This window comes from Phocoena phocoena, chromosome 8, assembly GCF_963924675.1.
Source record: "Phocoena phocoena chromosome 8, mPhoPho1.1, whole genome shotgun sequence".
In the NCBI taxonomy this organism is placed as follows: domain Eukaryota; kingdom Metazoa; phylum Chordata; class Mammalia; order Artiodactyla; family Phocoenidae; genus Phocoena; species Phocoena phocoena.
The window spans coordinates 93,913,227-94,201,584 of NC_089226.1; the positions used below are offsets into that span (position 1 = coordinate 93,913,227).

Genomic DNA, 288,358 nt, shown 5'->3' on the forward strand with positions numbered 1-288,358 from the left:
TCAGCGGGAAGGTCATGGCTACATGGGCCAACCAGATGGAATATCTTGTGCAAACTGCTTCTTAGCGTCAAACAACAGGCTTGCCTTTTTCTAGTTCCCATAGTACTCATGGAATTGATTGAAGTGATTGGTTATTTTAGGGTAATGTAGACAGATATGAATGTATAATAATAGGTAGGTCAAGAGTAAAGGGACTGTGGTCACGAGTATGTCGCGAAACGATAATGTACACCCTAGTTACCAGATACTGTACCCTTTGTGGAGCCAAGGACTGAAAACTTAGAAATCATACTTAATATCCCTTATAAAGAAATTTTGTCCAAATTCTTGGGCTTGACGGTGACAATAATTCCTCAACTAGAAACGGGGATACTTTATCTGATGGATGTCCTTTTTTTCTGAATTATGAGTCTATTGATAGAAAATGTCTTTCAGGGTTATAATTTGTATCACATTTAGTGCATGTTTAATAATTCATTTTATTGAAAAGAATAGCATTTTATGAAATTGGGCTACAACAGAAAATCCACACTGAATGGTTTCCATACTTACGGGTTATCTTAGCTGATCTCCATCTGCTGGGGTGAAAAGGCTTCTCTTCTGAAAACCAAAAGTTTAGTTGAGTCATAACTCCAGTTATGTAGCAGTTGCTCCAATCCTACCCCTTTTGTCCAAAAATAGGAAAGGGTTTGCACCCTAAACAATCTGAAGTGGTTTTGTAAAGTTGCGTGAGCTCTGTCATTGGAGAAGGTAAACCAGAGGTGGATTATTCTAGGAAGGAAGATACAGAATGAGATAACTGAATGCACTGCACAATGTTTGAAGGACAAGGGATTTTACTCTCTTACTATTTTTTTGAAGGGGGGTGCGCCTCGCGGCTTGGGGGAATCTTAGTTCCCCGACCAGTAATTGAACCTGAGGCCACCGCAGTGAAAGTGCTGAGTCCTAACCAACAGGGAATTCCCCTCTCTTACTGTTTTGTTCCCTATTGAACCCTGTTGACTTCCCAGAGCCCTTGGCCCCCAGCTACTCAATAATAGCTTTTATTATCTGAAGTTGGAACCTCACTTTTTTTCTATCAGGCAGAATATTGAAAATTACTTTTAGGATAAATAGAAGAGGATATGTGATAAAGAAGGTGACCAGATTTTATAAATGAAAGATTTTCAACTAATTAATGGAATTTGCAATTGTTTGGAAAGGTGGTTGTAGACTTACTAGCCCAGCCTCCTTTCTCCTTAGTGTTACTAGTTGTGCACTTTGAGAAGAAAAGAGGGCATGAATAAGGAACCATCATATGAGGAAATGAAGACATAAATCCCCGTGGGAAAAATTTTTTTGGAAGGGAAAGGCTTATAAGAATTTATCTAGGTGCCTCCAAACCAAAATGGCTTAAGAAAAGACCATCTTCAAAAGAAAATCTCATGAATTTTAACATTAGAATGGAATCTAACAGTTCTACAGGGTTTGTGATTAAATCCTTTTTGTTTTGAATATTTTTTTTCCTTTTGGTTAGCTCAACTTGTTTTATAGTGAATAGGTACTATTTGTGATGTCAAAGAGCTGCTTTGTGGGTTTCAACAATAATATCAAGGAAAAATAATATTGCTGGAGTCATGTTTTAAGACCAGTTGATTAACAAAATTCAAGGCCTTGTATAGTTTTGGATCTTGTGGCTGAAGCTTTACTTTCCAGGTTTTAATCTGGAGGGAGAGTGAGTAATTTATTTAAAATGGCTGAAAATGGGAACTCCCTGGTGGCCCAGTGGTTAAGACTCTGAGCTTCCACTGCAGGGGGCATGGGTTCAATCCCTGATTGGGGAACTAAGATCCCACATGCCAAGCAGTGCAGCCAAAAAACTAAGTAAATAAAACAAACAAAAAACAAAATAATATGGCTGAAAATGAAGGATTCCATGCAAGATCTTGTTTTATCAATATAGCAATGGCAATTTTTGGAGCCATAAGCTAACATTTATTAGAGCTTCTGAATCAATTATTTTTAAATTTTTAATTTCTTTTTATTATTTTTATTCTTCAGTTTTATTGAGATATAATTGACATACAGCACTATATAAGCTTAAGGTGTACGGCCTAATGACTTGACCTACATATATTGCAAAGTGATTAACACAGTAAGTTCAAGGAACATCCATTACCTCATACAGTTATAAAAAATGTTTTTTCCTGGTGCTGAGAACTTTTAGGGTTCACTCCCTTCGCAGCTTTCCAATATACCACATATAGCAGTGTTAACTAAAGTCACCGTGCTGTGCATCACATCCCCAGTAATTATTTATCTTATAACTGGAAGGCTGTACCTCTTGACCACCTTCATTCAATCACATTTTAAACTCTTTCCCATCTGCCATTAGCCATTTGAAAAAATGATGACTAAAGATTTAGATTTTCTTTTTGCATATTCTTCAAACAACATGATTTTTTAAAGTAGCCTATTTTTTGTCCTCTGAAATGACCAATAACTTTTTTTTAAAGGGTTTCAGCAAAATGTAACTGAACAAATCTAGGTCTAACAAATCAAACCATTGCTACATTGTGGTCTTTTTAAAAAGAATTACCTTTAAGTAGTCTTTCAGCAATGTGTTTAAAAAACCACAAATACGAACTTCTTCCTTTTGTATAAAGAGGTAAAACACTTTTATTTGTTCATGAAAACTGGGTGGGGGAGGAGAGATCATTTATATTTTCCTGCATGTAAGTGCCACGTGAAGAAGATCTGAGGAAAAGTAGAACAGACCCTGGTAAGTTTTAAAACATATATATATATATATATGCATATATTTTATGTTTTAAAACATACATATATTTATTATATATTACTGGATGAATGCTTAAAATGTCACAAGATTTCTGGAAGGCCTCAGATGCAAGCAGTCAGTGAGGTTATACATGGAAGATAGTAATAATTACAATTCAAAATACAGTTTCAAAAAAAAAAAGCAGTTTCAAAAATCACAGTCCTTCCAAACCTTATTCAGTCTAGTTTCCTGTCTAGACATGCAAATTGAACTGAAGAGTTGAAGCAATTATTCAGATAATTCAAAGGAAAAAAACCTCCTCATTGAAAGAAGATTTTGAGGAGCCTAAACTGTGTGAATTGTTCGTCCTCACTGATCAATTCACCAGATAATTGTACTTCGTCCTGAGAGTTTGAAAAGGGCCGTAGGATTTGAGTCAGGAAGAAATTTCATGAACATTTTTTTTTTCCTGTGCGTTTAACCTCAGTGAAATGTGTATAATTTATAGGAAAAGAAAGTAAGGCTCTCGGAGAATCCTCTTTCAAGAAAATCGGAAGTTATTTTTATGAGGGATAGAAAATCTTTCATTCATAATGACTCTCTTCTCCACCCTAAAAAACGTTTTCTCAAGCCTAACCTTCTAAGTACCTTTCTTTTTCAGATGAGATGACAAGATTTAACTGGAAGACAAAAGAAACTCATTAAGCTATCTTCAGCTGGATGTGATACCCTATGGTTCTGTTTACGTGGTATTTGTATATTCTTGTGAATTACACAATTTAAATAAAGGAGGGAATTATTACCAGTGTGTTCAGTACACATTAGGATTGTTATCGATAGATGCTAAAGTAACAGCCAAGCTATGAAATTATAAAGGTTCAGAAATTCAAAAGTAATTACATTGATCTGTTCAGCTAAAGGTAGATGATCTTTCAAAAATATTTTTAAAAACACATTGTGAATTATTTTAAACATTTAAAGAAAATGTTCACATAAAACTGAACTGGACTGCAAATTTCAAGGTAAAAATCGAGTAGATTAATAGTCCATGAAATATATCAGATATTTAAATTAAAACAAAATTTGAAACCCATTCATGCCAGAAATTACTACTGCAAAAGCCTGTCATATGTCCTATTAGAAAATTAGAATTGTAATATTTAAACCGGGAAGAGTTAAATGAGTATTAAAAGGAAGCTTATTATTTATCTCACTGTTCTTCAAATATAGACTGATGGAATACATTCAGTAGAATCACATTAATTCTGATACTGCTTTAAAGAAAGGTTCAGGCACACACAAAATTTAAAAGACGGTTCTTCTACAAACAAAAATGTTGTCAAAACGATTCCAAATATCAGACATGAAATGGCTGTTATCTGTTTACAAAAAGCCTAAACTTTATGAAACTAAATTGTAAAATGTAAAAAGAAAACAAAACCAAAAATGAAAATTTCTCCAAATTTAACTTTAAGGATCATTACAATTTTGTAGTATTTGAAGATTTTTTTTCAAGATGGCATAATTAAATATTTTAAACTCTTAACACAAAGCTTTTATAAAGCCTGCGGCAGATACTGGCCTTAATCACTAAATGTTAAACTAATAGTTACTGTTAAAAATGCTGTACATATTTTTTTTTAACTTCATGTATTTTCAGAATTAAAGTAAAAATAGGTAATTCTAAAATAATCTGAAAAACTAAATTTTGTTTATTAACAATCAATTTGTTTGGCAATTGATTTATAATTCAGAAAAAAAAGAAGATAGGACTAAAATATGTCTTATTTGGGAATCATAGCTTATAAATATACTGGAAGCATGCAAGATATTTATCACACGTTTATGTGAACCTTATTATAAAAGAAAAAACCAAATTATAGAAAGAGGATGTTATCCTTTTAAATTACATTGTATTAATTTTTGCCAAGCTGGAACATTTTGATGAAGGCATAATTGATAACTATAGAAATTCATTGTCAACATAGTCCTGAAATCTGCCTTTAATAATTCAAAAATATTAAAAAAGACTAAACTAAACAATTTTGGACTAATAGTTAACATATGACATTGTTAAAAACCAATATAATTTTTTACATTCTCCCATAAGAAATCATTGGCAATTTCTAAATTTTAAGATAAATTATTTTTAATTCATAAATATTTTAATTTAGGAATAACATTATTGTAGATATTGAAAACTCTTCCTATGCTTTTTAAAAGTTTAAATTCTTGATATTTGAAATAATAATATTTGAAATACTAAAAGGAAGATGAACTAATTTCATTAAAATTTTATTTCTATGAAAAACAAGGAGCTGCTAAGAAAGTATTAATTGCTTAAGATTTTTTAATTTCAGTTTTTGAAAAATTGAATTAAAAAAACTGTATTATACTATTTGTAAAACAATGGAAAAGTATACATTCTGGATAGAAATCCTATTTAAAAATATTTACTAAAAACCAAAAGCAATTTTAACTAAATATAAAAAATTTTTAATTATTTCAGTTAAGCTCTTTTTACATTTATAAAGCAGAATAACAAAATTTTATTTTGAGTGCCAACATTTAAGTAATTTGGTATTTTACTGCTCAGCTTTTTGTAAACTTTAGTTGGAATATAAACCTTCTACTTACTTCAATTTATTTATAAATTCTAGAATTAGTCACATATTTATTTATTGGTTTTTAAAATGCATATAAAAATAATGCATTTTTGTTTTTACAAACAAATAAATGAACTAGTAGCATGAAACAGAAACCATATGGCATATTAAAGATTTCTTGCATTTTACTTTTAAAATTTTGCTAAAACAATAATTTCAGGAAAAGGATTATTTTCATTTTATCTGAGACCTGTAGTAAAATAAGTAACATTTTCAAAGGAAAATAATACTATTCCTTTTAAACTTTCCATTTTGCCAACTCTTAGGCTTAAATGAAACAAATGCAGCAGATTACAATTTTAATGCAAAATTGGTTCATAATCTTATCTTACCAAACTAAGTATTTGCATTGATATAGAAATAAATATTACACATTCTGTGGGGTAAAAATAATAGTCAAATGGGTATTACACAGAACGTAGGAGCTACTATAGAATCAATAAGGAGGGAAATTTTAATACAGTTTTAGAACCTTCAAATCCATGCTAATCAGTTGTATTTACTTTACTTTCTTAATGAATTAAACTCACAGTCTTGAAACTTGCAGAGGGATAGCTTGGTTTTAGAAGGTGCACAAAAGTTAGACGACTCGGTTCTACCTACCTGATGTTTACAAGCCTCCAGTCGTCGGGCTTCACCCAGGCAGTAGTCCTGCGCAGATTTTTGGTTTTCATACAGATATACTGACATTATAAAAACACGGTAACTGGTTTTATAGTGATTATATGGAATTATACCAACATTGAGAAAAATGTTAGGGATAAGCCCTATTATTTCCTGAATTTGCTATTTAAATGTTTAGGTATTAGTCCTTGATTTAAAAACAAAATTAACTCAATTACAATGAACTGCATTTAAGAAAAAAAAAAAAATATATATATATATATGTTTTTGAGTTAAAACAAAATAACATGATTTAACAAAAAAATTATGCTGATATCAAAGAGGAACCATAGATGAAAACTAAAATGACAAAAAAAAATCTAAAATGGCATTTTACTGTTTTGTTATTTACTATTATGCATTCATTAGATATTTAAAACATTTAAAAAATAGTGATGTTATATCTGTTAACGTGTAATTTTAAATTAACTTTAAAAAATTTTATAGTATTAAAAAAATCTATGTTCTGGTCTCAGAGTATTTGCCAGTATCAATGAAAGCTTAACAAGTAAATTGTGCCTATTTCTAAAACATGTTTTCAAATATTCTAAATGATATTCCTCTCTAGATTTTGATCAAAGAGTTCTGATATAATGCTGACCTTTAGACTCTTGATCATGATAAATCTTTAAGAAGTTTTAATTTTGCATAATGTTAAAAAAAATCTTATCTGTATTTTCAAAGTATTATTAGAAAGAACTGAAAAGCAGTGGCAAATTTTTCTTTTTACCAGCTTTAATGTAGGTAATAATAATATTTTTAAACTCTCAATACTGGTCCAGAAGTTTTTGTCTTTATGACTTTTTTTTTCTTTTACAAAATACCAGATAAGAGGAAATATAAGCAACAAGGATTTACTGTATAACACAGGAAGCAGTATTCAATATCTTGTAATAACCTATAATGGAAATAGCATGAAAAAAAAAGTATATAAAGCTGAATCACTTTGCTGTGCACGTGAAATTAAATCAACTATACTTTAAAAAAAAGAAGAAATATAAAATTATGGTTTAAAATGTTTGCAACATACCACGTAAAACAAATATTACAAAGCAATGATTTTTTTTAATTACTAGAGAAATTAGATCCCATTTCAATACAATTTTCTTTCCTTTTTTAAATAAAATTTTAAAAAATTTATTAGCTTCTCATGTTTTGTTTTTATAGTGAAATCTCATTTTGCTGAAGAACTTTCTGTTTGAAACTTACCCCAAATAAAATAAATTTGAGCATTCTCAGTAACATTCTCAGTGACATTATTGGTTCAAGCTTGGCAACTATTGACTACATTTATTTTGCTATCCACTTGTTAACAAAAACAACAACAAACCCTCTGGCCTTGATCACTTCTCACTGTCACTGTTGACTAGAATTTTAGAAGCATTTTTAATTCTCAAGATTTGTTAGGCATTCGGATGAGCACTGGCTCACAACTCACAGGTAAAAAATCGGCTACCCAAAAAGAATACGTTGTGCAAATATAAATGTTAATAAAAATGGACAAGAAGACCAGTTCACCCTCTTGCAGTTTTTCAGGCTTTGACTTAAAAACATTGTGTCCTAATACACATTTGGCTGGGTTAGAACTAGTCTCCAGAGCCATCTTAACTTTCTAAACCTTTTTTTAACCTGTATTATAGCCATAGCCAAAGAAATAAGAAATGAATGGATGTATGGAAGCACATATGTATATTCTTTTGGTTTTATATATTTATTGTATTCATGGTTCTAACTAAACTGTGATACTATGTTATACCATTGGTAGAGCTATCCCAAACCTCTCTTAAAAAGCTCTGAGATTCATCTAAGTAATTTTCAAACAATTACTGTCGACTTTTGCAACGTCATTTGACTGGCTTAATCAAAAGTGTTATGAGCTATCCAAATAAGCATTTAAGAATGTCACTCATCTTTACTGATAATCCATACCATTAATCTCATAACAACACTTCACCCAATGTCTGGATCTACATTTGTAATTGTTACAAAGCAGTTACTTGGCCAAATGGGATCCCACCCCTACTTTTGTTTTTTTTTTTTTTTTTCATGTTGATGGAATTGGAAGTTGATTTACCCAGGACTATTTTTCTAGGGAAACATGGATGATGGGTGGAGGAGGGTGGGAGGGGAAGGGGGATGAAGAAACATCTTTATTCCTCTCGGTTTACAAACCTGGAAAGATCCAGTTAACTGCCAATTCTGACAAAGCCTATTTGCAATCCCTTTGTGTTGAACAAATGACCTAGACTTCTTGACAAAATATAATAATTTTTTATAATATTATAATTTTACAAATGAGCAGTGTCAAGTGATCCTAATGGGGTCCTGTGACATCTTGGTTTTCAAATTGTGATCATATGTGGTATTTTTGTTCATTAACAGGAGTAAGTCTAGTTCATTATCTCTAAATGTACCTTGAGAAAGCTACTATAATTTTTTTTGATTGTCCTTGGTATTTGTTCAATTTTCTCTCTTTCTCAGCTTTAAATCTATTGGGTCACCCTAACCAACATAGAATATGCTGTTCTTAGAAGAGCTCACTGGCATATGGTTCAAACCCCTTGAGGATCCCATTCATGGAGTTTATTGAGCCTGTCTGGTGAAGTTTCCTCCTCTCTCTTCTTCCCTCTTCTTTCTTCCTTATCACTTCTCTCTAGGTCTGCATAGAAGGACATATTACCTTGGCCACGGGCTCAATGGGTTTACACCAGTTTCATTTGGTGAATTCCTTGTGACTGCAGGCTCTTTTCAGTATTAAATGATCGCTATAAAATAGGAAAGCCCATAGGGTTGGAATTCCCAGCCATGGCAAAACCTGGTGTTAGGTCCAGAAGGGAATTTACAAATCAATACATTCTCCATAACTGTTTAGTAGGGAGGTTGCAGTGTTGGAATTCATTTTTTCATGGGAAATATTTGTATTCAGTCTGATCTCCAATTCAAACAGGGTGTGTTTAATTTTGTTTGCTTTTTAAAAAATTGGGATGCAAAAGAAAAATCATAATATACGCAGTATGAATGTAGACGCTAAACAAACAGAAACTATTGTTTTCAGACGTCAGTTAGGAGAACCTCTGATTCCGTGTCCAGGAGATCTACTTTAATTCTGAGTCTGGCAGTGACTCTTGGTGTAAACTTCTATAGTAATTTCTTTGACTGGAAAATGGGGATAACTGTATCTACCACAGAGGTTTCCTTACAGGATTAATTAAGGTGATGAATGAATGTTTAAACATTTTGGAAAGGTGAAATCCAGGGCATAGAAAAGAGAACTGGACGGGAGGCAGAAGTTCCGGATTTTTCAACTTGTTGGTTCTGTCACTTCCGGTACTTTCCCTCTCCGGATCCCAGTCTCCTTATTTATAAAATGTTAAAAGTGGACTAGATGAGTTTAAGTCCTCTAGTAGCTTTGACAACTTGTCTTTGGGGATGATGATGAGCCTTAGGGCTGGTGTCTATTGACAAGATAGCAAGTCTCCGAACTACCCTCAAGGTGGTTTTTTTTTTTCTTTTCTGTGCTTGCATTAATGCGCTACATTTCTGTTTGCACCTCATGCCTCCGTTTTATTAGGTGATACTGCCCTGGAGGGTATTACAAACCACGACAAGCCCCTGTGCATCCAGGTTTCTGTGACAACCAGAAGCATTTTTGTCTAAATGCCCCGCAGTGAAGTATCTTGCCATAGAGTGGACTGTGGGGGAAGGTTCACTATTCGGCTACCTCAACTTCTGTGTTTCTATGAAGTTCATCTCCTTGTAAGAACCTAACTGGATGGCTAATTGAATGGGTCAAAAGGATGAAGGTTCAAGATGGTTGAGTTTTTACTGCCTTAATTAATATGTCACCTCTATTGAAGTTTCCCCAGCATTGGATTTAATGCCCTGTAAATTGAATCTTAATCGTCTAATAGGTTTCTTTTCTTAAAAAAAAAAAATGTACCTTTGTCTCTCTAAAGTTGGTTGCTTGGACACATGATTTAGACTACAAAGGAGGTTTAAGTTTTGGTGCAGTCAGAAAATAGATGGTGGCTGGTTTGGCCAGGGGTAAAACAAAACAAAAGAAAACAACTATAAAGTTTTTTGAACAAATACAGATTGGGTAGAAAGTAAGGGATCTCAAGTGTCTCTTTATAAGTATTATATTTAACAAGAGTGCTCCAAGTCCTCTTGTAGCAAGAGGACTTTCTAAAATATATTTTAGAAATAAACAGAATTTACTTGTTAAGCTTTCATTGTTATTGGCAACTACTTTAAGAGGCCAGAATATAGATTTTTTAATACTATAAGAAATTTTTAAGTTAATGAAAAATTACATGCTAACAGATATAACATCACTACTTTTTTTTAAAGAATCTTCCAAACATTTTCCCTCAAAATTCCTAAGGGCAGTTTCTTATTTGTCCAGAGCATGGTAAGTCCTAATAGGCATCAGCTGAGCTCCTTTTGACCCTTTCTGTTAAAAGAGAACATTAACATTAATACTGGGAGACGATAAGGTCCCATATCAGAAGACTGAATGAATGACAAAAAAATGAGTTTCTCTCTCTCTCTCTTTCTCTTCTTTCCCTCTCATTTCTTTCACTGTGAGAATTGTTCTCTATTAAACCCTGAGCTGTTCTGCCCTAAGGTTTCCATGCAATGAGCTATGGATTCTCGTAGAAAGGAACCACCTTATCAATATTTGATTTAAAGCTCAATCTGTAGGGATCCTGCCATTTTTCTGTACCGTGGTTTGGACTGTGTCTTGGAGAGCCTCTATGTCCTATAGCCAGTGTCCTGCTTTTTCCCTATCATCTCTCCCTCTCACCACACCTGGGCAATCCGGGAGGCAGTTGGTTGACCATGCCACATCAGGGTGCATGTGTGAGGGAGTGGGAAGTGAGAAAGGAGGGATGGAGAAAACAGCCAGAACTTTTCCTTCTTCTGAAAAGTTGTCAGAAAGCACAATTCTTCATCTTTTAGTTTTGCTAGCTATTCTCTATCATGTCCCTGGTAGTTCCTTCTTTTGAGTTCTTTGCCATCTATTGAAGAAGATAAACGATTCAGAAAGCTGTATGACCTTGGTAAGTCATTTTACCTCTCTTGTCTCCCTCTGTAGAGTGAATAACTTGAATTAGATGATCTTTAAGGACATTTCCAACTTCAAAGACCAGTGTTTCTATTACCAGACATGTAGAGGTAATCAATAAGTATTTATTGTACAAGTAAATGATACCAACATTCTGTTTCTTGGACATGCTGTAAGGATAGCATAACACAGGACTACTTATACTGTAAACATCACTTAGAAAGTAAATCTGTACAGGGAAAAAAATACCTTTCTTTTGAGGCATTTAGAGTTTTCTGATGTGTGTGTGTGCATGTGCGTGTGTGTGTGTATGTGTGTGTGTGTGTGTGTGTGTGTCTTTTGAAGTTGTTACACCCTGTTGAGTGAGGGTAGGAAGGCATCCGGAGGGATGACCACATGGGCAAGGGTGGATGCACAGCCTGTCTGTCCAACCACATATACGTTGAGTGGCTCTGCAGCCAGCGTCACTGGTCAGGGATGGATTTCTGAGCTTTTAGATCTCCATAGGTCCTTTACAGCTCTTTTTTACTTCTTGCGTATTTGCCATTTTTCTTGCCTTTATTCTGAAGAGTGGTAAGGGGAGGTAGCCAACAATTAAGTTATTTATTTATTTTGCTGGAAAGCTTTTTATTACTAAAGGAAAAGATGGAGGACTGTCTTTGGATTCTGGTTTACCATACTGTCCTTTGTTCCCATTTTTGGAAGCCATTCACTTTGATTTCCTCCACCTAAATTATCATATCAAATGTAAATGTTTCCACACATACGTTTTTGTAAATTCACACGTGGGCATGTTGGCATGTCTTTTAGAATGAGGTTCTTAAGGGGGTGGCACATGGCTGAGCGTTGATGGGTATGCCTCACTCAATTCTGATACTATCAGTAAATATTTTCTGCTTCATACTTTTGCTATAGTTCTCTTATTATAAAAGAAGAAAAAGAGAGAGAAAACATAATATGGTATGCTTTGGTTACAAAGGAAAGGGGAAGTATCTTTTCCCCACCCAGTTTTACCTCAGTGAACAAACTAAAATTTGTATTTCCTTAACTAGTTCATTCATAGGTAAAAAATATATATATATATATTTTAAATAATGAGAGCACACATTTTTAAGGTGGCTTTGTGGCTTCAGGGAGAAGGGGAAGATTCAAAAGGTAAAGCTTGAGAAAGGATGCTGTTGGAAATTCCCTGGGGTTCAATCCCTGGTCAGGGAACTAAGATCCCACAAGCTGTGTGGGGTGGCCCAAAAAAAAAAAAAAAGGATGCTGTTTAGCTGTTCCAAGCAATGCTCTCACCCTAAATAGCATGGAAGAATATCCTTCAAGTGTCCGAGCTTGCAAAACCCTTAACTAACCATCTTCCTTTGTTTGCATCAGTTTTTGAAAGACATATATAAATATATAGATATAGAGATATAGATTTAGATATAGATAGATGATCATTTCTAGAAAAACAAATAGCTTGCAGATGGAATTGAAAAGAAAAGATAATCTTAGGTTACCTATTTTCTTTATTCTGATTATTCCCTACAAAAGGACAAGAGAGATCTTTTGCCCTGGTCTGTATGACAAAGCATAACAAAATTTATGTCAGGTTAATTTCTAGTCTCCTCCCCAAACCCCTCAAAAAGCCTCTGTATTCCTCACTCCTAGAAATCCAAATAATCCAGTTATTCCATCACCTTCATGAATTATGATAATTTTACTTTCACTGAGTTAAATAAATGATTGAAGGAAAAATGAATTTTTTCCTCTGAGTTTCAATGAATTTGACTCTATCGAAAATTACCACCTTAGCATCTTGTGCGGATTGAGCTGTATAGACCTGTACTGAGTGAGGCAAAGCAGCCCCATTTTCAACTATGTGACTGTATTTAGGGTTTATTGCTCCCCAATGCACACTGATTATTGAGGGGAGATATCTATTTGAAATACCACAGGATCTTTTATCCAGTTCTCATCAGTGTTTGATTTAACGTGACATCCCCAACAGGCAAAAGGGCAAGGTTAGATGATGCCTGATGATCTGTCAGATAACAGACTTGGAGCTGTTCAAGGTGGGTATTGCTTCCTCAGCAGAACTAGTTGGAATTAGCCACTTTAGAGGTGGCTTTTATTTAAGAACATGTGTGTACCGTCACTGATGACAGAACAGAGACTTAAAAGATATTATCAAGAAAATTAGATTCCAAGTGGAGAAATTAGAATATGGCCTGTGTAATAGGGAATTACTATTAATTTTGTAGGAGTGATAATGGCATTCTGGTTACGTAGGAAAATGTCCTTACTCTTCAGACGAGCACAGTGAAGAATTTGGGAGTGAAATGCCATGATGTCTATAATTTCCTTTAGCGTATTTCAGCAAAGAAAAAAAGAGAGAGAGATGAAGCAAATATGACTAAATGTTAATAACTATTAACATTTAAATAGAAATGATGTATGCACGCTGTTTATTATATTCTTTCTACTTTTCCTTGAAATTCTCCATCATAAATAGTTAAAAAACAAAAAAACCCTGAACAAATAAAACCCCCTTGGGATCCAATATTTTAATGTTAAAAAATACCACGCATATTAATAAAATAAAATCTTCTTGAGATAATATTTTGTGTGCATGTTCAAGAGGGGAGCATGGACTTAAAATTCCTCTGGACTAAGGGCAAATTTAATCTTCTGAGGTGAGGCTTTAGTTTTTAAGAGTATGGTTAGTAACACAAACCAGTATAAAATGAAAATCCTGTGCAAAAATACTATTTAATGTTTTTTAAATGCATTTAAAATTCTAGAATTGAAACTACAAGAAAAGCTCAGTAGACATTAAAAAATGAAGACGTGTTCCTTTTTATTTACCTGAGCTAATAGATGAAAAGTTTGGGGTTCTGACCTCAGGGCAAGGTGGAATGTTGCTTGAAGAAGGTCACAGAAATAAAAGGGTTTGAGGAACTTGGATTCTTGGATAAGAACTTGAGAGGAAATCAGGGTAGCCAGTATCACCGTATAAGATAACTGCAAATCTGATGCTGATGATATAAATTATGAAATTATAAATTATACTGAGATATTTTATTGCAATCATCTTTAGAATTACCAGATTTATGTGCTTCTTAAAAATGCTTCTTTTATCTTTTGAATAGTAATTACCGCAGTAGCTGTGCTCTAACCAAGTAATGTAATACTTTTTTGGTATGTTAATATAGCATTTGTTTCTCACAAAATGTGTGTGTGTGTTTATTTATTGCCATGAGGACACAAAAAGAAAATATACGTACAATAGTGAAGGGATTGTTTCCATGTAAAATTCTAGAGTGCAGAGCTCAGCTTCAGCTGTGCTGATGTCAAACCCTTTGATTCTTTGCTGTATGCAAATGCATGCCTGAATCTACTGTTATCATATTTGATACTTCACATTGATTTAAAAATATAAATATTACCTGCACAACCCTTGCAAATGCCAGTTTTGTTTATACAGGGAAGGAGATCTTTCCTTTAGAATACTTTTTTTTTTTTTTCAGTTAGTACCTATAAAATGGGCTCATTTTCAAATATGGGGCCTCTGGTGAGAAATACATTTCACCAAATCAATATCACTATTTGAAAAGACTTTAAACCTATTCTGAACATGGTGGTCATTTTTAATAAACAGGAAGCCTCTGGTAAGCTTGCTCTTCCAAAAACAGACACTGCTGACTTACAGGTTAGCAAAGCCCAGCTGTGCACCAGGAGGTGAGGAGAGGCAAATCCAGACTCCTTGTTTCCCTGGAATTTGCCTTTTAGCAAGAGCTGTGTGGCTCAATAGCTAAAGCCCTGTACTAAGAAACACAAGACATGGGATATTTTAAAGTCTTAAAATTTAAGTGTGTCTCTGAAGTTAGCCTTGCATTAGTAAATGGTATTTTTAAAAAGAAGTGGGTGCATTACTCCTGGGTTCCAGTCCTAGATTTTTCCACTAACTTCTGACCTCAGTATGTTCATTTGCAAATTGAGAGCTCAGCCATTAAATACTTGCTGATGTCTTTTCAAGCTATCTACTCTGTGCCAGGCACTGTTCTGAGTGCTTTACATTAAATTTCTTTAATTCTCACAATTATAAAGTAGATATTCTGGTTATGCCTAATTCATCAATTAAGAAATTAGATATTCTGAGGTAATCAAGTGCTGGGTAATCAGAGGATTTTAGAGGTGGGCGGGCCCATGGAAATCATTTAAGCAGAAAGGCAGGGCATCGTAGCGGTTAAGGGTACAAGCTCCGTCCCCAAAATGTATGGTTTTCAAACTTGGATCCTTCACTCATCAGGAATACATCTTGGACAAATGACCTAACCTTTGTTTGCCTCAATTTCTTCATCTGTAATATGGGGACGATAATAGAGTCTGCATTAGAAGGTTGTTAGGATTAAACGTGCAGTGCTTAGAATAGTCGTTTGCCATCTAGGAAGCTGTCGTGAATGTTATAAATGATGAGGAGGATGGCTATGATGACAGTAGGGTAAGTAAACACTATTGTTTTACTTAGAAGAATGTGTCACTGTTATTAAGAGATTCTCAATTAGGTCAGAAAAAGGCTGCTGGTGGCAGTGATAGTCTTGATGGGAAGGATAGAGTTAACATTAATTATTAGAGATACAGGTGGTTTCTTAGAGAAAGAAAATAATTAGTTTGAAGAAGCAAACTGAAGAGGGGACTGGTAGCCTAGAAAGACAGAAAAATTGTGTTATATTGTAATTTAGCAAAAAGTTTATAGAAACGTAGTGACAGCAGTAACACACATAGAAATGAGGCCCAAATTCGGGTGCTTATATGGAGTTGGTCCAGTTTCTCTGGATCATCATAGACACATATAGAATGTTAGAGCTAAATGGGACCTTGGAGATTGTCCTGTACAACCCCCTCATTTTACATTTCTATGAGAGTAGAATTTGAAGAAATTCGGCCAAGATTGCAGTACAGTGAAGCCAGGGAAATTTGTGGTATGTTTAAAGAGGGATTTCAAATAAGGATGAAGGAAAAGAGAGGGGAAGTTTCTTCAGTTTTAAAATGATACCCAGGTAGCAGATAAAGAAGTCAGTGAATTTTCCCGAATTAATTAAAAGAGGGAGGGAGAGAAAGAGGGAGGGAGGGAGAGAGACAGAGACAGAGACAGAGAGAGAACTCTAATTTTATGCTAAACGGTGTTAGATTGGATTTGCGGTTAATGTTTAAAAGCCCATGGTAAAGAAAATTCTTTTCTTAAAGATTATTTCTAGGAACTTGGTTTCTAAAAGGAAAAGGAAGTTTGGGGGAGAGTTTGGCAGCGTTTATGGTTGCAGCAAATGAAGAATCAACCCCGTTTGCAGCTGGTGTTGAAACTGGTAAGCAGTTAATGTTAATCTGTTACTGTTTAGGATGAATATATCTTGGCTTTTTAAAAAAATCACTTTTAACTAAGTTTAAGCTTAGTGCTTTCTTTTATGTAATGGAGTGTCTCAATAGGATCTAATGAGTCAGATTAATTTGGCGTGGAGTTCTGAACGGGGAGGGGCAGAATCCTCCCAAACACTAATAACGCTTTGCTGAGTTTCCTTCACAATTCACTGAGCCAGGGTTGGGTTGGAGGGAGTTTCTCTGAGCGGTTTAAAGGCTCCCCACTGTGCTTGCTCCCCAGTTACGAGAGCGTTGGGTTACTGAATGAGGACTAGTTTGTCTGTTTACATGGAGAAAAAGAAGCCAATAGCACTGATGCTGAAGGAAAGATAAGAGTTTTATGGCTCTGAACCCACTTGTGTATTCTTCTTTATAAAAAGCATTTACCTACCATGTCAATATTTTAGAAAGAGGCTTTTAGCCTGGCTTTTTCTTTTCTTTTCTTTTTATTAAAAAAAGAAAAACACTGCTGTTATTTCTGACCCTCATTGCCTGCACTGTTGTAGGGTTTGGAGATATTGGAGACTGTCCACTTTGTTCCCGTCAACCTCACCCAATGCCACAGCCCACCGCCATTGCTGGGAGGCTTCAGGAAAATGGGTGGAGCTGAGGAATAGATGCCAGGTTAGTTTAAGTCTCTCTTCTTTTGGCCTTTTGATTCTGCCTTCCCTGGCTACTCCCACTTCAGCGTCTGTTTGTTGTACTGAGTCAGGGAATGAAGTTAGAGATGAAGAAACTGAGGCACGGGGTAGTTATATGCTTATCTTCATTCCCTCGGGAGCATATGACGGGCAAAATGAGAGGCAGAACTCAAGCTTTTAGTCTGGGTAGAGACCCCGGAGGTCACGTTGCTTCTGACCTAGAAACTGGTTGGGTCTGTGAGTGGCCAACTTTCCTACCCGCAAAAGAAACCTTTGCTTTGCGCGTGCATATTATACCACAAAGTTTACATACTTTGAAAAAATGGCTTAGGAAATTGAAGATAGTCTAGGGTAACATGAGGAAAGGAATTTTTTAGTGCTTGTGCGTGTGAATTTTTAAAACTCTAAAGCGTCAAGGTAGTTTGAGCAGGATTCTTTCGGTGATGTGAATAATGGTATCTATGGTTGGCATTCTTTCTTGTGGATCTAATTCACCTTCACTCTCCAACTTTATTCATCCATATGTGAATCCCAAATGGATGTCCTGGCGAAGAACAGGAAATTTTTAGGGTCTGTTGAATGAAAGCCCACAAGTCTCTAGTAGGGAGTGAAATTATTTATGTTTGGAGTATGGAGAGGTACCATTAGCCAGACTGTGATACATGCATTAAAACCCAAAAAGAAAATTGGAATATGCCCTAAAATGTTGGGGAAAGAAATGTCAGACAAATCTTGGTGGTGTTAAAAAAAAAGCTAAGTGGGGTATGGTAGAATCATATAGAGGGAAGAATTAGAAACAGGTCTAGGAAAAGAAATTCGGGGAGAAACAGCATAATTAACAATCATTAATACTCAGTGTGAAATAGTAGATCCTTATGTGAAATTAAGGGAAAATGTAAGGGATCTGAAAGTTTTCCAAGCCGAAGGTAATTTTTCTTTGGAGAGAAGGCATGATGTGAGTTAATGAATGTAATCCTGAATTAAAGTGGAGAAAAAATTATGAGCACAAAGAGGAAGAGGGAGGAGCAGGATAATTGTTTTAAAAAATTCAGCCTAAATCCTACTCTGTCTTAGAGTATTAGTATTTGTGCCTTAGAGTAGGTAGTGTTTTACACATTTCTTTCGGGGGAAGTTGATTTGAAGTTAGAAAAAGCCTTTTGAAAGAAAGTTTAGAGTTTGGATTTTTTTCTTTCACATATTTACTTGAAATTTAGACTATAGAAACTATATATAAAGGAGGCATTATTATGTATTAGAAAGCATCTTAAAAAACAGATATAGTTAATGACGTCAATATATTGAAAGAGTATTAAAACTATTGAGCCGTATGCATAAAAACAAGAAAAATCAATGGCAGAATAAAACGCAGAACAAGTAAGTATAAGAAACTACTACCTTGTGGTGGTTCTGTAATAAAATTTAAACTGTAAAACAAGATGATTTTTTAATTGACAGCATTGATTTCATTAAATTCTATTTAGGCCTTGCTCTCTAAAATTAAGACTAAAAAGATTCAAATATCCCTCATCCTACTATGATTTTTTACAGAATAGAAGGGAACATAATCATTAACCTGTATCTTTTTCATTTCCACAGGAAAATGTAAAAAGTCTTATCTCCAGACAAACCTTGAAGATTCTTTTTGAAAGTGAAACATTTCATCTTTAGGTAAGGAAACGTTTTCCATTGTTTATCCATCTGTTGAAAAGAGAGCATTTCGATTAGGGAAAAGAAGTAACATGTACTTAAGCTTTGCTTATCCTAACTGATGTCAAACATTATGAAGAGGAAAGAAAGCAAGATTTTTTAAATTAAATAAAACAAATTAGTAGGAAAATTTTGATTTAAAAAGATCAATTGGTTGGAAAAAAATGAATGCAAAAATTTTTTTGCACTTCCTCATAGGCTGACATGATAATAGGATTCCCATCATCCAGCTTTTCTAAGTATTTAAGGCATAAAATTAAAATTATATTTAGCAAAATCAGAAGCTAGAGATTTTTCAGACAACTAGAATATTCCTAAACATAAATGTAAACGTGTACGGTAATAAAAAAAGTAGACTATAAAAAAAAAGTAGATTATTTTGATAAATTTGAAAGACCGGTCACTGCTTTAAAAGCAGGCCAATGAATTAAAGTTAATTAAGATTTGAGAGAGAAGCTTAGACTCTGGGATAGACTCACAATATTGCTTTGTAGGGTTATAACGTAAATATAACCAATTAGTTTAATCAGGCAAGAACCTGTCCTTTGTGTGTGACCTCTTTTCAGTTTTTGCTTGTGTCATACTGGTAATGTTGGAAAAGAAAAGACAGACTAACTTTTTGAGCAGAAAAGAATATTAGCAACTCATTCTGTTTTTGGCAGTAATTCTATTAGTGCAGTTTACTTGCATGAACAGTATAAATTATGTATATGAAAATCAGATGTTTTAAAGCAAATAAACTAAAACTGCAATTAAAACGTCTAAACAAACATTTAGAGATGCATTGAAGTATTTTATGAAGTTAAAAGGATAAAAGAAGTAGTTACTGAAATTATATATAGAATCTGTTGTAAGATCTGCAAATCTGTACATTCTAGCTTTGTCACCAGTAGCACATTTGGAAAAAGAAATAGATTGCAGTGTTTGACTTCTATTAACATATATTCTCAAGAATAAACAAGATTTACCCTAATTTTAAATACATTAATACCGTTACATGTGAATATTTTTAAAAAATCATAGTTTAGAGGTTTAGGTTTTTAAGAAATACACGTAAAAATTCATGTGATAAAACAGAATCTAAAACTCTGGGAGAAAAATACTAAATTTTTGGTATGAATTTGAAAAATTCATTTCTAGAATACATTTGTTATATTATAAAGAAACTCACGTTAATATTAAGTATATAGGTTAAGACTTACTTAAATTACTTAACTAGGGTATACTAAACTTCTAAGTTATTTTAAAAAGAAGAATTATGGTAACCTAAAAAGAAATAAAATTACCTTTATTTTAATCTTTAAATATAGCCCTTTAATATACCAATTTTTAAATCTTATAATTTGAAAGATAAAAGCAAAGCAAAGAAAAAAATGACTAACCTCCTAATGGAAAATATAATCTCATAGCACTGAGAAGAGAGTTGTAAGCATGTAATACATATACGAGGAGATAAGTTTCATTTCTGACTTGTATCTTAGCCTTTCTTATGAATCATATATTTTAACATCAGGAGAATAATATATAAAATATGCACTAAATTCTTATGGTCTGGCAGCTATTAAAAAATAGGGGGAAAACAATGCAACTTCTTCTACCTAAATTCTAACTGAAGTGTTAAGTGAAAATTAGAAAAATACAGAAGCTAAAATAGTATAATGAACTAAAATTCAAAACATATATGTATGTATAATTTTTTATGTCTTGGTATGTAGCATTTATCTTAACTGTTAATGAAACTACGTACTGTAACATGAGTGAAAAAAATAAATGATGGAGAAATATTTTCTCATCGTAGTTTACTAGATCAAAACATTTACTAATAAGCTAAATGTAATATTAAAAGATACGTTTAAAATAGAATATTGTAGAATAGAGTTTTGCTGATGATGTATCTTTCCAAGAAGGCTTTGGGTTTTTGTTTGTGTATTAAGATTTCTGAGTTTTGTGCTTTGAAATTCAGGATACATTTTGAGTGCCCTTTCAAATGACAAAATGCTCCAATGGAAAAATCAGACATTGTGTACATTTTATTTTATATTTGGGTATAAGAAAAAGAGCAGATACTTTAGGAGAATTCTAGTTGTTGTTTTAGTGCATGCGTCAAATACTAAACAATTATTTTGTCTGTCAGTTACACGTCTGAGTAATTTAGTTTGTGTAAGTACAGCTTAGACACTTAATTTATATTGGTGATACAGTGATCTCTAAGTGTGATTGTCATCTTTACTGAAATTATGGGCCATATATTTAAAAGAAATGTATTTTAAACCTTACTTTTAATTAAAATGCAAAAGACTTTAAAGGAGTTCTTTCGTGAGAAAAAGATGTGCTGAGCAGTTTTCTGAAAGAATGAAGTCTTCGTTTATTTTTCAGATTATATTAAAATGTTTCTTTACCTGTTGTTTGCTGATATTTTAGTCAGAAAGGAATAAAGCAGCAGTTTATGCTATATCTGATTGTCTATCAATAGAAGAGAAAAGGGAAAGCAAAGTATGTTGGCACATGAGGTTTTCCCTTAAGAAAAATTTAACTTGAAATTTAAAAGATATATTGCCCATAACTAATTTGTCTTATTAGGACTTATTTAGAGTTGCATGAATTTCTTAGTCAAACATTTGAGGAAATTCGTCTTATAAAATGGAGAGATGTAGAACATTGTGGTCAGTTACAGGATAGTCTTTCTCTCTTGATTCCCAGAACTTAGAAAACAGATTTTAAATTAATAAAGTTGAATGCCAAAAGCTCTAGGCTATAATAATTCATAAAAATGCCAGAAAATTATAAGCGCGAAGGGGAAGATTAATTGAAGTTAAACGTCCCCGTAAACGATAAACATTTGGCACTGTGAGGACAGCTCTGGAAATAACAAAAAGTTCTCTGTCAGGGATAATTTTCTGGGCAGCTGAGGTTGTTTGTATGATGAAAGAAGGCACCGAGATAGCATAACTGTAGCTGCTTGACAAAATTTCCAAAGTTAGTTTCGGACTGTGAGGGTGAAAGTAAGTGCAACAATTGGGAGTTGGGAGGGGGACAGAAGGGCTCGCCAGCCCCGGCGCCACGATAGGGTTAACTGCGGCGCCGCCCGGCGCACTCTGGGAGTTGTAGGCCGCGGGCATTGTGGGAGTTGTCGTAAAAGTCCGTTTTCTTGTTGTGATGGCCGCCGCCAAGGCAGGAGTTGGGGGATCCTGCCATTCCGGACGGCTTGGGGGGCTCTCTGTACCGTTAGAGGGCCCCCAACAGCCCCCAGGTTATCAAGAGCCTGTTAGTTGTGTGCTTGGGAGGTGGGAGAGCGGCCTGACGGGTTAATTCGAGGGCCTGCTCTCGTTAGATTGGCCGGGGGTGGGGGGGTCCTCTGGCGGCTACCGGCTTGATGAGGGGCCCCAGCCTGCCGGACCTTGGCCGTCTGGCCTTGTGCCTTTGAAATACCTGTGTGGTTAGCGCCTGAGAGTTTTGGAGTCGCCTCTGTTTTGTTGTGGTGTGTGTCCTGCGCCCCTCCCGCGTTTCTTACAGCGCTCCACTCTCCATGTAGTCGGTGATGCTCACGACCCTGTTTGGGGTGAGGTTGGGCTCGTTTCCTTGGGTCTGGTGGGATTTATGCAAGAGCTGGGATTTTGGAAGGGGTGGACAGCAGTAGTTTGGGTGTTGTCTCTTGTTTTAGGTGTAAGAAACTGTATGAGTTGTAAGCCTGTCGGTCGTGAATGTGTGATTCCCTTCCTCTTGCACGTGGTGAACTTTGCCCTTGTTTGCTAATGCTGTGAGGCAGTGGCAGGCAGTTCCTTCTTGTGAAATGCTTTTCTGCTAACTTGGATGTGTTCATAAATCTTTGGAGCTCTCAGAAGAGTGTTTTGCAGCTGTCTGTGGAAAGCTGTCTGCAAAAATGGATTTAAAACAAATGCCAGTATCACAGGTACTACCTTTAGTTCTAGGGAGTAAGCCCCTTTGGCTTCTCTGGTGCTCTGAAGTTGTTTGGGAACTTTTGGAACTGTTTGGGAATCAGATTTACTTTTACCTGTGTTATCTGACTCTTGGCTCACAGGGTGCTTCTGCATGTTGGGACACTTTGATCTTTGTTATTGGGTATTTTCTCAACATGAGGCAAAAGGAGACACTGTGCACTGACATGTAACTTCATGTATTAGCATCTCCGGATAACACCAGATTGCCAAGCAGGTCAGCACCTGCCATACCTACTGCAAGAACTTGGACCTCACTATTTCTGCCACCATGTGTTGGTCCATAAATTCTGCCTTATAGTCTGGTTGTTGTCTATGTAACTTGAGACCTAACTGGCCATGAAAAGCCATTTCTCAGACAAGGTTATTTAAAAGCTTTCCCCCCCACTCCTGAGTAGAACTGGTGTCTAGAAAGTTCTTTCACTCAAGTTTGGTGAAGTAGGGGATTTGAAATAATGTACAATAGATGTTTTGGAAATCAGCTATCAGTTTTTAGTTTGGGGGGCAGGCCATGTTACAGAAATTATTTATAGAGAGAGTAAAAATAATTATGTTCCATTTTTTTCTTGGTATTTTGGAGCATCTAAAACCTGTTTCTGTGTCATTGCATTGGACCACTTTCATATATCATTAAAAAGCCGTTTGACGGTTTGTAATGAAGTAGGATTTCATAATTTTCCTCGTCTGAGTTTGCTTAGTACTTGACTACTTGAGAGTTTACTAATGGTAGAAAAAGTAGCAAAGCTAGGTGCGTTTGTGTGTTTCTGCTGAATGTGATTTGGGGTATAAATTGGTAGACTGATATTGTTGGCTTGCTAGTCACGTCAGTTCAATTCTGCTGCTGATGTAAAATGTGTTCTGTAATACATAAAGTTCTTTCCTTTCCTCTGACTTGACCCCAATGTGTCTCAGAATATTAGCTAACTTTCCAGTTGAAAAAAGATTGAGAAACTTACTTTTAAATGATCTGTGTTGTCCACATTTGTTATGGTTTGGTGATGCAGTAGAATAACTGGTGGGTTGATCTTGTATCTTAGGAAAACTGGATGGCTAGAAGTTGTAGATTTGTAGAATCATTCAGAATCATTCAAAACCAACCACAAGCACAATTTGCTTTGAAAGAAGATACATTAATTTTAAATTGCCAAGTTACCTTTGACTTGCGTTAAGCAGAACAGATGGTTCATAAGAAGGTGCTTTGAGAGTGGATGGGTGTTTATAAGTTTAGAGATAAACTCTTCAATGCATTTGCAAAGAACCCTTCTGGACATTTACGAGTAGACACATCTCTTAACGAAATGGTGAGGTTTTACACCCAAGAATTCTAACATTTGGCCCCTGAGGCCTTTATTTTGTACTCTGCTTTCCATCTCCATCACTTCAGTTCTGCTGCTGGTGTAAAATGTGTTTTGTAATACGTAAAGTCAACAGTAGTTCAGAAAAAAATATGGCAAAATCCATTGCCTTTTGGAGAAGATGATCCCTAAGGTTGTGTGTTGGATAGGTATGTCAAAAGCTGTCTTTCTGAAACTTAGGCTTTGCATAGTTTTGATGAAACTCCTTTCAATGAGACATAAGCCAAAGTGTAAGTTTCTTGACCTAGGTGTTATAAGTGAAAGCCTTTGGTTCTGGTGTTCATTCAAAAAAGAGATACAAACGTAGTTCCAGATAACAGGCATACTGTGTTTTACTGTGCTTCACTTGATTGCACTTAGCAGCTTTGGCGGGTTTTTGTTTGTTTGTTTGTTTTAATAAATGTGTTTATTTATTTTTGGCTGCATTGGGTTGTCGTTGCTGCGAGCGGGCTTTCTCTAGTTGTGGCGAGTGGGGGCTACTTCTCATTGTGGTACACGTGCTTCTCATTTTGGTGGCTTCGCTTATTGCGGAGCACGGGCTCCAGGTGTGTGGGCTTCAGTAGTTGTGGCACATGGGCTCTAGAGCACGGGCTGTAGAGCGCAGGCTCAGTTGTGATGCACGGGCTTAGTTGTTCCGTGGCATGTGGGATCTTCCTGGACCAGGGCTTGAACCCGTGTCTCCTGCATTGACAGGTGGATTCTTAACCACTGCACCACCAGGGAAGTCCAGTACCATTTTTCTAATAGCATTTGCTTACTTTGTGTCTTTGTGTCACCTTTTTGTAATTCAAATAATATTTCAGACTTTTTCATTATTATATTTTTTATGGTGATCTGTGATCAGTGATCTTTGATGTTATTGCTCTGACTTGCTGAAGGCTCAAATGAGGGTTAGCATTTTTTGGCAATAAATTTTTTCTTTTTTGCCGTGCCTTGCAGCATGTGGGATCTCAGTTCCCTGACCAGGGATCGAACCCACACCCCCTGCAGTGGAAGTGTTGTGTCTTAACCACTGGACCACCAGGAAAGTCCCAATAAAATATTTTTTAGCTGAGGTCTGTACATTATTTTTTAGACATAATGCTATTGCACACTTAATGGACTACAGTGTAGTGTAAACAGTACTTTTATATGCACTGAGAAACCAAAAAATTTGCATGACTTGCTTTATTGCGATATTCGCTTTATCACGGTGGCCTGGAACCGAACCTGCAATATCTCCAAGGTACGTGGTAATAGAATTCGGAAGATAACAAAAAATTAAGTTTTTATTTTAGATTGTAGCCAAAATTTGGAAACACTTGTGGGGGTGGGGGTAGGAATATCTATTTGAGGCTTTTTCTCGAGTCCTTTCTATTCCATTTCCCTTTGCTGAAAGTAAGTATCTCTTATTAATGTGTTTCTGCATCTGTGAACATTTGTGAGTGGCAAAACTGCATGTACAACGCAACAAATCACCCATTCAGAATTTGGCCCTGATTTTTCATTTACATTATTTGAAGAGGAAGAATTATTGATTGTACTTTGTGCACTTGTATGTGTATTTTGTTTTCTTCTGTTTAATACATTTGTTTTTAGATTGCGATACTCTTGAACACACAGTGTGTCTCCACCCCTCACCTCCACCTTCCTGGGAGAAAGAGGAAAGGTATTTAAAATTTTTACATGCCTGTCAATTTTATTTTCTGATTCTTCCTACATATATTTCTAGGACAGAATACATTATCTCTGCTCTGCTGGGCCTTACTTTTTGAAGTCAGAGTATTACTCATATGATTTTTATGGGCAAGACACAGCAAACCAACAGTTACTTCAAAATACTGTGTCTAAATTAAAAGACATTAATTCATTTCCATTTGAAAGAAAACAAGGTCACAAGCATATATCCTGCCACTTAAAGGATTCTAGCTATATCTGAAAACTTCAGAAGACCTTAAGAGGTCATTTTGCTGTGTCCTCTGCCTTCCTTGTTTTTCTTTTTGTTTGACTTTCTCCTTCAGTGTGCCTGTGTGCTTCTAGAACTTACTAAACATTTTTGTTTAGTTTGGAATTTGTTTTTCCAAATTAATTTGCTTCAACTTTAAAAACCATTTTTATCTGAAATATTTGTAATAAGGACATTATTTTAATAAAGGATACTTGTCATATTATAGTTTTATAATTAAAATGCTATGCATATTATATTTCTATGTGCTGGGGAAACATGAGTTAGTAACTACCTTAAACCTGAGCACAAAGTGCCAGAATTTGGCATGCAAAAACTCCAGGACATACAGCTTTAGTTTGCTTTTCTGTTATTAACAGTCTTTAGTTAATGAATAGACACATGACTTGTCATTTTCAGACAAGTCTTGCTTGAAGACAATATTATTTTTTGCCTGACACGCTCATGAAATAAATATTTGTGAAAAGTTTTATTGAGACAATATTAGAAGTCCTCGAATTCACATCATAGAAGAAAGCAGTTCTGTGTGTATTTACTAACCAAAAAAAAATTATTTGTAAACTGCTTTTGTAGTTTGCTTTTTTAACTCTGAAATAAATACATGTTTCTGGATTTTAAATTGTTTTTAAAGAAGTGTTTTTGAGGGGGTGAGGACCATATTGTCAATGACATTGTATTCAAAGAGTGGACAACTTTTTTATTTTAGTGTTAAACAAAGGTGTAGAGTATGTGCAGTTTATAAGGGGAAAGAAAAGGCCCACTGTATTAGAAAGCTAAAATGAAGACATCAGTGATTTTAAACTTTTTGTGCCATTTGTTCTAATTTTATTATACAATTTTAATTTTTTTTTTTTTTGGGCGCACCACATGGCATGTGGGATCCTAGTTCCCCGACCAGGGATCGAACCCACGCCCCCTGCACTGGAAGCACAGAGTCTTAACCACTGGACCACCAGGGAAGTCCCTGAATTTTTAATATAATGGGATTAATTTAAAGATATCTGTGAAATGGTTTATTCTTTGAGAAGATCCTATAACATATATCATTACTTTTTTGAGATATATAGATTTCAGTAATTTTTTCATCCTAACAAAAGACTTTTAGAAGGAAACAGTGAAGTAAATGAAACTGTCTTACATTCTTCTACCTGAGGAGGAAAACTTGGAAAAAACATAATTTTTATAAACGAAAAGTTTTGAGATATGTAATATAAAAAGTTTTTATAAATCAGTAGGAAAAGATGGAAGGGCTAAGCCATGGTTTGACAACTCACAAAAGAAAAAAAAAAAATCAATAATGTGGCAGATGGTGTTTTCCAAAGTTGGCCACAACAATATCTCCCAGCTCACATGTTCTTCTACAACGTGATGTTACTCTGTCATCAAAAGGTGGCATCTCTCCACTTTCTTGAATTTGGGCAGGGCCTTTGAGTGCTTCAACCAAGAGAATACGGTAGAAGTGATGGTGTGCCAATTCCAGGTGTGGCTTTTACCTTGCCTGACTTCTGTCTCCTGCCTCTTGGAAGCCAGCCACTACATAAGAAATCCACCCTGAAACCACCATGTTGTGAGAAGTCCAAGGTCATAAAAATAGGCCCTGGAGACTGAGACATCAGGTAGAGAAGCCAAGGAGCACCAAGGAAACTGAAAAAGTGAAGTGTAAGTGAAGTCATTTTGGAAGTGGACCTTCCAGCCCCAGCTGCCTTGGCTATTGCTGTGTAAGTCAGGGGAAATGCCCAGTGGAGCCCCTCCCAATTTTTGACCCAAAAATATCATGAGCAAAATAAAATGGTTTGTTTTAAGCTTCTGAGGTTTTGAGTGCTTCATTATGCATCAACAGATCACTGGAAAAGGGTACTGAGAAAAAAAGATTTCATAATTTATAATAGATTGCACTATTGGAGAATATATTTTCATGTCTAAATCCAACAAGGAGCTAGTATCTATAATACAACAAGGAATACCTAGTGGAATCTAGAAAAATGGTACAGATGAAGCAGCTTGCAAGGCAGAAATAGAGACACAGATGTAGAGAACAAACATGGACACCAAGGGGGAAAAGCGGTGGGGTGGTGGTGGTGGTGGGATGAATTGGGAGATTGGGATTGACATATATACACTAATATGTATAAAATAGATAACTAATAAGAACCTGCTGCATAAAAAAAATAATATTCAAAAAAAAAATACAAGGAGGGCTTCCCTGGTGGCGCAGTGGTTTAGAGTCCGCCTGCTGACGCAGGGGACACGGGTTCGTGTCCCGGTCCGGGAAGATCCCACATGCCACGGAGCGGCTGGGCCCGTGAGCCATGGCTGCTGAGCCTGCGTGTCCGGAGCCTGTGCTCCATAACGGGAGAGGCCACAGCAGTGAGAGGCCTGCGTACTGCAAAAAAAAAAAAAAAAAAAAAAAAGTAAGCCAAAGACTGGGGAAAAATATTTGCAACACATCTCAGTAATTGCATTTCTAAGAATTTAATATAAAATAATCAGAGATGTGTATAAATACATACTAGTATTTGTTTCAGCTTTATTTATAATAGCTGAATACTTGAAACAACCTAAATGCCCAGGAATAGAATATTTAGATCTATCTATGAAATATCCATACATGGAATCTGTCAAGCCATTAAAAGTTATACAGAAAATATGACTTGGAAAAATGTTTACTATTTTAAGTACAAAGGCAGATTACAATATAGTATGCACTCTAGCTTTTGCTTCTATTTTTATTTTAAAACTGGGTTAATAGAATACATTGTTCACTATCTCATTGACAAATGAGGGGCAAGTGGGATTTTTGTGGTATTGTGCAAATGAGATGTGAAAATCTGCTACCTCCATGTGTATTATTTCTTCTCATCAGAAATGGAAGAGATTAAAAATTTAGAGCAATGTTCTTTAGCACTAAGGTAGACCAAGTTCACCATTTCCTTTTACTATAAAACGAGGATTATACTCACTCTAAAGGATATTGACTAATGTTTATAAATCCCCCAATTGATCCCCTTAGGTTTGATTTATTAAAAATCTCCCTAAATTTGATTAAGAGGACACTTACTTGGATCCCAAATCAGAAGGGAGTTGAAATGAGACTATAACAAGGGCAAAATTCTAACTAAACATGGATCCTCAGTACATCCCTGGGGTATGGAAAGGGTCAGAATATCTCATCCCATCTATAGCCTGTACGTAAAATTTCCCATCTACTGGTTGAGCAGCCCCAGAGCAGGAGTTCAGGACCACTTAGACTATTGAATATTTCCACCTTGAGGCAGGGAAGGTAAAACAGTTCATCTGATAGTGTTCGAACCTATATTAAATAGGAAATAAAGAGACTGTGAAATTCTTTGATTAGTCTCTATCTTGGTGTCCCCAAATTTTCATTTCATGATTAAAAGAAAGAATGGATTAACTCCAAGATCTCCAACTTTGCACCTCCAACTTTGACCAACCCTAGAACATCGAGGGAGTTATCTAAACAGGCAAAAGGACTATTAAATAATTGTATATATATTTTCAGTATCAGTTAATTTTTTGAAAGTAAAGTAGAAAAAAATGGTAATGTTCAAACATTTTAAACCATGTCTTCTATATACTTGGAAATCTGTACTCAAAAATTACAATCTTGTCCAAAAATTGTTTTTGTTGTCTTCTCTGTAAATTTGCAATTAATTGGATTTTTAAAAACAGGGTCTTTTATGTTAAGCCCAGATTCATTCATTAAACACTTTGTATGAATAACATATATTCTCCGTTTTGGATATCAAGTCTTTTTCACATTTGCATTTAAATGATTAAAATATCTCATTCATGAAATGATGAATGAGCTTTTTACTTATGAGGAACTTGTGAAAATATTAAAATTGGGCTCTTTGGTCTCTCTACAAATTCAAACCAAAAAGAGACCGATGTTAAGAAACTTAAAGAGTGAGTATTCATTCATATCTCCATTAAATACACATATATAAACATATGATAAAGTGCAGAATATAGTTATAAGATAATGCTGAAGGAAAAAAATGTCTAAGAGACAGGGTATGGATTGGGAATAGAAAACAGAGCCCTAGGAAGTACTCATGTGTTGTGCAAAGTTTGTTTCTCCCTAACAAAAACTAGAGTTTTGTTACTGAGGCCAAACTCGCTCTGCTTGCTGCATGACAGACCAGTAAATTGCGAGACGAGGTGTTGAGGCAAGCAACAGCGACTTTATTCAGAAAGCCAGTCGTCCGAGAAGATGGTGAACTGGCGTCCCAGATGTACCATCTTGTGGGGTCTGGATGCTAGCTTCCTTTATAGAACAGAGAGGGGGAGGAGGTGAGGAAGTAAAGTAAAAAGGCCATAAGTCTTGCAAAATATCTCCTGGTTTTGGCCAGCCTCGGGGAGGGGGTGTGTTAATTTCTTCTTTTCCGCAGCCATTCAGAAGTGGGCAGGGTCAGGGTGTTTCCCTGTGGGCTGAACAAAGGCACTTTATTTTAACATTCAGGCAGAGGGGCAGGGTTCTCTGAGGCAGGCCATTATGTATGCCTATAGCTATAGACAGAACAAAAATAATGGAAAGCAAAGGTCAAAGTAAAAGAAAGAGATCCAACATGGCGACAGCTTTTGTTCTTCCCTGCTACAGTTTCATAGTTTTATTTTCAGATGATTTGTGTCAAAGAGCTATTGTCATTTGCACCTCTGATTTTCATTTAATACAGGTATGCTAAAACCAAGAGCAGTTTTTTCCTTTGTGTCCAACTATAAATAAAGACCCCTTGCTTTGTGCTCCAAGAAGAAGCTATTTCACCATTAGGATAATCACAGTCTTTTTTTTTTTTCTTCTCCCTTCTGTTATTCACAAAGTGGAATGTTGTTTTCCTAGCTGGCTTGTTTTACACATGTTTCTGATGATTTCTTTATTTGTGGTGAGTCTGGTTACTGATTTTACATCTGTCTTTAGCAATTCACTTCTAGCAGTTCTTTGTATAGTTAGCTAGATACCTATTTTTGCAGCTGACTTAAACTTTTTTTCCCATGTAATCCTACTTTCTTGTTTGCTTTAACTGGTCATTAAAATGTTCTCAACTTGATGAATCTTCCAAGTATGTATGTTTGAAACTTGCAAAGATGAAAATGGTATGTGGTGTGTGACTTAGTGGTATTATAGTTTTAAAAAGAGCTGTTACCAAATGCAAGTTCGTGTGCCTGACTGACGTAGGAGTTTGGAGCAGAGAAATGTTTATTGCAAAGAACATAAAAGGAGAATGGGTGGCTCGAACTCAAAAAACCAGAACTCCCTAATGGTTTTGTCGCGGGAAGGGGGACCCCTTCCAGGGCCCGAGAGTGGGCTCTTGTCTAACGCTTGGAAATGAATTGTCTGAGGAGACGCGTGTGCCGACAAAGCAAGAGACTTTATTGGGAAGGGGCAGCCCAGTGGAAAGCAGGAGGGTAAGGGAACCCAGGAGTACTGCTCTGCCATGTGGCTCGCAGTCTCGGGTTTTATGGTGATGGGATTAGTTTCCGGGTTGTCTCTGGCCAATCGTTCTGACTCAGGGTCCTTCCTGGTGGCGCACACACAGCTCAGCCAAGATGGATTCCAGTGAGGAGGATCCTGGGAGATTGGTAGGACATATGGACCTTTTGACCTTTCCCGAATTCTTCTGGTTGGTGGTAGCTTATTAGTTCCGTGTTCCTTACCAGGACCTCCTGTCAAAATAACTCATGCAAATGGCTACTGTGGTGCCTGGCCAGGGTAGGCAGTTTCAGTCAGAGTTTCCCCTAACAGTTTTGGGGGAGTTTTACAGGCAAAATTTGGGGTGGTGGCTGCAGGGGGTGTGACTTCCTTCTGATTTGTTGGTGGTGAGGTAACTAGAGTAGTGTTCCAGGATTGTGCTCAGCCTGAACTTACCATCCTCCGCCTAGACAGGGCATTAGTTCCTGTAGCAGAATTCAAAGACACTGTTATGTATAATCCTTGAGGAGGAGCCAGGACCCAGCTCTAGTTGCTGCACTATTGTTTCTCGGTTGCTCCTCCTTTGTTCTGCATTCCCTCCCTTCTCTGATTAGCAATTGTTTGAATCTGCCCTTTGGAACTCAGGGAAGGTTTTAGGAGGTTAAATGAAGCCCATTTCCTACAAACAAGAAACAGGGGACATGGAAAGGATTTGTACCTGGGAGCCTCACAGGGTCCTGCTTGGTTCCAGAGCCATTATAATTTTAGAGATACATGCTGAAATATTTTTATAAATGATATGTTTTCTGGATTTGCTTCAGAATAATTTGTGAAAGGGGAAGTGGATAGTGGTATAGATGAAACAAGAGTGGACATGAGTTGATAGTTATGGAAGTTCATTATGTGTAGGAGTTCATCAAATTATTGTCTGCCTTTTCATGTGTTTGAAATTATCCACAATAAAAAGGTAAATGTAGGGACTTCCCCGGTGGTCCAGTGGCTAAGACTCCACGCTCCCAATGCAGGAGGCCCGTGTTCAATCCCCGGTCAGGGAACTAGATCTCACATGCCGCAACTAAGAGTTCGCATGCTGCAACTAAAAGATCCCACATGCTGCAACGAAGATCCTGCGTGCAGCAACTGAGACCTGGCACAGCCAAATAAATAAATAAATATTTTAAAAAGTAAATGCATTTTGAAAAGGTTTAACAACCTTACGCTAATAACCTTATAATAACCTTTTATAGATCATTAGGATAAAGAGAAATACACCAGTGAGCAAAAGACATGAACAGGCAGTGTGCAAAAGAAAATATATAAATGGCAAATAAACATATGAAGAAAACTTCAGCCTCAAAAAAATGCAAATTAAAACAATGTGTGATTATATTGTGATTTATAATGAGGAAACATATATTTGGTCTTCCTGCACTGTTCCTGGCTCACAGCTCCCCAAACCCTTGGAATTTCCGAAGTGAAAAGAACAATGCGAGCATCATTTGTTATAATATTTGCTCTTCTGTAATCAGTTCCTTGAAATAGCTCCAGAGCCATAAAGGTGATAGGGGTGTCTTGTTATTCATAGCCAGCTCCTCTGAACGGCATCTGAGTTTATGTTAATGAGGTGACTTTTAGAAAGCTCCTAAGGATGGCGGCTGGTTGCCAGGGGACCCAACAGTGATTAGAGGGTTGAAACTTTCAGTCACACGCCTCCCCCCACCTCGGGGGAAGGGAGAGGGGCTGGAGGTTGAATCAATTGCTGAAGGCCTACTATTTAATCAGGCATGTCTACAGAACGAGCCCGCCAATAGGATGGCGTTCTGAGAGCTTCCAGGTTGCTGAACAAATATATGTGCTGGGAGAGTGGTGCAGCTGGAGAGGGCATGGAAACTTTGTGCCCTTTTCCCACACACCTTGCTTTATGCATCTCTTCCATCTGGTTCCAACCACCCCACATTTCGGTGTCTCTCACCTGAGATGGCCCACACTCTGTCTGTGGAGTGTGTTTCTATCTTGGCCACTCTCACTTTCCAGACGACCCCCATGCCCTGGGGCCGCTCTTGCCTTTTGAGACAAACTGCATTCTGTCTATGGAATGTGTATCTCTCTAAATGAATCCACTTCTTACCTGTCATTCTGTCTCTGAATTCTTTCTGCAACTAGACATAAAGAACCTGAGTTTCCTTAAGTCCTGAGACCAGGTGTGTGGTCTCAATTAAAAGACAGTGGGGGGGCTTCCCTGGTGGCGCAGTGGTTGAGAGTCCGCCTGCCGATGCAGGGGACACGGGTTCGTGCCCTGGTCCGGGAAGATCCCACATGCCGCGGAGCGGCTGGGCCCGTGAGCCATGGCCGCTGAGCCTGCGCGTCCGGAGCCTGTGCTCCGCAACGGGAGAGGCCACAGCAGTGAGAGGCCTGTGTACAGCAAAAAAAAAAAAAAAAAAAAAAAAAAAAAGACAGTGGGTTCAAGTCCCAATCTGAGGTGCAGGGTTTCCCCTACAACTCCTTTCTCAGGTTCTATTAATTTGCTAGAATGGCTCACAGAACTCAGGAAAACAGTTTGCTTACTAGATTACTGGTTTATTGTAAAAGGATATAATTCCTCCTGTTTCAGGAGGAACCTCCAACTTATAACCAGTCAGTCAGAAGTGCAATTACAACCTGGATTTGCATTTGGTGTCTGAAGTGAGGGCAGTCTTGTGGGACTAAGCCTGTGGGATCTTATGCTATCTCCAGCAGATAGTGTCAGGATTGAGTTAATTTAATTGCTCACTAGTATTGGAAAACACATTTGGAAATGAGAGACTTTTTTTCACCTGTAGAATTGGCTGAGGAAAAAAATTGAGTGGTAATAACTACTGCTGATGAGGAAGAGGTAAGGCAAATAATCCACCTGAGACAGGAGGGAAGGGGGCAGGGCACAATCTTTAAAAGAATGACACAGCTGTTGAAGATATGACAAAAACTAGTTAGAATCTACTAGGGCCAAGGACTTCCCTGGTGGTCCAGTAGGTAAGACTCCATGCTCCCAACGCAGAGGCCCTGGGTTCAATCCCTGGTCGGGGAACTAGATCCCAAATGCCTGCCACAACTAAGAGTCCACATGCCACAACTAGAAAGATCTTGCATGCCACAGTGAAGATCCTACATGCCACAACTAAGACCCAGCACAGTCAAAATAAATACATACATACATACATAAATAAATGTTAAAAAAACAAGAACCTCCTAGGGCCAAGATGGTGGAAGATTTGACTTCCAGTAGACCTTGAGCCTCATTATATGCTCATTGTAATACATTAGCATATGCTAAATGACACACCCACAGGCACCAAGATAGTTCTGAGGCCAACCATCAAAGGCCAAAAATGGGGCGGTGGCTCAGTTCCTGGAAATCCCCACCCCCTTCTCCAAGATAGAATATTCCTCCCACTCGTTAGCAGATGAAATTACCAAGCCCATAAAAACTAGCCACCCCGTATTTCAGGGCTTCTCACCTTCTGAAACGGTCCACATCCCTATGGAATGTGTATCTCTCTAAATAAACCTGCTTTCACTTTACTACAGCCCACTCTTGAATTCTTTCCTACGCAAAGCCAAGGACCCTCACTTGGCAGCCCCAAACCTGGGACATGACCATCCTCTCGCCCCACATTTTCCTGCAACACACCCACCACTAGTAGATACTTAAACCCAGCAGGCGTCTCAGGTTTCTTTGTTGTCCTCTCTGTCTTCTCCAAAAGGTAGGCATTTGCCATCCCCATATTACACGTGAGCTAACTAAATACTAGAGCTGTCCAAGGTGATACAACTTCAGACCTGTTATTTTCCTCATACTACTGAAAGAGGAGATTCTGTTTTTGAAATATTTTGCAATATATATAATAATGAGTTGTTTTCTGACCTGGGTGATCAAAGATGATTGTGAAGCAGAGCAGACATAAGCCCAGCCCTGTCATTCCCTTTCCTGCCCTTTTCCTTGCCCTCCAGTCATGCTACTCTCTTCTTCCCTGAACTCTTCAGCCTTACACCCTTTAGGCATGCTCTTCCCTCAGTTCCCTCCATACCTGGGTGCTAGGAAAGGGGGGGGCAGCTATATATTTCTCCATTCCCCATCTTGTTTAGAAGATTTTGAGGAGGCTTATTAAAATTCTCTTATTGCAAAATGAAGAAAAATAGAAGGGAGCTAGAGATAGGAAAATATGTTTAGGTCCCCTACATAGATAATGTGAACATAGTTCACTAACAATATCTATTTCACACAGACATACCCAGCATTTTGACTTTTCAACATCCCCTGTAAACTGAGGTGGTATTCCTAAGATCCAATCACTCTTGAGTAAGAGGTGACAATGAAGTTGGTAGACTTACCAGGTGAGCCCCAAAAGCAGGACAAATAGTAACCAACTAATTGTGTACTATTTTTAACAGCTTGCTTTCCCCCCTGCAGATAGTAAACAAACTGATTTGGGCTAGGTGAGTTAATAAAGCACAGCTTCTTTCCAATTCTTGATTTTATGAAGGAAAAATCGGTGAGTTAAAACTTAAGAAAAGTAGAACCAACAGATGAGCTATATAGTTTAAAAATTGTGACTGATTTTACTTTTCAGCTGGAAATTATTGCTCCCTGCCACTAACTTTTACACTTTTCCTTCTACAATAATAATCCATTCAATCATTTAATGGATACTTATTGAGAGCCTATTATATGTTTACCAGGGCTATACTAGTGAATAAGACAAAAAGAACTTTATGGTGCTTAAAGTATGGTTGGTGCAGTATGGATCTTTGTGCTTTTGAGGACTGTAGAGAAGGACCTTATCGCTTACGTGTAGTGAACAGGATAGGAGGGCAGGGGCCAGAACCAGGTATGCTTTTTTAGGGCACACACACACACACACACACACACACACACACACAGCATTAGTTTTCTACTGTTGATATTACAAATTACTACAGATTGGTGGCTTTAAGCAACACACACTTATTATCTGACAGTTCTATAGGTTAGAATTACAACATGGGACTTACTGGACTAAAATCAAAATTTTCGTTTTGGAGGTTCTAGGGAAGAGTTTTTTTCCTTGCCTTTTTCAGCTTCTAGAGGCTGCCCACATTCTTTGGCTCGTGGACCCCTTCCTACATCTTCAAAGCCAGCATCATTGCATCTCTCTGACCATTTGTCCATAGTCACATCTCCCTTTCTGACCAAAGCTGGGAAAGATTCTCTAATGTTAAGAGCCCGGGTGATTATATTAGGCTCATGTGAATAATCCCCTCATCTGAAAATCCTTAACTGAATTGTATCAACATAATATGTTGTCATATAATATTCACAGGTTCCAGTGTTTAGGATGTGAATCTTTGGGGGGCATCATTATTCTGCCTAACACATACATATATGTACAAAGATAGACATGTAATGAATTTTAAAATTTATATAGCATTTTTCTCAAAAAATGTGAAATAAAGGAACAAACAATAAGACTATACCCTCAAACAGAGGAATAATCATTGTAGAAAGAATAAAGTTTTTCACATATGTATTATTACTATGTCTCTGATGAGATATTGCCATTGATATTGAGGGGAAAAAATGGAGAGCTACAGCTACAGTAAACAACATGAATAAGTCTTAGAAACATGATGTCCAGTAAAAAAGCAAGTCCCAGAAGACTACACAAATGTAGGTCTTAAGTCTATGTATGAGTTTCCTTGGGCTGCTGTAACAAATTGACAAAAGCTGGGTAGATTTAGAGAATGGAAATTTGTTCTTTCACAGTTCTGGAGGCTAAAAGTCCTAAATCAAGGTATTGGCAGGGCCATGCTCACTCTGAAGGCTCTAGCGAAGAGCCTTCTTCCTAGCGTTTGGGGGTTGTCAGCAATCCTTAGCACTCTTTGTCTTGTAACTGCATTACTATATTCTCTCCCTCACGTGGCCTTCTTTCTTCTGTCTTTCTGTGTGTTTCAAATCTCTTACTCTTTATAAGGACAGTCACTGGATGTAAGGCCTACTCTAATCCTGTATGACCTCATCTTAATTTGATTACATCTGTAAATACCTTACTTGCAAAGAAGGTCACATTCATAGGTGACCATAGGGACCATTACTTATGGAATGCCAGGAACTTCAACATATCTTTTGTGGGAACATAGTTCAACCTACAACAGTCAGGTTTCCCAGGAAATAGACTCTAAGACTGAGATTTGCTTGCTGGGCACTTATTTATGGAGTACTCTGGGGAACAACCAGGAAGAGAATGAGGGAAGCAGGATCAAGCTGAGGGAGAAGCTGAGCTTCGATGCAGCAGTAATAGAGGCCTCAGCTAATTCCACAGGGAGCTAGGGGTGAAGCTAGGTTGGCCCTTCAGAGATGTCTGTAATTGAGATAAGTGGGCCAGGCTTTTGTATTTCTGCATTAACCAGGCACTGGAAGCAGGCTGTCCACTGGAGGGACAAAGCAGCTCCCTTTGGCCAGGGATAATGCCCATAGAGAGACACAGCTGTGAGCCCTCAACAATTAACACTCTCCTCAAATGGATGTCTTGATCCTGCTGTGGATGTCTGGGTTGCATCCCCCAGCATCCATTTATACTATGGTTTTTGTTTTGTTTTATTTATTTATTTATTTAGCTGCCTGGGTCTTAGTTGCAGCACACTGGATCTTTTTAGTTGCGGCATGCGAGATCTAGTTCCCTGACCAGGGACCAAACCCTGGCCCCCTGCATTGGGAGCATGGAGTATTAACCACTGGACCACCAGGGAAGTCCCTACAATATGGTTTGTAATAGATCTCAAAAATAAGCAAAACTAAACAATATATTATTTCATATAAATTTGTGATAAAGTATTTATATGTATTTTTAAAACATTTATATATAAAAACAGCAGAATGACACACAACATTTAGGAATGTGCTTACCTCTGAAGTGTAGGATAGGGTAGCTTCTTGAGTCTTTGGTTCTTGAATTGGATGGTGAGTTTAGGGGTTTTTTTATTATTATATTTTGATTTATAACTAACTCATGTATTTCAGATAATCTTTTGTAGATATCAAATATATTTACAAATATAATAAAGGGAAGAAAGAAAAGAACCAGGTGAAAGTCATAGAAATTAAGGTAGCCAGAAATTTTAGAAAAAAAGAATGAGTAAAGATAGCAAATCCAGGGCTTCCCTGGTGGCGCAGTGGTTGAGAGTCTGCCTGCCGATGCAGGGGACACAGGTTCGTGCCCCGGTCCAGGAAGATCCCACATGCCGCAGAGCAGCTGGGCCCGTGAGCCATGGCTGCTGAGCCTGCGCGTCTGGAGCCTGTGCTCCGTAATGGGAGAGGCCACGGCAGTGAGAGGCCCGCGTACCAAAAAAAAAAAAAAATAGCAAATCCTGAGTCCACTGCTAAAGGAAGCATTTACGTGAAGAAAAACTTCACCTGAAATTCACTATGTCTTTTTAAAGGTATATTGAGTAGAGAAAAAGTGGTTGGCTTATGTTTGTATGATCACAGTTTGTACTTTTTTTCTTCTTTTTTTATTGAAATATACAAAATATTTATTGTTGACATACAAAATTATGCTAGTTTTAGGTGTACTGCATAGTGATTTGCCAATTGCATACATTATGAAATTATCACCCCAATAAGTCTAGTAACCATCTGTCCCCACACAAAGTTATTACAATATTATTGGCCATATTCCTTATGTTGTGTATTATATACCTGTGGCTTATTCATTTTATAACTGGAGATTTGTACCTGTTAACCCACTTCACCTATTTCACCCACTCCACCACCCTCTCCTCTGGCAAATACCCATTTGTTCTCTGTATCTATCATTTTGTTTTATTTGCTTTGTTTCTTACATTCCACAGTTAAGTGATATCATACATATTTGTTTTTCTCTGTCTGACTTATTTCACTTAGCATAATACTCTCTAGATTCACTCATGTTGTCGCAAATGGCAAGATTTCATTATTTTTCATGGATCAGTAATATTCCATATATATCTCTATGTATCTATGTTGATATATATATCTCACATCTTTTTATCTACTCATCTATCGATGGACACTTAGCTTCCATATCTTGGCTATTGCAAATAATGCTGCAGTGAATGTTCGTGTGCATGTATCTTTTTGAATTAATGTTTCCATCTTCTTTAGCTAAATACCCAGGAGTGGAATTGCTGGATCATATGGTAATTGGTAATTATATTTTTAATTTTGGGGGGCACCTCCATACTCTTTCCCATACTGGCTGCACCAATTTATAATCTCACCAACGGTGCATGAGGGTTCCCTTTTTCCCCCATTCTCACCAGCACTTGTTATTTCTTGTCTTTTTGCCAATAGCCATTCTGACAGGTGTGAGGTGATAGCTCATTGTGGTTTTGATTTGCATTCCTTTCCCTGATGATAAGTGATATTGAACATCTTTCCATGTGCCTGTTGGCCATCTGTATGTCTACTTTGGAAAAATGTCTAGTTAGGTCCTCTGCCCATTTTTTAAACAGGTTGTTTGTTTTTTTGATATTGAGTTGTATGAATTCTTTATATATTTTGGATATTAACCCCTTATTGGACATATTGTTTGCAAATATCTTCTCCCATTCATTAGGCAGCCTTTTTGTTTTTGATAATTTCCTTTGCTGTGGGAAAGCATTTTAGTTTCATGTTGTCCCATTTGTTTTTTTTTGCTTTGGTTTCCCTTGCCTGAGGTGACATATCCAGAAAAAATTTCTAAGACCAATGAGAAAGACCATACTGCCTATATTTTCTTCTAGAAGTTTTATGGTTTTGTTACAAGAAAATGGGGCACAAGAGGATGGTCATGTCCTGGGTCTTGGGCGAGTTCCTGGGATGGGCCACCAAGTGAGGGTCCTTGGCTTCATGCAGAAAAGATTTCAAGAGTGGGCCATAGTAAAGTGAAAGCAAGTTTATTTAGAGAAATACACATTCCATAGGCAGAATGTGGTCCTTCTCAGAAGGTGACAGTGGCGCCAAAATATGGAATGGTTAGTTTTTATGGACTGGGTACTTTCATAGACTAACAAGTGGGAGGATTATTCCAACTATTTTGGGGGAGGGGGGGATTTCATGGAATTGGGACATTGCCTACTCTTTGGTCTTTTATGGTCAACCTCGGGACTGTCATGGCACCTGTGGGTGTGTCATTTAGCATGCTCATGTGTTACAGTGAGTGTATAATGAGGCTCAAAGTCTACCGGAAGTTGAATCTTCCGCCATCTTAGGCCTAATAGGTTTTAACCAGTTTCTGTTGTATCCTTAACAGCTAATGGTTGTGCTCTGCCCCCTTCCCTCCTTTCTCACTTTTAGAACTTACATTTAAGTCTTTATGAGTCATTTTGAGTTTATATGGTGTGAGAAAGTAGTCCAGTTTGATTCTTTTGCATATTGCTCTATGGGGCTCATCAGTGTGCTCCTCTCTGGTCATCAGAACGATATGCTCTAGGGGTGCCCCCTATGTGTACACCTTTCTGTTGTGGTGGGCTTGACTACTGCGGGCTCTTGGTAGGTGAGGCTGGCCCCTATCCTGATTGACTGCAAGGCAATGCCTCCAGCAGTGGCTGTGGGCTTGCTGGAGCATGGGGTAGTCTTCCCTTGAGGCTATCTGCATGGTCCAGGGGTTATTGGGGCCACTTCTGCTGCTGAAGTGTGGGGGCAGGTGCCTGGTGCTAATAGACTAGATGGAGGGTGACAAAAGGACACTTGCCAGCAGCAGTGTTATTAGGGAAGAATGAACTCCCCAAAATGGCTGCCACCAATGTCTCTTTTTCCAGGGGGGAGTTCCAGTTGCCTCTTTCCTCTCCCGGAGGCTCTCCAAGATGAGCCAGTGGGTCCGACCCAGGCTCTTTTCAAACTACTGATTCTGTGCTGGGACTTGGGGCATGTGAGATTTTGTGCACACTCTTTAAGAGCAGAGTCTGTGTTTCCTACAGCTCCCTGGCTCTCCCAAACATAAGCCCTGCTGTTTTCAAAGCCAGATGTTCTGGAGGCTCATTTTCCTGGTGCAGGAGGTGCACGACCTTCGGCCTGGGGAGCCCAGTGTGGTGCTTGGGCCCCCTGCTTCACGGAGAGGACCTCAATGATTGTGATATTTTTCCCATTTGTGGGTTGCCCACCCAGGTGTGTGGGTCCTGACTATACTGCATCTCCATTCTTCCTACCTGTCTCATTGCGGTTCCTTCTTGATGTCTTTAGTTGTGAAAAATCTTTTCTGCTAATATTCAGGCCATTCAAATAGATAGTTGCTCTGTAAGTAGTTGTAATTTTGGTGTGTCCTTGATAAGAGGTGCGTACAAGGGTCTTCCTACGCCACCATCTTGGCTACCTCTTCACAGTTTTTTTACTAAAAAAAAAAAGTATGTGTGCTGTATACATCATATAGCTTTATTACACAGAAAAAGAAATGGAAGAACGCACTCCAAATTGCAGCTGCATTAGTGGGAATAGGAAATGAGGTGGGATGGTTTTTATATACTTCTGTGAGCTTTTGAAGCTAAAAAAATAAAATACTAAAACTGTATTTTTTCAATCATTTGTTTCAAAATGATTGGTTTAGTTTTATATGTTTACAGAAGGTTGCATGAAATGTGAGCATTAAGTTCTCTTATAAAGTAGGTGATAGAGTAGAAAAGAGCACTGGATTTTTAGTGCAGACCACCTGGTTCTAGAAACAGGCCTACTGCACCAGAGTGGTTCTTAGGCAAGAAGTTCATCTCAAAGAGTTTGCTTCCTTGTTGAAAAAATAAGACTGCTAACATGATGTTTGAATGGATAATGTATGTGAAGTCACTTTGAAAACGTTAATGCAATACTGAAGCATATAAACGTTAATGCTCATGTCATGGTAATACTGTTTGTTAAAGAAATTAAATTTTTACTTTTTGGAAACCTCCCAATTTCTAATGTCAAATGTTTGTTTATCATGGCACTATTTCTTTTTAACCTAGAATTGAACACCTCAACTGAACTTAAAGGAGAAATTAAGTGCAATATTTTGAACTGCATTTAAACGAAGGTGAGATAGAAGACAGAACTGTTATAAATGTGTACGTTTTATTATACAGACAAACGAAGGATTCAGCTCTGTTGTACTGTATTTTTTTTTTTTGCAGTACGCGGGCCTCTCACTGTTATGGCCTCTCCCGTTGCGGAGCACAGGCTCCGGACACGCAGGCTCAGCGGCCATGGCTCGCGGGCCCAGCCGCTCCGCGGCATGTGGGATCCTCCCAGACCGGGGCACGAACCCGTGTCCCCTGCATCGGCAGGCGGACTCTCAACCACTGCGCCACCAGGGAAGCCCTGTTGTAATGTATTCTTAAAAATTCCTAGCTTCTATGTAATTCTCTAATTATGGAATTTTGTTTCATTATATTGAACTACTCCTGATTTCACCATGAAAATCTGACCTGGAACTCAATTTACAGAAATACTGCAAATGAATTTACAATTAAATGGGAATGTTGGTATATTAATATGATACAATTTGGTTGATTCCCATTTTTTTCCATATTAAAGATTATTCTGAACTCGAAATCTTTTAAATAAATGAGACTGAAATCCAATGTGGTTACGTCTGATTATGTTATCTGTGTAACAACCAAATATTTCTAGAGACTGTTCTATTCTCCCTTAAGCATTTTTTAAAATGTTGCCTTCTCTGATCTAGTTATTGAGAAATTATTTAATAATCACAGTTTTTTTCCATGCATTTCTTTTTTTATTTTAATTTTATTGGAGTATAGTTGATTTACAATGTTGTGTTAGTTTCAGGTGTACAGCAAAGTGATTCAGTTATATATATTCATTCTTTTTATAGATTCTTTTCTCATATAGGTTATCACAGAATATTGAGTAGAGTTCCCGGTGCTATACAGTAGGTCCTTATTGGTTATCGGTCTTATACATAGTAGTGTGTGTGTTCAACCCAAGCCCCTGATTTATTCCCCCGCCATGTTTCCCCTTTGGTAACCATAAGTTTGTTCTCGATATCTATAAGTCTGTTTCTGTTCTGTAAATAAGTTCATTTGTATCTTCATTTTTAAAATTAGATTCCACACATGAGTGATATCATATATTTGTCTTTCTCTGACTTACTTCACTTAGTATGATAACCTCTAGATCCATCCACGTTGCTGCAAATAACATTATTTCATTCTTTTTTATGGCTGAGTAGTATTCCATTGTATATATGTACCACATCTTTTTTACCCATTCCTCTGATGATGCACATTTAGGTTGCTTCCACGTCTTCGCTATTGTAAATAGTGCTACAGTGAACATTGGGGTGCGTATATCCTTTCAGATTATGGTTTTCTCAACCACAGCTTTTAAATTGAGATCCCAATTCTACTACTTAGTTTCTCTGTGTCTATAGGAAAAGTATGTAAATGTTTTAAGCCTCACTTTCCTCATCTGTAAAATGGGGATAAAAGTAGTACCAACCTCTCTGACCACAATATCTCTGTGCCAATCACTGCTTAAGTAGTATTGCCGCATTTTACAGATGTAGAATTTGAATGCTTAGTAGCTAAATCCACCTAAGATCATACAGCTAATAAGAGGTAGAAGTAGGATCTTGTCCCAGATTTCCCTGACACCAAGGCCAAAGTTTTATAGTTTTGCTCCCTCTTCGGAGAGTTTTTAATGGTTTCATATGTTTCTACCAATCTCTGGGAACCGTGGTCTATATTAAATTTTAGCACAGAATACTGCTGAATAGGAGTAGACCACCATAGGTTCCTGTATGTATTAGTGTTTTTAGTGGTTCATAAATTTTATCCAGGGGCAAAGGATTATTGTTCATTTCCAAAAGTGTGTAATTGTCTGAACCAGAAAGGGCTTAACTCTGTCATGTACCACTTCACTCTGTGAAGCCTCTTTTTTTTTTACTTTTAATCAATAGAATAATTAATATTCCTAAAAGGAAGTTGAGGTGATAGAATAAATGTGTACATTTTTAATAAAAATTAGTCCTGTTAATTGCATGGGTAGTACGCAGATTTTATAGAAAAAGAACAGATATCGAAATGAGGTGGTTTCCATCTTCAATATTCCTTGAGTTAAAATAACATACTTAATATGAACTCTAACAGAAATGGAAAGTATATTTCTATGGTACCTGTCTTTATCTATTAAGAAAAATCCAAAATCAACAATTATTTTTTAATGCCTGTTTAATTTTATGTCAGATGCTATGGTAGGTGCTAGAGACACATATGTGTATTCTTCAAAACCATTAACAGGTATTGTTGCTCTTTCCTCTCCTCTCCTCCACTCCACTCTTTGCCAAATTAGTTTCTGCTTATCCTTAGATCCAGTTTAAATGCTACTTCCTTAGAAAGGCCTTTCAGGGCAGTCTCCTCTCCCCACCTATCCTCTTTCCTTAAGCCCTATTCTTTTCTTCTTTGTACTTATTACAAATTTTACCATATAATTAGTTGGATATTTGCTTAATGTCTGTCTCTCCTGCTAAACTGTTCTTCTTCATTCATCATTCATCCATTCAATGGGTATTTATTGAATACCTACTAAGTGTCAAGCACTCTTAGGTGCACATCTGAGGTGAAGAGAACAGGGGTGGACAAGAAAAGATCACTGTCCTCATGAACTTAACAGGCTATTGGGAAGATGAACAAAAACTCATCAAAGAATTTGAAAACATTAAGTGTTATAAGGAAAACAAATTAGGGTAAAAGGATAAGTAGTGACAGGGCAAAGGAGACAGGCTATTTGGTCTATTTATGTAGGTCAGTCAGTGAAAATCACAAGTGGTGAGCAAAAGTCTAAATAATGTAAAGGACTGAGTCTTGGGAAATAGAAGGTAAGAGGTTCCAGGGAGAGGGAACAAGAAGTGAAACTACTTTGAGATTGAAATGAACTTGACTTATCTGAGAAACTGCAAAAAGTGTGGCTGGAATCAGGTGAACGTAGGAGAGGGTGGTTGATACTGCTGGAAAGGTCAGGGCGGTTAAGCTGGTGTTGGAGGATTTTGTTAACGTGATGTGAAGTCTGTGAAGGGATTTGAGCGAAAGAAATATCGAATTTACTTTAAAAAATTCTAGTTGCTTCATGGAGAACAAACACCAAGACAGGCTTTGGGGGACGAGTTAGGAGGCTATTGCCATATTCCAGGTAAAGAATACTTGTCATTTGGATTAGGTTGGTAGGAGCAGAAGTGGGGGAAGTGGCCTGTCAAGGTATATTTTGGAGGTAGAATGAAAAAGACTTGCTGAAGAATTGTATACCGGAATGCAATGGAAAGGCAAAAAATCAAATCAAGGTTGACCCCTAGATTTTGGGCTTTCAGAAGTGGGTATATAGTGGTGCCTTTAACAGGGGAAGGGAGGGGTGTGTGTATGGTTGGAGTAGAGTTCTGTTTTGAATGTTAAATTTGAGGTGTTTATTTTTATTGTACATCTGAGTGGTGATGTTGGGTAGGCAGGTGGAGATGTGTGTGTGTGTGAGTGTGTATACACACTCTGGTCTGGCTAGAGACATTTGGAAATTATCCGCTTACAGTTGATATTTAAAAACAAGGGAATATGGTAGTTCCCTGATGGTATAGTGGTTAGGATTCGGTGCTTTCACTGCCACGGCCCATGTTCAATCCTTGGTCAGGGAACTGAGATCCTGCAAGCTGCGTGGTGTGGCCAAGATCAAACAAACAAAAACAAACAAACAAGCAAAAAAGCAAGGGACTAGATAAAATGTAGAGAAGTAAAGAGAGCTGGGGTCTGAGCCCAAGGGCATTGCAAGATTTAGGGGTCATCAAGAGCAAGGACCAGCAAAGGACTCTGGGAAGGAGCAGCTGGTGAGGAAAACAGTGGCCACCCACTGTTGAATGATAAAATAGGATGAGGATTAAGAATTGACCATTTTTTCACTATTGTATACCTAGTACCGAGTTCAGTTACTGGTACATAATTAGAGCAGAATAATATATATATTTTTGGCTGTGCTGGGAGGCTTGCAGGATCTTAGTTCCCTGACCAGGGGTTGAACCCGGGCCCTCGGCAGTGAAAGCGCAGAGTCCTAACCACTGGACCGCCAGGGAATTCCCAGAATAGTGTTTGTTGAATGAATGAATCTTTACTTCTACTTATCTGTTAGATATTTGAGTGTCTCCAAGTTCCAGGTACTATTCTAGGTCCTATGGATTCACAGCATAGTGTTCCCAATAATCATAAATTGTAGTGTGAGCTATATATGCATACAGTACATACATGCAAATGCAACAAAATATGTATTTTTAGTTTATGTAACTCTTTTCCCCTCCTTCCACCCTATTCTAAGAAGAATGGGATTGAATATCTGGAGGGACCTTTTTTGGTGAGCAATGATGAATTGGGATATATAAATTTGGGGCTGTACTGTAGGCAAAGGTTTTGACAAGAGAGAGAGGATGAAGGTGAGGGAGAGGGAGAGGAGTGGTGAGACTTCAGTTGAATTGGACAGGCAGCCCCAGCCAAAGAGATCAAATTCAATTAAAACAAAATATGGTGCCAGCTCAACTCACATGGCTGAATTCTGCTGGACAACTGACAGTTTATGAAGAACATTAATTAATCCTATAAGAGGGAGTGGAGAAATAATATATAATCCCATAATAGGTTATATCTAATTAATCCTATAAAAGGAGGAGAGAGGGGGTTGGGCAGGGAGAGATAAGGCTCTTAAAGTAAATATTATAAAATTATGACTTCAGCTTCACGATGTGTTGAAATGTTGACCCTTAGAATTATTGCCCTTAAGTCTCTGCCTTTTAAGAAACTCTCAGGTCTTGAATCAGCAGCCCCTACTGGCTAAGAAAAAATATTAGGTATCTTATATGATTCCCAAATCCCTGCCAGAAAAAGAAACTAAAACTCTTGATGGGAGGATGAGGGAATACGTGTGAAGCACTATATGGCATTACACAATTTCTTAAATTTACCTTGTGGTCCTACTTCTCTGGAACTTTGCTGAGGTGGTTTTCATATCTGTACTTGGACTGTGCACTTTTGTACCGTCTCACCACTCCCCTGCGCCCCCCCACCAAAAAAAAAAAGAAATACCAAAGGAAAGTAAAAGAAAAATCTCTATAGTCCTTTAAGTCCAGTTAAAACATGGAGCCCTTCCCCCATCTAACTGTTCATCAAGCTGTATTCCCATAATGTATCTTTCATTCATTTTATGGCTCTTATGCCATTGTGTATTATAGTCATTTGACGCCATGAAGTTATTTGCCTTGAACTCCAAGACATTGGGAACTATGTTATTTAATGCTCCGCGCGGGAGGGACGCCTGGCATTTAGAAGGCCCTCCATAAGGCTGTGTAACCGGAGCGAAGGTGTGTCGTGGGGACGGCACAGAAACAGGAGATGCAAACCTTTATTCGGAAAAGCTTACGGGAACAACGACAGCACATTTAACAAAGATGTGAAAATACAACCATGGCTCCACTTCTTACTACAATCTTCTCATTCACTACCGGTGTCTCTGACCCCATTCCCTCCTCAAACCCAAGCTCAAACCAGACTGGGTCTGGTTGGCCAATCGGAGCACAACCTTCGGTAATCGCGAGGCCTTCTCCAGCCAACGAGAGACCTGAGCGATTTGGCGGCGGTGAGACTTGCAACCCTCTGGCTGAATCCTGGGGGCGTGGGGACACGTTGGGCGGGACTGAAGTTTGATTGGCAGGTGAGCGATCCGCCTCCTTAGAACGGAAACGCTGCTCGGTGAGAACAAGGGGGGGTCGTGGGCGGGCAGTGAAACTAGGGTCAGCCAATGACCGACGCACTACATGCAGAGAGAAAGATAGATCACCAATGGCGGCACGGATGTGGTGCCATGGGCGGGGTTTAGGCCCAAAGCTGTGTAGGAGCTGCGCCTATTACGGTAGTCCTCATCTTCACGGCCAGCGCCTCTTTCTGCATTCATTCGTTTGTTTTTTCCATTCACGAAGGTAGTGAGGCCTGGTTGAAAGCCATGGAGAGCGCTCTGCCTGCCGCCGGCTTCCTATACTGGGTGGGCGCGGGCACCGTGGCCTACCTGGCTCTGCGCATCTCGTGCTCGCTCTTCACGGCCCTTCGGGTCTGGGGTTTGGGTCACGAGCCGGGGGTCGGACCCGGGCTCGGTGAATGGGCAGGTGAGTCGAATCGAGGGCCGCCGGCCCCCTCGCTCCTGCTGCGGCTCGCGCGGCTCCCGGCCGGGCCTGGTACGCTCTGACCACTTCGGGGCCCAGCGCTTGGCCTTCCCGTCTCCAGCTCCCCTCTCCTCCATTCTGAGATTCCTGCGTCCCGCATACCCGCCTGTCCCCTAAGCCATTTTCTGGCTTGCTTAGACTAACAGAGTTTTTAAATACTAAATATATTGCTGGCTTAAGTCAGCGAATCTAAAGGGCCAGTTGGTGGGCGCGGGAGAAATCTGGCCTGAACTCCCTGGGGCTTGTGTCCTTTAAGCCGTTCCGGGTTCACGGAGTTAGTCGCCTTGCTGCTTGCTTCCTTAGTCGCACTCCACGCACCTTGGCTCGCCCCTTATGACTGTTTTTAAAACAAAGTCTTTGGCTTGAATACTGGCCCTGTGCTCAGGATGAAAAGCATTCTGTTGCCTTTTGGGAGGCGAGGGTGGAGGAAGAGGACATAGAATTTCAGAAGACTTTCTGCTCTTTGGAACCTTGGATTCGGCCTAGTTCAGGTAATTTACAAAAAAAAATTGGTAAACTGTTCTGGAGTCCTAATGAGTAGCAAGAATTATTGCTTCTGCAAAACGGTGCTCTTCATGTAGAAATCGGAAATACTTTCTGCAGAAGGACATTTGCAGGAAAAAGTATTCCCAGAAAGAGTGAGCTAAACGAACAGGTCTTGTTCCATCTAGTCGGGGGATTTTGAGGATGGAGGAGAAAGGTCAGATTGGAGAAGTTGGGAAACATCTGAGGAAAGTTTTGCGCTTGTTGTTTTTCTTTTTCCGCCTTTTTTGTTGATTTTCTTTCCTTATTTTTTGTTTCTTTTAGCTTTTTTTTTAAACCGAGTGATATGCCGTTCTCCGATGTGATTATTCATTCTGCTGTTTTATAATTGAATGTTCACTTCACAAAGCATTTTATTGAATTTTGGAGTGGTTAGGGGTTGCTTTCAGACTAGGCTCGAATAAGGTACACAAATAATGTCACTCCATGTTCTTAACTTTATTCACTCAAAAACATTTCAACAACTTAGTAGGAAAAACATAATAAATTAACATTTTGGGACAGCAACAAAAGGAGAAAACATCTCAAGTAGGAATGAATATGTGAAGCAGCTATTAACATAATACATATTTTAAAAAGTCACTTAATTGTCTTGATCGTTGAAAAAGCAAGTGAAGTGCTCAGCTTGATTATAATCAAGATTGTAATTTCACGGTTGATAAGCCCAAATTCTTGGTTGTCAGGTTTGGAAAACTTGCTTTTTGACTTTTTTTTTTTTAATGAAGGCTTTATTTATTTAGGCTGTGTTGGGTCTTCGTTGCTTTGCGCGGGCTTTCTCTGGTTGTGGTGAGCGGGGCTACTCTTCGTTGCGGTGCGCAGTCTTCTCATTGCTGGGGCTTCTCTTGTTGCGGAGCACGGGCTCCAGGTGTGCGGGCTTCAGTAGTTGTGGCACGTGGGCTTAGCTGCTCCGACGCATGTGGGATCTTACTGGACCAGGGCTTGAACCCATGTCCTCTGCATTGGCAGGCGGATTCTTAGCCACTGAGTCACCAGGGAAGTCCGCTTGTTGACTTTTGAACAAGACTCTAGTGCTTTAGGAAATCATATATCAAGATGAATAAGTTTTGTAATTTGTAAGCAAAGACATGGTAATAACTTTTTTTTTTAACGATCTAAAATTGACCATAGTGGCTAATAACTCAAAGGGACCAAGTCATCTGTATATGAATCCATAGTAAAAAGCCAAGTGATATGACATTGTCATTTCATAAGTATTATTTATATTGAAAAGATTTGGCCCCAGAGGAAGGATGTTTAATAAATTAAGAGCAATGTTTAAAAGATTTGGAAATGAAATTTGAACTAGAACACTGGGATATAACAGAGAGGATCATAGTATCATAAAGTGAAATGTTGTCCAGTTCACTTGTTGGGAAAACTGTCTTTTTTAAGTACTTAAGTAGAAGAAATAATGAAGTTGTTATTTTTAACGTTACTTACATGTGGGGGCCTGGATCTTAAAAGAAAATACGTCTTCCTTTATCTCTCCAAATTCAGGGAATCTTTGAAAAACAAAGAAAAACTGAAATAATTTGAAAAACAAACCAGCAGAGATGACACTTGAATAATTAGGGTTAAATTGTGATTAAAAATAGGTAATTTGTTCAACCAATTATTAATGTAACCAGGCAAGGGCTCTTGTGCCTGTGGTGCTGAAAGCCAAACTCTGACAGTAAGTGTTTGCAACAAAGTAAGGGTTTATTTGCAGGGCACCAAGCAGGGGAGTGGGAGACAAGCCTCAGATCCACTTCAACTTGGTCTTTGAGTTTAAGGTTCTGTTGTTTTTCTTTTTTTTTTTCCACGGGAAAGAACAGAGAGGCTGGGGTTAATCATCATAGGGACATTTCTGTGACATTTCCTAATCATAGTTTTGGGAGTGAGGGTGTCTCTGGTTTATGATTCCCAGGCCAGGTGGTCCGTGGCTCAGGGGCCTGTGAGCTCATCTTGTAGTGGAGAAACAACCTGAGTTTATACGTTAATGATTTCATTGACAACAGCAGTTTTAGTACATTAATGATGTTATATGGACAGTGGCAGTTTCAGTCATCTGACTCTGGTTGATTAGTGTTCAGTTAGCACAGGATTGAGGTCAGAGGGGACCAGAGAAGGAATAAAGTTTTGGGTAAAGAGATTAATCATAAACTCAATAAGGGAACTCGGTTTTAGGGCACCTTGGTGTCATTAGGGAGGCATTGCCTAGTTTTTAATACTGATGTTTATTTAACATCTTCCTTTCCATAACCAATTATTTTAAGTATTACATAATAATATGTGTTGAGTTGGTAGAATATTTTTATACTTGTTATTCTTAAGTCTCTGTATGTGAGTATGTTTAATTTCTTCCCCTCAGATTTTAGAATCTGAGAGGCAGGGACTGTGGGTCCTCATTTTTTGTCTTTTCCCACAGTAACTGGCATATTGATCAGATATAAGCTCTTCTAGACGTTTAAAAAAAAAAAAAAAAAACCTTGGAAAATCCCCGAAATACAGTTGTGCTTTGCAATCTGTAAAAATATTCCATACCACAGATTTCTTAGTCTAGTAGGTTTTTAAGACCATCCATTACACGGCCCATCCTCTAATTTATCTCCTTCATCTTCTAATCAAGAGCTGGGTCATTCCTTCCCTAGTTCTCTCCAGTAACAGTCCCACTCAAGTGAATTATGCTGATTTCACTAGGTCCCTAGCAGGTGGGTTTAGCCAATTTAGGAGGTGAGGCTCTCTTGCCTGCCATTGTCATGTGATACTTTCTGTATCTCTTCCAAGAACAAAGAGATCCTGTGAAAGTGGAGCTTCAAGTTGTTTGAAGGTCACTGTAGCAAGTAATGAAAAGAAGATTGCTAACAGAGGTGGTCAGTTTGTGCTAAGAAGAGAATAGTCCTTGCTGTGGAGCAACAGAGAATGTAATCTGTAGAATTTGGTTTGAGCGTAGACACATTTTGCATTTATTTGAGCAAGTTTCCATCATTAGAGTTTTTCTGAAATGACTGATATAGAAATAAAGTGGGGACTTCCTTGGTGGCGTAGTGGTTAAGAATCCGCCTGCCAATGCAGGGGACACGGGTTCAAGCCCTGCTCTGGGAAGATCCCACATGCCACGAAACAACTAAGCCCGTACGCCACAACTGCTGAGCCTGTGCTCTAGAGCCCGTGAGCCACAACTACTGAGCCCACATGCTGCAACTACTGAAGCTGGCATGCTTAGAGCCCGTGCTCTGCAACAAAGAGAAGCCACCGCAATGAGAAGCCCATGCACCACAACGAAGAGTAGCCCCCGCTCGCTGCAACTAGAGAAAGCCCGTGCACAGCAACGAAGACCCAATGCAGCCAGATAAATAAATAATCTTTAAAAAAATAAAAATAAAGTAGAGGTGATAGGTGCAACTCTGAGCTCTTAGTTTTTAAAGGAGAGGATATAGCTCCAGGCAGCAAAGAATGAAGGATCTACTAATCAGTTAATGAGTTAGATTTTTAAAATAGCTTTATTGAGATATAACTCATAGACCGTACAGTTTACCCATTTTAAAGTGTACAAGTCAAGGTTTTTATTATATTCACAGGGTTGGGCAACCATCATTATAACCTAATTATAGAACATTTTCATCTTCCTTAAAAGAAACCCTGTACCTATTAACTGTCACTCCCTCATTCCCACCCCCTTTCTGTCAATATACATTTCCCTATTCTGGATATTTCATGTAAATGGAATGAGATAATGTGAAGTTTTTGGTGGCTGGCTTCTTTGATTTAGCACAGTGTTTTCAAGGTTCCTTGTGGCATGTTTCAGTGGCTCCGGACGCACAGGCCCAATGGCCATGGCTCACGGGCTCAGCCGCTCTGCGGCATGTGGGATCTTCCTGGACCGGGGCACGAACCTGTGTACCCTGCATCGGCAGGCAGACTCTCAACCACTGCGCCACCAGGGAAGCCCTTTTTTTTTTTTTTTTTAAATTGCTGATTAATATTCCATTCTGTGGGGAAGGAAATCTAAAAAAGAGGGAATATATGTATATGTATAGCTGATTCACTTTTCTATACAACAGAAACTAACACATTATAAAGCAAACTATACTCCAATAAAAATTAATTAAAAAAAAGGAAAACTAATGAAATCCAAATAAACTATGAAGTTTAACAACAACAACAAAAAATATTCCATTCTGTGGAGTGAGTGAGAGTTTGCAAAGGGTCTTCTCTGCATTTTGCCCTCCGCACATCTGCACTATCAGATCCCTGAGATTTTCCAAAGCTGATGGAACTCATTTGGCTCTGTAGTATTGCAAGGTTTTCCTAATTCAGTAGACAATGAGGACTTAAAAAGGGTATGGGAGGGCTTCCCTGGTGGCGCAGTGGTTGAGAGGCCGCCTGCTGATGCAGGGGACACGGGTTCGTGCCCCGGTCTGGGAAGATCCCATATGCCGTGGAGCGGCTGGGCCCGTGAGCCATGGCCGCTGAGCCTGCACGTCCGGAGCCTGTGCTCCGCACGGGAGAGGCCACAACAGTGGGAGGCCCGTGTACTGCAAAAAAAAAAAAGGGGGCTATGGGGTGGTGGGGTTCTTCCGTGGAAAAGCCACTCATCAAAGCTGGCTCTGCTTAGCCAAGCTGCAAGAATCAGATTCTCAAAATCAGGTGTGGTGTGTAATTTCTGTTTTTACATTGGACAGCTATGCAGGATTGGTCTAGTTACCTCAAACTGTTGAAGGCTACTTGAGTGACCAGGGCCCACTGACAGTGGGTTCCTTTCTTTAAGTTTTGAGGTACCACATGATTATGTATGTACATATGTATGTATGAAATGTTATTTAACTTGGCAAGTCCAGAAGAAATATTACTATCACTTATTGAATGCTTGAAGTGTTCTAGGCACTTCACATAGATTATCATTAATTTCTCTTTGAGTTGTGCTCCAAAATCCCCAGTGTACAGAGAAGGAAACAGGGGCTTAGGTAAATGACTTCGTCTGTGGTTTCATAGCTGGTGAGTTACAGGATCAGGATGCAAAGCCAAGTTGTCCTTTATGCAACATCTACATGCTGTGTGTGGTGGGGATTGGCTTACAGACTACATGGATACTTGGGGTGGATTCCTTTATACCTTAGGAACTTTATTGCTTTTTGATTTAAGGCACACTTTCAAATCTGGACATGCTTGGTAATTCTGGAACCATTGCAGGATAAGTAGCACATTTTAGAATCAAGTAGCTCGGGATTTTCTTCAGATTTGTAACCATGAATCTTGTTGCATGGGAACACATTGGAAAGGCGCTCAAGGTGCTTAACAAAGCAAAGGGTTTGACTGTCATCAATACGGCTGGACCAGACCTTGAATGCTGTTTTCTGTTTATCAGTCTGGCGTTCTCAAATGGATTTAGTGAATCTCCGGAGGTCCAGCTTGGTTAGTGTAATATGCTCCTTGTTGACATTCTGCTAGACCTGTTCTTGCTGGTGAGTTTGTTTTTGATGTTGATCACAGTGTTTTTTTTTAAAAAGTTGTTTTTTTTTGTTTGTTTGTTTTGTTTTTTTAAAGCAGCCAGGTGGTGGAGGGCAGAGAAACAGATGAACTTAGTCATAAAAGTTCTTGAAGATATTTATTAATTCTCCACTTCATCTCTGAAAAGGGAGTCCATAGGCCTAAATGGAACAGTCTCCAGATTGGAGATAGCAGCAGCAACCTTAAAGCACTAGGGCTAGAGCTGTGTAAGAGGAAACAGATGCAACTGGAGGATCAGCCCTAAAAGCATGCCCTGGTCTTATTTGGAGGAAAAACCAAAGAGGATGGTTTCCTGGAATTAGAAATTCAGCCTCTGTACTCTGAGCTGTTTCCTCCAACCTCACACCAGCCTCCATTGTCTCCTGCTTCCTTTTTTTTTTTCTGTTCTTCCTCTTCCTTTCTGTGCAATAATAATTTTCCTATTTAAGGGTCAAACCTGAGACTCAAATCTAGACTTGGATTCTGGCTCCTCTACTTTAAACTAGAGTGTAACATTGAGTAAGGTAGTAGACATCTGTGAGCCTCACTTTCCTCATCTACAGAATGGGGGTAACACTGGCGCCTGTTTTCATAGGATTGTTGTGAAGGGTAAATGAGAATACGTATTCTGTGTAAAACAGGTGGTGCAGTGCCTAGTACATAAATGCTTAATAACTTATTAGTAATATTATTAGCCTTTGTAGCATTATATACTAATCACTTTAGCTAATTGACAAGATAAGGCTTAGTAAGAAAAGGTTAATAGCTGGCTGACTGCATCTTCAGCAAACTGAGATTACCTTTGCTACTCTCACTCAAGTGAGAGTATTGAGCTTCAAAACTAATTTTCTGTTTGTTTTTGTTGGTTGAGGATGATTTCTTTCAGTTTCAGAAAAAAATTATTGAAAGATTTGGTTAGTGAGAATACATTGGTAAGTGGATTTGAATAGATCAATTCCATTGCCTTTAAAGCCATTTGTAGATAAGGATAAGTTAAAAGAAATTTTATTTAATAGTGTGTCGTAGTTCGTTTGGGCTGCTATAACAAAAATACTATAGGCTAGGTGGCTTAAACAACAAACATTTCTCACAGTTCTGGAGGCTGGGAAGTCAGATCAAGGTGCTGGCAGATTCGGTCTCTGATGAGGAACTGCATCCTAGTTTATAGACAGCTGTCTTCTTGTTCTGTCTTCACATGACAAGGGACCAGGGAGCTCTCTGGGGTGTCTTATAAGGGCACTGATGCCATTTGTTAGGGCTCCACCCTCATGACCCAATCACCTCCCAAAGACCCCACCTCCTAATACCATTATATTGAGGGGGTTAGGATTTCAACATATACATTTTTGTTTCTAGCATATGAATTCAGTCTGTAGCACAGATCCTTTATTCCATTTCTCTCCTGCTCATCTTCGCTGAACATAAAAATATTAAAATATAGCAATTTATATCTCTGCCTTCTGGGATAGATTACAATTAAGGCTAGGAGGCAGGGAGGGTGAAGCCTTCACCATCTTGGTGGAAAGTGTGATCCAACACTGTTCATTTGTCCACCCACCGTCCACATCCTCCTGAGGCTGGCCATGGACCTTGTAACAGACCAGTGGGATGGCAAACAGGAATCAGAAACAAACTGCCCTGTTAAGTGGTGGAAAGCAGACACACTTGGTTCTATGGGAGCTTGTGAAAGAAGGTCAGAGTGATGACTGAGCTGAGATCTGAAGGGAAGTGAAGAGTAGCAGACAGAGCAGAGGGACCAGCAGGTGCTAGGCTCCTGAGGTGGGAAAGAGCAGGGTCCCCTTAAAACAAGGCCTGAGCACTTGGAGCCAAGGAAGGGTAGGCATGATGTAAGATGGGAGTGGAGAGGGGCTCAGGGGCAGTGAGCAGGGCTGTTTAAGAACGTGGAAGACAGTTGTGGAAGCAGAAGGGTAATGCTGAGTTGCAGCTTTATTTTTTTAGGCAAATTTATTTATTTATTTTTGGCTGCGTTGGGTTTTCGTTGCTGCGAGTGGGCTTTCTCTAGTTGTGGAGAGAGGGTTCTACTCTTCATTGTGGTGCGCTGGCTTCTCATTTTGGTGGCTTCTCTGGTGGAGCTCAGGCTCTGGGTGCTCAGGCTTCAGTAGTTGTGGCACTCGGGTTCAGTAGCTGTGGCTCACAGGCTCTAGAGCACAGGCTCAGTAGTTGTGGTGCACAGGCTTAGTTGCTCCGTGGCACGTGGGATCTTCCCGGACCAGGGCTCGAACCTGTGTCGCCTGCAGGCGGATTCTTAACCACTGCACCACCAGGGAAGCCCTGAGTTGCAACTTTAAACAGAAGTTTTTGCTTCTATGATCTTTCTGAAGCTGTTGCATTGTCAGAGAGATAGAGAAGAGCAGATTATTCAGATAATCTCAGTTAGAATTGCCTTTAAAAAATGCAAATTCATACTTTATAGTAAGGGAGGCCATTTTTGTGCACTTTCTGGTTATCATCTTTCAAAGATTATTTCTCCCTGGGGGAAAATCTAATCACTGTGGTATGGGAAGTTCTACTCTTGACCAGGGACTGGATGATAACGTTGAATGAACCCTGAAACTGGGTTATTGCTTTCTCGAGGTCACTCCATAGAACTGTGGTGTGATAGTTGAGAAGCCTGCCACACATCCGAATGCTTTGTTTTCTTATTCATTTTGTCTGGTGAAAAAACGTGTTTGCCTGGTCTCTAACTGGCAATTCCAGGGAGACTATCCAGTTTCTGAAAAGTTATCCTTACCACTGTTAAGTGAAGTTATTTCTACTTAAATGATCTAGTCATTGGGGGAAGGGAGGAAAGACTAGAAAACTAAAGATTTTGAACAATTACTGCCTCTCAGGAGTATGACATTGGGGAACAGTAGCGCTAACAGGAAGATTGGCTTTAGGGTCAGTACAGCAGGTCTGAGCTTTGCTACTTGCCAAGAAGTTTGTCCTTGGACAAAGGTTGCTAACCTCTGACCATAACGTTCTTCATCTAGTAAATAGGGCTGTTACTTTTCAGGGTTATTATGACAGTGAAGTGAGATGTAAATGAGGTTCTCATGTAACATCTTGTGTGTTTTTATGGATGCCAAGTAACATATATTTAAGACATCTTTATTTGTATACATTGCTCTTATTTGATGAAAAGGGATTGTTGAAACCAAGAAATAATGTAATTCACTCAGCAGATAAACTATTGGAAATCTGAAGCTGTGAATAGATTGATTAGGAGGTGATTCACAGTACTCCAGGAGAATTGCTTCCTTTGTGAAAAGATTTACTAAGTGGTTCCTTGAAATATGGTCCCCATTAGTGAACCTGAGATACGATGGACTTAGAAAAATCTGGTTCTGTGCAACTTTTCAACTACATTGTAAAAACCTTGGGTCATTTTCAGCTCTTCTTCTCTCACCCACATACAGTCTATTAGGAAATCTTACTGACTTTAACTTCAAAATATCCAGTATCCACTTCCTTCTACCACTCTGGTGTAAGCCACCAAAATCTCTTGCCTCGATTATTATAACAGCCTCCTGTCATTCTAATTCCACCTTGGCTCCCCTATAATCAGTTCTTACAGAGCAGCCAGTGATCCTTGAAAAGCTCTAGTCAGATCATGTGATCCTTTGCTCAGATCCCTCCAGTGTCTTCTCATCCTGTTTATTTATTTATTTATTTTTTAAATTAATTTTTATTGGAGTACGGTTGCTTTACAATGTTGTGTAAGTTTCTACTGTACAGCAAAATGCATCAGCTGTACGTATACATATATCCCACTTTTTTGGATTTCCTTCCCATTTAGGTCACCATAGTGCATTAAGTAGAGTTCCCTGTGCTATATAGTATGTTCTCATTAGTTGTCTATTTTATACATAGTATCAATAGTGTATATACCTCAATTCCAGTCTCCCATCTCATCCTGTTTAGATGAAAACCCCAGATTCTTCTGTGGTTGACAAGGCTTTTGACCACCTGACTCCTGCCTTCTTTTACCTCTGATCTCTCTGCCCATGTCTCGCCCTCCCTCCTAGCCACATTCCCTTCTTCCTTGAACATGCTTGGCATTGCTGCCTTGGCCTTTGGTTATTCCCTCTTCCTGAATGCTCTTCCTCAGATATGCATGTGGCTGAGTCTTCTTCCTTCCTTCCAGTCTTTGCTCAAATATCATCTTCTCACTGAAACCTTCCCTCCTACCTTTAAACTTACAGTCTGATCTCTTCGACCCTTCTGATCCCCGTTCCCCTGCTCTACTTGTGCTCTTTGTCATAGCACTTGTCACCATCTCCCATACTGTATACTTTGCTCATTTATGACATTTCTTGTTTGTCTACCTCTGTTAGAATGGAAGCACCATGAAGACAAAGATCTGTCTCTCTTGTTCACTTATGTATCTCAAGTGCCTAGGACAGAGCCTGCACAGAATAGGTGCTAATACATAGTTGTTGAATGAATGAAAATATTCAGGTATTCCAGTGTTTTTGAGGGATAATGTATTTTTTGTGGGGAATTAATCTTCTCTTTCTATATTCTCTTATTAGTTGTAAATCTAAGAAATATTAGTGGTCTCCCCACCTCTAAAAATGAAATTATTTAGTCTAAAAACAAAATATAGACTATAACCTCAGGAAGAAGTTCTCATAGTATAGACCCTGGAACCAGACTGCCCTGAATGTCTTTGTGTCCCAGAAGTGCCTGTACTTATCGCTTCTCTCTGCTTCTGTGTCCTTTTGCTTGTGCAGAGACATTCAGTAGTTTCAGTGGTTGTTGAATGTTGATCTCTCTCTGCCTGGAGTGCTCTTTCTTGTTGTTCACTCTTCCTTGCTCCTCCTGTTCATGAAATTCTACCTGCTCTTCAGAGTCCAGATTCTGGATGTTTATGTGCAGCTGCCCACATGGAAGCCATCATGTACTTTTGGAACTCTGATAGTGCTTGTTTTGTGCTTTTTTGTGGGCTTTTCCACACTTTACCTTTTTGGTTGTTTGTGTGTGTGTCTGTGCTTGCACGCATGACTGTTCTAAACTACAAGCCCCTCGAGAGTGCACAATAAATAATATGTAGTGAATGAATGTATTTTCTTTGAATTATATTTTGACGGGGATGGGGTGTTTTGCTTTGCTTTTGTATTCTTTTGGTTATGTTTTACAAAATAATTTGTACACCTTTTTTCCTCTTTGTTTTAAAATCTCAAGTGACACCTAAAAAGGTAGATTGAAATTAAACCCAGGCTGATTAGTCAAAGACTGGTTATGGAATTATTGTAGCAGAGCTGGGATAACAGTTTTGAAAGTGTGAAATGCAGTGAGAGCAAAGAGATGTCCTTGTGTAGCATTGGTAATAAGCTAATCTTCCTTCATACATGTGTTAGGAAATTGCTGTAGGAAATCAACCACTTTGCCAGATTTAATAAACATTTCAATATTAATGGATTTTTTGTAATATATTTATTATCCTTCCCCAAGTCTTTATAAAATTGTTACAAGTAGGCTTTCTTTTAGTAAGAAAGACTCTTCCAATGAAAGTTTCAGTAAAACCTTGCTAATTGGTAAGGCTGAGATGAATGAGTGAAAAAAACTGAATAATAGGATGTGTTGACCAAAATGTAGTTTTGTTATTTTAAAGGCCTGAAAAAATGAACCCACGCCTTCTAGAGCCTTCAGACTTTTTGGGGACATTGAACTGAATTTCCTGGGAAATCTCTTTGGTGGTAAAGGCATTGAATGGTCAATGTATATACTTAATAACTGCTAGAAAGTTAACCACAGAGCACTGAGTATATGTGTTGTTTGTTCATGGAAAGAAATGAATACTGCAGTTGGTTGATAATCTACAAAAGCTGAGTCAGCCATTTTGTGAGAAACTTGAGAAAATTGAAAAATCATTAGTAGGCAGAAGAGACTAATGATAGAATAACAAAACTGGAAGGGCTGTTGGTGACCTCTTCAGTTGAACTATTAGGGAAATAAGCTGGAAGAGGTAATGACTTGCTCAAGTTTATTCATCCGGTTAGAGATTATTTAGGCAAGAGGGTCGGTGGCACAGAGCAGGAAATGGGGGTTGCATCGGTGCTCGGTTGATTAAAAGCAGTGGTAGGAGTGATGAGCAGCAGACTCTGACAGCGGAATAGAAGAGATTTGTCAGGGATGAATTAAGAGAGGAAAACTGGCGAGGAGGACAGGCAGAGGTGATGAGTGATAACAGTTAGGGTGCTGGCAGAACTGAACTGCATCACATTTCCGCAGCTGGTATGGGGCGAAAAGCCTTCTCTGTACAGGAGCCTGAACTCTCGAAGAAATGACACACATCTCTGTAGCCCCGAGGGTACCATTATTTCCTACTCTTGGTGCACTCCTACATGGATGTTAAGACCGGGGGACTTTTTCACTGTGTATAGTGCTACAAGCCAAGTGGGTCGATCCGTTATCTCTTATCTATAGTCTTGGCTGTGCCTATAGCTCTAACTACAGATGAGGTTGATGACACTAAATTGCCAAGGAAATACCGTATAGATTTTAGGATTGCTTCTCGGCCAGCAAAGGGTGCAGTATCCTTTAGAAGTTTAAATTCCAGTTTTAGAGTTCCCTTAACCTTCCTCGTATGTAGAAAACTCATTCTCCAGATTGGTTTTACTGTAATGCCGGCAGTAACTGCTCACCACCAAGCTCACTTCCAGTAGAAATATTGCCAAGCTTGCTTTAATGATTGCTGAAACTCCCGTCTTGTCACATAAACAGACCTAATAAAGTAAGCAAGCTCCCCTAATCTTGCACATTCAGTCATCATATTGCTGTAGAACAGGGAGCAGCTGCTTATCTGTGTGTTCCAATACCTATCATTGCCTGTCATGAGAAAGGAGGGGATGATCTCTTTATAGATAATGTGAAAAAAACACAACAGGGGTTGGACAATGATGTTCACACATTCTGAATTAGAGGAGGCTGAATTAATGAAATTTTACCGTAATGATGACATCTTAATTTACAAATTGCTCTTGCAAGTATTCTCAAATGATTGCCATAACCACCCTGTAGTTATTACTTCCACGTAATATTCCAGGACCAGAGGGAGCTGCAGGGAGCGGTATAGGGGTTACACAGCTAGTAAATGACACAAGAAATTGAATCTTGTGTCTAGGTTTTCTGAGTCTGGGCTCCTGCCAAATTTCCTGCCGAAGCTCCTGATAAGGGTGATTTTAAGGCAATCTGCTTGGTGTACCGCACTGGGTCTGGAAGTTAGTGGTGAGCAAGAAAGCTTTGGTCGCTACCTTCTTTGTTCTAGTAGAGGACACAGATCATTACATAAGCGGCTCTGAAAAGTTTAGCAGGAGCCAGCTATGGGAACACCTCTTCAGGGTTTTTTTTAAAGGTTTCTGGAAGAAGTCACATTTAATCCAAGGTGTGGAAAAAAAGAGGTAGTAGGAAGATGATGATGATGTTAATAATAGTAATAAGACAAAATGTTTATTAAAAAGCTTACCATTTACCAGATACTCTTCTAAATGCCTCAGTGAGTTCATTTACTCCTCACGCACTCCAATAAGGTAGGTCCTATCCCCATTTGACTGAAAGAAAGCTAAGATAATAGAGAGATCAAGCAGTTTGTCTGAATGAAGGCACATGGCTAGGAAGTGGAGGAGACCCTGGGATTGGAACTCCTGTGAACTCTGCAAACTATGTTGATGAATGAGAAATGGGCGGGTGAGGGGGTTGGAGGACAGGAGAATTTTTCCAGCAGAGAGAAGACTTGCGTGAAGCCCTTGAGGAAAGTGAGAGCATTCAAGAACTTTGGGCGGACAGTCCTTGGGAGGAGAGAGGCAAGAGATAAGACTTAGAGAAATGGGCAGCGGGCCAGTCCTAAAGGACCTTGAGGCTCCGTGAGGGTTTTATTTAGCCTCAGGGCAGTGGGAAGTCATTGAAAGATTTTAAGCAGTAGATGTCATGTTCAAGTTTGTATTTGGACCGCTTACTCTGGCATTTTGGAGAATGGATGTGGAGGGAGCCACCCAGGAGATGGGGGGACCAGCAGGAGACTGGTGGCGGTGGTAAGCCAGGCGCTGGGTGATGGTGACTTGGATTAAGGTCGTGGGGCAGGAACTGAGCGGGAGAGTCAGACGAGAGACAGAGGTAGAAGTCCTGGGCCCTCGTCACAGGCAGGTTGTGCGGGTGAAGGAGGCGATAGAGGCTGACACTGGGCACCGACTGCAGAAACCCAAAGAGAAGGAGCAGGGTTTGGGAGGAAAGCGGTGATTCCCGTGTGGTTCTGGGTGGATGTCCGGCAGTCTTCCTGTAGATTAGAACTGGCCCGAGCCTGATGTTCTGAGTTCCTTACCAAAATCCTTTGGCTCAGCAGTCATTTATAGTTGTCAAAAATTATATGCTGTATCTTACGATCTATAGAAACTTTGGAGCCTCAACATGTAATATCTTAGGACAAGGAGAACATTATTTTTGAGCTGTTTGAGTGTATCCCATGTAGCACTTGGTGGCTTAGTTTGGTAAATGTTTGTTATTTCCTTTTTAGGCGGAAAAGCAGGGAAACACAATCAGAAGACCTGAGTTCAGAGTCCACCTTCCTTTGACATTTATCGTCTGTGGAATTTTCAGTCAGCCTCTCTGTTTATTGCATCTATCAAATATGTCTAAAAATACCCACTCTGTATATCTTCAGTGATATTGAGTCTCTGAATTGTGTCTGGAAACACTGTACAAAGCATTATGCACAAACAGGACATGGGGCCTTTTTCCCCCTTCCATCTTCAGTTAGAAACCTAGAAATAGAATTGCCCCATGAGTTGATTGGAGCCTTTGTGTGAGGTTCAAATTGCTTCAGAGATTTATTTTGGGATCTGTTGCACATTTGTCATGATCAACACCTAAGTTTCTTTTGATGTGATTATCTAATATATGTCAATTTTAGAACGTACCTAAAACTTTCTTTTAAACAACTTTGTTGATGTAAGCTGGGTTTCTGAATTAAAAGTTAAAACTAATTTAGCCACAAATTATGTTAATTTTAAATAAAATACTTCAACTTTATTTCTAACATATGCAATGGCTATGGTTAGGTATACTGGATTAAGGATATAGTTAAGTTATTGGCAGTGAAGTGTCATTTCAACTCTGATGTAATTGGAAGACTCTCAAGTTTGACATAACTGTTTAAAGTTCCATTATTGTATTAGAAGCGTTATTGTAAGAGGTAATTAGAAGTTCCTGTCATTTCTCACTCAGTACCCTACTGTTTTTGTCTCAGGATTAAAGATATTCAGAGAGTACTTTTTCTTTAAAGGTTTTCTATTCCAACCTTCATTTAAGCTAGATTCTTATGAATGATGACACTGATGACATAATGGTGCTTTTTAGATCTCCAGAGTAAAATTATCATCTTTGATATGAGGAAATAGTTTCCTGATGTACTTTGATTCTAATTTTTAAAAATATAGCAAAGATTAGGACCATGTATAAACACCCAGATCTTCTAATAATACTTGCTTCAAAATACATTACTTCTTTGAAAATTGTGAATTACTTTTTTTTTTTTGTCTTGTCAGTGTGTTAATGTTTCTTCAAATGGAAACATTTACTTTTCTCTCCTTTTGCATTTCTATCTTTGGGTTCTCCCAGAAGCAGACACTGAGACAGGGACTCAAGTGCAATCAGTTTGTTTGGAAGGTGATCCCAAGAAATACCAGTAGGGAGGGAGACAGGGTAAGGGAACACAGCCAATAAAGGGGCTATTATCAAGCCCTGTGATCACCTGTAGCTAGTGTAGAACTCAAGTTTCAGAGCTATTTCACCCGCAGGGCCTGGAAGCTCAAGTATTTTATATACCAATGGCCATTAGTCACTGGTTGAGGACTGTTGGTGGTGAGGAACATTAATTCGATAGTATTTATTCCACTGTGCACTTGGGTGTTTCTGGCTTCAGCCACCAGATAAAGCCCTTGGGGCGAAGAGACACATTGGGAATGTGCTGTCCAATGGTGTGGTCAGGATGAATATGGACAGGGCACTACCGGCTTAGCTCTAATTTTCATCACCATATTTGCCCTTGCTTTCATTTTCTTTAAACAAAGCAACAAATAAAGACCAAGGAAAAGGTAGGAGGAATTATTTCCTGGAAATAATAAAAGAAATAGATTTGAAGCATAAGTTGATATATGTTATAATATTTCACTGTGGATGGGAGTTTTGCTACCTCTCAGGGTGGTTGGTGGATTAGCCTTAGTTTTAAGTGTTTTTATACTTTTTATAAATACAGATGACTGACTAAATATTGAACAAACTTCATTAGGATTATGTTTGCATTAAGGTATGAATTAATCTCTTCCTCTCCATAATTTAATTCTGATCTAGTAAACAGGAGATGGTTGCCATATGGTCAGTACAGAGTGAGTGCAGCATTTGAGGGAGTTGTGGCAGATGTGGTTGGTTGCTTGTTGACAGAATGCTGGATTTGTATAGGTATTGGACAACCATATACTTCAGAGGAGGAGGGCCCTCTCCTCAGACCCAGGGGCCCAATCGTAGTTTACGCTTACTTTGATGATTGCTCTTTCCTTGCTAGAGATTGGTTTAGGAATGGGCATGTAGCACAGTTCTGGCCAATGAGATGTAAGAAATCTCCTGGAGTGAGGACTTGTGAGAAGCTTTCCTCTCCTTTCAAAAGAGGCAGAAGGAAGGGTATTGGTCCGTGAGGATGTGTTGCCTGTAGCTGTCTTTGGGACCAGAGGGGACAAACTGAGGAAGGAACCAGCACACTGAGGGCTGCAGAGCAGAAAGATGGAAAGCATCTGGGTCTTTGATTCCATCATTGAGCTGCTGAATTCACCCATTCTGGTGGTGCCTTACACTTCCTGTTGTTTTGAGATAATAAACCCCATTTTTCTTAAAGCTATTTCTGTTATTTCAGCTGAAAGCATCCTAACCTACAGATTCAGTAGAAAAGTAGGGAGATTTTCTTGTTTTGAGTAAAATTTTATAATTGATTTAAGGTCCTATAGACTTGGATAAACAATATATTGCAGTTCATTTGAATACTGAAATGGATGAAAGGAGGCCAACTTTGGTATGAGATACGATTGTACGTCTCATTAAACAAAGTCTCGTTCCTGATTATGCTGGTCATTGAGTTCTTGGCCATATTAGGCCATTAAATTATTTTAGTCAAGTCTACAGTTTATAAAGCCAAAGAGTATAAGTATGTGAAAACTGTCTTATTGCCAAGATTCTTTGAGAACTGTTACCAAATGATTTAGGAATATTGGGTTTTCAATTAATTTGAAGTAAATGTCATAAGATGGTCTACTTTAAGTTAGTCTAAGTAACTTTATTTTTAGGGAGTACCTAGTAATCTGAAGACTTTGACCCAGTGTAGTTCAACTGAATTGGAAAAGTATCAGGACTGGGTATGAAGAAGTGAAGCTGGGGTGGGTGTATGTTATGTGTGGGTCTGTTACTATCCTCAGAGCTTATTTCTCTCATTCCATTTCAAAGCCAGTAAGAAGTCAGTAGTGTTCATTACCCTGGTGGTATATTCTTAGCTTTGCCATTTCCCCATATTAATGTATTATTAATATAAAAATTATGAAATCCATTTCATATATTCCTGGTTGGGACAATAGTAGAGTATAAGGTTAGAGATTCAGTGTTATTTAAATTCCAAATGGGGAAGTGTGCCATCTGAGTCACTGAAAAGCTGGAACAAAGATACAGGAGCTTAGGGACATGGATTCTGCTTTGTATCTCCGATGGCGATATGGCCTTACTGATGCTGAGTTTGTTTTAAGAACCAGGAGAGCCTGATGTGTGAATCTAAATACTATTTTAAAAAGAAGATAGAGATTGAGTTCATCTTGAATAGCAGTGATGCAAGGACCAAGTCTAAAAGGTCTGTAGTACAATAAGAAATTAAGCCTCGCGGGCCTCTCAAGACTCAGGTTGGCCATGCACCATGGCTGGGGCTCAAGGGAAGCTGTGCTTCTTTGTGTGGGTGTGTCACTTCTGATAGGAGAGATTCGGTAACTTACTCAAATTTTGTCCCTTGAATGAAGGGGAGTGTATGTGTGTTCTTTTCCTGCCTTCCTCTTTCTGAGGTGAAACACTCATGGTTTTGGAAAGATGACTATTCTTGTTTTTAAGAAACAGGTATTATTTAAGGTAAGGTATTGTTGCTGATTAGTGACAGAATCTGACTCTCTGGAAACGGATCAAAGGCAAGTATAAGAAGACTAGGACAGCTGTTATCACCAGTTTTAATTCTGTAGTCTTTATGCCTCTTTTTCTTCTGTATTATTACTACCATTTCTGCCGCTTGTTTGGTATTGGCACCTCATGTCAGGCATACAACATATATCATGGATATTGTATCCTCTATTCTCGAGCTGTCTCCATACTCCCATCATTAATCTTTCATTTAATTGGTTCAACAAATATTTGATCATCTTTGGTGTGCTGGGGGGGATAGCGGTGAACAAAATGGGCCAAGTGTTGGCTTTCATGGAACTTGCATTTTAATAGGGAAGGATGGACAATAAACAAATATTTGGTAAGTCCTGCGATGAGATGTACTAAGAAGAAAAATAAAGCAAGGTAGACAATAGAGAATAACGGGAGCATGGAGAGGAAGTTTGTATCCCTGCTAGTTTTATATAGGCTGGTTAGGCAAGATTTTCTCATGAGGTGACATTTGAACCCAGACCTGAATACAGTTGCCTCTCTCCACTCCAACCATACTGGCCTCCTTGCTGTTCCCTGTGCATCTACAGCACAGACTCTGTACTAGTTTATCCTTCTGCCTAGAAGACTCTTCTTATGGTTAGCCATGATTTAAATAAATGGGGAAAAGGATTGGGAGCGATCAATTGTGTTATCAGGCAGATGGAATTCCTTCTTCTCTTAGGACTGCAGAGGACTGGTCTGCCTGCCACTGAATTATGTAGAAGATTTCCTAGCTGGAGCTTCTGGATTTCTTTGATGCGCTTAAAATAACATGAATAATTTGTTTAAATGTTCATGATATTTAGAAAATCTTTCTGAAGGCTTAATCCCACCCAAGTTATTCTGCCCCATTTGCTACCTTAAAAAATTAATTTGATCTACCTGTAATAAAAAACTAAGTTTTAATGTTTTGTCATTTGACCTAATAAAAGTGGTTCCCTGGGTAATATCCATAGAGTTGTCCTCCATCACTTTACTTTCAACACAATAAAAGCTTAGAAAGCTTACTGATAAGTTGGAGCCTAGAAACAGTTTTATTCAAAAGCAGTTTTTAAAACAACAAAAGCCTGTTGTTTTATAAGCTCCTCTGAAAGCTGTACATTTATTGACTTTATCGAGAAGTGCAGTGTTTGTGTCTCTTTTACTAATCTTTTTCCTAAGCATATTGAAACTATACCCTTATGATTGATTAGGCTTGTAAAGAAAAGGCAGCTATAAATGAACTGCTGAATAGCATCCCCTATTGGCTTATCTCTAAAATGATAATGCAAAAAACAGAAAATAAATAAAACCTATTTTTTCTGAGCTTACGGTTTATGTCATTGCAAAAGAACTGAGTCATTCAACACCACATTCTCATGGTGATGCCTTGTTGGGACCGTAGTAGTCGTGTATATGCTTGTTGAAGAGGAGAATTGCTGTTTGCACTTACTCTTTAGATTATTCTGTACCTGAAATGGGTCATTTTCACCATTTTAAAAAATCATTCTTTGCTTTCTGCCTCATCTTTTGTTTACACTTTATATAGATAGTGGTGTTTGGAATATTATTTTTTTGTTTTAGCTGTTAGCCAATTAATGATTATCTTTTATAATGGTTTTCAAGGAGAACCGAGATAGGTAAAATTCAGAAATATTACTGAAACACCCTTTCTGAGAGCAGCTTTAACCTCATTTCCCACCCATACTTTTTCTGGAACCGTAGAACAGACCAAATTAGGTTTCACCAAATTTTCTTTTAGCTAACTGTGCCCTCCAGTGGAGAAAACACAGGGCAGTGAAATAGCCCAGGTAATAAGCAGCAGAGAGGAGGTGATGTAACACATCAAGAGCCAAGCTGCATAACTATTTTCTACATAAAAGAAAGAGCTTGTTTTTACCCCTCATAAGCAAGAATACTATGCGTTAGTCCTCCTCTTTATGGGTTTGTTGAACGTCCAAAGAGGGATTTATCAGTAGTGTTTTGACTTCCTTGCTTTATCTAAATAGTTGATGGAACGCTTTGCCCCGTTTTGTCCCCTCCGTATGGCGTATGCAGTTTATGAAACATCAGGCAAGTTTAGTAAGAGCTGAGAGTAGGGAGTAATTGGAGTTTTCCCCCTAGAACGAGCTTAAACAATGACTTTTTTTTTTTAATTTTTAAAGAGAAGAAAACCGGAAATTAATTTAGTGGATGTACACAATAAACATCTTGCTTCTGTACCTATGCATATTTAAAGCATTCGGAAAATTGTGAATGGACCACTACTCCCCTCTTTTCTGAACAGAAAGGGCTGCTGCCTTGTGCTCTGACTGCTGGCCTGAACGTAGTGGTCTTCTGGTGACCACGGGCTTCATCTGTGGGTATGGTGATTGCGTGTGCCTGAGCCCCTGAGAGCATTGCAGAGGCGCATGCTCAGAACACGGGTTGGTACATGTGCAGCTCTGGGCTGGGGGATGAAGCCAGCCTTAGGGGGTGCTGGATTCTGCTGCGTGATGATGGGCACATTGTGCCTGCAGGCTTCCTCTGTGTCCCTGCACTTCTAGGGTCGGAGAACTGGATCACTCAGTTGAAATATAAAAAGAGATTTGATGGTAGTTTTTGTGTTGGTGGAAATTTGGAGATATGTTTCACTAAAATAATTTAGTGGGTGATATCTGAGAAATAGTAAACACAGGCTTTCTTCTTCTTGACGTACAAAAACCTGGGCCAACTGGCCTTACAGTGAATTGTCATTTGAAATTTTCAACATATTCAAGAAATATAAGCTTCCTTTATCTTATTTTAATGGAGTATACATTAGGTAAGCTTTTTTAAACATAGAGTGATTCTTAAAATTTAGGCATATGGAGGACAACTAGAAATAAAAATACATGATTTAAAAATCTTAAAAATGCAGATTTTGGAGCAAGAACCTTTGCATAGTAAACTTCAAAAGGCATAGTGTCTTTCACTTGAAGCATCTTTTTGCAAAACAATATAAATATCTAAAGGAGACACTGCCAAACTGAACTTATTTTTTAAAAAGTGGACTTTTAGAGGGGAATTTTGAAATTTTTGAGGGGAAATTATGATTTGACTGTGATTTAAGTTCTTTAAAAATTATTTACCTTTATTTTATGATATTTTATTTTATTTATTTATAAAAATTCATTTATTTATTTATTTTTGGCTGCGTTGGGTCTTTGTTGCTGTGCGCGGGCTTTTCTCTAGTTGCAGAGAGCCGGGGCTACTCTTTGTTGTGGTGGCTTCTCTTGTTGCGGAGCATGGGCTCTCAAGCTCAGACTCAGTAGTTGGGGCGCATGGGCTTAGTTGCTCCGTGGCATGTGGGATCTTCCCAGACCAGTGCCAGAACCCGTGTCCCTTGCATTGGCAGGCGGATTCTTAACCACTGCGCCACCAGAGAAGTCCGTATCACTTTTATTTTAAATAATGAATTACTGTTTTAAGATCTGGTTCACTCTGAACTGTAATAACTGACTCTAGAGGGCACTGATGAGCACCAAACACTTTCTAAAAATTTATATTGAAGGGGATTTTTATTAAAATGAAATTTCATTTGGTTTTTAATTTAGTACTTGAACATAAATACGTATTTTGCCTCCCAAGAGAGCCCAGAGCAAACATACTTAGTTTTTTTTTTTTCAACTGGGTAAATAATTTACCATTATATTTTGAAATTCTTTGAAAATTCCATTGAATTTGTGCAATTTCTGTAAACCGTCTTTATCCCACTTTTGGAAGCTTGTTTAATATTTCAAAAGAAAAGAATCTACTTCATGGATATAAAATACAAATCTTAGTACTGGATAGATTTGCCATCTTTTAAATTCAGATAAGTTTGCAAAGATATTTATTTTAATGCTTTAGAAAGAAACTCTTCCAAAAGTGTATTCTAAAGTTAGATTTTATAGAATTAACATTTAGCTATTAGAGTCCCAAATAAAATATGCTTTATATATTTTAGGAGATAAAATACTTTAAAAGTATAGTGTGATATATTAATTTGAAGAAAGTGATCAGACTTTTAACATGGGAAAGCTTTTAGAAGATTGCTCCTTTTACCCAAACTCCAAAGATGGTGCTATTGAAGGTGTACATTAAGAAAAAGGTCTATGTTACAGGGAGGAAAGTTTGCTAAACAAAATTAGCATTGCCAATTAGTATTGCCATTAATTGGATTAGACACTTCAAAGAATGAATTTTAACATAAACTTGCATCCTCTCAACCTATGAAAAAATGATATATTTCCTTTTCTTCTGACTACCCCTCTGTTTAACATTTCTTCTGAATTATCACACTGTTTTCATTACTTCAGGCAGAAAGCCATATTGAAAGAATTCGCTCAGTAATTTGATATGAAACTGTTTCACTGAAGGCAGTGTCGTCCAATAGAACTTTCCATGATGATGGGAATATTTCTTATTTTTCTTTAAAGAAATTTATTTTTTATTTTATTTTTGGCTGCATTGGGTCTTCGTTGCTGTGCACGGGCTTTCTCTAGTTGTAGCGAGTGGGAGCTACTCTTCATGTGTGCAGGCTTCTCACTGCGGTGGCTTCTCTTGTTGCTGAGCACAGGCTCCAGTAGTTGTGGCTTGTGGACTCTAGAACACAGGCTCAGTAGTTGTGGCGCACAGGCTTAGTTGCTCCTCGGCATGTGAGATCTTCTCGGACCAGGGCTCGAACCCGTGTCCCCTGCATTGGCAGGCGGATTCTTAACCACTGTGCCACCAGGGAAGCCCAATGATGGGAATATTCTATATGTGCACTGTATGGTTTGGTAGTCACCAACTACATGTGGCCTTTGAGCACTTGAAATGTGGCTAGTGCAACTGAGGAACTGAATTTTTAGTTTTATCTAATTGAAATTAAAATTAAATTAAAATTAATAGCCATGTGGCTAGTGACTACTGTGATGGACAGTGTAGATTTAAAGTGCCTCTGCTGAGTGATAGATATATCAGGGATTGGATTATGACTGATGGTATGTATGCATATCTATTCAGTCCTTTGCGTTTTTATAATCTTGCCTGAGATTCTATAATATGTAAACATCTGGCTTTAAAATAACTACCTTTATGTGGAAAGAAGAGGAATTTTGTTCTGAAAACTAAGTTGATGTGTCTGTTTAGGTCTAGAATTCTGTGACTCTTAAAACCCACAAATTAAAGTGTTTGTGCCCTTTGGGTATAGCATAAACCATGAAGGTTTTCTTCATGTTAAATACAATTACATGTTAAAATACGGATACACAGGATATGAAAACTGACTGCAAATGGAGTGACTGATTAAAACGAAGCAAAAAAACCCAACACACCAAATCATGTCTGGTAAATAATGTTAAAAAGTTTGAATGGGGCTTCCCTGGTGGTGCAGTGGTTGAGAGTCCGCCTGCTGATGCAGGGGACATGGGTTCGTGCGACGGTTCAGGAAGATCCCACATGCCGCGGAGTGGCTAGACCCGTGAGCCATGGCCGCTGGGCCTGTACGTCCGGAGCCTGTGCTCCACAACGGGAGAGGCCACAACAGTGAGAGGCCCGCGTACTGCAAAAAAAAAAAAAAGTTTGAATGATGCTTTATAGTTTCCCAGGCAGTTGCAATTCAATCTTCTTCTTGGATTATTAGCCCCATTTTACAGGTGAGGGGACCATGATTTAATCAAAGTTTAAGGCTTATTCATTCAACAGACATTTATTTTTCATTTACGATTATACATAGATTTCTGGGTTAGAAATGGAAGAACAGCCCTCCCTTGGAGGAGCTAACAATCTAGTGGGGGCAATTAAACAAATAAATAAGAAACTATAATATAGTATGTTCAATACTGTGCTCTATTTACGCAAAGGATGCAGTGGAAGAGCAGGAGAAGCCCCTGACTGATGAGGATATCAGGAGTCCTCCAGGTGAAGAATGTGGGGGAAGGGCACTCCAGGAAGAGGAGACAGCAGGAGCAAAGGTGCGAAAGTGCTCATGTTCTAATCAGGGAATAAGTTTAGGACACTGAAGATACCTGAAAACTCAGGTGTTCAAAATTTACTAGTGGTATTACATCATCTTGACCTCATTTTTTCCTTCTAGCTCAGCCTGAAGAAGGGTTGGGCTAAAAAGAACTCCTGGTACAGTGATAAAGCATCCAAGTAACAATTTCAAGGAGAAAGTTAAAACTAGATTTAGTTATTTGGCAAACACTAACTTACAATATTGATGTGCTTACTAGAAATCATTTTATTTATTAAAGCAGATCCCTAAAGGTCTCTGTTTCCCTTGCTTGTTCCTACTTTCACACCTTTGCTCCTGCTGTCTCCACAGGACTTTAACTCACTGCTGTTTTCCCAGGGCCTAGAACAGTTCCTGACACATATTAGGTGCTTGGTAAATATTTGGTGAATGAAGAAATGAGTCCTAGGTTATTATCCTAAAAGTCACTGTGAATGTTTAGAAGTATTAAAATGTGTTTTCTTCAAACTTGAAAAATTCAGACATTTTTATTATTCACAGTGGCCTTCCCACCCCTCCACCCAGTGTTTCACTTACCTGTTGTATATAACAAGCTACCCTAAAACTCAATGGTTTAAGAAAGCAACCAAATATATTATTGCTAGTGATTTGTGGATCAGGAATTTGGGCAGGGCTCAGTGGATACAACTTTATTTCACATGGTAATCGCTGGGGCAGCTCCACTGGGGCTAGAACGTTCAAGACGGCCTCACCTCCATATCTGTGGCCTTGGAACTCTTTGAGGGGAGCCTCAGTTCTTCTCCATGTGGCCTTTCTAGGTGGTCTCTCATCATTCACTACACTGGGTTGAGCTTTACATGGCAATGAGATTGTTCCAAGGAGGTAAAAACAGAAGTTGTAAGGTATCCTAAAGCCTTGACCTGGAAATCATACAGTGTCACTTCTGCCACATTCTGTTTGTCAAAACAAGTCACAGGACCCTCCCAGAATCAAGTGGGAGGGAAAGGGTTCCACCTTTTGACGGAAGAGTGGCAGATTCCCATAGCAAAGTGGCATAAGATGGGAGATATTGTTGAAGCCATCTTTGGAAATGATCTACTACAGTCAGCCCTCTGAGCATAACAACTCACATCTCTTCCACATGCAGAATACACTTACCCCTCTTCCAGAAGTTTTGGAGAAGTTTTATCCCATTACTTCAACCTGAAGTTGAGGACCTTATCATTTAAATAAAGAACAGATGCACATGAAGTTTCTCAGGCACCTCTGCTCTGGTACAGCTTCTTATGATCTAGAGGTCTATGAACTAAGAAGACAAGTTGCCTACCCCCCTCACCTGACCCACCCACACCCAACATATACTGGTGAGACAGGGACAGGAAAATTGCAGTAGGTATTCCCATTCAAAAAAAGGAAGAATGAGAAGTACATAGCTATCACTGGTCCATAGCAATTTTGAAATCCAGCTGGGCACTATGTTGCCAGTTTTCTTATTCCACATATTGAAAATGTTCCTTGATTTGTGCCCATTTCTGCTCCTTGGGAGTTGTTCCCTAGTACATTGTTTTCTGAGACCGTCAGCTCTACCCTTTGGTCTTCTGGCTTTCTCCTCTGCTGCTTTTCTTGTCCATAAGAGATGAGTTATATTTGCAGCTGAGTAGCTTTTTCAACATGCTTCCTATCTATATGAAGTTGGGACCCCCCCAGACACATTTTTTTCATTTTGAACTGTTTCTTTCTCTTTTAGTCCAAGATGGTAGTGCTTTTAGCACTACAATTTTCTTAGAAACTTTGAGGGTTTTCTGTGAATTTTATTGGGGGTTGATTTTATGTCCCCAAAGCTACATCCATTATTTTTTCCAAGACAGCTTGTCTTTGGTTTGCATCTATAAGACAAGGTCCTTACAATTCTTACAAGTCCCTTTGTATAGGTGAGAAGAGTCTACTAGATAATGCCTTAAATATTTCCAGGGTCTCAACAAAAGATTTTAGGGACAAACCCTTGATTTGATATCTACCCTGACACCATTTCTTAATTTGAGAATCTTTTGCCAATCCTGTGCCCTCTATATCTTCCTGAAAATTCTGCTTGAAAATTAAACAGTTTAGTTTATTTCTATCTGAAATAATTTGGTATTTGAATTTGTATTCTTTGCTTTTGTAGATGATTGATTTGTACAGTAGGTTTTTTAGGGGGATACAGTGATGTGTAAGACAGACATAGAGATTATTATCCATGTTTCCCTCCTTGAATATAGTCAGCTAGCTCCATAAATAATAGAATCACACATAGTGATAAGTGCTCTGATGGAATAAAGGAAGGATAAAGAGGATTGAAAGTAACTGGTATGTGAATGGTGAAGTGGTGGGGATATTTTAGGTAGGATGGTCAGGGAGGCCTCTCTGAAGACATGATATTGAGTGGAGACCTTAGTGATGAGAAGGAGCCAATCTTGTGAAGGTCTACAGTAAGAGTGTTCCAGACAGAGGGAAAAGCAAGTAAGAAGACCCACAGGTGGGACTGGGCTTGGTGTGTTTGAGAAAAGGCAAGGCCTTTGGCTGAGCTGTGTGACTAGGTGTGGAGTGTAAGGGGGAAAATGGTAGTAGAAGAGGTAGGTATAGATGAGGCCATGAAAGATCCCATAGGACATGGAAAAGACTTTGGATTTTATTCATTCTGAATATTGGGAAGTCATGGAGGAATTCAAGAGGGGTAGTGATGTGATGTGATGCCATTCACTTTTGTAAAGGTGACTCTGACCGCCGTGTGGTGAATAGACTGGAGTGGCCAAGGGTGGAAGCTGGATGGGCACTAAGGAGCCTTGCAGTCATGTAGGAGAGATGTGCATGGTGGCCCCTTGAACTAGGGTATGGTGCTTTAGGGCATGAGAAGTGCTTGTACATGGTATATATGTGAGAGACAGAGTGGACAGGTCTTGTGGGTGGATTGGGTATAGGATGTGGGAAGGAAGAATCAGAGCTGACTTCTAGGCTTTTTGCCTTGAGTAGCTGATGGGTGGTCCCATGGGGAGTCTGCAAGACAGTCAAGCTTGAAGTGGGAATCAAGAGTTCTACTGTGACTGTTATTAAGTTTGTGATACCTACTATGAAAATAAGATTGATGATAATAAAAATTCCTAAAAATGAAATTTTTTTATCTTATGGCTTTTTTAATGTGCTTTTTTATTCGTTAGAAACTTTGCCACTATTTAGATTGCGGCGCAGTGAAACATATGGATGTGTATTGGAGGATATATATTTTTTAATGTGCAGCCATTTACTGTGAAATTAGTAGTACAACCAAATACCTTCCAGAGTTAGACAGTGTTTTTTGTACTATGTTGTAAAAACTTCATGCGCCCCTGAAAAAAATGTCCATTTGGGTTTTTTCCCCTATTTATTCCAACTGGGCGTGGTCATAAAAGGTCATGTGTCATTTGTTATTCATATGCTGTTGTTATGGAGAGTTCATTTGTTTTTACTATTAAAAATGGTGGCATGATAGTAATCAAAATGTTCTGGGAGAGCCTTCTAGAGGGGCGTAACTCTTAGCATTGAAACCAGCGTTTAGCTGAGACCAGACTCCTGACTACATAAAGCAGAATTGAGGAAGGTGAATGGCTTTGATGGATTAAAGTGCTGCTTGTGAAGGACAGCAACTTCACTTTTCCATGTGAGCTAACAGCTTTTTATTGTGGAGTTTAGATGCAAAGTGAGATAATAGGTTTTTCACCCTATCTCCAGAGTCATTTGGAGATGGTGTTTTGACTAGATCTGCCATTCAAGTCAGCAAGCCTTAGAAATAATGCATGATTTTATTTTCAGATTGTGATTTTAGGCTATTATCACGAGATGGTTATGATGCCACTCTATTTTACTATAATTGGGCTGGGAGGAAATAATCTTTTATATAAGGTGAGTTAATGGTTTATTGCTGTTACCACTTATTTTACCTTTTTTAGTAAACGAAAATCATTTAAACTTAATTTAAATTCAAATGGATATTTTATAGAGAGCATAACTGATTGAAAACCACAAAAAATATGTCCTCTTGGTAACAAAACGTTCAGTTTTTCCTTCTTTTTGAAACCTTGAGTCAAAATGTGCTAGTGAGTGAGAGTGTTTGTATTCCAGTGGTGTAGCTGAACCAGACAGGTCTGCAGCGCAAGGGATTATTTTTAGACACTGGGATTTCATTTTTATCCTGCGAAAATATTCATCAGTGTCTTGCTGACAGGCCATCAGTTTTATAAATGTGTCACACAGACCAGATTTTATTCTTTGTCTCATTTTCCCTCCAACTCTTTTCCTTTCCCTTTGATTTGTTCCTATAACTGTTTGGAGGAGGAGAATTGTTTTTTTTATTTCAATTCATGTATCAGATACTTCAATTCACAGATTTTCAGCATCACACAGTTCATTCATCTCTCTGCAGCTGCTCACGCATCTGCTTATTATCTATTACGGGAAAACTGTTATAGATTACTGAACTGTAGGCAAGGAAAGGAGGAACGTGTGCATTGGAGGCTCTCTCTTCATGGGCCCATTCAGTTTTTGGCTGCCTTTTCCAGATATGTTGTTTTATGTATGTATTTGTATGCAGTGTGTGTGTGTGTGTTTACTTACTTGTCTCACCCAACTAGCGACTGGCATTATTTTGCATGAGCAATAGCTGCGTAAGGGCCTAGGGGTTACTATATGTGGCAGAAAGCCTATTGGTTTGTGTTGAAAATAAGTCCATCATTATCTCTAAATACATACAACACCAATCATTTGTTAGGAGGCCCTTCTTTTATTCTGGATGGTTGAGTGGCAGATACAGCCACAACAGGAGAATCCCTGCAATCAAGAGAAAGCAGGGGGCAGCTCATAAATATAGTAAATTCTTTTTTTTTTTAACAAAGTATACTCATGTCTCATTTTTATAAAAGTTTAGATTTCCAAAGTGGGCGTGGTATTCACTTGCCCATCTGTCTAATAAATGTTTACTGAGTAGATACTTCAGGTCCTAACACATTAATTGCTCTGGTAGATACCAAGGCTTGGAAAACAGGCTTCCTGACTTGTAGAGTTTATAGTTATTTTAAAGAGAGAAGATATATGTGGATATTTCACAGACATGGTTGTGTAGTTTACTGGGGAAGAGTGTAGGCACAGGAGCCAGAAATTTGGGTTTTCAACTTGTGCTTGTCATCTCCTAGTTCTGTTACCTTGGGCAAATTATTTAGCTTCTCCGAGCCTCAGTTTCTTCATCTACAAAATTGGTATGTACCTTGAAGCTACTGACTGTAAACGTTAAAAAAGATGGTGCTTGGGCTTCCCTGGTGGCGCAGCGGTTGAGAGTCCGCCTGCTGAGGCAGGGGACATGGGTTCGTGCCCCGGACCGGGAAGATCCCACGTGCCGCGGAGCGGCTAGGCCCGTGAGCCATGGCCGCTGAGCCTGCACGTCCGGAGCTTGTGCCCCGCAACAGGAGAGGCCACAACAGTGAGAGGCCGGCGTACCACAAAAAAAAAAAAAAAAAAAAAAGATGGTGCTTATTTAGCAATATGCTAAGGATATGCCTAGAACCTAGTAAGCACATAATAAATGCTAGTTAATTTATAATAACAGTAATAGCAATAACAGGGATAATAACGAATATTTGATGAGTATTCTATAGTGCTCTAACAGTCAGGATTGTATTCAGCTATAAATAACAGAATACCTGACTCTGGTGGCTTAAATAGATAGGTATTTATTTATCTAATAAGAGGTCTAGGGCAGGCCAGATTGAATATTCATCATTCAGTAATGTTTACTGAAAATCTATAGGCCAGCTCCTATTCTAGGCACAGGGATTCATCAATAAGTAAAATATAACAGTCCTTACCCTCCTAAAGCTTTTATTCTAACTAGGGAGAGGCAAAATAAAAAAAAAATGTAAGTTATTAGTGTACTAGGAGGTGGACTTCAGAAAAAGCTTCATAAAGGAAGGCCCATTTAATTAGGTCATAAGAGAACAGTAGAGTTTTAGTAAATGAAGGCTAAGAGAAAATACACAATAAATGTAAGGAAGGATGGAGGGCCATCCCCAAAATGGACTTTCTGTGTTAGTCATCAAGTAGTCAGGAACCATGAATGTAAGGTTTTTGTAAGTTTTCTAAATTAAAAAAATCTTCTGTGTTAATGTTATTATTCTTGCTTTATATAACAATTAGCAATCAGTTACTTCAAACACCAACAATGATACTAGTATATAGTGCTTTTATGTCAAACATTGTTCTAAACAGTAATAATAATGAAACATAATGGCTGACACGTATAATTAGCACATGTAATGCTAATTACGTGCCAGGAACTGTTGTAAGGATTTGATATCCATATTCATATCCTAGTCTCTGAGTTAAGTACTATTGCTATTGCCATTTTATAGACAGGTGCATTGAGGTAGTTGAGTAGCTTGGATCAGGGTTATTTGTCTTCGAGAACAAGGAAAGCGGCAGCCAGAGAGATAGTATCTCATTCTCTAGTCCAGAGGATCAAGTAGGTGAGAGTAATGCTAATGGAATGTAAGTAGGTTGCATCCCTAAATCCTGAGCAAAGGAAGGAAGGAGAAATCAAGTGCCTGAGTTGGGACTGAGATGGCTCATACAAACACTCCTATCCCTGACCTCTACCACTCGGCTTACCAGTTGATGTGATTTGGTCCAGAACTCTTATACTTCACAGATAGTCTTCCCACAAGTAAGCCTCAAGCATATACTTTCCTCATCAGGTACCATTAGAATCCTTTGCTCATAGAGAGAGTATCTTTTTTGTTTGTTTTTCTCTTGCTTATCTCTTGAATTAAATGAAAAAGGACTTTTGCAGCTTCAGTGTTGGCCTTCTAAAGGACTGAGTTTCCAAGATTAAGCACATTTAGGTAGTATCTGAATAGCTCTCATAGAACAAATGTTATGACATGGCCTGTCTATTAAAATTTCCATCTGGTTTCTTGTATACATTCTGTCCCCAATTAGAAGCTGCCAATCCATCAGCATACAGGTGTGGTCCACTCTTAAGGAAACCTGGTGTAAGAGAATATAAATTTACAAAAATAGCTAAAGTAGGACGGGATGTTTACATTCCAAAAAGACCCTTAAGGCTTTTATTAAGTTAATTGGGGAGTTTGCTTTACATAATAATTCAAAGAACAGATTTTATTTATACAGTATATAAATATGAGACCACAGTTATTACCTAAAGGGTAAACTTACTTATATATACATTGCATGGAGGACTCGGTCATGATACAATGTCATGTTTATTCTCAGTGAAGGTGACAATTGTGTAGTCAGGTAGCACATGCAGAGAAGACCGTAGCCTATTTAAAGGCCAAGAGGGAACAAATTCAATGTAAAATATTGCAGCAGTCCTCACTATTTCCTTAATTAATCTTATGTTATATGTTATCAGCTGGCTCACTAAAAGTGGCTCTGTTGTCTTTATTTTTTTTTAGTTTTTATTTTGGCTCTGTTGTCTTTAAATGAAAGCTGAGTAGATGGCTCCAGGGAAGATCCAGTTTAGAGACAACTTTGTGGGAACTTTGAGTCTGTTTGAATCTTTAGCTTGCTAGAAAAGTAACTCAGGATTATAAGGCACTTTGTTGCTATAAATTGCCCACATAGAGTAAACCATCATCTCTTAATGCTGAATTTTACAACTGTCTTTCTCCAAGTACTTGGTATTACGGTAAAACAGTAGAAAACCCACAAAATTCCCCTCTCAATACCCTCTTATCCTTTTTGGCCTTTGATCAGTCCTGTTTCTCTTTTGTTTTCCCCACTATACCTCTGGGTCTCAGGTCAGGAGAGATGGATTGAAGCAGTGAGAGTACAGTGGGCATGGCTGTCCACTTCTCCAGGAGTGGTAGAATAGGTTCAGCTCTTTATTTTGTTTCATTTCTAGAACAGACCATCTCACTGAGGCAATAACCACATAGGGACTTCCATAGTGTAATTCAGTTTAAGTTAGCACTTACAGAATATAATTTTATTTGAATTTTAAACTTTAAACATTATGTAAGAAATACATTTAATTATTATAGAAAAAGTAGAAAATGCAGCTAAGTAAAAAGAAGAAAATAAAAATTACTTACAGTCCTCTACCTAGAGGTAACTACCATCAACTTCTTGGTCTATGTATGATCTTTTAGACTTTTTCCAACGTACACACATACATGTGTATGTGTAAATCTTTTTTTATATAAAAGATAGCAATCGTACTTGTCATTCCTACTATTGCATCTGGGAATTGGCTTGTTTATAAGCTAGGTTTTTGATAAGCTTCTTTTGGCTCATCATTAGATAATGGTCATTAGAAATTCCAACTAAGGATCTTTAGGAGAAATAAATGTCGTTAAAACAAATACAGTCAATTTTGTTCCTCATGGTTTTTCTCCAATTTGTCTTCAGTTAGCAATATATCATGGACACCTTTCACTGCCAATAGCTGTTCTTTGGTGCTATAATTTTTGATGGCTGCATTGTGTTTCCACTGTATTGACATACTATCATATATAATACAGGTATTATATATAGTATGTGTAGTATACATGTGTATGGATATACCATGTATTACTATATATACCATAATTATATACTGTATATCTACTATATCCATATACAGTATATATAGTCTTAATTATATATTCTGTGTAATTTATTTAGTGGTCCCTTATTGTTGAATGGTTTCGATTTTGCTATTGCAAGCAATGCTGCGGTACACCAGCATGTTAAAGGTCATGTTCATTCTGAAAAACTAAAAAGGAAAGGCAATAGAGCGTTAAGTTAGTAAGGGCCAGCAGATGGCATGGAAAGGCATGACATTTAAAGAATTGCTTCAGATGCCCTTGTTTCTTAAGGATCAATGACCAATTAAGAAAAACTGTACAATTAAGGGCTACTGTACATCTACCAGAATCTAGTAGAACACTGAAATTTATGAGTTGAGCAGTGAGGCATCCTAATCTTGTGAGGAATTGAAGATGTTTTCAAAACATTAAATAGATGGTATTACTCCTTCCAGCATACCTGTAAGGTAGGTGAGCAGGTCAGTAAACAACACAACTTTAACATCAGGCACCAGAGACCTTACTGTTTCTCTTTTTCAGCTCTAGTTCAGACTGTGAGACTTTGTTAAATAATTTACATTCGAAAAAGCTGTGGAACTTTTACTAGAGCCCAGTGAGTTGCCACAGTTCCTTTGTGGAATAAAAAGAGGTATAAGTAAATAAATGGGACTGCTGAAAAGTACATAAGATTGCATTTTAGATCAGCCTTTTGTTAGAATTAATGTTTGAAGGAGGTAGCTTCTTGAAGAAAGGAGAGTATGTGTCCTTTGGGTCCATAATGCTCCCAGACAGCTGTGCTTGCTACCTAACCACTGCATCTGAGCGAGGACTTATCCATGAACTTGAATAAAGCAGGCTTCAAGCAACAAGCAGAAAATCATTTCACTGATCTTTACCACCTCCAGAACACCAATGGTTCACAGGTGAAATAAAGTTATAAAACAAGCCTCAAGTTTTCTACCTTTCTTGTTGACTTTTTTTGGAAGAAAAGTTGAAAACAGTTAAAAGAGGTTTTGATTCAGTTACTCATGTTCTTTCTTTCTTGACTTTCTAAAGATGAGCTAGCTGGTCTATTTTATTATCATAAATCACAGGTCTGACTTGACGTGTACTGTTTCTAACACTTGTGGATTTGTGTTTGTTTCAATAATTAAAGGTGGGCAAGAAGTCATGACCATGACTTTGTATTCATCATAGCCATGGAACTATAGGGTCTTGGCTATTCATTTAATATGTGACTACACTTAAAAAGATGCTGAAATTGAGGCTCAGAAATGTTAATTAGTGGTCGAGGTTCACTGAGCTAGCAGAACCAGGGCTAGAACCAAGGTTTCCTGACTGCTAGTCAACTCACTCCTTTTTAATATATCAATAGAAGATGATCTCTGTAACTGAGAAACATGGTGTTGGGTTATATGAAGCTCCTTTAAAAAGATAAGGTTGAAAATGTATCTCACTGAGTGTTCATTTTGAAAAGTGTGATAGTCGTTAATTTGCTTAGCATAATTTCATTGGCAGTCTTGGGTTTTCTTACAAAGTACAGAGGATTCAGCTAGATGTCTGATAGGAGAGAACTGTGCTTCCGTGCTTCCATGGTTTTGGCTTTTCAGGGATAAGAAAAAAAAAAAACTATTGGAGAGAATAGATTAGCATTCTTCATTTCCTTCCTCAAATTTGTTGTTGATACTAGCCAGTCTTCAAGATATATATCATAAATTGTTTATTGGGGAAGCTGTTTTGAAGTTCTTTTTTATTCTTATTTTATTTTTTATTGAAGTATAGTTGCTGGACAATGTTTTGAAGTTCTTGACCAGGCCTGAGTCAGAATGAATTTGATTTCTTCTAGGTGTAAAGTACCTATGGATGTGGTGAGGCTTCTTTGGCCGAAGCATGAACATTTAGGCTAGGGAAGTATTTGATCCTTGAAAAAGAAATTATTTACTAGGAAATTCTGGCTTAAAATATGACTTTATTGCAATGTTACTGTGATAAACCTAGTTGAAAGCAGAATAGCTTTTTAGTTGGGAGGGACTTATTTGTCAAAGTGGCTAAAATCCGGGGTCTCTTTGTTGGAGGAATTTACCCACTTCTTATCTGAAGAATATTGTTAAGAGCTTAAACTGGATGAGTTTGGTTGAAATAAACCAAATAATCTACACTAGACCCTCCTTAGATATATGTATATATATCTAACTTGGTGTGTATAAATTCAGACCATTCAAAAGAAGTTAATTATTGGAATTCCCAAGTAGATCTCATTATAACTCTTCCACTTTTATCAGGTCTGAATTATATATTTCAAGGACACTCATGTAATAGACACTGTTGTCCTACTAGTGTGTTTTCATACTGTTTATTAGCTAAGGAAATGTTTGATTTAGTTATCACTCTTCCAGTTAAATGCATATAATCATAAGATATGTCAAGAACTAATTGTTTCTTGTTTTGAGCTAAAGGACTGTTCCAGTTTGGACTTGTTGAAGTAACTTCAAGCCTGTAGGCATTTACGAGATGTAAATTTCTTACATAGGCTTAGAGGGAATGTTATGGTTTATGTTGAATATAAAACAATTATATAGACTGGACAATTGTCATTTGAATGTTACCTACTCCACCTGAAGAAGAAAATGGAGCCAGGATTACATAACATATCAGAGATAAGAATCTTGTAACTATGCCATCAACTCATTCTTTTTCTTTGCCTTATTTCTTTGGCCGCACTGTGCGGCCTGTGGGATGTTAATTCCCTGACCAGGGATTGAACCCGGGCCGGCCACAGTGAAAGTGCAGAGTCCTAACCATTGGACTGCCAGGGAATTCCCTTCCTTGCCTTATTTCATGATCTAATTTTTTTAAAAATTTATTTGTTTATATTTTTGGCAGCGTTGGGTCTTCGTTGCTGCGTGTTGGCTTTCTCTAGTTGCCATGAGCGGGGGCTACTCTTCCTTGTGGTGCGTGGGCTTCTTATTGCGGTGGCTTCTCTTGTTGCAGAGCACGGGCTCTAGGCGCGTGGGCTTCAGTAGTTGTGGCTCGCGGGCTCTGGAGCGCAGGCTCAGAAGTTGTGGCGCACGGGCTTAGTTGCTCTGTGGCATGTGGGATCTTCCCAGACCAGGGCTCAAACCCATGTCCCCTGCATTGGCAGGTGGATTCTTAACCACTGCACCACCAGGGGAGTCCCTCATGATCTAATTAACCATTAGGATTAGAACTAGATAAAAAGAGAACTTCAGTTCTGTTTCTTTGCTTCCAGTTATTTTGAACTTGTGAACAGTATTTAGCATCGAATAACACGTTAGTCAGGCTTTGACATCCTAGAGGCTAGGATGTGATTAAATCAGCTGGACTTAATGATTGCTGTTGTCTGTAAAGTTTAGAGGTTCAGATTACTGGAAGGTAATGGGGGTAGAGAGTAAAGAGAAACGTCCTTCTCAGTATTGAGCACAACATGGGGCCCATTCCCTGGAATGTTATATTTGGGAAACACCAGACAAATTGGCTGGGGTTAAGAGGCTGGTAAAGGAATAATGAAAAATAAAGTTGGATTCTGCATTATCAGATTACTGAGCAAGGAATTCTTTGGAGTATTTATGTATGCACCATGCATCCTTGCTAAATGTGACTGTTTTAGGCACTTTCAAGTTAATAAGTCTGTTCTATTGCGTAGTGGGTTCATGTTCTGGGGATCAGATTTAGGGTGATGTGACCATTGGCAAGTCACTTAACCTTTCTGAGATGGTTACTTTATTTATAAAATTAGATATTGGGAATTCCCTGGCACTTCAGTGGTTGGGACTTGGTGCTTTCACTGCTGGAGCCCGGGTTCAGTCTCTGATTGGGGAACTAAGATCCCGCAAGCTGCATGGTGTGGCCCCCAAAATAAAAATTAGATACTATAATAAGATCTTATTATCTATAACCCTCGCACAGTTGCTGGGGTAGCTACTAATTGAGTGTTGGGACAATTAAATTGTCTGTAAAGTGCTTGCTACTGTGTTTGGCACAGAGTAGGTCCTCCATAAATTCAGATACATGTAAAAGGGCTGTTCTACCCATGGGAGCAATCCAAATGTAGGTTCCTCTGCATTCTGTTGTGTAAATTGAATGATGTGTTAATGGAAGTCTTACTTCCTGAATTCAGGGGACCATAGGGCAAGAGAAATAGCAATTTCTTTTCTTTTCTTGGTCTAGCCCTTGGTGAAAAGTTAATCTTTACTAACTTTTTTTAAAAGAGACTTTTAAAAATTGAGGCAAAATTCTCATAACAGAAAATTAACCATTAACCATGTTAAAGTACACAGTTCAGTGGAATTTAGGACATTCACAGTGTTGTGCAACCATTACTTCTATCTAGTGCCAACACATTTTCCTCACCCAGAAGGAAACACCATACCAAGTAAGCAGTCACTCTTTATCCCTCTTTCCCCAGCTCCTGGCAACCACTAATCTTTCTTCTCTGTGGATTTAATACTATGCTGGATGTTTCATGTAAATGGGATCATACAGTATGTGATCTTTCATATCTGGCTTCTTTCACTTAGAGTGTTTATACCTAAGGTTCATCCACATTGTAACATGTGCCAGTACTTCATTCCTTTTTATGGCTGAGTAATGTTCCATTGTATGGGTATGCCACATTTTGTTTATCCATTCATCAGTCGATGGACATTTGGGTTGTTTCAACTTTTGGGCTATTAATGTACAAGTTTCTGTTTGAATGCGGTTTTCAATTCTTTTGAGTATATACCTAGGAATGGAATTAATGGGTCACATGGTAAATCTGTGTTTATCTTTTTGAGGAGCCACTAAATGGTTTTTCCCCAGTGGCTGTACCATCTTGCTTTCCTACCAGCAATGTACAAGGACTCCACTTTCTTTCTTTTATTTTTTTAATTGCATAATTTCACTATCACGCAGAGAAAATTACTGCTAGATCTTTTTCTTTCTTCCTTTCTTTCTTTCTTTCTTTCTTTCTTTCTTTCTTTCTTTCTTTCTTTCTTTCTTTATTTTTGGCTGTGTTGGGTGTTTGTTGCTGTGTGCGGGCTTTCTCTAGCTGTGGAGAGCGGGGGCTACTCTTCATTGTGGTGTGCGGGCTTCTCATTGTGGTGGCTTCTGTTTTTGCAGAGCACGGGCTCTAGGCATGCAGGCTTCAGTACTTGTGGCTTTCAGGCTCAGTAGTTGTGGCTCTTGGGCTCTAGAGTGCAGGCTCAGTAGTTGTGACACATGGGCTTAGCTGTTCCGCGACATGTGGGATCTTCCCTGACCAGGGATTGAACCTGTGTCCCCTGCATTGGCAGGCGGATTCTCAATCACTGCACCACCAGGGAAGTCCCCAAGGACTCCACTTTCTGTACGTCCTGACCAACACTTGCTGTTTTCCATTTTCTTTTTTAAAAAAATTATGGCCAAACTAGTTTGTCATTGTAGTTTTAACTTGTGTTTTCCTAATGATGTTGAACATGTTTTCATGTGCTTGTTAGCCACTTGTATATCTTTTTTGGATAAATATCTATGCAGGTCTTGACCATTTTAATATTGGGTTGTCTTTTTGTTGTTGAGTTGTAGAAATTCTTTATATATTTTGGATATTGGTCCCTTATTAGATATGACTTGCAAATATTTTCTCCCATTCTTTGGTTTGTCTTTTCACTCTCTTGATATTGTCCTTTGATGTACAAACAAATGTTTTTATTTTTAATTTTTTTTTTTTTTTTTGTGGTACATCGGGCCCCTCACTGTTGTGGCCTCCCCTGCCGTGGAGCACAGGCTCCGGACACGTAGGCCCAGCGGCCATGGCCCACGGGCCCAGCCGCTCCGCGGCACGTGGGATCCTCCCGGACCGGGGCATGAACCTGCGTCCCCTGCATCGGCAGGCGGACTCCCAACCACTGCGCCACCAGGGAAGCCCGCAAATTTAGTTTTGATGAGGTCCAACCTACCTATTTTTTTCTTTCGTTGCATATACTTTTGATGTACTTTTAGTAGCTTCTTAATTTTCCTTTCTGTACCCCTTCCACTTTCTAATATGCCTCATCCATTGCTAATATTTGTTGAGAATTTATAATATGGTAAGTTCCATGCTAAGTACATTGTATACGTTATGCTGTTTAATTCTCAAACAATCCAGTATGGTGAGTACTATTATTAACATTATTGTATTGAGTCTTCACAGTACCTCTGTGGGGCAGATGGTGTTGTCTTCACTTTATAGATAAAGAAACTGAGACAGTAGAGGTTAAGTAGCTCCTGATGGTTGGCAGAGTTTGCATTTGAACCTGGACTTGGCACCTTGCTGGTCTGATTTTACCACCCATGTTCTTAACCACTTCACATGCTCCCTTTGTACTTAAATGGCAAAAGCCTAAATAAAGGCTTTCCTCTGGGGTCTTACTAGGCCTGTGATCCAGAAGTAGTAACCTCTTTGTTCCCGGTCAGAATTCCTACTCTCAGGAGGCCCCTTGTGTGTTACCCTCACATTTTGGGTATTCCCAAAGGAAGCCACAAAGCAGTTTGAATCCACTAAATCACGCAGAGGCAGAAGGATTGATAACCTTTAATTCTTGTGCAAGGGTTTGCATTTTAAAGAGGATGTGGCATTCACTGAAATGAATCATTTTCTGCCAAGGTTTTCAGTTAACCAAGTAAAGTGAAAGAATCAGGCAGGAGATATTTTTGGGTTTTGGTGCCGCCAGAATGTTATTACTCGGCCTTGCCTGGAAGTGGGCCCAGGGGATTAGCTGCCTTAAGTGGATCCTACTTTTTGCAGTTTCTTCCTTTTCTCTGTTCTGAACCTCTGGGTACTTTGAATGTTGTCTTGTTCTGTTTTGCTTTTGTTTGTTAGTTTTTGAAGTGGCAGATTATAACTGTCTGCCCCATTTGGTTGGGTCAAGGGAAAAGGAGGGAAGGTTAAGAGAGAGAGAGAGCTGTTCAGTAGGGAACCCAAGAGGACGTAGTGGGAGAGGGGCCTATGCAGTACTGGGATAGCATGTTTGTAAACTGACCCTTTTCTTTCCATAGTAGTATACTGTACTTGAGAAGAGGTGTGTACTTCCCCCAGCCGTGAAGTTGTGGGAAATGCCCACAGTATCAAGCTTGATGCATAATCTGATTGTTTTTCTTATAAAAATTCTTTAATAAAATATGATGAGAACAAGTTGTAGTTGTCTTTATTTTGCATCACTTTCACTGCTTCTCTTTAATAAAAATGCAGGAAGTTGCTGCTGTTTTATTAACTTGCAGGCTGCATGCCTCTCTTCTTTGTTCTTTGTTAAATATGAGCTGGCATGTGTTAGACTACTTTAGCGTTTGCTGTTAGGACTTCAGTGGTTTCTAAATTCAGCCTGGCTAAGCCTGTTCCCTGTTTGCCTGAATCAATTGAGACTGCTATTTTTAGCAACAAAAGGGGATTGAAATAGCAATTTTCTTTCCCTGTAATAGATCCCCAAGAGGAATACTGATGCAAGCTCTCTGTCATTTTCTATTCTCCCCACCCCGCAAAAGCACTCAGAGGAACGGCAGCTGTCGTGGTTTGCGGCAGTATTAATCTTTAATCAATCGAATGTTTTCAGCATTCAGGTGTTGGGGGACGGGTGGGGAGGGAAGGGTCAGGAGAAGGAACCTGCTTGGAATAACTTAAGCTCTTATGCATGGGCTCTGCAGTCAGAATTTGGTGGGTAGTGGCAGAGAATAGAGAGAAGAGCTAAAAATAGCGTGTGTGCTTCCAGTGTTCCTCTAGTCTATTTTTGATGTTTGATTTTGATAAGATTGATTGGGTTCTTACTAAAAATATCTGTTCCTAGCAAGTTGAGGACAAAAAGAGTCGAATATTTTTAACCTACACAAACAGAAGCATTTTTGTTGACTTTATAAAATCTGGAAGCTGAGCCCTGGTCAGTTGCCAGTATTTTATATAATCTGTAACAAGCTAGACACTTCTGGATGCCAAGTTGGGATATTCTTTATAGTTGTCAGTTTCCATCTTCGCAAAGGCTTGCAAATTTGGTTTCTGGTGTTATATTTATATATGAAAACATAAGCCTTTTTGAATCTCCTTTTTCCCCCCTCCCTTCTCTCCTTCCTCTACCTCAGTTCTGGCCCTGGCTGTCATAAATTACTCTCAAAACCCATAGGGTTGTGGGTAATACCTGAGGCCACTGGGTTATGCATGGGCAATACCTGTAGCTTTTTTCTGTGTATTGTTGAAAACTACCTTAAGTTATCCACTTGCTCCATGGCAAAGTGGGATCTGAGAACACCAAGTGTTAATTGAAGAAGCCAATCTTAATGACAGGAACAGAGAACTGTCCTTTGGAAATGTGTATCTGTAGATTCATCATAAACTAAGTTAAACTTCTCTCTGAAATTTCTTAAATTTTATTTTAGATCACTGATTCTTGATGTTGAGAGGGGCTGAAGAATAGGTGGGGTGGTGTACAGTAGGTGATTGGGTGTTATTTCTAAAAAAGTGGGTAAAGCAGTGGGGAGTGTCACAAGAGGCTAGTTTTCCATTCATAATCTCCTTTTACTCATTCACTTATCTCACAAAACCTCATTCATCATCTACTTTTTGCCAGGCACCGCGCTAGCCCTTAGAGTGTGGTGACCCAGACCCTTATGGAAACCTATATGATGAATGTCATGCAGGGGAGGTACAGAGTACCATGGGGCCAGTGAGCTATGAGAGCCTGCTAGTCTAGAGGTCAAGGAAAGCTTAAGGGAGAGGAGATGTTCAAGTGAATATGTCAAGGATGGGAGAGAGAAAGTGGGGGATGTGAAATTGGGAGTAGAGGGAACACCATTTGTGAAAAGAGAGCATGTTACCTTGTAGCAACTAGAAAAAATTCAGCATGACTAGGGCAGTGGGTGGTAGGGGGAAAGTGATGAGAGGTGAGGTCAGCTCATGGAAGACCTTGTAAAGAATAAGGGCAGTGGGAAATGACTGACAGATTTTGGGCAGGGAAGTGATGTCAGATCTGCCCAATGGAGTGGTCACTTTGGCTGCAGTGCGGAGAATGAGTTGGAGAGGTATATGAAAGGGATTAAGGGGCTTCCCTGGTGTTGCAGTGGTTAACAATCCGCCTGCCAATGCAGGGGACACAGGTTTGAGCCCTGCTCGGGGAAGATCCCACGTGCCACGGAGCCACTAAGCCCGTGTGCCACAACTACTGAGCCTGCGCTCTAGAGCCTGCGAGCCACAACTACTGAACCCGAGTGCCACGACTACTGAAGCCTGCGTGCCTAGAGCCCGTGCTCTGCAGCAAGAGAAGCCACCCAATGAGAAGCCTGCGCGCCGCAACTAGAGAAAAGCCCGTGCACAGCAACAAAGACCCAATGCAGCCAAAAATAAAAATAAATAAATAATTTTTTTTTTAAAAAGGGAGCAGGTGAAGTAGTTAGAAGGCTGTTGCAGTAGTTCTTGTGGGAGATGAATGCTGGTAGCCCCAGGTGGTGGCAATGGAGAGACGTGACTAGATTTGTGTTCCAGGTTTTATATAATTAGCAATAGGGAATTATTGTTGCTTCTTGACAGAAGAATGAGATCTTAAAAATGGTGTTTGAGAAAGATAATTCTTAGCTGTGTATTGCATGAATCAAGCGGGAAGGAACTGAAAGGGTCATTGCACAAGTCCTTGTGTGTTGGGATGATAGCTTAGACTAGGGTGAGAGCTGTTGTGAGAATTAACTGAATAATATCAATGAAGTACCTTGAGCAAATAGTCTTATAATGATGTGAATAGTGTCGATGAAAATAATAAACAATCAGTAATGAGACTAGAAAAAGAGTTTTATTTGAACTGAACCGAGAACTATAGCTGGGAGAACAGCCTTCAGATAACTCTTGAGAAACTGCTCCTGTGAAGCCTGGTTTTCAGTATGGTTTTATATCTTGTCAGAAGAGAGAACATTAAACAACTTAGGGATACATTTCTTCAAGGTTTCCAAAAAAACGACCAGCATGTACACGGTGAGTCAGTATGGCCTTGGCGAAGGGAGTCTTATCATCAAAGGAGCACCAGCATTGGCGTCCCAGGAAGGGAGACAGTTAATCTTTATTTTTAACGTGGACATTCTTTACTTCTTATCAGTGCGCCCTTTTCTTTACTAATTAAAGCAGATGTACAGTGTGTGTTTGATAGGCCACAAGCAGACTGTTTCAGTTAAAATAAAATTCAAGTTAACTCATATATAAGCCAGAATGGCTTCCCTATACCTCAAGATGTGAAAATTTATTTTATCAATATTAAATACTTTGTTTTAACAATTTAGTGACAGCTTACTCTTGCTTTTCTGGCCCTGTAATAGTCACTTTAACAATATAGAAGTTTATTTATTTTTCTCCCAGTTTAAAGAAGACCAGACAGACTTTTTGTGTATGTTGGTTTTTTTTTTTTGGCTACTCCTCGCAGCATGCAGGATCTTAGTTTCCCAACGAGGGATCAAACCTGCGCCCCCTGCAGTGGAAGCTCGGAGTCCTAACCACTGGACTGCCAGGGAATTCCCACTTTTTGTGTATGTTTGATTCTCTGTGGTAAGCAGTTAATAAAAAAAGAACTGATTGGTTGAAGAAAAAACCTGGCATAGAAATTCCATGGAGTCATGAAAAACCTTGATTTCTACGAGTATGTTCCTTCATCTTAGCCCATGGTTTCTACCTCAAGGTTACTTCCTGGTTCAAGACTGCTGGAGCTACAGCCATCATTTTTTGAATTGGCTAGACGATGGGCAGAAAGGGGCCTCTCCCTGCTGAGTCACTCCTCTAAGCAGCCTTTCTCAAAGTCCCTCACAACACTGCATCTTATTTTCAAGATTTAATCCCATGGCCACACCTAGCTGCTAGGGAGGTTGTATTCCAGGCCACGATTGCTGCAAAGAAGGAAGGGAAGGATGGGTACTGAGGAAGACAGCAGGCTCTGGCCCGTGTGTGTACATAACATAAGAAGAATGGGTCCCCAGGATTGCTTGGCACATGGCATCATCATTTTGTGTGGCTATGAGTGCTTAATTTTTTCATCTTAAGAAAATGCAAAAAACAAGCAGTATTTCTAATTTGGAAGCTGGTCTTTGTTTCATTGCAAGGTGGTAGGTATATCAGGGTGATAGTGCTTAGATCATGTTTCTCAAAAGACCTACCAAGAAATGATCTTAGGTACTGCATTGATGAATATTTTAAAATGTTAATGGTTTTTTTACATACATATTTTACACTAATCTATATTTATTGAAACTGGTAGTCTTTTACAATAATCAAGTAGTTAAGTAAATAGTCCAGTAATTAAGATTTCTATTAAATTTAATTTTTTAAAAATCAGTTTTAAGAATGTATTAGGTGACCTTAGGAAACACTGACTTAAGCAGTGCTACACTGATTTTTGGAAAACTGGAATAGATGAAGAACCTGCTGGATCAGTTTACACCATCTTTCTATTGCTGGTAGGAAAGGACTTCTGTTTTTGGAAAGGCAATACAAGCACATGGTTAAAAAATACCAACAGTAAGAAGAGTAAAAAATAGTAACCTCTTCCCTGTATTTCCCCAGTGCCCCAGAACAACTGCCAAAAGAGTTTTGATTTAAGGTATGCTTTAATTAGCTTCAGTAGTTGTGGCTTGTGGGCTCTAGAGTGCAGGCTTAGTAGTTGTGACGCACGGGCTTAGTTGCTGTGCTGCATGTGGGATCTTCCCGGACCAGGGCTCAAACCCGTGTCCCCTGCATTGGCAGGCGGATTCTTTTAACCACTGCGCCACCAGGGAAGACCCAAGGATTTTTTTTCTATCCAACTATGAGCCTGCTGTCTCTGCTACTACTGTTGGAAGGTATGTAGCTTTAAAGCAAAGAATATATCTTTAAAAGCAAAGGCAGGATAATCCTTGTCCCCATCCTCCCTGTCTTAAATAAACAAATTTATTATTTTTTGGCATCAAGTAAAACTTTTATGAGTAAAGTTTGACAGATGACTTGATTGTGTCTGTACATTATTTCAAAGATGTTACCTATCATATGACTTAGAGAACTAAAGAATTTGTCACTTCCTTTGATGGGGAAATGATACTTGATCCCCCATTGCCTGGCCATTGTATATGACTCTGATTGTTATAGAACTGCAGTGGTGCTTACAGAGATGAATAAAGGAGGCTCTGGTGTCCAATTTTAATTTTTGTTTCTTTGTGCCCATAAAAATAATTTTTATACTTTTCTATTTTCTCAGGAAAAAAACATACTTGTGAGGCAGTATCTGACTTATGTGTAACTATACAGCTCTGCATTTGGTTTTGAGAATTATCAGAATATGGAAAAGTGATATTTTTATCTATCTAAAAAGATCAGAGGCTAAATTTTTAATATTTATACAATTAAAAATTTTTTAATATTTATACAATTTAAAGTCATATTATTTCTGTTTAATATTTGAAGTCTTAACCGTGAAATGGGTGATTTATGGAACACCTAATAACCGCAGTGGGTCTTATACATCATTGTATTCTCTGTAGTCATACACATAAGTTTCTAAAAAGTGTTAGTTTGCTTTAAATTTGGTAGTTAATAGCAGATGATAGGAAAAAATGTTCTTGTTGGGAGCATAAAGCTAAATCTTTTGAGAAGTGTGTTTAGTATTTATTCTCAACTTCGTCTACTTTAAAATGTTTAAGAGGGACCTTGGGGGACTTCCAGTTTTAAAATAGCCAAGTAACAGTATTTCTAGCCTTTTATCTCTTGGAAATCCTCTCTAATAATTAGGAGAATAAGGAACAGAAAGCACCATTTTGATGAAACTAGGGAACTTCTGAAATCCCTCATCGCCAGTCACAGCAAATGAAGTTGGAAGAGTGATAACTTACCTCACCGTGCCGACACCTGAGTGCTCATGGGTGGTCCACCATTGGGAAGCAAGCAAGTTTGCTCTGCACCCCAGAAAAGCACAGGAATTACAAGTTATCAGGTACCTCAAAAGACAGGGATGGGGAAGGGCACTGAACCAGATGTACTTGAGACTCCAGAAAATTGGGCACAGAAGAGGGCAGAGGTGAGATATGAGACTGAGAACAGGGGTTAGGTGAAAAGTCTACAGACTAACAGCTGCCCAACTACCCAGCAGCCAGAAGACTGGAATTTGGGAAATGCTTAAGAGATACTGAAGGGTCCTAGGGAAAATGCAGATACTGACTTGTGGATTCCCTAATCAAAAAGCTGGTTTGCCCATCGATTACCCTGTAGTGGGAGTCACAGCATAGTCATCCCACCCGTGTACACTAATTGCCATGTTATTGCCTCCAAGATGAGAGAGACCAAAACAATCAAAAGGAACTTAGAGGAAACAGAATAAAAGAGTAGAAGAAAGTATAAATATGTAAACAAAGTCTAATTAATGTCCTCAGAGATAAGAGAAGATAGTGGATTTATAATAAGAGTAAACTGCTGCTTTAAAAAGAGAAAGAGCAATCAGAATACAGAAGAGCTCTTCAAAATTGAAAGATTGACAACTTAAGTTTAAAAAGTCAGTAGAACATTTGGAAGATAAAAGTTGAAGAAATTTCCAGGAAAGTAAACAAGAAGAAAAGTAACATTCATAGAGAAACTCTTACAGTCTGGACTCTGATTAATGGAAATTCTAGAGAAAAATGTGAAGAAATTATCAAAGAATTAATACATAAGAAAATTGCCAGAATGGAAGATCATGGATTTTCAGGCTCATCAGCACCAATGAATGGAAAAGCACCCAGCCCAAGCTCTGTTACCAGGACAGAGTCCTAAAGATTAAGTAACAATCCTGAAAGCCCCAGTGACCAAAAAGTTCATTTGCAAATTGTCTGAAATCAGAATGGTGAAACATTCTTTTTAAACAACACTGGTGCAATGGAGAGTTGTTTTTAATTTTTTGTTGAAAGTGATCTGTTTAGAATTCCATACCTAGTGTCGACTTAAAAACAAATGCACAACCTAGAAGTTGAAAATTATATTTTATTTGGTGGACATACTGAGGACTTAAGCCCAGGAGACAGCCTCTCAAATAGCACTGAGGGAGGTAAGGGAGGAGACGGGTTACATAGTTTTCGTAACAAAACCAAGTAATCAAAAGATTGCTGTTAATTAAAACCAGACCTCTCCAGTTAATGAATTTAGCACTTTTCCATGTATGGGAAGATGCAAGAGACTGCGTTTATTGAAGTCATTCCTTTGATATGCACCCTAAAAGGCCAGTATCCTGTTTCTCTCCATCCTGAACCCCCTCAGGGTGCACACTTGGGGGTGGCTGTGGCTTGATGGCCTCAACATCCGTTGTTTACTGATATGGCAGGCGACATTCTTTGTCCACACTAGTTAAACTATTATGTGTGAAGTTAGAAATAGACTTTATTTTTAAAGATATAAAAATGTAAAAAAATTTGCTTCAAACTGTCACACGAAGAGACGTGATAACCAAATTTACTATGATATTCTGGATGGCATCCTACAACAGAAGGACACTCAGTCACAAGACAGTCTGAAAAAATATGAACTTTAGTTAATAATAATGTATCATAATTGGTTCATTAATTGTGACAAATTTACCATACTAACGTAAGATGTTAGTAATAGATAAACTGGCTTGGTGTATAGGGATTATCTTCACTTTTTTTTTTTTTGGTAAGTCTAAAACTTATTTTAAAATCTAAAATTTGCTTTTAAAATGTTTACAAAATGTATCTTCATGCATCCTTTCTTGGGAAGCTAGATGTGCTGCATAATGAGGGAATAGAACAAGATCTAGAAAAGAAGAGCTTCAACCCAGGAGAGACAGTCTAAGGGAATTCCCAAGATTATGTTCTAGAACAATAGCTGTGCCACAGAGTATTCCAGGTTGGAGTAGGATGAAAGCTGGAGTGCTCTGTGAAGGCGATCTTTAAGGGGGAAAAAAAAAAAGTAATGGAACAAATTGATGGGGTTGATCATGTGGAAAATTATATCGAGAGGCTGTTAGAGACTGGGGGAAAATTTAAAAAGAAAACTACGCAAATGCAATAAAAAGGCAATTTTAATTCCAGGAGAACAAAAACGTTGATTAGGAAAGAGAATGTAATTCTACTATACTGTTTGGTTCACTAGTGGATAGTATATTTTTCTAGCCACAGTAATTGTTGTATAATAAAGAATTTGACTGACCTTTGTTTCTGGGAGGGAGCATCTAGATCCTTGGAATTTCTTAAGTGATAGGAGTGTCTTTGTTATTTATGGTGGGCTCTGGTAGTTTATACTAATGAAATCACTCAAGGTGGGACTGTACAGAGCTTCAGGATGGGGGCTGGTCCTGCCAGAAACACCAACCATGTGATTAGAAGATTGGAGCTTTGAGCCTTGTGATACCAACTCAACCTTCCAACCTCTGGGGAGGGAAGGGGGGGGGGTTGGAGATTGAGTTCAGTCCTGTGACCAATGGTTCAGTCAGCTATGCCTTTGTAATGAAACCCAGTGAAAACTCTGGACTCTGAAACTTGATGTAGATTCTTCCTAGTGGGTGAACACATTGATGTGCTGGGTGAGGGTCGGGGGATGACCTGCCCTGATTCAGAGAGGGCATGGAAGCTCTGCATTTGGGACCACCCTTGACCTTGCCCTAAGTGGCTTATTCATTTGGTTGGTCCTGATTTGTATCCTTTATTATAAAGCTGTAATCATGAACTGTAAGTTATCCTGAGGTCTGTGTGTCATTCTAGTGAATTATTGAACCTGAGGAGTTATGGGAACCGGGAACTTTGTAGCCAAGTAGTCACAAGTGTTGGTGGCCTAGGGACCCCTGAACTTGTGGCTGGTGCCTGCGTTGTGGGCAGTTTTGCTGGGGACCATGTCTTTCACCTGTGGGATCTGTACTAACTCTGGGTGGTTAATATCAGAATTGAGTTGCAGTATTACAATAAGGTAAACACTGACAAGTGACAGAATCTTGTGATATAACTTCATTGGAAGGATGGGGAAAATATAAAGGGAGTAAAAGTTCTCATCAACCCTAATGAGTCAAGTAATATATTGATGAATCAGGAAATTACAGTGTAACATAGGATTTAGAACATGTAAAGATAAGGAAAAACCATTAAAAGCAATGAAAATGGTTGCTTCTGGGGATGGAATAGGAAGGTGCAGAAGGATAGGGGTAAAGTCCTGTTTTTTTGTGGTACGCGGGCCTCTCACCGTTGTGGCCTCTCCAGTTGCGGAGCACAGGCCCCGGACGTGCAGGCTCAGCGGCCATGGCTCACAGGCCCAGCCGCTCCGCGGCATGTGGGATCTTCCTGGATCGGGGCACGAACCCGTGTCCCCTGCATCGGCAGGCGGACTCTCAACTACTGCACCACCAGGGAAGCCCCAGTCTTGGTATTTTTGGCCTAAAAATTTGTAACTGTTATCTTTTTTGGACTAAGTTATGTATTAGACATAGATAAAATCACTTTAAAAAGAAGGAGCTTGACTGTAGGCTGTCAGTAGTTCATCAGGAAATAAACTTGGACAGTGAGATGTGTGTATGGGGGAGGTGTTTTGGGGGATGCTGTCAGGAAGAGCACCTGTGAGGAAGCAAAGGGAGCCGAGTAGGGCAGAGGGAGAAGTCAAACTGTGATGCAGGAGTCAAACCTGATCCCACGGGAAGCTCTGAACCTGGGATGGTGCTTCAGAGATGCTTAAGTGATGCTTAAGGGAGCTGGATCTTTGTGTGGACTAGTACTGTCCAGGGGAGGAACTGTAACCATGGGCAAGGCAGCTCCCTTTGGCTCAGGGCAGTTCCTGGGAGATGCTCACTTGTGAGCTGACAGCAGATAACACTTCTGGCAAGAGGATTGCCTGAAGACCTCTGTGCTGGAAGGGAGGATGTGGTTGGTGCTTTAACAGTACCCATTACAAACTCCAAAAACTGGAGAATCTGGAAAAGGAAGGTTTGATATCCCTTAGGCAAATTTTATAATCTCTAGTCCTGGCATATTCTGAGCTATCCAGGATTTTTTTAAAAAATTTATTTTATTTTTATTCATTTTTGGCTGTGTTGGGTCTTTGTTGCTGCGTGCAGGCTTTCTCTAGTTGAGGCGAGCGGGGACTACTCTTCTTAGCAGTGAGAGGGCTTCTCATTGCGTACTGTGTTAATATATCATAATTTACTTACTCATTCTCTTGTAGTTTATTATTTGGGCATGTTTACCAACTATACGTAAATAAAGCTACCATGGACATTGTTTTGGTAGCATGATGCCTATTACCTCTTAGAAATTGTTAAGTCATAGATAGGCACACATTTATTTCTGGACATAATGTAAAATCGTTTTTCCAAAATGACTGTGTCAATTTACAGTGCCACCAGCAATGTATGAGAGTTCTAGTTGCTCCACATCCTTGTCAACACTTGGTATTGCAATCTTTTAAATTTTAGCCATTGTCATGGGTATTCATTCCTAAATTTGAGCCACTAGTAATTGCTCCATCTTTTACATCAAGTACAATTGACCATTGAACAGCATGGGGGGGGTTAGGGGCATGGACCCTCCATACAGTTGGAAATTCAAGTATAACTTTACATTTGGCTCTCAGTATCTGGATCTTGCATCCGAGGTTTTGCATCTGTGGATTCAACCAACCTTGGATCGTGTAGTACTGTATTATGTATTTATTGGAAAAAATATCCGCGTATAGGTGGACCCTTGCAGTTCAAACCCATGTTGTTCAAGGGTCAACTGTATTACACAGGTCTTCTTGTGTCTAATTGGTGGGTCCTAATTGTGATCAGTTCTACATTGTAATTCTTAAACTAAACTGTTACTTTTTTCTTTTCTCAGTTGTCACGGGTAGTACTGATGGAATTGGAAAATCATATGCAGAAGAGGTAGGTAATTTACAAGACTTTTCTTTTTGGTATGAGAATATAAGAAGAGATATAGAATGATCTCCTACAGTAGTTTTGATTTTTGAAGTTAAAAGCACAAATATAGTGTTACACTATATAATAGATGTAGTTTGTTTCGATCTTGTTAGAAATGCTATGTTTGCTTAAACACAACTTTAAAACAAATTTTTGTGCAAAATGTGTGTCAAACTTTTTATCCTGGAAAGTTGGAGTTGTGAAAGTTTTAGTGTAATTTTATTTTATATTGTGTAACTATAGATAGTTCTGAGTTTTTAAAGTTAATTGTTTTGGATTATTTTCCAAAAGGTAGACAGATTATTAGAGAGTGGTTACATCTCCAAACAAGTCCATGGCATCATTTTCACAAGAAGGACTGTGATGGATGGACAGATACTGACAGACACAGGCAAAAGATTCAAGTTCTCTGTAATGTAATTGAAGGAAGGGAAACCATGATAGTTTGAAGACCATTGTACCAAGCTCTCCTGTGAAGGAGAGCTTCCCTGCCTTCCAGTTCCACAGAGGCACCAATAGCCTCTGATATTGCCCGATTGTGAGGAAGGTCCTGACAGATCCATTGAATCTCTCATTTGTCCTTTAAAAAGGGTTTTTTAAAAGAAAAAATCCTTTGTTTTCCCAGCTTTTTATTTTGAGTATAAAAACTACAGAAAAGTTTCAGGAAGAGTATACAATGAACACCCATACACCTTTCACAAGGATTCGCCAGATGTTAACATTTTGCTACATTTAACTTATAATTATAATTTGGCTGGACTATTTGGGAGTTACAGACATTGTAACAGTTCACTCCTAAATATTTCAGCTTGAAGCTTCTGAGAACTAGAATATTCACCGTTGTAACTACAGTACAGTGGTCACACATAGGAAGTTTAACTTGACACAATACCGTTATACAATATACAGTCCATATACAAGTTTCCCAATTGTCCCATTAATGTATTTCATAGAGCTTCTTCTTTTGTTCCAAAATCCATATAAGGATTATGCATTGCTTTTTTTCTTTTCCTTTTTTTTTTTTTTTTTTTTTTTTGCGGTACGTGGGCCTCTCACTGTTGTGGCCTCTCCCGCTGCGGAGCACAGGCTCCGCACGCGCAGGCCCAGTGGCCATGGCTCAGTGGCCCAGCCGCTCCGCGGCATGTGGGATCTTCCCGGACTGGGGCATGAACCTGCATACCCTGCATTGGCAGGTGGACTCCCAACCACTGCGCCACCAGGGAAGCCCCATGCATTGCTTCTTAATGTCATATCTCTTGACTAGGAGAGTTCCCTAGCCCCTGCTTTTTTTCTATAACAGTGGCATTTTTAAAAAAACCTAGGCCAGTTGTTTTGTAGATTTCTCAATTTGGATTTGTCTGATTGTTTCCTAATGATTAGATTCAAGTTAAATATTTTTTAGCAGGAATGCTACACAGGTGATACTGTATTCTTTTGAGTTTATCTTATCAGGAGCCACAAGAAGTCCATTTGTTCCTTTATTGATTATGTTAAAATAAATCATTTATTAAGATGTTGTCTACCATAATTTTCCATTATAAAAGTACCTTTTCCCCTTTGTAATTAACAAAGAATCTGTGGGATGATACTTTGAGACTGTATGGATATTTCATTTCCCAACAATCTTCCACCCAACATGTGTTGCTGTTTTTTGCCTAAATTAGTTGTTACTAGGGTGGTTTAAAAACGGTAATTTTCTGAAATTTTGAATTTTATTTAATTTTTTATACAGCAGGTTCTTATTAGTCATCAGTTTTATCCACACCAGTGTATACATGTCAATCCCAATCACCCAATTCATCACACCACCACCACCAGCCCCGCCGCTTCCCGCCCTTGGTGTCCATACGTTTGTTCTCTACATCTGTGTCTCTATTTCTGCCCTGCAAACCCGTTCATCTGTACCACTTTTCTGGGTTCCACATAATATGCGTTAATATACGATATTTGTTTTTCTCTTTCTGACTTGCTGCACTCTGTATGACAGTCTCTAGACCCATCCATGTCTCTACAAATGACCCAATTTCGTTCCTTTTTATGGCTGAGTAATATTCCATTGTATATATGTGCCACATCTTCTTTATCCATTCATTGGTCGATGGGCATTTAGGTTGCTTCCATGATCTGGCTATTGTAAATAGTGCTGCAGTGAACATTGGGGTGCATGTGTCTTTTTGAATTATGGTTTTCTCTGGGTATATGCCCAGTAGTGGGATTGCTGGGTCATAGGGTAATTCTATTTTTAGTTTTTTAAGGAACCTTCATACTTTTATCCATAGTGGCTGTATCAGTTTACATTCCCACCAACAGTGCAAGAGGGTTCCCTTTTCTCCACACCCTCTCTACCATTTGTTGTTTGTAGATTTTCTGATGATGCCCATTCTAACTGGTGTAAGGTGATACCTCATTGTAGTTTTGATTTGCATTTCTCTAATAATTAGTGATGTTGAGCAGCTTATCATGTGCTTCCTGGCCATCTGTATGTCTTCTTTGGAGAAATGTCTGTTTAGGTCTTCTGCCCAGTTTTGGTTTGGGTTGTTTGTTTTTTTAATATTGAGCTGCATGAGCTCTTTGTATATTTTGGAGATTAATTCTTTGTAGGTTGATTCATTTGCAAACATTTCCTCCCATTCTGAGGGTTGTCTTTTCGTTGTGTTTGTAGTTTCCTTTGCTTTGCAAAAGCTTTTAAGTTTCATTAGGTCCCATTTGTTTATTTTTGTTTTTATTTCCATTACTCTAGGAGGTGGATCAAAAAAGATCTTGCTGTGATTTATGTAAAAGAGTGTTCTTCCTGTGTTTTCCTCTAAGAGTTTTATAGTGTCCAGTCTTACATTTAGGTCTTTAATCCATTTGGGGTTTATATTGTGTATGGTGTTAGGGAGTGTTGTAATTTCATTCTTTTACATGTAGCTGTCCAGTTTTCCCAGCACCACTTACTGAAGAGACTGTCTTTTCTCCATTGTATATCCTTGCCTCCTTTGTCATAGATTAGTTGATCATAGGTGCATGGGTTTGTCTCTGGGCTTTCTATCCTGTTCCATTGATCTATATTTGTTTTTGTGCTGGTACCATATTGTCTTGATTACTGTAGTTTTATAGTATAGTCTGAAGTCAGGGAGTCTGATTCCTCCAGCTCTGTTTTTGTCCCTCAAGACTGCTTTGGCTATTTGGGGTCTTTTGTGTCTCCATACAGAATTTATGATTTTTTGTTCTAGTTTTGTAAAAAATGCCACTGGTGATTTGATAGGGATTCACTGAATCTGTAGATTGCTTTGGGTAGTATGGTCATTTTCACAGTATTGATTCTTCCAATCCAAGAACTGTTTATATCTTTAATTTCTTTCATCAGTGTCTTATAGTTTTCTGCATACAGGTCTTTTGTCTCCCTAGGTAGGTTTATTCCTAGGTATTTTATACTTTTTGTTGCAGTAGTAAATGGGAGTGTTTTCTTAATTTCTCTTTCAGATTTTTCATCATTAGTGTATAGGAATGCAAGAGATTTCTGTGCATTCATTTTGTATCCTGCAACTTTACCAGATTCATTGATTAGCTCTAGTAGTTTTCTGGTGGCATCGTTCAGATTCTCTATGTATAGTATCATGTCATCTGCAAACAGTGACAATTTGTATTCCTTTTATTTCTTTTTCTTCTCTGATTGCCGTGGCTAGGACTTCTAAAACTATATTGAATAATAATGGCGAGAGTGGACATCCTTGTCTTGTTCCTGATCTTAGAGGAAATGCTTTCAGCTTTTTACCATTGAGAATAATGTTTGCTGTGGGTTTGTCGTATATGGCCTTTATTATGTTGAGGTAGGTTCCCTCTATGCCCACTTTCTGGAGAGTTTTTATCATAAATGGGTGTTCAGTTTTGTCAAAAGCTTTTTCTGCTTCTATTGAGATGATCATATGGTTTTTATTCTTCAATTTGTTAATATGGTATATCACATTGATTTGTGTATATTGAAGAATCCTTGCATCCCTGGTATAAATCCCACTTGATCGTGGTGTATGATCCTTTTAATGTGTTGTTGGATTCTGTTTGCTAGTGTTTTGTTGAGGATTTTTGCATCTATATTCATCAGTGATATTGGTCTGTAATTTTCTTTTTTTGTAGTATCTTTGTCTGCTTTTGGTATCAGGATGATGGTGGCCTCATAGAATGAGTTTGGTAGTATTCCTTCCTCTGAAATTTTTTGGAAGAGTTTGAGAAGGATTGATATTAGCTTTTCTCTAAATATTTGATAGAATTCACCTGTGAAGCCATCTGGTCCTGGGCTTTTGTTTGTTGGAAGGTTTTTAATCACAGTTTCAATTTCATTACTTGTGATTGGTCTGTCCATATTTTCTATTTCTTCCTGGTTCAGTCTTGGAAGGTTATACCTTTCTAAGAATTTGTCCATTTCTTCCAGGTTGTCCATTTTATTGGCATAGAGTTGCTTGTAGTAGTCTCCTATGATGCTTCGTATTTCTGCAGTGTCCATTGTAACTTCTCCTTTTTCATTTCTAATTTTATTGATTTGAGTCCTCTTCCTCTTTTTCTTGATGAGTGTGGCTAAAAGTTTATCAATTTTGTTTATCTTCTCAAAGAACCAGCTTTTAGTTTTATTGAGCTTTGCTATCGTTTTCTTTGTTTCTATTTCATGTATTTCTGCTCTGATCTTTATGATTTCTTTCCTTCTACTAACTTTGGGTTTTGCTTGTTCTTTCTCTAGTTCCTTTAGGCGTAAGGTTAGATTGTTTATTTGAGATTTTTCTTGATTCTTGAGGTAGGCTTGTATAGCTATAAACTTCCCTCTTAGAACTGCTTTTGTTGCATCCCATAGGTTTTGGTTTATCGTATTTTCTTTGTAATTTGTCTCTAGGTATTTTTTGATTTCCTCTTTGTTTTCTTCAGTGATATCTTGGCTATTTAGTAATGTATTGTTTAGCCTCCATGTGTTTGTGTTTTTTAAGTTGTTTTCCCTGTAATTGATTTCTAATCTCCTAGCGTTGTGGTCAGAAAAGATGCTTGATATGATTTCAATTTTCTTAAATTTACTGAGGCTTGATTTGTGAACCAAGGTGTGATCTATCCTGGAGAATGTTCCATGTGCACTTGAGAAGAAAGTGTAATCTGCTGTTTTTGGATGGAATGTCCTATAAATATCAATTAAATCTGTCTGGTCTATTGTGTCATTTAAAGCTTGTGTGTCTTTGTTAATTTTCTGTCTGGATGATATGTCCACTGGTGTAAGTGAGGTGTTAAAGTCCCCCACTATTATTGTGTTACTGTCGATTTCCTCTTTTATAGCTGTTAGCAGTTGTCTTATGTATTGAGGTGCTCCTTTGTTGGGTGCATATATATTTATAATTGTTATATCTTCTTGGATTGATCCCTTGATCATTATGTAGTGTCCTTCCTTGTCTCTTGTAACATTCTTTATTTTAAAGTCCATTTTATCTGATATGAGTATTGCTACTCTAGCTTTCTTTTGATTTCCATTTACATGGAATATCTTTTTCCATCCCCTCACTTTCAGTCTGTATGTGTCCCTAGGTCTGAAGTGGGTCTCTTGTAGACAGCATATATATGGGTCTTGTTTTTGTATCCATTCAGCAAGCCTGTGTCTTTTGGTGGGAGCATTTAATCCATTCACGTTTAAGGTAATTATCAGTAATGTATGTTCCTTTTACCATTTTCTTAATTGTTATGGGTTTGTTTTTGTAGGTCCTTTTCTTCTCTTGTGTTTCCCACTTAGAGAAGTTCCTTTAGCATTTGTTGTAGAGCTGGTTTGGTGGTGCTGAATTCTCTTAGCTTTTGCTTTCCTGTAAAACTTTTGATTTCTTTGTTGAATGTGAATGAGATCCTTGCCAAGTAGAGTAATCTTGGTTGTAGGTTCTTCCCTTTCATCACTTTAAGTATATCATGCCACTCCCTTCTGGCTTGTAGTTTCTGCTGAGAAATCAGCTTTTAACCTTATGGGTGTTCCCTTGTATGTTATTTGTCGTTTTTCCCTTGTTGCTTTCAATAATTTTTCATTGTCTTTAATTTCTGTCAGTTTGATTACTATGTATCTTGGTGTGTTTCTCCTTGGGTTTATCCTGCCTGGGCCTGTGCTTCCTGGACTTGGGTGGCTATTTCCTTTCCTAAGTTAGGGAAGAAAACCGGTAATTTTTTAATGATAACTGTCCTTTTACATTTACATTAGATGCTGTTTTTCTATAAAAAGCAGCTTTTCCTTCCCCATTAATTTTTTAGAAAAACTATCAGTATATATTCATGGGTTCTTTAGATGTTTTATAAATGATTAATTTAGTAAATTATTACCAACCTTAATTATCTTTATAAAAAGTGTTCTTCCATATCATCTCATTTGCAGTACTACTGTTAATAAAAGTTGGCTTGAGGATTTAGGACTGGAAAATTAGTTCACTAAATCACTTATAGTTCATAGCACCTAATTTATTCTCATTTATATACTGTCTGGAATAGTTCACTAAAAAGTTCTGTGTATATCAGTGTTTTTTTCCTCTGCCACTATATTTATGGGTCTCTGGGGTAGAAACCATGTTCCCATAAGTCATTCATTCTATGAAGCACTTATACAGCACTGGGGAGGTACATAGAGGGTACTCCTCAGGAAATTCTTTTTTAAGTCATCCAATAAACTATCTTAGTTTGCCTTTGTAGTCCATAAAGTCTAATGTTTAAATAAACATTTTAAAATTGATTCTATTTTTAGGAATTCCTAACTTTTTTGTTTTTTTTTTTTTTTTTGCGGTACATGGGCCGCTCTCTCTCTTGTGGCCTCTCCCGTTGCGGAGCACAGGCTCCAGACGCGCAGGCCCAGTGGCCATGGCTCACAGGTCCAGCCGCCCCGCAGCATGTGGGATCTTCATGGGCCGGGGCACGAACCCGTGTCCCCTGCATCGGCAGGCGGACTCTCAACCACGGCGCCACCAGGGAAGCCCGGAATTCCTAACATTTCAACTATGGTTTTCTTTGCCAGTTCTGTAGTCTTCATGTATCCTCTCTAAAATGAAAACGTTTTTAAAGCTAATTTTTCAATTAAAAAAGTAATAGATACTTATGGTTAAAAAAAACTAAATATAGACAAGTCCAAAATAAAAGTAAAAGTCTTCCTTTTTCTAAAACCCTATGACTTTTATATACTAGCTTGATTGAGAAAGATAACCCTTTGGGGAATCTTTTTGTAAAGTCTTCATTTTGTTTTGCCCATTCATTGCACTGGGGTTTATTAGTTTTTTAACTTGGATTACCATATCGTCAGATTTTCTTAAAATGACACTGTATCTATCAATAATTTACATTTTAAAGTGAAACACGCAGGTGTCATTCAACTGTTTGGTGTCTCTTTTATTGTTTTAGTTAGCAAAGCATGGAATGAAGATTGTCCTTATCAGCAGATCACAGGACAAACTGAACCAGGTTTCCAGTGAAATAAGTAAGTTCTCACATCACCCTTCCCTCCCGTTATGATCACAAAAGGAATATAGCGAGTCTAAATTTAATGTTTTCAAGCAGATATCTAGCATTGACATAATTATTTATAGTTCAGAAAGCTGCTTTTTCATGCTGTTAATGGGATGTTTCACAGATGGATCATCAGTTTTTTCAAATTAATATAGGACCATTATAATTTGCGTAAAATGTCTTTAACTCACTCGTTTAGGTTCTTTTGTCAGGAGTCAAGTTCTGTGATCATTTTATCATGTTCTCCTTAAATACCTGAATTCCTTTTCTGTTGTTTTATTTAAATATTCTTTCATTTTTTTACTCTTTGACTTCATTGTCTTTAAATGGTATATCATATATGATTGAGGAAGAAATGCAAAAGGTAACATATACACATGTGACAGGGAAACTACTTTGAACTTTTTTCTTAGTTATGCTTGAAACCTGAATTATAATATGGCAAAAACTCTTTCAACTGACGTTCAGTTAACCAACCAGCTGGATGAACCAGTGCTGTCCATTTCCTTGGTAAAATGTACTGACTCGTGTTCCCAGTGTGCTATTTGTTACCTGTAGGCTTCTCCGTATGATGCTTGTCTACTTTCATTCCTACAGGTCAAATGGTTTACTTATGAACAGTCAGTTGTATTTGCTTCCAAACTTACTTATGCTGGGTGCCTTTGTTATTAATATTCTGTAAACTGATGCAATACTAGTTGAAAAGGGGGAATACAAGAACTAAGTTCAGAGCTCTGAAAAAACTGAGAAAAGCAAGTTGTTTTAGAAATTGGCTGTCAGAAATTCCATGGTGGTCCAGTCGTTAGGACTCAGCGCATTCACTGCTGGGCCCGGGTTTGATCCCTGGTCTGGGAACTAAGATCCCAGAAGTCCCATGGTGCAGCCAAAAAGAAAGAAAGAAAGAAAGAAAGAAATTGGCTGTCAAGTTAGGGGTAAACAAGAAAAATTCAAAATATTGGAGGAAACTAGAAAAAGTAAGAAGAAATTTGTTTTGATTGTTTCATATGTGTTGAAGTTTTTGCTGCATTTTATGAGAGCTGAAACTGCAATTATAAATAATGCATTATGAGTGTGGTTTATGTAAGAAAGACTAGAATTCCAGGTAGCAGATCTAAACTCGGATAAGGACTTGGCCCTACACAGAGGATTGGTGAAAGAATTACACTTATTCATGGTTTAATTGAAAATAAAATGGTTACAGTGGGTATTTATCATTTTCTAGGATTCCTTGCTGTAACTGACTTCTCTATGTAGCCAGCCAACAAACTGCCCTAATTCATTCAGATGAGAGAGGATATATACTGTATTTTTCTCTTATTTTTTTCCCCAGCTTTACTGAGATATAATTGGCATATAACATTATGGCAGTTTAAGGTGCACAACATACTTATTTTATTATTAACACTACCACCTGCTACTAACATTTATATAATATGTTATTATTGATTTATTCCTTCACATGTATTATCCTCTTTGCTCCTTCAAACATCCTTGTGAGATGTATATTTTTATTATTATTTCTACCCAGACCATAGCTGGTCCTGTTGGACAGATTACACATTGATGCACTTTATCTTTAGGTGAAAAACAGATCTTCATAGATTCCTAGTATAACGTGTGTTAAATCTTTTTTCTTTTTTTTTTTAACCATGTTGAGAGCACAGATCTTTACAAAAGTGAGATATTCAATAAGTCTTGGGCATTTAAGGATTTTAACTTTCAAGGTTTCAACTATGTAAAACCAACCCTGAAGGCCCAAGATGTACAGAATCTTGTAGTTTTGCTAAGGTGTGAATTTGAATTAAGCCATGACACTAAGGAGCCTGAGGTAGTTATTACTTATGTAGTAGGTGAACTGAACATACTGCCTGGATCTTAGTAGTTTCTTTCTTAGTTACTTGTAGTCATGTGTATAATAACTCTTATAGTGATAAAAATGTTGTGTGTGGGGTGTGTGTGTTTGTAAAGCTGACTGTTAATGAATGCACTTACTAGTTGCTAGAAATAAACGTTCATAGGCAGAAAATAGAAGCTTTGATTAAATGGAACGTTGAATTTTGAAATGTTATGCTGTGAATTAATCCACCACTTATTTGATTCAGAAACAAGAAAAGCTACCTCACGACACTCACAGCAAGTGCTCCAACCTGTACAAAAATTGCCCAGTGAGTCAGAAGATATACTTTAATGATATTTGAGAATTTGGTTAACTTGTGATATGAGGTGACACATGACTGTGGACAGAAATGTGATTCTGGAGAAAGACAGGATCCTGTTGAAACATTTTTCATGAAGGAACAGATGGTAAAGGCACTGAAATGACCTTTATTATGAGGAAAAACATTTTTTTTTTAGTTGTTGAACATTTTGAAAAATGCTCTTCTGGGCATAATACAAATTTAATGGAAGAGGTGATATCAGCAGACCAGGTCATCCATTCTAGGCTGAAGAAATAAATACACAGAGGAGATTTATAAGTTTGTACAAGTTTTTAACTCAGATGTAAATCATCTTTGAGAGGATAATGTTTTCCTGAACATACGTATTCCAGAAGAAGGAAGGACCAGAATTTAATGTTGGTGAAGACAGACTAACTCTGTTTATGCCTTCAGCAAATCTTTATTGAATGCCTGTGTACCAGGTACTGTGCTAGGCAGTTAGGATACAGTAGTGAACAAGGTAGATGCTGTCCTTGCCCTCATGGAACATATATGCAAGTGGAGGAGACAGAAAAAACAAATAGGAAAATAAAAACAACAACAATAAACAAAACCAAAAAAAGACAAATAAATAATTGCAGTTTGTAGTAAGTACCATGAAGGAAAAAATAAGGGACCAGAGAGAGAAAATGGGGAGTTCTTATGTTGTAGCAACATGGCAAATTTTATGACTGGCAGAGTGTGAAATGGCCAGACTAATGACCTTTTGCCTGTATGATGGACAAGCTGGAACCTTAGTGAGGAGCTATCTACTGGGCCGTCTTGGGGGTACAGTGGTAGAGGGATTGTGTGTAAGTTACAATGATAGATTCACTCCAACATTTCTATTTGCTTATGCTTTTGGGTCCTTGACTCTAGATTATGCCATGGGAAGTTGTGGCCTCCCTATCTTATTAAATGTGGGCTATCATGGAGTCCAAATTTCAGTCAGCAGCATGTTAACTCTTAGAGCCCCTTCTAGCTGTATAAGCTAACCGTTAAATCCTAAATCTCTAGTAAGTGACTCATATAAAATATATTGGCCCAATCTGGTGTTATATTTTGTTTTCCTTAGTCTAACACTCTTAGAATCTATTCTCACACAGATTTTTCCAGGTTTTCTACCAATAAAACTTAGCAAAATTTGACAGCTATTTTTGTGTATAAATTATTACTTCCTGAATCAGACTTTGTACTTGTTCCCCAGAGAATGTCAGTATATAACCCTATTACGGGTGGTGGTAAGGGATGGTCCAGCTAGGTCTTGAGGAGAAGAGGAATTCCCTTGCAAGCAAATTACCCATATATTGGGTTGGCCAAAAAGCTCGTTTGGGAAAAACCTGAATGAACTTTTGGCCAACCCAATATTTATGGTGAGGTTATTACAGGATTTTCAAGCCAGGGAAAGCTAATCTCTTCAGATACAGGAGAGCAGGCTATTTCTGTTTCCGCTGGCAAGGGAGGCTCAGAGTAGCATTGAGGGGGCAGTGTGTGTATCCAGATTCTTAGCTTCAAAAGAGTCCACCCAAATATCCTCATCCCCAGTTTCAGGGTCTCATTCTTTCTCATTCAGTTTCGCTTTCATCCGTGAAACGTGGTGCGTCTGTGGAATTCACCTTCCATTGTAATTCTGCAGATGGCACAGTTAAATCTGATGTTAGCCAGGTGAGCTCTGTGGCTATAAGACATGAAAGTTTTTATTGGGGCTGTCATAGAAGTTCTCTGGATCCTGATCACAAATGTGAGCTTGAAAGCTTAAAGACCCAAGCTTGTCATTTTCTTTCTGTAAGAGCTCCAGTGTATTCAGAAGAAGCCACATACCACAGTCTTTGTTTTTTATTGAAGTATAGTTGATAGACAATCATATATATTACAGGTATACAATACAGTGAGTCACAGTTTTTAAAGGTTATACTCCATTTATAGTTACTATAAAATATTGGCTATATTCCTCGTGTTGTACAATATATCCTTGTAGCTTATTTTATACTTAGTAGTTTGTATGTCTTAATGCTCTACCCCTGTATTGCCCCTCTGCTCTTCCCTCTCCCCACTTATAACCACTAGTTTGTTTTCTTTATCTGAGTCTTGTTCTTTTTTGTTATATTCACTAATTTGTTGTATATTTTAGATTCCACATGTAAGTGATATCTTACAGTATTTGTCTCTATCTGACTTACTTCACTTAGCATAATACCCTCCAAGTCCATGCACGTTGCTGCAAATAGCAAAATTTCATTCTTTTTTTATGGCCGAGTAGTATTCCGTTGTATATATACACACCTCTTCTTTATCCATTCATCTATTGGTGGACACTTAGGTTGCTTCCATATCTTGGGTTTTTTTTTTGTTTTTTTTTGTTTTTTTGATATATACCCAGGAGTGGAATTGCTGGGTCATTTAGTTCTATTTTTAGTTTTTTGAGAAACCTTCATACTGTTCTCCATAGTGGCAGTAGCAATTTACATTCCCACCAACAGTGTAGAAGGGTTCCCTTTTCTCCACATCCTTGCCAACATTTGTTATTTGTGTTTTTTTGTATGATAGCCATTGTGACAGGTGTGAGGTGATATCTCCATGTGGTTTTGATTTGCTTTTCCAAGTCCTTGTAGTCATCATTTCTCCCAAACTCACATCCTTTAAGGCACTTCTTCAGTAGATCCTTTGCTACAATCAGCAATCACTGTTAACGTGATTAGTAGTGATGCTGCTGCATCTCATCAAACCAATATAAAAGTCTGTTGAGGTCTGTATTTTGGGCTTCCACTCCTGACACCAATTTCTGTATCAGTCAGAGTTCAGTCAGGAAACAGAAGTCAAACAAGTTCATTTAACTAGACTAACTTGTCTCTCCTAGTCCAGCTCTTACGCTCACTCTAGTTGGTTAAACTCATCCCTCTTTCTTCCCTATCTCAGAGGGAAGGTGGAGATTGAAAAAGGAACTAAGTGCCAACTGGAGAGAAATAGGCCTCCTTTCACCCTCTAACTCGCTACTGTCATTATGTAAACTTGGGGATTCTATCCCCAAGAAGTAATTCCTTGAGAAGTAATTCCTGGTGAATGTGGAAGACAGTCTACTCATCAAAGTTCTTCAGAAAAAATTTAAAAGGATTATATACAATTTCATAGGGAACTAAATGTTTCACCAACAATGGATAACTGCTTTCTCAGGATTGATTGCTTAGATGAAATTACAGTTCTTTGTAAGGATACCTGTCACTGAAAGTGACACACTGAAAGTCATCACACATATAATAAGCTTATTTTATTATCATTGTTAGCCAGGATTATGAATATATTAAGTATTTTTATCGATCTTGATTTGTCAAGGAAAAAAAACTCATGGATAATTTTTTGTTGTTGTTGTTGTTGTACGTGGGCCTCTCACTGTTGTGGCCTCTCCTGTTGCGGAGCACAGGCTCTGGACGTGCAGGCTCCGCGGCCATGGCTCACGGGCCCAGCCGCTCCGCGGCATGTGGGATCTTCCCGGACTGGGGCACGAACCCGTGTCCCCTGCATCAGCAGGTGGACTCTCAACCACTGCGCCACCAGGGAAGCCCTGGATAATTTTTGAACTCTGAGTTTTTACTTGCAATAAAGCACAATGCACAGGAGACTGGCTTTCAGAACAACCTGTTGGTTCACAGAATATAGAGATGGGGCTATTAATAGTTCATATTATTATGTGGCAATCAGTAATTCTCATTGCATACAATTTAATCAGCTTGGATTATAAAAACACATTTCTGTCTTTGCATAAAAAAAACAAATATGATGTTTCTTTTTTTTGTGACTTATGTCAGGGTGAAAACCTTTAGGATGGCCCTGAAATTTCACGGCTTTAAAATGCAAAACTTTTAGAAATGTAAATCTTATTGGTCTGTAGTCGACAGAGGAATAGGTTAAGGTGAACAGTGTCAGTTTCACTTTTTCAGTCCTTACCTATGATCATATCTGTGCAGTTAAGGTGTGGATTTGACCAAACATGTTTGTTCCATGGTTTTCCGATGCACTATCGGTGTTGTTAATATGGTGCTTTGTATATTTAGCTTATTTCAGCTACATAAGGACAATGAGGCATTATTGAACACATAAAGATCTTCTTGTTTTGTGTTTAATAAAACTAGAACTGGGACTCCCCTGATGTTCCAGTGGTTAAGACTCTGTGCTCCCAGTGCAGGGGGCCTGGGTTCGATCCCTGGTCAGGGAACTAGATCCTGCATGCCACAACTAAGAGCCCATGTGCTGCAACTAAGACCCGGCACAGCCAAATAAATAAATAAATATTAAAAACAAACAAACAAAAAAAACTAGAACCACGTGATAGTAGGATTAGAGTTAATCTCATGCAGCCTCTAGAGGCATATATGTATATTTTTTATCACTTTCTGTAGTGCCAGAAATATTTTTATTGCCCTTAGAATTAACCTATTTCAAGGTCAGGAGCCATCAGGAACCAAAAAATCATTCAGTTTGCCTCTAATGATTTTGCCTATAGTACCTATGACTGTAGAAGTATCCTCTTACTCCAAGTTCCTCAAATCACTCAATGTTCCTGGCCTTCCAGAAAGTGACATTCTGTGCTACCTATAAGACGGAGACTCCTCAAGCCACAGAGCAGGTACCAGGCTAGTTTCCTGGCAGGTCACTGAAGCATTGTTTCTCCATATGGGAGTATAATTCCTTACTAGTGGGCTTGTCATGCCTAATTAAGTGAGATTTATTATTAAATGAAACATTTCTGGCATGGTGGTAGCTACAAATTTGTTTTGTCTAATTATATCCTGGTAAGGAGAAAGATAGATTCTTAGTGAGCCTATGCAAATAATTACATTGCCGTGTAAAGTAAAAGAACTCGGTAAAGACATGTTGTGTAATATGTGACCATTGTCCTGATTAGTTTTGCAGACAAGGCCGATCGGTATGAGTTGTAGAGACTTCCCTGGCGGTCCAGTGGTTAAGACTTTGCCTGCCAGTGCAGGGGGTGCCGGTTCAATCCTTGGTCGGGGAGCTAAGATCCCACATGCCTTGCGGCCAAAAAACCAAAACATAAAACAAGCAATATTGTAACAAATTCAATAAAGACTTTAAAAATGGTTCACATCAAAAAAAAAAAAGAGAAAGAAAAAACGTGCTGTATTTTCTATACAATTTCCATCTTTCAATCAACCTAACAATTTACTAGTTTATATTCCAGTTACTATTGCCACATAACAAACTACCCCAAACGTATCAATGTAAAATAACCGTGTGAGATGCTCACTAATTCTGCTGGTCAGGAATTCTGCTGAGACTCGGGGGACAATTTTTTGCCCGTCATAGCATTACTGAGGTCACTCAGTGATCCTTAGCGGGTGGATTGCCTGGTCTGGAAGATCTGAGATGGCTTCTTCCCACTTTGGTGCCATGGCATAGCTGGGACTGTTGACTGCAGTGCCTTCATATAGCTTCTCCAGCATGTCCATCACAGGGTAGTTGGACTTCTTACATGGTAGCTGTCTTTCCTCAGAGTGAATGTCCTGAGAGAACCAGGCAGAAGCTAATATCTTTTGGCGACCTACTCTCAGAATTCATATGGTGTTACTTTTGCTATACTCTGTTGGTCAAAGCGCTGATGAGCCTGCTCGGATTCAGAGGGGGCAGGAAAAGATACCACCTCTTGATGGGGACGTGACATAGTAACCTTGGAGAACATGTGGGAAGGGAGATATTTTTTTGAAAATAAAATCTGGATTTGGAAAATATAGTCTGCCACATTTTGTAAGGTATGTTAAGATGTCCCAGAGAATGCTTTTCCTGAATTCAGAGGGATCAGTAGGAGGAACATATTCAAAGAGTGTTTCATTCCAATTTGCCCAAGTATAGCCGGCCACCATGAGACTTAGTGAAAAATGAAGGAGGAAGATATTTTGTCAAAACTACTATTAAATTTCCCTCATGGGTTCCATTCAGTCTTTTTTTTTTTTTTTTTTTTTTTTTGCCGGACCGCGGGCCTCTCACTGTTGTGGCCTCTCCCGTTGTGGAGCACAGGCTCTGGACGCGTAGGCCCAGTGGCCATGGCTCACGGGCCTAGCTGCTCCGTGGCATGTGGGATCTTCCCGGACCGGGGCACGAACCCGTGTCCCCTGCATCGGCAGGCGGACTCAACCACTGCACCACCAGGGAAGCCCTCCATTCAGTCTTGCAGAATTAATTCTTGTTCCATTGAATCTTGGGTCAGCAGCGTGGCTTTACAAAGTGTGTGATTTTCGAATTAAAGAGTCTTGTAAACGCTGACTCAGGTTTCTGGTAGTCTGTCCAAGAGTCTGCTCTTGGTGGTGATGTTGGGTTACACTAGGCAGGAAACCTGACCCATGAGTCAGTGATAGTCAAGAATACTGATATAGGCCTTTATCCAGGCTTTCTTCTTTGAATGTTTCATCCTACAGACTCAGTTTTCTCACCTCCAGCTTATGGCCTGGCCTTTTGGCATGCTTGAAGGAAAAGTAGAAACCACCTGTTAATAAGACTGATATTAACTGGTCTCGTTAATTTATTACAGTAATTAACAGTGTTAGAATGGAATCCCCGATTGGGGTATAACATACAGCTAATTAATGATTTAGTCAATGGTTATTCTGAGGGCACAGGCCTTATGATGGACACTAAAGGCATTGATAAATACATCTCTAGGGACTTTGATGAAGTGTGTTTTAAACATGCCACCAATTAACAAGAGTATTTAATACTTATAAACATAATCTTAGAAATCATTTTCTTTATTTACATCATTGTGCCAGTCTTCGCACAGGATCATGAATATGTTCTGTCCACCCTGAAAAGTATACAAGTGTTGAACCATATTCATTATTAGTTACACCATGGGTCTGCCCATATTATGGGCTTGGTAAACAGGGCAGCTCTTATGATACAGTTAAGCTAATTAAAGATATGGAGAATACTATATTTAGTTCTTCCTAATAGCCTCCTTGCTCAATAGTGCTACCTAGTGGCTATCTGGGAAGTACCAGAGATAGTTTGGGTGTAAAATATATGTTAACAATTTTATTATTTTTAATTTGAGGCTTAAGTTTGCGAAGGCAGTATCATAACGAGTTGCCAGGAGACTAGTGATTGCAGGAAATGTAAGCATAAGTCATAGGTGCCCAAGACAAGAAATGATTACAGTCTTGGTTTGGAGTGACAGTAATTAAAATAAAGCATAGGTACAAGAAACAGTGATTGTTATGAAATCTAGCTTTTTCAGAAACAAGAAACTTTTGTTAAAAAATGTTTAAGGGGCATGACAAAGGTCAACACAAAAGCTCAAAAAGTTAACTGGCTGTTAGGAAGTGAGAGTGTTCCGGGAAGTTGAGGAACCTGGCCAGGCTAGGTACTGAAGGCACAGAATAATTTTTTTATAGCTTGCTTGTTGAGAGAAGACTGTATTATCAAAGATCAAGTTTCTTCTCATCAACTGGTTTCAAACTGTTTAATTCATAAGCTATCTTTGTAGATTTTAACACATTTTATACACCCACATATATATATATTATATATACACTTAGATTGCAAATTAACACTTTCACCTGTAACTTAAAATGTATTAACTTTGTGTTCTCTTATCATAAGATGAAGCATATACCACACTAAATTTGCTATCCTGATTAGAGTTTTCTTTAAGAATTTTAGTCTTTAGAAATTGGCCAGGTAATCAAAGATTCCTCGTTACTTAACTCACTGTGATATTAGTATGGTATCTTAAGGCCAATTAGAATTACAGAAGTTTATTTACAGTGACGTTGCAGAGCAGTACAATGATTATTGATACCAAGTTTGTCAGATATGGCATTTGAAAGTTTTACACGGAAGACGGGAACAGTGATTAAGATCAAGTGATTTGCAGCATTGTCTGTAATTTAGAAGAGCTAATAACCCTTTAATAAAGACATCAGTTTTTATGACTTTAAATCGTATGTGTGGAAGCAGTGATAATACATCTAACCAGTAAAAGCTGTGAAGAAAATTTAAAAGCTCAAAGAACGAAATGTTACAGTGCATTGTATTTCATACTATGACATGATCAGAAAGAAGACAGAACTATTTTAAAAATTAAAATGATCAAACCAGCTCTAATTTAGCCAACAGTTTGCCTTAATTAGTTTACATACAAATTGGATACCATTATTAAAGATATTTCAAAAGTTTGTATTACTGTAATTTTAAATAACTATTAGTTGCTAGCCAAATATCTGTTTGACTTTTTAAAGTATCACTGCTTGAGCTGGTCAATTCTTTGAGAATGCATCTTCTGAAATTCCTAGCACATTTAAAGCATTGGAAGTTTTGTCCTTGCTTGGTAATTTTTGAGTTTTCTCAGATTTAATTGAGCACTTATTAGTCAGAAAAGAAAAGGTGTTTTAAAATTTAAAACAGAGAGTTACTTGATAGTATTGTTCTTTGCACTGAAATCTACTTTGTCCAAATTTCTTGTGAGTAATTTTAGCATCCAACTTTCTTTTGATTAGTGTTAGCATGATATATCTTCTTCTGTCTTTATTGTTAGTCTATATGCACTTCATATTTAAAATGGGTTTCTTGTAGACAACATAGATTTGGTCTTGCTTTTTATCCAATTTGATGATTCTTGTCATTTAATTGGTATGCTCAGACCATTAACGTTTAATGTCATTGTTGATATGATTGTGTTGAAATTTACCAGTTTACTCTTTGATTTCTATTTGTCCCATCTGTTTGCTTCCTTTTTTTTTTTCTTCCTGCCTGCTTTTGGGTTAATAGCACGGTTTTTATTATTACATATAATTTTCTCCCTTGGCTTATTGGCTGTACATATTTTTTTGTTTGTTTTTAGTGATTGCTTTTGATTTTGCAGGGTACATCTTTAACTTATCACAGTGTACTACTTCATGTGTAGCATATGAACCTGATGATCCTATACTTCCATATATTCTGTTTCTCTGTGTGTATGGACTGTGTAACAAAGTACTTTTGCCTTAGTTCAATTGTATTTTAAACTGTATTTCATATTACCATTTCTGATGCTCTTCATCCCTTTGTGTAAATAAAGATTTCAGGACTCTTTTTTCCTGTCTGCAAGATGTCCTTTAACATATCTAGTAGTGCTGGTTTGCTGGTGACGAGTTCTTTTTGTATATCTGAAAAAAACCTTTATTTTTTTTATTATTATTATTTTTTTGCGGTACGCGGGCCTCTCACTGTTGCGGCCTCTCCCGTTGCAGAGCACAGACTCCGAACGCCCAGGCTCAGTGGCCACGGCTCATGGGCCCAGCCGCTCCACGGCATGTGGGATCCTCCCAGACCGGGGCACGAACCCGTGTCCCCTGTATCAGCAGGCGGACTCTCAACCACTGCGCCACCAGGGAAGCCCCCAAACCTTTATTTTTGAAGTATATTTTCCCTGGGTATAAAATTTTAAGTTGACAGGTTCTTCTCCCCTCGCCCCCCTCAGTACTTTAACTATTTTGCTTCACTGCCTTCTGGCCTGCAGTGTTTCTGACAAGAAGTCTGCTGTCATTCTTTTGGCCATTAGTTCATCAAATATTTTTTTCTATCCCTCACCCATTTCCCAGGACTTCAGTTATATTAAACTGATTTAGTATATTAAAATGATTGAAGTTGTCCCCCAACTCACTGATAGTGTGCTCTTCTTTTTTTCAGTCTCTTTTCTCACTGTATTTCATTTTGGATGGTGTCTCTTGCTATGCCTTCACATTCACCAACCTTTTCTCTGCAGTGTCTAATCTGCTATTATTCCTGTTAGTATATACATATATTTTTTAATCCAGACATTGTGTTTTTCTCTATATATAAAAATTTAGGGTTTTTTTTTTTTTTTTTTTTTTTTAAATATCTTCCTTATCTTTTTTTAAAATGACCACCCTCTACTTTCTGGAACATGTAGAATATAGCATGTTCTCTCTGTCTCTCTCTCTCGAGAACAACACTGGTTTGAACTGCATGGGTCCACTTTATACACAGATTGCTTTCAACATATACTACATGATCTGTAGATGCACAACTGCAGATATGGAGTGCTGCCTGTAAAGTTACATGTCGATTTTCAACTGTGCAGGGGGTCAGCACCTGGATTCCCTAGTTGTTCAAGGATCAACTGTATGTATATGTCTTGCTCGTGTTCTCACTCACTCTCTCTCTTTACTCTGTCTGCTAATTCTGCAGGCTCTGTCTTTCCCAAATGCTCAAGTCTGTTTCCTCAGCTCATGGGGTACTGCTCATCTCTATGTGAGTTCTCTCTTTATCCCAGTCTAGAAAACCTAACTGGGCAATAAGCTAGGGCAACCATAGGGGTCACCTTATTTATTTCCCTTCTATTAGATATACCTCTCCTGAACTGTCTATTGTGCAATGTCTAAACACCATTGTTTCATATATTTTGTCAGTTTTTTAAAGTTTCAAGTGATAGAGTAAACCTGGTTTCTGTTACACCAGCATGGCTATAAGCAGGAGGGCCCCCCCATTTTTTCTACCATTATAGATTTTCTAGTAAATATAATTTCTGTCTTTGCACATGTCTGTAAACGTTTGGTCTGCATGAGAGAAAAGGACTCAATTCTTTTGCAGACGTTTGCACGGGGCCTGGCATGAATAAGGGGGTTGTGCCCACTTAGCAAGTATTGTTTTGGTGACTAAAGAGTCATTATGAAACCTCATAATATTCTTAATATTGCACAAAAAGATCCTTTTGACATTTAGCTGATGTTTCAATTTTGGCACAAGTGTTTTTATGAGGTAATGCAGGATCCTGTTGTAAAGCTGTCCAACTAAACAGTTTCACCAAGTGTAGCTTATTTCAGCTTCCTAACTGTTTGTTACCAGTCGTTTACTCCGATAGAGAAAAACATCTGTAATATGGGTGGATATTTTGTTAGAAATGTAGCATACCTACCAATTAGTTGGCCCAGCCAAATTAGCATGTGTTGGTCTGCATCTCCAATTAAGGCAGCTGCTTGAATGTTGCTGTGCTACAGCTGGCATTTGGCGTGTGGGAGTGTACTGCACCGTGGCCAGACACTAGCTATACCTCTTAATTAAAATATTTGCTTATGCTGGTGTGGTTTCTTTAAAACAGTAAGTGGTCTTTCCAATCAGGTTATTGATGGTTCAGTGACTTTTGTATAAAACGCTTTTTTTTGGTTGGGGAAATGTGTGACCAAGGTGTTCTGAAATTGCTCCCATTCAAGTAGATGATTGGTGTTTCTCCTCCCATTTTTAAATTGTTAGTTGTTGTTTTAAGTGGATAATTGTAATTTGGGGTACAGCCTTCGGCTTTAATAAAAGAATTTGTAGAAAGGCATATTCTTTGAAACATTTATAAAGTTCAGTGGTCTGATATAGGGATTGCTTTCTTTTTTATCACAGAGAGAAGGTATTTTTGAAAGTTTTATGAAAAAGGTTCACTTTATTTTGATTTTCCCATCAAGTGAAGTTATGTTTTCTTGTCAATTATCCATTGTTTTAATAATCTCTTTATACTATCACTTATTAAGTGTATAATTTGTTATATGATAATCTTTAAAATAACTACAAATCAAATTTAAATGACCTACTGTTATATCTAATAATAGAATCAAAGAGAAGATGCATCCATTAAAACTGACAGGAAGTTTCATAAATTTTGAACTACTTTATTCGTTTGCTAATAAAAAACAATAGAATTAATATTTAAGGACAGCAGGCTACTAGTAATATTTAGAAAGTATTGATAGTCAGCTTTTATTATGCTTCCATTCTGTTTAATGCTGTAGAGATGTATAAAGTCTAAAATGCAATCACTCTTCAATAACTGATTAAAATACTAAGCCACAAATATAAATATAATCACTTTCGTGGAATGCATAGAATCATGTTTAGGCATGTGTAGTTTGAGAAGCACACTCTACACTATTTTAAAAGGGCATCTCTGTTTAGTAACTACCGATGAACTAAAACCCTCATTTTATAAATATGGAAGCTAAGTCTGAGAAGCCAAGTATAGCTAGAATGGCAGAGGTGGACAGGGTTCGTACCTTTGGCTTCTTGTGCTGTGTTCTCCTTTACCCCCATGCTCTTAAATATACTTTAAATAGTGTGGCTGGGTAACTGAATGATAACTTTTGGGAAGGTACGTTTCAAAAACATAATGTCAGAATTACTTAGCATCAAAAGAATAAAGAACAAACTATGCTAAATTTGCGTTGTGACTATTTTTGAATGCAGTTGCCTATTACAGTTATTAGCATTGGATCAATGATAAAGTACATGTGAGCATTTTGATTGCATGGATGTATTCTTTTTATTTTTTTAAGACACAGCCATGTCCAACTGTGTATTTAAGGAGGACTTTGAATTAGTAAAACCCTAACATAACCAAATAAAACTGTTTATTTATATTAAAACAAGCTTTGATTGAAAGCAGTCTTCCAGTAATATTTGAGATATTTCCTGAATAAGTAATGAAATAAACATTCATAATTGATCCTTAGAACAATCATGAGGACAAGCTGGCAAGGTTACCCAAGATCACATACTAGGCAGCATGATCTTTAATTGCAGACCATCTAACTGCAGGTCTAGTTCTCCTTCCACTCCTGGGTGACACTTCTAATTATTCATCTCTCCTCCCCAAGTTATCCTTTATGGTATTAATCTAGATTTCCAAGGTGTCTTGAGTGTGCGCCTTGTTTTCCAGTCTTGAATCACTTAGAATCCATGTTTTGGACTCCTATTTCTGAATATCATGGAAGATGCTGCTGTCATACCCAATTCTAGAAGGCCATTATTCATCCTTTGTGTGTCTTTCAGTAGTAGTCTATGTGGTTGTATGTTGGACCTCCAGCGAGTTAGGGGGCACCCTCATGGGTGGGACTCCAGCTTGCCTTCTGCTTCAGTGTTGGCCACTCTGCTTTTATCAGTTTTGTGCATGGAGTTCTGTGGTCTTTTGATAAAAGGGCCTGTTGCAGTGAAGTTTGGAAACCATTGCTGGAAACCCACACCTTCTCTGCCATTCCTTATTGTTTCCTTCTAACAAAGGACCTGATTACTCAGCCTATGTCTCTATATGCCTGGACTTTTATCCTCTTCAGAGGAAGAAATGTTTTCTTCTCTAAAAGCCGACCTTTTGCTGGTGCCTTGAATCCCAAGCTGGTATCTCTTGCTAGTACCTTTGGGACCTGTTCCCATAGCACTGTTCTCCTCTGGTATCTCAAACAGGTGCCTCCTAGATGAGCTTTGCTGGGCTTTTTCTTTTAAAAGCCCGCACACGTCACTTAATTAAGTAAATCATAATTTATGCCTTCCTTTGAAAATCCAAATGGTCTCTTAACCCTAGGCCCAACATTCCTATAGGGCAGCAATCAGCTGGAGTTGTGACCCACTAGCCCTTTAGGGTGGGGACTGCCCTGTCAAGGGTGTCCCAGCCCCTCCCCACTCTGACAGTGCATGCATCTGTACTTTTATTAGGGTCTCTTCACACACCTGAGAAATGTGTTTGGACCCTGAGGACATTTGAGTTTGCAACCTCTATTATCCTTTACAGTCTTTCTAAGCAGCACATCTAAAGAGAAATGCTGTTTCATTTACAGGGTATGGTAGAACATTTGCAAGGCATGTAGAACACTTGTATCACTTGGATATGTCTTATCTTCAATAAAATATACTTCTAGTATGGTATAGGTACACTTTATAAATATTTTCCATTAATTTTGCTTTTGTCTTATAACAAAAATATACCTGTAAATGTTAATACTGAAAACAATATAAACTTAGGATGTGGGAAAACTATAAAAATACTCATGTACAGGTTAGTGAGTGATCACAGAGTTGAGGGAATCACATACTCCCTCCCAATAACTACTCCTTTCCTCCCCTGAAGTAATCACTATCTTAATTTCTAATGTTATCATTTAGCTTTGCCTTCCTTGGCCTTTATATACATTGCATGATACAGTATGTATTTTTTACATTTTTGGCTGTGTTGCGTCTCCATTTCTGTGCAAGGGCTTTCTGTAGTTGCAGCAAGCGGGGGGCCACTCTTCATCACGGTGCGCGGGCCTCTCACTATCGTGGCCTCTCTTGTTGCGGAGCACAGGCTCCAGATGCGCAGGCTCAGCAGTTGTGGCTCACGGGCCCAGCTGCTCCGTGGCATGTGGGATCCTCCCAGACCAGGGCTTGAACCCGTGTCCCCTGCATTAATTAGTAGGCAGACCCTCAACCACTGCGCCACCAGGGAAGCCCAGTATGTATTTTTTGAGTTTCATCTTCTTCAACTCAGCATTATGCTTGTGAGTTTCATCTATATTTTTACATGTAGGTATAGTTCATTTATTGAATATACCACAATTTAGCTATCTGTTCCATTGTTGATAGACATTTGGGTTGTTCATATCAGTGATGTTACTGGGAACAATCCTGGTGTATGTCTTTTGGAGCACGTGTGCATGCATTTTTTTTTTTTTACATCTTTATTGGGGTATAATTGCTTTACAATGGTGTGTTAGTTTCTGCTTTATAACAAAGTGAATCAGTTATACATATACATATGTTCCCATATCTCTTCCCTCTTGCGTCTCCCTCCGTCCCACCCCTCCAGGCAGTCACAAAGCACCGAGCTGATATCCCTGTGCTATGCGGCTGCTTCCCACTAGTGACCAAGTTTCTTTATTGATTATGTTGTAATCAGGTGTTTAACAGTGCCTTTTTAGGTCTTCTGTGATTTATAGACTTATTGTTGTATTCTGATGCTTTTGCAAAAGTGCTTCATCTTCAAGAAGACTCATAGGAAGGATCTTTTGACAAGTACAGGTCTCTGATAAATTTCAGATCATACCACTGAACTGGGTAAGAAATTAAAGAATCCTAAGGGAAAACCTGATGGCTTCATAAAAAGTTAACAAAAGGATTGGTTACTGAGTGAACTGGTAGATATGGTTATACTTTTTATGGTTTTTGTCTGGAATATTACTGGCTTTATTTTTGTGGTACGCGGGCCTCTCACTGTTGAGGCCTCTCCCGTTGCGGAGCACAGGCTCCGGATGCGCAGGCTCAGCGGCCATGGCTCACAGGCCCAGCCGCTCCGCAGCATGTGGGATCTTCCCGGACCGGGGCACGAACCCACGTCCCCTGCATCGGCAGGCAGACTCTCAACCACTACACCACCAGGGAAGCCCTGGACTCATATTCTTGATAGCCTCTTTGTCGTGCATAAGGCATTGCTGTTTATTTCAGGGTCTTTGGTAAAGAGCTATCAAATACATTTCTTAAGATCACGTCGCAAATACAGCAACAGATTGGGAATCGGCATCTACGACCTTAATTCCTTCTGTGCACTGCCACCTTACAAACAAAACAAAAAACACCTAATGAGACTGCAAACTACCTCTTTATTTTTATGTCTTAACTTTTGGTGCTCTTTATGAATCTGTGTGTGTGTGTGTGTGTGTGTGTGTGTGTGTGTGTGTGTGGCTGAACATCTAACCTTTTTACTGAACTGCTTTGAAATTTTTCAGATTTAACAAAAATTTTATAAGTTGGTTCACCCGGCAGTTTGCCTTGTTCATTCGGCATGGCTTCAAGTGGTCTGAAGTTATAGTGAGGAGACTTAAAGTACATTTTAAAGATCATGTTAATGATGATGGAGCCTGAATATGTGGCAGATTACTGCATTAAATGGAAAATACATAGCGTAAGCTCCCCCACTGCTTCCCACCCCTGTTTTCTCTTAAAAGTTCATTCTTGAAAATGTTACACAACAGATATGTGTACTCATATAAATTCACATGGACCATCCTAATCAAATCATGAATTAAAATACTTTTATTTTTTGGCTTTGCCTTCTCTCCATCACCCTTTCACACACAGAGCTAAAATGTTATTAATTGAATTTTCTCTTGGCATAAGTACAAGATGATATCTGCAAGAAGGGCTTAATGTTACTTAAATCATCATTTTACACAGCAACATTGCCTCTAGGACGTTTATGCAATACAGCTGCTTTTGGTAGATGAAGGAAATCAAGTACTGCTGCACAGACTTTTAGGAATATTAATATATTTTTAAAAGTAAATAAAATAGCCTATGTACTGGCTTGTGATCTGGTATGAATGGAGAATAAATCCATAGGAGTGGTTACTTTTTCTTGAGAACAGAGCATCATGGGAATATGGGCTGTTTCTGATCTTTTTTGTAAACGGGTTTTATTTATTTAAAAAAAATTTTATTTATTTATTTATTTTGGTTGTATCAGGTCTCAGTTGCGGGCACATGGGATCTTCGTTGAGGCATGCGGGATCTTTTCGTTGTGGCGTGCGGGCTCTTCTTTGTGGCACTCAAGCTTCTTTCTAGTTGTGGCGCGTTGGCTCCAGGGTGCGTGGGCTCTGTAGTTTGCGGCACGCAGGCTCTCTAGTTGAGGCACGCGAGCTCAGTAGTTGTGGTTCGTGGGCTTAGTTGCCCCGCGGCATGTGGGATCCTAGTTCCCTAACCAGGGATCAAACCTGCGTTCCCTGCATTGGAAGCCTGACTCTTTACCACTGGACCACCAGGGAAGTCCCTGTAAATGGGGTTTAAGTTGTCAAATTCTTAGGAATGATTTTGGGGGAAAGAAAGTACTTTCAAGCCATTTTGAAGATGTTTAGAAAAATTAAAGAATATTTTACGAAGAAGGTTTTATCTTACTAGATTTAAAAATATTTTGTAGTTTATTTGTTTTTAAAAATAGGCTTTATTCTTTAGAGATACTTTTAGGTTCACAGCAAAATTGAGCTGAAGGTAGAGAGATTTCCTGTGTATACACAGCCTCCCCTGCTATCAAAATCCTGCACCAGAGTGGTACGTTCGTTACAATTGATGAACCTGTGTGTTAATACAACATTATAACCCCAAATCCATAGTGCAATGTAATATTTCATACTCTTGGAAGGAATACATTTGAATCTCAAGTTTTTGTTGTTGTATACTGCCTATGAAATGTTTCACTTAGATGTCTGTGCTTGGATTCCTTGGCTTATACTCCTTGGCTTTAAAAAAAAATGGCATGGAAAGTAAACTTCTTGCTTTTCACCATTTTATTTTTTTCAGTTTAACATTTTTGTTTTTAAAAATATATTTATACTATATACCTTTTTCTGTTTCTATATCGTTCATTGGGCATAGGCTGAAAGGGATCAGTTTAGATCCCAGGTTAGAAATGCATATGCTTTTAGAGACCAGGCAGGTAATGAAAATGAATGAAGTGGGCTAGAATGAGGCTGGAAGGAGTGGTGAGGTCTGGAGAACCAGAGAGCTCTTGCCCCGTGTAAAGATGTTGTTGGCTCTTGCTAATTGTACTGTGTGGCAGTGCAAGCCTGAGGGTGCCACATTTTCTAGTTATTTAAGAAGAATTTTAAAAGGAAACCAAGATGTCTTATGGAAAACTTTGCAATTTTCCATCAACTTAGCCCTAATTGGGGCCAAATAAAATTGAGGAGGCCCCAACAATCTGTGAGCTACTATTTTATTTATTTTTATCAAAGTATTCTTTCTACAATCATTAAATGTGCTAGGGACTATTCTGAGAACTTTATAGAAATCAACTCATTGAATCAAGCTGCTCTCTGGGATTGGCGCTTTCATTATCCCCATTTGAAAGGTGATACAAGTCAGATACAGAGGGGTAACTGTCTGTGGTAAACAGAATTCTAAGATGCTCCTGAAAATTCATGCCCCCTGGTGTACATACCCCGTCTAATCCCCTCCCCTTGAGTGTTGGCAGTTCATCTTGTGATTAGGTTACATTATATGGCAAAGGTGAAGGGAGTTTGCAGAGAGAAGTAAGGTCTCTCATCAGTTGACTTAGAGTTCTTCAGAAGGGAGATTATCTTTGGTGTGCCTGACCTAATTAGGTGAGCTCTTTAAAAGCTGGCTCAAGCCTTCACTGAGGTTAAGACATTTGAAGCAGCCGAAATAGTCTTTTGGCCTCGAAGAAGCAAACTGCCATTTTATGGGGTGGGCCATAATGCAGGGAATGGCAAGGGGGCTCTAGGACCAGAGAGCCCCAGTTTTGCAACTGTAAGAAATGGTATTCTCTCAACAGCCAGTGTGCTTGAAAGTAGAACCTGAGCCTCAGGTGAGATCACAGCCTCTGAGACTGAGCAGAGGACCCAGCTACACCATGCCTAGATTCTTAGCCTACAGAAACTGGGAGGCAATGAATGTCTGCTGTTTTTTTTTTTTTTTTTTTTTTTTTTTTTTTTTTGCGGTACACGGGCCCCGCACTGTTGTGGCCTCTCCCGTTGCGGAGCACAGGCTCCGCACGCGCAGGCTCAGCGGCCATGGCTCACAGGCCCAGCCGCTCCGTGGCATGTGGGATCTTCCCGGACCGGGGTACGAACCTGTGTCCCCTGCATTGGCAGGCGGACTCTCAACCACTGCGCCACCAGGGAAGCCCCATGTCTGCTGTTTTAAACAGGCAAGTTCGTGGTAATTTATGATGCAGCGGTAGAGAACTCATACATATTCCCTGGGTCACACTGCTGAGGTCATATTGCAGAACTGGGGTATGGATCCAGGCAGTGCAGGTGCAGAGTACACTGCCCCGTGTCATTATTTGGTGGCTCCTATCCAGAGAGCTCTTTGCACAAATAATGGTAAGAATGTATTCTTAAAGCTTCCACTCTCTCCTTCATGACCACAGGGTATATATTCTACTATGATGTTCTCCTTCATAAATCCACTTTTGTGGGCAACTCAGAAATTTATTTCTTCAAGTTCTCTTTTTATCTTTTTCCCCTTAATTAAGAAGCTGATATATACATATGCATATTTATATATATATATATAATTTATACATAGAAATATTCTTTAAATAATATTAAAATTAGTTTTATTAAAAAGCAGTATTTTTTTGTATTGTGAACTAGTGTTAATGTTTCCATTCTAATCTCTTTGGTATAAAATTATAAAGAATGAACATTTCAGGATACGTAAATAAAGTATTTGCTGAAAGCTCTTTGAGGTATTGTAGAAAGTTTATTTTCCTTGATTCAAATTTTTAAAAGATGATGGAATATTTTATAACTTGGTAATTTAATTAATGACATTCATCCTGAACTTTCTGACCTTCAGAATTTACAGTTTTTATCTTGTATTTTAAAATCATGAGATGGAATTGATCACTTTTTACTTAACCCTCATGACCTTTAAATATGTGAAAGGCAAATGAGACCTGCCCAAAGCGGTGTGGAGGACATGGCATGGAGTATAATCTACCGTGTGGGCAATAAAATCTCTAAGGGAAACCTAATAGGCATTTATCAGTTCTCGTTATAGGTATTAATGATTAATGAATCTTAATTATTAAGGATAATCAAGGTTCTTAAATGAGCTGGAATCCATACCTTTTTAAAAAAGTTCCATTTTGGAATGTGAAATCAACTGACAACATTGTTTTTATCCAGAACGCTCTATTAAATACCAAGTACTGGTAATAGCGCATGATTCTGTGACCATGGATTAACCATTTGTTAGGCAACCTGGATCCATCTCTGGTCTTCCACTGAGACCTTTGTCACCCGAGACACCTGGTTGTCTATTGTACTTTGTGTAGGACAGATATATTCACATCTATGATGTTGATAATTTCTGCTTTCCATAACTTAGAGGATTGTTGTAAGGATCAAACAAGATAACATACTTGAGAAATTTTTGAATGTAAGGGGAAAGCTTAAACTTCAGTCTTTGCCATTCCAGGTATAATATGTTAATTGCTTTCTTGGGGCAAAGTGAGAAATATAACTGCTATTTACTCAGGACAGTTTGCAAAATGTCTCCCACATGATCTGCTACTGCTTTCCCTTTGGACAGATGATTCTTTATCTTTCTGCTTTTCATCATCCTGGTCTTCAATCCCTACTAATAAAGAAAACTTGCTGCTCCTTTTCCCACTGCTGATCCTAAAGTTGGCTGCCACTTTAAGAATTGTTGGGGCTTCCCTGGTGGTGCAGTGGTTGAGAGTACGACTGCCGATGCAGGGGACACGGGTTCGTGCCGCAGTCCGGGAAGATCCCACGTGCCGCGGAGTGGCTGGGCCCGTGAGCCATGGCCACTGAGCCTGCGCGTCCGGAGCCTGTGCTCCGCAATGGGAGAGGCCACAACAGTGAGAGGCCTGCGTACAGCAAAAAAAAAAAAAAAAAAAATGTTGGAAATTGATTGACATTTGCAAAATAATTTTACTGACTTGGATATTTGAGAGAATAAAGGTTAGTGTCTGTCATTTCATGGGAGACATTGGTAGCAGGATATAGGTGATCTACCCTCTCCCAACCCCCAGTCCCCACCCTACTCCCTTCTGCTCCATATTATATTGCCTCCCATACTCTCGGCTGCATATATGTACATATCATACCTATGTTACATAATCATACATGAGGATATCGTCTCATGTATCATCTTAGTGTTTCTAAGGAAGATGTAGAATTTTTTTCTTTCTTTTTTTTTTTTTTTTTAATAAAACTCTATAGGGATGTGCTTTCTGTGACTTTCCAGTGCAATGTGATTCATTTACATAGCTCTGAAGTCTTGCTTGTTGGTGGCATTTGCTAATGAGGAATAGGAGAGAATAAAAGGGAGATAAAAGATGTTGGCCTTTGCTTGCCAAGGTAACTTTTCATGGCAGTGACACTGGTCATTACTGAAGCTTATAAAGGAAAAAGGAAATGTTGCTACAGAAGGCTGTTGGCTGAGGGGACCAGTTCAGTGACTACTAAGGGTCTGCCTGGGATTATTACTTTTAGGGTAATATGAATTGGTTTCCTCAAAATGACCACTTAGACTTCCTACAAATTTGATTGAAAATACACGTATAGAGACATAGGATTTATTAATGATAGACACATCCTGTTTTATATTTTACATTAAATTGTGTGACATTTGTCAATTAGAAAAATTTCAGATACTCATTTTTTCTTAGAAATAATTGAAAGGTATAGCAAAAACAAGTAAATTTACCTCTTAAGGATTCAGGATTCAATTAGGTATATAATTTGATCCATTAAGAACCTGTAATTACGGATTTGTTGTGCACTAGGAATGGCATAGGAATTTAAACACAATGTTGTACCAGTTTAACAAATAAGGAGTAGACAATTTCTTAGCTTCAAAAAATATTTTCATTTTTAAAAAATTGTTGTTCAGTCATTCCCTTTCCCTCTCACCTTGATTTATTTTTTCCGTGGCATTTGTTACCAAATTTGATGCATTATTATTTTTTTTAATTTGTCTTTCCAACTTAGTTTTCTTCTAATTTTATTAAAAAAATTTTTTTATCATTCTTCTTTTCTTAATTAATTAATTTTATTTTTGGCTGTGTTGGGTCTTTGTTCCTGCGCGTGGGCTTTCCCTAGTTGTGGTGAACAGGGGCTACTCTTTGTTGTTGTGCACGGGCTTCTCACTGCAGTGTCCTCTCGTTGCACAGCGCGGGCTCTAGGTGTGCAGGCCTCAGTAGTTGTGGCACACAGGCTCAGTAGTTGTGGCTCGCGGGCTCTAGAGCGCAGGCTCAGTAGTTGTGGTGCACAGGCTTAGTTGCTCCGCAGCATGTGGGATCTTCCCGGACCAGGGCTCGAACCCGTGACCCTGCATTGGCAGGCGGATTCTTAACCACTGCGCCACCAGGGAAGCCCGATGCATTATATTTTTTATGTTTTTACCTGTCTCTTTCCTGTCTGCCCCCACCCCTGCATAGACTCTAAGCTCCAAGATAAGCAGATTGGTTTGGGTCATGGCTAATATTTACACACATAGTCGGCACTCAATAAATATCTGTTGAATGAGTGAATGAATGTCCATAGCATCAACTGCCTTATAAAGAGACTTTGGAGGATGTGCTTTTTAGATGATGAGACTATCCAGATTTGAATTATGTCATCAACAGAAGGAGACTAGCCACACTCAAGGTGTTCAGGGCCATGTTTCCAGATATTCATACACCGAGAGTTTCAAAAGTAAATTTATGGGTTAAATGTAGCAATAATCCTCAGCAAGTCGAGTCATTCTAAAACTGAAAATTTTGTTATATTGTTTGATCTAAATTAAGATCTTAATGTAAGGCTGGGGACTTCCGTGGTGGTGCAGTGGTTAAGAATCCGCCAGCCAGTGCAGGGGGCACGGGTTCGAGCCCTGGTCCAGAAAGATCCCACATGCCGCGGAGCAACTAAGCCCATGCACCGCAACTGCAGAAGCCCACATGCCACAGCTACTGAAGCCCGTGCGCCTAGAGCCCGTGCTCTGCAACGAGAGAAGCCACTGCAATGAGAAGCCCGCGCACCGCACAAAGAGTAGCCCCTGCTTGCCACAACTGGAGAAAGCCCGTGCGCAGCAACGAAGACCCAACGCAGCCAAAAATAAATAAATAAATAAATTTGTTTAAAAAAATAAAATTAAAATAAATGTAAGGCTGCCAGCCTCAGTTAATAAGGAAGCAGCACCTGACATGATCAACAGAGAAGGGGGGCTGGGAGAAAGATGCCTTCTCCAGCGCTGGATGCCTGGCTTCCCATCTGGTCTCTAACAGAACTTTCTGACATTGGGCAAGCTGTTTCACTTCAGTTTAAAATGGAGACAGTCCTAGCACTATGTTCTAAGATTGTTGTGAGAATTCAGTTAGATGATTCATGGAAAACACTTGGCTTAGTGCCTGGCACGTGGTAAGCACTCAAAGGTTGCCGTTGTGACTGCTTTAGAAGAGCACTGTGAGATAAGAGAAATTTTAAGTCGGAAATAGAACAGGAGAGCTCCAGGTTGTCAGAGGAATGTATTCAGCTCAGGTACAGAGTGTGAAATCTGGCTGTAGGCAGGCTACTGTGGCTGAGGGACTGTATACCGGGAGTAGCCTGCAGTGATGCATTTATGGTTGCTGCCAAAGAGCAGTGGCCCGGGCTAGGGACGGAGAGAGTCCGTGTGCCTGCATGTCCAAGACAGAAAACTTAAATTCCACACTGTTCAGTTCAAGAGGAAACTTCTGGAGAGTTGGCCAAGATGTACAAACTGGTATATAAATATGCAGGCCCTGAACCTGATTTTATCCAAATATTCAGAGTAAATATGCCTTTCAAGGGTAAAATTGCATGAAACCAAGTTTCATAGGCCGATAAACAAAATCAAATGCCCAGTTTTATTTATTTGTTTATTTTAAAGGAAGTATAACTATGGTACAGCCTATAATACTTCTCATTGTAACTACTCCCTGTTGGCAGATGTGCAGAGGAAGGCAAAATAAAACCAAAAGTTCCCTTCATGAGCATGGCCATCTATTGCCCAGAGAGTTTGTGTGTCTAAGGACATCAAGTGAAAAGAGTCTGGCGTCTCCATTTCCATGATGGGAACAGCCTTGCCCAGATACCTGTTTGCTATCTCTGGCCGACTTCCCTCAGCCTGTGCTTGGAAGACTGTTTCCAAGACTTCCCTTAGTGACTCTCATTTTTTCTGCATTCAGATATCTCCAGCATGTCTCTCTCTCTGCTCAACACTTTATTTCTTTTACTGCTTGCAGCCTGGCTCTGTTTATAGTTCTGTTAGCCCTGGGAGCCAGTCTTGACCTGGGGAAGTATTTCTTCTTTTAAAATGACAGAAATGCTTCTGGCTTTCTGAAATTCATCAACGAATTAATTCAGACTGGAAAAAAGCAGAAGTTGATTCCCTTTTCTCCTGTACCCAATCTAAAAACACATATACCCTGACTGTTCTACATGTAGGGATTTTTTTTTTTTTTTTTTTGCGGTACGCGGGCCTCTCCCGTTGCGGAGCACAGGCTCCGGACGCGCAGGCTCAGTGGCCATGGCTCACGGGCCCAGCCGCTCCGCGGCATGTGGGATCTTCCCGGACAGGGGCACGAACCCATGACCCCCGCATCGGCGGGTGGACTCTCAACCACTGCGCCACCGGGGAGGCCCTACATGTAGGAATTTATCCTACAGAAGAACTCAGGTAACTGCACAAAGATTTATATACAGGATATTCAACACAGTATTATTTATAGTAGTGAGAAATGGGAAACTATCTAAATGTCTGTCAGTGACTCCCTAATCCATTTTCCTGTTTGAGCAAAGACAGGGCCCAACCTCTCAATGGAGATAGTAAGAGCTAGATTGCTCTGTGTTAACAGGGCAGTGGGAACATAAGCTACCTCTTCTTGGTCAGTGATTCCTTCCAGACCTTGATATGGGTGATTAGAACCGTAGCCACGGATTTACTGCCCGTCTTGACCACAGTTATGGGAGTAAAAGAGGTGACCAGAGTCCACAAATACTCTTGAATGCTTTGGCTCGGTAGGGCTCTTTAATACATTACTCAGTGTTTTTCCTGTAGGACTTCATGCCTTTGTTTATTGCCTGTGGTATAGCCTTTTACAAATTCTTCCCCAGACCATTCCCCACGGTGGCCTTAATGAACTACAAATAGCCCTGCCTTGGATTATGATTTATTCTACATACTTTATTTGTATACATATGTTTTTTTCTCTTTTATTCTAATCGCTTTGGCCTGGGGAAGGTGTATGTGAGGGGAGCAGCCTTAGTTGCAGCCATAACTCCTTTTGGTCAAACTGCTTTTGGCTTTGGTGTTAACAAATGTAAACATTCTGTAGTTTCCTGGGTCCTTATTTTGTCTTCTTTTAAAAATAAAGTCTTGGTAACCTGTAAAATTTCCTCTGAATTCATTGACTTCTCACATTTTGTTTCTTGTAACTTGCCAGGATACGCTCTCCTTCTCCAGTAAGTGAATTCTTCCTTTCATCTGTGCCTGCTCATACTGTGTTTTGAATGGCTGATTAAATAAATTGTGGCCCAGCAATTCTGTGGAATTAAAAATGTCTCTCCGTATGTACTGACATGGAAGGCCGTCTTTAGTGAAAAAGCAAGTTACAGAGTAGCATATTTACAGGAAGTCTGGTCTTTTGTTTAAAAAAAAAAAAAAACATGCCACATATATACAAATACTAACCTTATGATCCAACTCTGTTATGTCGATATGCATCTAAAATTGTCTGCAAGATCACAGCCCATAATGTTCACAGTGGTTATTTCTGGAGAGCAGTTTAACCAAAAATGTTTACTGTTTTGAGGGTCATGGACCATTTTGTGATTCCAAATGATAAAAATCTTATTCCTATAAAAGTATGTATACATAGTATTTTGCCTACAATTTTAGGGAGTTCAGGGACTCTTCTAGGAGCTGCCCTGATTCAACCAGTGTGTTGGTATTACGGTCTAATATCTATCTTAGTTTGTCTATTTTTAAGTACTGAGAAAATCCCTCATTTTTGCCTTTATGATACCCACATTGTAATAATATCTATTGAGCTTCTACTTTGAAGCAACAGTAAGGACAGTTGGAAATGATACTGCCTCTGTCTGCTACAGAGAAATTTGTAAATTAACAGGTTTAGCTCATACATCCTTGAGCTTCTTTTTTTTAAAGGCCCATACTGCCCAAATCATTCTGAATTCTAGGAGGGCAGTTTTATTGTATATTAAGTGGGACTGATATGTTTTAAGGTCAAATTTATGATATGATAGTTACATTTTTTATATGCTAAATATATACTCTATAGTAAATTGGGTCATCAAGACAATCAGTATTTGGGAGCATAATTGTACTATTTTAAATTATTGCAGAGGCTGATGGTATTATTTGTGTATTTATGTTATTGGACTTAGCTATGATTGATTTTAGTAACAGAAATTCCAATTATAAAATTGTTGCTGTGGGCAAATGGGATCTATTTTTCAATATCTGTTTGGTGTACATTTTGGAAATGATTTGAGCCAAGTATGGAAGTTGCTTATATATCTTTAGCGTGAAACTCCATAAGTAACCAAGAGCTCATTTTGCCCTACATAGCTCAGTTATTTTTTCATACTTTTATCTACCAAGTGAAGGCACCAAATAAAGCTATCCCTTCTGAAACTAAGGCTTAAATTATAGTGTTTTATCAGCCTTTATTACACATTATATATCAAAGACATTTGTGTATTTAGTATCCAAGAAACTTAAATACATTTACAGTGTTTCAAGCTCTGGAGAAGAACCCCAAGGCCTGCCTACAGCATCTTTGGCTCCTCTGTCAAAGCATCTCAAGTAGTGACTCTCAGCGGCAACTAAGTCCTCTGTGGGACACTACCCAATATGTACTTGTATTGTGCCTGTGACACTGCAAAAGTTGGTTGCCAAAGCTTATAGTCTTTACTGGGAGCGGCTCCACCTCAATCATAATGAGTAAACTCAGCACCCAGATCTTGGCTTCCAGATTGTTTTCTAATAAAGGATGTAGTGTTCCTTGGAGAAATGGCTAGTCCCAGGGCTGGGGCAGGGAAAATAGAAGGTGAGCCTGGGATATCTTATTGTGCCAGAAATCAAGAAAGTATCCAAAGAATAATGGGGACATGTCAAAAAGACACAGAAGCCAGCTTGAAGGGACTCCCTCTCATTAATCAAATCTGGATAAATTGAACATTAAAATTAAAATGATAGAAATTATAATCTATTGACTAAAATAGGAAATTATGAGCCCATACTAATAATGATAAATAAATGCATAAATTTAAATTTTGATGAGAAAAATTTTGATGAGAAAATTTTGATGAGAAATTTTAATGAGAAAAATTTTGATGGAAAAATAGTAACTTTACAGTGGAGGAGCCAGGCAGACACCACCTTAATAAGAGATCAAATGTATCTTCATTGGTAATGGGATAATTGATAGGATGCAATGAGAAACACAATTTCATATCTATGATATTCCCACCAAGGATGTATAACCTGAATCTAATAATGAGGAAACATACAAACCTAAATTGAGGGACATTCTACAAAGTAATTGGCCTGTGATCTTCAAAATGTCTAAGTCATAAAGGTCAGGAAAAGGCTGGAAAACTGTTCCAGATTGAAAGAAGCTGAACAGACATGGCAGCTAAATGCAATGGATGATTCTGATTTGGATCCTTTTGCAGTAAGGACGTTGTTGAGACGATGAAATTTGAACAGACCCCAAGAATTAGAAGGCAGTAATGTATCAAGGTTAATTTCTAGACTTTGATGGTTATGTAATATTTAGGAGACTGCCTTTGTAGGAAATAAATACAAAAGGAACATTCTTAAACTTTTTAGTCTCAGGACCCCTTTATACTCTTAAAAATTATTGACAGCCCCAAAGAGCTTTTGTTTATGTGGGATATAGCTATCAATGTTTATTGTATTAGAAATTCAAACTGAGTAATTTTTTAAAGTAATTATTTAATTCATGTAAAAATAATAGCAATAAACACATTCTGTGTCTACGTAGTGTATTTTTAGTAAGAAAAATAACTTTATTCTGAAACAAAACAAGATTCAGTGAGAAGAGTGGCATTGTTTTACATTTTTGAAAATCTCTTTGATATCTGGCATAGAAGACAGTTGCGTTTGCAGATCTGCTTTCGCATTCAGTCTGCTGAGATATGTTCTTTCGGTTGAAGTATAAGAAGAAAATCTGGCTTCATATGGATATGTAGTTGGAAAAGAGAAAGTGATTTCAATAACATCTTCAGATAATTGTGGATATTCTTCAATACTACATCAAAACTCCTTAAGTAGCGGTTTCTTCAAGGTTAGTTGCAATATGGAATCTGAAAACATATCAATTTTTCATACTCAATTACCTTAAAATCCGTTTGCCTACCTCCCACTTTGAATCGGTCTTTTGCCAGTCATGATTTTGTAACTTGATGCATTGATCTTTGGAAAATATTGGTCCCTGAGTTCTGCAGATCTTACAGTTGTTGGCACAGTCCCCCAAAATTACAATTATGAATATCACCCCTAATCTCATCAGAAAAATCTTTTCTTTCAGTCTCATGATGGTGGATACAAGTTTTCCAAAATTCTAATTTTTACTTAAAATCTCCAGTTTTATCATGGACAATAAATACTGTTACTTGTTTTTCTTGAAGTGACAGACTTACTTCGTTCATTTTTTTAAGGTATGTCTGCCAAATCTGAATAAGCATAGTTTTTCTCTCAGTTGGTCTTTCAAGTAAAATGATGCTGCATGAAAAGAAGGGGCTAATTCAGCTCACGACTCAATTGCACCTGCTTTTTCTCAAGACGGCCATTGTATTAGGTACACAGAAAAGGTGCTTTATGCACACTTCCCATTTTGTCACGTGGAACATTAAAAGATGTGTACGCAAGAATAGAGATTTAAGAAAATTACTTATTTTACTGCTTCATCAGGAGACATTCTTTGATGAAACCGACTTATTTTCTTTTTTACTGCCAGTATGTGAAGAATACAGTGACTTTTAACATAGTTAGGTGCTACTGCTTTGATTCCTGTTAAGATTCTAGCAGTTTTACCCATCATTGCTCTTGTGCCATTGGTGCAATTGTCACAACACTGAAGAAGGCAAATAATGTCTTGGTATTTCTGACTCTCAGGAACCCTCAGGGTCATGGACCACAGTTTGAGAACTGCTACATTGAAGGATTTATGTGTGATGGAATCTTATCAGCAACTGAATGGAACATGGTTCAGGAAAAAAAGTTCCTTGTACAGCATTTGCAACTTTGCTTGAGATTATTTCAAAATTAAAAAAATAAATAAATAAACGATGGCCTTTCAAATGATGAAAACTGAAATTTATGAGAGTAATCATTTGCAAGTTTCAGCAAGGTACCAGTAAATTCTTTTGCAGATTAAATGACATAATGTCATTCGGTAGACTTTTTTGCATTTAGTTGATTCTCAGTAATTGATAACTATAATAGTTATTACTCCTGTTTAGTTGGTAGACTATTAACTGCAACCCTATGCATTTTACATGGAACCTCTGAGTTCCTTAGGAAGTCCTAGAGTCAGGGTGATTGGTGTCGGGTCCTTATCCTTAGTCCAAAGAGTACAGGAGGAGACTCTAAATCAAGCACTTTTGCTTTTACTGTGGTTTAATATATGAAGACTGTGCTCTTTTAATAATTTAAATGAAATTTTTTGTGTTAAATAGAAAAATGGTTCTACTCTTGACAAAATGCTGAACTCTATTGATCTTCAGAGTATTAATTGCCATAAAGTAAAATACTCATTTCAGTAGCTGATACTTTAACTTTTATGGTGGTTTTTTCGAAAGTTCCTAGTTTTGTTTTGTTTTGTCTTTAAAGAAATAAAAGCAACTGTTAAGCTTCCTTTATCTAAATACCAAAGTGAGAGACCCAGATCTTGAAAGGAATACTTTCTCCTGTGGCAAGGTCTCACAAAACCAGAGTGGCATCTTTTAAGAACAGAGTGACAGGTTGAAATAAAAAGAGGTCACTTAAAAAAAAAAAGCACCATCAGCATTTTTAGAAGAAAGGTACCGTGTGATATTTGACTTCGATTAGTTCTAACTACCTTTCTCTTTGAAAGAAGAAGGGAGGAATGTTACGGAGGGTAACAAAAATATGCCTTTTGATTTCCAACTTGATTTTTAGTTCACGATTATCCTGCGTGGAAAATTGGTCAGCTCTGGCCCAGATCTTACTGGTAGTACTCATGGCCCTCTGTATCTGTGGGTTCCACATTGTGGATTCAACCAACCACAGGATCATGTATTATGTTTACGATCCTGGGTTGGTTGAATCCGTGAATACATGGGCTGACTGTGGGACTTGAGCCTCTGTGGACTTTGATATCCACAGGGGGTCCTGGAACCAATCCCCCTGGATACCAAGAGATGACTATAATTTCATTTCTCAAGCCAATGAAGAGAAGTAAGTAAGCTACCTCAAGAAAAAAGTTGCTTTCCAAAAAAATAAATAAATAAAAATAACAGAAACATTTTATGTGATTTAAAAAATGCTGAGACATAATTGGAGGAATGTTGCCTCATATGCAAAACTTATGAAGACTGTTTTATTTTTTGATTTATTTTTGTTTTGGCTGTGCAGCATGTGGGATCTTAGTTCCCTGACCAGGGATCAAACCCGTGGCCCTTGCATTGGAATGCAGAGTCGTAACCACTGGACCACCAGGGAAGTCCCAAATGAAGACTGTTTTAGCTCTAAGATACTATAGTTAATAAACTATCTAAAGCAGGTGGATAAAACCATTGTGTCCTCTCTTCCCCAACTCAGACTCTAACTCAGAGATCTCCCGTTTCCACTGCTGCCTCCCTTCTTTGGGCCCCTTTTCTTAGGACTAATTCGGTAGCTGCTGTGTTCTCTCCCAGCTGCCCGTTAACATTTTTTTTTTTTTTTTTTGCGGTACGCGGGCCTCTCACTGTTGTGGCCTCTCCCGTCGCGGAGCACAGTCTCCGGACGTGCAGGCTCAGTGGCCATGGCTCACGGGCCCAGCCGCTCCGTGGCATGTGGGATCTTCCCGGACTGGGGCACGAACCTGTGTCCCCTGTATCGGCAGGCGGACTCTCAACCACTGCGCCACCAGGGAAGCCCTGCCCGTTACTTTTGATAATAGGCTGTGTCCTCTTTGCCACAGCAATCCTTCCTAAAAACAAGTGTGGCCGTGTCACTTCCTAGCTTAAGAACCTCTGCTAAGTACTCTAACACACAGGATGACTTGTCAACGTGTTATAGGGCCGCCTTTATAGGTCTGTATCCTGTGCATTTGCACAGGGCCCTGTCTTTGGTTTGATGCTCTGCTGTCACCATCCTGAAAGTCTTAATTTTTGAACAAGGGGCCCCACATTTCTATTTTGCACTGGGCCCCAGAAAATTATGTAGCTGGTCCTGCTTGCTATCTTGGCACATACAGCCTCCACCAGTGTCCTTCTACAGAACTGTTTCTGTTTCTCTCTGTGTACCACCTACTCCATCCACATGCCCTTCCTTTTCCCCACTCTCTGCTTTTGCCTACTTCTCCTTCTCTGCCTGGCCCATTCCTACTCAAGGACTCGAAACCAGTGTCACCTCCTGTAGAAAATCCCACTCTGCAAGAGTGATTGCTTTCTCTTTGCACGATTTGTTTATGTTTATTAGAGCACCAGATGGGTTCACACACATTTCCTTCACCAAAACATGACCTATTTGCAGGTATCTGCTATTATTCTCAGGGTAAAGTCTGACATGTGGACACTACTCAGTGTGTACTTCTTGAATTTAATCAGCCAAAACATACTCATTGAGCTCCTATCGTGTACCAGGCACTATTGGGCTCTGAGTGTATAGTGGTAAAGAAAATACCAGACATGGACCCGACCTCACAGAACTGACAATTTAGGGAGTGAGGTGCTTTGCCTGGTGGCAAATGCCTGTGTCGCCTGAGTAAATGAATGAACATATGCTAAGGTTGTTGGGTCTTAGTTTCGGATGGGCAAGTTTCTGCCTTCTTGACTAGCGGTGGTGTTGGAATGTAATAGGCACTGCAATACCAGAGAATCTTGCATTTGGAAGCTGTCCTTGGTTCATTTCATGACCTGGAAGAGGAGGGTGGAGACCAGCAGGGTTCTGTTTCTTTCATCAAATCTGAGACACCATTGATCATGAAATGATGCAGCTTATAAGCATTAAGAAAGAAAAATGGCCTATTAAACTGACACGCCATCAATTGTAAGGCATTCTGATTTCAGAGATAAAAAGTGAATAAAAATGTGCATCTTGGAATAGATAAAGCATAGTAATTCAAAGGTTAATCACAAGCAAATTGAGTGAAAGAAACACTTGGGACACTAAAGGCATGGCTTAAGTAGTATATTGTAACCATAGATTCCATGGGTGATACAGTAATAAGTAAATCACTCTTTAAAGTGGAGGTATATGTGCTTGGTCAGATTGACAGGGGATATGCAGCTGATGCAAAGAGGAAAGAGTTGATGATACAGATAATACCTAATAGCAGCCTGTGCTGTTTAGGAAAAAACAACTATATATCATGCAGTCATCTTTGTAGATATTGACAGATACAGGAAAAGAAAACATTTGAATAAGGCTTTACAGTTTCATAAAATATGTTCTCATATGCTATGACATGTAATCCTCATAGGAATTCTGTAGGGTGGGTATTATTTCTTGTAGTTTAAAGCCTAAGAAATGGACTTCCTGAAGGTTGAAAGGCTTGATTGAAGGACCCTCAGCCAAGTGATGGAGTTGGCATTCAAGTCCAGAGCTTCTCACTGCATCCCCATGCTGTTTTGAACAAATTCTATGTCTTGGTCAGCTCAGGATGCCATAATAAAATATCATAGTCTGGGTCTCTCTCTCTCTCTCTTTTTATTTTTCAATTTATTTATTTTATTTATTTTTATTTTTGGCTGTGTTGGGTCTTTGTTGCTGTGTTCAGGCTTTCTCTAGTTGCGGTGAGCGGGGGCTACTCTTCGTTGTGTGTGGGCTTCTCATTGTGGTGGCTTCTCTTGTTGCAGAGCACAGGCTCTAGGCGCTCAGGCTTCAGTAGTTGTGGCTGATGGGCTCTAGAGTGTAGGCTCAGTAGTTGTGGTGCACGGGCTTAGTGGCTCCGTGGCATGTGGGATCTTCCCCAACCAGGGCTTGAACCTGTGTCCCCTCCATTGGCAGGTGGATTCTTAACCACTGGGCCACCAGGGAAGCCCCATAGTCTGGGTCTCTTAAACAGCAGACCTTTGTTTCTCACAGTTCTGGAGGTTGGGAAGTCCAAGATCAAGGTCCTGGCAGATTCAGTTCCTGGTGAGAGCCTCTTTCCTGGCTTGTCTTCTCCCTGTGTCTCCTTGGCCTTTCCTAGGTGTGTTGTGTAGAGAGAAAGAGCTCTCTCTCTCTTCATTTTCATACAAGGTCACGAATCCCATCATGACGGCCCCACCCTCATGACCTCAGCTAAACCTAATTACTTCCCATAGGCCCCACCTCCAAACACCATCACATTGGGGGTTAGGCCTTCAACATATGAATTGGGGGAGGGGACACAAATATTCAGCCCGTAATACTCTGCTTCCATAGTATTAGCAGTATCATCTTGGAATCTTAAGCATAATAATGTTAGAAATAATTTTTATATTTTTCTCACCTCAAAAAATAAAATTCAGATGTTTCCATTGGCAGGCCTTTTTTTTCCTCCAAGTGTAGAAAATAAACATCTTTCTTTGAAAATTTCTTCAAAGGTGCCTTGTCCAGGGGTCTACAATACCTGAACCAAATGTAGAACTCAGGGCTTAAGAAGAATGGGACCTATTCATGCCCTATTGGTAGAAGAAATTCACATGGTTTAAGGTTTTTATTTAGTACAGATGGCTGTTCTAGTTAAATAGGCTGTAATGAATAAAATATATAATAACCTTGGCTTAAAATAAAGAAAGAAATACTTGGTTTGGGATGGAATCCCTGATGGTGCTATGACAGATTTTTTGATTTGACTGAAAGTGAGTCTCTTCATCTGAGATTAAAATTGTCATGAATATATTTTCAAGGGCAATGTAAAAAAGAAATGGACCATGATTTGTGTAGCATCTCTGATAATTATAATTAAGTGGGCCTTTTAAAAAAAATGGAGTCAGATGAATTTTTCCCATCTAGGGCATAAGCATCTTTTCTCCAGAGCTACATAGGGGAGGTTTTCTCTGTGGGGAGATGTCTAATCCCAAGGGGCAGGGGTGAAGGGAGATGGTGAGGTTTGGGGGTAAAAAAGAAAACAGGAAAAGGAGTGAAGTTAAGTGGAAAGGATATGTTTAGGGGACTTGTTCTTTGTTTTCTCCTAAAACTTAGAAAAAGTACAAAAGACTCACTTTTTACAGCTCTAAATATTGTAAAACATGTGAAAATGGAGGGGGTTTTCAAAACATGCAGTACATTTTTATAGTTACAAATTGAATTTAGATTTAAGAAGCTAAAATTGGTAGGCATTGAATATAGTACCATTTTCCCAAGAGTCTCTCCTCTCCCCCTGATTATCTTTTTCAGGGCTGGGGAGAGGGAGAGTGGTCCCATGACTAAAGTGTCTTCCATGTTCATCTCCATGCCCCTGAGTTAAGCTCCTGGAGTACTTTATTCATGAGACTGGATGGTTTTCTAAGGTTTCTAATAACTCTAAAGTGTTTCTACTTCCATGTGGATGGTAGTCTAACCCAGGCAGGACAGATGGAAGAACTGAGTTGTTTCTCAATTTATCTTAATGCTTTAAAAAGCCTAATGTTAAGTACCTTATGTTATTATGTCTCACACAGACATCTCTTACCGGCATGTAGTTTTATTTCTATAGAGAGGAGTTCAAGAAGTAGTAGAGATGATTTTAATATTATCAGCTGTGTTGGCCTAGATGCATTTATTCAATCAACAAACATTTGAGTGACCTCTGCTATATGCCAGGCATTGTGCTAGGTGCTGGGAATACAAAGATAACAAATTGATTGTGTTTGTTAGGAAGTAGAGACTCTCTGCATAATGTATTATGGGAAGTGTTAATAGTGTTATATAGAAGGTCTCTAGGAGCACAGTCGAGAGGAAGTAAGTAGCTTTACGTTGGAGGTAATGGGAATCATGAAAATTCAGTCCACAGAGGTGGTGACACAACTCGAATCTTAAATGATGAAATTTATAATATGGAAAAGATGAGGAAGGATAAATGTAATAGGAATTTTGTAATGAATAGGGGGAAACTGAAACTTAGGGGGAAAGACAGATTGTTTATTTGGAGCAGATGTGTCAAGAAAGGAGAATCAATATATTATTTTTGGTTGTTATTAATAGAAAAATTATAAATAGTACATGAGTTTATGTAGATTAGACCTCTTTTCTAGCATTCTCAGACCTAATATCCACAGACACCCAGGGGAAAAAATGAGGAAAGTCTTTCTAAGACCTATAAGATTATGCTTAGAGCAAAACTGTTACATTTGAGAGGTGTCGATTTTTTTTTTTCTGGTATTTGTATCAATATAAACCACCAATATATTATCCTAGTCTTCAGGGAAAGTGGAGAGATGTCAATTTGTTGAACAAAATGAAAATAGTGATGGCCAGACCTAGAAGTACGTTAAACATAAGGTTATTATGAATATGTTCATGACCTTTCTAGGTTTGAACATAAAAACGTGTTATTTTTATTTCATTTTTTTTCTTTAAATTTATTTTATTTACTTATTTTTGGCTACATTGGGTCTTTGTTGCTGTACGCGGACTTTCTCTAGTTACAGCAAGTGGGAGCTACTCTTCATTGCGGTGTGCGGGCTTCTCATTGCGGTGGCTTCTTTTGTTGTGGAGCATGGGCTCTAGACATGCAGGCTTCAGTAGTTGTAGCATGCGGATTCAGTAGTTGTGCCTCGCGGGCTCCAGAGCACAGGCTCAGTAGTTGTGGTACGTGGGCTTAGTAGCCCTGTGGCATGTGGGATCTTCCCGGATCAGGGATCAAACCCGTGTCCTCTGCATTGGCAGGCGGTTTCTTAACCACTCCACCACCAGGGAAGTCCCACGTGATAGTTTTAATATTGAGAGGTGTTTTAGCTGCATCTTGAAACTACTTTTGACAGAGAAGTTCCTTCTCTGTCAATTCCAGACTTGAACTAATTCAGGATCCTCTGAGTAAAAATCAGCAATGTGAGTGTAGGAGTGGGGCACCCATTCTTAGAAGTGATGGACTGACTCAAGGCAGTTAGCACATTCATTGTTATAACTCTATATTTATGAATAATATTTGCTTTCTAATATTCCACCATTGTGGTCATGTGGTTTTCAGTGGAATAGTAGATAAAAAGGGATGAATGGTATCAGCCCAGCTATTTCTTAGCTTCATTCCCCACTTTTTAAGCCAGAGCTGATTTTCTGCCCCCATTTCTAGTGAGTTGACTGCCTTGAACAGCTCATATCAATCATCAGAGGATTTTGCTTCTTAGTTTTCCGTTTTAGCCACTAGGCTGAGAGATAGAGGGCCAAGACCATATCGGAATCATTTCAATCTGGATAAAAGCGAAGGAGGGCATGATTATATTTGGCTACAACTAGTAGCTAGGATGCTAGCCTATCCAATTTCAAATATCAAAGGGTTTAAGTCAGTAGTATGGAGTATCTTTGCATATGGTGTGTAGTATTCTAATAATGGGATTCTTTAGTTCTTTAATTTCTTTAAGAATTCACAACACTAGATTTTACCGTGAGACATTGAATAAATGGAGAGCCTAGAGGGAACGCCACATTGTCATTCTTCATAAATTTAATTGAAATGTTGAATGCAACCCAATAAAAACTGAGACTAAACAAGTAAGGAAAACCAATAAACTTTTGAAAAAGAGTAAGAGTAAAGGAGCTCTGCACTACTAGACATATTAAAACTTAAAGTTAGAATAATTAAAACTAGGGCATTACGAAAGAACAGAAAAATAAGATAGTAAACAGACTATACTTTTGGAATCAGAATGTGGGCAGTAAAAGGCTGTCCAGTGGCTTTATCCTCTCACCTCAGTCACTCATTGGATGTGGATGTCATGAGAAAGGCATGATCTTGGTTCAGGCAACTCTCTGAAGCTGAGGCAACCCCCTCCCCCTGCCTCCCCCCACCCCCCACCAAGGGGCTGACACCTGAAAGCTGTCTGCTGATGATACCCCAGCAGCTGGGGTAACCAGAATTTCCTTGAAGGGGCAGTTGAGTGGCTCATCTCTTTCCATTGCAACCTTCAGATTCACTTGTTTGTATATCTTTATTCCACACACTTGTAGGGTATTTATTTTAACTTATCACAGCTCCTACCCTGGAGGAAAGACTTGACAGAGGCTGTCATGTCATGGGCCTCTGTGGTGGGCAAGGATCAGAGTACTCAGAGGTATGTCTCCAAAGGCTTTGATGAAGTTCTTACTCTTCCCCAGTGGTGGGCTGTTGCTGAGTTGTGGACTGGTAGTCTTATGAAGAACCTTGGGTAGGGGAGGTGGCGAAGGTGGAAATGAAGGTTGTTTTATGTGTATGTGGTCCCCACTTCTCTTCCAGGTGCTTATTATATCCTTGTACTGATGGTTTTTTTGTTTGTTTGTTTTTTTGTGGTACGCGGGCCTCTCACTGTTGTGGCCTCTCCCATTGCGGAGCACAGGCTCCGGACGCACAGGCTCAGCGGCCATGGCTCACGGGCCCAGCCGCTCCGCGGCATGTGGGATCTTCCCAGACTGGGGCACGAACCCGTGTCCCCTGCATCAGCAGGCGGACTCCCAACCACTGCGCCACCAGGGAACCCCAGTACTGATGTTTAAAATTGAGGATTCTTGTTTGTCTGTGCTGGTTTCTGTTGGCAGGGTCAGATGAGAGCTGATAGACTATGGGTAGGGGGAAGATGCCTAGATTTATTTCCTAGCTCCTAAGGAAGCCAGCTATCTCCACCTCAGCTTTTTAGAACATCCTTCATACTTCTTTTCTAATCGTCTTGGCCAGAGAGAGGCATTTCCTGTCCTATTCTTATATATGTGCTACTATTTTTGATTCACACAACTTGGTGGTAGTGGTAGGGACGGTTCACGGAATCCTCAGAGCCAGTACATGGGCCTGGTCAAGAGCATGCATATCCCATAATCTTTAAAAAAATTTTTTTTAATTGGCATATAGTTGATTAACGATGTTGTGATAGTTTCAGGTGTACAGCAAAAGTTGATTCAGTTATACAAATACATGTATCTATTCTTTTTCAAATTCTTTTCCCATTTAGATTGTTATATAATATTGAGCAGAGTTTCCTGTGCTACACAGTAGGTCCTTGTTGGTTGTCCATTTTAAATATAGCAGTGTGTACATGTCAATCCCAAACTCCCTAACTCTCCCTTCCCCCCATCCTCTCCTCCCCACCCCCCGTCACCATAAGTTCATTCTCTAAGTCTGTGAGTCTGTTCTGTAAATAAGTTCATTTGTATCATTTCTTTTTAGATTCTGCATATAAGCGATATCATAGGATATTTCTCTTTTTCTGTCTGACTTACTTCACTCAGTATGACAGTCTCTAGGTCCATCCATGTTGCTGCAAATGTCATTATTTCATTCTTTTTTTAATGGCTGAGTAGTATTCCATTGTATATGTGTACCACATCTTCTTTATCCATTCCTCTGTCGATGGACACTTAGGTTGCTTCTTTCTCTTGGCTGTTGTAAATAGTGCAGCAATGAACATTGGGGTGCATGTATCCTTTCAGACCATGTTTTTCTCCAGGTATATGCCCAGGAGTGGGATTGCAGGATCATATGTTAGCTCTTTTTTGAGTTTTTTAAGACATATCCCATAATCTTGGGAAAAGAAATGTGAGGGAAGTCTGCTGGATTCTTCTGAGGAAGTTTTCCTCACTATAAAAGGGACATGTAACAGGGATGCCCCATTTCTGCCTCTGAACATTGCCTGCATGGATGCTTGGAATGGCAGTGGCTCCCTTGAAACCAAGAGAAGAGCCAGCCTAGGGGAATAGGAGAAAAGCGTGGAAGGACCCTGGAGCCTTTGTGACGTTGAGCAACTGAACAAAGCAGATCCCAGACCTTGCCCTCACAAGCTTAATTCTGGTGGGAGCAGATGACAGCAAACACATGCGTTATTAAAGTATATAGTACATTAGAGAGGGGTAAGCATGATGGAGTGAAGTAAAGCAGGGAAGGGGGACAAAGTGCTGGGGAGGAATGGCTGCATTTTTTATTTTTATTTTTTTTAGTTATTTTTGGCTGATTTGGGTCTTTGTTGCTGCACGCTGGCTCTCCCCAGTTGCGGCGAGCGGGGGCCACTCCTTGCTGCGGAGCGCAGGCCTCTCACTGCAGTGGCCTCTCCGTTGAGGAGCACGGGCTCCAGGCGCTTGCTTCAGTGGTTGTGGCTCGTGGGCTCTAGAGCGCAGGCTCAGTAGTTGTGGCGCACGGGCTTAGCTGCTCTGTGGCATGCGGGATCCTCCCGGCCCAGGGTTCGAACCCGTGTCCCCTGCACTGGCAGGCGGATTCTCAACCACTGCGCCACCAGGGAAGTCCTGCATTTTTTACAGGGTGGTCAGTGAAGGCTTCTCTGAGAAGGTAACATTTACTTAAAAGACCCAACAGAGACAGGGGATGTGGAAAAGCATTCCAGACAGAGGGCACAGTAATTTCAAAAGCCTTGAGTGTATTTGGGGAACATCCTGTGTCTAAAGAACTGCTAGGACCCCTGTGACCAAGGCTGAGGAGCAACTGGAGAGTAAGTGGGTGGAGATTAGTTCAGTATCAGGCTGATGCTGAAGACTTTGGTTCTTACTGTAAAAGAGATGGAATGCTTTGAAGGATTGCAAGGAGGGTGACAGGAGCTGACCTATGTTAAAAAAAGAAAGAAAAGCCCACAATAGAGGCAGTGAAGAAAAGTTAAGAGAAAGTAAACAACGTTAACTGGACTAGAACATGGTTCAGAGTAATTCAGGTATAAGTTCAAATTTTTATTTATCTTGAACAACTTGTGTCAGAAACCATTTTGCTTATCCTAGTGTGAAGACATAAGAAAGAGCTTACTGGAGGGTTCTTATTAAGTAACATTCTTTCCAAAAGGGTCTCTGAATTTTTTTTTTTTTAAGCAGCGTATCTATGTAAGACTGTGCCATATAAGTACATTCACCAAATCCTGTGAGATCTAAAAGTAAATTTGATTCAGGGGTTGTGAGGTAGCTTTTATTACTAGAGAGAAATTTTCCTAAATGTCAGTATATAGTGCTAGTGTGGAAACAGTTGTCGCTTTCCTCAAATAAGTAAATAAATTTTATCTTATTTTACTTCCAGAATAAAGTTTTACATTCAATAAAAGGTATCCTTCAGCCTTTTGATTTTGGTCTTTTTTCTTGTGAATTGGTAGCTCTAATAAAGGCAGAGTTCTTTACTTACTTGTGGTAAATTCTGTGAACCATTTATGCTAAGACATGTCAGACCAGCTACTGGGAAATGACAGCCCTGTATCTGGCTGTCCATTACATGAACATGTAATAACTCATTTATATTCGAATAGTAGGTATACCTTCAACACCAGATAAGGTATTTTCCAGGTCAGTTATATCCTCTCTTGTTTATTCATAGATTCCTATCTAGGATGGATACTTTTCATTGAGTCTAAAGAATCTCTTGTGAACCAGCTCTTTAGTTTTAGACATAAATCCTTTCAGATCAAGAACAGAAACCTCCTATGTGGATTACTGCTGTATATTCTGTGATAAACTGGCATTGACTTTGAAGGAAGAAGATTTTATTTTTGGAAGCAGGATTTTTAAATTAATTCTTTTGAATTCTCATCAAGCTCCAAAGAGTAAGCATTCTTGGAGACTTTATGAAGTGCCTCATGTATGCCAGTACATGGTAGTATTGTTATACTAAAGGTAATACTTTGGTACCTTTGATAGCACTAATGGGCATTATTACCTTCATTTTCACAAGAGGATGCTGAGGCCCATAGAGGGTATGTGACTTGCTCAAAGTCATTTAGCAAATAACTGTGGAAGTCAAATTGGTACCCAAGTCTGGGTGACCTCGCAGTCCATGCCATCTTCTCAAAGCGGCTCACTAGTGAAGGCAGAAATCAACATGACATGTTCCCTCAGATGAGTTTTGTTTCTCCAGGGTCTCATTTCTGAATCTGTTATTTCCCTTAGCTCTGTTTGGACCTTAACAGTCCTGTGCAAAGTAGAACACAGGTCTTTCTGGTATCACTTTGTAGCTCCATTACTATGCATTTTGTGTGGCTTTTTAAATGTAGTGATTATTCATTATTAACCAAGCTCCTAAATTCCAATATGATCATATTCTTTTTTTTTTTTGCGGTACGCGGGCCTCTCCCGTTGTGGAGCACAGGCTCCGGATGCGCAGGCTCAGCGGCCATGGCTCACGGGCCCAGCCGCTCCGCGGCATGTGGGATCTTCCCGGACCGGGGCACGAACCCGTGTCCCCTTCATCGGCAGGCGGACTCTCAACCACTGCGCCACCAGGGAAGCCCAGATCATTCATTTTATTTCCACTTTAATAAGGTGGATTTTTTGTTTTAATAGATCACACTTAAGACTTTTTCCTGAAATTATGAAGTATCAGTTTGCAATTAAAATCACAAACCAGTGATATTTAAAGAGTATATAATATTATGATATGCATCATGTTTTTTTATTTGTACCTAAGGGTCTAAAAAGTCATCATTATTGATTTATAGGAGAACTGATTAAGGAACATTCAGCCAGCTCTGTGATAACATTGGAATTTTTATTGCAGAACTACTGTGTTGATTCTATATCATATCTTAGGTGCTCTCATGATCGCTTAAAATTATCCTGGTCTAAATTTCATATAAAACTTGGGGGGAAAAGTGTTTGAAAGGGTAATGTCATCAAATGCTTAAATCTTAATTTAATTAATTAATTAAATCATATATTAATTTTTCCTCTCTCCATTTGTGTTTTTTTCCCTAGGAGAAAAATTCAAAGTGGAAACAAAGACCATTGCTGTTGACTTTGCATCAGAAGATATTTATGATAAAATTAAAACAAGCTTGGCAGGTCTTGAAATTGGTGTTTTAGGTTTGTATCTTTTTCATGTTTCCAGATTCTTCTTGCATTTATTGACTAGGACTTTCTTTTTGGATGTTAGGTGTTCAGTTGGTGAAATGACTAGTGAGAAGAAAATTGTCTTGTTAATACAAGTGATCATTAGATGATATGGCTCTATATACACTTGAATCTTTATGTTTTGGGTTGTGTTTTAATGATGATTCTACAATTTAGGTTGTTTTCCCTGTCTGCTTTATTTCCAGTCTCTCATTCTCTCTGTATATACTTAGATATAGCTATATCATAATAATCCTTTGTGGTGGGTAATGCTGACCCATTTTTACAGCTGAGGAAATAAAGGCTTAGAGGGGTCTCAGCCTTTTGTTCAATATTACCTCCTCCCCAACAAGGAGCCTTTTTAGACATTATTTTCCCCTAGTCTACCCTCCCATGAGACTTTAATACCACAGATCCACTGTGTATCTTGTTTATGTGCTGTATGTATATCTCTTCTTTATATATAAAAAGGATAAGAGCTCACACCATACCCCGGAATCAATTTTTGTTCCCTTGGGGGGGAGAGGTATCACCCCAATTGAGAAGACGTGGCTCAGAGAGATGAGTGACTTGCCCAAGCTGCCGTAGAGACTGAGTACTGCGCATGGGATTTAGCCACTGTTTGTTTTCTCTGAGTCTCCTCCTTCCTTGTGTTACACCTCAGCTACCTTATTGCCAAAAATCAATGCTTCTGCTGAGATGTGGAAGTATTGGTCCTTGTTATGGAAAAGATTCACCAGATTTTGAGGAAAAGAAAAAAAAAAACAGGCTTCAGAAAGTCACCCAGCATTCTCTGACTCATTTCTAGAAAGAAAAAGGGCATCTAGTCCAGAAAAATGTCACTTCTTCACTAAATCTCTTTATCCCACTGCCTAAATTGGTGGGAACCTGGTAATTGCCATTGTTTTCTTTATTGGACTATAAAAAGAGGAACAACGAAGAGAAAATACTTTTAAAAAATGTTTCTTAACCTTTCTTTAGTCACGACCCCACCTTTCTTCCTCATACTGTAAAAGAATGGTCTCATATAATTTCTTGAAAAGGCAATTAAAAAAAAGTTAGCCCTACATAGTGCCATTGGACCTGGGGTTAACTCTGGCTTTGATGTGTTATCTTTTCAGCTCCTGCCTGGTCCATATCATACATCACCACACCCCACCTACCCTCACAGCTATTCCCATACTTGTAGGAGAGCCAGTAGCAAAAGATGAATGAACACACAGGTCTAATTTTTGCCTTGTTCTTCTCTAATACATACATTACTCGGAGTCTTTCACAAGCTGTTCTTCCTTTAGCTTAACCTAAAACACAGCTAACATCTGTAAAATTCTCAACTTTTAAAAAATTCCAAGTCAGTAGTAGCTGTAACTTCCTAGTTAGGATAGACACCGCCATAGTCCATCCAAACCCCTTTCAAACTAGTCGTGGACTGGAGAGTGAAGGCTGGCTTAGGCAAGGAGGGGGATCAAGGATCCCTGATGAGAGGAGACTTATTTGAACTTGTGTTCTTGGAGAATAACTTTGTTTCAGGAGTGGTTCAGTTAATCACAGTTGTTCTTAGCTTTGTATAAATTTCAGCTGCTTTTCACTGGGTAACTCTGAAACTATAGCTACTCTGAGACTATGCCATTGAAAATGGAAGATGTCAGGCATCAGGTTTGCTGCTGGGCTGGAGGGTTATAAAAGGCACTCTTCAGCTGTTCTTTCCTGACCCAGTACATAGAAAGTCTGCAGTGTGATTTTATGCACAATAGATAGATCTGTTAAGGATGAGGGTACATTGATACTTAGACCTAAGGGTTGATATTTTCCTGGGCCACATATGCTAATGGAACCACTGCTTTGTAGTCCAGCCCCTTAGTAAATTGCAACCTGTGAGTCGGCAGTTTACACCCCTTTTTATTCACTCATTCATTCATTCATTCATTCGTCAGTCAATGAACTGGAGATACAACAATGAACAGGAAAGCGCCTGGCTTTATGGAGTATAATGTTCTAAAGGGAAAGACAGCCCTAATCAAAAATAGTTACTTGTGGGCTAAGTGTTGAGATGGGGAGGGCAGGGTGTAATAAGAGGGTAAAAGGGATGATGGAGTTGATATGGGGAGAAATAATGGTGACTTGGCCTAGCCAGTGTTAGGAAAAAGGACGATTCCAGAAATACTGAGGGAGTAGAGGAAGCAGGACTCTACTTGTGAGAGATTGTAAGAGAACTCATGATGACCTTCAGGTTTCTGGCTTGAACATCTGTGTCAATAGTGCCATCTAATAAAATGGGGAATCCTGGAGGAGGAGCCTTTTTGGGAATGAGGATCATTTAAGTTTGGGGTTCCTCTAGGATGTCCAAGTGGGGTTGTTAAGTCGATAGTGGACATATGGATCTAGGTTTTGGTAGAGCTCCTAACTAGAGATAGAGTTTGGAGGTAAGTCATCTCTGTGTAGTAATCTCACTGAAGAAAGGAAACGAGCTAATCCAAGGAGAATGGAGAGAAGGTAAAGAGAAAACTGGGGACAGAGCTCTCTGTTATCAAAGGCTGCCTGGAACGTATAGTGTGAAGGAGGGATAATTTTTTGCACAAGTTCAGCACTGTCCACTGGAAATATAATGCAAACCACACATTTAATTTGAACATTTCTAGTAGCCACATTTTTAAAAAGCAAAAAGGAACAAATGAACTAATTTTTATAATGTATTTTATTTTAACCCACTATATCCAAAATATTATCACTAACATGTAATCCACATAAAGTTTTTTGAAACATTTTCTATTCTTTTTCTCATACCAAATCCTCAAGTCTAGGATGTATTTTACATTTATAACATATCTCAGTTCGGACTAGCTACCTTTTAAGTGTTCAGTAGCCACATGTGCCTAGTGATGGATATCTAGCTCTAGTTCATCTTGGCTGTCTGTCATCCTCAGTTTGTGCGGGAGAGCCATAAATATAATTTCTAGGTTTTTCTTGTGCTTTAACATAGCTTTCAACCAGGGGCAATTTTGCAGCGTCTGGCAATGTCCAGAGACATTTCTGTTTGTCGCTAATTGAGGGGGGGAGGAGGAGGAAGTTCTACTGGCCCCTGGTGGGTACAGGGCGGGGATGCTGCTAAACATCCCTCAGTGCACAGGACAGACTCCCACAGCAAAGAATGATCAGTCTAAAATCTCAACAGTGCTGAGGTTGAGAAACCCTGCTTTGAAGTTATATTGTAATTAAATAGTTCTGATTGAATACTTATGGAGACACACACACACATACACAGACAACTTAATATTTGATTTCTAGGTTGGTTACAGATCAATAATAAAAATAATTATAGCTAATGTTTACATACTCCTTTAAAGTTTAAAGCAGCACTTTCACATACATTATACTATTAATTGGCTATACATTTTGTTTTCTTTCTACTCTACCAGAACTGTCTCCTTAATCATAAGCTTTGTATAATTATATTGACATTTATTAGCAGATATCTTATATTGCATTGTAATTTTAATTTGTCAAGATTTTTGAGGAAACTATTAAAACACCTTTATGAGCTAAATTTTATCTTATTGCTAGGTCATATTTCAACTCAAATCTTACATTTCTTTCTCTAGTATGGGTATAACCCTCTAGAACTTGTGGGAGGCGTCTGGTGTTGATGTTTTCTTTTTTTGTTTTGTTTTGTTTTGTTTTGTTTTTTGCGGTACGCGGGCCTCTCACTGTTGTGGCCTCTCCTGTTGCGGAGCACAGGCTCTGGACACGCAGGCTCAGCGGCCATGGCTCACTGGCCTAGCCGCTCCGCAGCATGTAGGATCCTCCCGGACTGGGGCATGAACCCATGTCCCCTGCATTGGCAGGCAGACTCTCAACCACTGCACCACCAGGGAAGCCCCGATGTTTTCTTTTTTCTTTTTTCTTTTTTTTTTCTATGATTACCTGGGCCTATAGCCCCTTCACTTTCTTTCTTCCCTTTTTCCTCCCCATCTATCTAATAAATAATCTTATTTATTCTCCTTCCTCGGAACTCTGCTTAATGTCAGTCTCACCTTTATAACATTCCCTGAAAAAACAAACATGTACATTGATTTCTAGTAAGATTTAGCAATCCATATTAAGTCACAGGAAAGAATTTTGTCTACCGAGTATTAATGAAACCAGTAATGATAAAAAAAAATAAAAATCACCAAGGTACATTCCATTTGTTTGAATAGCACTAACCACTAAAGTATAGTCAGTGCTTAATAAAGAAAATTAATATTTTCAGAATTACAAAGGAAAATGCCAAAGCTATTGGTTCTGAAGGAAACATTGTTTTCAATAAGATAAGCAGAAAGAAAATGGCCATGAATTGTGTGAATTTGTGCTGAAAGGTCACCATCACTTGATAAGACTATAAACGCGTAAGGTTGAGACAATGAATTCTTAACTCTGGTGTGTAAAATAAGTAAGCATCTGCCGTCTTCTCTCAGGCAAAGGCCAAGAAACACAGATTTGAGAAAACTTAAAATACTTGAGCTATTTAGAGAAAATGACATCAGTGCTGCTTTCAATAAGCAAACAATTAGTTAACAAAATATGACTGCTATAATGCTCACTTGATTCCTCAAGAGAGACTCTTGTGTGTGTTCCAGATTGGTTTGGAGGGCTTCATACAATACATCGCAGGAGGCGTAAGTTACCAAGGCCAGGGGAGTAGCCTTGCATTTAGAAATATGCCACAGAGAATACTTTTTTCAAATTTCACTATGATTTTTTTAACTTTTAAAAAGTGGCATTCTTTATTCTAGAGGTAAAAATAGAAAGGTCCTCCTGGAAAAAGATAGTTACTTGTTTTGTGATTCATTAAAAAAAAAAAATCAACCATAGCTTTATTCAAGCTTTTAATTCATACTAGACCAAGAATTTCCCTATGCCAAATGCTGTGAAGGTCCTCTCCACCCATACTATCATTTTTTTTTTAACTTATTTATTTATTTTATTTTTGGCTGCCTTGGGTCTTTGTTGCTGTGCGTGGCCTTTTCTCTAGTTGCGGTGAGCGGGGGCTACTCTTCGTTGCGGCGCGCGGGCTTCTCATTGGGTGGCTTCTCTTGTTGCAGAGCACAGGCTCTAGGCACGTGGGCTTCAGTAGTTGTAGCTTGCGGGCTCTAGAGCGCAGGCTTAGTAGTTGTGGCGCATGGGCATAGTTGTTCCGCGGCATGTGGCATCTTTCCGGACAAGGGCTTGAACCTGAGTCACCTGCATTGGCAGGCGGATTCTTAACCACTGTGCCACCAGGGAAGCCCATACTATCATTATTTATGTAACTTGTAGAGTCAAGAGAATCAGTTGGTACAGGGTGACAACCTGTGATGGCTTAGTGTCTTAGGCCTATTTATTACCCATCAACTTTTTCCTGTCTCTACACAGTGCCCATAATTTTATTAGGAAGCATCATTTAAATAACAACCATATGTATAGATAATAAAAGTCAGTTGATTGCAAAGAGTCATTGATTGCAAAATCTGGAATAGACCTTTTTATTCTCTTTTCTTCCTATGCCCTTCATAAATGAATAATTGTTCTATTAATGTATTTGGTGGGTTATTTTTAAATTGGTATCCTTCCCTTCTCAGCTGAATGCAAAAATACCTCTTGATTATCCTTGCCTGAGCAACCTTATGGATTATGGGAAATACTTGGGAAGCATTTGTGTTCTGTTTTTCTCCCCTACAACCCAGTATTTCCCTGAATGTTCTGAGATGGAGAATAGTTGAGTGTTGGGAATAAGTATCGTAAAAGATAGTTTGAGCAGAGATTAATTATACTCAGGTTCAAGCCCTTGTCAACTCTATAACTGTTTATACTTAATTTTCAAAGCTTTTAAACAAAAGACCCAAGAGTATTTTTAGCTACTTGGGGAAAAGGACCAGTGATCTTCAAAATGGCAAACTCCCAGGTAATTAATTTGGTTGGGATCCAGAGATGGCTTCCTTATAGTTCAGTGTCAAAGAAAGAGGAAGTAGATGCCTAGGAGAGGGAGCCGCAAGCCTACAGCAACTGGGTTGAGGAAAACTTTTCTAGGAACCCTGGGAAGGAAGAAATCTTGAGCGCACCAGAAAGTTATGTGGCTTTCCAGTCCCAATTGATGAAGGAAGTTACAAGTAGAAGAGTCTTGCTTCTTCAGAGGGTTTAAAAATATATAACGCTACAGATTATCTTCTTGCCCATTTCAGGAACTTTACTAATTAAAAATTAGTTTTAAATTGCCTTCTTTTGAAATGTAAATATCTCTGAAAGGGCAATGACATCTTCATTTACATCTTATTGGGATTAGTACATTCAGTTTACTCTCTCCTTGCTGGATCAGTCACCCTGAGGAAATGACTATTTTAGTTAACGAAAGACATGGAGAAATCATTTTGAAATGGAGAGGCTTAAAGAGGAAACTGTAGTGGTAGGTTGGCGATTAGTTGGGTGCTGAGAGGGGACGAAAAATAGTAGGGCAAAATAAAGTTAGTTGAGAGAGCACCAATGATAAGTGTTTGGAAATACCCTCCTTCCTTTTTTTTTTCCTGTAGTCCAGGTATAAAATGACTCAGGTTCAAGAAAGGACAGAGGCTATTATTCTAATGTATGTAGGAAAGGATTACAGGAACACGGTAGGATGATAGTTTGCAGAGAGGGTGGAGTTTATCTGTTATTCCACGATATGATTTTCATGCCTTCTAGGGGTGAGGATACTTCCCAAAACTTCCCCCTTGATTAAGGAGACAGTTCTGGTAGAGTAGAAAGAAAACAAAATGTATGGCCTCTTCCCTTATTTCTTTTTCTTCTCTGATTGCTATGGCTAAAACTTCCAAAACTGTGTTGAATAATAGCAGTGAGAGTGGGCAACCTTGTCTTTTTCCTGATCTTAGGAAAATGGTTTCAGTTGTTCACCACTGAGGACGATGTTGGCTGTGGGTTTGTCATATACGGCCTTTATTATGTTGAGGTAAGTTTCCTCTATGCCTGCTTTCTGGAGGGTTTTTATCATAAATGGGTGTTGAATTTTGTCGAAAGCTTTTTCTGCATCTATTGAGATTATCATATGGTTTTTACCCTTCAGTTTCTTAATATGGTGTATCACATTGATTGATTTGCATATACTGAAGAATCCTTGCATTCCTGGGATACACCATGATCAAGTGGGGTTTGTGATCCTTTTAATGTGTTGTTAGATTCTGTTTGCTAATATTTTGTTGAGGTTTTTTGTGTCTGTGTTCATCAGTGATATTGGCCTGTAGTTTTCTTTTTTGTGACATCTTTGTCTGGTTTTGGTATCAGGGTAATGGTGGCCTCGTAGAATGAGTTTGGGAGTGTTCCTCCCTCTGTGTTTGTGTTTCCTTATATTTTGGAAGAGTTTGAGAAGGGTAGGCATTAGCTCTTCTCTAAATGTTTGATAGAATTCGCCTGTGAAGCCATCTGGTCCTGGGTTTTTTGTTGGAAGGTTTTTAATCACACTTTCAATTTCAGTGCTTGTGATTGGTCTGTTTATATTTTCTATTTCTTCCTGGTTCAGTCTCGGAAGGTTGTGCTTTTCTAAGAATCTGTCCATTTCTTCCAGGTTGTCCATTTTATTGGCATACAGTTGCTTGTCGTAATCTCTCATGATCCTTTGTATTTCTGCAGTGTCAGTTGTTACTTCTCCTTTTTCACTTCTATTTCTGTTGATTTGAGTCTTCTCCCTTTTTTTCTTGATGAGTTTCGCTAAAGGTTTATCAATTTTGTTTATCTTCTCAAAGAACCAGCTTTTAGTTATGGATCTTTGCCATTGTTTCCTTCATTTCTTTTTCATTTATTTCTGCTCTGATCTTTATGATTTCTTTCCTTCTGCTAACTTTGGGTTTTTGTTGTTCTTCTTTCTCTAATTGCTTTAGGTGTAAGGTTAGATTGTTTATTTGAGATTTTTCTTGTTTCTAGAGGTAGGATTGTATTGCTACAGACTTGCCAGTTAGAACTTCTTTTGCTGCATCCCATAGGTTTTGGGTTGTCATGTTTTCATTTTCGTTTCTAGGTATCTTTTGATTTCCTCTTTGATTTCTTCAGTGATCTCTTGGTTATTTAGTAGCATATTGTTTAACCTCCATGTGTTTGTATTTTTTACAGTTTTTTTGCTGTAATTGATATCTAGTCTCATAGCGCTGTGGTTGGAAAAAATACTTGATACGATTTCAATTTTCTTAAGTTTACCAAGGCTTGATTTGTGACCAAAGATATGATCTATCCTGGAGAATGTTCCATGAGCACTTGAGAAGAAAGTATATACTGTTGTTTGTGGATGGAATGTCCTATAAGTATCAATTAAGTCCATCTTGTTTGTGTCATTTAAAGCTTGTGTTTCCTTATTTATTTTCATTTTGGATGATCTGTCCATTGGTGAAAGTGGGGTGTTAAAGTCCCCTACTATTATTGTGTTACTGTCGATTTCCCCTTTTATGGCTGTTAGCATTTGCCTTATGTAGTGAGGTGCTCCTATGTTGGGTGCATAAATGTTTACAATTGTTATATCTTCTTCTCAGATTGAGCCCTTGATCACTATGTAGTGTCCTTCTTTGTCTCTTGTAGTAGACTTTATTTTAAAGTCTGTTTTGTCTGATATGGGAATTGCTACTCCAGCTTTCTTTTGATTTCCATTTGCATGGAATATCTTTTTCCACCCCCTCACTTTCAGTCTGTACGTGTCCCTAGGTCTGAAGTGGGTCTCTTGTAGACAGCATGTATACAGGTCTTGTTTTTGTATCCATTAAGCCACTCTGTGTCTTTTGGTTGGAGCATTTAATCCATTTACATTTATGGTAATTATTGATATGTATGTTCCTATTACCATTTTCTTAATTGTTTTGGGGTTTTTTTTTGTGTGGGTATTTTCCTTTTCTTGTGTTTCCTGCCTAGAGAAGTTCCTTTAGCATTTGTTGTAAAGCTGGTTTGGTGGTGCTGAATTCTCTTAGCTTTCGCTTCTCTGTAAAGGTTTTACTTTCTCCATCAAATCTGAATGAGATCCTTGCTGTGTAGAGTAATCTTGGTTGTACATTTTTCCCTTTCATCACTTTAAATCTGTCCTTCCACTCCCTTCTGGCTTGCAGAGTTTCTGCTGCAAGATCAGCTGTTAACGTTTTGGGGATTCCCTTGTACGTTTTTTGTTGTTTTCCCTTGCTGCTTTTAATATTTTTTCTTTGTATTTAATTTTTGATAGTTTGATTAATATGTGTCTTGGCGTGTTTTTTCTTGGATTTATCCTGTATGAGGCTCTCTGTGCTTCCTGGACTTGATTGACTGTTTCCTTTCCCATATTAGGGAAGTTTTTGACTATAACCTCTTCAAATATTTTTCAGTCCCTTTCTTTTTCTCTTCTTCTTCTGGGACCCTTATAGTTCAAACGTTGGTGTGTTTAATGTTGTCCCAGAGGTCTCTGAGACTGTCCTCAATTCTTTTCATTCTTTTTTCTTTATTCTGCTCTGTGGTAGTTATTTCCACTATTTTATCTTCCAGGTCACTTATCCATTCTTCTGCCTCAGTTATTCTGCTATTGATTCCTTCTAGAGAATTTTTAATTTCATTTATTTTGTGTTCATCATTGTTTGTTTGCTCTTTAGTTCTTCTAGGTCCTAGCTAAACGTTTCTTGTATTTTCTCCATTCTATTTCCAATATTTTGGATCATCTTTACTATCATTACTCTGAATTGTTTTTCAGGTAGACTGCCTACTTCATCTTCATTTGTTTGGCCTGGTGGGTTTTTTCCTTGCTGCTTCATCTGCTCCGTATTTCTCTGTCTTCTCATTTTGCTTAACTTACTGTGTTTGGAGTCTCCTTTTTGCAGGCTACAGGTTCGTAGTTCCCGTTGTTTTCAGTGCCTGCCCCCAGTGGGTAAGGTTGGTTCAGTGGGTTGTGTAGGCTTCCTGGTGGAGGGGACTGGTGCCTGTGTTCTGGTGGATGAGGCTGGATCTTGTCTTTCTGGTGGGCAGGACCATGTCTGGTGGTGTGTTTTGGGGTGCCTGTAACCTTATTATGGTTTTAGGCAGCCTTTCTGCTAATGGGTGGGGTTGTGTTCCTGTCTTGCTAGTTGTTTGACATGGGGTATCCAGCAGTGGAGCTTGCTGGTTGTTGAGTGGAGCTAGGTCTTAGCGTTGAGACGGAGATCTCTGGGAGAGCTCTCACCGATTGATATTACATGGGGCGGAGAGGTCTCTGGTGGTCCAGTGTCCTGAATTCGGCTCTCCCACCTCCAAGGCTCAGGCCTGACACCCAGCCGGAGCATCAAGACCCTGTCAGCCACACAGCCTGGTACGTGGGGAGTTTCTTGCCTTTTGGGAAGTCTGAGGTCTTCTGCCAGCGTTCAGTAGGTGTTCTGTGAGAGCTGTTCCACATGTAAATGTATTTTTTTTTCTTTTTTGCGGTACGCAGGCCTCTCACTGCTGTGGCCTCTCCCATTGCGGAGCACAGGCTCCAGACGCGCAGGCTCAGTGGCCATGGCTCATGGGTCCAGCTGCTCCGCAGCATGTGGGATCTTCCCGGACTGGGGCACGAACCCGGGTCCGCTGCATTGGCAGGCGGACTCTCAACCACTGCGCCACCAGGGAAGCCCTGTCGATGTATTTTTGATGTATCTGTGGGGAGGAAGGTGATCTCCATGCCTTACTCCTCTGCCATCCTGAAGGTCCTCCTTCTTTCCTATTTGTTGATTGATTCATCAGTCAGTCATACACTAACCCATTCAAGAAGTATAATTCCAGGGCTTCCCTGGTGGCGCAGTGGTTGAGAATCTGCCTGCCAATGCAGGGGACACGGGTTCAAGCCCTGGTCTGGGAAGATCCCACATGCCGCGGAGCAACTAGGCCCATGAGCCACAATTACTGAGCTTGCACGTCTGGAGCCTGTGCTCCGCAACAAGAGAGGCTGCGATAGTGAGAGGCCCGCGCACCATGATGAAGAGTGGCCCCCGCTTGCCACAACTAGAGAAAGCCCTCGCACAGAAACGAAGACCCAAAACAGCCATAAATAAATAAACTAATTAAAAAAAAAAAGAAGTATAATTCCAGAGATATAGCAGTAAGCAAAACTGATATTGTTTTTGGTTTCATAGAAGATAGCCAGTGAACAAGTAGTTAGGAATGTGTTGCATTTAATGACAGGGTATGTTACGAAGGAAGCTAAGAGGATTGGAGATGATTTCTCTGAGAAAGTAATATTTAAGTTGAGACCTGAATGCTGATTGACCCTGGGAGAAGAGATGTTTCCCAGTAGAAGAAACAGTATGTACAAAACAGTATGTACTCTGAGGTGAATGTGCTTGGCAAGTTGGAGGAACTGACAGAAGATATGTAAATCTAGAGCATGAATGCAAAGGGGATAGTGCTAGAGTCTGGAGATTAAGCAGCACCATATCCCAGAAGGCTTTAGAAAACCAGGTTGATATGTTTGGACTTTACTGGAAGGACAATGTAGACATTGTAGAGTTTTAAGCAGTAAATTGATATCCTAGAATTTTAGAGAGATCATTCTGACTCCCAAGTGGAAGGGGCAAGAATTGACACAAGGAGACCAGTAAGGTTATTTCAGCAATGAAATATAAGATGAGGATGGCTTATATTAGGATGATGGCAATGGGAATGGGTAGAAGTGAATTGACTAGAGACATGTTTAGGAAATAGAAATAGGACTAATTTCTGATGAGGTCCTCATCAGAAGTCTTGTCTGACAGAAGGATAATGGTAGTTTGTTGTTTTTAATTATTATTGCCAAGCTTCATTAAGTATTTTTTATATGCCACACATCATGCTAATGAATCTCATTTAATCCCCAGCAATCCTATAAGGTAGATATTAATATTTCTGTACCCATTTTACAGACAGAAAACAGGCTTACAGTGATTCAATGCATTGTCCAGGGTTATACAATTGCTAATTAGCAACCTCCAGGTCAGCTTGAGCAACTGGCTGCTATTTCTCTAAGACAGGAGACTGTGAGCCAGGACAGTTCTGTAGAGAAGAATGATGATTTCGTTTTGGGTTATGTTAAACTTGAGAGAGCTGTGAGAAAGCCAAGTGGAGTTTCAAGTAGATGGTGGCATCTGGTATAAATGCCCTCCTTTGTGTTGAATGAAGCACAAGCCTGACGTAGCCAATCATGGCAAGCAGAATAGGTACGTGGAACTTTTAGGAGATTGATCAGGAACATTATTAGACTAAGTATAGTGTCTTATAGTTCCATTAGATGTATTGAATGAGATTGGAGTTCCAAAGTGAGAATAAGACTTTGAATTCATATGTATTTCCTTTTATTCGGAAACCACTAACGGTATTAATTAAAGCAAAACCTTTAACTTAAAACTGGGTAATTAGCTGTGATTCAGAAATGTAAGTAGAACCGTAATTCATGAAATTGATACGTATTCCTCCCGTTCGCTGAGATTTAACTACCAACCTTCTGCCATCCTTCTTTCCTCATCCTGTCTTCCAACTTTATGTATGGCAAATCTTCTGTGGTTTTGTAATGAGCGTCACGTAGCAATTTATAATTAAACAGCTGAGGTGAAATGTTCTGTTGTGTTGCTTCTGACTGGATCTTAATTTTTCAATTTCTGAGTAAAAGCGCTGCAGATTTAAAGCCTTGTAAACTCTCTTTTATTTAGAAATTGCTACTCGCAAGTGTAGGAAAACTGTAAAGTTTGCAAAATGTTTTACTTGGTGTTCCAAATATCATCTGTCAGAGTATGAACATGTGCTAGCTACAGCAATATGTTAAATAAGGCAAAGAAGAAATTTTCTTTGCATCACTTTCCAAACTCTGCAGACTGTAAGATTAGATACTCCCGAATGAAGTAAACAGGGTAAAGGAACAATTAGGATAAATTCAATCAGTATAAAGTTATTCTGGTTAACTGTTGCCTAGAGCTCTCTTTTAGAAGGATCTCTCCACTTCAGTGCTGGTCGCGAACAGTAAAAACAGAGAGACCTTGGTTGTCTTGCTGCAGCCCCTATGGTAGCGTTGGGTGCAAAATAGGAGTTCAGTGAATACTTGTTGAATAAATGACCACACAACAATAACAACTCTTTCTCCTCCATTTATTAACATACTAGTATGTTCCAGGCATTGGGTTAGAGATTTTCTGCATATTATCTCATTTAATTCTTATCCCTATTTTATACATAAAGGCCATGAGGAAGCTGAGGCTTGTTGGGGTGAAATCACCTGCATCTTGTTAAGATCTGGTAGTAGTAGAGCCAGGACTGAAACCTGGGTCTATTGGACTCCAAGATCCATCCCCTCCTAGTTCAAAAGCTTAAGACAGGAGGTATTTCTCCCTACTTGTGCTGTTACTTTGGTCTACATTTTTATTTTTTTATTTTTTTATTTTTTTGGCTGCATCGGGTCTTCGTTGCTGTGCGCGGGCTTTCTCTAGTTGTGATGAGCGGGGGCTACTCTTCGTTGCATTGTGCATGCTTCTCATTGCGGTGGCTTTTCTTGCTGTGGAGCACAGGCTCTAGGTGCGCGGGCTGCAGTAGTTGTGTCGTGTGGACTCAGTAGTTGTGGCTTGCGGGCTCTAGAGTCCAGGCTCAGTAGTTGTGGTGCACGGACTTAGTTGCTCTGCGGCATGTGGGATCTTCCCTGACTAGGGCTCAAACCCGTGTCCCCTGCATTGGCAGGCGATTCTTAACCACTGTGCCACCAGGGAAGCCCCTACATTTTTAAAATTCAGTATATTTTGAAATATAGTGAGGTAGCATTTTTAAAAATTCATTTTGATTAGTGAACTCTAATAGGTTTTCCATTTCTCTAGGCTTTATATGGGCGCTTGAACTGCATTAGTGTATCCAACTGCAAATGTGACCAAAATGTAAGCTTACTATAATATTTTCTAGTTTGATATGATAAGGAGATACAGAAGACTTTGCATTATTTCATATATATTAGGAAGCCCAACCATTAGGCAGTGTTTTTTTTTTTAATGTCTTTATTGGAGTATAATTGCTTTACAATGGTGTGTTAGTTTCTGCTTTATAACAAAGTGAATCAGCTATACATATACATATATCCCCATATCTCCTTCCTCTTGCGTCTCCCTCCCACCCTCCCTATCCCACCCCTCTAGGTGGTCACAAAGCACCGAGCTGATCTCCCTGTGTTATGTGGCTGCTTCCCACTAGCTATCTGTTTTACATTTGGTAGAGTATATATGTCCATGCCACTCTCTCACTTCGTCCCAGCTTACCATTCCCCCTCCCCGTGTCCTCAAGTCCATTCTCTACGTCTGCGTCTTTATACCTGTCCTGCCTCTAGGTTCTTCAGAACCCTTTTCTTTTTAGATTCCATATATATGTGTTAGCATACGGTATTTGTTTTTCTCTTTCTGCCTTACTTCACTCTGTATGATAGTCTCTGGGTCCATCCACCTCACTGCAAATAACTCAATTTCATTTCTTTTTATGGCTGAGTAATATTCCATTGTATATATGTGCCACATCTTCTTTATCCATCCATCTGTTGATAGGTTGCTTCCATGCCCTGGCTATTGTAAGTAGAGCCGCAGTGAACATTGTGGTACATAACTCTTTTTGAATTATGGTTTTCTCAGGGTATATGCCCAGTAGTAGGATTGCTGGGTCATATGGTAGTTCTATTTTTATTTATTTATATATTTATTTATTTTATTTTACGGTACGCGGACCTCTCACTGTCGTGGCCTCTCCCGTTGTGGAGCACAGGCTCCGGACACGCAGGCTCAGCGGCCATGGCTCACGGGCCCAGCTGCTCCGCGGCATGTGGGATCTTCCCAGACCGGGGCACAAATCCGCGTCCCCTGCATCGGCAGGTGGACTCTCAACCACTGCGCCACCAGGGAAGCCCCTATTTTTAGTTTTTTAAGGAACCTCCATACTGTTCTCCATAGTGGCTTTATCAATTTATATTCCCACCAACAGTGCAAGAAGGTTCCGTTTTCTCCACACCCTCTCCAGCATTTATTGTTTGTAGATATTTTGATGATAGCCATTCTCACTGGTGTGAGGTGATACCTCATTGCAGTTTTGATTTGCCTTTCTCTAATGATTAGTGATGTTGAGCCTCCTTTCATGTGTTTGTAGGCAGTGTATTTTTAAACCACCTTGATTTCTTATGTCTGATTAATCTGGAAAAGATAGCCGGTTGAAGGTGGTCTCTGTGTGGTTACCCGTATCTGTTATTATTGTGTTTGTTCAGATGGACTTTTATTCTCTACTAATCTATTGTCATTTGTTCCTCCCGCATGCCCAACCCAGTTACCAAAAATCTCATTTCCTAATGACATCATTATCTCTATAGCAGCTGGTTTTGATAAAGGATTCTAAGTCCAGTGAGGTCAGAAGCAGCAGCAAATGAATTTAGAAGAAACAAATCTTGTGTATGTTCTTGTCATTTTTAAAAAGTGTGAGATGTGGAAGTGATTTTTAAACAGTAGTATGATGTAATTTAGAATATTTATATATATAACATTCAGAAATACTCTGTATTTTCTGAGTCTGAAGTACTGTACGTATCAGTATTGGTGTTTAAGAAAGTTCTAGATGACGAACGTGGAGAGCACTGCTGAACACGGCGCACTGACAGTTCCTCCCTGCGAGGATCTCGCCACCTCCTTCTTTCCACTTACGTGTCGTTGTTCTTGGTCTGTCTTCACCTCTGTTCTCCATCTGTCTCACCTCTTCTGTTGAGCTCCTCCCAATCTTGGAACTCCACTGAGAAACTGATGGGAAGTAGTTTATATGTTCATGGTCCTATGGTGGTTGGAATTCTGAGATTGTATGGACATACCTCGTTTTCTGAAAGACATGGTGTGTTACACGAGTTAAAAGGCTTTTTCAGGTCATTGAACAGAAAATGTTCAATCTGTCTCTGGTGCCTCACTTGAAGTATTCAAGAAAACTCACTAGTGAACAGATATTTAATGCCAATTTAAAATGCTACCATTTAAGAGGGATTTTCAACTATCTGAAAAATGTTGGAACAACTTGTGGCATTGTTTGGTTTGGTGAATCCTATAGTGAACCCTCTAATATAAGAAGATGGCATTGCATGCACCCATTCTAAATGAGATTAAATTATAATGGAAATATTTCCATCCTTCCCTCCTACCCAAAGCCTGTTTTCTTCCTTTTCCAAGTCCCTGAAAGCTTTCCGCCTGCTGTTTGGCTGTTGCTGCCACCTAATGTCTCAAAATAAAATTGCAATGAGTTTGCCTTTTCCAAAAGATTCACATTATTGTGCAATTTATGGAAATAACTGTTTGAGAGCAACAGTTGTTTTCCTTTAACTCTTAAATAATAGCACCCTGAAGTGATTACTTATTGTGAAGACAATATGGGTAACGTATATTCCACTAGCAAAATGTGCGGCAGCTAATAAAGCAGGAAGGGATTTAAGAGTCCTAGTCCCTAGTAAAGGACAACTTGCCAGTGTGACCTTGACGTGTACTTCCCTTCATAAAGTCAGGCTCATTGCTCTGAAAGATCTGTTCCAGCTTTAACACGTTTTTCTTTTCTGTGTGTAATTTTGGTTATAAAAGTATAACCCTTATACATGATGCTGTTTATTTCTTTGGGTTAACGTTCTCAGTGTTGACTGTGTTTTCTTTTAGAGTCGTGTTAAATATAGATGGTCACGTTTTCAGTGTATGAGTAGATAGCTTTGATGGCTTTCCTTTGCTCGATTAGCAGAGACAGATCTGAAGATTTTCTGTTGTAAATACAGCCTTACCCAGAGTAACACTTCCTTGCTCGCTTAGTTATGTGTGGGCTTCTTTACCTTGACTTTGGCCTTGTAACAGAAGTTGCAAAGATTGCAGAGTTAACTGTGCTGCTTACAAAGTTCCTGGATATTTTTCTTTAATCCATATCTGGACTTTAAATATTTATAATTACACTATTCAATTTTCTTTACAGTTTTGAAATAGAGCATTAGTATTTCCATGGGCTAGAAAGAGATCTGAAGATAGAAAGTTTTCTAGATACAGGAGAGTGAAAAGAGATGGAGTTTGCTGTATGTGACAGCATTTTCTTTCTTTTATTTTAAAAATAATATTTATTTGTTTATTTGGCTGCGCTGAGTCTTAGTTGTGGCACGTGGGATCTTTTAGTTGCGGCATGCAGGATCTTTTAGTTGCGGCATGTGGGATCTAGTTACCTGACCAGGAATCGAACCCGGGCCCCCTGATTTGGGAGTGTGGAGTCTTAGCCACTGGACCAGCAGAGAAGTCCCCGACAGCATTTTCTTGAAATCATGAAGAATGTTACAATTTGGCAAAAACCTCTCCTTGAGGATTCTGTCATCTTAAACTGACTTTGTAAAGAATGTTTTGTTTATGGATAGTGTTTTAACAGATATTTTGGTTGTTGCTGTTTCTCTTAGTAACATTGTAAATAAGATATTCATCCTTTAAAATTCTGTAGATGGTTAAGACAAAGTTGAATGAACATAAACCCTCACCTTCAACTAGTTTTGGCTTAATTGTTAACAGATCTTTTATAGGATTGATTCCTAGACCGCTTGTGGGTGGAGAACCTTTTGAATAAAATAAAAATAAAAATGGATTTGAACCTGCTATTATTTTTTTGTTTAGATACCATCCCTATTCAGATGGGCAAGAATCTGAATTAAATACAGTTTGCTTTGATACTGTCCTTTGCCTACAGACTTTTCAGACAGGTTTCAGTGATCTTGTTCAAGCCATCCTGACCGAATTGTACCAGTAAAATCTTGAGACTCAGCCTGAAGTGACTGGCTTACTGCTAAATATAGAACTCTTATTGCTTTGAACTGCTAATTTTGTTAGCCTATTGAAAAAGTTACTATTACTACTATCAGGTTTATCAGGCCCAATTCCTTATAAGCTTGAGCAGAACGACCGGAATTTCATTATCTTTTTGCGACTGAAACCTTTCCTTTCTGATGCTCTACAGTTTTATTAAACATTGCTGTCAGATTTGTTTATTATCCAATTATTACTCACAGTTTTTCCTGAACTGAATACTGAATCAAGGCACAGGATGGCTTTAAAGTAGTGGTTAAGAGCCTAGCCTCTGAAGTCAAATTTCCTGAGTTTGAATTCTAGCCTTACGTTGCTCTATGACCTTGCGCAAGTTATTTAACCGCTGTGAACTTTAAGCCTTCCCGCGTATCCTAGATGAGGTCTGGGACAGGCTCCCATAGCACTCTGTACTTTGCAATGAAATAATTGTTTTAATCCTTTTTGTTTAGTGCCTTTCTCTTCCAACTGGATAGTTTGCTCCATGATGCCAGAAACTGCCTTTTTCTTTATGGTTTTTCTAGTTCCTGACACGCCTTGCACATAGATGAATGGTAAATTTTGTTGAATGATTAAATGAGCTCTCATTTAAGAGGTAAAGAAACTGAGATGTGTATCATGCGTGACTTACCCCAATTCATACATTTTCTGAAACAGTTATAAGTAGAACTCAAGTTTCCGGTCTCCTACATAATAGTACTTTCCACTCTTTCTATTACACTATGAAAATTGAAGATCTAGAGAGGGGTTAAACAATATATACAAATAATTGTATTACAGAGGCAGAATACACACATACTTCAAGGGGCTAGGGAAATTGAGAGGCAAATAAAAAGTCCTTTTGCCAGGGGTTGGGTATAGAAAGGCTTAATGAAGGAGGAAACATTTGAACTGTCCCTACAGGTAGATTTTGGACAGGTCATTCTAGACGACATAAACAGCATTTTGTGTAATTGTATGTATCATCTTAGTCTTGATATCTTTAATCTCTTTTTTTTTCAGTAAATCTCTAAAATGTATATTTTAGCCAGCTAATGATCTTGTCTTATTTCAGTGAACAATGTGGGAATGTCATATGAGTATCCGGAATACTTTTTGGATGTTCCTGACTTGGACAGTGTAAGTCGTTCTTTATAGATTATGGTCACCAAAAGAATGCACGTAGGTGTGTGTGAGACAATATGGTATAACGTTCAGGCTCTGAGCACTAGAGTCCAACTAACGGCCGAGGTTCACACCCTGGTCCTTCTACTCTACCTGAGTTACCTGGGGAATGACCCAACCATACTTAGTCTCCATTCTCCTGTCTGTAAAATAGGCAGCTTTACAGAGATGTTAGAAGGATTGAATGAGAAAATATTTATCACCTCATTTGTACAGGGCCAGCTTCAATAATAGCTCCAGTTTTTTATTATCACTTTTATTATATCAAAACAGCTCTGTTTAAGTATCAGGATTCTAAACATCAATTTAAAAACCATAAATGTGTTAATATCAATATAAAGCAGTATGGTTGATTCAGATAAACTAGCTCTACCAAAATGAAAGCTATATCCTTGATGCATGTATAATTCTTTAATAAAAACTAGAAAAGCATATCATTGAAGGAATATGTAAATTTTAAAAAATTATGAAAATCTTAGATTCAATAATTTCTCCTTTCCATGTTAGCAGAGAGGAAACTGCATATTTATTTTAGGTTTAGTATGTCTTTTTGCTTGCACATTTCACTTGTACATATACCTTGAATTTTGTATATTAGTATGAATTGCTGCATTTGGTAGAAAAGTACTATAACACAGAGTAAAATAAAATCTGCCTCTTTGCCCCAACTCCTCTCATTTTCCAGGTTCTTTATTGTATCTGGGGAAACTTTCATTGCATCTCTGGATCACTTACATATGTATCTAATATGGTTACTTCCATGATCAAATCTATATAAAATTATCAATATTTCTTTTGCAGACCATCAAGAAACTGATAAATGTTAATGTTCTTTCTGTTTGCAAGGTAAGCAGCTTCTTTATAAATATGTCATCTTCTTTTGTTTTTTTTTCTATTTAAAAACACTGAATCAGTTTGTTCACTTCAGTCAGCTCTTGTTTTGATGTAAGTACATATTCCAGATGAAAGCAATCTATTTCCTCGTGTCTTCAAGAAATAGAACTAAATGCCAAACAGGTGTCTGTATAGTTTTACTTTTTAACAAATGAACATTTATTAAATGCCTCCTATACGCAAGCACCGTAGTAGGCCCTGGGACTATACAAACTAACTTAGGCTGAAGATAGATTGTTTTACAAAGTTTTCATCTACGTATAATTCATCACTGATAAATTGTTTCCATTCCATATCCCCTGTGGTCTACTTAAGGTGATGAGCTAAAGGTTGTGGGAAAGCATTGTATGGGGAGTGTGGGACCATAGGGTAATGAGAGTGATTTTTATTAGCCACACATGAAAACTACTCTCATTTCTAGTTGCTAGGCATTCATTATAGCCATGTCACTCGTATATGCCAACAAAAGACACCACAGCTAATATATGATAAAAGGATGAATAGCTAGGAAGTATGAGCATCTGAACACCATTTCCCCTTCTTTTTTTTTTTTTTTTTTTTTTTTTTTGTCACACTATGCCACATGCAGGATCTTAGTTCCCTGACCGGGGATCGAACCCCTGCAGTGGAAGTATGGAGTCCTAACCACTGGTCTGCCAGGGAATTCCCATTTCCCCTTCTATTTTAGCAGTAACTACAATGAGATATCACACCTTGATTATACATACCAGACGAGAAGAAAATATTGCCTGAGGCAGAATTTCCATACGTAATGTTGGGTAGTTTAAATTTGAACATAATGTTGGAAAAGCCTAATTATTTTCATTAACTCTTATATACTAATTTAAGAAAACCAAAAGAACATTTAGCTCAAAACTATTAGAAGTGACCAGATAAATAAGAACGTAATTATTAATTTTTACTCGATGGCATAGTCTTGATCCTTTTTTCTATTGTGATATTTAAAAGAAAAGCTCTCCTTGGGTCTTCATTTCCTGAGAAATCATAACCCTTACATGGTTGATTTCAAGTTAAAGGACCCTAAAATCTTAACCCTTGGTCAGCTTTTCATATATGGCCATGCTTCTCCCTGTGTAACATATATGTTGCTTTTAAACTATGTAGTTAATTCAGACTTTATAATTTCAGTCTTTAGCAATATGGTTGATTCAGGTAAACCAGCTCTACCAAAAAGAAAGCTACATTGTTGATGCATGCACACTGTGTAACATTTGCTAGCTTGCTACCTAAAGGCACCTCTAATGAATCATATTGTAATATGACAAATAATTTTATAAAACAAATAATCGCTGTATCTGTTTCGTTGTTGTTATTAACCAAGATTTTTTCTCAAGTAGTTTGTGAGGCAAACTATCAATACAAACAAGTGCATCTGTGATTAGCTTTGGATCAAGTCCCACATGCAGAAAATTAATGCTTTTAAAATGTGGTTAAGGGGACTTCCCTGGTGGCGCAGTGGTTAAGAATCTGCCTGCCAATGCAGGGGACACAGGTTCGAGCCCTGGTCCGGGAAGATCCCACATACCGTGGAGCAACTAAGCCCGTGTGCCACAACTACTGAGCCTGCGCTCTAGAGCCCACGAGCCACAACTACTAAAGGCCGCGCGCCTAGAGCCCGTGCACTGCAACAAGAGAAGCCACCGAAATGAGAAGCCCGCACACCGCAACGAAGAGTAGACCCCGCTCGCCGCAACTAGAGAAAGCCTGCGTCCAGCAACAAAAACCCAATGCACCCAAAAAATAAAGAAATTTAAAAAAACAAAGCAAAAACAAATTAAAAAAAACAAAGCAAAGCAATACATGTGGTTAATGTGCATGTATCTGTATAGTTTTAAAGGTATTTCCCTTGGCATACTATGTAAATGTAATCGTTCTTCAGTAATCTGTATGTGGTTTCAAGTTAATTAAATAACTCCATCATTTACTAGTTATATGGCCTTGAGTGAATTACCCTCTGTACTTCAGTTTTTCATCTATAAATTGAGGATGATAATTCTCGTTACCTCACAGAGTTGTTTGGGGAATTAAACAAGGTAATATGTGTAAACCTCTTAAGAATAGTGCCCAGATCATGCTAAAGCCTCTAAAAAATGTTTCTATTACTTTGTTAAACTCAGAGGTGATAAAGATTTTTAGTAAACATGTGCAACTGTTACTTTTTTAGCAAGCAAATTCTTATTTTTTTTGGCTGCATCAGGTCTTCGTTTTGGCATGTGGGATCTTTCTGTAGCGGCGTGTGGGCTCTTTGTTGCAGCACGCAGGCTCCTCTCTAGCTGTGGCTCACAGGTTCCAGAGCACACGGGTTCTGTAGTTTGCAGCCTGCCAGCTCTCTCGTTGTGGCACTCAGGCTTAGTTGCCCCGGGGCCCGTGGGATCTTAGTTCTCAGACCAGAGATCGAACACGCATCCGCTGCATTGGAAGGCAGATTCTTTACCACTGGACCACCAGGGAACTCCCATAGCAAGCAAATTTTTGGATCAAAATTAATATCACTTCTAGTCTATAGTTTGTTTATGGTTTTGCCTTTTGAAATGACTGATTTGTACTATTGTTTTAATAATCTTTTCTAATACATTTGGCCAAATGCTTAAAAATAATGAGAGTTAAAAAATGAGTGTTTTATTATGTACATGTGTTTCATAATATATTGTAATGAGTTAATCATGAAAAATATTTTCCAGTGTTTAAATCGTATTTTATAGAATTGTGGGGTTTTAAAAAATATCTTTATTGGAGTATAATTGCTTTACAATGTTGTGTTGGTTTCTGCTGTACAACAAAGTGAATCAGCTGTATGTATACCTATATCCCCATATCCCCTCCCTCTTGAGCCTCCCTCCCACCCTCCCTATGCCACCCCTCTAGGTGGTCACAAAGCACTGAGCTGATCTCCCTGTGCCATGCAGCTGCTTCCCACTAGCTATCTATTTTACATTTAGTTGTGTATATATGTCAGTGCTACTCTATCACTTTGTGTGCCAGCTTCCCCTTCCCCTGCTGTGTCCTCAAGTCTGTTCTCTACATCTGTGTCTTTATTCCTGGCCTGCCACTAGGTTCATCAGTACCGTTTTTTAGATTCCATATATGTGCGTTAGCGTCTGGTATTTGTTTTTCTCTTTCTGAACCTACTTCACTGTGTATGTCAGACTCTAGGTCCATCCTATAGCATTGTTAATGCTAGCTCCAAATTAGTCTCCTGATAATTTTAATTCCTCTATCAGATAAACTGTGCAAAGTTTTTACTCTAGATACATTAGTATCTTCACCTGAGATCTCCTGCTTGTCAGTACTTCTGTGTTTGTATACCCTTACACTCTAAAACCCTGGCTTCCTCTGTCTCCCAAAACATGCATTTTGGGCTGGCAGTCTACAGAATAGTAGTGATAAAAGGCCAAGGTCCTGACCTTGATCTGTGAGAACCCGTCAGCTTGCTGTGCTCTGCAGTCACACACCGCATCCTTCACGCAGCATCTGAGCACAGATCCGCGTGTGCTGGTGGTGGTCACCTCATGGCCCTGCTTAAAGATGAGTAGTACAGTGGCGGGAGATGTGGATGAAGCACCACCAGTCCCACAGCACTGGAGAGGATCTCGCAGTTTTCTTTGAAGTAACGATGAAATAATAATGATGCACCAGTCCTAGTATCTTGACAAATTATAAAATGCTTCTCCTACCTCTTTATTCTTCCTCTTCCACTTTCTTTTTTTCCCATGGGCATGGATACTTTTTCCCACGAAATGAGTCAGAGACAAATGCCAACTTATTAAACATCATGCCCTATCATATTGTGAGCCATACTGATGGGAAGTATCACCAGCAGAAGGGCTGGATATATGCTTAAAACTTTTATACGTGAACCTCTTTTTGCAAGTCACATCCCATTTACAAAGCACTAAGGGGGTTTGCTATTTAAAACACTTTTTCGTTAAGCCAAATAGTCATCCTTTAATTTATCTTTCATGTAGATATGCATTTTCCTGTCCCTTTGTGATAGGCACTTTTAGTGGAAAAACAATTCAAAATTCTTGATTTATTCATCATGGAATTAGTAACATCTGGAGGACAGCCAATTAGTCTTCCCTCTACTATAGGCAGGATCCGGGTCATTACCGTCTCTGTAACATGGTGGACTAGTGATCGTTCAGGTGTGGATATGGTTTGATCAAACAGCGGGAGGTGAGTGGTGTGCAGTGGCCAGAAAAGTAGATTAGGACATGATTGTGCAGGTCCTTGAGTGCTGTGCTCAAGAGGGCAGAGAGCCTTAAAGTAGAAACAAGGTGTGATCTGGTGTACATTTTAGAAAGACAGTTCTAGTGGCAGCGTGGCCTGACAATGTGTATTTTATGGTATGTGTGTTGATCTTGTACTGAGAAGGGGCATTCACCTTGATGGAGTTCTGTGTCTATCGCTCCCAGTTTTAGTGTTCTTTCGTGCTGCTGTGATTTGCCCTATAGTATATTTTGATGAATTGTGCCTGTTGTCCTTTAGTTGACTGTGTTATGTTGCAGGGCCAGGGCTACATTTTCAGTATCAGTGGCTGTTTGGAGCCCTGGGGTAACTTAAAAGATGAAAATTAGTCTGGCTCTAGAATCTTACAAGGTTTTCTGGTGGCTGGATATGTGGGGAACCAGGGCATGGATGTCTGCAGCCTAATGCCTTAATAAATGTATCGAAAAAGGCTTATATGAGAAAGAGAACAACCTCTTCTCACCATCAATATTGGTCCAAGTTTTTTCTCCTCACCAAACCACATGATAGGGGCTGACCATCCTGAGAAGTGTGCCAGGAAAGATTGGAAAAGTCAGCTTGCCCTTGTGACCTTGGGTTTGGAGATATTTCCTGGGTAGGGCCCAGCATCTGGTTGGAAGCCTGTGCTGCCTCATGAGTACTGAATGACCTGGCTTGACCTTCCTTCAGGTCCAGGATTAGTGCTTGGTCCATGTGTTCCCATCCTGTATCAATAGGTCAGATGATAAAAATCGTATCAGTCCCCCATTCCAGTAGAGGAATTACAGAAGTGAAATATCCTGACCGAGGGAATTACAGGTCATCAGCAGATGAAGTGGCGATGAGTGGTCCCCAGAATATTGAGGAAGAAATATTAACAAGAGTAGTTGTGACTGTAGACCCCTGCTGTTCAATTAAAGAGTCCAGATTAGCTCTCCCAGGCCTTTGTCTCCCCAGTTCCATCTGATTATTTCACTTTTCATCTTATCCAATGATATAGGATTATTCCTTTCTTCTCTCTCAGTGACTGCTTAACTGGGCTTTCCCTTTACCAGGTTAGTGGAGGTAACGCAAGGGGTATTTAGAAGCCTTGTTGCTTGCTTTACAGTTTTGCTCTTAATACCTTCAGGGTTAAATTTAGTCTTGTTCTTATTCCCTGCAGAGCAGGAACGTGCCAAGGTGAGGAGAGCAGTGGTGTGGAAATTCTACATAGGTGACTGATATGGCAGGTAGATCAGCCTTCAATTGGAAGAAAGGTCCTCCTAGCCAGGGCTTTTTTCCTTGTGATTTCAGATGTTCTGTGACTAAAATCTAAGGTAAGGCTTATTTCGCCTCAGGAACAATGACCTTCAGACCAGAAGTGATGGAGTTTAGAGATAATTTTTAAAAATTTATTCATTTATTTATTTATTTTTGGCTGTGTTGGGTCTTCGTTTCTGTGCTAGGGCTTTCTCTAGTTGCAGCAAGCGGGGGCCACTCTTCTTCGCGGTGCGCGGGCCTCTTACTGTCGCGGGCTCTCTTGTTACGGAGCACAAGCTCCAGACGTGCAGGCTCAGTAGTTGTGGCTCACGGGCCTAGTTGCTCCACGGCATGTGGGATCCTCCCATACCAGGGCTCGAACCTGCGTTCCCTGCATTGGCAGGCAGACTCTCAACCACTGCGCCACCAGGGAAGCCCGGAGTTTAGAGATAATTAACCCTCCAGTTATTGAGCTACACCCTTCTACAGTAGTTTCAGTTTTATGCCTGGAAGGGGTTTCCATCTCAGAATATGGAGAGTTTGCAAATGAAATTGTTATATTGCTATTGGTTATTATTAGAGAAATCATGGAAAATGGGGAACGTGCCACAACTCCAGAGACAGGTATATACAAGTCCACTTTCAAACACTTAGCACACTGAGCACCAATCCAAAGACAGGTTGTGAAGCAGATCTTCTTTGCATTGTTTGTTACTGTTTTGAGATCACTTGTTTTAACATCTGCCACATTCGGTGTTGCCTTCCTTCTCTAGGCCTGACTATCTTTGATTGCTTTAATGACAGACAGTTTTAGGACCTCAAGACCCCATAGACTCTACACTCCTTTTCAAATGAACATGGCCCAAACCATATTACCTGCACTTCCCACAGTTTACCTAAGTCTTCTGAAGGTACTGGGCCCTGAAGCTGCAACTGGGCTTGGTGAATACAGCGTACGATAGGGAGTGGCCCTTCCTACACATGGATCCCTTAGGAGATTTCCAGACCATCATTCTGACAAATAGAGGGGATGTCCCAACCTTCTTTATTACCTTTCTTAGAGCAGAGAAGGAGGTGGGTGGAGGTGTGACCCAAGGAAAAATTTATTAACAACTTCCACTTACAGTGAAGTACCACTGAGTTTTGTTTGTTTTAGTTGGGAATGGGAAGGAGGAGTATTAAGCAGGGGATCAGAATTTAGTTCTTCCTTCATCAGATAATCAGCCAAAGTGGAAACTTGAAACCATGTCTTAGTAGGAGTGGTTGAAAGAACTAGAGATGTTTAACATGGAGAAGGGACACGTGACATCACACGCAGGCACATGTATGCACACACACATCTGATCAAGGCTAGTTAGTTCAGCCTCCTAAGTATTTTGCAAATCAGCTCACTTTTTATCCCCAGTGATAAAAGGTGAGTTCCCTTCTGATTCTAGGCCAGAGGTTGCAAATCAGTTGTCTCTGGGCTGGATGTGCCTACCAACATATTTTGGTTGGCTCCAGCTGTGTTTTCATATTGGGACATTTCACACCCAAATTTCTAGCTTCTCTTGGGAAAAATCTAAGACTAGGGTAACATAGACCTGAACTGCTGCATGGCAACAAGTGATTAGAGCTGAGTAACAGCCAAGCATGCTGAGTAGTTAGGCCTGCACTCTCCAGATTACCACAGTCCCCACTAGTCTGACTTATGCACTCATTTATGTTACCCACCTGGACCTTTTAGACATTGGAGTACCTGTTCCCCTGTTCAGTAACTCCAAGTGTTCAATCTGCTCAAACTGAATCATTGCTTGCTTGGTTGAGTTGAAGAATTTGAATGGCTTTGACTAAATCAATCTCTTCCATCCCTATGATTATCTGAAATCAAATCACTTGGAGTATGAGGCCCTTTGCATGCCTTTGAAAAGTCAGTTTTTTTCTCATAATACCACTATGTATTCATTATACGTCACTTAGCCATAATGCTATGCCCTGCCCATGGGATAGACAATAATAATCAATGTTTGGATGGATGGACAGATGGATGAAAAAGCACAGGAGAAGCGCTTGTTTACTTTTTCTTACATGGATTTGCCACTGGCATGTGACCAGTAGGGGGAGCCCTGTATTAATTTGGAAATCCATCAGAAGAATCTCTGTTCAGCAGTCTCGTTGTATTTAATTTAGGGATTATGCTAAGAATTTATACCCCCGACTCTGCCCCAAGAATTCAAGTTAACAACAGTAGGAAATTTATAAACTGTAGGAAGGAGAATATGACCCTCACCATTGCCCCCACACAAGGCTTTTCAGAATGAAGACATTCCAAGTTAATATCTAGAGTCTTTTAATCCACTTGAAAGCAGCTATCATTAAGCTCTTAAAAATTTCCAAATTTGGGGGCACATTTAGCCCTTAGAGTCTCATAGGAATGGGCTGCTTCAGGCACAACCACAAAATGATGGGTTTGCCAAACTACATGACAACCACTCTTTCCATAGTTTTCATCTTAAAAAATGAGGGAGTAGCTGGAGATTGGTTCTAAGGTCCTTTCCAGCTCCAAGTAAAGCTAGTTTATAGGAGAAGTGCCTTATAAATGGGTGAAAATCTAAAAATCTCTTTGAGAACTTTAGGAATTATTTTCTCCTACCTAAATCTGTCACTTTTGGAGAAGTCAGCTTATTTGGGGAAAACGTAAGTAATAGAAACTCTTAGCATATTATAAAATGCTAAACTTAGAAAACCAGTATGTGATGGTATGTTTGTTCTTTTTGTTTAGAGTTTATAAATTATGGCTTTAGTTTCATTATAATTAATTGGCATTCAGTTCTCTGTTCTGGAAAGTTCTTTTTCTTTTGTTAATTATTTTAACAAAATCAAACCAGAATTTATTTTAAAAGGAAAAGTTTTTTGTGGCGTGGGGCTGAATTTCAGGTTAAGTAATATGGGGTGAGGGGAAATGGCAAGGAGGGCTCACAACTTCCACAAAGACCTAAACATTAATAGAGAAGAAAACCAAACAATGCTCAGAGATCTCAAAGCACTCTAAAAACTTTATCTTATTAAGCTTTTCACCCCCTGTGCAGTAAGTATTCTGTTAGCCATACAGGTGAGATTCTAAGAATTTCAATTAAGTTGTATTCTTGGTACCACAGAGCTCAAATTATACCGTTTGTCAAAGGAAATGTGTGCTGTGTCATTCTAGTGTGACTTCAGTGGAGTTACCACCTCATTTCTCCAAAACAGGCATAGTGTAACATCGTTGTTACTTTACGTAATTCTTTTCGCTATTATACTGTGATTTTAAAATTACTGCTAATGATTCCAGTTGAAAATTTGCTTAAGGCACTTGCATCTGTTTCCTTCTAATTTGTGTGGGTTCATTTTTCAGTTGCTTGAATTCAGATCCTGTTTACTCCAAGCAGGTTTCTCTGGGGTAGAGGGCAGGGCAGAAGTGGACAAAATGGCTATTTGTGGTGTCCTAATTATTTGTACTAATAGCCTGGATTCCTGGGGCTTTGCCCAGATTCTACAGCAAGTTGTTACACTTCCTATTTATATATAATGGTGATACAGGTGTCAGTATTTGTTTTCTTATTTTACTAAAGTATCTTGAATTTTAATCTTTTCACTTGGGTTTTTAGTTATCTTTTTGAACACTATACAGTAGTGTTTTCTCCATACTGTTCTCTCCAAAATATGACCAAACACCACAGGTTACATGATATTAAAAATATATATATATATTCCTCATAAAATTTTACTTTTTTTGTAATAACTATCAAAGTTTAGATTATACTTACATTGTTTTGGGCAATTGTACACCTATAATATTTGAAAAAATAAATCTTAAATAAAATTAATCTTAAAAATAATTTGCTTGTAAAAAGAAATTATTTGCTTGTGAAATAATTGCATAATTTGCTTGTGTTATCAGTTTTCATACCAAACTAAAAAGTGGGAAACTCGGATTGGCTTTTGAGTATAAAATAAGGTTCCTTCTACAAACTCTTGATTACTGATGCCAAAGAAATGAAAAGAAAAAAAGTTTATTCATGTTAATTTCTTTTAGAAATGACACTGATTGTGGGTGCTCTTCTAATTACAAAAGCAATGCAAGCAGTTGCCAAAAATATGATAAATATTCCAGAATACTACAATGGATACATTTTAGTATAATGTCTGCAAGGATTTTTCTAGGCCAGCCAATGCATTTTTAAAAAAACTTTTATTTATTTTTTTATACAGCAGGTTCTTATTAGTTATCCATTTTATACATATTAGTGTATATAGGTCAATCCCAATCTCCCAATTCATCAAGCCAATGCATTTTTGAGTCAGCTTATCTCAACTGAATGATCTAATAATACTGATTTTGATTTTGTATGAAGTAAATCAGACTCTTATTTATTTCCCAGCCAGGATATACGTAGTTGTGGCAATAAATACCAGTAGATATTTCACTCTTGAGTAGAATATGTGGTGTCTCTAAGAGGAATTGTAAATTGAGCTATTGTTGGTGAAGACTCATTTATCTTTGTATATGTGTATACTCTATGGCCGGCTTGCATACAAAGTGATGTGATATCTTGGTATGAGATAACATATAGTGACCTTTCTCCCTTTGATTTTAGACATCTAGGACTTTTTTGTGGTAAGGATTGTTGAAACGGTCATAAAAAGTATACATAGAGAGGAAACATTTGTTTTTTTTCTTCTGCAAGAATTTAAAGCTCCCATTGTTGTAGAGGTACTATTAGAGGACTTTTATCTACTTTTTAGGAAAGAATTAAATTTAAATTGTTCGCTGTATACTTTTGGAAACAGCCTCAACATAGAAGAAAACAAGAAGTCATGTTTACTACTAGTTTTCTAATATTCTCAACCACTGAACTTACAAGTTATGGTAACCTTATTTTAGCGGTATCTTAAGAGGAACAAACATTTTCCTAGTACAGCAATTATCACCTACAGATGGCCTAAAATGAGCATATTGAGTTAACTCCAGAAACAGCCTATAGGCTGTGAGATGGAGTTCAGATAGATAGTGAGATTTCACAGAAACACTTGGTGTATGGTATGAATAACCAGATATCAAGATACCAATTGATGCATATAAAGTAAAATGAGGATACTAATAGCTTAATTTAAATATCCTTTGTAAAACTTGATGTTAAAGAGAATTTAGGGGCTTCCCTGGTGTTGCAGTGGTTGAGAGTCAGCCTACCGATGCAGGGGACACGGGTTCGTGCCCCGGTCCGGGAAGATTCCACATGCCGCGGAGCGGCTGGGCCCATGAGCCATGGCCGCTGAGCCTGCGCGTCCGGAGCCTGTGCTCCGCAACGGGAGAGGCCACAACAGTGAGAGGCCCACGTACCGCAAAAAAATAAATAAAAAGAATTTAATTTGATGTTAACGTAGTGAAGCCTCTCTACTTAAACACAGAATACTGAGTTACTTGTATACACATAGCCAGATAAAGAAGGCTTGAAATTGAATTTATTATGACGTATATTCTGAGTAGAAGGAAAGATAATTTAAGTATAAATAAAGGCATTAATCAATTTTATAAAAGCCGGCAGATTTCAGGTTAACTCTTCTTAGGCTTTTCAGTGTTGTTACATTTGATAGATCCGAGAAGATGGTCTATTTTATGGCAAGGAAAAATAATGTAGAGTCACAATTTAAGAGGAGAAACCAATGAACAGTGCAAAAGAATATAACTTTTTCATGACTGGATTTCTGCTTTTGCTGATGAATCATTTGGCCATTGAGCATTCCAACAAGTACTTCTGGCCCTTTAATAGCCAGGTACTGAAAACACTGCTTCTTCCTTTGGGTTAAGTTATTAAAACTTCTTGAGTTTTAATTCACCTGTATAAAGAATATATTTTAGTGCTCGCTTCAGCAGCACATATACTAGAATTGGAATGATACAGAGAAGATCAGCATGGCCCTGTACAAGGATGACATGCAGATTTGTGAGGTGTTCCATATATATATATATATTTTTTTTTTTTTTTTTTTTTTGCGGTACGCGGGCCTCTCACTGCTGCGGCCTCTCCCGTTGCGGAGCACAGGCTCTGGACACGCAGGCTCAGCGGCCATGGCTCACGGACCCAGCCGCTCCGCGGCACGTGGGATCTTCCCGGACCGGGGCACGAACCCGTGTCCCCTGCATCGGCAGGCGGACTCTCAACCACTGCGCCACCAGGGAAGCCCGAGGTGTTCCATATTTTTGATGTTAACTAAACTTATTGTGGTAATCGTAATCATTATGTTGTATACCTTAAACTAATAAAAAGTTATATGTCAATTATATCTCAGTGAGATGGGGAGAAAAAAGACTATATTTTGAAGATGTCCACACATTGATGACCATCAAGACTGATTTAATGTTTAGCATGCTGTTGATATAATTTTGTAAGTCAGATTATATCTTATGGGGTTTTATTTCGTCTCTGATCATTTCCTGTATAATCTTTGCCATTCAGAAAGAAGACATTTAATATATGACATGCACAGTGTAAGGAAAAAATAGCTCCCAATGTGTGCATTTGTATTCCCTTAATATCCCAGCTTAAGGTGATATTTCTTATTGGACTGTATGTATGTGTACATAATATGTAATGTGTAAATGTATATCTTGGGGAAAAACCTGAGTTGAACTTTAAAACTCTGCACGACTGCTTATTAAATATTCAAATGGTACTGAGATCCCTGGTCAGAATAAAGGAATCCATCAGCAGATCTTGTAGACTTTCCTGGTAGTTCTCCAGATTGATCAGTGTCTACAAATCCCATCCCTTCTCTCCTTTTGTGTAGGAAAGCTGAACAGTTAGTGGCTACCCCTGTCAACTCTACTTATCTACTCTGCACTTAACAAGTCTCATTTCCTTACTGCAAATGCGCTTGTGCATGCGCACACACACACACACACACACACACACACACAGACACACACGCCTACTCCTAGGTGAGAACATTTTTATTATCAGTCTTCTCCTTCCTCATCCTGTTTCTAGTGATCTCCGGACTTCGGGGAACTGCATAATAGCTTCTTTTCACAAAATGCTTGGGGACCTCTTTATAATACATTAGCTAAGCATTATGGTCCCCTGATGAAATGTACTAAATAAAAAAATGTTTTCAGATACGGCTAAGAATGCATATAATCTATCCTCACAAAGAAAATCCTCCACAACTGTTACCATGCCTGATGTACACCTGCTTGTAATACTAGCATGGGAAGCTGTCTGTGACGTAGTATGATATGCACATTGCATGATAGGATGCACATATTTTTACTTCTTTGTATATTTCATCCATTCAACAAAAACTTTTTTTAAATGCGTTAATTCTATAGCATATTGTAATTTCCTGCAGCTATTTGCATTCTATTCCCTTGATTAGAATTTTTTTTCTGCCTAGTGAACTCTTATTTATTCTTTCAGAACTTAACTGAACCGTAATCTGTGAAGCTCTACCTGTTTCCCCGGTCGTAACTAGTCCCTCTCCTAAGCGTTGGTGCCCTCTGTCCTTACTCCTGTTGTCCCAGTCATAGCATTGTCATGTAATGATTTATTTATATAAATATCTGTTCTCCTGCTCAGTCGTGAGCCCCCGTCACCCAACCCTGATTCAAGTAACTAACATGTCTTCTACTGAATGGAAGAATGCCTGTTTATTACTTCGCATTGTTCCAGGCCATGAGTTGATAATGCATAGAGCATTTTGAGAGCTGTTTTATTTCCTGTGTCTGATAAAGTAACATCAAATGTATTTTGTGATTCCAGTTCTTTAATTCTTGTCCATATGCTTATTGAGATTTTTTAAAAAAACTTTATCGAGGGATAGTTTATATACTCTAAAATTCATCCATTTTAAGTGTACAGTTGAATGGTTTTTAGTAAATTTACACAATCTTGCAATCATCATGGCACTCTAATTTTAGAACAATTCTTTTACCCTAAGAAGCTCCCAATTGAGGCACTTTAAAAAATTGCTGGAACCGTCCAGAAATTTCTGTGTGGTGAGTTGAATTGGAGGACCTCAAAATGTGTCACTGTTTTTGGCTCTAAACTGTGTTGGGCACAACATACTTAAGGGAGGCCTACATACTTAGTAGTGCTGTGTCCTGAAAAAAGAGTGCACGCTGGCAATAAGGGACTTAATTTCCTTTCAGGGGCTTACTCCGTGGTGCGCTCTGTGCTAGGTCCGTTATGTTCATCACCTTATATGAAATTCAGAATATAATAAGCTGTGATGTAGATGCCTTCTTCATTTAATACATAAGGACTGCAGAGGAGGGTAAGAAACAAACTTGAGGTCACATGGCTAGGAAGTGGAAGGGCTAGGATTAGCTCTTTGGCCTGACTACATACCACATTGCCTTAAACATTCAGCAGCTATTGCTACATGTGGAGTGATTCCTATACTCCTATAAAAACATAAATCTTAGGAAACATGTAAGCCGATTTGAAGAGTTATTATTTAATCTGAAAAGAGAAGAGCTGACTGTGTTGAAAGGATAAACTTTGAACTCAGCTTTTTCTTTGACTTGGTTCCATACAGTTTGGGGGGTTTCTTTCTTTTTCTTTTATTTTTTTTCTGGCTGTGTTGGGTCTTCGGTACTGTGCGCAGGCTTTCTCTAGTTGCAGTGCACAGGCTTCTTGTTGCAGAGCACGGGCTCTAGGTACGCGGGCTTCAGTAGTTGTGGTGCACAGGTTTAGTTGCTCCGTGGCTTGCGGGATCTTCCTGGACCAGGGCTTGAACCTGTGTCCCCTGAATTGGCAGGTGGATTCTTAACCACTGTGCCACCAGGGAAGCCCAGTTGCATACCGTTTGGTCTGAGGGTGAGTGGGCACATTCTGACATGAGTCAAGCAGACCTAGAAGAGCGAAGAAATAGGGTCGTGTTTTAACAAACTATAAAATATTGAAGCCATTTGGGCTGTCAGCAGAATTTCTGATTGAGTTTGCTTTGGGGATTGTTTCTCTTTTAAGTCATAAAATGTTAACACTGGTTGGTCTTTAACAACTCACAAGGTCAGTTATGTCAGTTAGAATATTGGTTTGGCTGCTGTAGCAGAGGTTTAGTAATGGCTTAAATAAAATAGAAATTTATTTCTCTGTTAGATAAAAGGCTAGGTGGGTAAGCAATGTTTGGCATAAGAGCTCCACAATCATTAGAGATCCTGCCTCTCTTTATCTCACAGCTCTGCCACCATTAGCACATGGCTTTCACCTTGGGGTCTAGGATGGCTGCTTTAGCTCCTTCCATCACATCTACTTTCTAGCCATCAAGAGGAGGAACAGGCACAGAGGAGGACATGTATTTTTTTCCTTCTTTAAGGGCCTGACCAAGAAATTGCATGTATTACTTGTCATCTTATCAGATAGAACGTAGTTATAGGGCCACATGCCCTGTGAGAGAGAATGCAGAAAATACAGTTTTTATGGCCGGCATATCCAACTGAAAATTCAGTTGTTATATTAAGGAAAGAATGAATGTTGAGAGACACTTGGCATTCTTTGCCCCATCCTTCTATGAAGATGAGTTTAATATGAGAAGCATAGAGGGACTTCCCTGGCGGTCCAGTGCTTAAGACTTTGCGCTTCCACTGCAGGGGGCACGGGTTGCATCCCTGGTTGGGGACCTAAGATCCCGCATGCAGTGTGGCGCAGGCAAAAACAAACAAAAGAAACCCAAAAAACGCAAGTGCAGACTTATATGTAAGCGCATACTTATATGTATATGTAGGAGGGAGATAGGGGACGCTTCAGGCCAAACTCTTTCTTAGGGTCTCTCCTTTTTTAATCTGGAAGATTTGACCAAATCTAGATACTTCTGTTGAAATGATTCCCCTAGGCTTTGAAGACACCACTTTGTCTGTTTAGAAGTTGGTGGTGTGTTAGTCTACCTTTTATGACGCATGTCAGTTTGAATTCGTGTTCTTCCTGGAGAAGTGTACGCAATGGCCCCAAGGTTGATATCTGGGTTGGGAGTACTCCAGAGCAGATTCTACGTTGGTCAAGTCTGGATGCATTTCCTTTCTTCAAAATATTTCTAGGAAAAAAATCCGCTGCTCGTCAGAGTGCTGTTTTAATTAAGACATTATTCAAGATAGAAAGCTTAAAATTCCTATGGTTGGCATGCATGCAAACTTTTCTGTAACAAAACAGCATTTGTTTCTTAGAGAACTGATGATATTCTGGAGTCCAGAGTTCATACTCCAACCTCAGTACTTAACTATGATGTGGCCTTGACTAAGCCAGTGGATGTCTTAACTTTTCTTAGTTAATAATATCTTAAAACAGAGTTTAAAAGTACTTTCTCTCGTCATAGTATATGTATGTAGTCAACAACTATGAAGTCCTTTAAGAATGTGGGTGTCCATGGAATTTTCTGGCAGTCCAGTGGTTAAGACTCCATGCTTCCACTGCAGGGGGTGTGGGTTCTATCCCTAGTCTGGGAACTAAGATCCTGCATGCCTTGCAGTGTGGCCAAAAATAAAAATAAAAAAATCAAAATTCTGGTGTCCTTGTTTTCATTGTTGGTTATTTGAGATGACAGATAACTTCAACTTTCTTTAAGGATGCATTTTACTCACAGCTTGAGCAACAAGAGAAATAAATGTGAAGATAGACCTAATACCTGCCAACATGTCACTTTATGGCATTCTTCTAAAGGCATTTTTGATAGGAAAAGGTTATTTTATCTCTTGAGATTAAAAAGCTTGAGTAAGTTTGGTAGGCAGGATATTTCTTGTGATAACATATGTCCTTTTCTGAGAATGTATTTTGGGAGACATAGATTTCACCATAAAGCCTTAATTGTTTGAAGATCTGCATGTCACTGTTACATTTCAGGCAAGACTAATTTTAGCCAAGTTCACTGAAAATATTTACAGTATTATCTCCAGTAATTTCATCTGATTCCTTTTTAGCACGCTTGCCGCCGGCAAATTATACAGAGTATATCAAATAACTGCTGTCTGTAGAAGTGGCGAGTGGTTTCATGATTCCCTCCCTGTTTGTGTGGGTGAGTTCTCTCCACTCTCTCTGTAGCCTGCATCCTCACTGATGTTTTGTTTGTCTCTTTTGCAGATGACGTGGTTGGTACTGCCTGGCATGGTAGAAAGGTGAGTCATAAGCTCACACACAAACACTAGAGCAACAGAGCTCATGGTTATTTATAGGGGAGAATCCTTACTTTGAAAAATTCATTAAAGTGACTAATGAGCCTCTCCTCCATGTCTTAGTGACAGAGTAATGTGCCAGGCGAGTCAAACGGTGGAGCATGAGTCATCTGGTGGTGGAGGCCTTTTCCACTCCATTCCCTTTTTATTTCCCTCTCCAGGGTTGTGTGGTTCCTTTACATCAGGATTAAAAAGTCTGCTTGAGTCACCATCACTAACTCAATTGCCTGCTGTTCTGAGGGGGCGATGGAGTTGCTAGGATATTCCCGGGAATACCTTCCTAAAGCTTTATGCTCTCAGAGCCCAAATCAGTGGACTTTCATGCAGCAAGACCCCATCCATCCTCTGGTGTTTTCTGTTCTTACTGGGAGAGTGGATGTATGAGGGACTTGGGCATGTTAGAAAGTGATTATAAGATGTCAGCCCCCACCCTTGCCCTTGGAGGAAGAGGCTGTGTCCTCTAGCCCCAGCTGTGTTCCAGTTTGAGTGGGGTTCCACTAGGATATACTAGATGTCTTCATTTGTATTGAGAAATGTGTTGCTAAGTCCTTACATTTGAAATAGTGTGAAGTGTCAGATGGTAATTAAGCTCTGTTCCTCCCTGAGAGAAGCCTGAGTGATGGCTAAGCTTTCCAAGAAAACCTGTTGCAAAGAGCTGGGCTTGCTTGGTCATTTGCTAAATTTAGGGCTTCACAGTCATCCTTCCTCTGCAAAATAGCTTTGAGTTTGGAAGAGATCCAAAGGAGTCACAGCTTTGCAAAGGGGAGACCCAGGGACCCTACTTCTGTGAAGAAACCTCCATGACCAGCTTTAGGCAGGGTTTACAGCTCATGTTTATTGCTTCCATGTTATGTGTCAGGTGTTGGATGAGAACTTGATATATGTTTGCTCATTTAACTCCGATAGCCTCCCACCATCCTACAAATGAGGACACTGAAGTTAGGAATCCATTTTGTTTTGCAGCTACTTTGTAGCAAGGCTCTTTCTTTGTAATGCATTTTACATGTGGTTTTGTATGTTTTAATTGCTTTATTTTAGTAAAATTCCCCTTTAAAACCTTTAAACTACTTATTGATGGCTACAGTGGGAGTGTGCCCCTGAGTGTGTCAGGTATGGAAGTGATGGTGGTCAAACCAGACCAGAATCCTAGAAGATTACAGAGAATTAGGGCAGACAGCATAGAACTCAAGAGGGATGAAGTTTGGGTCATCAACTTAATTCTAGTTTGGATATCTGCAAGTGACACAGTATTAACTCAGGTTAGTACATGCCATCCATTAAAGAAGAAATTTATATACCACAGAGGTACTGTAAAAGGAATTTTTAAGTGTGTTGGTAAAAATCATATCAAAAGAGATACTGGTTATGACCAGGAAAAATTAGATTCAAAGAGTCAGAGAATTTCAGTACTTTAAAATTAATTGAGACCAACCCCCCCTCATTTGACATGAAAAGTGAGATCCAAAGAAACTGAGTGCCATGAGGCTACATAATTAGTTAGTAAATGATACAGACACAAGGTGTTCACACCTCTCTCTGTAGACCTAGCAGCCACGATCACAGTTGTAGCTGGAGCCTTAGATAAAGACAAAGAATGCAAAGGAAAGGATCCATCTGTTTCAACAGGCATTCACTGAGTAAAGTTTATCACAGAAGATGAATTGGATCCTTGCCTTTAAGAAATCAAATTGATTTTACACGGGGGTTGCGAAATGATCTGGTGGAAAGCCATCGTAGGCTAGGTATTGAAACTGATGTCACAGGGGTGATTGTGGCACCTGCTAAGAACTAGTCAGAAATGTTAAGTGGGTTTTATGAATCGGTACTTTTGGATAGGAGAAGGAACAGCTATGTCTGCTTGAGTTAAAGGAGTTACTCGTTATATTAGTCAAGGCAGGCTAACTGCTATAACAGACCACCCCAGAATCTCAGTGGCTTAACACTCTAAAGGTTGATTTTCCCCTCACATCGCAGTCTGGTGTGGATCAGCGATCGGGGCTCTGCTCTACCCAGTCATCCAGGGATCTCAGGTTCCTTCCATCTGGGGCGAAGGTGGTCCACTCTTCTCTTGGGCCTTGTGGTTCTCTGCAGAAACATCTGCATCCAGCCAGCAGATGAGGGAAGAGAGAGGAAGGATGATTTTATGGGTGGTTTCATGGGCCAGGCCTAAAAGTGGTATCCCTCACTTCTGCCCTCATCCCATTGTCTAGAACTCAGTCACAGGCTACAGCTAACTGCAAGGGAGGCCAGAAATGTCATTAGCTGTGTGCCCAAGAAGAAAGAAAGACTCTGAGTTCACAGATCACCTGAAAGCATTCTTACGTATTACAAGTGATTTGTTTATAGCCTGCCCTTTACACCATCCCCAAATGGCATAACTATGGTTGGTTACCATACGTAGGTTTCATATCTCCATTGAGGAACAGCAGGGTTCTTTGTTGTTGTGGGTTTTTTCCCCTTTCACTGATTCTACTTCTGATGTATGCGATTTTCCAAACTCTCTAGAACTATAGGCTAGGGCCAGCTGACTATCACTAAACAAGTCTCTATAATCAAACTAAGGTATTATTATCATACAAGTAAAAAGTACATAATTACGTTATAGAGGAAACTTACTCTTTCCACTTCCCTGGAATTATAAACATTTTGTACAGCTGGAGCCAGGAGGTGGTTGCCATAACAACCATGGAAAAGCTAAAAATAGCCCCTTTCATACTGTATTGCTTAAGGTGGAATTATGACATGTTATGGTGTTTTAGGGCAGGCAGTTCTCTTTCATGTGGGAAATGTTTGCAAACTTTCTTCCACAAAGCAATATTTGTATAATGTGTTTGGATTGCTGGTTCTAATTATATATCTGACCTCCGTGATCCAGGATTCTTTTCTGACATGGAACCCTGTTTTGATATGTTTCTCAGTCTTTTTGAGAATCTGTTAGAGAACTGTCTGTACCAATGTCTGTGTTATGTTTAAGCTTAAAAAAAAAAAAGTAATGACCCTCCAAGAGCACACTTATATGCTCCCTGATAAGAAGCGAAAATATGAAGAATTGGGATGTAGTCTTTTGTACAATCTCCCTTGTCTGCAGTCACACTCTGTATCAAGTAAGCAGTCCACATTAGGACCGACCCTGCGTTCCATTGCTTCACAGCAGCATTTACACCTCGCCGTCTTCCCCCCCTCACCTGCAGTGTGGAGCAGTGATGAGAGGGTCCCAAGGAAGGCAGAAATCAGTGACTTATTTCATGGAAGACCTGTCATTTCCTCTATGACAATAGTATTTTTGTAAGAGCTGTGCACAAGGATACTACAACAGTCTGATAGAATAGTGGGGCATGTAAGGAAGAAAAGAGGCTTGGGAATTTTTTTTATCCAAGTGATCATTAAGGAGAGTTTTCTAATTGGGGATTTCACAGGACAGAGGAAAGTCTAGAAAGCATAGCTATAGGAGGCTATAAATATAAGGTACTGAATTTTATAGGGTTTTGTGTGTTTAATGTCTCGCTTGTGGGAGGGCTAGTCATTGAAGAGAATAATTTTGGATGAAAAGGTGCTTCCTTATCTGCAGTGGTTTCTGCTTTGTTTTCTGCAGTATTTTAATTCTAGTAGATCCTCAGTAACTTACACCACTGAGACACCATCGTGTGGCTGTTAGCAAGTAAGCAACCTGATGAATTAAGAATGTTGTATCACAGAAAGTATTGCTTGACTTGTTTATTTGGATATTTGTCATAGCAAACTAGAAATGTGCTGAAACACGCACCTCATGAGTCTTCATTACGGAACTTCAGCAGATATTCTCAGTGTACCTTCCAGTCTTAGAGTTGTTCCCCAAGTCCCCAGAAAATGAGAGATTAACCAGGGTTTGGTTTTATGTTTGTTTCTGTGTGCAATTACGCGCAGCCCATTTTGTCCTTCTGCTTCATATAACAGAGTTGTCATGAGTCTGGCTGTGCCATGGAAACTGGTTTGACGTCACTAATTCTGCTTAGATGGGGGATTAGCGCTAGACAAAGTAGTTGATTTTAAAGGCGAGTCCTTTGTGCCTCGTGGTCCCAAATGTTCATCTCCATCTCTATGTAAAGAATAGATACTGTATACAGTACAGGGATTGAGACAGCTCTACAAGTGTGTTATTTGTGATTCAGACAAAACCAAGTCGAATATCATTATCCTTGGAGAGAGGGAGAGAGACTTTTATGCTGTTCTGTGTGTGGGGGGGAAGGTTTTTGGGAGACAAACCTTCTTCGTAGCACAGTGTTTTTGTGAAAGGGGTGTTTTCTCTACTGTTATTTTGGTGCAGTGATAAATGCTATCCTTTTAGTGTTTACTTAGATCTAGTGCATTCTCGCTTTATACTTTGTTGGTGTTGGATTTGCTTTCATGCATTTTAGAGTGCAAATGTGGTGTTTTGAATAAAGTACCTTCCAATTCTGACTTTTCACTAACTCAAACTAACTCTACCCCCTAGAAATTTTAAATTAGGGTAGAATATTTAAGAAACAAAAATCTCACTTGCCTCAAGGAGTAAACAAAGCACATGCTTGCATAATTGTAGCATATTTGACTATTGGTCTGTATCAATTTTGCAACCAGGAACAAGGTTTTTATTATCTTTAAATAAATTTTCCTGTATTGAAACCATTGCTTTGGTGAGTGAAGTTTTAGGAATCAATTTTGGTGAGGTCAAGATTTAATTTTTAAAATGTTTTTGATAACATTTAAACTTTAATTTTGGAAGACTTTTAAATTGTATTTCATTTGTGTGGAAGGAAATAAAGAATGTAAGATTTTTGTTCAAGGGCACATGCAGCCACCTCAGCCAATTTGAGTATCATCCAGCCCATAATCCCGCTGATAAAACCAGCAGTGTGATAGGTTACAGTGAAAAACAGCATCTTCTACAACTCCTTCAAATTGGCTTTTCTTCACTTGCTGTGAATGAGTGAGGACATAGCAATTCCTGGTTACTTGAGAAAACATTAAAATAAAGCAATACCTAAACCTACAAGGATGCTTGGGGCTCAGGATGGGGTGCAACTTGTCAGGATTTGGGGTTACTTCTCAGAAGGCATATTGTATTGCAGAAGATACAATAGCTTTCTTAGCTTCTACTTGATTGGGATCTGCCCTTAGCTTAAAGGTGACACATTCCAGTATATCATAAATATATTTCACTTTCTCTTTCTCTTTTTTAATAGATTTATTGAGATATATTTCACATATCATAAAATCTACTTATTTAAAGCATATAATTTGATGGTTTCTAGTATATTCACAGAGTGTATCATCACCATGATCTAATTTGAGAAAATTTTTAACACCCTATAAAAGATAAAGATATTTTACGGGACTTCCCTGGTGGCGCAGTGGTTAAGAATCTGCCTGTCAATGCAGGGGACATGGGTTCGAGCCCTGGTCCGGGAAGATCCCACATGCCTCGGAGCAACTAAGCCCATGTGCCACAACTACTGAGCCTGTGCTCTAGAGCCTGCGAGTCACAACTACTGAGCCCACGTGCCACAACTACTGAAGCCCGTGGGCCTAGAGCCCGTGCTCTGCAACAAGAGAAGCCACCACAATGAGAAGCCCATGCACCACAACGAAGAGTAGCCCCCGGTCACCACAATTAGAGAAAGCCCATGCACAGCAAGGAAGACCCAACACAGCCAAAATAAATAAATTTTAAAAAAAGATATTTTAAATATCATAAATTAATAGTGTATTAAAAGTCTCAGTAACCAAGGTGGTTTTAACCCATTTCAATCAAAGAAATGTCTCACAAATATAGATAAAATGAAATTACTAGATACTCATTGCTAATTCACCAGTTTTTACCTTAGAGTAATTGGGTTCTAACTCCTGATAGGCATTCTTACTCTCTTAAAATTTAAAAAGAAAAGCCTTTTCTGTCTGTGTGAGAGAGGCAAGCAAAAACTACAAGAATGGTATAATTAATACATTGACTAAATATTTCCAACTTTCTTCAAAACCGTAATATAACAATTTAAAATTTGAGATTTGATTTCTATGTCCAGCGTGTTAATGGATTTCGCCACTTAGGAAAGTGTATATAACTATTACTAATAAGAACTTCAGTTCAAAAACAGAAACAAAAAACAACAGCTCGTTTTCAGTGACTCATTAAGCGGAGGGTCCAGACTTCATTTGATGGTTGAAGTGGCATCTCGCCTAGAGGCTGGCAGATGGACTGGGTGACCTTTGGGAATTATTTCTTTTCAGATTTCTGTCTAAAATAACTTAGATGCCATTTAGTCATGTTTCTTTTATTATTTTGTATAAGAGGAGTCTGTATCGTCCTTTTTTAAAAATACTTAAAAATTAGGCCTTAGGAAGTAAATTCAGACCAAGAATAATGAGAAACTAAATTGAAGGAAAGGAACCTCATCTAGAGGGCAGGACGCAGGTGGGGCAGATTGCAGTAGCTGAATAAGGGGACCAACCCCCTGAGAAGAATGGATTTGAGGGGGAAAAGCTGGCTGTTAATTCTGTCTAAAATTCCTAAAACCCTAACCTCACACTTTACGCAAGCCATATACGACTGCTGACAACTTGTATGTTTTTACAGCATTGCTTTCCTCAAACTGATTTTCATTTATTTGTAGAATGAGTAACTCCTGGTAACTTTCTGACTTTGAACTTTCATTAGTCGCTAAAAGTTACAGTAGAAATTGAGCTTTGCCTCTTGGCAAAAGAATACGGTTTGATGAACTATAGAGTCGCATGATTTTAGAGTCAGCTCTACATTTAGTGCCTGCGAGCAGGACATAACCATTCATTCGTGTAATACCTGTTACCTGCTCAGGACCGTGCAGAGTATTCTGAGGAAAAGTGTAAGATAAGGGCTCTGCGGTCTAGAAGCGTATGGTTTTTTTGAGGGAGAAGAATGTTTATACTCATAGAATGATTAAATATGACAGCAGGATAGTATGTGGTGATATGCCAAATTAAAGGCATACAAGGAGTATGAGAGTGTATTTTAAGAGTAAGAATTCTTGGTGCTATGGCCAGAGAAGACCTCAGAGAATAGAAATCAGCTGGAGGAGACTGAAGATCTAATCTGGTCATGCCCCTGATTACTAAGACTGAGAAATGAGCTAATTGCAAAGAAGAGCTATTTTTATTTGATTGAGTTATGCCTCTTTCACTGACCAAGCATGTCACGTGCTGATGAAAGGCAAGGAGAGATGTGTGTTAGAAAAACAGCCAGGATATTCTGTTTCAAATAATTAGATATCTAGATCTGTAATTTATAAACAATTGTATATATGATTTCATTCTGTTTACTTGCATCTTCCTTTTTAGATCTAAAGGGGCAATTCTGAACATCTCCTCTGCCAGTGGCATGTACCCAGTTCCACTGTTGACCTTGTACTCTGCAACTAAGGTGAACAATTTTTTAGTAAATTGTGTCAGAATAAGAATAACGAATACTTTTCAGTCTGAGAAATGGGCATGGAACTTTCTTGAAGTTCTAGCCTTAGCAGTTTTCAAATGGACGGAGAAGAAAAGGAAAATAACCAAAACTAGTTTCAGAGGAGCCAGAGCTGGAGATACACTAACTGGTATCAACTTTACAAATGAGGCACCAAGATCTCAGATCTGCAGATGCTTTTTTTCTCCCTGTAGTTTACTGGTTTTAAAATTGGTATTTGTACTTCCCAACAAGGAGCTGGTCTGGGCCAGTTAGCTCAGCTGATCAGAACATAACATAAATGAGTCTAAGAATGGGGATTTGATTCATGAATGACTCAGCATACAGCTTAAGTGCCATGTCCACAGAGCTTAGAAGGATCGCAGCTAGTCAGCACATAGATACATAGTATGCACAAGATAGATGGGGGAGTGTGAGTTTTTGCCACATTCTTCAAAGTTCACAGATATTTATTGCCACTTCTGAAGTGAGACAAGAATTTTCCAGACCTCTCTGTAAGATGCCATAATTTTATACCACATCACCATTCACCTCTTCACGTTACTACTAGGACAGTAATTTAGAATGCATTTTGTACTGCCTGCAGGTCAACAGCATCATTTTCAAATATGTTGTTGAAGCATAGGATACATCTCTGAAATAAAAATGACCATTGGGATGCTGAAATTAAACAAGCTTTTAGGGGAAAATGAACAAAATAAAATGCACAATAAGAACTTGCAATATGACAGGAAAGGAAAAGAGCAAAACGCCTGCCCTCTTTTTCACTTTGTCCCCTGGAAAAACTTAAAGTGACTACACACTGTATTTTGAAAAAGCCTGGCTCCGCCCCCCCCAACCCCCAGCCCTGCAATCTGCTTGCTTTCTATAGATCTGAAACATGCAGTAGGCATGTTTAAAATGAACACCATGTTTCTTGAAGCGACTGGTGAACTTCAGCTTCTTCTTGCCTGTTGTGTTCCACGGACACAAGACTGTCACAAATTAGGACCGTAGTAGAGTCATCATTGATACTTTGCATTTCAAGCCTGAGGTTGAGTCCACCTTTGTAAAAAATGGCACATTATATTTTACAAATAGATTTAAAGTTGTTCTATTGGAAGAAAGTGGGCTGTCACGTTCACCTCTACACTTCTTGGATCTTGCCATCCCAAAGGACCAAGAGGACGCTTGTTCTTTTCTTCTCTTTACTGACAACAAAATCCCCATAGAACAGACTTGAGCAGAATTCATACTGTGTTTCTGTTTGAATGGCAAGTGGGGAGGAGGAATGCATCCTTTGTTATATAATAAGACGTTCCTTCTCGGAAAGTCATTTTCTGAAAAAAGAAAAGATAAGAGCCTTTTCCAGTTAAATCAGAATTTGATCTGGATATTATATTTGGTAAGAAAACACTTAATCTAGTGGCAGATAAAGAAAACTTGAGGTTTTGAAGGGTTTTTTTTTAAGGTCTCTTCTGCATTTGAAATGAAAAGAATGATTAGAAACTATAGTGTTAAATGGTTAGTTGATTATTTTTGTTTCCATGGCTACAGATCAGGCAGATTGATGTAATATGTGTGTTTGTGTTCTCACTCCCACCCCCTCCCAGGCTTTTGTAGATTTCTTCTCTAGATGCCTCCATGAAGAATATAAGAGCAAGGGCATCTTTGTGCAGGTGAGTGGAGTTTGTTTCAGTTAAGTATCCCTGTTTTTGTGTGGTTTCCACAGCAACTGTTGCTGTCTTGGCAACGAAAGAAAATCACATTCCTAAGTAAGTGAATGTGACGTTAGCGCACCATTAAAGACATGGTTTCTTTTCCTTTATGCACTTAAGTCTAGATTTTAAACAATTTACTAGAATTTTTAAGTGGTAATACCTAAAGTAGAACTATGCAGCATAAACAGTTGGTGCATAATAATTGTAAGTTCTTATGATCTTATTTTGAGAGAATTAGACTGTCAGTATCTCTCAGCTGCCAGGTATGCAAGGAGTGCCATGACTATTCCAAAGCCTCTGTATAATAATCACAAGAGAGGAGAGAGCTGAATAAAACAGTTTCACTAGCACGAGGGTGACTGCATACAACAGGATGATATAGGTGTGGTAGTGATCTTTTACTTTTTTTTAGTTGTGGTAAAATATACATCACCGAAAACACCATTTAAATCACTTTTAAGTATGCAGTTCAGTGGCATTAAGTACATTGACATTGTTGTGCACCCATTACTACCTTACATCTCCAGGACTTTTTTCATCCTCCAAAACTGAAACTCTGTATTCATTAAACAATGACTTTCCATTTCCCCTCCCCCCAGCCCCTGACAACCACATTCTACTTTCTGTCTCTGAATTTGACCACACTAGGTACTTCATGTGAGTGGAATCCTACAGTATTTGTCTTTTTGTGACTGGCTTATTTCACTTAGCATAATGTCTTCAAGCTTCATGCATGTTACAGGATGTGTCAGAATTTCCTTCATAATTCCGTTGCGTGTATATACCACATTGTGTTTATGCATTCATCTGTCGATGGACATTTGGGAGGCTTTTTGAGACCCTGCTTTCAGTTCTTTTGGATATGTACCCAGAAATGGAATTGCTGGATCATATGATAATTCTTTTTGTCTGTTTTGAAGAATCGCCTTACTGTTTTCCATAGTAGCTGCCCTATTTTACGTTCCTACCAGCAATGCGTAAGGGTTCCAATTTCTTCACATCCTCAGCAATACTCGTTATTTTCTTTTTGTTTGTGTTTTATAGTAGCCATCTTTATGAGTGTGAAGTGGTATCACATTGTGGTTTTGATTTGGATTTGCATATCCTCAGTGATTAGTGAGGTTGAGCATCTTTTCAAGTGTTTACTGGCCATTTGGCTATCTTCTTTGGAGAAATGTCTATTGAAGTTCTTTGCCCATTTTTCATTGGGTTGCTTGCTTTTTATTTTTGAATTGTAGGAGTTCTTGATATAGTCTAGATATTAACCCTTTATTAGGTATATGATTTGCAAATATTTTCTCCCTCTCCGTGGGTTACCTTTTCACTCTATGGATAGTGTCCTTTGATGCTCAAAAGTTTTAAATTTTGATGTAGTCCAATTTATCTATCTTTTGTTTTTGTTGCCTGTGCTTTTGGTGTCATATCCCAGAAATCATTGCCAAATCAAATGCCATGAGGCTTTTCCCCTGTTTTTAAAAAAATTTTATTGAAGTATAGTTGATTGTCCCCCCATGTTTTCTTTCAAGAGTTTTATAGTTTTAGCTCTTACATTTAGGCCTTTGATCCATTTTGACTTAATTTTTATAGAGACCTTTGATTTTATTATGTAGCTAACAGATACAATGCTGTGAAACTACAGTACAAAATACAAGAGGAAGCAAATGTAGAGATTTTTATGGGTGTCAGTCTCCAATCAGCTGTTGCTCAACACAAAGAAATAATGGTTCACAGTATTTCCATGATTAGGCACATTTTTAACGATGTCTTGGGAGAGGTTGCAGTTCTTACCCCTTTCCTGCTGCTGTCCACGACCTGCCCCCACCTCTTCACACATCCAGTGTTCATTATGGCTTTTAATCCTGTGAGCCTAGTATTTTCCTTTTTGCACCCTGAAGCCTCAAATGATCAATCATCATAATAATAGGTAATATTTGAGGGGATACTTTTCAGGAACAATGCTGAGCACTTCATATGTATCCATGTGTTTCATTGCATCTCATAATGATCTTATAAGATGGTGTTGATCATCATCATCTTTAAATTTATGCAAGTTGGGGTTCAGAGAGGTTAAGCCACTTGCTCATGTTGAACTGGACTCAAGTCCAGGTCTGTTTGGCACCAAAGCCTTTGTTCTTAACCACTGGGCTACTTGTTCCAGGCCTTCAGGACAGCACTGAAGACTCATTGGATCCCTCTGCTTAGGCAGCCACGAACCAGAAGGTGTTGGGCTGTTGTTTAGTTCCACTTCCTCCCTTATATCTTTAGGGTAAATGTTTCCTCGTCTTCCAGGGTCCGTTTAGAGCCTGCTTCCCCTCAATCCTTACCTGAGGTCTCCCCCAAGGGATCCTTCGATGTCATAGCCCTTTGGTGTCATTCCGATTTGCAGCTCCACATAAATATAGGGTACCCTGGGGAGGACAGGGTTTTCGAGAATCTTGAATTTTATACGGAGCTACCATACGCTCCCTTTTCCCGCTTCCTTGACACCAGTCACTTTAATGCTAATAGTTTGAACCTGCTACGTAGCATGTATTACATTTTGGTAACAGGAAATCAGTAAAGCACTCGGGAGGTCAGGCATCGTGTGCCACACAATGTGGTGCCATTTTCTCATTCTGATGAATCTATTATATTCACACTATTAACTTAACCATTTTTAAACACTACTGAGAGCAAGCAGGAATCTTAAAGGTCCATTGGTGGGTGACCCAGAGTCAGTGTGACCAGAAGCTGCAAGTGTTTCAGTGACAAAGGGAGTCTTAGGCCTTGTGAGTATAGATGATCAATTTCTCAAATTCTGTGAACAGACAAGACCGTTTGGTCTCGCACTTTCAGGTCTGGTTTCCCTCAAAGCTCTTTTCTGCATGTGGTCTGCCTATTGATCTGCTGTGACTAACAGCTACTACAAAAGCACATTAGCATTTGTTTCCTGAAATATTTTACTTTGACAAATTTTTATTTTTTCCTAATAATGAATTAACAAATGATGTAATTTCATTGATCATTCTCTTCCTTCATAGGAATTCATTCATGGTTTAAACTTAGAATGAATTTGGTGAAAAAACAAAAACTGAAATGTTTGTGAGGAAAAATACAGTTGTTATTTCTGTGTGAACACATCAAACTCTGAAGTAGAAGAGAATCTCATATTAATTCTGACCAAAGGGATTAAAGAAAAAAAATCTGGTCTAAATGAAGCTCAGTTAAAAAATTACTGGTTTCTCTGGTGGTATGTTGTGTCTGCACGTTTTTTTGGACTAGGAGTATTTATCAGCTAGTTTTCCCTTCCACTCCATCCCACATACTGTTTCCTGGGTGATCTTATTAAAAACAAGTCAGATGACGTTGCTTTCCTTCAGTGTCCTCCAGTGGCCACCCGTCATGTTGAGGATTGAATTCAGACCCCACGAGGCCATTGCCTCTTGCCATTCCATCACGCCACCCTGCGTTCCGAGCAGAGCGGACACTGTAGTGTCCAGTGCATGCTCTGCCCTCTGCGGTACCCCTGACTGGCTCCTCTGCTGGCACGCCTTTGCCCCCACTCCTCTGCAAGTCTCCACTCCACATCTCCTCCCTGTCCCATTCGCACCAGAGCCTGCAGCCCCTGCCCGTCTTTCAGGGCTTCAGCCTCATTTCACCTGCCCTGGGAAACCTTATCTTGGCCGCTGGGCACTTGTGGTTACACCTTCCCTTCTGCTCCCTTATTCCTTATTATATACCTCTGCCTGATACTCTCTGGCCCAGGACTTCCCCCACTCTAGTGTATTCTTGAGAACAGACTTTTTATCATGTTTGTCTCTGTGTTGCTAATGGCACGTGTAATGCGGGGCACACCAGAAACCTGCCATTTGCTGGCATCACAGAGGACCCTGGCTACGAATGGCCATGCTTGGTGGTACACAGTCCTCTGTTTTTAAGGCCTTTTGAGCTTCTTCTGTGGCTCCCATATGCCTCTGGTCTTGAATTTTCAAACTCTCTATCTAGAGGGTTTCCAAGCTAATGCTATGATGCCAAAATTCAGTTTCTTCTAATCTTTGGAAGGCAAGTGCTCTTTTTAGGTCTACCTCCATGTGAAGATACAACAGATTGCTCTTGGGAGAGGAAGAGAGTATGGTTTTCAAATCCCAGCTGGTTTTTTTTTTTTTTTTTTTTTTTTTTTTGCGGTACACGGGCCTCTCACTGTTGTGGCCTCTCCCGTTGCGGAGCACAGGCCCCGGACGCGCAGGCTCAGCGGCCATGGCTCACGGGCCCCGCCGCTCCGCGGCACGTGGTATCCCCCCGGACCGGGGCACGAACCCGTGTCCCCTGCATCGGCAGGCGGACGCTCAACCACTGCGCCACCAGGGAAGCCCTCCCAGCTCGTTTTATATTAATTCCTTGTTAATATTTTTTTCTTTGCTTTTTTTCTCTCCCCATCTTTCCCTCAACTTCTTTCCTGTAATTTTGTAAGAGCATTTAAAATTTTCTTCATGAATTCAGATTTGCTAATATATAAGCATTTCCTGGAAACACAAATAAATAGTAGTAACAACATGTGATATAAACGTCCTAGAGGTGAATTTTGACTCTGTTGATGTTTGAATAGAGGATAAGAAGTACATTCTTGTAAATCTCATGGAAGGTATGCTCTGTTGGTGAGAATGATCTGTTCTCATTCTTACCCTGTAACTAAAACCCAATCAAAATTATGCCTCTTTCAAAGGGCCAAATCCAAAGAGCTCTGACTGGCTAGTTGGTGGGCCCCAGTACCGGGCTCTGTCTCTTAATACTAAGCAAGTAAGAAATAGCTGAAACTAAGATGACATCCTAAAACTATACTGCTTGAACTCTTATTCTGTAAAACTTTCACAGGCCGCCTTGTTTTTTTTTAAACTTTTTATTTGGAAATAATTTCAAATCTATAGAAAGCTTGTAAAAATAAGAATAGTAGAAAGTACACCCCAATACTCTTTACGCAGATTCACTTATTGTTAACATTTTACTCCATTTGTTTTATCATTGGGAAGTGAGTTGCATATATCATGTTTCTTTACCTCCAAATCCTTTGGTGTGTATTTCCAAAGAATAAGGATATCCTTATAAATAATCACAATATAGTTACCAACTTTAGAATTAACATTGATGTAGTATTTTCATCTAACCTACCATCTGTATTCTAATTTCTGACCTCAGAGTATTCTTTTTTTTTTTTTTTGGCCACACTGCACGGGTTGTGGGATCTCAGTTCCCTGACCAGGGATTGAACCCGGGCCACAGCAGTGAAAACCCAGAATCCTAACCACTAGCCCACCAGGGAACTCCCCCCTCATAGTATTCTTTATAGCATTTTTTACCCTCCTGTAAAGAATTCAGTCTAGGACCAGGTATTATATAGTTCTCCTGTCTCTTTAGTTTCCTTTAATCTGGAATACATCCATAGCCTTTCTTTGTCTTTTATGACATTAACATTTTTGAAGAGGACAGTACTCCTCTGCTCTTTTTTTTTTTTTGCGGTACGCGGGCCCCTCACTGCTGTGGTCTCTCCCGTTGCGGAGCACAGGCTCCGGATGCACAGGCCCAGTGGCCATGGCTCACGGGCCCAGCTGCTCCGCGGCACGTGGGATCCTCCCAGACCGGGGCACGAACCCGTGTCCCCTGCATCGGCAGGCGGACTCTCAACCACTGCGCCACCAGGGAAGCCCTCCTCTGCTATTTTTAATCACACATTTCTCACTTGGGGTTTCTCTGATGCTTCCTCATGGTTAGATTCAGGTTATGCTTCCCTGGCCAAAATGACATATGTGACATTGTGTCCTTCTCAGGGCATCACATCCAGAGACACATGATATCCATCTGCCCCTTATTGCTGATGTTGATTTCGACCCTTCAGTCAAGGGGTTACCCAGTTTCTCTGCTGTAGCATTACTGTTTTTTTCCCTTGCACTAATAAGCAGTCTGTGGGGAGACACTTTGAAAACCATGCAGATGTCCTGCCCCCTCTCACAGTTTCCCCTAGATTTAGCATCCAGCAATGAATGACTCTTCACAAACCTGCCTTATGAAGAGCTTTTTGATGGTAAAGAATTCATGAAGCCCTGGATATTTACCCATTTCAGAGTAAGAAGTCTTAGCTCCCTCAGTCCAGGCTGTGGTTGTATTTAGACCACATTGATTACTGGTGTGCTTAGAGGCGGTGAGGAAAGGATGCTGAGCCTAGAGTCAGCAGACCAAGGTTTCAGTTCTGGTATCACCTCTCAGTGGTCTAACCTGCAGAAAGCTGCTTCATTACCTTGAGACTCAGCCTCCCCCTCTAGCACGTGGAGACACATGATAATGCATGTATAAATAAACACATTGGAAACTCTGAAACGTAAGCACGAAGTAAGGAAAGAAACTTGCATTTATTGACTATCTACAGTATGCCCCTTGTCTTCACCTATTTTGTTATCTCATTTAAGATAGGTGTTAACCTAGTCCCATTTTACAGACAGAAAGCCAAGAATCAATAGGAATCATGTAACTTGCCTAAGGTCAGTGAGTGCCTGCCACTGGCCAGCTCTTCAGCCAGGCAGGGAGGAAGCAAGTGAGTAAGACACGGTTCTGACCTCAAGGCACCCGCAGAGAGAGCCAGATATTTAAACACATTACAACGACAAGGGATAGTGAGTCCAAAACCAGAGGTGTATATTTTGTTCCATGTTTCTTCAGTCAAGAAATACTGAGCGGGAACTACTAGGGAGGTGGGGATGCAATAACAAAAAGACAGACGAAGTCCCTGCTGTGGCAGAGTTTATTATTTAGTGGGAAGGAGACAGACAATAGCAAGCAAACGAACACGTGAATGTGATTATTTTACACAGTGATCCGCTCTGTGAAGGACCTAAAGGAGGCTGCTGTGTTGGGTAATGTGGGGAGGTATGGGGAATTTAACCATCTGGATTGACCGTGAGGGTTTGAATAACGCCATGATCTGTGCTCTTTCTGCCGTGCCCTCCTGCTTCTCCCCGGGGTGTTACTCTGCACCATAGTTTCTTCCTTGGAGCTGCGAAGCCAGGTCTCTGGAAATGCTGTCAACAAGGAGATCATTTGCTAACTGAAACCATCGCATGAGGTTTAGTTTGCCTGACCTTTTACCAGAGGAAAGGTGAGGACACAGGTGGAGACCCCCCCCACCCCCACCCAGACCCAGAGAAGGCGGGTGTAGGTTTCAGCCGGTCTGGCCTGAAAACGAAGGGGGCTTCTCACTCTTAGCACAAAGATTACAAAAGAATATTTACCATAATGGAGAAATTCTTTGGGCCCCATTCTCTTAAAGTCCTATCTTCCAGTGCTTTGTTGCTTTTTGGTGATGAGAGTTGGTGGTTTTGCTAATTCGGTTAAAAATGTAGATTTTAGTCAGAATAAATTTAGAAAACAAATCGGACAAATTGAGATGAGGGAGCAAACAAAATTCCAGTTTATTTTGTTAATGAAAGAAGATATTCCTCGTTTGTATTTTGTTAAAACATTTTATCGCTTAGAGTAATCATACAGATCTACTGGGCTTCAAAGAGCTAGAAAGCTAAACACAGAAAAATTCACATCGGGACTGAAAACATAAGTCCTCATCCATCTTTCTTGTTAATTGCCAAGGACAATAAAAGAAGGTAATGGCGTGTGTCTTTCGTGCAAATGGAGTCTAAATACAGAGAACTATAAAGCAACAGAAAGATTCTCACAGGAAATATTCATATCTAGTCAACTGCACCAACTTTGAGAAATGGCTGAAGAATAGTAAAATTAGTCCTGTTGGGATCATTGGACCCAGACCACTTCCAACTAGGTGAATCCTCATTTTTGTCAGTGATAATGGCTTTTTTCCTTGGCCTTTTACAGCAGTGTTATACCACAGGAACTAAAAACCTAAGATGTCCTTTAGTCCTTCAGACCACATTAAATCTGTATCCAGAAAGGACTCAGATATCCAGCTGGTTACCACAGTCATTTTCTATAGAAAATGGTGTTCTTACCCCTCTTACAGGATATAAAAACTCAGCCAAGTTTTTTCTTTCTAAATTCATTCTGAAAATTATAAATATTAGAAAACTTAGAAAAGAATTCTAATACATACCAGAGTTTAAATCTCACACTCTTTAACTGACAATTTTCTTTTCAATCCTCATAGTAATAGAATAGGGAAGATGCTATATCCCCCAAGGAAGAAAATAAAGCTCGGTAGTTTGCTCACGATCTCGTGACTAGTAAGTGGTCAAGTGGAATCTGAATCCAAGTCTGTGATTTCAAAGCCGAAGTTTTCTCCCCCCACCCCCCGTATCCAGCTTATTCTGTCTCTTACACCGCAAATTCAGTCCGTCAGGGAATCTCACCGACTTTAGTTGACCCTTTAAACACATCCACTGTCTGACCACTTCTCATGACTGCCACCGTGATCTCTTGCCCTGGACCTTTTGCAGCATCTTCCTATGTGGCCTCCCTACTCCCACCCCTGCTTATAGCCCTCCCCCCCCACCCCAGTCTGTGGTCTCTTTAAAGCATAATCCAGGTCATCTTACTCCTCTGCTGAAAATTCTCCTGTGGCTTTTCATCTCTTTCAGAGTAAAACCAAGAGTTCTTGTGACCCACCGTGTTCTGACTGCAGATGTTCCACATTAGCGTGTGCCCCCCCCCCACACACCCCACTATTTCTCTGGCCTCCTTGCAGTCCTCAAACCCTCTGAGCACGCTCACACCTCAGGCCCTTTGTACTTGCTCTTCTTTCAGTCTAAGGCTCTTTATCCAGGTATCTTTTTGGCTTGCTCTCTCCCTTCATTGAGATCTTTGCTTATATGTGACCACATCACATACATGTCACCGTTATCCCAGAGGCCTTTCTTATCACCTGCAGGAACAGCCTCCATCACCTCTACCCTTTACTCAGGTTTATTTTTCTTCTTCCTTTTTATCATCACCTGCCAATATTGTAGACATTCTTTTAACCATTTGTTTGTAGGCTGTGTGCACCAGCCCCCCTCTCCCCCCACTAAAATGTAAGCTCAGTAAGATCAGGGACTTTGTCCTTGTCCATAACTGTATTCCGAGTGCCTAAAACAGTGTTCTAGTAGGCTCTCAGGAAAGACTTGTTAAATACATGATGTTTTGTGAGCTAACACTGTTTTCCCTTTTGTCCTTTGAATGTTAACATACGAATTCCACATATTTGGAGGCAGGTCATTTGTAAGATTACCTGCCAGCCAGTGTTGATCAAGGATTTTTTTTGTGTAGAGCACAACATTTTAACTCCTTCATTTTGGGCTTAGGTGCCAAGGTTTATACCTAATGTTACTGTGGGGCCTTTGCTCATTGCCATGTTATCAGGGATCTCTGTTCCATCAGAATAATTCCTTTTTCCTAACATTTTCTAGTAAGGCCAAGGGTTTCTACCAATGAGATAATCAAGGGCCCTTTTGTGGAAGTGCTCATCTTGTGGTCTGCAAGTGAAATAATACAAACTCCAAAACTAGGCTCTATGCGCACACAGTTATTCAGATCCTGAAATGGAGGATGAATATACAGACTGAAGGAGAAAAGATTCCCCGAAATGCTTCATAGGAGCCTCAGCCTCTGCCTTAAGAATATGTGCTGACTTCACTGGTGAACTTAGTGCTCATAAAAGGCAGATTATACCCCGTCTTGAGAATTCCATGTTGTGTAAATAGACTGGAGCCTGGCGTTCTCTGGACCCATGTTTCCCAAAGCATGGGTGTGAGTTGTCCTGGTCATTTTTAAATTTGAGAAGGCATATTTAGTACACAGATGACAACATGAAAGATGTGCTACTACATGAAGTTAGAAGGTTCAGTGTTTGATTCTTGAATATCTGCCATGCAGCCCTGGGCATCCATCTTTCTCTTGTTCTGTGACATTAAGTTGTAATAACCTTCTTGTTCCTGAATCGAGGCCCCCTAAACTGTTCCCTAAAGACCAGATACCTCAGCAAGCTACTCAGTGGGTGAGAAAAAAAGATACCAAGTTTGTTTCCAGGGATCTTTTCAATAGGCTGAGCAAGGACAAAAAAGCTTTGCTTTATGGGCTGGTTAATTATTTTCAGTTTGGGATTCTAAGTGCAAAGAACAGGGCACTTGCCTGCATGGGCAGCTGTCAAGGTTCACGCTGTTTCCGAGCTGGCAATATTTATAATGGCAAATTGTTGAGCATAAGAAACTTTTAAAAATTTGTTCTGCCCAAAATACTCCCTACGAAGGTATGGGTATCTTCTTGACCTGTTCACTGTAATGTTTCCCTGCGTAGACCGGAAAAGTGGATTAATTATCATTTATTGGGTTTTTGTTTAACTGTTTAAGGATGTACCTAGATGACATTTTGACATATAAGATAAAGATATTTCTTTAAAAAAAAAAGATATTTCTTTACTTTTACGTAACTTGAAATTCTCCTTTTAAAATTCTGAGTAACTAAGACCTGTAAGTTTGCCTTTGTTTAGATAGATAACCTTGCTTAAGCTCTAGAATATCTAAAACTGTGGTTTAAACTCTCATGCTACATTGTCAGCTTCCTCCTGTCATTAATTTTCTGGGCAGCAGCAGTAGAAAGGGACCCCAGTACTATATTCAGTGCTGTCCATAATGAAGTGTTCTGTTGCTAATTCATTCAGTAGATCTTAGCACTCCTACTACATGCTAGGCAATGGCAGTGGCTAAGCATTGGCAATGTAATGGTGAATAGGACTGTGTCGTCACAGAGCTTATGCTCTAGAAATCGATACTGTCGGTGATTGGATTTCGTTTTCTGTACTTAAGTTTAGCCTTCCTTCTGCCACTGCTTCACACATTTCCACTGTTTGAACCGTGCTGGCTGAACTACTGCAGTTCCATGAGAACATCCTGCTCTGTCTCCTTTTCTTTGCCCCTGCTGTTCCCATTACAAAATGTTCTTCCCTTATGTGTTACCTGGCAAATTCCTCCACATTATTAAGACTTAGCTCAAAAGTTATTTCATCTCTGAATCCTTTCCATCCTCTGCTAGGCCATGTTAGCTGCTTTGATTTTAAACCATTGTAGAAATAAATACCCTTTCCAGAATAGAATGTACATGCGTCTGTTGTCCCCACCTCAAGAGCCAGGACCTTCTCTAGACTAGCTGGATGGTTTAGCCGAATGATGAGTTTGTTAACTTGTGGCACCATCAAGTGGTTCAGCCAAGCAGTGCGACTTCATTCTTCTGCAAAATCAGAACAGTCTGATTTATGCCACATAGAAAAGGAGGGGGGATTAGAATACCTAATTATATAATTGGAAGGTATAATGAGTGGACCACCTTTATGTTGAGAAGCTCAATACTGTACAGTACTCTTGGCAGGCTTGTGATCAATATATGGGAAGGTTTTTGTTTTTGTTTTAATCTTTATTTTTTTTTGTAGCCAGGAAACCTGGGTCATAGAAGTGCGATGGGGTTTGCTTATGGCCCTTCACTGTTGGAGTCAGAGTATATGCAAACACTCTCTTTGCTTTGTTTGCTGCTCAGCTTGAACAAACTTTTCTTTCCCTACCCATTGGCAGAGCCTCATGAGCTCTGCATTTCATGTTGTGTGTTAGTCTGGAATCTCTCTTTGGTTGGTGCTCTCATATACTGGATCCTTGCAGCAACGTGGGTTTAAAAATAAAGACCTGCTTGACCAAAAAAAAAAAAAAATTACTTTTTAAGTGAGGAATAAGTGTAGAGTAATAATTCCAATACACAAATTCTCAAAAACCAGAAGTCACGTAATCAAAGTTGGCCCAGGTATTGAAGTACTTTGGGGAAGTTACTTTACTTAGTGTGGGTTTGTGGCTGCAGGGACTAAGAAGGAGAAAGTTGGAGAGTAACAGTGGTTAGGCCCTTGGGTTCATGGTTCTAACAGGTGGGCCGAAGTTTCAGCTCACCTGTTAAGGAGGGTGACTCATACTTGGGAATGGGAAAAATATAAAATAAAACAAAAGAGATATGGGAACTCCCCAGCTCTTGGCAGGAAGAAAATCTATAGTTTGGAGTACATCTCAATTTTATTTCTGCCTTTAGTAATGAAGTTTTTGATTTTGACCACCATGTGTTGAAACAGATCCTCTTCCTTAATAGAAGTTTCATTGTAATTTATACCCTTTCCTTTCATACATGTCAGATAAACAGAATACATTCACTCCTTGGTGTACAACCATGCCCAAGTAATTTCAAACTACAGAAGGAACCGCTTGTGTCATGACTCAGGAGTCGTTGTAATAGGGTTTCCTTGCATTCTGTGTTGAAGCATATCCAAAATATAGCAAGCATAAGAAATAACGAAACAGCTCCCCTAACCTAAAAGGTAATGTCCAGCTTTGTCATCCCACACCACTTCTGTGAAGTGTCTGTTAGTTACCCAAGCTGTTTCCATACTGTTATCCTGTCTCCCCCCAACAGAGAAAAAAGAAAAAAAAAAAGAGTGGTAGTCCTATGTTATCAATAGCAAAGTTTATAAAACTCAGAAGCAGAATGGTAAGAAATTAGGGAAGAAAAGTGGTAGCCCAAAGCTGAGAACATGAAATGTTTATTTTAGAGGGACCAAAACTGATAGAACAAGCTTAATAACCATAAAGTATGGAGGAAATTATTATTATCTCTTTAGGGGCATAAAATGTCAAAAATCTCCTATGTGGTGGTTCTGTAACTATTGTTTAGTCAGAGTAGAAAGCACCCGGCCCCAAATCTCTGCTCTCTAGATTTGTTTAATGCCTTCTTTTTAAAGACTCAAAAAGTATGTTTCTGCTTATCTTTAATACTTTCTGTAGTCTCAAACTCTGTTGTATTGACAGATTGTATTTGTTTGCGGTATGCGGGCCTCTCACTGTTGTGGCCTCTCCCGTTGCGGAGCACAGGCTCCGGATGCGCAGGCCCAGCAGCCATGGCTCACGGGCCTAGCCGCTCCGTGGCATGTGGGATCTTCCCGGACCGGGGCACGAACCCATGTCCCCTGCATCGGCAGGCAGACTCTGAACAACTGCGCCACCAGGGAAGCCCGACAGATTGTTTTTATACAACTTGTTTTATGCTATCATTTGTTCTATCAAGGTAGGTTTTAGATAGCTGCTTCTCTTTTCTTCTCTTTCTCTAAAGATACAAACTTTAGTTTTTTTCAGAATGTTTCTGCCACTAAGAGCAATCAAGCATCAGTGTGAATTGAGTTTGTGGCCTTCCTAATCAGTGGCGTGTTTTTTTTGGGGGGGGTATGTTGCCATTCTAGAGTGTCCTGCCCTACTTTGTAGCTACGAAGCTGGCTAAAATTCGAAAGCCAACTTTGGATAAGCCCTCTTCAGAGACGTTTGTGAAGTCTGCCATTAAAACCGTCGGCGTGCAATCCCGAACCAACGGATACCTGATCCATTCTCTTATGGTATGTAGATTTTTAAGTTCCAAATCAGTACTTTGGTTTGGGGTTTTCTTTCCCATCGAGTCACAAAATAGTATGTGGTATATTAGCATATATACATTGTCTAGACTTACTAGCAAGGCATCTGTTTTCAACTGTACACCCAAGAACTCTAAAATCTACCTATAAATAAAACAACAATATAGTAAAACATAAGATCATATGTTTCAAATGAGTTCAGATTGTAAGCCTTAATTGCATATCTCCCCATTTCTTTCCCTAGGCCTCAGTAATCTCAAGCCTGCCTTCCTGGTTGTATTTTAAATTGACCATGAATTTAGGCAACTCCACCCGGGCTCGCTATCTGAAGAAAATTAAGAAGAACTAAGCATTGGTAACTGTGTTGAGTGACTTGACCAGATGTTCCAGCTAGGCATGTTTGCTGCAAGGCGCCCACTATCTCCAGATCTTCAGTTGTCATGTTAATTAACAGTTACTGATAAAGCTAAATGTCATAATTGAGAGGAAAGCAGAGTTGCTTTCAGGAGTTCCTGACATATATTCTGGATGCTACCAGGAGTTATTTTGAAATGTAACATAAATGCCTCTATCAAATAGATACAGAACTAACATTAGCAAGAACTGCTTACTAGGAAGGAACACAATTATAACAAATCACTGAATGATAAGAGTCAGATGTAAGGGTTAAGAGTTTTATCTGGTCCAAAATGCCAATGATGATTATGCTTGTATTTTCTCTGAAACATACTTTAAAAAGTGACGGCCAGCTATCCTTTTTTGTTTTTAACACTTTGAGGGAGTGGGGATTAATTGATTTACTTATGGGAGGACACACTGCAATTTGCATAGCACTCTGTAAGGTTTTCTAAAAGTACGTCCTGGTTTGTACATTTATATGGAACTTTCCTTTCTCAAGGGTAGCTAATGACATAAAAATAATGATGAAAATCAGAGTTATTTTTGACACATGCCCACTAAAATATGCTTTCCTCTAATACGTATACCTTCTCAGTTTAAATGTATGTAAATACTGAATGCTATATGGTATGATTTATAAAGGTAAACGGGCCAAAATGTACATTGATGGGCCGCTCCATCACTGCCACTAAAACCCTGACCCAGCAAGGTGGCCTGCTTGGAACCCAGCTTCTTTGTTTCTGCACTGCACCAATACTGCTCACATATGTGACACTAGGCTACTCTTAGAACAATGATGATACTAGAGTAGTGGCATTATACTTTTAAGTAGGTACCCTATAGATATTGATACAATTAGTTTTAATAAAAGATGTTTTAACCATGGTGTTGATTGAAAATATATTCCTTTGGTGCTTGAAATTAAGCCTATTTTTGCACTGGTTTAATATAAATTAAGACTTACTTTTATTCTGCTACATAACTTGTTTGGGGAACTTGCTAAGAAATTAATTCAATGTTGTGAAACATGCAACACAGAAGGTAGGTCAGTACCTAGGCTATGGTTCCCAGGCTCTGAGATTTAAGCATCAGGAAATCTGCAGATCAATAAATAAAATTTTTAATTGGGGTATTTAAGTGTTTCTAGCTTTTAAACTTGCCAGCTAAGGACATAAAACAAAAACAGAAAAACCCAAATTACCATCTGCTATTGGCATTATTATATAAAAGAAAAGACATTTTAGCATCCCCAAAATAGGAAGAACATAATCTCAGAATAAAGAATAAATTTAGCTTTACGAAAAACACATTGCCTTTCTCTCTCTCTCATTTTGTTGTAGAAATGGTGAAATCACAATGACCTGGGCAATATATTATTTGCTTTCACACATTTGTTGGTTAATTGTTTGGTGGTGGTTTTTGCTGGACAGTTGGTAGAGAGGGGGAGGGATTGGTTTGCAAGTATACAAAATACTTTGCCTTTTATCCCGTCTAGAAAATAGCTGTAATCTGGCTAGGAAATCCCTTAGCAATCTCAAAACTTCTGAGCTATGGCTTTGACTGCTTCAGCTCGGCAAGTATCCTCTTGTATTCAACACTCAAGGTTGAAGATGATGACATGAAAATCTGTGTTTCCAGGCACGTGAAAGAAAAATTATACGAAAAGAGAAACCAGTGTTCTCAAAAACCTTCAAAATAGTGAAGCATAATTTTTAGACTTAACTTTATATTGACTTGATTTTATAGTCTGATGTGTGCTAGATAAGGTTTGAACTCAAAGAGCAGAGTAGAAGATTAGTATTGATGATTACTGTAGAATCAGCTCTCCTCACAACGTAGAAAGCTGGATTTTAATTTATTGTTCTTTCATTGTCCTTTCAGTACAATAGCATGGGGGAGGGAGGCCAGGAGAGGAATTGTCCTGCACACAGAATGATGTGCGCCATTTTGATTTGTCCTTATGTCAGGCCCATGTGCACTGGCAATAAATAAAGATGATATTGGTCTCCATTTCCTCAAATGTGGTCCTGCCCCAAAGAGATGAATTCTGAGTTCTCACTTGATATTTATTGCATCAAAATACAATAGAAGTGAACTTTATATAGAGTGAGCATCAATGCCAATACCAATACGAATGGTGCTGATTCAGTGTAAAAGAGGAGATTTACTGTGATAATAACACCTTATGAGAATGAAATGAGCTTAAGTAGTACTATAATTTCTGAAGTCTATTGATACCAAAAATTACCTGATATTTTGGTGGTCCTGGATTTTGCTACTTTGCTCTGTAGTGTACCAGTATCAAAACAAATGATCAAAGCTTTTTATTTAATATGTTAGAAACTAATGAATTAAATTTTAAGGACTCACTACTTTGTGACATTCCAATATTTTTAGATTAGCATATTTGTTACTCCTGATGCAAAACATATAACTATAGACAGAATTAAAATTCCCTTGTGGAAATGTAATTCTTTCTATTGAGATTTATATGGAAACATCTAGAAATGGAACACTGTCTAGCATGAACACAAACTTAATAGATGAAAAAAATTTTAATGTGATAAACAGCGTATTACAACTTTGACCACTCTCCTTTACCTGTGTCACTGAAAAGCAAGCAAAATGGGTACTACAAAAAGTAATCCCAAAAGGATGTAAAGCCAGCTTGTCTTCCTTGTTACAAAAGTTTCTAGACAAACTGTTGTGTGCGTTTATTGAATGCCAACCATGTCCATTTACGCTTCTGGATGCTGGAAACTACAATGAACAAAGCAGACAAAAAATTCTTAACCCCAGTTGAGCTTACACTTGAACAGGATGTGGGGCGGGGGAGGGACCTGGGGAGGGAGCAAATGAGGGACAGGTAATAAACAAAAGGAATAATAATGTGGTGTGAGTGTTATATGCTGTGGGGAAAAATGAAGCAGGGTAAGTAGGATGGGGAATCAATGTTTGTTGGGGTAGGGATGGGAGGCTTGTGACGTTAAATAAGGTACTCGTGGCAGACCCAGAGAGAGGTGGCATTGGAACCATCTTGAGCAAGACCTTTACCTCCCTGGGGGAAGAGTATTTCAGGCAGACCAGCCTGTGCAAAGAGCCCGAGGAGAGAGCATACCTGGTATGTTCCAAGAATAGCTAGGAGTACATACATATTGAAGCACATACTAGGTGAGCTATTTCTGGAAGAGTTCAGAGATCTTGCTTTAGTTTAGTTATGACTTTCTAGTATTAAATCACCTTTACATTCTTGATCTTATTTCACTATATTTACTGTGGAATTCAGTTTGCTGGTATTGTAGTTAGAATTTCTGCATCTATATTTAAGAAATGGGCTTGCAGTCTTTCTCATACTTGTCTGGTTTTCATATCAAGATTATAACTTCATTAAATGAGCTGGGGAGTGCTACCTGTTTTATTTACTGTGCTCTAGAAGAATCTGTAAAAGATCGGGACAGACTTTCCTTTGAAAACTTATAAAACAGTCTGGTCCTAGTATTTATTTGTGGCAAGATTTTTAACTACTTATTATGTTGCTTTAAAAATAATGAGACTACTCAGGGTTTCTATTTTTTCTCGATTCAATTTTGAAAAAAAGTTTTGTTCTAAGCATATACTCATTTTTTCCCCAAATTTATTAGCATAAAGTAACTTGAGGAACTTTCTTATTTTTTAAACCTCTGCTAGATATATATACCTATTTCCTTTCCCAGTATTGTGTCTTCTCACTTTCTTTTCCTTGACCATTTTGCCAGAAGTTTGTCTATTTTATTAGTTTTTAAAGAACCAACTTTTGGCTTTGTTGGTCCTCTCTGCCTTTTTCTTTTCATGCTCTCCTTTCTGGAGGCTTATTCTGTTATTTTTCTTTCATAAATTGGACATTTAATTCATGTTCAATGTTTTTTTTACTCTGAAATAAACATCTAAGCCTCTAAGTTTGTCTTTTACTACATCCCACAATTTGTGTGTTTGTGTGCACAAGTATGTATGTACACAAATGTATTCTCAGTGCTAATATTAAAAAATTTAAATTATGATTTCTATGAGCTGTGAACTTTTTGTTTTTGAAAGCACAAATTTAAGTTTTTGTAAATGTATTTCCTTTAAAAAACTTATATTCGTGTCACCATTAATAAGACAACTTTATATTACATGCATTCTGATATGATGGACTGAAGGTACAACGTCACGTATGTGGTATGCCTGGCAAAAATGTATAAACAACATAATCAAGAAGAAATATTTTTTGGGCTTCCCTGGTGGCGCAGTGGTTAAGAATCCGCCTGCCAACACAGGGGACATGGGTTTGAGCCTTGGTCGGGGAAGATCCCACATGCCGCACAGCAACTAAGCCCATGCGCCACAACTACTGAAGCTTGTGCACCTAAAGCCCGTGCTCCGCAACAAGAGAAGCCACCGCAGTGAGAAGCCCACACACCGCAACGAAGAGTAGCCCCCGCTCACCGCAACTAGAGAAAGCCCGCGCACAGCAGTGAAGACCCAATGCAGCCAAAATAAATATAAATAAAATTTTTAAAAAAATATATTTTTAAAAAACTAAATTGAAGGATATTCTACAAAATAACCAGCTTATACTTGTCAAAAGTTTCAGATTAAAGAAGACTAAAGAAATGTGACAAATAATGCAAAACACATGATCTTGGATTGGATCCTGGTTAAGAAAAAATTTTTTTTGCTATGAAGGACAATTTTGAGCCAATTTGTGAGATTTGAGTATAGATTAGATAACAGCATTGTATCAATGGTAGTTTCCTGAATTTGATCATTATACTGTAGTTACTTAAAAAAAAGTTGTTTTTTAGGAAATACACACTACACTATTTAGGGATAATGAGACATTATATATGCAACTTAAAAGTTTCAGAAAGTATACAGAAAACGATAAAGCAAATGTGTTAACATTTGGAGAATCTAGGTGAAGGGTACATGGGAATTTGTGCTGTTTTGCAAATTTCCTATATTTCTGCAGTTAATTCAAAATAAAAAGTTAAATCTTTTGTTACTGATTTCTAAATAATTGCATTGTAGTCAAAGAACATGTGAATATGACATAGCTTGGGCAGGTTATAACCTTTCTCCACCTCAGTTTTGCCTTCTGAAAGTAGGAATAATAATAGCTCCTATCTCATACATTGTTGAGAGCATAAATTAATATTTTAAAAGTGCTCAGAATCCAGCACAGCATAAGGTAAATATATATATATAGATAATATATATGAGATAAATAATGGTCCCCAAAGGTATCAGGTCCTAATCCCTGTACCTGTAAATGTTACCTTATATGGAAAAAGGCCCTTGCAAATGTGATTAAGTTAGGGATCTTGAGATTTTCTTAGGTTATCCAGATGGGCCCTAAATGGAATCACAATATTCTTAATAACAGTGAAGCAGAGAAAGATTACAGCCAGAAGAGGAGAAAGCAATGTGACCACAGAGGCAGCGACTGGAGTATTGCAGCCATAAGCCAAGGAATACCATCAGCCACCAAAAGCTGTTGGGGGCCAGGAATGGATTTTCCCCAGAGGTTCAGGAGGGTGCAGGGCTCAGCCAGCCAACACTTTGATTTGGACTAGTAACTGAATTTGGACTTCTGGCCCCCTGAACTGTGAGAGGATAGTCTTATTCTAAGCCACTGGGTTTGTTACAGCAGCAATAGGAAACTTATACAAATGTAAGCTTTTTATTATTACCTTTTCTTAGAAGTATTATTCCCTTTTCTTAGAAGATTTTTTTGAGATATTTTATGTCTTGGTACAGCCAATTTTTTTTTCATGTGCCATATTTGCTTAAGAATGTTTATTTTCTAATTGTTATTTTTCAATATATGTCCTTTAAGTCATTTGTTAATTGTATGCAGATCTTCCGTCTCTTTATTAACTTTTGTCTGCCTGACCTGTCAATTATTGAGAGAAGTGTTTTGAATTCTCTCACTGTAATGACGGATTTGTCAAATTCCCCTATTTTATCATTTTTACTTTATACATTTTGAGGCTGTCTTTTTAGGCAAATAACGTTTAGAATTATGTCTTCCTGGTGAGTTGAACTTTTTTTTGTCATGTACTGACATCCTTATTGCTAATGGTTTTTGCCTTAAAATCTGTTTTCTGTGATATCAACTTAGCTACCTTTGCTTTATTTCGGTTAGTATTTAGTAGTATATATTTTTCAATTATTTTCCCTTCTATCTTTCTACATATTTGTGTCTTGTAAGCCAAATAAACTTGGATTGGGGGTGGAGGATTGTTTTTTAATTTGGTAATCTCTGCTTTTTACAGGCAAGTTTATTCCCCTTACATTTATTATGATTCTTAAAACATGAAGACTTCTATCATGCTATTTTGTGCTATTTGTTTCTCTCTTTTATGCTGCTTCTCACTTTTTGATTGGCTCAATTTTTCTTTTTTTAAACTCCATTTCCCCCCTGTACTAGTTTGGAAGTTTTACACTATATTTTCCTTGTCTTTACTCCTGAACATTTTCAGTGCATATGCAATACAATTGAAAGTTGTCTGGAATCATAACCCCTTCTTTAATAATATAGGTCTTTAGAACATTATTATTCTGATCAACCCTTTCCTGACTTAACATGTTTTTGTGGACCAGTATTTTAATTTGTTTTTTTTTAACTCTATAAATTGTGTTTTCATTATTTTATACAAACATGTTGGCATAAAATAAATTACATGTTTATCACTTTGCACACCTCTTGCATCTCAGACCTCCCCTCTGGCGCATGTCATAGTTTAATTGGCACTATTTTTTTCCCCTTTGTTGGTATATTTAAAGTAGCGGTGTGACTTAGAATTGATGGCATTTTAAAGTTCATGAAACACCTGATCATTCCACTGACTTCTGGCTTCCACTGTTAGTGTTCAGAAGTGTCAGTATGGCATTCTTCTGTAGGTGATAGATCTCTGGCCAATTTAAAGACACCGTTTGACTTGGTGTTCCTTAGTATTATGATAATGTATGCAAGTGTGGAATTTTGAAAATTTATCCTGCTTGGTTTATACTGTGCTTCCTGTATCTAATTCATGTCTTTTGTCTTTCTGAAAAATCCCCATTGTCTCCATCTGCCTCTCATGTGTCATATTCTTTATTCTGTCTCTTAATCTCTCGTTCATATTTTCCATACTTCTTGTCTCCCTGAGCTGCATGCTACATAATTTCTTTACATCTACATTCCAGTTCTCTGATTCTTTCTTCATATATTTTTATCTGCTGTTAAAGCTATTCACTGCTATTTTAATTTCAGTTATATTTTTCATTTTAAAAAGTTCTTTTTAATTCTTGTTTAAATTTGCCTGGTCATTCATAGTTTCTTAGTGTGTGCTTATTTTAAAAATTCAGTTTTAGAAGTTAATGAAAGTATTTCATACATTGGTCTTTTACATTCCACATCTGGTGATTCTTCCATCTGAAATTTTTAGGAGTCTAAATCTATTTTTTATATTTTTGCTCTTACCTGGATATTTGTTTTCTTCTGTGTTTGATATTTTTATTTTGAAGTCTGTTTGTTTGATTTTAATCTGGAGACAAATCCTGAGGGCTAAATTGGGATGTTCTGCAGAGATGAATGTTTTGTTTCTGTCTGTCAGCGGCCTAGGCCCTCTACCACGTGGCACCACTCTCTGAGGTACCTGACGATGCAGGAATCTCAGGCTTAGTTCTCTCACCTTGTAGTGATTCCAAGAGTTACTTTCCTCTTACTAATGCTGATTTGGGCATTTCCCTCACTGATTTATTTTCCTTACTGCTCCCTGCTTCTAGCTCTGGTTTCAGTTTCTTACACTTTTTTCCCTTTTGGTTTGGTTTGTCTTCTGCCCTTAGAGATACCATTTTTATTTCTTGTGAGTCCAGCCTTGCATTAAAATGTAGAGTGGTTACAAATTAATTTTTAAAGAGTTCGCATAAACATTCTTTTTTACATTTCTTCTAGTTGGGGATTCAGTATGATATAAGCTAATAGATATACAACAGAACAACCCAGGGAAATTCAAAATTTCTGCAAAGAACAGAGGAGCCATACAGACAACTTACAACTAACATTCATAGGGATTTTGTGGTCACTCAGCATGTTTGTCCTAATTTAGCCAAAATCTAGTTGTATTAGTTAGCCAAACTGCCAGAATCCTCCATTAAGTTTTCCATTTTTTTCTTTCTCTCTGTGCTTGGATATCTTCTACTGACTGTCACTTTTTAAAATTAATAGACTGTATAGAGCAGTTTTATGTTTACAGAAAATGCGTGTGATATAACCACCATTATAGTATCATAAAGAATAGTTTCACTGCCCTAAAACTCCCATGCTCCATTTATTAATCCCTTCCTTTCCCCCGACCTCCAAACCCTGGCATCAGTGGTCTTTTTGTTGCCTCTATAATTTTGCCTTTTTCAGAATTCTATAGTTGGAATCATACAGTACATAGCCTTTTCAGGCTGGCTTTTTTCACTTAATATGCATTTAAGTTTCCTCCATGACTTCTGAGGGCTTGAGAGCTCTATTTTTATTGCTGAATAATATCCCATTGTACAGATGTACCACAGTTTGCTTATACTGAAGGGCATCTTGGTTGCTTCTAGTTTGGACAATCATGAATTAAGCTGCTATAAACATTTGCGTGCAGGGTTTTATGTGGACAAAAGTTTTCAGCTCATTTCGGGTAAATACCAAGGAGCGTGATTACTGGATTATATAGTAAGAGGGTTTAGGTTAGCTCAACTTAGCTTCTTTTCTATTGACCATCTTTTTTTTTTTTTTTTTTTTTTTTTGCGGTATGCGGGCCTCTCACTGTTGCGGCCTCTCCTGTTGCGGAGCACAGGCTCTGGACGCGCAGGCCCAGCGGCCATGGCTCACGGGCCCAGCCGCTCCACGGCATGTGGGATCTTCCCAGACCGGGGCACAAACCTGTGTCCCCTGCATCGGCAGGCGGACTCTCAACCAGTGCGCCACCAGGGAAGCCCCTGACCATCTTTTAAGTTCACTAATCCTACCATATTGAGGATACATTCTGCTGTTAAATCCGTGTAATATCAGGTATTAAACATTTCATGTCTGGAATGTTCATTTGATTCTCTCATGTAATTTCTAATCACCTATTTAAATACTCCCTTTTTCATATTTTGTCCATTTCCTCTATTTTTATAAATATTCCAATCGTTTTAAAGTCCTTGTCTGCTTACTCCTACATTTGGATTATCTGTGGATCTACTTGTTTGTTTTTTCTCTTGATGAGCAGTCACATTTTTCTGCCTCCTTGCACATCCCATAATTTTTAAAAACTGTATGCCAGACATTCTATATAAAAGAACCATCAAGACTGAAGTCAATGTTATTTTTCTCCAGGGAGGGCTTGCCTCCTCGCTAGTAGATAGCGTGGGTATTGAGCTGAGCTAGGGTTAGGATGCCACTTTAATTAAATTCAGTGCCCCATAGTTTGAAATGTCAGCAGAATGAAACCTGTCATATGTTTCTTGTGGGCTCCTCTTTCTCAGAACTTGGTTTTTAAAGCATAGTAAGACTGAGAGGTTTTACCTTGTCTTTCCATCCCAGCCCTCTATCCTTCTGTGCTGCCCTAGTACTCAGCAAATGCCTTGTAGGGAAAACTGGTTATGCATCTGAGAACTCTTCTAGATTCCAATCTATCATGCCATCCCAATGGATGTCAAAAGGTCTGTTGGATTCTCTTTCCCCTTGTAGAGATGCCACTGTCTTTGGCAAACCCAATTCTCCATTGTCATGCTTGGAAAATGTCCCTGGGGAAGAACATAGCCAGCTCACCTAGCAAGGGTTCTTTCTTTAGAATTTTAGTTAAGCTAGTCCTCATTGCATCCAAAAATCTCCAGTGTCTTCAAAGAAAAACAAATTATAATTTACTTGTTTATTTTTTCCATTATAGTGACTGCTCACTACTACCACATCCCACCCAGAAATAGAGGCTTCACTGAGTTTTTAATTTTGTTACATTTGGTTCCTTTTAAAACCATCAAAAATTCAAAGCTATTTTTAAACTATATTTATGTTTTTCATTCTTTTATTTATTTCAACATATTAAACATCATTATGTTGTGTATCTAATAGTTCCAATAATCCAATAGTTTTTGTAGACGTTTCTACTGTGTCTGCTGACTTTTGCTAATGGTGCTTCCTTTCCCGGTATTTTTCATGATTTGTGTGTGTGTGTGTTTATGTTCATTAGACCTATACTGGAATTATTCAAAGTCTTAGTGTAAATTTTCCTGGCAGGATTTGTGTTTGTTTGCATCATACATGAGGGCACTACCAATTTTCACCTGCCTTAAATTAAAATTCTCAGCCTATGCAGTTGTTGGTTTTTGTTGGTCTTGGGTTTGGGGGAGTGGACAGGGGAATTGTATAAATGATATTAATTCAGCCTTTAATCCTATGTAAAGTTAGGCTAGTGGCCATGAATTCTTAGGGAAGAGTTTTCCCTACCCTAAGTTAATGCCAAGACAAAATAGTTTTCTTGCTGTTGGCCTCTGTGAGATTTCTTTTCTGCACCCCCTCCCGGTACGTACTCCTTCCTAGGTCCCAGCTTTATGCAGAAGGTCTCTGCTATAACTCCCCTTCATGAACTTTGTCTCTGTCCCGTCCCAAGCCACCTACCCCTTCCCCCAGGAATATCCAAGCAGTTGGCCACCCAGGAATGTATATGTCCCAGCTTACTCATCTCTCTGGACTCATGTTCCCACATTACTCCTGGTCTCAGAGGAAATCTTTTTTGCACAGGCCAATTCGTTATTGAAAAGCATTTTATCTTTTATTTGTAGGTGTTTTATACCAGATACCCCTCAGGATCTCCAACCTAATTTCTAAAAATGGAAGCTCTATGTGCTTTCACTACATGGAGTCAGATTCTCCTACCTAGTGTACTACTGACTAGCTCATCTCTGCAAAGCCACTGTTCTGCCCCTGAGAGCACAATGGTGCAAGACCTGGAATAATCCTTTCAGACTCATACCTTATAAATATGGTTTCTGCCCAGCAAGTGGTACTAGAAGTATGAAAGCTATAAGGCCACTTTTAACATGCCCAGTTTATCCAGAGTGTTATTCCATGCATAGGAATGATTTAGGCTTACTATGTTTTTTTATTCACGCACCCACCCTGATGCAGGTGTTGGCTGCATTTGACAAGTGGACAAACCAATGGTGGTTGCCAAGCACTACACAACCTATGGAAAAGCTGTAAGTGGAACCTCAGATGAATACTCTATTTAACAGCTATGTTGTCTTTCGTTCTTTCCGGGCAAAAGACAACCTAGGCACATCAATTTAGCTTTTATGCCTCTTTACATAATGGATTTGCTTCTACAAAGTGGATAATTTATTCCTAAGGCATTAGGGGACTTATTCCACTAATCGTTAACTTAATAATTTCAGGTACTTTTAACTTATTCAGTAATAAGTTTTTGTTGACTGTTTTCTGGCCAGCATCCTAATCACTTGAAAGAAAACAATCCCTGCCTTAGGACACACCTAAGGACAAATGGACCAATACTCTGGTTTCTCTTTAGATCACATAAATCTTTCACCTTTTTAAAACAAATGGATTTGACAACCATTTCACAGTATCCTATGAGATGGAAAGTAATGGAGAAAGGGTGAGTGAGTATTTAATGTTAATAATATACTTCATACCGTACATAAATTAACATTTAATGTTTATTATGCCTCTCAAGGCCTGCATGATCTGCCTCTTTTCTACCTCATCTCACAAAACTCTTTCCCTGGGCTTCCCTGGTGGCGCAGTGGTTGAGAGTCCGCCTGCCGATGCAGGGGACACGGGTTCGTGCCCCGGTCCGGGAAGATCCCACATGCCGCGGAGCGGCTGGGCCCATGAGTCCGTGAGCCATGGCCGCTGAGCCTGCATGTCCGGAGCCTGTGCTCCGCAACGGGAGAGGCCACAACAGTGAGAGGCCCGCGTTACCGCTAAAAAGAAGGGAAAAAAAAAAGAAGAAAACAACAACAAAACTCTTTCCCTCACTCTCTATTCCTACAGGAACTGTTTCTCCAATACTCCCTATCAAGTAGTGTGGTAGAATGATTGCAAAAATGGCTTCAATACTCTACTCCTCCCAGTATCCATACCCTTTGCAATGTGACTTTACAGCTCCAGTCAAGAGGTGAAGTCTATTTCCCCGCTCCTTGAAACTAAGCTGGCTTGCTTTGGCCAAGAGAGGTCTTGTGTGTTTGCACACACCTCCCCTGACACCACTATTAGAACATACCTGGTGAGCTTGTTCAAGGATGAGAGACCACGTGGAGCTAAGGGTAGTCTAGAACAGCCAACCACCAGCTGCTAACCCACCATCTGAATCAGATCCAAATCAGAACTCCCAACAACCTAGGACTCAACATACCATGGGGATATTACTCCACTAGTTCAGGTCCCCCAAGATAGAGTCTCATATAAAATACCACACCTGTAATATCTGTTGTTTAAATGTCTACCTTCCCTGCTAGACTATAACCTCCACGAGGGCAGGAACCAGGTCTGTCTTGATCACAACTTTGTCCCCAGCATCTAGCACAGTGCTAGCTACAGTCAGTACTCATTATTAGTTGATTAAATGTGTATATCAGTGAATGTTTGAGCGAATCTTCACACAGTCCAACAGATGAGGAAAACTAAGGTTGGGAGGGCTTTAGTAACTTTTCTGAAGTCACCCACCACGGAAGTAGTGAGGCTGAGACACAGTTCATACACTTGATATAATACAGTTCACACAGCTGTGAGGACTGGGTAACTCTAAAGCGGAATCTGCTAAGCCATCTAGATAAAGCCATTAAGAACGACCTATAACCCAGGGTCTGCTGGATTATATTGCTACCAACCCTTCACTTTTGAAGTCACCGAAAGAAACCAGCTATGAGGTCCCAGGAAATGGCTCCACGTATCATTCCAGGAATAGTCCTGCCTTTCTTAATTTGGCTTTCATTCTGCCATGTATTTGTAGAGTAGTGGCATGGTGGCATCATGAAGCATAGTGGTTCAGTTTTCTCCTTTGTGAATGGAACTAATATTTATATTACCTACAACACAAGGTTGCTCTAAAAATTACATTAGCATAGGCATGTAAGTAATTGGAGCAGCACCTGGCATGCAAGAAGCTCTCAAGAAATGTTAACGAATAATATTACTTGCTACTATTTAGAAACAAGGACGTGGAAATGTAGCTTACCCTTTTCAGGCGTAATGTAACTATCAGAACGTCGTCGAGCCATATGAATGCTACATACTTTAAAACCTTGACATAACTCCCTGTTTGCCATAAAGGTCTTCACTGATGCCCTTAACCTCTAGTGGTCTCTCCTGTCCTGGATTTTTGTCTGCTCTCCACAATTTCACATCCAATTATACTGTTCTTTAATATCATTTACACTATGGTTCAATGGTAGATTTTATCTCTGGCAGCACCTGCAATCATGCACTGAACAGGAGGAGTTCCTGTCTGGAGTCTGGGGAAGCAACCTTTCTCCCTCAACAATGTTTAAAGTTGACAGAGACTTGAAAACCTCCGCGCAAACACCCTCCTCCTCCCTCAAGCCAGGAAATGCTAATAAGCCTTTGGCAGTTGAGACGTGAGCTGGGAATTTCTCTATGAAACCTTCACTGAGAACTGTTAGCGTGATGGTGGTTATTTGCCTTGGATTGGATTTTCTCAGGAATTCAGCAGCAGGTGATTGAATGTTTGGCAAGAGTCTGGTGTGAAAATCAGCAACTGAAAACAGGCTACATTTGTGTTGCCTCACCCAGAATCATTTCTAAGAGCTACCACCACGTAAAGTACCTATCAGTTTTGCCATCCAGGGGATGAGATAACTGTTGGGTGGAAAAGTAACCACCTGAATAAAGCAGGCAGCTGGAAAAGGTAAAGAGAACTCGTGAAGCTTCTTGCAAAATGAAACAAGGCACTGTTAAAAATGCAAATTGCTGGGCCCTGCCCCAGACCTACCGGGGGGCCTGGAATCTTCATATATACAAGCATCCCCTATGGACTCCAGTGCAGATGGTCTTCTGACTACATGCTGAGAAACGCTGATTTCAGCTTCCAGATTTGTGCCTACTGGGACTTCAGGAGGGTTGTCTCAGGTGAAGAGAATCAAGAAGGTAGTGCAAGAGTAAAGGGCCAGAGATAATAAGGGTCCAAATCAGAGGCAACCCCACTACCTACAGTTTAAGGCCCGCCCTGGAGCCAGCCATTTGCCACCCATTGCTCCCATCCCTGCTATCACAATCACACTGTAACAGTCAGGACTTAAACAGGAGACAGAAACCATATAGTAATTTGAACAAGGAAAAAAAAATATTAAGTTACCTACAAGGGGAAAAAGAAAACTCTGATATACAGAAACAGCAGATATAGGGAGCAGCCACTACCTACCTCTATGTCGAGGCAGAACATGAAGGAAGGCACAAATCTGGAAGACTCCCACCCATCAGGAAGCACAGACCTGTGCTGTACTTTTTAAGTCGTCTCTCCAGGTGAGGGTTTCACAGGGTTTTCAAGCAAAGGATGACCAGTCTCAGACACAGGAGGGCAAGCTGCTTCCACTGCCAAGGGAGGCTCAGGGTGACTTGGATGTTCAAGATCGTCAATTTCACCTGGGTCCAAGCAGATGTTCCCTATTTCAAGTTTTGGGATCCCATTCCTTCCCAGATGATGTCTTAACTTCACAAGAGATGTTAACAAGGCTGTAAATTCAACTAATTCAGCGCACAGAGAGGTGCCAATCACAGCAGGCCACCATGCACTGCAGAGCCAGCTGAGAGAAGCACTCTGGAGTGAGGGGAAAGAGCTCCTTCTCTCTAACATTTCTCCCTCTAATGTCCCTCCAGCATCCTCCACTGATGAAGCTTAACACCGAGCCAAATGGCAAGAGAGAAATGTTCTAGTATTGCAAGCAGAGCAGAGAAGTATGGGGCTGGGGCTGAGAATCAGTAGGCCGGTGACTGGTAACGCACCCCACCTTCATTGTCTCTCCCATGGTCTCTGCTACCACCCCCTAACAAAAACACAAATACTGCAAATAGAAATGAGGAAACCCAGGATGCCAACACCCATCAAGAACATCTTTCGAAAACTATATACTCACATGTATCTAGGGTGACCAACCATCTCAGTTTGCCCAGGGCCGTTCCAGCTTTAGCACTTAAAGTGCTGCATCCTGGGAAACCCCTCAGTCCCAGAAAAACCGGAACAATTTGTCACCCTACATGCCTCCCAAAGGTTTTCAAACATTGTGTGCATCAGAATCACCTTGGGCACTTGGTAAAAATACAGGTGACTCTGTTAAAACTGTTAAAGGTGATGCAGTTATTTTGGGTGCAAGCAGACCATGGATTGATTTTTAAGAAATGTTCTACTTGGAGGACAATCCAGGACTTCTTTTTTCCCGTTCCAAAACCATAATCATTGAAAAGAAAGAAATGACATCCTTTGGAAGATACATACAAGGTTCCTGAACCAGAAGCAGACACTGACAAATTATTAGTTGATAGTGACAACAACATAGGGTCATTGATGGGGTATACTGAGCTTCTTGCAGGTAAGCATTATATAATACAAGGTTTATTTTAAAGACTTTCACGGAATAACTTGCACAGACATAGTTAATTTAGTGCTACTTTTGCTATTTTCACACTGTAAGGTACATGATTTACCATGGCCACTTTAAAGATGTTTCTCAAGAACTCAGATGGGTTGAAGAGAAGACACTCTTAACATTTACTGAGTTTCTACTGCGTTCCAGGCATTGTGCTAAATTCTTTAAATATATTATCTCATTTAATCCTCCCAACAGAAGCTGTGCCCATTTTATAAAGAAGCAGGGTACGCGACCTAGATTATACACCTAGTAAATGATGGTGTATAGACGGAAACCCAGGTCTCTTCTCTCACGCAAAACTTGTTAGCACTGTAGAGCCATAACGAATAAGGTGTGGTCCCATGCCCTGGTCTAAGTGCTGTGATCGAGGTATGCACAGGCTGCAGTGGCAACACAATGGAGGTGCATCTTAGACTCTGAATGGCTTTCGGGATAAAAGTCAAATCCTTTTGTTCAGTACATCAGGACCAGGTTCCCCCAACGCCTTCGCCCTTCTGCCAGGCCCGCTGGGTCTCAGTCGCTCTTTCCGCACAGACCAAAGAAGCGGGCTCTTGGACGTCTCTAGTTAGGGGTGTGCGGGGAATGTCCAGAGGGACTTCGGCCTAGTTAATACGTCTTCATTCCCACCTTCGCCATATCCCGGCCCCGCACGCGGCTCCACCGCACGCTCAATCTCTGTGCTCCCCTCGAACCCTTGCCCTACCATCTGCACCTTCAGCGAGTCGGCCCTCCAGGCGCGGGGAACGCAGAGCTGCCCGGATTCCAGCAGGTGGCGCCGGAAGCGGCGGCCGCGGCACGTGACGTCAGAGGAAGTGCCTGACGCCGCGGCCTGTGGTTGAGAGTTGCTGGAGTCGGTACCCGGCGCTCAAGGTTCGCCGGACCGCGGGCGGCGGAGCAGGCCGGGGGCAGCGGAGTTTACTTTAGGACGAGCGGCTTTGAACCTCTGCGACCGTCTCCGCCGGCAGGTGAGGGCTCCAGGCCTATCGCTGGGTGCCCGGGGCTGCGAGTGTGGGGACCGCCCTGAGGTCCCTTCCCGAGCGACCTCCGGGACCTCGTTCAGGGCCTCCCAGGAAAGAAGGGTCTAAAATAGAGAAAGTTGCTAACCCTTATTGAGAGGACTAGGCTCTCTTACCTTCGAGGATCAATTAACCCGCACTTGGACCGTGAGAGAAGTATTGGTTCTTCTGTTTACAGAGGAAGAAACAGGCTCAGAAATGTTAAGTCGTTTGCCTCAGGCCATGCAGCTGGGAAGTGTCAGATCTGGCTGGCGCCAGAACCCTTGCTGTTTGCACTGCAGCAGGGTTCTCACACTTAATTCGAGTAAAGAATCTCAGCATGGAAGGTGGGGTTAGTTAACAGTGTCTGGGACTGGAAATTCAGTAGGTCTGGGATGGGGTTCTGGAATCTGTATTTTCAACAGCCGTACCGTGCATATAATAGTAACACATCGCTCCCCTGTGAACATAGCAAGAACGGTAGCTAATTGTTGTGTTAAGGTTTTAAAGCCTCACTTGAGAGAAAATGTCACATGAGGGCTTACTCTGCAAATCATGTGAGGCTGGAGAGTTGGTATTTGGTTCTGCCATTAACTTTTTGGGCAGACGGCAGCCTCTGTCCTCTCCCCCACCTATTAAATAAGAATACTTACAGACTTATCATTTGGGGGAATTTGTTAAACATACAGATTCCTGGGACCAGCTTTATTCTACTGAATCAGAAGGTCTGGAGGTGGAGCTGGGAATCTGTAGGCTAAATAAGCTATCAAATGAGCCTGTTACCTTTGAGAACTTGAGATGGAAATGGATTATAGGGTTGGAATACTCCCCCCCCTTCCCATTTTTGTTTTTTTGTAGCTGTGCATGCTCCTGTATTTGCTGTGGGCTAGACTTTTATTGGCCAAAATGTCAAATTAGTATTACTGGCCATGACGAGGTGGATTTTTTACTTAGCTGAAGACTGGAACGTAATAAAATTTGAATGTTAGTCTACCTACTGTTGATTTCCTGAGTGACATCGGGTGAGCCACTTAACTTTGTGGGCCTTACATACCTGTTTATCATCATCTCCTACAATGCTTGTTATAAAGACAAACACCTGTGTCCGTCCTCCATCACATCCTGAGACAGGCCATAGGTGTTTTTAACAAGTTTCCGTGGAAGTTTGATGCAGCCTGTGATAATGGAATATGGCAATGCCCTGGGAAACTGTGTCTTAGCCTATTTCTGAATGTTCATAGGTGGAGTATTACAGTTTCTCTGTGTTCTGCTCTTGGGGGACTAATAAGAGTAATGTGGTTTTTGATAGGTCCTGGTTTTAGAATTTCTTAACATCTAATTTCTTGCGAATGAAGTGAAAGTACTGTGATAACATAAACATTAAAAGATAAACATTGCAAAAGATAAACATTAAAAGCAGCATCCCCAAGTGACTTAGTAGGCTCCTTGACTGAGATGTTGTGATGTCAGAAGTTGATTTCATGTAGAAGCTCTGATTGCTGTTGAACCATCTCGTCTGCTTGAAAGGATTATAATTACCCCTTGATAGTCCAAGCTCTCACAACCTCAACTAAAACATCTTTTTTTTTTTCTTTAAACAGATACCATTGTGTAGTTTGAATCAGGAATGAAATATTCTGAAAGCTGAGAGCAGAAACCTTCTTGATCAACATGGAGGACAAAAGACGGCGAGCCCGAGTGCAGGGAGCCTGGGCTGGCCCTGCTAAGAGCCAGGCCATTGCTCAGCCAGGCAAGAACTTGTGGGGATCTCGTGTGTGTGTGTGTGTGTGTGTGTGTGTGTGTGTGTGTGTGTGTGTGTGTCTGGACAAGTATCATCCTACTTTATATATATCCCTTTGGTTTATAGTGGACTCCCATTTCAATTGATGTTAAGGTTTGAGTCTCTTCTCTCTCTTGCTTCAGCTCCCACTGCTGAGAACCATCTCCAACAGAGACCTGGCCAAACCTGGATGAACAAGGAGCATCGTCTGTCTGACAGACAGTTTGTGTTCAAAGAACCCCAGGAGGTAAATTCTTGTTTCTTCTTCAACAGTAACAAGGATTTATTTATAAAAGCGACAGTCACATAGTAGACACTCAAATAAATAGTGACAGGATAAACTCACTAATAAAAAGAGAGTTGAAAGTATTATAATAATAATGAAATATGGAGTATCAGTTTCTTAGTATGTCTGAGGATTCTTTGTAGTCTTCCCCCAATTTGTAGGCATATATAGTTCCCATTTTTTTTGGCAAGGACATGTACCATGACTAGAGGTTAGAGGTTATACCATGACTAGAGCTTGCATTAGTTATCTAAGTTCTAATGGTCCTAAAAATTGCTAGTATAGCACATATCTCTGGAATTGGATTGAAATTTCAGCTACTACAATGCCTGATCTTTTTAGCTTTTTCTCCCACTGGGAAGGATGTAAGAAAGGGTGAAGAGTCACTTTTTAATAACATGGGGAAAAAGAGCTAAAAATCAGGCATCTTGCTGTAGTAATAATTATATAAGTAATATTAAAACCCCTTATTTCCTAGTATATCTTCTATTTTAAAAAATCCCTTGGAAAGATGATTTTTCCAGAGCTGCTGACTGCTAGGAAAATGTATTAATTCTAATTTTGTCATCTTTTACTGCCCACTAGTAACTGTGACGTAGTTCTAAGAAGAATAGAAACAAGAGTTTCTGGTGGGATAGTGAGAGCTTAGGATAAAAAAGGGAGAGTTTTAAACCTGATTTATTTTGACTAGAAATGAGAGGATGCAGTAATCCTGCAAATAAGCCTCCCTGAGGATTAGGAATCATTCAGAAATCAGACCTGGCTTTTTCCTTGCAGGTGGTACGCAGAGCCCCAGAGCCACAAGTGATCGAGTAAGTGAATCGCTGCCCTCCTGTAACTATTGCCCACAGTGAAAGGGAGAGTCCAGGATCTTTCCCTCACCCTGGTTTTTCCATCTGGAAAAGATAATGGCCAATGTGTCTAAATTTTAGGCTGGGATATTCTTGTCTCAGATGTCTTTAAACTTGGTCTTTTGAGAAGCCTTTCTGAATTTGCAGATGGTGTGGGAAATGCAACCAGATATCTGTACATTAAACTCTTGGCTCTTGTGTAAATTTCCAGACCCTGTTTCACTAATGTCTGCAGATAGTAGTTAAAACATCTCCTAGGTAAAGACAGAGAGGGATTTTTTCCTGAGTCATTGAAACATGGCTCTTTGAAAAACCTGTAAGTATCATTCTACTAGCAATGCTTAAGAAAACTGCTAGAAATCTAGATGCTCTTACAGTTCATTTCTTAAAACCACATAACTCTTCCAGAGCAATTAAATGATAGTAAACATTTCTCTTATAGTGATCTGTGTCTAAAATACTCTTCCAAAATGATGAAAGATGCTTTGATTCCTCTTTTCCTGCTTCTCAGTTTCCATCTGATGCAGATAAATTATCAGTAGAAAGCATCCTTTTATTTTAGCAAATTAGCATGATGTGTATGCTGTTGCTTGTGAACAACTGTTAAGCTGTTTGGCTGTTTGCAGATTGACTTGTATATCTTAGAAAAATTTAAAACGAGCACAGATGTCATCATACTTTCAAAGAGGGTATGTAATTGTGGCCTTGCCATTAGTTAGATATGGTAACTTACCTAGTCCTTAGGTAAGTTATTGCTATCTCTCTGGACTTTTGTTTCCTTGTCTGTAGTATTAAGGGTTTGGACTGTATAATCACTTAAGACCCAGTCTGGTAGCTCTAACAGTCTTTGTTTTGCAAACACAAATGTGATGCTGCCTCCATTGACAGTAAAAAGAAGAAACAAAACCATGAAACCTGTTACAGATAGGACATTCAGGTTGAAAAAATGGACAATTGTGAATTTCCAAGTCAGAGAAGAAAATGACAGTACTCATTCCTCCTTGACCATAGGGTTTGTTAATTCTGTTTATCTGAAGTTAGCTATGCTAGATTTTTATTTTTTGATCTCATTGGGTCTTCGATGCTGCGCACGGGCTTTCTCTAGTTGTGGCGAGAGGGGACTATTTTTCATTGCGGTGCATGGGCTTCTTATTGCAGTGGCTTCTCTTGTTGCAGAGCACGGACTCTAGGCACGTGGGCTTTAGTAGTTGTGGCTCGCGGGCCCTAGAGGGCAAGCTCAGTAGTTGTGGCGCACGGGCTTAGTTGCTCCGTGGCATGTGGGATCTTCCTGGATCAGGGATTGATCCCGTGTCCCCTGCATTGGCAGGCGGATTCTTGACCACCGTGCCAGGAAGTGGAAGGGGAATCTAGGGAAGTCTCTAGATTTTTTTTTTTTTAATAGCCAGAAATGTCCCTCACATTTGAAGTGAGCGTTTCTAAATGTGGCCCAAAATATATCACACTGAAATATTATATTCACACTCTAGGAAGCTTTATAGGCGACTCATTTTGAAATGTGCTAAATGTTTATGATAATAACTCTGCCTACATTTTGGCTCAGAGCGGCTCACACATCTACCTAAGAGCCCAGCTCAAAGATCATGAACTGCTAACTCACGTGGAAAAGGGTGATGTAAATACTGTCCCTTTATGTTATTCTCTATAACTTACCTCTGTGAGAAGAATCTGACACAGTTATCTTGACAGAGGTACCTCTCCAGTCTGGGTCACTGTTCTCACCATGGTGGTTTATAGACCTCACTACCCTGCCCATCTGTAACAGTTTTGTACTGTTGCACATTTGATTAAGTTCAGTAAGCTTTTTACTGCTCATCTATTATGTGCCAGGCACTAGGAAACAGAAAAATAACCCATTCCAGCCCTTCAGGAGCCCATAGTCTAGTAAATGAAATAGACGTGTAGTCAGATAAGTTGTAATGCCGCATATCTTGGAAGTGTAGACTTGTAGGTAATGTGGTGTGGTGACAGAGGATGAGATAGCTAACATTATTTGCCTGGATTACAGGTCAGGAAAGGTTTAGAGTAGGTGATGCTGAGCTGAGATTTTGAAGGATGAATTAGAATTTTCCACTGGACCAAAGCTGGGGGTGGTGGATTGGGGGTGCTAGATGGCGGGGAGGCATGCCAGCATGTAGAAAAGCATGGGGTTAGACACGTGGTGGTGTGTTCAGAAGGTTCCCAGCAGTAATTACCGTGGAAGCTGATGCGTCTGTGGGAACTGTCAGGAGGTGGAGCTAGCTCATGGGGACCTTGTACTTGCTTCTGTTCAATGTATCTCTATTCCAGAGTCTCCAACGGGGTACTCTATTTGCCACCCCTTTGTGTGATAGATTCCTGCACCACATCAGCCTGAATTATGGGTGAAATATAAAGGGATAGCACTAGAATTTATATTGTCCTGGTTTTTGCCTCCATGGCCTGATTTTGTCAGGATTCCAGTCCCAGTGCCATTAATGATTACCACACTGTTGCCCCTTACTTCAGTGGTAGAAGAAGGTGGGGCTGTACTTCCCTCGTAGTGCGCCTTCGTCGTGAAGTGATTTTGGTGAGCTAGGACTTTGTGAGCTCTGCAGGACAACCCTTCCTTCCGCTACGTGCAGTATATTGCTTTGCTTGACACTAACAAGTCTTTGTTTTCTTTGTTTCTTTAGTAAAGAGGGTGTGTATGAAATCAGCCTGTCACCCACAGGCGTATCTAGGTAAGTGAATCCTCACTAGAAAGGGACTATAATTATCACTGAGTTATAGTCTCTTAAAATATTCTACTCCCTTGATTAAAGTAATTAATGTGGTAATATCTCCTTTTATACTAGCTTCAAAACATTTTCAAAGCCTCTCAGGTATAGTAGCTTACTTCTCCAGTTTTTCAGATGAGGAAATGAGGTCCAGGGAGATTGAGTACTTTTTCCTAGGCTACAGAGTAATTTAATATTAGAGTTGGGTCTGGCCTCAACTTCTGTGCTATTTGTGTTACATTATATTATTATTGTTAGATTACATTGTATGTATTGGGTTGGCAAAAAGAGTGTTCGGTTAGTGAATACGTTGTTCAATAAAGTTCTTGGTGAAAGTGGAAAATGTGTCTTTTATTTTTATTTAAAACTGAACGAACTTTTTGGCCAATCCAATATTATTACATATTATGTTAATCATACATTATTATATATAATATATATTAAGTTATGTCATATTGCTATATAAAGGTAGATTTCAATAAAATTAAAGCATATATGATTTAGGGTATATTAGGCATTAGTCATTGTTTCAGAACATTTTGAAAGCATCACCTTAATGCATGTCACTATAAATAGTGAGACATTTAAATAAATCAGAACTTATCTATCTAAATGAATTGCTTAGAAAGAGTTGCTGGTAGACTTGGAAGCCTCTATAATTAGTCCACTGGCACTGCTATTATAGCCTTTTTCAGAACTTCCCTTTTAAAGCAAGGTTAATAGTCACACAAGAAAACCAGTTGCATTATTTTGGTCACATCTCATTGTTAACCTGGTATGGCTTCAGGTGAGCTTTGGCTCTTTCACAAAATCATTTCACAATATGTGTAAGCCAGATCATTAGGCTGTACGCTGTAAACTTATATAGTGCTGTATGTCAATTATGTCTTAGTAAAACTGGAAAAAAGTAATAATTCAGATCCAAACATTTTAAATTGGACAACAGGTTAAAATTAATTAATAAATTACTTGTTAAAAAAAAATTAAATGTACCTTTAAAGAGTGAAAATTTACTACCAACAAGGCTGTTGAAGAGAGTGTTCCATGGGCTTTCAGAACATTTCTTAAGAAAGGTATCCAAAAAAGCCAAATGCACTGTTAAAATGAAATAGTATGTTAGGGACACAGAAATCAAAACCACCACGAAATACCACTTTATATTCACTAGAATTTCCGTAATCAAAAAGACAATAATAAGTGTTATTATAAATGAGGATGTGGAAAAATTAGAGCCTTCCTGTATTGCTGGTGGGAATGTAAAATAGTACAACCCTTTTAGAAAAAAGTTTGATGGTTTCTTAAAAAGTTAAGCATACATTTACCATATGACCCAGCAACTTCACTCCTAGGTGTCTTACCCAAGAGAAATGAAAACATACATCCACAAAAAGACTTGCATGTGAATGTCCATAGCAGCGTTCATAGTAGGCAAAAGTAGAAACAACTCAAATGTCCATCTCTTGGTGAATGGATAAAGAAAATGCAGTATGTCTATATAATGAAATATTTTATTCTACCGTAAAAAGAAATGTTCTGATAATGTGCTACAACATGGATAAACCTTGAAGACATTATTCTTTGTTGAATTTTACAGTATGTAAATTATATCTCAATAAAGCTGTTTAAAGGAGAAAAAAAAAAAAGATAGCCAAAACAATTTTGAGCTGGCTTGGCACTGTTGAAATAAGTGTATACTCAATGAGAGAAAGAACCCTTATTTGGATATGTTTATTTTGATAGTTATAAATGATTGCTTTCCCTACAATTAGCATAGTCTTAGAAGACTACCAATTGTTAAAGTAACACAGGGCCAAGCATTTTATTAGTTATTCTACATTTCACAGTGATGCTATAAGGTGGAGATCATCTTTGTGTTACAGATGAGAAAAACCAAGGTTCAGAGAGGTTAAGTAACTTGTCCAAGGTTTCACAGCTAAGCAGTGCTTGGGTAATATTTGAACCATAGCTATGAAAGCTGTCATGGACCTCTTTATCCTTCATTGCCTCTTTTATTTGTCTTAACTTGAAAGAGGTTTAGTTTACATCTGGAGCATCGTGATCTGGGTGATATTAAGCTCTGGAGGTGTGGTAAGATGATTTCATCTCCCCACGAAAGGAAGCATCATCCAGATTAATTTATTCTGCTAATGATTAGAGTCTAACTCATCTTTTTCTGTGTTCTTTAGTTAATAACTGTTCTTTCTGCATCAAGGGTGTGTTTGTATCCTGGCTTTGTTGACTTAAAAGAAGCCGACTCAGTATTTGAACAGCTTTGTCAGGATGTTCCCTGGAAACAGAGGACTGGCATCAGAGAGGGTAAGTAGATCTCTGAGATCACAGTTGTTGATGTTTGGTCTTCCTTTCTGGAATGTATTCCGATACCGTTGCTTCTTTGCACCCTTGCTTCTTTGCACCACAGCCAGATTTAAACAGAGATTCAAAACCTGACTGGAACCCTCAGGATGAGTGGGAATTAGCCTGTCAAAGGGGACAAGGAAGAGTGTACCTGGCAGAAGAAACAGCAAGTGGTTCTCAGAACGTGGCAGAAGATGGGCGTTCAGGGAAGCAAAGGAAGTTTGGTTTGACTGAACTGTGGTTGATATGCTTATCTCCTTTTGTGTTTGTTCACTATTTATTACTGCAAATGGTGCCAGCTTTCCTCTTTCTTCATAGAAACTTCCAGAGCTTTTTTTCCTGATTCTATTTGGCATATGTTCTTTTGTGATCCTTTTTTATCAGCTTTTTATTCTCATTTTAGTTTCACTAGAAGAGTCCAGTCTCCCTTAGCTTCAGCATCTGTAGTATTCTACTGAGCTTGTTGAGATTACCTGACTTGGAACAGGCTCCTCTGTGGTCATCCACAAGCAACAGTACCTGCTATACCAGAGGCGGTCACTGGGGAGCGCCTGTGCTCTAGCATAGAATTTCCTTTCTGGCACATTGAGTGAATTTAAATTTTCTGTGGAGAAAGAGGCAAAGTATCCTGGCATCATTTTTGTAACTCAGGTGTCAGAATGAGAGTCAGCTCTTTCAGGGCAGCCTTCTAATTCCCAGCAGTTTCTACAGCAGGGCTTTTGGTGACAGACTTGGCTTTGATTGCTGGCTCTGTCTTTCAAAATAATTGTTAATTTTAAACAAATTACAGTTAAATAATTTTCTGATCTGTAAAATAGAGTGAATAATAATATTGATACCTATCTTACATGGTTGTTGTGATAATTAAATGAGACAGTGCATGATAAGTACTTAACAGAATGCCTGCTACATAGTAAGCCTTCAGTGAATGTTAGCTGCTTTTATTATTGTTGTAGTGGTTGAAATCAGTTGTAGGAAAAACAGCAGATCTATGGGTAACTCCCTCTCTAAATAAATTGGACATCAAAACCTTTTGACTAAAATTAGCTACATGCTATGATTGGTCAGAGCACTTTTTTCTTCATTTGGAATCAAAAGGGCTTACACAAGGGTGGCACATGGGTGAACAGTTTGTCTTGTTTCTTGTATGGACGTTGGTGCCACAAGTTCCTACCTACAAGGGTTCAGACTCCATAGCCTGCATTTTAGACCCTCCCTAATCTGAACCCGTCTGTTCTGCGCTGTGTCTCCTTCACTCTTGTTTATGTCATCACTGACACAAATAAGTCACACATATTCTCACCTCAGAGCTTCACCCATACTGTTTCTGCCAGTGTACCTTCTCTTGTCGTCCTCCTTTTAGCTGTCACCATTCTACTCCTGAAATCCCACGCCCTCTGTGAAGGTGGAACCTTGGGTCAGGGCCCATCCTTACTCTTCCTTTGTATTTCTCATAGCTTCTTATACATTGCAAGGCATGGTGTTGGCACTCAATAGGTACACCTTAAATAGCATCAAACCATTTCAAAGGCCCTGTATTTTCTTTCTTAGATGTAACTTACCAGCAACCAAGACTTACAGCATGGTATGGAGAACTTCCTTACACTTATTCAAGAATCACTTTGGAACCAAATCCTCACGTATGTTGGAATGTTGTTGTTGGTTTGGTTTTATAGATTGTATACTATAAATGTAGAGTACTATAAAATAACAGTAAGATACCTTGCAGAGCTGCATGGTGATTCCTAGTTCAAAAAATCCTCTGGGTTCACACACTGAGTTTTTGGGCTTATTACCCTTGATGTGCTTTTGATCCATAGATAAAGACAGAGGATGAGAAAAAAACTGGAACTAGAGTGAACTAGAACCAGACTCTAGGATTTCAGAGAAATGAATCATTTATTTTCCTAATCTCCCCTTCCCCAGGCTTTTGCGGCCATAGCCCTCTGTGTGCCTCCTGATACATATTTGCTGTGGGGTCTAAGCCTTATGACTGACCAGTGAGGTCAGAATGTTTCTTCCCACTTCTCAGGCTCTTTTGCCATTTGTGAAAAAATCCGTGCTTTTCTTGTTGACTTTGCATTCATTCTGTGGTTGCAGTTCTCATACTTCTAACTTACCATTGCTTTGGCTTGTCTCTGCTGCTTCTTTTGTTTTTAAAAATTTCCATGACAGACAGAGAGATTCTAGTATATAGATTAAGCTTGCCCAGATGATGGAATTAAGATCCAAGAAACAGCTCTCTGTTTAGCCCCTGGAATCTTGCCTTTGGCAAATAATATTATGTTTTTATTGAAAGAGACTTTGAAGAAAATGGAGTTTTGCTTGTGGCATTGGAATAAAGAGAAATATGACACATTTAGAGCTTCTAGTAATTTGTTATCATAAACTACCATTTTACTAAAATGTTCAGGGATAAAATATTGACTGAAGGGAACATGGCTTTTTCACATAAAGAGATAGCTGTATGCTCTGGTTTCTACAGCTGCATTTAGAATGTGATCCAGGGAAGCACTGAGACCCTCTATATCTGAAGTTGACTTGGAAACGTGAAGAGAATTGAATTAGGCCAATCCAGCATAGACTGCTGGCCGTGTTTCTGTCAGAATTAGTTTATCTTCTTGTCAACAGTCATAGCAGAGAAGCTGAGGATTAAACAGCCTGTGGGGAAGAAGTTCTTATTCATTCTAGTTAATCTTTTAGAACAGGATTTCTCAACCTCGGTATTACTGACATTTCAAGCTGGATAATTCTTTGTTTTTAGCGTTATCCTGTGCATTGTAGGATGTCTAGCAATATCCATGACTTCTGCCCACAAGCTGCCATAAGCACCCCTCACTCAGTCGTGACAGCCAAAAATGGCTCTAGACATTGCCAGACATCTGCCAGGGGTCAGAATTGACCTTGCTTGAGAACTACTGCTTTAGAATAAACATAAGGCACAAAGATCTGCTGAGTTGAGTGTCCACTTATGCTTGGAGACATTTTACAGCTCTTCAAAAGTATTTTTTAAATGGTAATCCTTTTCTTATGTAAGTAATATGTGTCTGTTATTGAAAATCTAGAAGCTACAGATAAATATGAAGAATATTAAAATTTTGGATAATAGTTCCACCTGATATTTTGGTTCCAGTCTTTTTTTTCTTTTTTTTTTAGGCAAATATATGTATGTAGAGGATTTTTCTATAAAAATAAAATCAATTATTTATATACTACATTTCATTTCACTATATCATTAACATATTTTAGTATCATTAAATATTCTTTTACAACATTGTATTAATAGGTACATAGTATTCCATAATCTATGTGTAGCATAATTTATTCAAGCAAGCCTCTTTTTTTGGATATTAAGGTTGTCAAATTAGAGTTTTTTAATTTGAATTTGGCTGGCTCATAACTTTGCATTTATTGCTAATTTAGTTTGTATACCATCTGGAACAAAGTCAAAAGTGACGCCTAAGGAGGGATTCCCGAATGTGTATATATGTGTTGGGGGTACTAGTTTAAAGTTGTTATTACCTCAAGTTTAGTATCCCATAGCACAGGAAGAGATTCAACCATAGGTAATTAAACTCCTTTTAGTCTTTTTTCAAACTAAATCTTGTATGAACCCAGTGTATGAAAATAAAAGAGTATCTCGACTGACTGGCAGTCCTACCAGCTTGACCTCTCCTTTCTCCTGCTGTGATCCCGGAGACATCTCTGTGGTACCTACGTCTCTACAAAACACTGTTTGAAATCCACTAAATAGGTCCTTTTACATTTGTGATTCATATTTTCTCATACTCATTTCCTCAAATGTCTTTTAAGGATAGAATGTATTCACTGAACAGTGAGATGACTCTGAATTTTAATATAGACGTTCACTTCTGAGGGATCTGTATATAGAGTATTGGTTGGAGAGTCTAAGTTAATCCTCTAGTTCATTATTTCCTTTTTTTCTCCTTTTCTCCTTCACCACCAAAAATAACCAAGAAAAAATATATATCCACTTAGAAACATAATGCAGACTTGGTGTTATCACAGTGCTCAGTCCCTAAGCAAGGCAAGGAAGTGCTAATTAGTTTCTCAGTCACATTGCCGAAAAGCTCTCATCCTCCTCCTTTACATTCTTGTGTTTCTTGTTAAGTGTATAATTCTAGCATCTGATCTTTATCGCCATGAAGATAAGCTTAAGTCATAAAATAAATAGGAAATACAGCTTGCTAACATTATTATGGAATTTTACTTTGAAACTTATTCTCTTGAACTAACCTATGTTAGTTTAATAACATTTGTTTTCTTGATCTAAGTTTTGTCTGTTATTATTGCTGTTTATTTTTTTAAATCCTCTTTTCAGAGGAGCTGAATAGACATTTTTCCAAAGAAGACATACAAATGGACAACATGAAAAGATGCTCAGCATCACTAATTATTAGGGAAATGCAAATCAAAACCACAATGAGATATCACCTCATACCTGCTAGAATGGCTATTATCAAAAAGGCAAGAAATAACAGGTGCTGGTAAGGCTATGGAGAAAAGGGAACCCTCTTACACTGTTGGTGGGAATTTAAATTGGTGCAGCCACTATGGAAAACAGTATGAAGATTCCTCAAAAAATTAACAGTAGAGCTACCATATGATCCAGCTGTCCTTCTGGTTATGTATACAAAGAATATGAAAACACTAATTTGAAAAGATATGTACACCCCTGTGTTCATCACAGCATTATTCACAATAGCCAAGATATGGAAACAACCTAAGTGCCCATCAACAGATGAATGAATAAAGAAGATATGGTCTATATGTACAGTGGAATACTACTCAGCCATTTAAAAAACGATGAACTCTTACCATTTGTGAGACCATGGATGGACCTCGTGGGTATTATGTTAAATAAGTCAGGTGGAGAAGGACAGATACCGTATGATTTCATTCATATGTGGAATATAAGAAACTAATAAAAGAAATGAACAAACCAAACATGTAGATACAAAGAACAGAGTGGTGGTTACCAGGGGGGAAGGGGCAGAATGGAGGGCAAAATGGATGAAGGAGATCGGCTGTATGGAGATGGATGGAAATTAAATTTTTGGTGTTGAGCATGCAGTATGGTGTATAGAAACAGAAATACTGGAAGAACCCGGACGAACTTTCTGGCCAACTCATATAATGTTGTACACATATATAATGTTATAAACCAGTGTTATTTCAATAAAATAAATAAATAAAATCCTCTGCTTAGAATATAATGCTAATATCCATAACAAGGAATGCCAGCTTTTTTTTTTTTACATCTTTATTGGCGTATAATTGCTTTACAATGGTGTGTTAGTTTCTGCTTTATAACAAAGTGAATCAGTTATACATATACCTATGTTCCCATATCTCTTCACTCTTGTGTCTCCCTCCCTCCCACCTGGAATGCCAGCTTTCATCATGATTTCCATGTGACAGGGAAGCTGAGTGATTTCCACATATGCTCCCTGGAAGTGTTACCTGACAATAGTCACGGGATATACCTTATAAGGACATTATGCTTTCCTTTGCTGAACATCCATTTCTTTGCTTTCAAACATAGAACGTGGACTTTGAAGGAGTTCCTTATTTTCATTTTTTTAATTTATTTTTAAAATTTATTTATTTATAGTTTTGGCTGCGCTGGGTCTTCGTTGCTGCGTGCAGGCTTTCTCTAGTTGCAGCGAGCACGGACTGCTCTTCGTTGTGGTGCGCGGGCTTCTCATTGCAGTGGCTTCTCTTGTTGTGGAGCATGGGCTCTAGGCATGCGGGCTTCAGTAGTTGTGGCACACGGGCTCTAGAGCGCAGGCTCAGTAGTTGTGGCTCACGGGCTCTAGAGAGCAGGCTCGGTAGTTGTGGCACACGGGCTTAGTTGCTCCACGGCATGTGGGATCCTCCCGGACCAAGGATCGAACCCATGTCCCCTGCATTGGCAGGCGGATTCTTAACCACTGTGCCACCAGGGGAGTCCTTGAAGGGCTTCTTTAAAGTGGTAGTTCTTAAAGTAGAGTCTGTAGATCCCTGGAGGAAGTCCACGAAATTCATTCTGGGAATCCACAAGGTCAAAGATATTTTTATGGTAATGCTAAGACTAGGTGACATTTTTCACTATGTTGAACTTGCACTAGTGATACAAAAGTAATGGTGAATAAAATTGCCGGTGCCTTAGCATGAATCAAGACACTGCCACCAAACTGTACTAGTAATCATTGTTTTCTTTACTACCTGCACTTCCAGTAAAAACAAAAACAAGAAAAAATGCTGATTTCATTTAAGGATGTCCCTTGATGAAGCAGTAAGCACTATTAGTTTTATTAAGTCTTGATCTCTTTTAATTGTTTGATGAAATGGAAAGTATGCATAAGGCACTCCTGCTAAGTATGATGGTTGTCGAGGAAAAACACTTGTGTGATTGTTTAAGCTGTAAGCTGAACGAGCTACTTTTGTCATGGACCATTTTACTTGGAAGAACAGCTGGCACACAAACTAGTTATTCAGACTTGAGTATTCAGCAGACATTTTCTCAAAAATGAAGTGTCACTTCCAGGAAAATAATGGACAAGATTTGTCACTAATGATAAAACTTGAAGTTTCAAGGAAATATTAGGAATTCTGGAAAAACTCATATCCACCACCTTGAGCCTGACCTCTTCCCTTTACTTAGCTTTTTCTGAAGAGATCAGTGGTTTTTTGATTTTTTGATATTGGAGATGATTTTTTGATATTGTATAACGAAATATGTCAGTATTAAAAGGGTCTGCATAACTCAGTGAGCCAGTATTTTCCAAATGACCAATGCTTGATGTTACAGAATCATGCAAGGTTAAAACATCCATTCAAAGTGCACTCTAGACCAGTGGATTTAGATGTAACAATATGAAAAGTTTGTTGATATAGTTTCAGATTCCCCATTGCATCTAACCTTTAAGAAATCAGTTCAGTTGAGTTTTGGTGTAATGTCAAAGAATATTTACAATTATTTGAAAAGGCTATAAAAGATTCTTCCTTTTTCTAACTACATACCTGTGTGAAGGCAGTTTTCTTCATATGCTTCAGCAGAAACAATATATTGTAACAGATTAAATGCAGAAGCAGATATTAGAATCAACTCTTCTATTAAGTCAGACATTAAAGAGATTTGCAAAACAGTGCCACTCTTCTCACCAATTTTTTGTATTGGAAAATAGTTAATTTTCATAAACTAATACGTTAACATGTAATGAGGTTGTTATTTTTAAATGAATTAACCAAAAATTAAAATTTTTTTAGTCTTAATTTTTAATATGGTAACTATTGTAACTATAACCCATACATACAGAAGTTCTTTGGGGCCCTCAGTAATTTTTTTTTTTTTTTTGGCCATGCCTCATGGCTTGCGGGATCTTAGTTTCCCAGCCAGGGATCGAACCTGGGCCCTCAGCAGTGAAAGCACGGAGTCCTAACCACTGGGCCTCCAGGGAATTCCCACCTCAATAATCTTTGCCAGTGGTGTGAGAACTCCTGTTCTCCAGGAAGCTCTGTAAAGCGCTTGAGGTTTCCTGGAGGCAGGACGTAGAGTTCTAACAAGAACCACAACCAGAGCTGTGCTGATTGTAGCCCCCAACTACAACCCAAGCTTAGGGGTCATAGCTTCCTAAAGTATGTGTGGCAAGATGCTGAGCTCCGCATATAAACGGGTGAACTCGGTGCTCAGCAGGCAGGGCTGTGGCCGCTGTTTAAATCTTCTGTAGTGCACAGCCATGTTACGATTCCATTCTGTAGAATGTTTTTCCCCTCTAGGTTCTGTTTTTAGGAAGTTTGCCACTCTGGAAATATTAAATGTCTTTTTTAAAGAGCAGTTCTGCCATTCCTGATAAAATAGGAATGGAACAGAGGGCCACCCAGCAGGAGAGTTGTTTCACTCCTCAGGCTTCAGTCTGCATCTGCTAACTCTTGGTGGCCCGTCAGCTGTGGTGACAAACCAGGCTTACTGCTCCACACGCAACCTCAGTGACTTACTGAGGTGACTGCCCTGAGTGTATTGACAGTTGCTTCTCTGCGAGTGTCATATATTTAACATGGAAAGGATGAGATGGGTGGATAGGCCTGGTCTTCATGACATTCTATACCAAATTTAGTACCTTAATAAAAGTGTAGAGGTCAGCTTGCTTCAAAATAGAAATAACAGGAGAGAATTAAACTACTCTTCTAGCCTTATGTTTATTACGTTTCCGGTGGTTTGCTTATTTCATGCCCCTGTTCATAACATGACTGATTTTGCCCTTCCTGTTTTTCCACGTGGCTGCCACCTTGTGTCTTACGTGAACTGTCTCTGCCCCTTTTCTTGGCCTGTTGATTGCAGTGGCATCCTGTGCTGCTCATGCTGAAGAACCAAATTGAAGAGAACACCGGCCACACCTTCAACTCCTTGCTTTGCAATCTTTACCGAAATGAGAAGGACAGCGTGGACTGGCATAGTGATGACGAACCTTCGTTGGGGAGGTGCCCCATCATTGCTTCACTCAGTTTTGGTGCCACACGCGTGTTTGAGATGAGAAAGAAGCCCCCACCAGTGAGTAGTCTATTTATTTTATGTTCCTCCTGCCATCTAATATTCTGTGAAAAAAACTGAGCTCTAAAAGGCTCCTATTTTCGGATTTAGGGGATTGGAGTATGTGTTTTGTTGATGAAACCTTTTCAACTGATTGCTTACCCCATGGTTAACTTTTGACTTCCAGAGAAGCCATTCGTTCATTTACTTATGCAACAGAAACTCCCTGCCGCGTGCCAGGTGCTAGCGGCTTATTTGCATTGGTGGAAAGGACAGACACGGTCCCTGTCCACATGGAAACGGGGGTATACAGATACTACTCATTACTCAAGTAATTGGAATTATGATAAATGCTAGGAAGGAGGGCTTATAAACGCAAGGTTCAAGTTAGTGGGGGCAAGGAGGCAAAGGAAGGGAGTCTCAAGGAAGATACCCCTGAAATTTTAAGTAAGTGTTCTTCATGGCAGTGTTGCCTCTCTTTTGTGAGAGAGCATCACAGGCATCCTCATTGCCTTCTTAGCCTGTTCCTGAAATCCAGGTGGCTCTGTGACTCTTTCAGAGAGGAAATTCAAGCCAGATCATCAGGCAAGCAGTGGCTAAACTGTAGAATAACTTTAGTTGTCCAGCCCAGCTCTTACCTATATTACAAGACATTTGAGGGGTACGAGGGCTGTTAGTGTTTTTAAATCAAAAAGTATAGAACTTTAGGACTAAGGTAGATAGAAGGATAGTAGAAACTCTAAGAAAAGAGCAAATCTCTACCAAATTATCTTATTTCCAGGATTTGTGGGTTTTTTCTAACCAAGGTTCCCAGTCATTTTGTTTATAACATTAAACCAGACCCAGTCAGTGTGGAAGGCCTACAAGGCTGTGTTTTGAGTATGACCTAATCCAGACCACATAATTATCAGGCAGTCAGTGCTTGTGTCTGTTCTGCATCAGATATACTTCTTTGGGCTGTTTTTCTGACACTTATTTGGGTTTCCAAGCATGGAATTTTGAAGCATATTGTGTTGTTTTGCATTTATGCCATTAAGCACCTTTCATTGGTATATTTTCTGTTGACTGGGTTTTCTTTGCTTTTGTTTGCACAGAAACTTTAGTCTGTGTTAGTGAGGGATTGTCAGTTGCCAGTGACTTACTGAGTGAACTTGCTCCCTGAGCACTTTGAATAGCCTTCACGGTTTCACTGGCAGTCAGCCTTCTCATGTACCAGGGAGTACCACCTGAGAAGCAAGGTATGGTTATGCTTTAATATGTAGGCTTCCACTCAGTTAAATCCCAAGTCCACACACGTGAAGAATTCATCCCGCCCTTAATAAGTCTCCTGTTGTATGAATAGTGGAGAAACACCATGTGTCTCATTTTAAGGTTCAGACCCTCTTCTCAAGCCAGGCATATAGAACGCAAACTTTTTGCCAGGCATGGTCCTGGGAGCTGGGGCTATAGCAATGGATAAGTAAGGTGAAGTCATCTTTCCCCTCCTGGAGCTCCTGATCTGGCCCGTGCTAGTGCTCTGCCCCCCTCCCAGAGTTATCCGTCCAGCTTTCTGATTGGAAAACAAGCCGTAGTGTGTCCAATATAATCTTTGGTGTAATCTGAGTCTCCAAGTCTTTGCTGTTATTTTCTTTGTTGCCAAGTATTTAAGTATTCAGTTACTGCTTCTCTGTACACGTACATTCACCACCACCACCATCATCCCTTTTTAAAAACATTTTTGGCCTGTTTATAGATTTTAAGCTTAAAAATTCCCAAAGCATGCTTTCTGGATAATTAATTTTGCTGTTCCAGCAGTTTCCAACTATTAAGCGTTAACAATGTTCCGGTGCCCAGAATACCACTATTCCTTTTCCCCTCTAGGCAGCTGAAGGTCTTCATTTTCTCATATAAAAACGTATTCATGGTGATCAAGAGCTATTTCTTGGTAATATAATTCAGTTATGTTTTAGGTTCGTGTGTGGATGGAAAATGTAACTACCACTTAGCATTGTTTCTGAGGGCAACCATTTGGAACAAAATCTCTGTGACCATACTTACTGAAACATTGTCTTCTCAAGGCTTCTTAGAATCTATTTTGGTGAACATGAGTGAAAGCACAGGCCATGAAACACTGAAAATGTGGTTAAGTCCCTTTAATTGTCCACTAGTAGCAGGGGAATCTGCACTATAGCCATGGTAGCTGGTCTGATGAAAATACAGATCTGATAAGCAAGAGGATCTGTCTGAGACAGAGTTGACTGAGGAAGCAGATTTGGGAAGAAATATAAATGTGTCAGTATGTCAGCTGACTGACTCTAATAAGTTTTGGCTTCCAGCATAGTCTTAACTATGATTGAATTTGATGCAGTTGTGTATTCCTTCAAATCTGGCTTTTGTTTAAGATGGGGAAATTATAATCATGCATTAATGAATACAGTTTAAAAATTACTTTTTTCCTCCAGAACCCATAAAGTCCATTCTCGGATAATCAAAACCCAGGTTTAAACTTTTGGAAGGATTTCTTCAAGTTTCTTTAACAGATTTTAAAAATCATGGGCTCCACAAATCTAGCTAAACTTAAAGTGCAGAAGCCTTTCTTTGAGTTGACATCCTTGGAAATGTATCTTAGAGTACATCATCTTTATCACAGGATAATGATCCCTTTTCTGAAGGATTGAAAGGAAAAGTTTATTGCAAATCAGTCTACTTTTCTTTCTCAACTGTGGTGATAGCTTTGAGAACATGGCTCATGATTCATATTGTACAACTCAAAGTACAAGCATAAAATAGAAAGTATAAATTAGTCTTCTGTGTGGAATTGGTAGGAGTCTTGACTTTCTGTAGCTCCTAGGAACCTGTCTCGCTATGCCACTACAGATTGTAATTTTCATGTCTGTCATCAAGACATTTGGAGTGTGCTAGAGGTTGTGGGAGGGCATCTCTTTCAAAATCCAGTTCGTTTTAAACTATCAGAGGAGAAGAAGGTAATACCTGCTTGACTTGAGTCAAAGTTTCTCACCTAAAGCTGACATAGAGGAATCGTGAGATTGCCTGTACCTCATTCAAGTATGCAGTTTTGAGACAGAAAAGCATCTGTTTGGGGCCACTTTCAAAGAGAATTAGCCTTTTTTTTTTTAACATTCAAACTCCTCCACCCCTGCAGCAGCTGTTTGTTTTGCAGTCTGGCACCTTAAGTAGTAGTTCTCTATAGCTGCTGATCTTCTGAAAGCTGCCCCAGTTCCACACACTGCATTCCTAACAATTTCTCGCTGTGCTGAGATGGTAAGGAGATCTTTGTTTCCTAAGCATCAGTGCCCCTCTGGTTCATGCAGATGGCTCAGGCAGCTTCATGCATGCGTCACCCCTAGGATTAAACATTCACTCCAAGATGCTGATCCTCGTTTCACTGTCCTCTGGTCCAAGTTTGTCAACTCCTGCTCATTCATTTTGATTTTAGAGTCAGTTACCACTTCCTTTAATGATAATAAGGTACTTGGGGGCACAGTAGACTTGCTCTTCCATTCACCCCATCCCTTCTTTTGTTAATTCAGTTCAACCTGAATGAATAGCATCATATCCATCTTCAGGCCAATGTCAGGATACACTGTCTTAAGACAAAAGTAAAGCTTTCCAAATATACCTCAGTAGACATTTTTTAGAAACTAAGAACCTTTTTTTTTTTTGTAAATTTATTTATTTTTTGGCTGCATTGGGTCTTCGTTGCTGCGCAGAGGCTTCCTCCAGTTGCAGCGAGCGGGGGCTACTCTTCGTTGCGGTGCGCGGGCTTCTCACTGTGGTGGCTTCTCTTGTTGTGGAGCACAGGCTGTAGGCGTGCGGGCCTCAGTAGTTGTGGCTCATGGGCTCTAGAGCGCAGGCTCAGTAGTTGTGGCGTACGGGCTTAGTTGCTCCGTGGCATGTGGGTTCTTCCTGGACCAGGGCTCGAACCCATGTCCCCTGCATTGGCAGGTGAGTTCTTAACCACTGTGCCACCAGGGAAGCCCCAAGAACTTTTTTTTATTCTCCCAAGCTGGGCTCGTTAAAGCTTTTCTACGCTCGTGTCCCAAACCTAGTTGTACTTTTCAAACTGCATCGTGTCCCTGTTGTAAAGATTAGTCTGGTCCTTTTCCCAGTACAGTTTTAATTCTATACTGAAAAACAAGCTGGAAAAGGAACTACAAAAGCCATTTGGCAGGCTGCTATTTCTCTGTCGGTTACCATAGAAACAGTGATGGCTGAGTTGGGGGGTGTGGGTATTAGATAATAGGAAGTTTGTGATGCACTGAAGGTTTGGATGCCAAAAGCCTTGTTTTCTAGAAAATTACCCGTGCGTAAGCTCTGTCCTTCAGCTGAATCCTGAAAACGTGAGGGGCTTCTATCCATTTCGAGGTGATTGAGTTGAGGCCAGTTGGACGTTTCTCTAACCATTCCTCTCTCTAGCACCTTCTGAAGGATGTGAACTCTGTTCATATCACCAAAAGAGATGGTTGTAAAACTACTTGTAATGGTAGGGGTTCTGAGAGTTCCCAGTGCGTTTGGGTTCCTAGTATCTCCCTTGCTAATTGGTTTTTTACACACTACTGGGAAGAGTGGAGTACGAAAAGGTCAGTTTGATCATAAATACCAATATTTTTCCAGGACTGTGGAAGAAGTGAGGATATTGGAATCCAAAATAATATAAACTGACTAGCTTACATTTGAAAATTGGATGAACTGGACTGTGTAGTATTTCATGGGGTGGTGACTGGACTGATGCCTCAGCCAGAACCCCCCCTGTGGCTCTTCCGGGCATCCACACTTCTCATTAGTCCATCTTCTGATTACAGCATCTGTTCTGAGAAATTACAAGACCTACTTGAAAGAAATTGTTGATAACCATCATCTTTATAATACATTCCTTAATGAAATTTAGAAAATCAGGTTTTGTTTCCTATTTACTGACGTTTGTAAAAAGCACTTATCCGCCTCATTTATACTTAGTCCTTTTTTGTAAATGGGTATGATAATTGGTAGCTACTTTATGGGAGTAACAGAGAAGTTTTCCCGTGAAAGGCACTATGAAAGTTGTTGCAGTAATCAGTGAATTTTTAAGCTGTTATGAATGGTGGATGCTACGGTGACTTTTCATATGTGGAAATCGAAAAAGAAAACAGCCAACCTCCAAGTTTGCCTTGGACTGTGAATGGCATTCACTGAGGAAGTACAAAGGAGACTCTGAGAGGGTAAAGTGGTCTGTGGGTCAGGAATGGTGGCTGAGTTTTTGAGCTCCTATCTGTAGGGTCATGCAGTGGTTTGGAGAGCATAAGTGAGTGAGTGGGAAATTAATTGGTGCATGTTTAAGCAGATAAAGATAAATAGTCCTGGTAGGACCTGAATTCTCTACCGACACAAGACCTTTTGGGAGTTGGAATCATCATTTGCTTCCTTGGGGCCTTGTCTCAGGCTAGAATCCATGTCCTGACTGCCACTGGGAATAATTAATTTTTGTACAGAGCCTCCCAGTTTCGTATTGCCACTGATAGTACTTTTCGTCTTGGGAGAACAACCTTTTCCAAAGTGATTCGTCAGGTTTCTGTGTGCCCCAGTTAGGTATGGGATCTGCTTGCAAACTTTTTTTTAAACGTTGTCTCAATGGTAGAGTTTTTTTCCCTCCACTTTGCCATACTCTAAAAAACTGTCCCTAAGCCTTCTGGTAAGTTTTCCATCTTTCATAAGCCACATTTTCATGGTGGATGACTGCTTAGCTGAGGCAGAAAAGAGCTTAGTGAGTTTGAGGAAGGAGGAGAAGGCCCCACAGTGGAGCAGAGTGAGCAAGTGATGAGATGGGAGGAGTGGGGCAGGGCCAGACCACGCAGAGACTCCGGAGCCTCAGGAAGGACGGATTTTACTTTAAGTACATCAAGAAGCCACTGAAATGTGTTGAGCAGAAGAGCAACATGTTCCGATTGAAATTTTACAAGGTCAATTGCTACTGCGTGGAGCTCGGGCTAGATAGGAGCAAGCGTGGAAGCCAGGAAACCAATTAGGAGGTTGCTATACTTCCTGGGACCAAGGCAGAGAAGAAGGGAGGTGGACAGCTTTAACGACAGGAGCTCAGAGGAGCAGGTATTTTTAAGAGAGGCATGGGAATAATGGTCTGAAAGTGTTAATAAGGAGTATCCCCTGGCTCTGTAGATATGAGAGACGTGATCAGCTTCCAGAGGAGAGAGAGTTTCAGGGAATTTGGAATCTTCTGGAGAGACCTAGTTCTTGATTAGGACAAGGAAGTAGAGGGAACCTTCAGAGCACATGAGGTTGAGGATCTAGGGGGGTGTTTGCTCATCACTGAATGAGAATTCCAGCGGACACAGTGGAAGGGCGCAGGGGTGGGTGTGGGAGATTATGTCTGATCAGGTTATGTCCCGGAATGGTTTGGGAATGAATGTTCTGTTTTAATGGATGACTGGAGAACCCTGCACTTTTGCTGGTGACTGGGGTCAGCTGGATGTCAGGCTTCGTGGAATTTGTTCTGTATGCTCTTTGAGGAAGGAGAGTGTTTATTTCTGGTGCTACAGTGTTGAGTGGAAGCTCTTTCAAAATAGCAGTTCCTTTAAGTTTCATTGCTTGGAAACATTATATCACCAAGAATGGCATCTTCATTACATTAAGGCACATTCAGTGTGGCTAGAATGACCGTAACAGTCAGTGTAAAGCCAAGCTTGTTTTTGCTTAAATTCAGTAACTTCTGACCCACACCCCACCACCGATACTATATCAGCAACAAATCTGAATAGCAAACACTGTCGGCAGGTGTTTCACTGTGAACTGCATTTGCCTTTTACAATCACTGGGTTCGCCCGGTAGAGGATGATCGATTGCACGTGCCAGTCCCTCGTACTTAGTATTCTCACTCACCTGGCTAGAACCTTCCGTGCCAAATCCATGTCAAAAGTCAGGAAAAGAGTTTGATAAAAGCCCAAAGATTTGTGTGTGGCAAGCGAGCTCAAAGCTGTTTTGAACAGATAACCTCGGTCATTTCAAATCTGTGCTTTTCCAGTTAGCCTCTTCCTTTAGCAGATCTTATTTCAGAAACAGCTGTTTCTTTGTCTAAAGTAATGTTTTCCAGATTGATATCAAGGATGCCATCTTTGCAAGCGTGGTTTGAGTCAGTAGACTAACTGCAGAGATGACTTTGTGAGGTCCTAGCTTTATTCTGTCTCCATAATTTCCATAACTAATACGTTTTGTTTATGTCAGATTTAAAAGATACATTACCACTATGAACAAAAAGTCCAGCTGTGTTCTTACATCAGTGCTGTAGGAACAACTTTTCTGTCCAAATATAGCTGCAAGCTTTGATGATCGATGAAGCTGTCTAGAAGCCAGCCAGGTTCTCAAGGGCAAAGCAACGCCACAATTTGATTGGGAAAACAAGCTGGAAAGAAATGATTAAAAAAGAGGAGAGGGGAACATTTTGGCATGGCCATAAGTTGGGAGGTAGGGTAAGTAAAGGGACACTTGGCTCCAGCAGGCTAAGTAGCTGTAGCACATGCTGGCATTTAGTTTTCAAATATCATTTCAGTCTGCAAAAATGCCTTGACCATACTTGTCAAGCAGCTCTACCGTGTATCTGATTCTTGGGCTGGAGAGCTAGGGAAATTCCTATTCTATCTGTTACCATCTTGAGAAAACCCTTTGCTTGATTCTGCAGGCACTCTAACATCTTGGTTTTTTTCTTGATTTTGAAGCATGGATTCTGGGATAAGTTGTCTCTATCTGCAGTTTCCCTTTCCTACAACTTAACTTACTTTTGGAACACCTGCTCTGTAGCTCCATCCCACCACACTGCTAATATACTATACCACTGTCCTAAAGAGCGAATACTCTGGCCTTTTCTCAATCATCATTCTCCTCTTCTTTGTAACGTTGGTCACCAGTGTCCAGCACCTCTCTGCCTGAAACTGAGCCATCTGTTAGCTGCCTTTTCTTTCTCTTATTGGCTTCTGAAATATTGTATTATCTTAGCTATTCTCACACTTTTCTCATTGCTACTTCTCTGCCTCCTTTGAGGTTTTTTTTCCCTTTACACCCCTTAAATATGGATATTCAAGGTTGTCTTCGATTCTGCTATCTTTGTCTACATTACTTTTTAGGAAATTATGAGCTAGCAGTAGATTGTAAATGCTGTATAGGCAAGGTCGACTTCTGTCTTGTTTATCATTACGTCCCAGCCTTTAGCAGTGTGTGTGTGTGTGTGTGTGTGTGTGTGTGTGTGTGTGTGTGTGTGTGTGTGTATTTTATTTAAAAATAAAATAAAAAGGTTGTTTCCATATTTTTATTTTGTTTTTTGTGTTTTTGCGGTACGCGGGCCTCTCACTGCTGCGGCCCCTCTCACCGCGGAGCACAGGCCCTGGACACACAGGCCCAGTGGCCACGGCTCACGGGCCCAGCCGCTCCGCGGCACGCGGGATCCTCCCGGACCGGGGCAAGAACCCGCGTCCCCCGCATCGGCAGGCAGACCCTCAACCACTGCGCCACCAGGGAAGCCCTGTTTCCGTATTTTTAGTGGGAGACTGCTGATTTGGACTCAGATGGTGGCAGTGGGGAAGAACAAAGTGAATGAATTTGAGGTATGTTTTGGAGGGTGAACCAGGTTTCTGGCTTGAGCAGTTGGTGGATGGAGGTGCTGTTTACTCAGAGGGAGAAGGAGCAGGGGGTTTTGCTTTTTACTTTGCTCTTATTTAGGGAGGGTCTGTAGAGGGAATCAAGAGTTCCTTCTTCTACATGGTATGTTCGAGATACTTGAGACTTCCAAATGTAAAGTAGGACATTGTCTGTGAAGTCTGGGCTTCACATGACAGGTCTGTGCTAGAGGTATCATTTGGGAATTGTCAGGATAACAACAGCAATAACAACAGTAAAGGGATGGTGATCAGTAACAAGTGTATAGTACTGACTCTGTGCCTGGCTTTGTTCTAAGTGCTTTACATGCAGCCTCCAGTAATCTTGTCAAGTTGATAGTGCTGTTATCCCCATGGTACGGGTGAGGTGGCTGAGGCACCGTGTTCTATCGCTTGCTCCACATTACACAGACAATTATTTGTTGAACTGAATTGAAACTAATAATCTAGATAATATGTAAAGCTATGGAATTGCACCATTATCAATTCAGGGCAAAAGAAGAGAGAAAGAGGCACAGAGAGCCAGGATTGAGCTCACTGCTTTCATCACTTTGTTTTCCAACTCAAAAGTCTTTATTTGCTCCTACTGGAACAAATCGTAAATGTAAACTCCTCAGCCAGACTGTCAAATCTTTACATAATCTATGCCCCACCGACTTTGGTGTCTCACTGTTCCCTGTGCGATTGCACTATTCTGCTGAACTATCTCTTTGCTCCTTTGGCATGCTCTCCACCTTCTCATTAACTTAAGTCTTTTCCAGGCTTCAAGGGCCCGCTGTAGCCTCGAAGCCTTTCCTGATGCCTCCAATGAAGAAACTAATAATAGTTAGTGTATGTCGGGTGCTTCCTGTGAGTTTGGGAAATGAGAAACAGGTAGAGGGCTTCTACTTTGTTTTGTTTGACCTTTCTGCTCGTGTTTTGTTTTTATAAGCATCTTCTTAGTAAGAAGATGGAAAATTTTCTAGTAAGTAGCTCACCTAGGAGATCAGAGATGACTTGGAAAACCAAATGTCTCACTGTTGACTAAGATCATTAATTTGGAAGCATATTTTGTGTCCGTGGCCTTTTCTGATTGTGTTGGGATCACTGAGATTAAGAATATGATACTTGAAGCGGCATATCTGTCCTGAGCTTTGTTTCAGGCACTACCATGTGGAATGGCAAAGGGGCATCAAAGAAGCCTGGCAGATAACATGTGGCCTTGCTTGGGAGCTTACATACGATGACAAGACATGGGCATAAAAGAAGGAGTCATGTGAGGGGTCCACCAGCGGCTCAGTTGGGTAGCTCTTAAGCGGAAACTGGTCCTCAGACTTGTTTTGTTTATATACTTCCCAGGGTTTTTAAAGAAACTGTGTTAGTTGCCAAAATTTATAACTCAGGAGATTTCATATAAAAATCCCGTTACCAGTTTCCCTGGAAAACCCAGAAGGTCGGGCAACTCCAGGGGAACGGTGAGGGAGCCGCTCTGCAGCTGTGTGCAGGCCCTGTGCTCTCCACTTCTCCATGGTCCCCACTCCCCACTGTGTTGTACCTGGCCCACGCCCCTTGTTCATGCTGCTTGCTGATGTTTGTGACCCTTACAGTATAGTCAGGGTGCCATATAATTCAGATAGGAAATAGTTACAGGATTTCAGAAGAAAGAGAGAGAACTTTGGAGAGCACAGCACTGTGGAGAAAATACAGGCTTTAGAGCCAGGCAGATCTAAGTTCAAATACTTGCCTACATGCCTCTAGCCAGCCTTTTGCCTTAGAAACATACTTTCCCTCCAGCTTCCTTTGCTTATAATACAAAGGAGAGTATCATGTCCCTTACAGGGTTGTGGTGAGGATTAGCAGTACTGGCTGCAAATGGTCCCTAATATGCCTGGTACTTCAGCAGTGTACACCATGGTTGATCATGTCCAGAAAGCCTAGCAGGATGCCTTGGTTTAAGTACCTGGAAATAGTTATGAAAAGAAACTTGGGGCAAGGAAGTGGGGAGCCAACTCTCGGTGGATTAAAGAGTTAAATCTAAAAAATATACCTTTTTTTTAACTGAAAGGAATTGCAGTTGTATATTTAAGTTTCCTGAAAACAGGAAAAAACCATGAAGGAGAGCCAAAGAAAGATCAGTAGAGGTGACTGTAAAAATTTTTGAGCTATTCTGTGTTAAATATCATAAATGCAGTTAAAACGCAAATAGCAAATGAGAAAAATATTTATAGAAAGTATAACAAAGGGAAAATATCTTACTGTACATGGTTACAGATCAATAAGAAAAACATTAACACCCCATAGAACGATGGACAAAAGACACGAACAGAGTTTACAGTAGAAGAAATGCAAACAGCAAATAGCCATGTGAAAAAACGGTGGACTTGGTTAGTAATTAAAGAACTCTATGTTTGAAGAATGAATTGCCATTTTTCCCTAATTTTTTTTGCCATTTGATAATGTTCCATACCGGTGATGCGCTCAGAAGGCAGGTGCTATCACATTTTCTTGCTGGAATTATACATTGCCACAGCCTTCTTAAAGCAGTTTGATGTATAAATCAAAGTGCCTTCAAGTTCATACCCTTAGATCCAGTTATTCCACTTTAAAGAATATATCCTAGAAATATACTCAGAGATGTTTAGTCCAAGATCTACTTGTAGTAGGTTTTTCTTTCCTTTCTTTTTTTTTTTTTTTTAAAGTGTTACTGGTATATTAAAATCTCTGTTTCCAACCATGTGTACCTAACTGCTATGTCCTTAGCACTAGCGTAGTGCCTAACATATGTAGGTGGTCAAAAAATAATTTGTGAATTTAAAGGAGGAAGGATGCGTTCATACAAAAGAATATTATACAGCCATATTTTTGAAATACAGTACATCTAAGATGTAGAAAATGCTCACAATACAATGTTAAAAATGAGTGCACGATTGTATGTGTAGAATATTCCCTGTGTATGTGTTGTATGAATTCTGGATGATGGGATTAAAGGTGATTTCTATATTTTCTTGGTGCTTTTCCTCAGTCATTCAGGACATATTTATTGATATGTGTGTTAAGCATTGAGTGTATTTCAAAAGGGAAAGACAGCATAGCCCTCATGGAGTTTATTATCAGAGATCAAGAAGGCAGACATTGAACAGGTAATTACAAGTGTGTCAGTTACTCTAGGGAACTTATGTTACTTTTATAGTAGGAAAAAAAACTATGCCAATGATGATTTTCAAGCACTGATGTTTGTATTCGCTTGGTCAAAAGGTTTGTTCGTTTTTCTCCATAAGATGGCTCTAGTAGCGCTTAGTTGTCTTTAACTTCATTTGAAACAATTTTGTTAGATTGTATTGTGACAGCTGTCATGTCAGTGTGCATTAAAAAAAATCAAAATTGGTGAATTTTTGTGTAGCCATTTTAATATTAATGATGGGGGGAAGCAACATTTTCAGCATATTATGCTTTATTATTTTAAGAAAGATAAAAACATAACTGAAACACAAAAAAATATTCATGCAGTATATGGAGAAGGTGCTGTGACTGATCGAACGTGTCAAAAGTGGTTTTCGAAGTTTCATGCTGGAGATTTCTTGCTGGACGATGCTCCACAGTAGGGTAGACCAGTTGAAGTTAATAGCGATCAAATCGAGATGTTAATTGAGAACAATCAACATTATACCATGTGGGAGATAGCCGACCTACTCAAAATATCCAAATCAAGCATTGAAAATCATTTGCACCAGCTTGGTTATGTTCATCGCTTTGATGTTTGGGTTCCACATAAGTTAAGCGAAAAGAACCTTGACCGTATTTCCGCGTGCAATTCTCTACTTAAACATATGGAAATGTTCCATTTTTAAAATAAATTGTGATGGGCAGTGAAAAGTGGATACTGTACAATAATGTGGAACAGAAGAGATCGTGGGGCGAGCAAAATGAACCCCTGCCAACCACACCAAAGGCTGGTCCAAAGGTGATGTTGTGTATATGGTGAGATTGGAAGGGAGTCCTCTCTTATGAGCTCCTCAGAAAACCAAGTGATTAATTCCAACAAATACTGCTCCCAGTTAGACCAACTGAAAGCAGCACTTGACGAAAAGTGTCCAGAATTAGTCAACAGAGAACGCATAATCTTCCATCAAGATAGTGCAAGACCACATGTTTCTTTGATGACCAGGCGAAAACTGTTACAGCTTGGCTGGGAAGTTCTGATTCATCAGCCGTATTCACTAGACATTGCACCTTCGGATTTCCATTTATTTCGGTCTTTACAAAATTCTCTTAATGGAAAAAATGTCAATTCCCTGGAAGACTGTAAAAGGCACCTGGAACAGTTCTTTGCCCAAAAAGATTAAAAGTTTTGGGAAGATGGAATTATGAAGTTGCCTGGAAAATGGTAGAAGGTAGTGGAACAAAAGGTTGAATACGTTGTTCAATAAAGTTCTTGGTGAAAATGAAAAGTGTCTTTTATTTTTACTTAAAAACCAAAGGGACTTTTTGGCCAACCCTATAATTTCTAAGACACCTTTTTTAGGACAGGAAAGGCGCAATTACATGAAAAATCTACATAGATCTCATACAGTGTGACGTTTCCTTTCCAGTGAAAAGAAAAATGTTTAGACTTCTTATCTGTTGGGTGGTTTGTAATGATATAACAATATACACCCAGGCTTTTTTTTTTCCTAAATAGCATTTAAAAAAAAAATATTTATTTATTTGGCTGTGCCGGGTCTTAGTTGTGGCACGCGGGATTTTTATTTGCAGCGTGTGGGCTCCTAGTTGCGGCATGTCGCATCTAGTTCCCTGACCAAGGATTGAACCCTGGCCCCCTGCATTGGGAGTGCGGAGTCTTAACCACTGGACCACCAGGGAAGTCCCTAAATAACATTTTTCTAAAGGAAACTGAATAAGCTGAGATCTTGGTGAAAGTTATGGAACTTTGGAAAACCCCAGCATTCACTGGAAATTATAATTAAGCATTCAGATGAATTGGCTCTGGTTGAGGAGGCAGTGAGAATGTTAACATTAATATAAAAAAAATTTTTTTTTTCTTTTTCCATCTACTTGTGAGGTTTCAAGTGTGTGGAAAACCAAGAATATCAACAGCAAAACCCACCCTGCAGACTGACTGTGACCCTAAAAGTTTCTTTTAACTGGGATCAGGAATGGAAAATTTTATCCTAAGCCATGGCTTTTTAATGGGTATGTTTTGTTTTGTTTTGAAGAAAGACGTGAGTAAATCAAAAGGGTTACAGAGCAGTGTTTGGGTAACTTAACCATGCTTAATGGCCGTGAGTGCATTCCTCTAAACAGTCTGAACTGTGCTTCCACTGTCACTTATCTATTTATCAACTGAGCCCTTATGCTTAGCCACGTGAGCTCCCCTGGACTTTTACCTGCTTCCTCAGTGGAAAAAGTCTCTGTGTATCTTGGTTAAGTTAAAGCATGGCTCTTTGGTCTGTTGCTGCTCTGGTCTCGGGAAGGAAGCATTTGTGAGCTCTGTGTTGCCTTGATAGAATCCCCTGCCCTCCCTTCTGTCTCCTTCTGTGAAATAGGAATGTAATTCCTAAGCCAAGGGTGTTGGAAGGAACGAATAACAAGCAGCAAAGTAATGACATCACCTCTCGCTGTAAGTGTGCTGGTATCACTGTCTCCTTCAGGGACTGATGAGAGTAGCCCACTGCCAAGTGAAGGCTCACCCTCTTTTGCTCTTTGGTACAACTAATGGTTATACTGGATGTAATGTGTTTCAAACCAACCTGAGGCTTTCTCTCATTTGAAAACCTCAGATCTTAGGAATAGTGAGGGAAATGTGGCTCTGTTGACCGTCACTTTCCGTCCATGCTGATGTTTCCCTCTTGCATTTGGAATTCTCTTTCACTTGCTGGGTCTACTCCTGCTTCGTGTTTCCAGGTAGAGTTACAGTGCTCCCCTCTTCTCTTCCACTGGCCCTAGCACTCCCTCCTCCCCAATAATGGTGGGTTTTTTTTCTCATGTTTGGAAAACTGTAAGTAGTTCCATTTATTTGGAGCACAGGGTGCCCGTGAGAGAGATGTAGGAGCTGAAACTAAAGAGAAGGAGCAGGCAGGTCATCAGGAGCCTTGGGTGCCAAGCTAATGGATTTGAACTTCATCCTGAACCTTTGGGATGTCATTAAAGTATTTTAAGCAAGGGAGAGGAATTCTGAGATCAAATTTGCATTTTATTACAGTGGCTTTGACAGAGCAACACTGGATGAGAAAATGCTGGCTCTTAACTTTTCTAACTTCTCCAAATTACTCCTTACACGTGCTCCCTGGTCTCACAGACCTGTGTACACAGGATGGGGCTTGGTTTCTTGGCCTCTGGGCTGTTGCATATACAATTCCTTCTTCCTAGAACATGCTTTTCCTCCGTAGTGTATTTTTTTCTTTTTTTAAATTGAAGTGTAGTTGAGGTACAGTGTTATCCCAATAATGTTCTAATGTTCTAAGAGATCTTCATCTCAGGATTCTCTTCCTGTTGTGTTAAGTGTCTTTCCTGTCCACTGCACTCTCCTGTCTTAGTGTCTGTGCTTGGTTTATAGATTAAGGCCCCGTTGTACTTCTGGAGTATATAGAGGGCAGCAACAGTTCTGTTTCTAGCTGTGTTGAACCTTGATCTGGTTACTGACTTTACAGCCTAAATCAAGGAGCCTTGGACCCTCTGATTTCATGAACGATGCACTCCCTTCTGATATCTTTTCTTCAGTAGAACAGACATCTCCTCTGTCTGGAATACTTTTTTCAGAGAGCAACCTTTTGCTTTTCTGAGATGGAGCTGGGCTACCTGAGGACAGGGTCACCTTCCCACTGGTTGGCTGAGGGGTCAGAGGTAAATGTTTTGGTGCTTACTTATTACTGGAAGGCAAAAGGTGGCAGACACAAAATCAGTCACTGAGACCAAAAGTTATTTCAAGCATTGCGTATATCTTCTGCTTATAAAGTCATGACAGTGCTTGACAAAGTCACTGCCAAGGGCTGGGGGCGGGAACCTAGACTGTTTATGGAAGTTCATTTTGTTTTGATTTTGATTTTCCTGGGGGAAATCATTGTAAACAGTTACATTCTCAGAAGTACCCCTACGATAATAAACATAAACACAGCATTGCAGTGAAATTAATCCTGTAGTAACCCAAATGTAATCTCTTGCATTGGAAGTGAAGCAGATGAATGGACGAATCTGCCCGGAATGGAGGTGAAGAAGTCAGGAAACTTGGGTCTGTCCCTGTCTCAATTCTTGATGTGCTCTTTGTTGCTGTGAGCAAGGAAGTTGTTTAATGTGCCCCTGTGACAGCGGTGGAGGAGGAGTGACACCACCTGTTGGCCATATTGCAGCCCGCGCTGGGAGGCTTCGTTATGGTGTTGGACGTGAATTGACTTTGAGCTCTGGAAGAAAGGGGCAATGTAAATACAGGCATTTGTATCCTAGGTGCTCCGGAGTTGCGATCCATTCTCAAAGGCTTACACAGCCAGTCTCAGTTTAGCAGCACTGTTCCGGTCACAGCAGAGCTCCCTTCTTTGAGAAGATCTTGTTGTTGACTGTTCTGGAAAGAAACAAGAATATATCTCCAAAATACCAAAATAGCCATCGGAAGAGTTGTGACTAGTTTTAACATAGGTACCAATTAGTGAATTAGCATAAATTATGAGAAGGGGGTCAAAACTCATCACACCATGTCTTGTTTGAAAGCCTCTTCTCCTAACACTATGTCAAAACACAGGGCACAGGATAAGGCAGATGTAAAGAATTATTGTATACATGACTTTGAATTCCTTCATAGGCCAGAATGTGCTTTTCTGCATTTTGAGTGCTGATAATACTAATACTAATAGCTGTTATGCTGTACCTAATATGTACCAGTCTGCAAGTAATTCTCACATGTGTAAGTTGAGGCTCACAGCAGCCCTGTGTGGCAGGTACTCTCGTCATCCTTATTTTACAAGTGAGTAAATTCAGGAACAGAGAGATGAAGTAACCTGCCTAAGGCCAGTCAGCCGCCAAGTGACAGAGCCAGTCTGGCTGAGTGGAGGCTGGCATTTCTTCGACCAGTGTCATGTTCTGTTGCAGCATCTTGATCACACAAGCAAAAAAATTCAGTGCAATGAATGCTGTTTTCTAGGAAGAGAATGGGGACTACACATATGTGGACAGAGTGAAGTTACCCTTGGCTCACGGGACCTTGTTACTCATGGAAGGAGCCACCCAAGCAGACTGGCAGGTGAGAACATGCAAGTAACGTGGATTTGCTGTCATGTAGAGGCTGTTTCCTGACTGGCTTGCGGTTATTAATTTCTATATTAGACGTGGTGAAAAGCAAGTGGCTTTTACAATGAGCAAGAGGCAATAAACTGACATCATTTCCAAGGGGTTTTGATTGTACTGACAGTCAAAGTGGCCCTCTACAGCAGCAGTGTCCACTAGAAAGTCCTGTGAGGATGGAAATACTCTGTATCTGTGTAGCCCAGTGTGGTAGCCACTATACACATGACTGTTGATCTCTTGAGATATGGCTAGTGTGCTGAAGAACTGAATTTTTAATTAATTTAAAGCTTCAGGCAGCCAGTGGCTAGCATATGGGGGCTGCACAGCTCCATAGCTTAGGCCAGGCCATTTTTAAGGTGTGCAAATTAAGAACACTTAGCATGAGAGGGGAATCTCATGCCTGTCTGTGATCTCAGCCATTTATGTGTTTTCTTTTGAGCTTTGGAAAAATGGCAGGAGGCTGAGAGGAAGAGCAACACTTAGAAAAAATGAAACTGTCTCCCTGTGAGGGTGCTGACATATCACAGTGAGGGTGGTGGTGGAGATTTGTTTCAGAGAAGGAGACCTTTCTCCACAAGACTTAAAAGAGCTATTGCTGCTCATTGACGGGAGATAAAATTGAAACATGTCTATGTCCTCATAAATAAGTTTTAAATTGCTTTGGAATAAAAGTGTAAGTGTGTGTATGTCAGAGTTATTCATATTTCCATTTAGCATCGAGTGCCCAAGGAGTACCATTCTAGAGAACCAAGAATAAACTTGACCTTTCGGACAGTTTATCCTGACCCTTGAGGGGCGCACTGGTGATGTGAGGTCTTGGAGAGGGAAGCTGTGCTGAGACTGAGCAAACCTTCCACCATGAAGAAACTTCGGGAGACTGGTCCAGCTGCTCTCATGGTGTGGCTGTTTGGAAGATGTGGATGGGATTTGCTTCCCAGCTTGGAGTCCTATTAAACGACAGCCTACAGTTCATGTTTGTAATATGTTTACTGTGGGAACAGTAATCCCTAATCATGTTTTGAAATCACATATTTTCTTTAGGCAAGTTAAAAACTGCTGTGGCTGTGTTCACAGATGATTTTGTCCATAAGCAGTTTTTTTTCTGCCCTCTCCCGCTTCATTTGAAGGAATATGAATGGACTTTGCCTCCGGGGTAAATCCACACGTTTGTTCCTTGTGCCTTTAGCAAAGTGGAGATATAAATATGAGTCAGTGACTCTGGAGCCTTGCGTAGGCAGACAGCTGCTAAAACCCAAACAGAGCTTTGTTGCAGTCTGCCTTGACTCCTGAACATCTTGGCTTGTGTGCTGTTGTAATGCAAAGCTGCATATTCTGGGAGCACTTTATTTAACTGAGTCTCCTTGCCTGCCCATCTTCCCAGGATATGCCCAGACAGGTTACAGGCCTCTGAATAAAGAGCAGAGGTGGTATTCTCCAGTGCATCTCCAAGCAGCCGCCTGGACTACTTGAAATACAAGAGAAAACTGTCCCCTCAAAGGGAGGAAGAATTCAGTGATGTCATGAGAAATTTCAGCTGAAGAGCAGCAAACGCCCTGCTAGTGGCAGCTGTTCTACATAGATTAGTTCCCCCTGGAGAATGACTGGAGTCATTTAAACCCTAGCCAGATAGGAGCGGGAGCAGTCCTACAGGGAACGGACTCAGTTACCTAAGAGTCCTGTTCACTTTAGATTTCAGTAGCCCTATGACTAAGGCTTTCTTCTGACTCAGTGTTTTCTTCTACACATGTTCCCGAGATGAAAGCGTTAGTCTCTGATGTCACCAGGGTTCCCAAAGCAGACAGAGCGACTGCCCCTTGTTGCATCATAAAAGCACGTGTCTTCCTGACCCCTTGACTTAGGAGCAGCATGCCAATTCCAAACCAAGACAGGAAAAGCTGGAGAGAAAGAGAATGGATTTAAATGGATGAAAGTAGGGCGAGAGAGTTAGAGTTTCCCTTAGCTCCCTGTGGGGAAAATTTACCGAGCCTTCTTGCTTTTGATCTTGTTTCCATTCCATGCTGTAAGATTGATGATCTCCATGATCACAATAAAATGCCAAAGGCTGGGCAGGCTCTTCCCCAGAAGGCAGATGAATGCCATGCCTGGCCAGGCGCTGTTCTCTGACAAGCTCTGTAGCTTCTTGAACCAGAGTCTCTTAAATGTTGTTGCCTGTGTGTTGCTCCTTTCTCTAAGAAATGCTAAATGCTTTATGAAATCTGAACATCATACTGACTGAGCCTTCCCGTGAGGGAGGTACAAATCACCATAACTATAAAATGAAACCTACTCAATCCCTAGCTTTCCTCCAATTCAAACAAACACAATCTGGCCAGGGTGGTGCAGCCAGCTTTGGCTATGAGTTGGCTGCATGACCTGGGGAAATTCCTTTTCTATTCCCACAAGTGACAGGGCTGGCAGATGACTCCAGGTCTTAACCACATCCGCCCTGACCCGGGGTCATGCTCTCCCCTTGCATCAGCTCCGATTTCACCTCTTCCCTCATCACTGCCATGTCTGTCAGGGAAACTAACTCCTACTCTTGAGCAGACAGCCTGGACCACCACCTGGGTTTCTTCACCTGAGAGCAGCAGTCTTAGGTTTTGTTTCTTGCTGTCAAATGCCGGAACTGCTATTCTTTCTACCACTAAGATAATGTCCCTTCTGAAATGTCAAGTAGGTACTTGCCATAGAATAAAAGTACAGGGTTAGGACCGGACAGGAATTCCAGACCCCAGCAAAGGAGGCCCGTGCTCAGTGACTGCACCAACCTGTTGCTGTGTTTTACTGGTGGTAGATCTTAACTAGGAATTAAGGGCGAAGCTATCTTTGCCAACATTACTTGTAAAGCAGAGGGAGCAAATATAACGGCTGTCACATGATGAAAAACAGGTCTAGTTTTTTAGTTGCCCGTTTTTTGAGCTTTAATAACCTGCCAGAACAATTTAATAACCGTCCTAGGAGCTTTTCATACATAATTCCTAATCCTCCCTGAAGCCCTGCCAAAACAAGATGCTATTCCCATTGTAGAGACTAGGCAACTGAGCCTCCAGGAGGTGAAGTCATTTCCTAGGACTTATGAACGGCAGAACCAGCACATACAGCACAGGCTAATGCCTAGACTGTGCTTTTCCCTCTGCCATGCAGGATTTAGGCAGAATAGTGGGCACCCCCAGGCCCATGAGCCTCACCCAAGCTCACCCTAGTGCCCTGCTGGCCAGGCTGACTGCCAGGCCACTCTGTTTGTCCCCTGGCTTTCCTGTGAACCAGTGCAGGTGTCTGCACCTCATCTCTCCTTAATCCACATGAGCATCTCCTAGTCAGAGACTCTGCTGCCAGCTGGACTAGAACTGTCCAGTTTACTGGGGGAAGCTCATTTTGGGGAGACACAGTCCAATTTATGACAAATTAGACAAATTCTCCTCTAACCTTCCTGGCAAGTGACTGAGAGCATGTTTCCTGACCATATCCAAGCCAACTTTCAGAGGTAGACAGGTGGTCCCTTCCTCCCTTCACTCTTGTCTGTGAGTACATTTGGGGACCCTGATGCCCGGACTCAGTGTCAGGCTTGCTCACGATGCATACCAACACCACGACTCCGACCAGCAGATAGCCCGAGAAGCAGGGTAAGCTCTGCACACTGACAGCATGTTGACAGCAGGCACCTTGCCTCGAAGCATGGGTCGGAGCAGTCTGACACAACATCAGCTTGTATCCTCAGTCTACAGCTAACCACTAACTCACGTGGCATCGATGATTCCTAATAAATGGGCCACAGCTCATAAACCCGCCATTTTGCTGTGACACTCCCTCCCTGCTGCCTCCATGGCTGGTATGACCTGCCCTCGCGAGTGGCAGGTCTGTCGGGACCTGGTCAGTAAGTGGCACCGTCTCCTGAATTGTGTCATGGCAACCCCAGAAGAGCTCAGTGGGCACTGCAGTGAGCAGAGCGCTCCAGCTGGGCGGCTTCAGAGGAAGCCCTGACACGTGGGTCCCTGCCCTGCTGGGAATAGTTCTTCCTTGAGTTCTGGCAGCTTTCACTTGGCTGCAGAATATCTAAGACCCACTTTGCCTTTTCTGGTCATAAACACTTGTAGTGTTGAATCTGAAGTCTTGATTGCTTTATGTTCTTAACCATGCCTTTGAAAAAGCCGAATGTTTCCATAGTGATGCATTCTGTTTGTTTAAATCTTTACATATATGTGGTTCCACCCACACGCTCTCCTCAGAGGGATTTAGTTTACAACTGTCTCTTTACCCCCTCCCAGCTTCCCTTTGCAAGGAACCCCAGTATGAGACCCCTGTCAGTTTTGTGCTGCTGGAATCCATTCTTAGATATGATGACTCCTGTGTCTCGGGGTCAGCAGGGAAATTATTTTGATGTTTACTAATGAGGGTGGAACACAGGCTAATGGTGCCTTTTCTAGCTGGCTTAGTACTGCTGTGATAAATCAGAAAAGCCTTCCCCAGCCTGTGACCAGAGCCCCATGCTGGGCTGGGCTTTCAGCTGGGCGCGTAGGAAAACAGGATAAATTAGGTAAGTATTTTTGTAGCTAACGTTACCCAAAAGATCGTTTTCTCAGATGAGCCAACTTGGAGATGACCAAGGCATGTGTGACACTGTTATCATTACCGTTATTTGAATGCTATCACTTCCCCTCCATGTAATGGTGATGTCACGCTCCCTGGACACCAGGGACAGTCCCTATTCTCATGTGGCCTCCACGAGTGTGGACACGCTCAGGATCCTGGCCTCTGACCCCACTAGCTTTTAACTCTGGACACAAAGTCTAGGTTTCTAAAAGGGAAGGAAAGGTGAAAGCCAGGAGGAAGTGTAGAGTATTTACTGGACCTGTTACGTACATAATCTGACTTATTCTTAAAAGCAACCGTATGAGGCGGTTGGTTGGTTTTTTAAACAGCTGAGGAAACTGAGGTACCTAGAGGATAGATTAGATCCTGAGACTGGGTGTCCCTGGTGGGCAGGCTCCTGCGTGGTTACTTGTCTGCAGTCATTTAGTGCGATCTCTGGGCCTCCCCAGGCCCTGGCGTAGGGGGGATGGGGGAAGCGGCAGCCTGAGTCTCCTGGCGCTGGAGGGACTGTGCTTTTCTCATCCCCTTTAGCAGCCAGCAAAACCTCGGGTCCTTGCCTGGGAGCCTGGAAGCTTCTCTCCAGGGGGCGGGAAGCAGGAGGAAGTGGTGGGCCAGGCGTGGGGCTCTCGAGGGCTGCGTGATCACGTTGCAGTTAGCCGCCCACTGCAGGAAGGGTGTGGGCGAGCGCTGTGGCCAGCGCCTGCCGCGCAGCGCCTGTGATGCTCCAGACGCCCCCGAGAAGGCGAGCGCGAGCCTGCAGGGCAGCATTAGCCGCGGAGACAGGACGGCAGCCTCGCCTTCCCAGGAGGCTGCAGCGGGGAGGCCCTCCCCCGGGCCGCTCTGTCGCTCTGAGGACTGAGTCGGAGCCTCTGCCACCAGGTCCCTCCCTGCCCCCACCCTTGTCTGCATGAGGATGGGACCATCTAGGAAGGGAATCCACACCCTCCAAAAAGCGATTCTGGGTTGCGGGCTGTGTCCTCCCTGCCTAAAGAAAGTTTGTGGGATGGGTGGACGAAGGATGCCGTGAGGGCCTCCCAGACTTGGGCCTGGGGTATTCAGGCTGCTGCCCACCCGGTCGGGACTCAGGAGAGTCCAGGAGAGGAGGAGGGCCCCGCAGAAGTGTCTCCCCCATGCCCCAGTTGGTTAGAGAAAACTTTTCTGGAATGTTTTCTCTGAAAACTATATCGAGGGATTAGCCACTAATTTCTTCCCTGAACCCTGTCTCTGATGTTAGCTGTGAGCCTCTATTCACCCCGTGTGAAGGGGAAAGGAGGACAGTTAGCCTAGAGGCAAAAATCTGGGGAGGACGTCTGAGTGTGTGGCTTCCCGCTCACCCCCCAGTCGGCCCCCTGGAGGGCCTCCCGCCCTGGGCTCGGAGAGGGGAGCCAGAGAGGAGAGCTGGCGGACTCTCCCCCTGCCCCCTGCCTTGCTCTTTGTCTCCACAAGTCCTGTGAGAGTGTAGGCTAGGAGCTACTCTCCCTGTTGGACAGATGCTCTTCTGAGGGCCACCCAGGGCCATGCCGGCAGAAGCAGCGTGAAGAGCCACAGCAAGTGCCTAGGCCAGTGTTCTTTCCACCGCTCTGAGGTTCCGTGACCTCTTCTGAGATCCCCAGCTGAAGGCAGACCCTGGTGACAAGAGGGAACATGGGCACAGACAGCCCCAGAAGGTCGCAGTGCCTGTTGGGGCAGCCCTTCAGGGACTGGTGTTGGCGATCTCCATGCCGTCCTGGCCAGGTGGCTCGGCACGTGGCCAGGATCCCTGGCGCAGCTCGAGGGAGCATCTTCCTGCCGAACATAGCGCAGGCCAAGCTCTGCACCAGCTGCTTGGGGGACTTAGCTGGACAGCTTCAGGCAAGACTGGTCAGGCCCCCTTTACTGTCACAGTGCTGCCTGCAAGGGTGGACTTAGGAAAGAGCTTTGACACACCCGCTCTGTCCCAGGCTCCACATCTGGCAGACTTACTGCAGAGCCCCCGTGGGTCTAGCCTCAACCTGAGCCAGGCTGACCTGGCCTTGAGTCCCGCTCTGTCCTTCCTAGCCGAGTCACCTTGGACCCGTCTGTCAGCCCCCAAGCCTCAGTCTCCTCAGCTGTGAAGTGGACACAGAGGCAGCCGCCCCCCTGAGGTCTTGTGAGGGTCGAGCTCGAGCTCATGAATGTGACGTGCCTGATGCTAATGTTCCTAGCAATGTAATCGTGTTGTTTTTTTTTTTTTTTTTTTTTTTTTTTGCAGTACGTGGGCCTCTCCCTGTTGTGGCCTCTCCCGTTGCGGAGCACAGGCTCCGGACGCGCAGGCTCAGCGGCCATGGCTCACGGGCCCAGCCGCTCCGCGGCATGTGGGATCTTCCCGGACCGGGGCATGAACCCACGTCCCCTGCATCGGCAGGCGGACTCTCAACCGCTGCGCCACCAGGGAAGCCCTGTAATGGTTTTAAGTAGAACATTCCACCTGCCCTGCTAGCCCCAACCCTAACCCCTCTGCTGGGTGGGCAGTGCCGCTGTGACTGACAGATGGCCCTGTGACCCTACCCTTCCCCTTGCCCGGCTCCCTGGGTGCCTGCACCTCTGCTGTGGGCAGCGAGGGGAGGCCCAGTGGCTGTGGGAGGAAGAGCAATATGGAAATTGTGCACAAGGAGGCTGATCATATTAAGATCCAGCTGCACTTAAGCGTCTCCTGGGAAGCTCTTTACAGCGCACTGAAGAGAGCTCCCAGATGTCAAAGCGGCCTTGCATCGAGGCCCGGTAGCTCTTAGCGGCCTCGCCACATGCTCCCCAGGTAATTGGTCTCCTAATGCACCAGCCCTGGCCGGGTTCCACCGCCTCTTCCCCCTCGGGTCAGTTCATGCTGCTCCCCGGCCTGGCAAGCGGGTCACAGACAGCGTGACACACCCCCGCCATTGTTTTCTTGTCCTTGCAGGCCATTTCTAGATGCTGTACAGGATGCCTTGGCCTGGAAGAGTAAACAGGATTGCCAGGCAGTGTGGAATCAGGAATTCTGTTCAAGACCAGGGCTTTTATGTCCAGAAATTGTGTGTTAGATGCAGTGGGGAACATATAAAAGGGAGACACAATCCCTCCTATTACAGGTAGAAGTAAACCAACATGGTTTTCATTTTCTTCTTCAACATTAGTTTTTATTCCTGACTACAAAAGGGATACGTGTTCTTGGTAAGAAATTTAAAAGAAAGATAAAAGGAAAATCATTTATAGCTTCACACCGGAGATGACAGCTCTTCACATTTTGCAGTGGATTTCTTCTCTACACGTTTGTATACTTCAAAAAAAAAAAAAAGAAAGAAAGAAAGCAACTTCATACTGAACTCATCAACTTGTAGCCTTTTGCTACTTATTTTTTAAATTGACGCATGACATTAATTGTTGTTCCTTAAGAAGTGGCAGCTAGAATGGTATATAGTTGTATCATTATGTACCCAGTCCGTTATGTTGGATAGTTCAAACATTGTTCAGGTTGGAGTTGCTTTTGCTATTTGTAACCATTCTGCTGATTTTGGAAATCATGAGAGTGGATGGTGGGGCTGCAGTGTAGCTAGGAGTCCAGGATTTGGCCTCAATCAGACCTCAATTCAAATAATAAAAGAAGAGATAAGTAACATTTTTATAGAGCCTGAATATTGTGCCAGGCACTGTGTTAAGTGCTTTACATACATTGACTCATGATTTATGAATCCACATAACAGGCCGTGGGCTAGGCATTATTTTTATTCCCACTTTACAATTGATGAAACTGAAGCACCACCCCTCCACTTTTGCAGCCGTCCTGTGGCTAAACCTTTGTGCACGTGTATGATTGTTTCTTAGAATACATTCCTGAAAGTGGGGTCCTGGCCCAGATTCGGAAGGCTATACGTATTTTTAAGGCCTTGAATACATCATGTGAATGACTTTCCAGAAAGGTTGCCCCAGCTTCTCCTACCACCAGTGTTTGTGTATATATGAGAAAATCGTGCCATGCTTTGAGCAGCAATAACGTGCCAGGCCAGTGCTCGAGAAAGCTTCTCTCCTTGAAGGAGAGGCTGTGCCTGGCCTAGAGTAAACAAGCACTCAGTACATCTTAGCCAGTGTTAGAACTGTCGTCTCATAGTGTGTCGTTTGTTGAGAAAACAAGACGCATACTTGAAGAACCTCAATAACAAGGTGAATGTGGAACAAGGGGTCCTGACAGTGAGTGCCACACGTGTTGGGGGAATATGGGACGTAGTTTGGGGTAGTGGTCATGGAACGCTGCACGGCGGAGGAGGCACTTGGAGAATGGGAAGGAGGACCCTGAAGTAACAGCCTGAAGGCTTATGAGCAGTGGAGCCTAGGTGGCTTGTGTCCAGGGCTTGTGTAGGGAGTGCTGAGCTGGAGGAGAGACAGTGAGAGAAGATGGGCCCAGATCAGACCTGGGAGCCGCCCCAGGCCAAAGGCTCTGATGGTGGGGAGCCTCCGAGGGCTGAGACTTTTAGGAAAATGTACTTATCAGGAGGGAGCGAGGGGATGGGACTCGAGGTGGGGAGACCTGTGCGAGACCTGGACGGGAGCTCAGGCAGAGGGATCTGCGTGTGTGGCCTGCTAGGCACTCTGGGAGCAGTGAGGAGAAAAGATGTGTTTCCTGGTGCTGGTAACAACCCTTCTTGCCGCGAGTCCTGAAGCAAAAGAAAAACAGACACAGGGCTCAGCTATGAGGTCAACATGTCTGACAGAGCTGGATGGGAGACCTTGGCTTCTATCCATGACCATGGTCAGACTCTTGATACTCCCTCACCAAGTCTGGGCCCTGAGGCACCCTATTCAAGGAAACAGCACAGCAGGCCCTGTCCCCGCCAGCTGCTGGGAAAGTCGCTGCCAGCCCCGCTGCGCCAGCGTGTGGAGAGCCAAGGAGGTGGGCCTCCAGGCCTGCTTCCAGCAGGTGGACGCTGGCCCTTCCCGGTGTCCCTCCCTCCCAGGCGGGGGACACAGGAGCCGAGCAGCACACTCCCTGTCTGTGGGCGGGCGCATCTGCAAGTGGGCAGGAAAGGGATTCGCCGTTCCCCCAGGCCAGTGCCTTCTCCAAGCTCCCCTGTCAGAGAAGTCTGTCCTCCCCTCCTGGAGGAGGGACTCAGGGGGCTTGGGAGAACATTTCCAGTATTCTTGCCCCACCCCCCGGGGCTGGAACGTTCCTTTCCTGGTTGCAACTAAGGTAAGAGATACTCCCCCCTCCCCGACACGGTCATCCTGCCCCATCCAGGATCCTTTGGAGGGACGGCTGCCGGGAATCGGCCGGGCAGGGGAGTGTCCAGGTGTCAGTTTTGGTGCTGTGTAGACCTGGTTCTAGAGCCAGCTCCTCCGCTTACTGCTGTGTGGCCTTTGGCAAATTTCTTGGCCTGAGTTTGTCTGCCAATAAGACTGGGTTGTTGCGAGAATTGAGCGTGACAGTGTAGACCCGTCTCGGTCTGGGTAACTGGCATCATCAAATAATGTAGACGGGGAGGAGCCTCCTCCAACCTGCGGGCTTGGGGCGGATCTCACTGTGATGGAGGTGGCGTGACTTCTGTGTAGACAGGTCTAGGACAAGGCCTTGGGGGAGAGAGGCCCCAGCCTGGCCAAGAGAGACTCGGGAGGCGGCTGTACGGGGCCATTGGGGGGGCAGTGGGAGGGAGTGTGGAAAGGGACCTGATTCTGGGGTGTTCCCATGGAGGGGGGCTTGGGAGGAGGGAAAGGAGGCGGGGAGAGAGCCAGAGAGGAAGGAGAAAGTTCTTTCACGACACCCCATTGCTCCCCACCCCAATACAAAGCACTGTATCCTTCCCACTCTCGCCTGGGAGCAACAGGGGGCAACCGTTGGCAAGGCTGGTTGTGTCTAAGGTTAAAAGGTGAGTAGGAAGTTGGGCCTCTGAAAGGTGGCCCCTGGGTGCTGGGGCAGTAGTGTCCTGGCATCCTGTCTCTGGGCCCTGGGCCAAGCCCTTCTGCACTTGGCCCCAGTTTTCCCATCTGCAGAATACAGGGGTTGCACCAATTTAATTTTTTGTAGCTGTTTTGACCACAGTTCATGGTTAAGAAAAAAAAAGTTTCCACACACATTTAACTAAAACTAAAGCTTAATAGAACAACACTTCATTACACGTCTCTACTCTGATGTTGTCTGTTTTGCGTCATTCAGAACTGCTGGTGACGGCTCCCTAACTGATTGTATGGCCCACTAGTGAGTCACACCCCTCGCTCTGAACACTGACCCAGCTCATCTGGAAGTTTCCTTCCTGCGCTGGCAGCTGGCAGTTCTATTCCATTTCCTCTGGCCTCATGACCCCCATCAACCAAGCCTTTGTGGTTTTCTTCTTCATATCTTCAAACAGTAATCTCAGATGCGGGAGGGAGCCCCTGGCCTGATGGCACTGCTCCGAGTGCCCTCTCACCTCCGTGGGAGGTCCTGGCGCGCCCACTGTCTGGCTGGGCCCTGCCTGCACTGCATCAAGTGCCGGGACGTCCGTGGGTGGGGAGGGCCCTGTGCCATCACCACGGGCAAAAGAGTGGGTTTGGATGTCATCCACACTCCTCTCCCCACCCCACCCAACCACTGCCTGGGCCAGAGGACACCAGCCTTCTCTCTGGAAAAGTTGGGGGGCTTCCCTGGTGGCGCAGTGGTTAAGAATCCGCCTGCCAATGCAGGGGACACGGGTTCGAGCCCTGGTCCGGGAAGATCCCACATGCCGCGGAGAAACTAAGCCCGTGCGCCACAACTGCTGGAGCCCGTGTGCCACAACTACTGAAGCCCGCATGCCTAGAGCCCGTGCTCCGCAACAAGAGAAGCCACCGCAGTAAGAAGCCCGCGCACCGCAATGAAGAGTAGCCCCCGCTCACCACAACTACAGAAAGCCCACGCACAGCAACGAAGACCCAACGCAGCCAAAAATAAATAAATAAATAAATATTTTAAAAAGAAAAAAAAAGTTGTTGGGAAGTGGAGCCTCCCAGTTGGAATTCCAGACTCTTCCTCAGGCACAGCCACTTCACCGTGTCCCTCCTTTCACTGAACCCCTGTCTGGGCAGGTCCAGGGGTCACCATCGTGAGAGCTGCTGATGGATGATGAGATGAGCTTTGGCAGTGATAGACCTGGGTTCAAACCTTAACTCTATCTGCCTGGCTGTGTGGCCTTGTGAAAGTTCCCTAACATCTCTGAGCCTGTTTCCTCATCTAAAGTTTGGAGATAGCAACACCCATCTTGCAGGATAAACTTAAGGGTGAGATGATAGGTACCGAGTGCTTTGTGTTGGTGCCTGGCCTGAAGAAAACTCATTCCTTGAAATCCCATCCCCTTGGGTGTCCCTGTGAGGGAATGGCTGGAGAAATAGCAGCTGTTGCCGCCTTAAAGAAAGAAGGGGGAGATGCCTTCCGTGGGCCAGTTATAGGAGAGCAGTGTCGGAGAGAGGCTGCCTTGAGTGGGCTGTCCTGGGAGTGACCTGCAGCCCCAGCGTGTCCAAAATGTGCAAAGAGACTGGGGTGCAGCAGGCATCTTGTGTCCCCTGGGCAGCTGGAGACAATGTCTGAGGAGGCAGACAGGCAGGGACTGGGGAGAATGGAGTCTCTGGGCCCCCATGGCGGGCCAGGAGCTTTTCACGAGGCTGATGGTGTGTGCCAGTTCAAGGCCAGGCTCACAACACATCACGCAACAGGGCATCGTTTCAACCCTAATTTTTTGGAATACATTTAAAAATTCACCCTCCTGCAGGGCAAATTTTACCCCAATATGTTCTCATAGAACAATCTGGTTTGATCCTCATAACCGCCACCCTGGGTAAAGGATGGGGCAGGCACAAGGCCTCCGCCTTCACAGGGTAGCAAGAAGAACTTTCTGGCAAGCACTAGAACCAGGGTGCCCAAGCAGGCAGCCTCGATACGCTGTTTGCCTCTTCTCATGCTGTTACCCGTTGCCGAGGCTGCGTGAACGTCTTCTTTGTGGGTTGTCTTCAGAACCCACAACACTTTCTTTTTGGTGCCCCGCTCCCATGATGATAATTATCGAAACATCCATATCCGGGCTCAGATCCGAGTTGTTAGGGATCTGAGCCAAGCTGGAGACAGGCATGAGGGCACCTCTCTCTTCAGAGACTGCTGTTCCTGGGCAGCTGCTTCCCGAACACAGAAAGCCATTCCTCCCAGAGCTCCTGTGCGCGTTGGCTCTTGATAGCTGTAGACACCGGGGCTCTGACAGCTGAGGCAACTTGCCCAAGGCCACACAGCTCCAACAGCAGAGGCTAGGGGCCCTTTGAAATGCTGCCTTATGCAGCTGGGACTTGGCACTAACTGGGAAGACCTCTGGCCCCTCACCTCTGTGTTCTCGGCCAGCTCCAGCTGCCCTCTGCTCTGTTTTGCCAATAACCAGGAGACTCTCCTTCCAGGGCAGAGACTGGCACTTTAACCTTGGAACATAAATAAGTTCCTGGGGTTTGCTTTGGGGAATACATGGGGCTGGCTCGTGGTTCAGTAGAGGCGGTGAAATTTCTCAGAATCTGAGGTTGCATGCACTGCTTTAGGCTTACTAGCTGGGGGGGGTGTGTGTGTCTCTGGGCCTCAGTTTCCCTGCCTATATGTGAGGGGCAGTGCCAGATGGACCCCTTCTGGAGAACCTGTCCTCAGGCCAGCGAGGCTGGACTAAAAAGTTCAGGACTGGGTTCCATCCTTATTCTGCCACCACCTTGCTGCTTGCTGTGTGACCTTCATCTAGTTCCCTCCCCTCTCTGAGCCCCTCCACTCAAAAGACAGCAAAGGTATCCCTGCTTTGCTGAGGTCGTAGAGGGGAAACTACTTTGCCAAGCTCAAGTGCCGCAGATGGTAATTTTATCATTATCCATGTAGTGATTCCCTGGCCAGCAGGCCTGGGAGAGGCGACACTCAGGCCTGCAAAAAAGCATGCAGGAAGGACTGGGCCACAGACTCTGGGCTGCCAAAGCTGTGCCAGCTAGCAAGCCCTTAGCAGGGAAATGCATTCCCATTATTCACATCAGCAAGCCAGGCCCGCAGCCTGGGCATGATTGTTGGGAGGTTTCCCTGGGCTCTGGGTCCCCAAGAATCTCCTTGCTCCCCAGTCCAGGATGGTGTTCCCTGGAGCTCATCCTGGGAGTGGGGTGTTGTCAGGGTGCCTCCCCCAGTGGGACGAGCCCTGCCGTGCCAGCTCCAGCAGCCTCCCTGCCAGCAGCTGGTATTCTGTTGCACTGCGTACAGCGAGGCCCAGATTAGACAGCTCATCGTGACATGAATGGGGCCACCGGGGTGGGTGGGGGGGACTGGAGGCTGAAGAGCTGACTTGAGGGTATCGCTGGGGATCTCCCTGCACCCTCTCCCTTCTCTCTGTCTCTCAGGCTTGCTCTCTCTCCCCGCGCCCGTGCACACGTGAACACCCTCTCTTGGAGCTTGCTGGGGATTGTCATGGCAACTGTCCAGCGAAATTATCAAAACACTTTTATGCTCACAGTCGTACCAGACCAAGAGCTCATTCTGAGTGAGGCAGAAGCAGGTGATTGGATGCTGAGGCCACGGGCTTTGTGTGGAGGGCCCACAGGGGGGAGAGGGCGCAGCAGGAGGGGAGGGTGGGGCCCGGCGGCAGGACCCCTGGGGAGAGGCCTTGGCACTTGTTCCTCCCCACCCCTTATGCCAAATTCACATTTGTATTCCATCTCTGCACACCTGGATTCACACACACACACACACACACACACACACACACACACGTAGACAAGTGGTCACTGAGCCAAATACACCCAGAGTACAGATGGACCCAAACAGCAACATCTGGAATAACCATGACCTCATTCAGCACTTGGAGGCCTGAGATCCACTCTGGGGAGACTTCTGGGTGAGCAGGAGGGCACAGCCAGCCGACCCAGGCTTCTAGCTGGCAATAGGTCTGTGCCAGGGCAGCAAAGCAGCCACAGGAAGAGGCCAAGCCCTCTTGTCGGGAAGCAGAGAAGGACCTGTGACCAGAACCACCCTGACCTGGTTCTTCCCACCTTGCTGCACAGCCTCCGTGGCTCACTGCCTGTCTGCATCCTGGAACGGACTCAGCATCTCTGCTCCCTTCTGACCTGGGCCAGGGTCCCGCAGGCTCCCTTGGAAACAAAGCCCTGCTAACAGCCGAATAACCGGTGGTTGCTATTTTCAAACCCTGGTTCTGCCCGAAAGCCAAAGTGTGGGTGAGGATGGTGGAGGAGGTGATGGCACAAGCCCCTCCTCAGTCTGCTGCCATCTTCCTGCCCCATCTGCTCCCCCAGCAGCCCTCTCCATGGAGGGGAGCCTTCCCCTGCAGCCTCAGCCCAGGCTGCTTGCCACTCTCTGGCCCAAGAGGAAACATCTGCTTCCTGCAACTGGGTCTCCCCATCTGTACATCCTTCCAAGGATTCTAGAATATTAGAGCTGGAGGGGCCCCCAGCAAATCCGAGTCTAGCCTCCTCACTTCACGGATGGGGAAACTGAGGCTCAGAGATGGGAAGCAATGGGTTCAAGGCCACAGGGTATGTGGCTGATGGAGCTGATGCTGCAACCTGGGTGTCTGAATTCTAGTCCTGTGCTGTTCCCGTCACATCAAAGAGTTGGTGAGATGCACTGTTGCCAACAGTGAGCGCTGATTTCTGAGTCAGGCAGACCTGGCTTGAGTGGTGGCTTCAGCACTTAACACCCAAGGTGACCCTGGTAAGCTGCAAAGCACCCTCCGCCCTCAGCTGTAAAATGGGGTGATAGTAGGGTCCTGCTTAAGGGATGCCATGAGGATGATTTAAGAGAGGCATGTGTAAAGCACTGTTGGCACAGAGTAGGTGTTCCACAGATGACGTTCTCTGTCCTTCCTCTGCAGTTCCAGGGCTACAGGCCTGCTGAGATGAGGGGCCATCCTGCATCCCCGGTAATGGCCAGCCCGTGTCCCAGGGTGGCCAGGGGAAGCAACCTAGCCTGTCCTGGAAAGACAGAGTCCACCGGGAAGGCAGGCCACACTGACAAGTACGAGTAAATGAGAAGGCCTTGCAGACAGTCACCAAGGGGGGAGCCTTGAGGAGGGTGGCCAGGAAGGCCGCTCTGAGGAAGCAGCAGGGGAGCTGAGACGTCCTCAGCACAGGGAAACAAACGGCTTGGCCCAGGCCTCACAGTTAGTGGAGCCTGGCTAGGACCTGTCTTTAGACTGCCATTCTAATCATCTCCCTCCTTCTAGAAACATCCTTCTCTGGGATTCTGACATGTTTGTCTGGTGTCACTCTTACCCTGTTGAACGTTGCTGCTCTGAGTCCTTGACTGGCTCACACTCCTCCCAGTGTTGGCTGGTCCCAGCCCTTCTCTGTCTGGAAGGTGGGTTTTCACCCGCTCCCCTGTCTACACCCTGACGAGTCCCATACGGCCACCTACATCCCTCGCCTCTCCTCTAAGTTCCAGTGTCCTGCTCGACCTCTCCACCTGGATGTCTGGTGGTTCTCTTGGTTAGGACAATCTAAGTCGATATAATAGAGACCCCAAACTAGAGTAGCTTAAAAATACTCAGTTGGTGGCTCTCTCACAAAATAGCTCCAAGGGAAATGTTTCAGGTTGGTAGAGAGCTCCCTCCCACAGGGTCATTTAGGGACCCAGACTGATGATGGCACTGCTGTCTTTAACACGAAACCTCCAGGGCTTCCAGCCAGTGTGAGGGAAAGAACACGGAAATCCCGGGCAGGAATTTCTTCTTAAGCAAGTGAGACAGGAGTCTGACTTCTGCTCACTTGCACAGATGAGAGCTTAGACACACAGCCCCACGGAGCTGCAAAGGAAGCTGGGAAGTGGGCCCAACTGGGCGGAGAGCTAGCAGTCTCTACCATGCTAGAATGGTGAGGCCTTCCCGCCTTGGTGGTGGGGGTCCCCCTTCTCTGGGGGCACTCCCTCATCCTGTGTCTCCCTGGCCCCCGGCTTTGCCTTTGCCACATTCCTCCTTGTCTGTGGCTCTCGACCGCCACCCAACAGGGTATTGAAAGTCTGTCCTCCTTGAGCGCTTATTTAGGCTGGGACAATCATGGGCTTTTGAAGTCTAGCCTTTCAGTTTTGTTGATAATAACAATCCCTTCAGAAGCATAGTAGGCTTTGGGTCTTTCTGCTTCTAGTGAGTTCCATGGGCAGTAACCACACCCCAGGTTCCTTTCTTGATGGAGTTACTGTCTGTCTGTGTTGCCCAACCCACCTCTTTCTCTCCCATTTTATTTATTTATTTATTTTTTGCGGTACGCGGGCCTCTCACTGTTGTGACCTCTCCCGTTGCGGAGCACAGGCTCCGGACGCGCAGGCTCAGCGGCCATGGCTCACGGGCCCAGCCGCTCCGTGGCACGTGGGGTCTTCCCGGACCGGGGCACGAACCCGCGTCCCCTGCATCGGCAGGCGGACTCTCAACCACTGCGCCACCAGGGAAGCCCTTTCTCTCCCATTTTAAATGAAAGTTTAAACGTCCCTAAGGACATCTGAAATAATAGACTTGGATGACAAGGCAATACCCCTAAGAGAATACTTTGCCACAAGGGTGATTCCTTTGGCTTATTGTTTGGCCTAATAGACAGGCTTTGAGAAAGGCTCTGAGCGCGTCTGATCTCCTGTTCTTTGGGCAAAACCAGTTGTTTTTTCCAACCCTGAAGACAGTGATTTTCTGTGTTATCTCCTTTTCTGTTCATCTCTTCTTGCAAACCAGCCAATCTCTTTCTTGTAGTATCTTTGCTAAAGGCAGCATCGAGCAGCCAACACATGCAAATGTTTTTGGCTCTTTCCAACCATTTTTCTAGAATTAGTGGCTCAAGTAGGCACGTGGTCCGCCTTCCAAATTATCACAGGTAATGTTTTTATTAAACGTTTTGTCACAACATAACAAGGGTCACTGGTTTTCCATTCTCCAGTATTTGTTTCCATGTTGCTCACCACCTGTTGGCCAAGCCAGTGCCACATGTTTTAGGGTTGTTATACATGGAAGCTTTCCATTCCTGGTACCAATTTCTGTATCAGAGTATTGCTAAGCTGCTATTAGAAGGGACTCCCGTGGCACAGTGGTTGAGAGTCCGCCTGCCGATGCAGGGGACACGGGTTCGTGCCCCAGTCCGGGAAGATCCCACGTGCCGCGGAGCGGCTGGGCCCGTGAGCCATGGCTGCTGAGCCTGCGTGTCCGGAGCCTGTGCCCTGCAACAGGAGAGGCCACAACAGTGAGAGGCCCGCGTACCGCAAAAAAAAAAAAAAAAAAGGAACTCCCCAATACAGTGGCTTTAGGATTAGAGAAGTGAATTTTCCTCTCACATAATATGGTTCTGATATGATCATTTCAGGCGTCACCCTGGTGGGTAGTGGATTTTGATGGGTAACCTGCAGACCGCAACCCCACAATGGCCCTCCCCTCCCCAACCTTCTCTTCCCCACACCCCTCCCCTGTATCAGTGGCACCACCGTCTAACATTTGTTGAGGCCAAATACAAAGATGTCAGCCTTGATTTCCACCCCCCTCCCCTCAACACCTCCTCCAGCCGTCCAGTCCATCAGCAAGTTCTCTCAGTTCTATCCACAGACAAATCCCAAATCTGACCACTTCCCTACAGCTCCGTTTTCTTCACTCTCATCCAGGTCTTCAGTGTCTTACATCTGTGGGTCATGTAACAATCTTGTATGTGGGATCCCTGCTTCTTCCCCTAGCCTTTCCAGTTACTCTTCACACGGCAGCCAGAGTGGGCTTCTAAAAACGTAGAACGGAGCTCCCCTGCTCAGAACACTCCAGTGCCTTTCCATAGCCCTTAGGACAAAATGCAATCTCCTGACATATACACACTACTATATATGAAATAGATAACTAATAAGGACCTCCTGTAAAGCACCGGGAACTCTACTCAGTACTCTGTAGTGACCTATATGGGAAAAGAATCTAAAAAAGAGTGGATATATGTTGATATATCACTGATTCACTTTGCTATACAGCCGAAACTAACACAGCATTGTAAATCAACTATCTTCCAATAAAGATTAAAATAAATAAATAATTTTTTTAAAAAGAAAATGCTAACTCCTTAACATGGCCCTCAAGGCCTTCCGTGAGTGTCCTTACTTCTCATGCCCCTTGCCCCCTCTACTTTAGCCACATGGGTCTTCTTGCTGTTCCTGGAAGAAGCCAAGCTCCTTCCTGCCTCACCGCATTCCCTCAGCCCTAAACATTCTCCCCGCACTGGTCACACACCGGTTCCTTCTTTGTCCTCCACGGGGCAGACAGCTTCAGTGTAGTGTGTAAGCGAGAGGGCTTAGGAGCTAAGTCGCCTGGGTTTGAATCTCAGTTCTGCTGTGTGACCTTGGGGAAAGGTGCTTAGCTTCTCTGTGCCTTGGTTTTCCTATCTGTAAATGGGGACAGTAAAAGTACTTGTTATCCAGGGCTGCTAAGAGGATTAAATAAAATAGTGAACACATTAAATGAGTTAATGCATAAAAAGTGCTCAGAGCGTGGCATCTATTAAACACTTGGTGGTGCTACAGTTGTCCTTCGGGGGGCACCTTAACTATCACCCACTCTGGGGAGCCTTTCCTTGCTCCCTCGCCCCCCCCTCCACCTCTCCACCTGCATCGCTATCACACCACCCACAGTACATTTCTTGTTTAGGTGTTTATTGTCTGTCCCGCCCCCTTACCTAGACTGTCACTTTCATGAGCGCAGGGACTTTCCTGAGCTGGTACACAGTAGGTTCTCAATAAATCTTTGTTGAATGCCTATGGAAGGAATGGAGGCCAAATTCCATGGATTCCCTCCTTTCTCAGCAGCCCTGTGAGCTGGCTGCCGGCACCCTAGGGCCGTGTGTCAGAACAATGCTCACAGTTTCCTCTTGGGAGTCTGGGAACCCCGGGGCAGGGGACCTGCTCTTGGAAGCCAGCCATGGGGGCATTGGTAGGTATCAAGCCCTAACAGGGGACTATGAGAGCATGGACTCTGGAGTGGAGCCCACTTTTCCCCAGCAGTCTCTAATGGGCTAATTACTTATCTTCTCTGTGCCTCCACTTTCTCATATGTAAAACTGGGAAAATACGAATTACCTCACAGGGCTGTTAGGAAGATGAAGTAGGATAATATATGTAAAACACAGCTCACTGCCTAGCTTGGAGTAAAGCTCTCCAGATGGTTAGTTATCATTACTGTTGTTGTTAGTGCCATATCTAAGTGTCATTTTTCTGAGCACGAATGGGGGTGCGCGAGGGACTTGGGGGGTGCGGGTAGTGAGGAGACAAACATAGAGAAGACAGGGAAGAGAAGTGGACTGGAAAAATCGGGTGTGTTTGTATTCGTGCCCGCGTGTGTGTGTGTGTGTTTGGGGAGGGAGGTGGCATGGATCCAAAGAGGACATCCAGTCCTTCCTCGGAACTCAGTTTTGGGGAGCCCGGGTGGCCTGGCTCTCCCTGCAGCAAGGAGACTGGGGGCTGCCCCCGCCTCACGCGCTCAGCGCAGAACCCGCGCGGCCAAATAACCAAGCGCCTGAATTGTGCGCCTCTGGGATTAGGAGGCTGGAGAGGCGGACGTGCGCCCCCGCGGTCGCCGCGGTTGGTCCAGACTTGGGGATCCGAGGGCGGGCAGGACCCGTGCTCCGGGGCCACCCTGCGGCCCTGTTCCGCAGCGTTCTCCGGAGCCTCGGATGCTCCCGGAACCCCCGCGGGCGGGGCCTGCCTTCCGGAGCCGGGCTGGCGGGCGGCGCTGGGGAAAGAGCCGCGACTTTCCCAGAGTGGCGGGGCGACGTCAGGCGGAAGGGCGCGGGGCGCGCACGCTTTAAAAGGCATTCGCTGTCATCCGAGCTCGCAGCCGTGGGGGCAGGAGCCGGCTATATAAGCGGCGAGCCGGACCGCCGCGGGGCAGACGGCGACAGCAGCGGCGGCGAGCGCCTCAGAGCGCAGCGGAGCAGCGACCCTGTAGCCCCGCGCCCCTCGACGGGTCCACCTGCCCTCCCGAGGAGCGCCGACCCGGGCCCGCGAGGGCCGCCGCCACCCCGCAGCAGATTTGGATCCCCCGCCCGGCGAGCCCCAGGCTGCTGCCTCCCGGGGGGCCCCGGCGCAGCGGCCGCCCCCGGAGAGCCCCGCCGCCCCGCCGCCCGGCCCCGAAGACGCCGGCAGCGCCATGGCGGCCGCCAAGCCCGGCGAGCTGATGGGCATCTGCTCCAGCTACCAGGCAGTGATGCCGCACTTCGTGTGCCTGGCCGACGAGTTCCCACAGCCCGTGCGGCCCGCCAAGCTGTCCAAGGGCAAGGGCCGGCTGCGGCGGCCGCGCCAGTCCCGCTTCAAGACGCAGCCGGTGACCTTCGACGAGATCCAGGAGGTGGAGGAAGAGGGCGTGTCCCCCATGGAGGAAGAGAAGGCCAAGAAGTCGTTCCTGCAGAGCCTGGAGTGCCTGCGCCGCAGCACGCAGAGCCTGTCGCTGCAGAGGGAGCAGCTCGGCAGCTGCAAACTGAGGAACAGCCTGGACTCCAGCGACTCCGACTCGGCCCTGTGAGGGGCGCCGCCCGCAGCCGGGACTCGCGCGCCTCGGCGGCCCGCCGGGGACAGGTGTGCGAACCTCTAGGGGCCCCGCCCCCCGGTGTCCCCCCGAGAACCGGGGACCGCCGCCCCTCGAGCGCTTGCACCCTCACCCGGCTACGAACTGGTCGGGGCTCCCCGAGCTGCGCTCGCCCTGGGCGGGAGCGCGCGCCGGGGCGCCAGGGATGGGGCCCGCTTTCTCTGCCCTTGTAAATGTTTATTTTTTAACTCTTCCCAGTACGAACTCTGCTGTGAGTGTGTGCGGGGAGGCGCACCCTCGCCGAGTCGCCCCGGGTCACCAGAGCTTCCCGGAGAGCCGCTCCACGCCCTTGTCCGATGGTTTGCAACTCCGATTTTGCACATGGCTCCACCGTGCCCCCCAGCGCACACCCGTTCACACTCACTCCCACACACTCTCGCTGAACACTTTTATAATTGTTAGGCGCGGCCGATGGGACTTGGGGTGCAGCGCAGCTGCTGCTGTGGCCGGAGGATTGATATTTATTTTTGCATTGCGATGGCTGACGGCGTTTATTTAACGATCTTTTTACCTGGATATGTCTGTGAGACTCCCGAACGGAGACAAATAAAGTCAATATATTTGCACAGTGCATTTCTCAAGGCTCTTGACTTCTTGAACCTTGAGGGCCCAGGCTCCCAAGACTGGGGGAGAAGTGGGGAGGATTCGCTGGAACGGGGGCCGGGAATCCCCGGGTGGAGGCAAATCCACAAGCTTCGGTCACCGGAACGACGTCGCGTCCCCGGTGCCCGGGTGCATTATCCGCCTCCCCGGTGGATCCACCCGGCCCAGAGCTCTCCTGCCTCCCGGGTCTGTTCCCCATCGCCGGTGTCCAGGGTGGGGTGGAGCAGCTAGGGAGGCGAAGGTTGGTGCTGTGAGGACGGAGAGCGCCTGCCTGGCGCAGCCGACCTCTCAGGGAGACCCGGGTCAGGGCCATCGCCCGGTACCCACCACAGAAGACCCCACTCACTCCGAGCCCTTTCCAGGCGACGGGTGGGGAGATGCCTGAGCCAGCGATAGGAGACCCAGTCGGGGATATGTGGGTGGTGGGGTCCGAAGCAGGGCTGGGAGCTGGCGAGAGTGTGGGTACCCCCTCAAAGTCGCCTGCGGGTGAGGGCCCCGCTGCCCCCGCGCTGACTCAGCGTGATGCCAGGCGCTCCTGCGCTGGGGGAGCAAACGGCGGCTGTTTCGGTTCTTTGGTCCTTTTCTCCAGCTCTTCCCTTTGCCCTCTTCAAGGTTCCTCAAGGAATCTGTCTTTGGTCAGAGCTTGAAGGGCGCTTGGGTACCACGGAGTCCCCCGCACCACACACACACACACACACACACACATACACACACACACACACACACACACACACACGCCTTTGCTTACAGATGAGAAAACAAACCTAGCAGAGAGGGAAAGGTCACATGAAGAGCAGGGGCTGTGCAGCGTGCTTTCCTGACTCCGCGTCCAGTGCTCCTTGAGTCACAGGACTCTGTCTTTCCAGTGCTTTCCAGCAGCTGTCTGCATCCCTGTCTACGCCCTGAATCCTCTGGGTTAGCAGCGTAAGAGGCTCCTCCGGCCCGTTGTGGTAATGGGGGTAATAAACCACATTCGGTTGAGGAGGGCAGGTCCTCACACTTGGGGGCCCCCTCCCAGCCCACCCCTCCAAGAACACTCCAGACTTGAGCCACCGGGGCCAGGCTTTCCGCTGAGCAGTTTAGAGAGACGCGGAGAGGATGGATGCCCCCTGGTGGTAGGGGCCTGGCGCTCAGCTCAGCCCAGCCCTGCGGGACATCTGAGCTGCCTTTTACTCTTCACCCTGCACGTCTTGTCGCCCTGGGCTCTGTAGAAAACGAGAAGGCAGAGGAAAGAAAACAAAGAAACAAAAATAGAACACACAGGGTGTAAAAGAATGTCCTCCCCTCTGGCTCACACAGAAGGCGGCCGGGCTCAGGGCCTTGGGGACTGTAGCCTTTGGTGCTGTCCTCGCCCCTGGGAATACACGGGCCGTTTCAGTCCCCAGCAACAGCCAGTTCCTCTGTGAGGGCACGTGTCCAAGGCACTTGACTGCAAAGGCATCGGCGTGGTGAGGCAGCCGTGGGTCCGTGTTTTGATTCCCATCTCTGTAGTGGCCGTGGCGAGGCTGGTTTGAGCCCCTTGGGGTGGGAGGAGGGTGGCCCAAGCTCACAACTCCCTCCCCGAGCCCCCTCCCCATTCTCTTCCCTCATCCTGACCCCCCTCACCCCCATTTTATCTTACATCTTGGGCGGTAGCTCCTGTTTCTACTCTTCAAGAGGCAGGTGCTGCAAGCCTTCCTGTGGGTTCACCCTTCCAGACTGACATCCTGGCTAGGCGTCCTCCTCTGGGCACCACGGCCCTGCCAATACCCTTCGCCCTGCTGGAGAGCCTCCTTCTCCAGTCCCCCATCTTCAGTCCATACCCCAGCTAAAGGCCTCCCTGAAGGGTCTCCTTGAGTCATCCTGGCCAAAGTCTGGGGAGATTGTAGGGGACCACATTCGATCGCTCCAATTCCTGCTCGGCTGCTGGCAGGGCCCAGCGCCCAGTCGGTGCTTCCGAAAAGTTTGTTGGGTTAAAGTGGGTAAGGGGGCAGTGAGGAAGATTGATGCTCCTCTTGCCTACTTCCTGATTTGTTTTTAAATTAATGTTTTGTTGCCCAAGAACTATGTGTTCATTGTATTAAAAACAAGTCAGTCATACTCCTACCACCGCCGAGATAAATATGTCAACATTTTGGAGGTTATGCCTGTATTTTGTGTGCATGTATATATATGTGTGTATATATGTGGATATATATATATATATCCACATATATATATTTTTTACAAAATGGGTTTATGCTCTAAATACTATTTAGGGTGCTTTTTTTTCTTACTTGGGTTTCTATTTAACATCAGTATGTATCGATCTGTATCATGATTTTTATGAACTTCTCTTGAATAGATACTCCGCATTTAATTCAGCTAATTTCCCACTCTTTGGTATAAAAGTGATGTCCCATTTGTTTCAGTTTCTTACTTTTGCCTATACTGGCAGTTCTAAGGATTGAATATGGAAAGAAGTTTGGAAGAGGTGGTGACACGGAGAGAGGCTGGGGGTAGAGATTGGGATGCTTCGTGTCGGGGGCAGCAGGCTGGGTCGGGGTGCTATGGCCCCTGCACTACACGGGGGCACTCTCTGGTTCTGAGCATCTCTGCTCTGCACAGAGGAAGAAGGAGGGGAGACAGGAGGGGCTGCTCTGAGGCCCCTGTGTAACTTCTGGGACTCAGCTCCTCCCTGTGGCTCGAAGGGAATCCAAGGCAGCACGGGCTCCAAGGAGGCGGCTGGGCTGGGCTGAGCTGGACCGGGAGGCCAGATGGTGGGAGAGGAGGAAGGAGAGGGAGACATGAGCTGAGGGAGCAAGAGAGCATGAGAACCAGAAAGATGGGAAGGAATGAGGCCCTCGGGGAAACGGGGAAGCTCAGAGACAGAGAGAGATGGTGAAATACAGAGTCGGGAGCCAGAAAATGTCAGGAGACTGAGAAGAGTAGGGGCCACCCTTAGAGAGAGAGAGAGGAAGAGAGAGAAGGGGGTCTGTAGAAAGTAGTGGGGAGGGAAGGCGAGGTAGAAAGTACTCTGGAGAATGCGCATTGGAGCAGAGAGAAAATCGGGGTGAGAGCGCCTCTCTGGGAGCTGTAGAGCCGGCGTGTGCCAGGGGTGGGTGGAAGCCTGCCCAGCCGTCTGGCTTTACAGCCGTCTGGCTTTACAAGCTTGTCCAAGGAGACGCCTCCTTCCTTCCCTTCCCCACCTGGGCCTTAGCCCACAGTCCTAGCCTGGGTGATGAGTTTTCAAACAAGCTGGAGCTCAGAGGAGGTAGCAAGTTGCCATCCCAGCCCTGGCCGGCAGCCTCTTCTAAACATTCCTCTTTGGCCCTGGGGGAGATATTTATCAGGGTGTTTCTTGGACTCGTTTAAATGCCAGGTTGTCCTTTGCAGTCTGCTGTGTGCCACTCCTGGGTCTGCTTGGTGGGGGGCGGGGTGGTGGTGAGAGGAAGGTGCTGTCTGTGACCCCAGGGAATCGAGGTCAGCTGTGGACTTGGGAGTCCTCCGTCAGGGAGCACATTTGGGGTAGCTCTTAGGCCCACCGGGCTCTGCAAGATGGGGGGAGGATAAAGACCACCATTTCGTGAGCACCTCCTGTGGGTACTCTGATTTCATCCTGAGAACCTTACCCAGGCGTTTTACAGAGGAGAAAACTGAGGGTCAGCAGGGTTAAGTTTCTTGTGCAATGGCATACGGCTAGTCAGTAGTGAGCTGGGTTGCCACATGTATTTTCTTTTCTATTTGAAAGCCTACACTCTTTCTAGAATATGATCGCAACTTCTTACTGTACCCCCTGTGGCGGCGATGAGAATGGGCCTTGCAGACCTCTGGTGACAGGGGTGTAACTGACCAGTACAGAGCAGCTCTGGCTTTGCAATCCATCCCCTTCTTTGGCAGAGCCTGTGCCCCCAACAGGCTGCTCCCCACCAACGACTGTGTACATGGCTGGGATTCTAAGGCAGAACAGTTCTTGGAAGACACGAGATTTCTTTGTTGGTGGACTTTGGCTCAAAGATTTCCCGATGGCAATGCAGAAGCTTTCTCAGATTGCAGCGCTGTCCACGGACACCTTTTCTCCCTCTCTCCTTCTCTGGGGTCACTCCTGCTTTGCAGCCTGCTGGCTGGCTTCCCTCTGTATCTCACGTCACACAAGCATGCCTCCTCGTGAAAGCCTTGCACATTTAATCCCACCTTGGAGTCTGCTTCTCGGAGAACCCGGGCCTGCACATCCTTCCATCTCCTGGCAGCTTCGTGGCGCAGCCCTGCATCTCCCTCAAGCCCCCACTGGCACAGGGTGGGATGGCAGGCATCGTTTTAGAGAGAACTGTAGGGACATGGCCAAGTTTACCAAACAAATATGTGTTGGGAGGTCTGCTGGCCGTGTGGTTCTGGATGGGGAATAGCACGCTGCAGACTGTGTGTATATACGCCGTGAGAGGGTGAGGGACTCCCACGTGGACAGTCCTCTCAGCCACGTGACTCACACAATGGCCATCTGCCCATTCAGCTCCCAGGCCCGCAGTGGAGACTGATAATTGTTCACCAACATTGATTTCCCGCTTCCTCCAGGGCACACAGCCAGCCTCTGTGTCGCAGACGCTCTTGGACTTAGGTCTATCGAGGTGCTCAGTTTTTGCCAATGGCATATATTGGAAAGACAAGCGTGTTTCTCCCAGACCTCGGCCTTAATGTGTACCCTTCTGCTGCCCTGCCCACCGGGCTCTCTGTCCCCTACCCACAAGTGACAACATGGAGGTGCCTGCAACCCAGTGATCGAGCCGACAAGGCCAGTGGCCTAGGGGATGGCAGAGAAACAAGACGACAGGACCCCAGGCCCCTGGATGACCTTGTGGAACCAAACAGCCTGCCAATCTGGAATGATCACTTGGACAGTTACACACGAGAGAAATGCACGTCTATCTTCTCTGAGCCACTAAATCATTATTGGGTCTCTTTGTTATACCAGCCTTCCCTTACCCTGAATAAAGAAATATTAGCGCTGGCAGTGGGGTACTGCCCTAACAAAACTTCTGCAGTACTAGGCATTGACTTAGTGATTTTGCTGCAAGCGGGGAGCGTATAAACATTGCAGGTTGGAAAGTTAGAGCCCCTTGTTATACTTTGGAAAAGCATTTGGTAAAACCATGTTTATGACATTTTGGAAGGCTGATCGTGTACTAACCGAGAACATAGCTCTAGGAGAAGTGGTTGGAAAGAGACAGAATATTTGTGTGCATTGGCTACTCTCTGTGGCTTTTAGCAAATTATTACAAGACACGAATGATGGAAAGGAATAAGGAGTATCTAGAAACATGGGGCCTCACAGCGGTAAGAGCCGCCCCTCTTGGTAAGCCACACAGAAGGAAATCATCTGTTGTGGCCCAGAGCCTTTCTCGAAGGCCACCCAGGAAGCCCGGCCCCCGGGATCCAGCCCTGGAGCAAGGTTAGACTAAGCGTCTCATCTGCCCACTCAGACTTATTGTGGGAGCATCCACATTCCCCTCTCCTCCCCTTCACCCGCCACCCCATGTAGCCCAAATTAAAGTGAGAGTGTTACGGACCACGGTTCTTGGCCTCCTTAATCAATAGAAATTGATCAGAGGCCAGACAAGAAATTCAGACAAAGCTTTATTGGGGCCCCTGCTGCAGCAGGGGGGAGGGAGAACAAGTAACAGGTTCCCTTGTGCGGGGTGAGCTGATTCCTTATATGGGGTGAGGGTAGGGGTGTGGCCAGGGGTCGGGCCAGAGGGTCTTAGGCGTTTTGCCCACCCTTTGGGTGGTATTGTGTACAGGGGGCCATGCACAGTGTCCTGCTTTTGCTCCTGACCCCCTGCTTTTGCTCCTGGCTCCTCAGAAGTGGCAGTTAGGGGCTTCCCTGGTGGCACAGTGGTTAAGAACCTGCCTGCCAATGCAGGGAACACGGGTTCAAGCCCTGGTGCGGGAAGATCCCACATGTCACGGAGCAACTAAGCCCGTGCACCACAACTACTGAGCCTGCACTCTGGAGCCCAAGAGCCTGTGAGCCACAACTACTGAGCCCGTGTGCCACAAATGCTGAAGCCCGTGCACCTAGAGCCCGTGCTCCACAACAAGAGAAGCCACTGCAATGAGAAGCCCGCGCACCACAATGAAGAGGAGCCCTCACTCGCCGCAACTAGAGAAAGCCTGTGCACAGCAACAAAGACCCAATGCAACTAAAAATAAATAATAAATTAATTAATTTAAAAGAAAAAAAAAAAGAGAAGTGACAGTTAGGTTTTTTTGTTCATTTTTGTATCTTGTTGTCCATAATTTGCCCACTACCTTATAGTTTCTTTGTGTTTTGTTGCTGGAGGAGACATTTGTCCAGGTACAAGCACCGCAGCAAAGGGTCCCAGGTCCCAGCCTGTCTCAAGAGGGCTGGGCCAGAGCAGGAAACAATGAAATAAAACAGTCTTCAGAATTATGCTGAGAAGTGGTCTTTGCTTATGACTCTTGGCTCTAGAATCAGCTAGAAGCGCCTTGACCAGAAGCTTTTTGAACGAACAGCCAAGGCAAGTCGCAATTGGCCAGTGATCAGGATTGTTTGAGCCCCAAAGAAACCTTCAAGG

The 288,358-nt window shown here is 40.7% G+C and overlaps 4 protein-coding genes and 1 non-coding gene across 6 annotated transcripts in view; all 5 read left to right on the plus strand.

Moving 5' to 3' along the window:
* The first annotated feature begins 48,574 nt into the window (after positions 1-48,574).
* On the plus strand, positions 48,575-209,942 carry HSD17B12 (hydroxysteroid 17-beta dehydrogenase 12). Its single transcript, XM_065882706.1, has 11 exons — positions 48,575-48,734; positions 99,327-99,373; positions 106,781-106,856; positions 150,397-150,504; positions 169,369-169,433; positions 170,280-170,324; positions 186,950-186,984; positions 194,368-194,449; positions 196,090-196,155; positions 209,429-209,578; positions 209,838-209,942. Exons 1-11 carry the CDS (start codon positions 48,575-48,577, stop codon positions 209,940-209,942), a joined length of 939 nt encoding a protein of 312 aa, XP_065738778.1.
* Positions 181,737-181,842, plus strand: LOC136127717 (U6 spliceosomal RNA). Its single transcript, XR_010656171.1, has one exon. It is a non-coding gene; the product is annotated as a U6 spliceosomal RNA (small nuclear RNA).
* Positions 209,943-226,510: 16,568 nt separating the features above from the next.
* On the plus strand, positions 226,511-261,311 carry ALKBH3 (alkB homolog 3, alpha-ketoglutarate dependent dioxygenase). Of its 2 annotated transcripts, XM_065882525.1 has the most exons (10): positions 226,515-226,611; positions 228,243-228,391; positions 228,565-228,668; positions 229,485-229,519; positions 232,231-232,278; positions 234,527-234,630; positions 236,221-236,309; positions 243,014-243,223; positions 259,946-260,044; positions 260,803-261,311. In XM_065882525.1, the coding sequence occupies exons 2-10, from the start codon at positions 228,313-228,315 to the stop codon at positions 260,878-260,880; spliced, it is 846 nt and encodes a 281-aa protein (XP_065738597.1). In that variant the 5' UTR covers positions 226,515-226,611; positions 228,243-228,312; the 3' UTR covers positions 260,881-261,311. The 2 variants fall into 2 exon arrangements, with proteins under 2 accessions (XP_065738598.1, XP_065738597.1); XM_065882526.1 differs by lacking the exon at positions 234,527-234,630 and having other exon boundaries at positions 226,511-226,611; positions 232,231-232,238; positions 260,803-261,178.
* A 19,148-nt stretch (positions 261,312-280,459) lies between these two features.
* Positions 280,460-281,786, plus strand: C8H11orf96 (chromosome 8 C11orf96 homolog). Its single transcript, XM_065882981.1, has one exon. It carries the CDS (start codon positions 280,770-280,772, stop codon positions 281,139-281,141), a length of 372 nt encoding a protein of 123 aa, XP_065739053.1. The 5' UTR covers positions 280,460-280,769; the 3' UTR covers positions 281,142-281,786.
* Positions 281,787-282,220: 434 nt separating this feature from the next.
* The window catches only part of LOC136127002 (probable inactive 1-aminocyclopropane-1-carboxylate synthase-like protein 2), a 107,238-nt gene continuing 101,100 nt past the window's right edge, over positions 282,221-288,358 (plus strand). The window contains 1 exon segment of the mRNA XM_065882429.1: positions 282,221-282,293. Coding sequence (XP_065738501.1) covers positions 282,221-282,293 — 73 coding nt within the window.

Excerpts from the sequence above, each read along its gene's own strand:
- HSD17B12 (XM_065882706.1), top strand. The coding sequence starts at position 48,575 with ATGGAGAGCGCTCTGCCTGCCGCCGGCTTCCTATACTGGGTGGGCGCG. Across the intron at positions 99,374-106,780 it reads GAAAATCATATGCAGAAGAG|TTAGCAAAGCATGGAATGAA; the intron begins GTAGGTAATTTA and ends TTATTGTTTTAG. Across the intron at positions 170,325-186,949 it reads ATGTTCTTTCTGTTTGCAAG|ATGACGTGGTTGGTACTGCC; the intron begins GTAAGCAGCTTC and ends TCTCTTTTGCAG.
- ALKBH3 (XM_065882525.1), top strand. The coding sequence starts at position 228,313 with ATGGAGGACAAAAGACGGCGAGCCCGAGTGCAGGGAGCCTGGGCTGGC. Across the intron at positions 236,310-243,013 it reads CTTTGGAACCAAATCCTCAC|TGGCATCCTGTGCTGCTCAT; the intron begins GTATGTTGGAAT and ends TGTTGATTGCAG. Across the intron at positions 243,224-259,945 it reads TGAGAAAGAAGCCCCCACCA|GAAGAGAATGGGGACTACAC; the intron begins GTGAGTAGTCTA and ends GCTGTTTTCTAG.
- C8H11orf96 (XM_065882981.1), top strand. The coding sequence starts at position 280,770 with ATGGCGGCCGCCAAGCCCGGCGAGCTGATGGGCATCTGCTCCAGCTAC.